Genomic DNA, 220922 nt, shown 5'->3' on the forward strand with positions numbered 1-220922 from the left:
GATCTCCTTTTGTTGTCTTATTACTCTAGCTAGAGCTTTGAGTATTGAATAGATATGGAGAGAATGGACAGCCTTGTTTATAGAGGAATTGCTTTGAATTTCTCTTCATTTACTTTGATATTGGTTGTTAGCTTGCTGTAAATTGCCTTTCCTTTGTTTAGGAATGTGCCTTGTATCCCTGATCTCTCCCGAAGACTTTCATCATTGTCAAAGGCTTTTTCTGCATCTAATGAGGTGATCATGTGGTGTTTTTTTTTCTCTCTGTTTGCTTATATGATGGGTTACATTGACAGATTTTCATATGTTGTACTATCCCCGCATCTGTGGGCTGAAGCCTACTTGATCATGGTGTATGATTTTTCTGATGTGTTCTTGGATTAGGTTTGCCACTATTTTATTATTTTTGCATCAATGTTCATGAGTGAGATTTGTCTGTAATTTTTTTTCTTAGTTGTATCTTTGTGTGGTTTGGGTATCAGGGTAACTATAGCCTCATAAAAAGAGTTTGGCAATGTTTTTTCTGCTTCTATTGTGTGGAATAGTTTGAGGAATATTGATATTAGTTCTTTGAAATTCTGATAGAATTCTGCGCTGAAATCATCTGGTCCTGGGTTTTTGGGGACTGGCGGGGGAGACTTTCGATGACTGCTTCTCTTTTAGAGGTTCCAGGTCTTTTTAAATTGTTTATTTTGATTGTGTTTTGGTCTGTGGTATCTATCCAGAAAATTGTCCATTTCTTTAGATTTTCCAAAATTTGTGGAGTACAGGTTTTTGAAGTATGACCTAATGATTCTTTGGTTTTCCTTAGTGTCTGTTATGTTTCCCTTTTCATTTCTGGTTTTGTTAATTTGGATATTCTCTCTCTGCCTGGTTAGTTTGGCTAAGGGTTTGTCTTTTCTCATTTTACATATCAATCCCAGTTCCCACTTCTTTCCTCCTCTCCCTCCACCTTCAGCCTGATCTGACCCTGGGCTTTTTTTTTTTTTTTTTTTTTTTTTTTTTTTGGTTGGGAGGCTTTTGAAGACTGTTTCTATTTCCTTATGGGTTATATGTCTATTTGTTTATCTGGTCTTGATTTAATTTTGGTATGCGATACCTATCCAGAAAATTGTCCATTTTCTTTAAATCTTTCAATTTTGTGGAGTATAGGTTTTTGAAGTATGACCTGATGATTCTCTGGATTTCCTCAGTGGCTGTTGTTATGTCCTCCTTTTCGTTATAAATATATTCTCTCTCTGCCTTTTGGTTAGTTTGGATAAAGGTTTGCCAATTTACCTGATTTTTCTCAAAGAACCAGCTCTTTGTCTCATTGATTCTATTGTTTTTATTTTATTGATTTCAGCCCACAATTTGATTATTTCCCGCTGTCTACTCCTCTTGGGTGAGTCTGCTTCTTTTTGTTCTAGAGCTGTTAAGTTGCTAGTGTGTGGTTTCTCCAGCTTTTATGTAGTCATTTAGTGCTATAAACTTTCCTCTTGGCACTGCTTTCATTGTGTCCCATAAATTTTGGTATGCTGTGCGGTCATTTTCATTAAAATTTAGGAAGTCTTACCTATTTCTTCCTAGACCCAGTGATGATTCAGTTGAGCATTGTTCAATTTCCATGTGTTTGTGGGCTTTCTGGAATTAGTGTTGCTGCTGAATTCTAACTTTAAGCCATTGTGATCCAATACGATACATGGGGTTATTCCAGTTTATCTTTTGTATCTGTTGAGGCTTGCTTTGTTCCTGAATATGTGGTCCGTTTCAGAGGTTTCAGAGGTGCTGAGAAGAAGGTATATTTTTTGTGTTTGGGCAGAATGTTTTATAGATATTAAGTTCATTTGAGTCATAACATCTGTTAGTTAGTTCCCTTATTTCTCCGTTAAATTTGTCTGGCCGTCCTGTCCAGTGGTGAGAGTGGGGTGTTGATGTCTCCCACTATTAATATTTGGGGCTTGATGTATGATTTAAGCTTTAGTAATGTTTCTTTTACAAATGTGGGTGCCCTTTTATTTTGGGCATAAATGTTCAGAATTGAGACTTCATCTTGATGGTTTTTTCCTGTGACTAATATGAAATGACCTTCTTCTTTTGACTAATTTTAGTTTGAAGCCTATTTTATTAGATACTAGGATAGCTATACCAGCTTGTTTCTTAGGTCCATTTGATTATTTTCAATCTATGGTGAATAAAAGCTTTGCTGCGTATAGTAGCTGGGCTGGCATCCGTGGTCTCTTAGTGTCTGCAGAATGTCTATATAGAACTTCCTGGCTTTCAGAGTTTCCATTGAGAAGTCAGGTGTAATTCTGATAGGTCTGCCTTTATAAGTTACTTGACCTTTTTCTCTGCAGCTCTTAATATTTTTCCTTTATTCTGTTTTTTTGTGTGTTTGTGTGTGTGTGTTTTGATTGTTATATGGTATTGGGGCATTTTTTTTTGTCCGCTATGTGTTCTATAAGCTTTTTGTATTTTCATAGGCATGTCTTTCTTGAGGTTGGGAAAGTTTTCATCTATGATTTTGTTGAATATATTTTCTGTGCCTTTGAATTGGACTTTTCCTTCTTCTATCCCTATTATCCTTACTTAGGTTTGATCTTTTCATGATTTCCCAGATGTCCTGGATATTTTGTGTTAAGAATTTCTTGGATTTAACATTTTCTTTGACCATGAATCTATTTCCTCTATTGTATCTTCAGCACCGGAGATTTCTCTCTTCCATCTCATTCTGTTGTTTATGCTTGCATTTGTGGTATTCATATTGATTCGAGATTGGCTGGCCAATGAGCTTTTGGGAGTCTGCTTATTTGCTTCCCACATGCCCCCGCAGCAGGGTTATAGGCACACACTATTGTTGGGTGTATATGTAAAATTTTACATGTAAAATCCTGGGCATTGGAACCTAAGTCCTTGTGCTGTCAGACCAACCTGATACCCGTCCACCCTTTTCCAGATGGCGGCATCTGTCACTACGGCTTGAGGTGAGAAACTAGTGTGTTTCCCCACTCACCCTGGTCCCAGGGCTCTAGCAGAGTCAGAGCAGGTGAATATGGAGGAACATGGTGGTTCTCACTGAGTTGCATGCCCATACTTCTAGCTGCTGTCTGAGGCTGTGGCCTGTAGATCCAGGCAAGGCAGTGCTGAATATTCCAGCTCTAAGTAGAGAAAGCAATAATCCTTTTGTGGGAGGTGTCTTTAGCTGCAAAGGTCCACCAGATGTCTTGAATTTCTCACATAGACATATATTTGCATTAGTGTTCTTTGCTGTCAGACTTAACATGGAAAGGGCAGTTGATGGGAAGAATGGTTACAAATCATGTGGATGGGGCCAGCCATGACCCCATGACAGCCTGGTACCTGAGAGTGGGCCGTGTGCCATCCCTTGGCTTCCTTCTGTTCACTTAGGTTTGCCCTTGTAAAACAGAGCCCCTCCTTATGTCTAAAACTCAGTCACTGAATGTTTTCAGGGTGTTCATAGGACTCTAGTGAGTAGCCTGTGTTTTGATTTGCTACATCTGGCCACCCTGTGGTAGTGTCTCAACTCGTAAATGGTCAGTTGTCTCCACTGCAGAGGTGCTGAGCCTAAGAACTGCTTAACAGTGAGCTAAGTGGAATAGACGGGGCAGTTCGTGGTGTCCTTGGAAACTGAATGGCTCTTGCTGTTCCCCAGGTACTTTCTCGGGGATAGATTTGTCTCCGCCTATTGTGGTCATGTCCGTCTGATCATTGCCAAGTGGGCTACGAACCTGTGCACAGTGCCTTTGAAACACTGATTTGGAGGGCTGGAGAGATGACTTGGGTCAAGAACACTAGCTGTTCCTCTGGAGAACCTGGGTTCAATTCCCAGTACCCATAGGCAGGCTACCTACTATCTGTAAGTCTAGTTCCAAGGGATCCAGCACCCTCTTTTGGCCTCTGCCGGCACTGACCCATGTGGGGCAGACATCCTGCAGTCATGGGTAACATGAAAGTTAAACAACACTGACGTACTTTGTGGGAACACAGAGTAATTGCTTATTGTTCTTTTGTGTACTGCAGGATCCCAGAATCAGACTCGGTGTGGTATCATGCGTCCTGCTAGCCCCACTCCCCTGGCTCTCTGCTGGCATAGCTAGGATTTTGAGGTGTGACTTTAACTGCCCCTCAGTTACCAAGTCCCTAATTCAAAGGCACACTAACATCCCAGGGTAATCTGAGTAAACAGGAGCCGAGAAGGCCAGCAGCCTCGCTCCCCTGCTTTGGATTATGGGCTCCCAGCTCTTCTTTGCCTTTCTTCACCTTGTCTGTGGGGCAGTTGTCATAGAACCTTCCTCTGCTGGAGTGCCTGAGAGCCACGCAGGCCCCAGGGATTCTTTGCTACTTAGAATGAAATTCTAGCAGATGTCTAAGGGCTGGGCCACTCCCCACCCTCAGTTTAGAACCAGGATTTAGTCTTGTGGGAAGAGAGACACTCTGTAGGTTTTCAGGAAGCCACTTTAAACTCAGTGGCCCTGGTCTGTGTGGACCAGAAAGCCTGAGGACAGCTACCAGGGACTGAGGTGGGGGTTGTAAAATGCAGAAGCCATCCATAGTTTTGCGTGCATGCACTTGTTTCCAGGTAGTTTCTTTGCTAGGATGGGCCAGAAGACTGAGTTGGCAGGAGCTTCTTTGCTTATGCTGTGTCTTGTGGAAGCCTGTGTAGAAGCACCATTGGGTTGGAAGCACCTCTCAAAACCTTCCCACTCGAGGCCTGCACCTCTGCCCTGTGCAGCCACTCAGTATCTGTTCCTGATATGCTGAGCATGGCTGATGGTTCAGGCAGGCAATGTTGAGATGCCTCCAGAGAAATAGGACCTCAGCAGCTAGGTGTAAGGTGAGCTGGGGCCATGCTGCCCACTGCCTTTGGAGTAGCCAAAAGAGACAATGAATACAGGTATTCTGTAACAAAGCCTGCCAGCTCTTAGTGTAAAGTTCTAGGGTTAAAACAAACTAGTGTAAGTACTCCAAGACCTCAGGAAGAAAGTTCACGTACCAAATAAGTGGCCATTCTCCTAGACAACCCTGCAAGCAAATAGGAACTGCCAGCAAAGCTGACGTCAGAAGCTGCAAATACTTCCTAAGGGGGCGGGGAAGGAGGTGCAGCTGAAGTGGCCTGGGGAGAGGTGGCCAAGCCAAGTCTGAAATCATGTTTTCTCCACAGTGAGCATAGTGGCAAAAGGGGCTGCAGCAGTACTAAATCCCACACAGCTAAATGACTGACCTTGGTGGCTAGGGAGAGGCAAACTGCTATAGAGCAAAGCCACACCAGCTAGTGCTGACCTTGGTTTCCTGAAAGCCATTCTTTGCCCACCCTTATGTCCCACCCACCTCACAATGTATTCTCAGCAAACTGCTAATCTCAACCAGTCACTAGATAATGAGGCCACACCATTCAGTTTTGTGGTCACTAACCACCCAGTGTTTCCACAACATGGAAAGTGTCATGATTTAGATTTTCCTTTGTCCTGTTGCTAGAAAACCTTCATGAAACTGTTGCCGCATTGGAACATGGTATTTGGGGTAAGCTGAGTTTGTTCCTGGGCCAGAACAGATGTTCACATATAATAATACTTCCTTTTGAGGCGAGGTGCTGAGTTTTTGTGGACATTCACCCACTCCATAGTCCAACAAGGACCTGTCATGGTTCATGGCTGGCTACACAGCATCAGGTAGCTCTAAGGTATTATTTTGAACTGTTCATAAAATGTCAAGGGAATACATTATCCCTTACTCGCTTTTACATCAGGAAAATTTGTTGGCTTTTCCCTGGGAGATGCAGCTGTATGTTTTCTCCCTTAGTTTACTTCCAAGCTCCTACTGCGTCCTGCATCCGGCTGGCCATTCCTGAGCATCTCGCCATGTCAATTGCTGAGGAGCTGATATTAGAAAGTGACATGTATACTGGTTAGTTTTTGTCAACCTTGGTGTATAAAAGAAACAAGTTGAGCCAGGCAGTGATGGCACATGCCTTTCATCCCAGCACTCAGGAGGCAGAGGCAGGCGGATCTCTGAGTTTGAGGCCAGCCTGGTCTACAGGGCGAGTTCCAGCACAGGATCCATAGCTTAAAAAAAAAAGTGGCAGCAGCAGCAAGTTGTGCAAGCCTTGGGAAGCTAGCCAGTAGACAATGCTCCATCACCGTCTGCTTCCCCGTACGCAGTGGTCCTCCATGGTCTGCTTCCCGGTTCACCTTCTGCCTCCCTGTATGCAGTGCTCCACTATGGTCTGCTTCCCTATACACAGTGCTCTTCCACCGTCTGCTTCCCCATACGCAGTACTCCTCCACTCTGCTTCAGTTCCTACCTCCAGGCTCCTGTCCTGGCATCCCTTGATGGTGAATTATGATCTGTCATATGAAACAAACCCTTGCCTTCCCAAGGTGCTTTTGGTCCCAGTGTTTATCACATCAAACCAGTTGGAAGCTGGTCCTGAAGTGGAGCATTGCTGTGGCAGATGTGACTGTGAGGAACTCAGTCTGCAAAAACGGTCAAGAGTTCGGCTTAATGAGCTGTTGTAGTAACTTGGTAAATGCTGTGAGAGATGCAGAGTGGGTTCTGACCTGGGAAGTCTGAGAGTCCCTCAAAGACTATTGCTGTCTGTGTCATTTAGAATACAGTATTTGTGTTCTGGTCAGCTGGGGTTGGAAAATGAGCTGTGATTAACACGGGACCAGTACCACTGAGTGAAATGTTTGCTCTACTGAGACAGCTGATGCTGGTTAGCTCAGGATGAGGACCCAGCATCACTGAGGTCAAGTCTCTGGGAAGTACTTCCTAAGGGTCAGCACCCAGGTGTGGTCCAGGACGGGCAATGCAGCATCACAAGGTTTGGTAGCTCAGCCTAGCAATGGGTCCTGGTTTCGTGGGTGTGAGAGGGTGAGTCAGAGAGCTGCCGAGGTCTGGAATCAGGAGGCTAGGAGGAACTTGTAAAAGTGTTGAAAAATTTAAAGACAGGGCCTCTGTGTGAGACTGAGGACAAAGGAAAGGTTATGGTTGAACGGTGATGTATTTGTGGGTCAGCGAAGGGCTAATTATGCAAGTTTTTTGTCAACTTGACACAAACCGGAGTCACCTGGAAAGGGAAATGCAGGGCATTTCCTTGACTTTTTCAGCCCCATGTCAGTAATGCTGCCCCTCGGACAAGTGGTCCTGGACTGTACAGAACATTCCAGTAAGCACTGTTCCTCCATGGCGCCTGCCCTGACTTCCTTCAAGTTGTTTTGGTCATGAAGATCCTTTTTGTTAGTTTGGATTCACTGGAGAGTAATTCACCAGGAAGGCTTTTTTGTATGCACTGTGTTACGGCTGCTCAACAGTGCAGCGGCCTGTCTTCAGTGACTGCACTGAACTCTGAAGGTAGCCTGAGGTCTAGAGGGATGCCCCAGGAGGTATCAAGCAGCAGGAAGCTGCACCTTTTAGCATAGCAGTCTTAACTCGCCGCAGGTTGCCTTCCTTCACCCTAAAATAGTTTCCATTGCCACTGTCTTCAGAAACTGCACCTGCTAACATCAGTTACAGAACAAAGTTCCGAGGGGCAAAAGTGGATTACTGTTGTAGAACGTGAACTGCAGTCAGAGCAAACGAGGGGAGACGACCCTCTCCCCAAACACAGCTCTGAGCTCTGCTGTTGTCTTCAGAAGTCTGTGAGCCCCAACCCCCACAGCATGGGTCCTGGCCCACCCATGAGTGTTAGTGTGCATTTCTTATCCACACTTTGGCAGTGGGATTTGCCCACACTTCCATTTTTACTGCACAGGCTTGTCTGTGGGAGTTTACATGGAAGCAATCCATGTCTTCTGACAGCAGTTCTGAGCAGTCACTGGGACCGCAGAACGGACAGGGGTTGCACAGCTGGAACTGGAGTCTGCATTGCAGCAGTGTCTTCGCACGCCCTCATGCAATCACACAACTCTGTGGGAAACAGGATTTTTCTAGTTCCCATCTAGATAAGTAAATCGAGACTTGAGGTGTGGCTCTAAATTTCAGGAGCTTCAGGATAAGGTTGCTGATCTCAGCATCCCTGGTCTTTATTTAGGCTGCTGCTGTCTGCCAATGAGTGATGGATGAACACCTGGCAGATTTCAAACAGACTACTGAGCTAGGTAAAGACATATTTTAATCTTTTCCCCCGTCTTATGCTAGCTAAGTAATACAGGTCACACATTACATTTATTTGTAGACATTTAGAAAACAAAGTGGGTGGTATCTCTTTATAGATCCTATTAATAAATTTTATTTGGAACTTGTACCACAACAGTTCTAACAGCATGATTAAGGCTGCACGCCCCAGAGTGGTCACAGGTGTGTGCAGCATGGGACGAAAAGGTTGCACCTCAGAGCTGACCATGATCAAGTTAAAACACCTGACACAATATTCGTGCTAAGAAATTTCCTTCAGGTCATGACCAGCATGAAAGAAATCAGGAGAGAGATTCTGCAAACATCCTGTAAATGTGTACAGCAATGTGCTGCAATAGGAGTCAAAATCAAATTCTATTTAGTGTTAACTTCAAGCCCTTAGGAGAAAAAAAAAAATCTCCTTTGTCATTTATATATGCCAAGAACTATTCACACTGAGGGCTGGGCAGGGCAGCCAAGGAGCTGAACAGGCTCCGCACCTGTAAGGAATGCTTAGGCTAATACTGAAGGTCTTTCCCGTCGTGCACATCCACCTCTGGCCTTGAGAATCTCAATTATCAGCCATTAAATAAAACCAGGAGAAAGCAATGCAGATCTCTGGGAACCTCATCCTTTCCGAAAGGAAAATGCTCTGCCAATTCAAGTCATTCAGTCAGGAAGATGAAGTAACAAGTTAAGGCTTTGGTGACAGTTATAATCCTCTGAGAAATTACTTTCCCTTAAGTCAAGATAAGATAATAGTGTTTACTGTACTTTCTCTTGACTCTTAAAACCACTGGTATTGGGAGTAGGCAACTTGCACCTGCGAATGAGTTGGCAGGAGGAAGGTCCCCCCACAGCTGTCCCAGACTGGTGCAGGGCAGTCAAGCCTGGCTCTGGTAGAAGCAGGAAGGACACGCGATTCTGGGTCTCAGTATGTGGAGGAAGCTGTACTCATTGCATCTTCAGAGACTTTGGTGCTGGACGGGTGAATGCTTGCAAAGTACTTGACGTCACTGTCCCGGTCCATCTGCAGGGCCATGATGGTCTGTTCCACGGCCTCCTGATGGCAGCTGGCAGAGGCCAGGAAGTATTCTGGAAGTGACATGTGCGGTACACAGATTAGTTTTGCAATTTTGGAGCAACATAGTCATGTACAAAAAGCTCGCTGTTTAGTATAGCTCTACCCAAGTATAAGCAACCATGACTCAAATAGTCTGCAACTCATTTGTTGCAAGGAAGAAAAACCACTAGAATCAAAAGATTATAAGATTTATTGTTTTTATAATAGACAAATCTCTTGATAGTGAATTAAGCTCATGCCCAGAAAAGGAAAACTATATGCACCCTTTTTCTGGAAAAATACCAATTTTCTTTAGTCATTTAAAAACGTATACATATTGCACAGACGGAAAGCAGCACCGATTTATTTACATTGTATGAGGTCACTGCAGGGTTCTTTCATGCTTCAGTCATGAATTCACACACTCACCTCAACTTTATGTGCATCTGGAGATGCAGTCAGTACCCAAACCAACAAAACAAATACACGGTTGCCTGTGTCTTGTGCCTGGTGAATGAAGGACAAAGACAAACCTCCTTGACCCTCAGCCTAACAGTCAAGAGGCTATGTAAGCCTTGGCTTATGGAGAGCTCAGAACAACTTTTACGAGTTGGTGCTCTTTTATCCTGTGAGTAATGGGGACTGAACTCAGGTCTTCAGGCTTGTTTAACCTGCAGAACCAGTTTGGCTCCTCCTTTTATTCAAATTATTAAAATTTTGCATATGTATGAATGTGTCTGGGTGTGTGCAAGTATAGGTGCACCCTGTTTGGAGGTCAGATAAACGTTTTCCTTGATTGCACTCCACCTCTTATTGAGACAGACTCACTGAACCTCAGTGGTCTCGTTTTTACCTCAAAGCATTTGAGCACCTGCCCATGCCCACACCCCCTTTTTTACATGGGTTCTTGGAATCAAATGCAGGGCCTCATGCCTGCAGAGCAAAACAGACACTATCATTACCAAACCTTTATGACTACCAGGTTTTGGGCTGGAGAGAGGGCTCCGTGGTTAAGAGCACTGGCTACTCTTCCAGAGGTCCTGGGTTCAATTTCCAGCACCCACTGGCAGTTCAGAACTGTCTGTAACTCCAAGATCTGACACCTTCACACAGACAGGCATAACACCAATGTATATAAACTAAAAATAAATTTAAAGTTTTAAGCTATAAAAATATGCATAGGATTAGCAAAATTTCCACCCACATACCAATATCTTAATTAAAAGACCTTTAGTGTTCTATACACTCTGCAGAAACCAACTTCCCTTCCTGCCAGGCTCTTTATTGCTCAGGTGTGACCCAGAACCTCCTTCCTGCCCACACCATCCTATCACCGCCACCCACCTTTCTCTAGCAGAGTCTGTCGCAGGGTTTTTGCAAGCAGCACTCTAACGTTTGGAACCCTGTCATTGGCCAAGGTCAGCAGATGTGGCATCAGGTGCACAGCAAACTGGTCCATGGGAAGGCAGTCATCTTCAATGACAGTCTGGGGGAAAGAAGCACATGCTTCAGCTGTGGGGCTAGTGCCCAAACCATCATGCAGAGGACAGAGCCCCAAGTGACAACCTAAGTGGTATGGATTTTGGTGTGCATGCTTAGACCAGAACTCAAACCCAAACAGTACATGTATATTGTACGTGCTGGGTAAGGTACCAAATCATGCTTCAGTATGTTTACAACGTTTGAGTCAGGATAAAGAGGGTTGTGTCTACATGGAATGCTGCCCCGTCCTTGATGTTGGTAAAAGCAGTCAGAACCTTTCCTTTTAACTTTAGGGGTTCTTGCCAGTTTGACTTGATCTTTACATCCCTCAGCTACCTTCTCCCATTACATTTAGGTCATTAGGAATCATGGTCCTCCTGCATCTACTTCCCAAGTGCTGAGTGTGTTCCATCCACCATGCTTGGCTTGGCTTCAGTTGCAGTTTTAAATTATGAAGACCAAGGACGGCAGGTCTTTATCTTTATTTCCAACCTGCATTCTGGTGCACACTGTGATGTGTATGGAGTGTTGTGGTAATGTGGGTATGCCAACTGGCTGGAGGAACCAGACAGATGCCTAACTTTGAGAAGCATGCACCTCATGATAGGCAGCCAGATAGTGAGTTCAGTCTTGTGATTAAGGGAGGAGATCCGAGAGAGCAGGGACTGCAAGGAGTCTGACTGCCTGTGTCCAGGCCTTTCTTACCTGGCAGACAAAGACGAAGGCTTGCCGACCAGACCACCTCGGACACCTGCCAAAATTCTCTACCAGCTCATTTATGAGATCTACTCCAAATGTTGGGGGTGTGGCTGTGTGGAGTTTCTTCACCATTTCACTGACCTAAAGGAAGAATAAGGTAAGGCTGGCTCCCATCAGGCCTGTGACTAGACAGCAACGATGGGAAGGCCAGAGAGCTCAAACATACCAACTTGTAGGAAATCCAACGGACTGAAGAAACTTTGTCTGCACACAGATTCAGAGCAATGGGACGCAAGTAATCATAAACATCTCTGGGACTATATAATTCTAGAAGTAAAATCAGCTGTCTACAAAGATATAAATGACAAAAAAATTAAAATTCAACCAAGGTTTAAAAATAAGACAGCAGATTAATTGTGTTGTAACTTTGTAATATCAGACAAGTTCTTATGATCAAGTAGGCTTTTATGCAGAGCAACCTCTAGGCTCGCCTGGAATACACAGAAGAGGACTTCAACAGCAGTGAGTTTGAGGCATACCACATCCCCAAGAATTGGGGGGGGGGGCGGGGGCTTTTTTCTTCTGTGTTGGGACAGCAGCACCAGATGGTTTCCACTTCTGGCCACCAGCATTATATGCCAAGCAAGTTTCTTGTACATATTACCCAGTGTCGGGTATTTTACAAAATGAGCTAAAAGCATTTAGGAATGGGACAGAGCAAAGCACTTCCTTGTCTGTTCACTGGACATCATGCATGGTTTCCCTGCTGCATTGGTTTAGAACAACAAACCTCAGCCTGCGGGCTGTGACCCCTCTAGGGGTAGACTGACCCTTCTCACGGGTTGCCCAAGACCATCCTGCATATCAGATATTTACATTAGAATTCATACCAATAGCAAAGTTACAGTTAAATAGCAACAAAGATAATTTTATAGTTGGGATCACAACATGAGGATCTATATTAAAGGACTGCAACGTTAGGAAGGTTGAGAACCACTGGCTACAGGGTCTGAGACGAGCGAAGAGCACGAGAGAGCTCAGTGGAGAGCTGCAGCAAGCAGCACTAGCCACCACACGGGTCAGGACAGGACTCCATCACTCTTCGGGGCACACCCTATGGGCAACAGGATAAAATGTGCCAGACAATATGAGAAAACCCAGCTCAAGTTGCAGTCGGTGACCAGACAGCTCACAACCACCTGTAACTCCAGTTGGCACGCATGGGGGTGCACTGGTAACACATGAAGACGGAACACTGAAACTAAGGGCCTTCTTTTGATACCAAGCAAACATCCTGTGGCTGCAGAAGACCTGCACAGACTGAACATAGGCACAGACTGAAGCTGGGTACCAGTGGAGGGGACAGCCTCTGAGAAAGCCCAGATGCCAAAGGTCTGCCAAAGACTAAGGCAGAGCCAGGAGAGGCTGTCTATGAGACGGGGAGCTGAGGATGGAGCAGTACACTAGAAAAAAAGGCCACCGGCATCCCAGCCCACCCTCAGCAAAGGCAATGCTGCCCTAGTGACGGTGACAGGCAGAGTGCACAGACAGCACCCTGGGAATGGATGCAAGTAGATTTATTAATACCTAACTCCATGGTGGCCAGGGAGGTGAGGCAGGGATGATAAAGGCTCAGAACCTAAACAAGCTCGGGTGTATGGCCAGGAGGACCATGAAAAGGGAAAGCTGAGACAAACCTATCCCTGCAAGTCAACATCAATAGGGTGAGAACTTACTCTGCCAGTTCAGCGCGAAAGCGCCAATTCCTACTGTTATCTGTCACCAAAAACTCCTGGAGCTGATAAAGGTACTCTCTCCTCTTATCAATGTGAAGAAGCTGAAGTGACAGAAGGAGACATTTTTATTTAGCTAGGACAAGGCACAGACATTATTTTAGACTGAAGAATATGATAATTCTCCTAAAGAAGTGTGCAGGCAGGTACAGGTCCATGTGGAGGCCACAAGAGAGCATCATGTGCTCTAGCTCATTTGAGACACTATCTTTCACTGAACCTGCCTTTTTTGGCTAGGCTGGCTGTCCAGTCACCTGCTGTGATCTGCCCATCTCCATAGCCCATCATGGGGACAGACACAGGTACTTGGCTGCTGCACTCGCTGAAAGCCAAAGACCTGAGTTCAGATTCCATCTCCCCAGACCTTGTTTTAAAAAATGGGTCTTAGGGGCTAGAGAAGACAGCTCAGTGGTTAGGAGCGCTCGGCTCTTGTCAAGGGCCTACGTTCTGTTTCCAGCAGTCACATGATAGCAACTCTGGTTCCAGACCATCAGACCCCACCTTCTGACCACCACAGGCTCTGAACATATGTGTGGTTCACACACATGCACATCAGACTCCTCTGTGGCTTTAGAGTAACAGGCTAGGGATAAGACAGTCACAGAACTCAAGGCCTGTCTCTCCAGTTTCTTACTACCATGGAGAATGGCTGATTCTCAAGGAAATTAAGTAGACCGCACATGAAAGTGATCAAACTTAATGGAAGGTGTCAACATCGTGTTGTCCCTAAGTGAACACATTTGGAAAAGCATATCATGCCACAACCAACAAAACTTAATGGCTCCATTTCTTTAGTAAGAAACAGCCAGGTGGTGGTGGTGCACCACCTGAGTTTGAGATCAGCCTGGTCTACAGAGTGAGTTCCAGGATAGCCAAGGCCACACAGAGAAACCCTGTCTTAAAAACAAAACAAAACAAAAGAAAAATACATAAAAACATTGCTAGCACAAAAAAAAAGAAAAGAAAAAAAGAGGAATTTAGGCTTAGAGTAGACTTTTAGTACATATTTATGCAAAAGAGTTTAAAAGTTACCTTTAGAAAGTCATGCAAGTGTTTAAGAACACCTATCCTGACTTCATCAAGGTCTTTTAGAAAGCCATTAAAAATTGGAACCAGATCTGCAGCTGTCAACTGATCTCCAAGAATAACCGCAAGCTCATGGATGGAGAATGCTAAAGTTCTTCGGACTTTCCACTGTAGAAATAAAAACTGTGTTAGAAATTTAAACACAAAATGTGTTGTACTTTAAATGCTACTAATCTCAAAAACTTAGATCAGGGCCAGTGAGACGGCTCAGCGGGTAGAGGCGTGATTTATGGATCCCACACTTGGCAGAAGAGAGCTAAATCCAGAGTGTCCTCTGATTTGTGCATGCACGCACACATTTCCTGGCACCCACATGCACAGATACACTTTAAAAAAAAAATCATATCACGCCTTTAATCCCGGCACTTGGGGGGCAGAGGCAGTTGGATCTCTGAATTGGAGGCCAGCCTGGTTCCAGTTCACCCAGGGCTACATAGTGAGACCTTGTCTCAAAACAAAACAAATTCCATCAGAATAGAATGATAAAAATTTCAGAACTCTATGGAACTAGTAAGTAGTTTCCCTTTCACTTATAATTAAAGAGTGTTTGGGAATCAGCTCGCAAACTTCTATATTCTGTGAGCACTGGATCCCTATCTGTTGACATCCACTGTATTAAGCATTCCCCTGTTGCCCCACACAATGCTTCCCTTCAGAGTCTGTGCTGCATTATCTTGGATAAAACCCAAAACTTCTTTGTACAAAACTGGCAATTTAAGAAACACAAGAATAAAAGGTGTGTGTAGCACATGTACACACACACACGGTAAACCTGTACACTAACCACATGAAAGAGACAAGCCAGAGGGCCCTGTGGAGGATGGAACAGAAAGAAGGGCCATGTAAGGGCACCCTAGAATTCTGCAGAGCAGAGACCGAGAACTGCTGATGGCAGAATCCATGTGATAGAAACTGAGGCTCTGTGGTTCCCTGCCCAGGGCCTGTGGTTAGGAACTGTCAAGGGCCTGGATCACAGGAGGGTTCTATCCTGCTGAGTCAACAGCACTTGTGCCATGAATGGGTATAATCACTGCATTTACTACCTGCAGAAACCAGTCCCTTTCTAAGTATAAATTGCACTAAAAGGACAGGATTTTTGTTACTGGCTTTTTGGTTTATTTATTGGGATGGATAGGAGGCAGGAGGAACCAATTTTTGGCACATAGAAATCAGCCTAAACAAGAAATTAAGTCAAAGCCTAGGAAAAAAACATGTGCACACACCCCTAGGTCAAGGGTTTACCCATGTGCTCTGAGAGATGTGCTCGTCAATGCTCTGGGCACCCAGGCACCAGAACGTGGGTCTAATTACAGTTCTATTATGTGTGAAAAATCATGTTAAGTGTAAAAATCAAAGCAGCTCTCTTAGAGCAGGACGTTTGGTCTCAAGAATGATTCTAGGGGGCTGGAGAGATGGCTCAGAGGTTAAGAGCATTGCCTGCTCTTCCAAAGGTCCTGGGTTCAATTCCCAGCAACCACATGGTGGCCCACAACCATCTGTAATGGGGTCTGGTGCCCTCTTCTGGCCTGCGGGCATACACACAATTTCGTATACATAATAAATAAATAAATAAATAAATAAATAAATAAATAAATAAATAAATAAATAAAATGTAAAAAGAATGATTCTACACTGAGGTCGACAACATGGGACTGTGGGGAGCTCATGCTGCTTCACCCTGTCACGGTTCCCTGTAACACCAAACACATCTAGGACACACAATTCCTGAGACTCTGGAAGCCAACACTAACCACCTCCAGACCCACACTCACTCACCTGCATGTCTGACGCCAGGGTCTCATAGGTCTCTCTCAAGCAGTGCCAGTTCTGCCTGCCAAGAGTCAAGGCCACACCCGGCAGGCTGTATGCACAGTGCTTCGCAATCTCAGTGTCGACTGTCTGTGCTCGAGAGGGGTCGGTCATAGACAAGTACTGATCTAATAACGCTTGTGGTACAACATCCTAACCAAGAAAGAAATGACATAGCACATTTTGAACATTTAGATATATTTTCAGTAGGTCAGACATAAATGTGACAAATTAACTCTATCAATATTAATGTCAAAAACTGAAATATCTAGTGGCTGAGATTAAGAACTATGATGCCAGCCAAGCTGGTAAAATGCTTGCCATGCAAGCGTAATGACCTGAGTTCAGATTCCAGCACCCATGTAAAGAGCCACACATGCAGGGCTGGAGAGATGTCTCAGTGGTTTGCGAACACTGGCTGCTCTTCACAAGGACCCGGGTTCAATTCCCAGCACCCCAAGGCAGCTCACAGGTGTTTTGTAACTCCAGCTCCAGGGAATCTGACACCCTTACAGAGACACATGTACATATTGTACCAATTCACATAAATAATTTTTTAAAAAGGGTCAGGAAGCATTCCTGGGACTTGCTAGCAAATTAGTCTAGCCAGATTTTGGTGAGCTCCAGGTTCAGCAAAAGACCTTTTTGGGGGGCTGGAGAGATGGCCCAGTGATTAAAAGTACTTGTTGCTCTTGCAGAGAGGATCTGGGTTCAGATCCCAGCACCCACGTCACACCTCACAAACACCTGTAACTTCAGCTTCAAGGGGATCCAGTGTCCTCTTCCAGCCTCCACAGGCACCAGGCACATACGTGGTGCACACATGTACATGTAGGCAAAAGACCCATACACATAAAATAAAATTTAAAAAATTTAAAAAAAAATAAGGTGGGAGTGACTAAGGAAGACACACCACCATCAACCTGTGGTCTCCACACACATGTACACAAACACCAACATGTCACAAACATACACCCCCAAAGAGGGCATATACTAAGCAAATGTACATATGTATGCATATATACACACATATATAAGTTAATAGACAAACGAATAAATTCGCTTAAAACAAGTTAAAGTCCAGAATTAATTGCTAAGTTGATAAGAAACATTACAAGCAAGACTTGTAATGTGGCAGTTCCTTTTGAGCTTCCGCCATGACCACATGATTGCCAATGTGTTTCTAAGCAAGGGCATGATGCTGTGTGCCTGTAATCTCAGAACTCAGGAGGATCAAGTCTGAAGCCAGCCTGGGTTATATGTATTAGAACTATGTTCAAATAAAGGAACAAAAGGTTGAAGCCACGTTCCTTCTATGGAAATTGCAAAACTTACTGAGCTGGCATGGCCATGGACACTTGGAATCCCAGCACTCAGGAGGCAGAGGCAGGCAGATCTGAGTCTGAGGCCAGCCTAAACTACAGAGTGAGATCCTGTCTCAAGAACACCACTTTATCCGGGTGGTGGTGGCGCACGCCTTTAATCCCAGCACTCGGGAGGCAGAGGCAGGGGAATCTCTGTGAGTTTGAGGCCAGCCTGGTCTACAAGAGCTAGTTCCAGGATAGGCACCAAAGCTACAGAGAAACCCTGTCTCGAAAAAACAAAAAACCCCCCACTTTAAAAAAAAAATCGTAAGCCATATTCCTTCTAGGAGATTTAAAAAACCAGAGTGCACACATCTATTGGGAGATTATGAGGAAAACGTGCATACAGTCTTGCTAAGGCGTGTGCAATGTACTTTTGGAAGATGAGGTAAAAGACTAGGTGCTTCTCCGGAGGTAAAATGGGTAAGTGGAGGAGAATCTACTGCCTTTCTCTTTTAACTATGTTGCACACAAACATAAGAAATTTACTAAAAGAATGAGATGATCTATATGAACTGACTTTAAAATATTTTTACAATATAGGTGAGAAAAAATTGTGTTTCAAAACAGGATGCATGATGATTTTACTTTAAATAAGAAACACTACCTACTATGACCATATACTGTCCAATAACACCTCCCCAAGGCAAACAACACGCAGAGAATTGTCTGGGAGACTGGTCTTCAGGGACCCACAGCACCTATGGAGACTGGGGTGCAGCTCTCAGGCTAGGAGGCTCTGACCTGCTCGTGGGAAGACTGCCAAAGTACATTTCCACTAAGGAAATGAAGGACAAGGTAAGGCATACCCTGTATTTACACGTCTGTGACATTATGAGGACCTAGACTACACAGTGAGACCCTGACTGAAGAACAAAAAAACAAACAAACAAAAACAAACAAAAACCAAAAAAAACCAAGGCAAATAAAATCTCTAAAACTGGAATGCAATCATAGTAACATCAATAATATTTTATATTGGCTTTGGGCAATTTTTTACACTCAAATCTCCTAGGTCAAGCTATACTGTGCAATTCTTAGCAACTTAGACATGAGGAAATAGCTAAGCAGCATGAGATGACTATTTATCTCCAAAGACAAAAAGGGCACACACCTTGGTTTGGATACCCTACGAACACCAGGCCTTAGCAGATGTGAGGGGAAATCACGTGCTTTGCGTTGCTTCTACCAATCACCCGTGATCACCACCCATTACACAGGGAGTAATGGTAGGAGGTCAGAAGTGGCTTAGGAGGACTAAGAACCCCACCACCACACCACACGTCTGCCACTCACTTGTACTTTTGATCTCCTCTCTTCAGGGCTGAAGCCACCACTGGCGGTCATGTCCGCACCTCCGTGGACATAGTGAGGAGTGGCATCCGCATTCTGTCAGGAGAAAAGTCTACTTCAAGAACTGCCCTGCCCAGGACTGTCCTCCCTTCTCAACCTCTCTGACTGGGTACTTACCTCTCACGATAATCAAAAGATAGAGATAAGAGAGATTCTTTAGAATTTAAGGGTTTATAAACATGCTAAGGCCTCCTAAGAAGTCCTGCTTTAAACCAAGCTTGTGGAATAGCTGTTAAATGTAGAAAAAGGAGTTTCAGAAAAATGAAAGTTCATGAGGCCGGAGGGATGGCTCAATGGTTAAGAAGACCTGGATTCAATCCCAAGCACCCATATGGCAGCTCACAACCCTCTAAAACTCCAGTTCTCAGAGATCTATGCCCTCCTCTGACCTCTGTGGGCACCAGGCACGTACATAGCACACAGACACATAAGCAGACAGAACACTCATACACATCAAATGAATCTAAAAAAATTATAAAAACAATGAAAAATTAATCAGCTCATTTACAATATCAGGAGGGTTCTTCCAGTCAACTCTCGTAGCGGCCAACAGTGTCCTGTAGTTTTCTATTATTCCTACTCATGGTTCATAGTAACTCATTTTACAAGGAGCTGCTTTTACCAGTCACACTCCTACACAAACAAACACAAAATCCGCTCCACAATGCGTGTGGATCATAGCAGTCAAATCTCCACTACACGGTCAGGGTTTCTCTCCAAAGCACAAGTACCATACATTTCCAACCGCATCAGATGCCATCAACAAAAGCAGAAATGCACTGACTGCAGCGCTAAGAACTCTCTCTCCCCCTCACTGCATGACTCGGCCCTGAAGGCTATCACTTAAGTTGCACACTGCATTCTGGCAAGGAGTGGCATTCCTTCTCTGTGTCTATAAACAGGAGAGAAGAAACATGCTATGTGACTCTGGCTTGAGGGAAATGCAGTAGGAAAGCAGGGTAGGAGCCTGTGGACAGCTATGGACGCAGCAAAGACGATGCTAGTAACAGTACCCACCCTCACACTTGAGTCCAGACAATGCCACAGCCCTCCGCAACATGGCCTCAAGTCCCGATCTTCTGCTCAGAATACTGTGTTGCTTGCTGCAGTGAAATGGTCCGATCAGAAACAAAGTGCCTCTCCAAAAAGAAAAGGGAAGAGTTAATTATTCTTGATAAAGGGCTTTGTTTCCAGTAAGACTATTTCACTGCAGTGAGCTACGTTAACATCCACTCGCCTAAGAGGAGGTCATATAGACAGGACTGGGACTGACTTTGAGCCTTTAATATGACACTAAAGTCACAAGGACAGGATGTGGTGAGGATAATTATTTTTACATTATACAAAAGGAAAAGCTAGAAAATGAGGAACAAAATAGAACTCACTAACTAGAGTGCTGGTTACAACCGTCCCCAGCAAGACTGCGTGTTCACACACCTCACTTGGTAAATACCACTGAGCTCATTACCTCCTCGGCAGCGCTGATTAAAGGCATAGAAGCGTCTTGCTCTAAGCTACAGTCCGGCAGCTCATTCACACCCAGGTCATCTTGTAGCTCGCTCCGATGCTCCCCACTGCTGGCCTCTTCGTGAGCATCCAGGCTGGAAGCGCGCAGTGCAGCCGACAGCACTTCCACCTGTGCTGTGGGCAAAGAACAACAGTGAGCGGAACGGCAACATCTTTGCTACCCAAATGAGTTGTTATCAGTACAACATGTATGTCTGACACAGCCAGCAAAAGCTGAAAAAGCCTACGATGGCCAAGCATCAGTCTTTCATTGTGCACGGTGCTGCCTGGCTGCTGGAGGCTCCTCTAGGCCACCACAGGGTCAGTTTCAGAGTTTGTACTTTTCTCTACCAGCCCTACTTACGAACCTACTCTAGCAGAAAGGCAGTCACACAAACCTGCCAACATAAAGTAACAGCAGCTACACCTAAACACCACCTTTACCCCACTTCACTATCCCTCTTTGAGACTGAAATTACTACAGTTTGTTTCAAACACTGGGATCCCAAGAATATTGTCTTACTTGCCCAAAGCCTAAACAACTTAGCAAGCACTAGTTATTAAATCTGACAATACTGCTTTCCTTATACACAGAAAATTCAAATTAATAAAAAGGCATTCTCTTCCCCACCCAATAAATGAGAAATTTATACATGCGCATATATACATAATTAACATTTATTTCAAGTAACATTCCTCTTGCGCATATAAAATATGACATTTCAAATGCAAATTTATTGCTTAAAATAACTTATTTGTATGTGACAACATTTCTAGAATTTCTTGCCTTTTTTGCAGACATCAATGCAGACTCTCGTGTCTGGTCAAAGTGCTGTGAGAAGTGACTGCTGCCCACTCAGCCTTCAACTGGCCATTTATGCTGTCCCCCTTCCCCCTCCACTAAGGCACACCCTTGTGAAGAGCCAAAGGAGAGGAAGGGTTGCCATGAAACAGTCATCCAGATCGGCCGCGATTCTGACTGTGAACACAGCAGGGACCCTGATGTCTCCGAGAAACCGTTAACAGGGCTGAAGGAGGAATGTCGCCATCTTTCATGGTGTGGTCACTGGGGGACAGTGTGGGAAGACCACGTACAGAGGAAAAGAAAGGGGGACAGCAGGCAGTAATGGAGGTCACTATAATCACAGTATTGTTTATATGTAAGAAACTGTCAAAAAACAAAGAAATCTTTGAGAGACCAAGAAGTGGGTGACAGAGGACTGGACACCTTTCCACTGGGCTCCATGTAAACAGAGCAGGCCTGAAAAGCAGGCACTACATAAAGGACCTAGAAAGGGCGAAGAGCCTTATTGCAGAATGCTTCGCTAGTGAGCTCAGCCGTCCCTGGCTCAGTAGGCCACTCTCACTCTTAAACTCTATTTCTACTGTGGGGGTGGTCCTCTAAAAACATTTAAGCGCCTGGCCATGGACACACCAGGAACTTCTGTTTCAGTGGGTCACCGTTACCTAATAAAGCCAATAAAGGTGTTTATTCCTGGGACAGTCTGGTGATTTTCATTGTTTTCAAAAATTCAGCTGTAATCTGTAATTATCATAAACACTTTAGCTCCCTCTGGCGTCTTTCAGGTTTCTAACGCTGAGGAGAACTGAACGCTGACTACACAATGTGTAACACGTACCATGCCACTGAAGTGCACGACAGGATCTTAACCTTGTAGTTGCTGCTCAAGAGCATCAGAACATGTCTGACACAGGCATGTCACTTGTCTCCCGGAACTACCTACTCCCATCCAGGCATGTCCTACCTGCAGGCCATACGTGTGTATCAAGATAGTTATGATTGCAGTTCAACAGGCCATCTCTTAGAAAGGGGGGGCCTTTCTACCATCTTTTGTGTTTCACCCCTTAGGATCTGTTCTGTCGACCATTCCTTGGAGAGCTATTGTGTCCACAGCTAGCAAAAGGGTTTTTCCTTTTCCTGTTGTAGTCTAATGAAAAAGTTTAAACTTGTGACAAAAAAAACTCAAAGAAGGAATAAGACCACCAGTGATCACAGGAGGGTGAAGCTGTCTTGTTCCTATGACGATTCCTACAGGGTAACAACAAGGGAGCAAGTGACACAGCTGTGGCTGTGACCTGGATGTGCACACGGAAACCCCCTTGGAGGAGCCGCATGCTTCCTTTCCCGCTACTCTTACTGTCAGGAAGAGATGGTTTACAAGGCAGCATCGCATTGGTCTCCCCAACTGCTCAGACCTTTGTTTCTAGATTAAGGGTCTGCCTTAAACACACACACACACACACACACACGTATTTTCTCACAAATTAAAGGGAATGACTGCTCTATAACACACCATTTTAGAAAAGAAAAAGAAGCCAGGTGGTGGTGGTGCACACCTTTAATCCTAGCATTTGAAAGGCATAGGAAGGTGGACCTCTGAGTTTGAGGCCAGCCTGGTCTACAGAGTGAGTTCCAGGACAGCTAAGGCTAAACAGAGAAACCCTGGTCTTGAAAGAACCAGAAAAAAGAAAAGGAGCTCCAAATTAATGAACAAACTTCTAAAAATTCAAAACATTTTATGATAAAATGGAAAACAGCTACTTAAATTAACACAGATTAAACCAATATGCTCTCAGATAAAATAAAAACTAAAAGCACTGCATGACAAATTTAAATTGTTCCGGGTGTCACAGTTGAATTATAAACACAATCAGTTAAATTATAACATAATATTTATAATGAAATTTCTTAACTACAATGTAATTAAGTCAAATAATTTATTAGCCATCTTCAGAAACAAAGACATATTATGAAACTTAAAAAGGGTTTATCATTTTATATTTTGAAAAACTTGAAACCTTGCATCAAATATTTCTATAATATTTGTTGAGTGTCTACTGCATGTTAGAAAATTAACAGGTACTATAATGTAATGAGAGACCCAGAATAGATCTAAAGCCTGGCTGGCAAGCCTTTTTCATAAAAATTAAGTTTGAGGAAGAATAAAAATGAGCCCAGCTAGCCGGGCGGTGGTGGCGCACGCCTTTAATCCCAGCACTCGGGAGGCAGAGGCAGGCGGATCTCTGTGAGTTCGAGGCCAGCCTGGTCTACAAGAGCTAGTTCCAGGACAGGCTCTAAAAAAAAAAAAAAAAGAGCCCAGCAGTAGTGGTACAGGCCTATATCCCAGCACTCAGGAGGCAGAGACAGGTGATCTCTGAGCTCGAGGCCAGCCGGGTCTACACAGAATGAGTTCCAGAACCGAGAGAAACCTTATCTCAAAAGTCCAAAAATTAAAATAGAACAAAAAGGTGGGGGCTGGAGAGATGGCTCAGCTGTTAAGAGCACTGGCTGCTCTCCAGAAGACCTGAGTTTAATTCCCAGCAACCACATGGTGCCCTCTTCTGTGTGCAGGCACACATGCACAGAGTACTCATACACATAAACAAATCTTTTGTAAAAAGCTGAAAGCAATGAAGATATTAAACACTTGACTATCACTAGCTGTGGATACGTCTAGTTTCTTCTCCTCTGGGACTGAGGAGAATGGAAGGGAAGAAGGGACACTTCTGAGAATTCTGGTTTATCAACCCTCAGAAGTGGATAGGGGAGGGATATAGATGGATGGATGTTCTGTAGCTCAACTGTAGTAGCAGTCATTTGGCTATTTCTCAGATCTCACAGAACTGTTCATTCAAAGGGGCAATGACATTTATTGGTATGAACGATGCCCCAGTGAGTCTTAAAGATTAAGATAAAAACTAGAAATAATGTTATGCACAATAAGCCAGACTCAGACAAATATAATAATATGTTGTCATTTGTGGAACCTGATTTTAAAAATATCTATATAGATAGATATAAAAGTCAATCAAACTAAAATAATATTAATGATCAAAGATGTAATAAAATTTCATTCTTTTCAGGTGTGAAATTACAACAGGAAAACTCTAAAAATCACAATAAATGAAAGTAAACAAAGATGCCTGCTAACCTACCAGACAGCTGCGGTCTTCCCAAGTTTAGACAGGTTTGGACCGGGTGCGGTGCTCACACCTGCTCCTGCGCTCAGGGGGATGAGGCAGGGAGATGCTGCTGCAAGCTTGAAGCTAACCTGGCTACAGAATGAGGTCGTCCCCACAAAGAAGCCAAAAGACAGGTTTTTGTTTTAAAAGGATTACTTAAGATTTTACTTTATTTGCATTAAAATGGGGATTTCTCAATACTGAGCAACCCTATAGTTTAGAAATTTTAGTTTTTGGAACAAAGGGGAAAAATCCAAAAAGCAGTATTGGATCTGAAGATCTGCAGTTACGGGATTTACAATTTTGGTTTTATTTTTTTCCTAAGAACAAGTTCTCCCTGGATGGCCTAGAACTCACAGAGGGATCTGTCTGTCTCTGCCTCCTGATGCTGGGATTAAAGGGTGTGCCATCATGCCTACACTTCAAGACATTTCCGTGAATACCACAAGTCCCCAAGGGACAGGAAAGCACCGTCCTGACTGTCTAGCTCCACGACGGCAGCAGGCAGAACAAGGAGGGCTTTGTAACACCCGTTCCCATTCCTAAGGACTTGATACGAGGCTGTCTTTAGAACTGAACAACCACTAAAACACTAAAGCTGTTGTTCACAATGGAAGACACAGGCCATGCATGTATAATCCCAAAAAACACAAAACTGAAAATCATTCTTGTAAAAGTCTACAGTTCCTAAAACAACATATATATGGGAAAACAGAAACCTATGCCCACCATAGAGACTATAGTTCTTCCTTTAAAATGAGACCCAACGCCAGGCAGTGGTGGCGCACACCTTTAATTGCAGCATTTAGGAGGCAGAGGCAGGTGGATCTCTGCGAGTTCGAGGCCAGCCTGATCTACAGAGTGAGTTCCAAGACAAGCCCCAAAGCTACAGAAAAACCCTTTCTCAAAAAAACAAAAACCAAGCAATTTTTTTTAAAAAAATCACCTTTAGAATAAAAAAGACTATAATGGACTCTTCCATACCTTTAACATCCGGGTCATCTATGTGTGGCTCTAGGTTCTCTATCATCTCTTCTAGTTCCTTCCGGGTAGCCATGGTGATATTAGGAGAACCTGGTCCAGGGACGTCAGGTGCATCTCCTGCTTTCTCGGGGCTTAGTGTCTCCCCAAAGTCCTGCTGGAGCTCTCTATCAAGGTCTATCTCAGGTAGAGGAGTCCTCCAGAAATGGAAGGAGTTGAACAAATCCTGATCTAAGAGAGTGGAATCTGGGGAGCTGGTGCCAACCTCTGGCCGGAATGCAGTCGTGCAGTTAGCAGGCTTTTTATCATTCTCATCGCTAGCTGCTTCCTGATGAGACTCTGAGGACAAAGTACAGAGTGAGGAGCTGTCCTCTGGAACACTTATGTCACCTGCAGAGTTCCCAGCAGTCTCAGCAGCACAGTCTTCTAGTGCGCTCTCCAGGCTGGCACTGAAGTCTGCGGGAGCATCCTCTGGCCGGACCTGCTCCTCTTCTACAGCACCAAAATCTTTGATCCTTTGATTCATTTAGGGGAAAAAAAGAAACATGGAAGTACAGAAATAATTACTGGGAAAATATAATGTAAAGTATGGCATACAGCATTTAGACTAGCTAAGGGCTTTAGAGTATAGATTATCCACAGGAACTCAATAGTCTTGTGGGTTACACACCACTTCTTCCCACCAGCTGTTCTACATTCAGAGATATAAACACCTGTCAAACTTGTCTAAGCAGTCAAGCATTATTAACAGCTGGAGACCGTGACGCTTAGGAATCCTGGAATACTATAATACTACTGTAATATCAGTAACAGCAGGAAGACACCTATACAGTGGATTCTAGGATACATAAAATTTTAAATTACTTATTTGGGGATTATTTATATTGCCACTGTTTCAACGACACAGTGAAAGCTGATAATCAAAACATTTTTGCTTATTTTTGCTTATAAAAGGGATAAGGAGGGTAGCAGAGAAGATACTAACCATTTCATAAAATACATTATAATCTACTTAATGTAAATAAAGAATATTTTTATTTCTTCATCTCCCATGCTACTTCAAAACCAGGTTTTTCAAGAAGGAAATCATGATGCAACAGATAAAGACAAACAGTACACTCTCCTGATGAACTGCCACCTGCCACCTCAACTACAGCCTTCAGTTTTACTATTTCTCTCCAATCTTTTATTATCAGGTAGTTACTGGGCACCTACTAGGATCCAGGAATAAATCAGGCTTCAGGTTTGGTATGTAGGGCTAGGTAAAGTGCCTGCTGTACAAGTGTAAGGACCCACGTCCAAGCATCTATGTAAAAAGCCACGAGGAGCCCCACACCTCTAGTCCCAGTGCTGGGGAGATGGAAACAAAGCTCCCTGGGGCTTGCTGTCTCCTAGCATGACTGAACTGGCAAGCTCCAGGTTCAGTAGGAGACCCTATCTCAACAAATAGGGTGGAAAATAACTGAGAAAGATGCCTGAACCTCTGGCTTACACACACACACACACACACACACACACACACCCCTAGCACAGCGATCTTTAGCATATAAAGGAAACAAGCCACTGAGGTGGTGCACACCTGTAAACCCAGCCCTTGAGGGACTGAGGCTAGAGAATCAAGAATTTGAAAGGAGCCTGGCCCTACATAGTTAAACCCAAAACAAAAATTCTCACCAAAAATCTAAAACTGAATGTAAATTATAGCTATTACCCTTGAGATTATAATTACAGGTAAACAAACAGTAAACTACAAAAGCAAATTACCATCATGATGATTAAAATGCAGTCAGGAGTGGTGGCTCACACCTTTAGTACCAACAGAGGAAGCAAGAAGCAGGGGGATCTCTATGAGTTCCAGGTCAGCCTAGTCTACAGAGTGAGTTCCAGGACAGTCAGGCTATACAGGGAGAGAGTGTCTCAAAAATAAATTTCTACCCCATTTCCCAAATCAGTATGTGATTCCAAGCAAAGAAGTCTGACATCATCGAGCAAAGGATGCAGAGAAGGAAGTGGGACCACATGGCTTTAGAGAAAATGATGTGGCTATGAGGCAAATGGAAGAGCATTTTCAAGAAGAAACAGCAATATAAAGGCAAGTGCTGACATAAGAGATGGCAAACTCAGAAGCCAACTGTGACTTTCTGAAGTGGGACGGAATATGGCTGAGATGGGTACAAAGCCTCTGGAGCCCGGCAGCTCAGCCAGATGCTCTTGACTACTGCGGGCTGTCGGAAATAATGACGCAACTGTAAAACCTAACAGATGGAGCTTCTTTTCCCAAGACCTTTGTAGAAGCAGTGTAGGAAACAAGCTGGAGTGTCAGCAGCAGACATGGTGTTTAAACGCAGGTGTGCCTGCGGGCTGCAGAGGAACACTCAACAGTCATTAAAGAGGTGGGTGGCTGTAGGCACTCACTCATTTCACGCTGGCGGTAACAAACAAATGAACCTGCTGGGCACCCAGATTCTGGTTAGGGCAATTGAATAGATGCCTATAGCACTAATTAGAAGCTAACAACCCTGGCTGGGTGTGGTGGTGCATGCTTTTAATCCCAGAGGCAGGAGAATCTCTGTGAGTTCCAGGCCAGTCTGGTCTACAGACCTATGCTATACTCGCCTATTGTGGGAAGTCCTTCTGTATATGTGTTGCTTTTACTGGATAATGAATAAAGCTGCTTTGGCCTATGACAGGGCAGAATAGAGTAAGGTGGGAATTTCAAGCAGATGGAGGCGGAAAGAAGGAGGAGTCAGAGAGATGCCATATAGGTGCCGGAGAAGACAGCACTTGAAACTTTACCAGGTAAGCCACAGCCTTGTGATACACAAAATAAAAGAAATGGGTTAATTTCAGATGTAAGAGTTAGTTAGTAAGAAACCAGAGCTAATAGGCCAAGCAGTGTTGTAATTAATATAGTTTCTGTGTGATTATTTGTGCCTAGGCGTGGGAACAAACAAACAGTCTCTGTCTACACTTGCCTCTAAGATATGTGCATACAAGAGCACCAGAGGTAGGTTAGAGATTTCTCTCAAAAAAAAAAAAAAAAAAAAAAAAAACCCTATGTAAGCCAGGTGTGGTGGAGCCAGCCTGTAATTACAGTACTTGGCAAGTAGGAGCAGGAAGATCAGAGTTCAAGACCAGTTCCAGCTTCATGAGACCCTCTCAGTCTTGCTTCTTATTCCCATGCACGTAAATAATCAACACCCTCAGGCTTTCTTAGCAGAGGCCATGGTACCTGGCAAACCTAGGACAATTACTTCAAGGAAAAACTGACTCACAGAACGTGGTTAAAGAGAACCAAGCCAAACTAAAGAAAATACCATGACACAACTTCCAAGAACTACCCCAGGAAGGAGTCAGATGAGGCCTTAATGTTAGTGGAATATCTCCAATGCCAACATCAGTTTTATTGTTCATATACTTAAGGTTTTGAAGATCAACACCACAGGTCCTTAGAATAATTCATTCAAGATCTTTATTTATGGGGGTTTTAATTAAAGGAAAAACAAAAGCCAGGGTGTGGTAGCACACTCCTTTAATCTCAGCATTTGGGAGGCAGAGTTGAGCAGATCTCTGTGTTCAGGACAGCCAGAACTACACAGACAGAACCCTGTATCAAATATCCACAAAGGTGGGAGAAGGCAGGGAGGGGCACTAGGAAAAGCTTCATGTAGGTAGTGATTTACTGCATAAATGTATGGATTTTACAAAAAAAAAAAAAAAAAAAATAATAATAATAATAATAATAATAATAATAATAAAGGTACCCAGTATTTGCCAGAGCCAGTGAAGGTATTAAACATAAAAATCAGACTGCTACACTGGATGTGCTTACACACTACAGCATGATCAAAGCAAACATGTAATTTTAAAAAGACATAGTTGAAAACAAGTGGTATATAAAAAATGCTTTTAACTTCCTGGCAGAGTTAGGCTATAATTCTGGAAGGTATGGGTATGGAGACAGTGGACATACTGACAAGTATTTTGTTAACAGACAATACATCTGAAATGAACTGCTTTCCAACAGAGCAGTAGGTAAAACAGGCAGGGTGAACACACAGAGCAGGGTGCAGGCAGAACAGCAAGCAGCCAGAGAACAATGCAACTGTTCCAACAGACACAGGAGTGTCCAATTTGCATAATTACTTGTGTTCTGATAGGAATCCATCCAGGGCACACTGTAGGCAAGTGCTCCCTCACTGAACTATAGCCTCAGACCTCATTATTTTAAGCTTTGCATAACTGTACAAAACAGATCTCAAAGCTTTACCCTGTCTCTGTCAGGAGCCTTTATCAGTATCTTCAAAAGTATTGATAGCCTGACAGATCTGATAAAAACAACATGTCTATAATCAATAAATCTTTCTAAGAATACTATGTGACAGTAAATGTTTTAAAACAGTAAATGTTTCACTACACACAAAATAAACTAGCAGAAACCTAGAAGCAAAACTTCACTAGGAGACTGGAGAGATGGCTCAGCCATGAAGACTCCAATGATCTTGTTGAAGACACAAGTCTGGGTCTCAGCAGCCACAATGGGTAGCTTATAACAGCCTGTAAATCCAGCTTCAGCAGACCTAATTTCTTTTAGCTTCTATGGGTACCAGTGCACGTGTATGTACACAGACAGACAGATACACATACACAGCTAAAAACACAATATATCATTTAAAAAATAAAAAAAAACCATTCCTGTCTTGGTCTGATATTAAGAGATATGAATTCTAGGGAACTGAGAAAACCCTGAGAAGAGAAACCAAATTCTGGTTCATACTGGGTTCTCAGCTTTTATACTAGCTTGAAAATATGGCAGTGCTATCAAAGGCAAAGCAATACCAGACTAGGATGTAGAAGAGAAGTGTGCCCAAGCTTTGATAGCATTTACAACAAATCCTTCCCTACTCAGGAGTTCTCTTCCCTTTACTAATCATAACACAATTCAGTGGTAATACAGATAGTCCAGTGCTACAAATAATATCCTCGATACCAATACATAGCTAATATTATAATGCAAAGTCAATATAAAAACCAAACTACTGTTAAATAGTTGTTCCATAAAGCCACATACCTCCAGTCATCAAGTACAGCCCAATAGCCCAGCGACTGCTCTTATTAATAACATCTTACCGAAGCACAGCTATGCATTGTTCACGCCGTGCTGACGGTGCTTTATACTACAAGAGCAGAGCCAGGCATTTGTGACAAAGAAAGGAAAGGTTTACGATCTGCTTCTACTGAAAACGCTCTGTGCTGTCTCATACACTTCTCTATATGTTCACACATTCACTTATCAGAACTTTCCAGATTTAAAACCAAGTCATGTGCCATCTTCACTATACTTAAAAAGATCATTTAAGAAAAAGTAAGTTGGCTTCAAAAATGTAAAGCAGGTAACACTCCCCCACCCCACCATTTTTATAAAATTCCTTCCATCATCTGTTTTTAAAAGCACCACAACCATGCCTACTAGAAGCCATTTTCTTCCTTTAAAAAGACAGTACCTCAGATGTGTTTGGCAGGACAGTAGGAGAACGGGCAAAAGGGTAAAACAAGGCAGCAGAGGAGAAAGGAAGAACTGTCAAATCAAAACACCAAGAAAGCAAATACCACAGTATCAAGACCTACAGAAGAGAATGGTCATTAGCATCATGGCAAGGGGGCTGTTTCAAGAACATAGGCGTAACTGCAGAAGCTTATGCGACTTCCATTCACTCTTAGACCCAAGCAGTTCTCTAAATGTGTAACTCCAATAAAATCAACTGAAATTCTTTAATGCAGAAGTCTTGATATAAGACTGTCAACCTTTATTGAACTTTTGGTTAAGTTATACTTCTATTTAATAAGTACATTAATTTAGGACAAATTACTAAAATGCTTCCTTCAATTAAGGGATTATCATGATCATTCTGTAGAGAATCCAAGATCCACATTAGATTAACTGACTCTAAGGAAAAATAAAAGTCAGAGTGGACTACATATAAAAATAAACATTATTAAAGTAGGTTTTAGAGGCAAAGTTTAAAAACTTTATTTAATAAATTTATAATCATTAGCCTGTGTATTCTGAGCACCAACAATTTACTAGGCAAATAATTCATTAAATATTCAGGAAACTATCAAATTTGTCACTCGGTTTTCTCTGTGTGAAGCATCAAGCTAAATGTGTTAAATTCATTTTCTCATTCAACACGTAACTAGCTTAAATACAAGCGTGTGTTTAAACTGGCCCAGTGGAAGACAAAGCTCTGACGTTATACCTGCTTCTGTCTCCTGCTGATGACTCTTCGGAACTCTTGCCCTCATCTTTAAAACACTGGCCTGAGCTGGATGGATTCGCAAAGGTGGATATAAAAGGCCCCAGAGACTGAAAGGCTGCTTGGCGGACCTAAGGGGAAATAGAAACAATAAACAAAAATAAAGTGATAATGCACACATATTCAGTGATTAGTCTGCATATACCAAAGTACAGGAGAACAGGAAAGCCTTGTGAAGGAAACCTCAATCTTTCTTTACTTAGAATTTAGAAAGCATTGTAATTTTTTTTAACTTTCAGTTTTTAGTTTGACTTGGCTATTTGAACAATGAGAATCTGAGTAAGACAGACTATTATTAAACACAAATATATCATATCCTTAAAAAGCCTTCTTGTAAGCTTCAAAAACAAGAAAAGTGAAAAGAACCGAGACTGTGGAACAGAAAGTATGCTCAGTACTTTCAAAGAGGGGAGACCGTTAGCCATAACGAGGCAGACAAACTCTGCGACTCTAGATTTAGAGAATTCAACACTTCCTTTTACCCCAAGAGCACACACAGGGTATACACACACAGACAGACACACTTACTACGTACGTAGCTTTGGCAGGCCTAGAATTAATTATGTAGACCAAGGCTGGCCTTCAACTACCTGCTTCTTCCTCTTGAGTACTGAGATTAAAGATGGATACACTCAGTGTCTAGTAAAAATAAACATTAAAAGGGGTGGGGGAGAGATGGCTCAGTGGTTAAGAGTACTAGCTGCTCTTTCAGAGGACCTAGGTTCAATTCCCTGCACCCACATGGCAGATAACAACACTCTGTAACTCAAGTTCTAGTGTTTCTGACTCCAAATACCAATGTATATAAAAATAAAAAAAAAAATTTAAAAAAGAAAAAGCCAGAGTATTAAATATCAAGCCAAATTAACATGATTTGTATTTGCAAAAATAAAAAAAATACTCTCCATGTAACAAAGAGACAACCTTTAATAACCTTCCATTATCTTCTCTTACATGTATGAATTGTGCACATATATTGTAAATTGTGAATTCTTTCCTTGGGGGGGGGGCACGCAGTCAGAGACAGGGTTTCTCTGCGCAGCTCTGGCTATCCTGAAACTTACTCTGTAGACCAGGCTAGCCTCAAATTCAGAGAACCATCTGGTGCTGTTTCCCAAGTGATGGAATTAAAGGCACACGCTGGGGGCTGGAGAGATGGCTCAGTAGCTAAGAGCACTGGCTGCTCTTTCAAAGGTCCTGAGTTCAATTCCCAGCAACCACATGGTGGCTCACAACCATCTGTGTTGAGATCTGTCGCCCTCTTCTGGCATGCAGGCATACATGGAGGCAGAATGTTGTACACATAATAAATAAATAAATCTTAAAAAAAAAAGGCACACGCTGCCACCACCTGACATTTTAAATTATTTCTTAAATTTTAAAACATGGAGTTAGAGAGATTGCTCAGTGGTTAAGAGTATTGACTGTTCTTTAAAAGGACCTGGGTTCAATTCCTAGCACCTACATGGTAGTTCACAACTGTCTGTACCTCCTATTACAGAGGATCTGACATAGAGGTTCTGGCCTCTATGGGCCCCAAACACACATGTGGTACACATACATACATGCAGGCAAAACATACATAGACATACAAGAGAATAAACTATTAAAACAACTTTTTTTTTAAAAAAATCATATTTAGTTTGAAATAGACTCAAAATGTTTAAAAAAAAATGTTACCCAACGTGAAGGATCACTGATCAAGTTAATGAACAGTGCTGAGAGCTTTGTCCGCCGGATCTCTTGGCATGTTGCACAGGAGACAGCCATGAAACACTCAGCACAGGCCTTCCGCACTCCCCACACGTTATCAGCGCACAGCTGGAAAAACCTGGGCAGCTACGTGAGCACAAACAGAAAGTGACCGCAGTTACCTTCCATTTTCTACTTTAAATGTTGGATATTCTTTAAAAGTAGAAAATGTGTTTAATAAAAGTACTCAGAAAATTTTAATGAATTACATTCAACTTACAATTCACTCTAGAAATGCAAAAGCACCAACAAACAACTCGACATTCCCCAAGAGCTCCCATCTGAGCCCATCTGGCAAATTCTACACATACGAACTTGTGCAACAGGAGCACACACAACTCAACTGCTCTGCTCCAGCATTTAAGTGCCAGAGTAGCCTAGTGAAAGATCAAAGATGCAGTTAAGTTAGACTTTATTTATTAAGTAGAAATGGGGAAGCTAACTATGCATGTGTTTCTCACATGTTTTAATTTTTAATAAATCATCATTATCAAAACACATTTCAAATGCCACCTTGCAGAAACTTAAAGCACTAAATTTACAAACATCATTCTATTTTGTAGTCATGGGGCCATGTTAATAAACTCTCTACTACTCTGTAATGCATTGTCTGTTCTTTAACATCTGAGATACTTACCAACATTTCCTCTGTAGCTTGCTGGCCAACCACACTGCAAATATCTCCGAAATTGGCAGCACAGACCTATAACAAGACCATTACTAACACTTCAGTATCACATGCAGAGCTCCTTTAAAGCCGTCTATTAGGCCCCACCATCACTGCATACAAGGAGCAGACAGGGCGCAGACGCACCTTCCGAACGTGGAACATCCGGCAGTCGCAGCACATCTCACAGAACCTAGGGAGGACGAGGCGCTCCGTGATGTCCTTCCCAACCATGGGGGCCATCTTGCACATTATCTAAAATAAGTGAGAAAGAAATTCACATTGAAAACATCTAAGGCCTTTTCAGATAAATTTAATAATTTAAAGAAATACATATTAACTAATATGCAGCAAGTGTACTAAATCTAGAAAAAAATCCATTTTATTTTTCTATTACTTAATTATTATTTAATGACCTAATAACTTTGGTAATAACTTTGAAAGTAAGAAATAAGGAAAAGGGCTGGACGGTGGTGGTGCACGCCTTTAGTCCCAGCACTCGGTCGGCAGAGGAAGGTCTCTGAGTTCCAGACCAGCCTGGTCTCTGAGTTCCAGACCAGCCTGGTCTACAGAGCAAGTTCCAGGACAGGCTCCTAAGGTACAAAGAGAAACCCTGTCTCAAAAAAACCAACCAAACAAACAAACAAACTAAAACAAAACAAAACAAAACAAACAAACAAAAAGGCAGATAGAAAAAAATTCTACCTTTAATCCTAACATTGGAGAATAGAGACAGGTAGACTGTGAATTCAAGGCCAGCCTGATATAAAAAGGGAGTTCCAGGACAGCTAGGGCTATACAGGAGAAACCAGGTCTCAAAAAAAAAAAAAAAAACAAAAAAAAAACAAAAAAACAACAACAACAAAAACCAACAACAACAATAAAAAGAGTAGCCTGTAGGAAGGCACACTTGTATCTAAGAAGAATGGGACTGAGTACAGCTATGTTACTGAGGAAAAGCTCCAGAGCAGACATTGTCGGCTTAGCCTGGAGTTAACTGAAGCTCACGTGGGAGCCGGGACCTGGGGATTCAGGACATAGTCCTAATACACAGAGTTTTCAGCTAATAGTGCAAGAAGCAAGAGTTACCTTTACTGAAAATTAGCTCTTACTGTAAGTTAGTACAGAAGGAAATGTGAGGCCTGTTGGCATTTTCCAAATACATCTAGTCCCAGACTGTGCAAACTGACAAGAAGTGCAAGGCACAAAGATCGAAAAGAAACTTTTTAGTCAAGTATGGCAAGATTGTCTGCAAAGAAAACTCCAATCAGTCTACAAAGAAGTCACCAGAATAAATAAACAGATTTAAGAAAGTTGTAGGAGCTCTTTTCCATCTTCCTCTCGGAGAGGCAGCTTCGCTTCTGCCTCTCTCCCCACTTCTCTGCTTTCCCCCCTCTCCTCTCTCTCTCCCTCTCTCCTTTAATAAAGCTTTATGTCTAAAAAAAAAAAAAAAAGAAAGTTGTAGGATATCACTAGGTGGTGGTGGCGTACATCTTTGATCCCTGCACTTGGGAGGCGAGGCAGGTGGATCTCTGAATTTGAGGCCAGCCTGGTCTACAGAGCAAGCTCCAGGACAGCTAGGGCCACACAGAGAAACCGTGTCTTGAGGAAAAAAAAAGTTGCAGGATATCTACATCAGACTAAAAAGGGATTATAGTTCTATAAAATAACAATGACCTAGAAAGTTTAAGAATACATCATTTACAACGTTAAGATATGAAATCTAGCAGAAAGTAAGATCTTTCTATTAAAAATTACAAACATGAATTTAGTATAACCAAATACTTAAATAAGTTTCAAGCTCTGTCCTGTTGACGGGTTGTTAGGCTGGTAATGCTCCCTAACTGACCTGAAGGTTCAACGTGACCCTATCAACCCCAACTGCACCTGACTGCAGACAGAGCCCACAACGTGACCCCACAGCCCCCACCCCAACTGCACCTGGCTGCAGACAGAGCCCACAGCCCTCAACCCCACTGCACCTGACTGCAGACAGAGCCCACAGCCCCCACCCCAACTGCACCTGACTGCAGACAGAGCCCACAGCCCTCACCCCAACTGCACCTGACTGCAGACAGAGCCCACAGCCCCCACCCCAACTGCACCTGACTGCAGACAGAGCCCACAGCCCCCACCCCAACTGCACCTGACTGCAGACAGAGCCCACAGCCTCCACCCCAACTGCACCTGACTGCAGACAGAGCCCACAGCCCCCACCCCAACTGCACCTGACTACAGACAGAGCCCACAACGTGACCCCACAGCCCCAACTGCACCTGACTGCAGACAGAGCCCACAGCCCTCACCCCCACAGCCAGTTTTGTGTTTCACAGAGCACAGCTGAGAATCTGCTTCAGTCTGCTCACTGGTCCAGGCAACATATTACAATTATGTTTTCCCCAAAACAAATATAAACAAGATGTGGGTGGGGAAACCATAGGCTTCTTACCAGTGCTGAACAATATAGTTATGTTTTTAGGCTAGGTTCTTTTTACTATAACCAACATTATGCCTAAACTGATTTTCTTTACTGAGGAATTTCTGAAATTAAAAGCAAATGTTTTGGAGCTAGGTATGGGTGATGACCGTATATTGTGATTGTACTAAATGAATGACACTATATTTTAAGTGATTAATTTTCTGAGTTTTACATCAATAAAAATAATACCAACAAAAAAAGCACCTAAATTGATTACTAATTGATAGCGAGTCTCTAAAAAAATAATGAAAAGGGAATTCTTCAAGGGATAGAAGCTAGAGATCATTTCTGTTCTCATGAATGACCTGGGAGCACTGGCAACTTGTTACAATTTTTTTATATCAACAAAAGACCAGTGTTTTAGGTATAAGAACAATGCCAAGTAACCAATGAAACGTGAATACAGCCCTAGTTAATTTAGGACTTCTCTATCCTGCTAACAGGAAGCACAGATCTGAGCGACAGCATCTACTGCTGAGTTTTCAAGCCTTACTCTCGGCTGGCCTGACGAGGAGACAGACTTACAGCCACAGCCTCCGTCCTCACGTCGTCATTGCTATCTGGAGCAGTCAGCTCTACGAGAACAGGGCACACCTTGGTCTCCACATCAAGTCGCTCAATCAGCTCCTGCTCCAGCAGAGCCAGCAAAGCTGCCTGACTGGTTTTCCTCACCTGCCAAGAGAAACCCCACAGTATAAACAAGGCACAGACATGACTTCATAAAAGTGCTACAACAGCCGGGTGGTGGTGGCGCACGCCTTTAGTCCCAGCACTCGGGAGGCAAAGGCAGGTCTCTGAGATCTAGGACAGCCAGGGCTATACAGAGAAACCCTGATTCAAAAAACTAAGACAAACCAAAAAAAGAAACTCTACAACAATTTTTGTAAAGGTAAATGCTTCTAAACACAATGTAGAATTCCATAACTTACAAAACCTAGTTAGTAGACATTTGTGGGTATTCTCTTCAATTCTTATAGAGACAGTTGGCAAACAGGACACTGAGGGCACTGGGAAGACTGGTAAACGGCACCCTTTATGATAGCACTGGGGGCTCTAACAAGCATGCCTTAATCTAAGACAAGTAGTCACTTCTAGAAAACACAATCATAAAGTTAGACCCGAAGAAATATTCCAGTTGCATCACTTAGGTTAGGCATATATTATGCTACAGAAAGTTCCTTTAAGAACAAGTAAATGAGACTCTTACCTGGTTATTTTGATCTGCGAGATATCTAACCACAATTGGTAGTAAGTATTTGGAAAAAGCATATGGTATCGAAGGCCGGTTCTCTTGACAAAACAGTGCAATATGTGGCACTTGTTCCATCAGCTCTGCTCTCACAGTTGGTTCTATTGAAATAATAGCAACATGAACAAACACATCCTTTCATGGGGACAACTGCTCTGTCTGGGCTGGAGGCGACTTAGGACCCAGCACGGTAAGAACTGATCACATTCTCTAACTCCGCAGTTCTTTCCTTAAATCAAAGGAGGACATTACTCCCAATCATCCTTCTTTCAGTCACAATGCACACTGGGTAATGAGTACATTTATCAAGCCTTACAATGAGTCACACTGAGCTGGGGGTTAAATACCTTACCTGGTATTTCTATCACTTGTACGGCAGAAAGTATTTGTAAACTATGTAATACTATCAGAGAATTTAAGAACCTCCTAGGACCAGTTATAAGGACCACTGGCTCCTCCTCTCAGTGCCATCTATGAAAGATTTATAACTAGACCTAAAACAACTAATTTCACTGTACAAAACATCATTAGAGACAATAGGTATCACATTATAAAAAGGTAAAACAGCCTAGGAAAAAGTGACCGCCACCGCAGGAGACCCGAGGATCACGGCCATTGATCATAGAGACCTGAGGTGACTGCTGCTGGTCACACATCAGTGTGTCCAGTGGAACTCCAGACTCAAAAGAGAAGTTCATCTAGCCTTCAGTTAAAAATGTGCTGGCATTTTACAAAGCTAAGGATCCTAGCAACAAACCACATTTGGAGTTTTATTATGTTTTGTAATGTGAGAGGACTTCTCTTGAATAAAAATCAAATTTTAAAACACAGACAAAGGTTTACACTTTCCTTCACAGACTCCATTTACGAAGTCAACAACGAGTTAACTGCTTCCACATATTTATAAAGTAAAAGGGGTCACAGTTGCAGTTTCAGTTCAGAAAGAAATCAGAAAATCTCCTTTCTTTAGAGCTCTGCTTAGGCAAACAGAAAAAGGGAGCAGAAGTAAACTCCAGAGACAGATCATGCACACAGAGATAAGTCAGTTATTACAGGAGAGAAGGAGAAACAGCCTTTCCAGTAAATGCCGCCTTTCAGTGGCTTCCAAAAGAAAGGCTGGAGAGACGGCTCAGCAGTACAGAGTGCTTACTGCTTTTGCAGAGGACCTGGGTTGGTTCCCAGCATTCACATGGCTCACAACTGCCTGCAACTCTAGTTTCAGGAGATCTGACACCTTCTTCTGACATCTGTGGGCTCCTGCACATATATAATGCACATACATACACTCAGGCAAACACACATACCCATACCCTTAAGAAATAAATCTAGAATCATGTTTAAAAATATATAAGAAATAGTTCTAGGAATATTCATCTTGTAACATAAATGAATGAATGAAAATTTATGCCCTGGCAATGCTGAAGCATGCATGGGCAGCCCGTATATGGCAGTTCTGTTGAACTTGTCCATATTGGGTCTCATGGTCTAAGTTGATGAGGACAAATGACCAGATCTCTTCTCATACACACACACACACACATACATACATACATACACACGCGCGCACACACACACACACACACACACACACACATCTTTTATTTGTCAGTTTTTAAAAGTTATATGTGGACTATAAAGATTAATGTCAAAAGCAAAAACAAAAAAACATCTATTTCATGTAGATAATACATGAAAATAGTTATGACTTTGAGGTGGAGAAATTTCTCAAAGACGATACAAACAATATTGCCCATAAAAGAAAAGAATCCTAGATGGGCCTGGTGGTACACACCCTTAATCTGAGCAGATCTAGTAGGTGACCTCTGAGAGTTTGGGGACAGTTGAGTCTATATAGCACGTCCCAGAACAGCCAGGGCTATGTGGTGGGATGGAGCAGAAGAGAACAAATCCGTGCCAGAGACTCTAGTACACAAGGCAGAGACACGGTAGAGAGAGTATCAACCATGGCAGGCTCGTGTTAGCCTGAAGACTCCTTGTGAAAAAACTCTAAGGAAAAAAAACCTGGCAATTTAAAAGGGAGAGATCAGAACAAATATTTTAAAAAATGAAGATGTCCAAGAGCCAATAAGCACGCTCATTTCACAGGTCACTGGAGAAGCCTACGTAAGCTCCACAACACCACACCACAACAGACCCATCCGTTCCTCTGTGGTAATGTCTAAAGTGTCTGTGAAGATGTATATCACAGGAACTCACACACACTGCTTATGAGAATGGCAACTGCAATAGCAGATCTGTCACGGATAATAATCTCTGCATATCCTATATAACCTTGTGACTCCTTTTTAAGCATGCACCCACAAAAATGTATGCTTGTGGTTCCACATGACTACCCCGAAGCTAACAACAGTGTCAGTAGCCTGAAACTGCAAGCAGTTAAGGAAGGTGCAGCACAGCATACTATGTATCTGATTAGTAATACACCATACATACAGCACAGGCATACCATGTATGTATCTGATTAGTAATACACCATACACACAGCACAGGCATACCATGTATGTATCTGATTAGTAATACACCATACACACAGCACAGGCATACCATGTATGTATCTGATTAGTAATACACCATACACACAGCACAGGCCTACCATGTATGTATCTGATTAGTAATACACCATACACACAGCACAGGCATACCATGTATGTATCTGATTAGTAATACACCATACACACAGCACAGGCCTACCATGTATGTATCTGATTAGTAATACACCATACACACAGCACAGGCATACCATGTATGTATCTGATTAGTAATACACCATACACACAGCACAGGCCTACCATGTATGTATCTGATTAGTAATAAACCATACACACAGCACAGGCATACCATGTATGTATCTGATTAGTAATACACCATACACACAGCACAGGCATACCATGTATGTATCTGATTAGTAATACACCATACACACAGCACAGGCATACCATGTATGTATCTGATTAGTAATACACCATACACACAGCCACATGGGTATGCCAGACAAAGTAACTACATTAAGTTTGAAGAGACAAACTATTTGACCATTATTCATTCAGGAGTCAGAAGAGAGCTGACTTTTAGGGGGGATAACGCTCATCTGATTTCTAATCATACGGCTGGAACTTTACTGTGTGAATGTGGTAAGGCTTGTACACTTACTCATGACCTGTATCAGTGTGTTATATTCAGTATTAACAGAGCACCAGCATGAACCGAAGAGATGGCTCTACAGTTAAGAGGACTGGCTACTCTTCCAAAGGTCCTGAGTTCAATTCCCAGCAACCTTATGGTGGCTCACAGTCATCTGTAATGAGATCTGGTGCCCTTTCTGGCCTGCAGGTAAACATGCAGGCAGAAAGAACACTTTACATTTAAAATAAATCTTTTAAAAAATAGCAACAGCAGCAAAAAAAAACAAAACAAAAACAAAAAAAATATTTTCCATGTATTTCTGAAAGCCAGATAAGTATCTAGACTGGATAGAGTTCCAACCTTACATATCCAACATAGCCAAACCCCATACTCACAAAAAATGCACACCCACACTTGACATACCATGAGATCGACGTGAAACCACTGCCACTGCTAACATCTCCAAGTCACCGTGGGACACACATTATCAAGACGGAAGCAAACACAAAATTCGCGAGGACCCACTAAATGAACTCACAGGCTCATTTAGAGAAATTTAGTGAAAATGAGCCCTTGGCAGCAAAAAGATTAAACCCAACAGAAGGATTGAACACCAAGACTTCAGCAACCGGACAGGGCTGAAAAACTTCAAACGTTTTACTTCAAAGACACATCAGGAGACATAACCAAGAAAAGAACACCATGGGGCAAGAAAAGCAAGACCATGCACATAGAGAACCTGGAGTCCCTGAAACAAAAGTGTCGTTAACAGTGACAAAAAACCCTCCAGATCAGGAGGCAGGCTGGACTTCTGCAGCAAGCACTTTGCTGAGAGAAACTATCAAAATGCCCACTGAAAACCAGACTGAAAAGTAAAAGCAGTGGGAAGTAATGGAGATCTATTTATTATTATACACTTGTTTAACAGCTCCACATTCTCAACCATGTTAAAAATATCTACTCAGCTGGGGCTGTAGCACATTTGGAATGCTTACCTAGCATGTACCAAACCCCAGGCCCAGTGCTCAGCACTGCAGAAAACTAAACATGGGAGAGAACATGCCTGTAATCCCAGCACCTGGGAGGTTAAGGTAGGAGGATCAGAAATTCAAGATAAAAAGAATAAACCAAATTTTTTAGACTATATTTTTTTTCAAGATCAAGATTATTCTCAGTTACATAGCAAGTTCAAGGCCAACTGGAATACATGAAATCTAAATACACACACAGATGCACAACCAAACTAAAGATTTTAAATTAAGGTAGAGGAAAAACAATACTCAAAAAAATTAATGGTTGAAATTTTCTGACAGACACCCTCAAACTCAAGAAAAATGGCAAATTTGAGTAGAATCCATTTGCACCAAAACACAGCACAATAAAACCAGAGCTCTACATGGAGAAGCAGGGACAAAACTAGAGCTGACTTCTCCTCAGGAAGCCCCTGCAGCTCCACACAGCCTCTTTCTTTGACACGGCAGTCAGGCTAGCTCAACCAGGGAAACTCAGAGTCAAGCTAAGCGTGCCCAGCTCTCACTCCTGTAAGTCACTTTAGAATGGCTCCAGGCACTTCAATTTTGGTCCAACAATTCATCTTTGTAACAATCAGTACGACCTCTCAATTAGTCTTCCTGTCCCCCACATCCCTCGAGCCAGTTCACACTGCTCTCTTGCTATAAACCGCCTTCATGGCCTCCACCCACACACCTGCGACCAAAGCTGCCATCTTCAACTTTTCTGGCTTTTACCCTTGGTTTCCTCAAATATGCCCTCTCCCTCCTGCACTATGTCAGCCCAACAAATCCAACAAACCTGTCACGTGACTAAAGAACTTAAACAAAAACTACAAAATTATAGTTTACTAGACCTTTCTAAGGCCACTTCAGAGTAAGCAAACACAAGAACAATTATATGAAAAGATAAAATAGTAGACTTAGAAATATTCTTTCCACTCTGAAAAAAACAATTAAAATTTTTACCTTAAAACTTTAAGTTTATTAAATGATTAGTTCATTTTAAAAATGAGTCTTGAGAAGCCAAAGAGTTTGTGAGAAATTAAAAACATTTTAATAAAGACTTAAGGAAAAAGAGATTTTCATATAAATATGTACTTAAAACTTGCTACCGGGGCTGGGGAGACAGCTTGAAGGGTGAGTGCCTGCTGTGCAGACAGGGCCCCAGACCACCACCCATCAGCACTCCCGTGAAAGCGGTGTGACCCTGAGGCCCAGCACCAGAGGAGAGGAGACAGGCAGATCCTGGGAACTTGCTGGGCAGCCATCCTAGCCACACAGCAAGCTCCAGGTCCAGTGAGAAAGTCTGTCTCAAGGGAGTAAGGCAGAGTCCCACAGCAGGACAGCTGGTCTCCTCCTCTGGCCTTTGCAGGCACATACCACACACACTTGCCTTAAAATGTCACTCTACATTGTGTTCATTTTACCACAATCAAAAATTCTTAAGAGAAGTAACATCACATCATTATTATCTAATGTTCACATCAAGTTCCTCTTCCTCCCCTGATAGGGTCTTATTCTAACACCCAGATTAGCTGGGACTTAGTATGCAGCCCAGGCTGGTTCAAAACTAGGGTGATCCTCCACCTCCATCCTCTAGGAGTTAGGATTACCAACGTGAACCACCATGCTGCACTTAGGTTTACCTCTCCTAAGAGAGCTCTCCCGTCTTTAATAAGCCAATTTTCATCTTACAAATAATGACTAGAAGACAACATGGTGGCACTATAAACTGATCTTTTCTCCCCCCTATGACTAGTGGGTTTAATAATTTCTTTAAAAAAAAATTTTTTTTTTCTGAGATAGGGTCTCTCTAATGTATAGGACAGCTCTGAACTCAAGGTCTTCCAGAGTGCTGGGATTACAGGTGTGGGTCACTTGCTAAGTCTCAGGAAATCGTAAAGAACTCTCTTACCATGGTAATCTCTCCAACAGGGTTAGAAGTAAAAACACACTCCTGTTCTCTGTGTGGACACATACCCGAGTCATCCGCTAATCTGCCAATTCTTTCCAAAACAGCAACACAGTCTCCTTCATCATCGCAGACTTCCCTCAGTGTATCCAGCAGACTCCGGGCCACCATTTGTCTACACAGAAAGAAATTCATGGAGTTCAGTGCTTTCAATACATAATAGAAGTTTAAAATACAGAAACCTTATGTTTCATAAAGACAACTTTTCTTATTGCAAGTCAACACTAAACTTGTAATTTCCTAGGTAGCAAAAATTGTACTGATTTTACAAATAAGATTATTACCAGCTTTTTAAACCTTTATCCAAATAATTAGGGAAATTTCTAGTCACTGAATTTTCATTTCAATTATCCTCTTATTACAGTTAACAGTAAAATATATTCATTCTTCATTATATTAAATGTTATCTGCTGCAGAGACTCTGCTGAGGCAGAGTGCAGCAGGAAGGCTCTAGCTCTTGGTCACTGCTGTGTTCTGGGCCCTGGCAAACACAAAGTGCGTCATGTCATTGGGTAGAGGAGCAACACACTCCCTAATAAGCAATTAAATGAATAACAAAATTAGCCCAACAACGAACAGAAAGCAATAAAGGACAATGAACAATAGAGATCAAGCTGTAAACTTGGGGACACATACCTGTTAAACGCGTTCTCACTTGCAGCATACTTGTCCAGCCTCCCCAGCGGTGTCAGCATTTCATCTTGTGAGACCAAGTCCAGGGCTGAAGGTAGAATAGTCACGTCAGACTCTGAGCTGCAGTCATCCACACCAACTAGCAGAGACATCACAAACACTAACAACACTGAACTGGAATGCACCGTGCCTGCTGGAGCAGTGTGTGCTTCCGGAGCGGTACAGAGAACTGTAAGACATCTTCAGATCAGCCCAGCGCTAGCCACCGTCCTCCTCCACCCACACTGCTAACAGCCCCCAGCAGCATACAGCCAGTGGTGACAGAAACTCAGTACCAAGAATTTACATGTTTAGCAGGTGGGTGGCACATGCCTTTAATCCCAAACTTGGGAGGCAGAGGCAGGTAGATCTCTGAGTTCCAGGCCAGCCTGGTCTACAGAGTGGGGTCCAGGACAGCCAGGGCTACACAGTGAGATCCTGACTCAAAAAATTTAAAAACAAACAAATAAATATGTAAGTTACATGTTCAGAAAGAATAGCTTGTGAAAAAGCAAACACTGACTTAGTCAATTCTATAATAAAGACACTAAAGCTGAAAAGTGTCTGACTTTACTTACTTGAAAAGAACTAAAAACTATAGTATTTATATTCATTAAACAAATATTAAATACTACTGTGTCAACTACTTGACTTATGTTGGGGAAGCAGTCATGAAAATGCTTGTTTTCTAAGACTGACATTCTGTTGAGAAGAGTCTATGTTAAGACAATCATATGGTTACACATATGTACACACCCCAACGCAGATCTACCACAGCAGTGGGAGGGAAGACTGAGCCAAGAGTTTAGAGACAGGACTAAAGAGTTCTGAGCGCCCAGACAGGAAGGTAGAGTGGAAGATGTCCATTCTGTTTGCTGAGGTCATCACACTCAGGCCACCTGACAAGGGCATTTCTCCACTGTATGATGACTGAGGGAGGAAGGGGGCCTAGGGAAGTGAGGGAATTCAGATGTGCGCTCCAGAACTGCAGCTGGGAACAATCAACTGGACCAACAGTGATGGGCAAAGTGAGCAAGTGAGCGCTGCTGCTTGAGAAGGGTGTGCTGGTGTGACAGCCAGCGTTCTTGAGAAGAGGGAATGCCGAGTGAGACACTGTCACCATCAGACTGTCCTTGGACAACTCTGTGGGCACCACAATAGGTGCCAACCCTGGCCAGGTAGTCTTGGAAGATGTAAGAAAAGAAGCTGAGCACAGACCCAAGAGTGAGTTGTTGGCAAGCAGCTTCCCTTCATGGGTGGTGCTCTGCTCGTGCTTGAGCGCCACTCCCAATTCCAAAGTCGGACTGTGATCAGGACGCGTAAGCTAAATAAACCCTTCAGCCATAATAAATACATAAGTAAACAGATAGACGAATGAGTGAATGAATGAATGGACAAATGCTTTTGGTCATGGTGTTTATCACAGAAATAGAAAGCAAATTAGCGCACAGGGTCTTCTGATGTAGTCCTGGTCGGCCTGGGACTCAGAGATCCACCCACCTCTGCTTCTTGAGTGCTGGGAGTCTGTCACCATGTCCAGCAAAAACACTTTTAAATTTTATCTTCTGTTTTAATTTTTCTTTCTAATAGTTAAGAGAAGCTGGGTATGGTGGTACACACATGTAATTACTGCACTCGAAAGCAGGAGATGACACTGAGTTTGAAGCCTACACAGGCTACATACTAAGCAGCAGGCCACCCTAGGATGTACAGGAAGATCCTGTCATGAAGGAAAAAGGAAAGAAGAGGGACTGGAGAGAGGGCTCAGTGGTTTCCTAACCACTGCTCTTCCAGAGGGTACAGGCTCACTTCCCTGCAGGCACTACTGTGGTAGCTCAGCTGTCTGCACTGCAGTCCCAGGGGACCCGATGCCCCGATGGCCACTGTCATGCCAGACATGTGATGCAGGCAAAACACTTGTACACATAAAAGGAAAGAAAAGAAAGAACTGGGACACGGTTACACATGAAGTAAGTGGTGAACAGGAAACATAGGTTAAAGTTCAGGAGTGGCCAACAGAAAGAATGAGGCTGGCAGGAAAGCCTGGCGCTAATTCGATCTAATAGGTTTCAGGGCATTTCCAATACCCTAAGAACTTTCACTGTTTGTCTGTGGACAGGATCTCACTATGCAGCCAGTCTGACCTGGGACTCACAGCATAGCTTAGGCTAGCCTCAAACTCATGCAATCCTCCTGTCTCAACCTCCCAAGCGCTAGAGTTAGAGGCATCTACCCCAGGTCACAGCAATTTTTTTTCCTATTCTTACTTTATGGCACTTCTGCCCCTTGCTCTAGTAATTGCCTTTTCAACAGTGCCTTTGCATCTCATTCATATACATGCATACATACATATATATCTCATACATATATACATATATATAGTTAAAAGAAAAATCTTATAAAAACTTCTCCTAGACATTAATAATACAAAAGATTGACTTCCCAATCAAATCCCCCCAATGCTATTGCTTATTTAAAAAGGATTTTTAAATGCCTTAAATGAGTGTGCAGCATGGGCCTATCTGTAAAACTCGCTAAACAATATTCCCATGGAATGCTATTAAAGTGAATACAGAAGACTATTTTAACTTGTTAAAGTAAAAATCTTTTCTTTAAAAAAAAGTAAACCACTTAAACATGTCCTTTCACTTTAAGAAAGATGATAACAATGACCAAATTTATTCTCATAAGCTAGGTGGTTAATGAAACAAATGAGATTAGCCCCATTCTGCCACAGTCAACTGCCTGGAAAAACAGGTCTCGCTACCAGGCAGATCCTCAAACATCCTGGAAGACTGAGTTGATAATCCAGGGAGGGCTCCAGAGGGTTGTAGTTCACGTGGACTCTCCACTCACAATCCTGCCTCAGCCCCTGAACCATCACACATCCATCTCAGAAGGTCCAGAGTCTTTAGACAAACACTGGAGCTCCATACATTTACATGTAGGGTCCAAGGAATAAATAGGAGATCAGGGGGACAGACATCTATCAGAAAGTCCATGTCTTCATCACTACCCACACAGACCACAAGCAGCCTCGGAGGAGCCAACTCTGACACCGAGGGCTGCTCTCGTGCCCACGCAAGGGTCAGGCTCTGAAGTGCAATTCCCAGAGTGACAGAAGCGACTGCAAAAACTGACGTGGCCCTCAAGGGCAACACCTTCGATGTCTAGTATTGCGGAGGCCCGAAATATGAGCCTATTTCTAGGAGACCACAGGTCAGAGAGTAGGAACTTACAAGGCTGTTATGCTTCTACCTCAAAGGCCCCACCTAGGTGTTGAGCAGACAGTTCTGTAGTAAGGAGGCTGCTTTTTGTCACAGCACAGAGGGAAGGCCTGCTATTGTCAACAGGTGTGGCTAATTGTAGACCTTGTGCTCCAGGAATAGAGAAGATCTGTTCCTACCTCAAACAAGAGTCTAAGGATCCAAGTAAGTTCCAGTTCCCTTTATAGCGAAAACTTGCCTACAGAGTGTTTTGGTTAGGGTATAAGCGTGACTTGTTTTGTTCTAGCTACAGAATGTTGAACTGTGAATGTCGCCCATGATTTCAACTGGCATGCTCACTTCCCGAATCATGTTAATGCAGTCTTTTGTCTTACTCCTACCTTTTGGGGTCAGGGTATTTTAAGCAGTTGGAAATTAAACGTGGGCGAATTTTCAGTGCTCACTGGAATTCCCTCCCGATACTATCCTAGATGTTTCTCTGTTTTATTATTTTCATTCACATCTTTATATTCTTTACTATGTATCTAAATCTCCATGCCCTTATTTTGGAGAAAGGTATTTTGTCGAGGCTAGTCCCCGACACAGTATACAACAACAAAAAGACATGGAAACAGTGTAAACAGACCAATTCAACAGCAGCACCAGACTCACAATCAAGACAGCAGGACCAGTAGACGAGGACACAGACACAATCTAACTACTGCAGCTGTGAAGAGCACGTGGAGGCCTGCAGTGCACACCTAGACGCACTCAGGACGACACAGGAGGGAAGGAGTATAGATACTCAAAAGCCCCTGACTTTCGAGTGAAGGAAAAAAATACACTAGGTTCAATCAACAGATTATACAAAACAAATGAACAGGGAACATGAAAAAATAGCATTAAAAAATTGAAACAAAAGCCAGACAGTGGTGGCACAAGCAGCGGATCTCTTTGAGTTCAAGGCCAGCCTGGTCTACCAGAGTGAGTTCCAGGACAGGCTCCAAAGCTACAGAGACACCCTGGGGATGAGGGGGAGGAACAAAACAATAGCAGAATAGAGTTCACTCAGCCATAGGAAACTGTCAGGCATTCTAATATGCATACATTTTAGGTCTACAAAGGAAGGGGAATATAAGAATATTTGAAGAAATAATGAACCCCAGAAAAACCCAATTTGATGAAAACTATTAATCCATAGGCCCAAAGGAGTCAATGAATCCTATTTGAAAAACCATGAAGAAAAATGCACCTATCTACAATAAAACTGCTTAACACCAGTCACAGAAACTTTTAAACTAGAGCTGACTCATTTTACGTACAAGAGCTAGTTCCAGGACAGGCTCCAAAGCCACAGAGAAACCCTGTCTCGAAAAACCAAAAAAAAAAAAAAAAAACAGAACAAGACTTCCTAGGCTAGAAGTCAGTAGAGCAGCAACTTTTAAAATCCTGACAAAGATCAGGGGCTGGAGAAATGACTGAGTGTGTAAGAGCACTTGCTGCTCTTACAGAGACCATGCTAGCTTCTAACTCAGTTCCAGGTAATCTGATGCTCTCTTCTGGACTCTGCCAGCACTGCATGCACGTGGTGCACATATATACATGCAGACAAAACATAGATAGATAAAAAGATATAGAAATCTTTTTTGAAAAAGTAAGTTCAGTCTAGCACTCCATACCCAACAGCCAGAAACCTTTCAGCTGCAGGCTTCTGCAGACATGCAGTGGAGGACGAGAGCCTGCATCTCCACAAAGGAATAAGGAGTATCAGACATGGTGTAAAGGAAAAGGCCAAGCCAGGTGGTGGTGGCGCACACCTCCAGCACTCAGGAGGCAGTGGCAGGTGGATCTCTGTGAGTTTGAGGCCAGCCTGGTCTATAGAGCTAGTTCTAGGACAGCTAGGGCTACACAGAAACCCTGTCTCGAAAAACCAAAAGTAAATAAATAAATGGCTATTAGCTTTGAAAGGTAAAGCAAAAATATGTACAGTAAAATGAGTAATAAGCAGTATAATATATACACAAATATACAACAGTCACAAGACAAGAAAAGCATAGAGCATGCTTCTGCAAACTGCCACACGAAGAGATACTACAAGACATCAGAGTCACAGCTGTAATAAAACACACTCAGATTAAAAACTTGAAAGCAACCATTACTTTTAAATCAAAGGTGAATAAAAAGTAAAGTCCATAAACAACATAAATGAAGGGAGGGGGAAAAGATAAAGGGAGTAAAGTAGAGAGAGGATCCATAGGTAGAAAAAAGAATAAATTTAAACCCAGCCATATTATAATTGGGAACATTAACTGTGAAAGGCCTAAATATACCTATTAAAAGAACAGGGACTTCAAAATAAGTTTAAGGAAACAACACTAAACCACGTACATAATTAGTGCAGAAAATTTTTACATAATTTCTAATCTATAATTCATAAAATACCTTGTTCACTAAGAACTAACAGGCTATAAAAGCTACTGGACACTCACTTGCCATCAGTCTTCTCTTTCATAATGTAAGGCTGCTGAACTAGCGTGAGCTCATCGGGCACCTTCATGGGGCTCTAGAATTCTATGACTATGACCAAACTGTGTCATCAGTCTCACATGTGAAACCTTAAAGATGACAGGTAGAGAGCAGGGGAGCTATTGTTAAACACACTGCTGTGTTTAAGACAGTGTGGAGATTCATCAAAGATTCAAATTGTTTATGCAGGTCTAGAAGGTGGCCCTACAGATATCTATGTATAATAAATATCCTCACTAATTTAGACTGCTTACCAACCATATCTGAAAAACATACTCTTAAGACGACAGGAAAACCATATCTGTTCCTAACTTCTTGTCACCCTTCTATCAATTATGGATGACATTCTACACAAAAATCAGGCTCCAGTCTGGAGTAACGGGCTCATTTTTCTAGTTCTAGTATTGTTGCCTCAGTCAGGAGTCATGGAGTCATTGTGAGTTATCTTCTCTGGGTCTATTTAGGATCCACCCCCCCCCCTTTACATGTGCCCAGGTGCCCCTAATTTCATGGTTCTTGTGTCTCAGCATTCTGGGTTGTCAGCACACCTGCTTTTACACCGTCCTCGATTGGACTTAATGTAACTGTAGATTTCATCCCACTGAAGGCCATAAAGCCTTACAACAGATACAGTTTGTCTTACCTAGCCTACCATGCTTAAAAATAATCAACAAGGCCAGGCATGGTGGTATACACCTTTAATCCCAGCTCTTGGAAGACAGAGATAGGCAGATCCCTGATTCAAGGCTGGCCTGGTCTATAACATGGCAGGACTACACAGAAAAACCATGTCTCAAAAAACCAAAACAAACAAAAAGAAACTAAAAATTAATTAATTAATTAAACCCTATCACAATACAAACAACAATGATATATATGTATATTAAATATCAGATGTAATGCATACATATGAAAACATCACTAAAAATGTTTAAAACCTATCACTGCTGGAAAAAAAAATTCCTGCATCATATATACCCTGAACGATGACACAGCTAGTGGTATCTTTAAATAAAACAGCATCAGAATGTAAGGGTCAATGCACAGGGCAGGTTTGTGAAAAGGTCTCCACAGTCTTTTGAAGCAGTACATTAAACTTAAACTTTAAACACTTATTTCCTTGGGTATGTGTGTGACAGTCAGGGCTCTTGGTCCACCATGTGGATGCTGTATGAAATGCAGGCTGTCAAGCTTGGCAGCAGTGCTGAAAGCTGAACATAAGGCCTCAATCATACAAGAAGGCAAGCACTGAGCCATTTTCACCCTAGTACATTCACGTTAAATAGAAGGTAACACAAATCAAAGAGGAAAATCACAATTCTGGGACTAGCCTCTAACACATACAAAAAGGTATAACCAGAGGGAAAGAGGACTAAAATGGAGCACAACAAAGTGGTCACCCGTGCTCACTTCAGCAGCATATATATTAAAACTGGAACAATACAGATGAGATTAGTATGGGCCCCTGCTCAAGGATGACACACAAATTAAGCGTTTTATATTTTTTTTAAAAGTAGCCAATCCAAAAGAAAAAGTAGGAAATGAATAAGCAAAAAGATAATGAAACAAAAATGATAGCCCTAAATCTAACCAACTATTCCCAGTTAATTAAAATTGGGCAGGACTATTTTCAATTAAAAAGAAAGATTGCCAGACAAAAGTAATATTAAGCTACTATCCACTCTTTCTTTTTCTTTGAGACAAATAAGGCATGCTGTCCTCAGACTAACTATGTACAGCCCTGGTGATCCCTGCACTTGAGAGGCTGAGGCAGGAGGGTCATGAATTTGAGTTCGATCAGGCCTACAAATTTCCTAATCAAACAGAATGGATTCCTAATAGGAACCTAGCCATTCACATCTCAAAGCCCATTGAAAACTACTTCCAGGTAAGTTAAATTAAACACATATATCCTTCTAATTCTGGAGCATGAGAAAAGTAGTTTGTTATAATTTTAAACCCAGGAAAGAAGATGACAAAGCAAAGGAATAACAGTAATATTTATATTAACAATGGAGTACTTCTCTGTATAAAAACAAAGTCACAGCTGCAGAGAGACCCTGTCTCGAAAAACCAAAAAAAAAAAAAAAAAGAAAGAAAAAAAAAAACAAAGTCACAAAAGCCAGTCTTGCTATAGGTGCAAAGAGCACACCCACCTCCTTGCACTTAACAGAAATCAAGTAGTTAAACATCCCAATTTTTAGCCTTTTACAAGAAAGCATAATCTAAAACATAAAAGTTTAAGAGCTAGGAAGTATGAAATCTCAATCAGGTCTAGGTTCCGCTCTCATGGTCTGCCGCTACTTATGAACCATCTACTTGAACTTGACCAATTCCTTAATCAGAATAGATTTTATCATTTACAAAGTAGTTGTTTGTAACCTTTTGTTTCAAACAAGGTCCAGTTATATAAATAAGAACTTACTATGTAGCCCAACTGTGCCTTGAACTTGCAAGGATGCTTCTGCTGCTGCCTCCTCCACGCTGGGAATACAGGAGTGTATCACTATATCACTACACTGAGAGCCACCAAGACTTTGAAGGCATACAACAATGATGTTGTCTATAAAGAGCTGACAGAGCCCACAAATATCAGGCCTCTCCACATGCAAACTCTGCATTTAGGACTGTTACTAGAAACACAAAATTTCAATGTGCCTTCTGCACGATGAAACCAGTGAATAGGATAGCACCTAACCATAATAGTGACAGGTATGGACCAAATGATTAAAAACCAAAACCAAAACCAAAACAAAGGCGAAAAGGTCACCCTAAGGAGGCACATACCTGAGATGGCATGCACACATGTGGGTACACACATGAACTAGTTTTAGTTAGCCTGATAATGAAATAAAACTGGTTTTTTTTTGGGGGGGGGGTGAGATGCGATTGAAGCTTGACCAATAGGACAAGAAAGAGGTCATTTTAAGCAAAAATCCAAAAGGTGATGCTCACCTTTAAACCCAACACTTGTGAGACAGAGGCCGATAGATCTCTCAAGTTGGAGGCCAGCCTGGTCTACTGAGTTCCAGGACAACCAGAGCTATGTAGAGACCCTGTCCAAAAACAAAATGATGGCCCCAAATCTCTATTCCAGTACAAGACTTTTGAAGGGAAAATCCTGAGATGCCAAACTTGCAGGTATATTTTCATGACAGACATGAGATGCATTTCCCACTTGTTTAAAGAAACCAGTAAAGAAATCCACTAAACTGAATTTTACATTTTTTCTTCCAGATCACTTTCCGTTTTTACCACAGAATTTTATCCCAATATGACTTTATGCTTGCGAATTTGTTTCTCTGTACCAGAGAGAAGCCTAAAATGTGAATTTCCAGGCTGGGGAGATGGCTCGGTGAGTGAAGGACCCAAGTTCAGACCCCAGCCCTCACATAAAGAACCGAGTGCAGTGGTCTCTGTAATCCAATCTGCTCTAGCCAAAAGTCAACTCGATTCTGTGGGAAGCCTCATCTCAGATAAAGCAAGGAGTGACAGAAAGAAACTGGCCTCTCATCTCCACATACGTGTGCACAAACACACACACTCTCCTTCAATCATACAACTTAAAATGTATTCATTGCTGCTCTTATATCACAGACTATGACAAACAGTAAACAAATTTTTATTGAAAAGGAACGGTTTTTGTCAACACAATACAAACGAGTCAGCTGAGAAGAAGGAACTCTCCACAAAAAGCATTAGTCTCTCTGACAGGGTGTGGGTATGTTTAGATGTGGAATACTTTATTAGCAATTGCTTAGATTGCAGCATAAGAACAGAGAACCAGGGATGGAGAGGTGGACCAGCACCTCCAGGCATGATGAAGGGAAGGAGTGTTGCAGACGTGACGTGGCACTTCACTCAAGAGCTCACAGCACAAGACTGGGCCTGTAAACATTCTGTTATAAAAGGTAGGAGCTTACAAGGCCACACCCTTCCCTGACGATTTTATAAGAGTTAACAGTTGCTAGGAGCTGAGGGACTCAACAGAGCCTCAACCCACCTAAGAAGCTATTGGCAGTTAAAGGTTACTGGGGGGAGAAGGGGCCACTGCTAAGGGTCCACACTACTGTAAATACCTCCTCAGCCTTGCTCACAGAAGCCGCCCTAAGGAAAGCCGAAGGCTACCGCCCCCAAAGGCACAAAAGTAGAAGGTAGAGTAGTTAAAGAAGGCAATCCCTGAGAGTAGAGGACGATGACAGGGTAATGGGTGGCTGATTAAATACACTGTCTACATTGTGGGAGCTGTGCAGGTAATCATAGACTACACCTGGAATTAACTAAATCCCAGGCAGCGGGGATAATGTGGAGCATTTTTCTTAAATCATTTTAAGTAGGAAGGCCCACTTTTAACCTTAATTTTTTTGCTTGTTTGTTTTTCAAGACAGGTCTCTGAGTAGCCCTGGCTATCTAGGAACTCTGTAGACCAGGCTGGCCTTGAATTCAGAGTTCCTCCTGATTAAAGGTCTTGATCTTTGGAGGTGGAATGAACCACCTATAACCGGCCACACTTTTTGCTGGCAGCCTATATAAAGTACTGGAAGAAGGAAGCCTGCCCTGCTGGCTTGCTCTCTCACTTGCAAGTCCATTCTTTTACCAGCATTGGAGCACGCTTCATGGGAATTCTGATGTATACTGAAGATCAGCTGAGACATCCAACCTCATTAAATTCTTGGACCTTCCATTGGTGACAGTCATTGTTGGACTAGTGGACTATATATTCTATCAGTCTGATCCTCTGGAGAACCCTGACTAATATAACATGTATGAAATTACTACTAAAGTAATAAAAATGGGACTTTAATATATTTTAACAAATAAACATGCCAAAAAATGACCAGGGAGCTCCCTTGCAGGCAGAGTTCCAGTAAGTTAGTCTGACTGACTCAGGACAGACAGCTGTCACTCTAACTGGGGTGGAGAGTGTCAGGCAGTCATCACTCCTCCCCGCCTTACAAGAGGGGAGCCTGCCTTTTACAGTGCTGAAATCTGGCAGACATTACTTCCCAGAAGTGGAATGAGAGGCTGTAGTGCTGAGCAAAAAAGACGACCACATCACTGTCCTGACAAAAAGCAAAAACAAGGACGAGCACATCATCTAGATACCAGCGTCTCTGGTACAGTGCTCACACGCCTGTAACCCCAGTCTCTAGATGCCAGCGTCTCTGGTACAGTGCTCACACGCCTGTAACCCCAGTCTCTAGATGCCAGCGTCTCTGGTACAGTGCTCACACGCCTGTAACCCCAGTCTCTAGATGCCAGCGTCTCTGGTACAGTGCTCACACGCCTGTAACCCCAGTCTCTAGATGCCAGCGACTCTGGTACAGTGCTCACACGCCTGTAACCCCAGTCTCTAGATGCCAGCGACTCTGGTACAGTGCTCACACGCCTGTAACCCCAGTCTCTAGAGCCCAAGGCTGGAAGACTGCGAGTCTGAGGTCAACCTGGGCTACATAAGCTCTGGACACTTTATACTACATAGGGAACACTGTCTAAAATAGAAATAAAATAGGTAAATTAAACTGAAAAATGAAACCTATGGAGCATCACAAGTGGTGAGCGCTGAGAAAACAGACACAAGACAAGTGCGCTGTGTGAAGTTCAATTAGCAGTTACGATGAAGGATGGAGTAAGGCCAACTGACACACTGCAGTACGGACCCCACATGCACAGCAGAGTCCACCAGCGCTACATGTTTCAGAGCGAAAAGTGGCTGTGTCTAGGAGAGAAGGCCTCTGCTCTTAGATGAGTTCTAGAGGTAGGTAACAATTTATTCCTAAAAGGCTCACTCAGAAATTAAGAGTAACCATGCACTGTATTTTGGCAGTTTGTATAATTATGTGGACGGAGGCAGAGCCAACTGGAAAAATGTTACCAGTGACTAAATGCAGGTGGAGTTTCAGTCCAGAAAGTCACTGTATTTGTGCTGCTTTTATGTGAGAGTGAATACTTAAAACTAGTAAGTTTAATTTTAAAATAAATTATACGATACAAATTAGGATTTTGTTCTAACTTAGCTTGCTCAGAAAAGTAAAGGTCCACCTCAGTAGTTGAAACTCTATCAAGTTATGTAAAGTTATATACCAAAGGCCTACTATGTTCTGGGGACTCAGCTATGGGTAAAAATAAAAATGTGTCAGACCTTGGATTTTACAATAAAGAAGTCGGCAAGCTATGGCCAGCATGTCAAAACAGTTCCATCTTCAACTGTTGTACATCAAGTCTTATTGGGAAACATCTTAGGTTCATATATTTATACAGACACTTTTACTCTTTCAAGGTAAATCTGAGCCATACGAAAGCAGCCACGAGTTTACAAACCTACTGCTTATACTACCTGACCCATTATAGACTAGCTTAGTGTTGTAGCAAAAACATAATTAAGCCACTTTTGGGGGGAAAAATACTAATTTTATTTTTGGAGATGGTCTCTCTATTATGTAGCTCTGGCTGTGCTAGAACCTGGAACTCACTCAGTAGACCAGGCTAGCCTTGAACTCAGAGTTCCTCCTGCTTCTGCCTCTTCAGTGATGGGATTAAAGGAGTGTGTCTTGTTTTCTGTTTGGTGCTGGGGATGGAACTCAGCAACTGCACCTGGGAGGCCAGAGCTCTCCACTGAGCTACAACCCTAGCCCAAATCCTATCTTTAAAAAGACAAACCTGAGAAGCCTATGATTCAGTCTTTACACAGCCTCAGGCAACGAAGTCTAACTGTCAAATCTGAATTTGAACTTTGCAATAATGTGCAAGATGTTTATTAAAACATATTAAAGTTACTGAAGTACTGAACAGCACTAACTCTTTAGAGATGGTTTTTACGAGTAACTGAAACACTATCTAGCCAGGTGGTGGTGGTGCGCATCTTTAATCCCAGCACTCGGGATCCAGGTCTAAAATTTGGTTTTGTGTAGCCTAGTGGGACTCAAATGCACTCACTACCTTCCAGCTTCAGCCTCCCTTGTTTTAGGACCACAAGTAAGCATCCCTACCACCCTATATGGCTAAGAATAATCTATGGCACAATGGACCTTCCATATGCACAGATTTGGCATCCATGAATGGGGTAGGGGAGCTTGCTTCTATATTGAACACATATATTTTCGTCATTATTTGTGAAATAGCACAACAACTATCTGTATTAGAGATATTAGAAGAAATGTCCTCACACGCTAAGCAGTGTCTGGTACTGGGTGCTGACCAGGGCTGTAAGTAAGCGCAGAGGAGGGAGTTAGTAAGATCATGCTTTCTAACTGCTCACTGAGAAAAAACCACAGCTACCAAACAGGACTCAACAGGTGTGGGTCACCATGGGGTCCCCTAAGTTTGAGGATATTTCTCTTATGGTCTCATTAGCCCAATTACTTTGGTTAGTCATTCTTTTTTCCATGGGCAATTCAAATAAAAAAGTGAACAAACCCAGATCTAAATTATCATAAATTCCCAGCAAGCAAGTAAAGTGTTAAGTGAGTTATTTCTACCAAAACACAGCTGAAGTAAATGTAAAAATGATCGACTTTAGAACCCAGTTGTAAATACGAAGGACCAGTACAGCATTAATGCTGTACTGACCAGTTTCAACAGGTATGTGCCTGCCTCCTCCCGCTGCCCTCAGACAGTACCGGGTAAGTGAGAGCTACAGTTGAGCGGAGGGAGCATGACAGTTTATCTGCTTCTGCGTGTGTCTAAATTCTCACCCGAAAATCATGTTCTCAAAAACCAACAAAGCACACTGGAGACTAAAAATGTGCAATCTTCCTATTATTTGATAATCACTTATTCCTAGTTTCCAGAAACTCTCAGCAAACATGAGGAACTCTAAGCCTGATGCAGGAGGGAGGGCATCAGTAGGACTGTGGGCTGAGAGGAATAGCTAGTTCTAGCCTCGCCATTTCTGTCCTCTGCTTGCACACTCCCAAGCCCCCCAAAAGCATGTAAAAGGATTCTAGAACCTCGCTAATGGAGAAACCTGTGAAATGGCACACTCTACACCCGGCTCCAAAAGCTCAGAATCACGCTGTTACTGTTAAAATGCACGTAAACAAGAACTAAGCTAGATCCTGGGCACCATAGCAGCACTCTGGAAACTGAAACCCTAGTAGCACCCTGGATTAAATGTCAGAAGAACTTCAGGCCTGGCTTCCAACCAACTACATGACTATTAATGCTATAAACTAGGCAATGTAAATCTCAGTATTTTATTTTAAAGTTTTTTAAATTATGTGTCTGGGTGTTCTGCCTGGATATATGTCTGTGCGCCACCATGCCTGGTGCCCGTGGAGGCCTAAAGAGGGTGTTGGATTCCCTGGAGCTGGAGTTACAGCCAGTTGTGAGTCTCCATGCAGGTGCTAGGAACTAACCTGTGTCCTATGGAAGAGCACAATGCTCAATCCCTGAGCCATCTCTCCAGGCCCCAAATACAGTATTTTAAGAACCTAGGTTAAAGTTCTGCCTGAACTTGGAGAGTTCTGTCCCTGTGATCAGTATCCAACGACCAAAGCACAGAGGGAAGACTCTCTGGCTACAGTAAACCACCCAGGTTTACTTCCGTATGCTGCTTTAGTAAGTCTACACATTAATCCAACTCCTACAGTGATTTTCTAGCCACACTAACAACTTTTCCTGCAGCTGTTAAGTCCTAACTCGTCCATTTTAGAAACTCAGCAACATCAAATTGTACCTTTGGAAAACTGACAAAAAAGCCTAAGCATTTCTCTAAAAATCTATAATTATATATATTGATTCCATTATTCAAGAAAGATAATCTTAAATTTTTAAAAATTTTACTCAGAAATCTGCTGAAGCATCTATTCAAATAGTCACTTGTTTGCCTTCACTTTGAAAATGAAAGTGTTTTACACAATACTGAAAAGTTTCAAACATAAAAGAGTTTTATTATATTTAATTTCAATACATTCTAATAGTGGCAACATTCATCTTTATGGCCTTTCCATAAATGATACAATACACTTACTATGACTGAAGGAAAATTTTTCTCCAAAGGTCTTTGATCAACTCCTTCTCCCAGTCTACAAAATCCATACAGACTCAGGGACTGGAACCAATTAAGACCTGGTTCCCACCTTCTCCTTTCTTGATGTCCCTTCCAACATGGCCTTGGCCATACATCTTTTAGAAAAGACAACCAAGATTCTAGGGCCTGACCACAAACTAATTTTCTCCCGATCATGAGAGCACCCCAGCTGGCTGCCCTCCATAAAAGAGCAATCACACTTACAAGCTGGTGAACTGGAGCCCTATGCCATCCTAGGCTCTGACAGTGGTTCTCAACCTGTGGGTCGGGACCCCTTGGAGTCAAATGACCCTTTAACAAGGGTTAACTAAACCATCAGAAAAGAGATATTTACATTATACTTCACAGTTGAAAATCACAGTTATGAAGTAGCAACGAAAATAATTTTATGGCCGGGAATCACCACACCATAAAGAACTGTATTAAAGGCCACAGCATTAGGAAGACTGAACCCGCTGCTCTGGGATGTGAGAAGCCTTCTTCTCTCTTCACAAGCCGTCTTGCTCTCTATGTGGGCAGATTCTCTCCTCACTCTCTCTCTTCACTAGAGACCAGAGTGGCCAAAGACACCGTTCTCAACACTCTAGGTACAGGTATTAATGTGTAAAAGCTTTAGCAACCGAGAAAACCCAGCAGTTTCTCTAAGAATCTTCAACCAAATTACAATTAGCTGATAAACTAATGTGCTTTCTAATACGTAACGTTTTATCCTAAACTGAACAGAGAACTAAACCTTAAAAAGGTAAACTGCAAGCATTTAGCAACATTTCTAAGTAAAGACTCACTTTAAACGTCACACCATTTCCTCCTCTGCTTCTCGTGGCTCACGTCAGTACTTCTCTGAGAGCCGCACACACTGCTCATGCTAAGTGTGAGGTCTGAGAGCCGCACACACTGCTCATGCTAAGTGTGAGGTCTGAGAACCGCACACACTGCTCATGCTAAGTGTGAATTTGAGAGCCGCACACACTGCTCGTGCTAAGGGTGAGGTCTGAGAGCCGCACACACTGCTCGTGCTAAGTGTGAATTTGAGAGCCGCACACACTGCTCGTGCTAAGTGTGAGGTCTGAGAGCCGCACACACTGCTCGTGCTAAGTGTGAGGTCTGAGAGCTGCACACACTGCTCGTGCTAAGTGTGAATTCTGAGAGCTGCACACACTGTTCGTGCTAAGTGTGAATTCTGAGAGCCGCACACACTGCTCATGCTAAGTGTGAATTCTGAGAGCCGCACACACTGCTCGTGCTAAGGGTGAGGTCTGAGAGCCGCACACACTGCTCGTGCTAAGTGTGAATTCTGAGAGCCGCACACACTGCTCGTGCTAAGGGTGAGGTCTGAGAGCTGCACACACTGTTCGTGCTAAGTGTTAATTCTGAGAGCCGCACACACTGCTCGTGCTAAGTGTGAATTCTGAGAGCCGCACACACTGCTTGTGCTAAGGGTGAGGTCTGAGAGCCGCAAACACTGCTCGTGCTAAGTGTGAATGACGACACAAGGGAGGGGACTTTCCTCAGACCTGTCCCAATGAGAAGACACAGCATGAGGGATCTAAGTGAGACACCCCAGTTATCCAAAGTGCCCCTTGCCAAGACTGCACCAAGGCAGGCCACTGGCACCTTCCTGACAGCACTCTTGAGAGCTCAAGTGGTGCCCATCCTTTCCCTTCCTTTCTACCCAGCAGACCCCTAGCTTCCTCCTCCAGACTGCTGCTCCCCAACAGCCAGAGAGAAACTTCCCTGCGCCTCTGCAGGAGGGCATGGCACCCAGCTCAAAGTGACAAATGCTCAGATGTTCCAGCTACAGCCACAAAGACTCATACCTTATACCAACAAGAAGCCCCTGCCCCAAGGTCTAACCTTGCTAGAGATCTAAAATCAACAGGTGCTTTAATATCTGAAGCATACTGCTAGGCCAATAAGTGACCCATGTGGAAAAAAAATAAACACAGAAGACAGTTACTTAAGAAAATAGTACTCGGCATTGGTCCCCAAAAAGATTTAGCAACAGGTAAGTCTGATATGACTCACAGGCTTTAAAGACACTCCTCAGAGATGCCTTCTGCACAGGTTAGTTTCGTGTCGAGGTAGAGAAAGCTGAGAAGAGGGCACACCTCCTTATCTGGCAGCAGGCAAGCCTATAGGACATTTTCTTGGTGACAGATGTTAAGAGGGCCCAGCCTATAGTCTGTAGTGTCATCGCTGGTTGCTGGGTTCTACAAGAAAGCAGGCTGAGCAAGCCAGGAGGAACAAACCAAAAAGCAGCACTCCTTCATGGTTTTTGCATCAGCCCCACCCCCACCCGGTTCCAGCCTTAATTTAACTTCCTTCAATGATGAACTGTGACGTGGAAGCATAAGCCAAATCCTTTCCTCCCCAAGATGCTTTCGATCATGGAGCTTCATCACAGAGATAGACGCCCTGACTGAAACACTTTCTAAACAGTACATCTCCCTTTGCTCAGAACAGGATTTCAATTGGGTAAAGACAATCATACCAAACAATGCTAAGGATTATTTACATAGTATTTGGAAGAACAGTTTCAACTATGGCATCTCTGGATTACCTGGGCAGGTATTAAACCACACTTCCGGTCTGGGCAGGGTTTCCTGTAACTAGACAGTGCTTGAACCAGGGTAACCAGCTCAACTCTGCCTAGTTTTTGGTCCCCTTAAGTCTCCCATAATCTATGCTTGATACATTTTCAGCAGTCTTTATTCCTAAAACACATTAAAACCGAGTGATGTAATTTTTCATCAGTCCCTATCTGCATTAGCGCGAGTAGAAATCGTCCCCACTCAAGTGTAATTTACAACTTCTTCCCACATAAACTTAGCTAACTCATCGTAGGCTTTTCTGTCTCCAACCCATAACATTTTCCACTTAGTAAAACACTCAAATGAAAGATATCTAAATAATTCACTTCCTTCACCACAATGGAAACAATGTCCAAAAGTTGAGCAGTTTTCTTTTTTTTAATATACAAAAGAATCAACTCTTTAAAAAAAAAAACACTTCAATATCTCAACGAAACCTGCAATTTTAGCATTTAAATATGCGGGTGAGCTTAGAACGTCCTGAATTAAAGAAATCTGCTCTCTGAACCTAGTCACTGCAGCCTGCCAAGGCCACACCTTCTAACCACCCCGAAATTCCCAAGTCAAACGTGTGAGTGGCGGTGAGGGGACCTGAGACGGCTCAGGGCTCAAGTAAAACACCGGTCAGCGATCTGCACACACCGGGGCAAGGGAACCCCAGGAGGGCGGGCCGGGGCACCGGGGCACCGCCACCGCGCAGCCCGGGAGCGCTGCGGAAACACCTCCCGGAGCCGGCAGCCTCCTTCCTCGGGGCGAGGGTGCGGAAGACACTCAGGAAAAACACACCCATGTCCCTCTCCGGCCTCCGCCCCACGGGCTTCTGCTTCCCCAACAGCCGCCCCACGGCCCGAGGGAGCTTGCGGGCGACGGCCGCAGTCGGGCCACGCGGGCGTCCGGGGTCCCGAGTCCGCTCGCCCGCCCCCCGGGGCTGCCGGGCTGCCTGCCCGCCCGCCCGTCCGCCAGCTACTCACGTCCGTCCGCGTCCTCCGGCAGGTCCTCCTGGAGCAGCGAGAGGTCTGCGCCGGGGGAGAGAAGAAAGGCCGGGTCAGCGTCCTGGGCCGGCGCCGCGCCCCAGCCGCCCGCCGCCCGCTCGGCGGCGTCTCCCCGCGCCGGCCTGTCCCGGGTGCCGCCGAGCGCGGGGAGCCGCCGCCGCCGTCGCCGCCGCCGCCCGGGGAACTGGGGCCACGTACCCGCCATCTTGTGCTCGCCCCCGCCTCCTCGTCTCCCGGGATCCCGCTCCGCGAGCCGCGCGAGCCGGGAGCCGGTGGGCGCGCGCGGGCCGGCGGGGGCGCGCGCGCGGGGCGGGCCGAGGTCCGGGCCTGCGGCGGCTGCGGCGGCGGCGACTCCCGTCCGCCCGCCTCCCGCGCCCCAGCCGCCCTTCGCCCGCCTCCCGCGCCCGGTGGGCCGGCGGGGCCCCAAGGCAGGCGCGTTCCCACCCGCGGCTAGAGGCGCCCTGGCTCCGAGCGTGCGGAGCGCGGCGCGAGCTGCCCGCCGGGGTGGACCTGCGGCTTGTGCCCGAGCCCAGCGGGCGGGGTCCCCGCGGCCCGCAGCTCTGTTGGGTCACCGGGCCTCGCCCACCGCCGCTCGTCGCCCGCGCCCCTCCCAGACCTGCTCGTGCGTCGCCGGCGGTCCGCGGCCCAGGCTCCCGCCTCCGAGTGGAGGAAGCGCCGCCTCCGCCCGCCCGCTCGCTCGCTCGCGCGCCCGGGCCTCGCTAGTGACTGAACAAAGCCCGGGCCCCAGGGCCGGACGACAGTTGAGTGACAAAAGTTCCGCTCCGCTCGGCTCGGCCGGCCTTCCCGTGCGGCACGTTAGAGCCGCGGCACCCGCCTCGGAGCCCGCGCGCCGCCCGCTCGCTCGCCAGAGCTGCCCCTGAGCGGCCGCGGGCGCGCGGTCCGGGCCGAGTCCAGCCACTCCGAGGTTCCTAGCCTTGTGACCGAGCGCAGGAGGCTCGACGAGGATACCTGCCCCCTCCGCCTCTCCGGGGAATGGCAGACTGTCAGGAGTCTAGCGCGGTGCTTGCTGCCTAGGGAATCTGGTGGCGGGGTGCCTGGGATTGGTATTTTTTTATTTTGGGGGTGATTTAGCAGCGCTTTTCTCAAGTGAACTTTGTACCACACACAGACCTTACTATTCCTTTTGTTTGCAGGGAGTTAAGTGGTCCTCTAGGGTTTCCATGTACAAAGTAGGGCAGAATCCAGGCTTTCTGAGTGAGCCCAGTTCATTGTCCCATTTTTGAGTCTCAAGTCTAAATCTAGCACCCTCAAGGTCTCCAAATGGTGTTCCCCTGAAGCGGGACAACACACCGACTTTCGTACTTGATGCCAGTTGGCGAATCTGATATGAAAAGCGAGAGAATTTTTAAATGTTTGGCGTGTTCCCTTCTATGCTGCAGTCCTAACTGAAGACAACATACTGATATTTTAAAACATCAGAGGATCAGACCACGTAATCAGATCCTCAGGAATGCATAAATCTGCCTAGGGAAAAGAGTTATCCATAGCCACTCCAACTCTCCTTTTGGATATATCGCTTAACATATAAAACACAGATTATATAGCATGAATTGAAACTCCAAGGGACTAAAAATTAGATGCTGTAGCCCCAAGATGCGTCTGATTTCTCAAATATAGAATAGGTAAAGACCAAACTTGCACATGCATTTCTTTCGTCCCTGAATTTACTTTTGTGAATTCACAAAACAAGGGCTTAAGAATTCACAGGTCAGAACGAGAAGCTTCAGGCGTTTTTCAGGCTCACTATCTTGTCTATGTCTCTCTCTGTCCACCCTACCCCCACCCCCCTCTCTCCACACACACACACACACACACACAGAGGCCTCTCACTGTTCTGAAGTCACCAAGTGGGCTAAACTTCCTAGAAAGCCCCAGGAATCTGCCTCCCCAGCACTGAGGCTATAAACGAGGTTTTGGAGTTGAATTTAGGTCTGATGCTTGCAAGGCAAACACTTCAGCAACTGAGCTATCTCCTCAACCTTTGTTTTATCTCTTTAAAAGGGCGATGGGAGCAGGAGTTTGAGACAAGGACTCAATACTTGCTCAGTCTGGCTGGTCTAGAGCTTGCTATGAGTGGATCATGCTGACCTCAGACTCAGAGATTGGCCTGCATCTGTCTCTCAAAGATATGCACCATTATGCCTGGCCCTTACTTTAAAAAGTCTTATTACTATATAATCATTATGCAAAATGGTAGGTTTCATTATAACATTTCATACATATTTATTATATACTTTTGTCATATCCACTGTTACTGTTTTTTAATTTATCAGAAAATGAGAAATGCATGATAAAAATGCTTTTTTTAAAAAATTTGTTCCTGTTCATTTGTGTCGTTTGAAACCAGGTTGTCATGCTGTCCACTATCAAAGCCATTCCAAGTAATAGAAATTGTCATTCCTTATTTAAGGCCTCTTCTACACGTTTTTAATTGTGTGAAGGCAAATGTTTGAAATTGTTCCCATCCTTCATTTTTGCTGAATCCACTCAGTGCTGCCCCTAGAGCCCTGTTAAGTCTCTGAGTCAATGGTCATTCCCCAATGGGAAATCCTAGCCTTTCTCTGTGTTTTCATAGTTTAGTTTACAAAGACCCAGGATCTCGCTTTAATTACCTCAAGTGAAGATGTGTTTTCTCATACCAAAAAGAAAGAAGGGGAGTGTTGCTGAAAGTCCTTTCCGGAGAAAGACTTCAGCAATGCCTGCCCCTCCTCTTCAGGTCCGAGGTCAAATGGAGGCAATATCCTGCCAAAGTTCACTGCGAGGAACCCAGGAGCTTATTGGACTTCCTTACAGAGCATAGGTGGGAAGTTACTTACAGGGATGTGACTGCTCCTCCCTGAGAGGTCACACCTGGAAAGCCTTTACCCTGCAGAGATGAGGGTCCCTCCTACTAGCCTTTCCTGGCCCCAAAATTCTAGATCCTCCCCAAGAGCTGTGCAATTAAGGCATTTACACACACAGGTGAGGGCCTCATGGCCCTCCTTTACCCCAAATGCAGGAATAGAAACAGTCACAACCCACCTGGGATGATGTTGGTAAGCCGCACAGCTGAACTCCACCGGATGGTAGTCGCTTGGTTTTGAGGACAATCACACTAGGGAGAGGGGAAAGGAAAGAACAAAGAGGGTCAGAAATGCACAAAGGAAATTAACATTGTTGCTCAATCCACTCAATGTGGTTTACACACTCTGGTTTCTCTAATGGAATCAAATGTTTACAAAGGATGTGTGAGATGCCCCAGCTCCATGGGAACAACTACAGAATTCCTAAGTGGAACATCTTTGACCCAGCTCACTTGGAGCAATGTAGAAAGCAGTAGAGCCTTCCCTGGGTGGATAAGAACCAGGATGGGGGAGGGGTTGGGGGTGGAGGGTTGGGGGGTTCACTGGGAGTGTGTGTCATTATGGAATGCTTGCCTAGCAATGCCTGGGGCCCTGGGTTCCACCTTAGATAGTGCAACAACAACAACAAGAAGACAGGGCAGGGAGGTGGTAGGAGAGAAAAAGACAAGGGCGGCGGAACTGAGTCCTGTCCAAAATTAGTCCTGCTTGCTTTCAGGCTGTTCTTTCTCTAATTACAGAACCTGGGTTATCAGAGAGTCAGACCTGCCCTGCATGTGGGTGGCACCATTCCTTGATCCTGAGCTAAACATTGGCAGTTCCGTTTCTCTGCTTCCTGATATGCCCATTTGTGAACAAGATCTCGCTGCCGTAGCTTCACTAAAACATTTTTAGGTGCTATATTTGTGCACAGACGAGCTTTAATATTTTTAGAGTTATTTATTTTATGTGAGAGCTCGTGCACACGTGTGCTGTGGTATGCACATGGAAGTCAGAGGACTATTTGCAGGAGTGTCTTCTGTCCTTCCACCATGGGGGTTCCAGCGATTGAACTCAGGTTACCAAACTTGGCAGCCAGTGCCTTTACCTGCTGTGCCGTTTCGATGGTACCAAGGGACAGGCTGTGTCTACTTTTGTCTTTGGTATGGTCTAAACAAGAATGCCTTGACTCACGAAACTTGATCAGTTTTTGCTGCCTCTTGTCAACTTTTAAAGAATGAATGGAATTATTTTTTTTCAGTAGATTGTAAAGACTTGGTGACTCTTTTCCTGTTGAAAGAAATTCCCATACAGAATCTTCTGAGATGAATTATCTTCAGTTGCTTAGGAGACTCAATAATCCTAATATCTGAATAGCTCCTGATTCTGTTACGTAGCAGGCTTTTCTTTTTGGACCACCAACCAACCCCCAAATCCTGCCACAGAGAAATCATGCCACAGAGACTAGTTATTGTGTTTGGCACTGCCCTCTGCTTGTCGTTCCCCCCACCCCCCCAGCTCTCATAACGTAACCTGTTCCTCTTCATCTATGTTTGGCCTTGGGGCTTTTTACCTTTCTTGCACTCTGCACATCCTACTCCACGTCTGGATGATTGGCAGCTGCCTGACTGGCCCCAGGCGTCTTCCTCTCTTGCTCATTCTCTTCATTTTCTCCCCTTGAGCCTAGATTCCTCCTCCTATTTATTCTCTCTTCCCGCCAGCCCTGCCTATCCCTCTCTCCTGCCTGGCTATTGGCCATTCAGCTTCTTATTAGACCAATCAGGTGCCTTAGGCAGACAAAGCAACACATCTTTACATCATTAAACAAATGCAGCACACACAAATGTAACACATTTTTGCTAGTTAAACTAGTAATCCACAACAGGGAGACATACTATGGCAATGAGGCTTCAGTCTCCAGGACCCTTGAGCGCCATAGAACAGTGGTGTTGTTTGGACATCCATCACAAAACAGATGAAGGTCCTGCTTGAAAAAATGTCCTAGGGAAGCTATAAACAGGAGGAATGACTTAAGAATACTTCATATCTTCATATCGGGCGGTAGTGGCGTATGCCTTTAATGCCAGCACTCGGGAGGAAGAGGCAGGTAGATCTCTGTGAGTTCGAGGCCAGCCTGGTCTACAAGAGCTAGTTCCAGGACAGGCTTGATATCAGCGGGGTGGTGGTGGCACACGCCTTTAATCCTAGCACTCAGGAGGGAGAGACAGGCAGATCTCTGTGAGTTTGAGGCCAGCCTGGTCTACAGAGTGAGTTCCAAGACAGGCTCCACAGCTACAGAGAAATCCTGTCTTAAAAAAATAAAGAGTTTCAAATTATTTTAAAACCTCTGAAATCAGCATTTCTTAACATCTCACATGGACGGGTAATTCCACGAGCATCTGTTTAGCCCCAGGTTAAAAGGGACTGGAAAGGGACTCGGGATTAGTACTTCATCCATACTGCATGATGAGCAGAAGGCACTATGGCAAAGATGGAATCTGGGTAGCTCCTTAAATGGTCTGGTTCTATGTATCAGGCTGAGAAAAGGCTGGTGTGAGGGAGGTGTTGCCAGGTCTGCTGGGGAGTTCAGATTTCATCCTGCAGAGGGGATTGCCATCATCAGCTCAGGATGCTTCTGCTTCATTTGAACTAGGAATTATCAAGGGGCAAACAATGCCAAGCAAGCGAGGGGTTCCTAGTGTAGAGGGCTATAGTCTGGTCTGCCAACCTGTACTGGTGCGATCAATGTGGCTGTTGTGTATGGTATGTGGTTTTGTTGTTGTTGTTGTTGCTGGGGTTTTTTTGTTTTTTTGTTTTGTTTTGTTTTTTGTTTTTGCTCTCAGCATTGAGGTCCATGCTTAGCTATCTGCTTATGTGTCCTTAGGGTCTCTGTGCTTGGTGTACAGAAAGATGGCACGTGGCTCATTATTGTCACCCAAGGAATGTCATATAGTAGCCATCGGGCATTCTGCACATGTAGAGACTGAGGAAGATGCTACAAGCTTGGTAGGAAGCCACTGATACCTGAACCTGGTAATCTGTGCCTATGTCCTAGCTCCTATCAAGGAGGAAGGCCTTGGGGAGGGGTTCCCAGAGACCTTGAAACAGCACAAAAGTGGAAGCCATTTTTAGCATAGTGACTTTTCATTTTACAAAGTACTTAAGAGAAAAGCTTGAATGTTCTGTTTGGCTTTTGGGTACATAGTCAGTTATATGCCATGGCTTGTTTGCTTGTTCTCTCTCTCTCTCTCTCTCTCTCTCTCTCTCTTTCTCTCTTTTCTTCAAGATAGGGTTTCTCTGTGTAGCCCTGACTGTCCTAGAACTAGCTCTGTAACTCTGTAGACCAGGCTGGCCTAGAACTCAGAGATCCTCCTGCTTCTGCCTCCTGAGTGCTGAGATTAAAGGTGTGCACCACCACTGCCTGGCTAGACTCTCAGCTTTTCATACCGTGAACTAAACAAACTTCCTTTGTAAGGTTTGGGAGCCTCAGTGACAATATCCTGACTAATACAATGAGCCTGTCACAAAGTAAGAGAGAACATCATGCCATTAAAAGCCTGGGAGCTACTTAGGAGCCGCCATTCCCCAACATCCTGTTTCACAGCGGTCATCTATCCTCCTTTGGCCTACAGCCTATGCATGTCCATGACTTGATCATGGGGATCTGGTTTTTAATGAGGTCCTGTCACACACATCCAGGGGGAGATGTGTGTGAGAAAGAGAATAAACCCATGAGCCTGTCTGGTTGCAGACAGGATCACCACATAAGGCAAAGAGCCAGACTTTATTATAACTAAGGCAGGTGTGGTGGCATATGCCTGTCATTCTAGTACCTGGGAGTCTGAGGCAAGGCACTTAGAGTTCAAGAACAGCCTCAGTTACATAGTGAGTTTGAGGCCACCCTGGGCTGTTCAAGAGCCTGTCTTTAAAACAAACAGCAGCAGCAGCAAGAAGAAGAACTAAACCCTGAACAATAGCCCCTCTCCAGGAAACTTAACTACAGGGAGTAAGGAATGAGGTAGGTTTCAGCGGGTCCATGAGTTGAGAGGACAGACAGATTGTAGTGATTCTCAGTGAGGAAAAGCTTACGCAGGAGACCTCGCCAGGAAACCTAGAAAGCATCCATGCCTCTCAGACACCCAGAAGAGAGGAGAATGGGAGGAGTGCTGAAACCACCAAGGGAACTGGAGGGCGTCCTCTCCGCGCATGGCCTGCTGGGCGTAGTCCTCTCGGCAGGCACGTACTGCAGCTTTGTGTGCCACCCTCACTCCACAGGAAGTAATAAACGGAAAGCACACCTTGGCTTTCGAAGGGACACACTTCGGGATGGAGGGCCAGAGCCTATTTGCTATAGGGCTTGCAGGTGCCAGTGAAAGCAGAGCAAAGCCTTAGCCAAAGCGTCCGCAGCTGCATCTAACAGTTGTTCCCAGCTAAGCCAACCTGGGCATAGAGGAGGCATTGTGCCCCAGCTGGGGACTGTCGCCTGCCTCCAATCTGCCCACACAGAACGGGCTGTCCTCGGATGCCGAATCAAGGGGAGATATTGACACAAAGGAGATACTGGATAGGACCTGTGACCTGTCCACACGGGCTACTTCTTGACCAGTTCAGTCCAGACAAGTAGTCCACTATAAGCCCGCACCTGCTAGACACAAAGTTCCCGCTACTCTGGGAAATTTAATTTATTACAAGTTTGTCTTGGGGCCTGGTTTGGTTTTATTTTTTTTTATTTTTTTGACTCCATGGTTCTGTTCTCTTTGTGGGCCTTTCTTTGGAATTCTCACCATGAGGGGCCACTTCAGGGTTGAGTACCTTCCATCGGACTTGAACAGAGGCAAAGCCGGATGATACCCAAGATCTGCTGGGAAAATGGAAAGAACCATCAGTCAGATATGAACAGCTATGAAAGAGCCCAGAAGGGGCTGGAGAGATGGCTTGGTGGTTGAGAGCACTGGTTGTTCTTCCGGAGGACCCAGGTTCAATTCCCAGCACCCACATGGCAGCTCACAGCTGTCTGTAACTCCAGTTTTAGGGGATCTGACACCTTCACACCAATGCACATGAAATAAATTCAAATAAATTATTTTTAAAAAAGAGGCCAGAGGATTTTATAATGACTTGTTAAAACTGGCTTTTGGGACTTGGAGAGATGGCTCAGCAGTTAAGAGCGCTGGCTGATCTTCCAGAAGTCCTGAGTTCAAATCCCAGCTCCCATATTCAAGCCTCCCACACGACAGCTCCCAACCATCTATAACTGTAGTCCAAGGGATCCATTGCCCTTTTCTGGTGTGTAAATGTACACGCAGACAAAACATCCGCATGCATAAAATACAGAAACAAATACATCTTAAAACTGGCTTTTGGCCAGTTTTAATCTCAGCACTCAGAAAGCAGAGGCAGGTAGATTTCTGAGTTTGAGGTCAGGCAGTCTGGTCTACAGAACATGTTCCAGGACAGCCAGGGCTACACAAAGAAACCCTGTCTTGAAAAATCAAACCAGCAAACAACAAGTCCCTGGCTTTTGTTTTGTTTATTTGAGAGAAGCTCTTGGGTAACCCAGGTTGTAGCTCAGGATAACCTTGAACTTCTGATCTTCCTCTGTCTGGAATTAAGGGCACGTGACACTGAAGGGTTAATGACCTATACAATAAGGAACTTCAGAAGAGCTGAGAAACTCCAGACTCAGCATGCTGATAAGAACACCTGTCTGGCAAGAAAGCCAATACAGTAATGAGAACATCTGCCAGCATTGCTGGGCCTGAAACTACAAAGAAAAAAATCTACAGATGAAACTTCCCTCTCTCAACGTTCCCCAAAGCCAGTTGCCTCCTGTCCTTGGGTATACAGTCTCTACTTCCCCTGAGAGGCTTCTTGCTTGCTTTCTTCTGATTAAAGCCTAATTTGCTTCTGTAGAGGTGTGTATCTTTCTATCCATGTTGCCTGGATCAATCTGGATCTAACACCCACCAAGCCTGGGTTTATGTGGGGCAGGGCGGAGGGGTGGGAAGGACACAACCTCCGGGAGTGGGGATCAAACCCAGGGCTTCAGGCATGATGGGCAAATACTCTACCAGCTGAACCGCATCCCATGCCAAACAGAGTTGTTTAGGGCCAGTAAATTTAGACTACTCCCAAACGCTGACATTTCTTTTTTCTTTCTTTTCTTACTTTTCCTTTTCCTCTTTCTTTCTTTCTTTCTTTCTTTCTTTCTTTCTTTCTTTCTTTCTTTCCTTCTTTCTTTCTTTCTTTTTTTGGTTTTTCAAGACAGGGTTTCTCTGTAGTTTTGGAGCCTGTCCTGGAACTAGCTCTTGTAGACTAGGTTGGCCTCATACTCACAAAGATCCGCCTGCCTCTGCCTCCCAAGTGCTGGGATTAAAGGTGTGCGCCACTACTGCCCAGCAAAAGCCGACATTTCTATTCGTCAACAAATGAAGCCATCCCAGAGGCTTGAGGTACACCGACTCACACAAGACCGCATGGCCCTCTGTGCGAAGCCTCAGGCAGCCTCCGTGTCCGGTTGCCAGCCACAGTTCTGGCTTTGATTCTGGCTGAGCTCCACACAGCTGTGGGATTTTCTACGTGGAGGAAGGGGCTTCCTGTCTAGAACGCACCCTTCCTTTCCTAGGCTCTGGCACGCTGATTTTGGAAGAAGAAGCAAACGACTGCTTCTCGGATCATCTTTCGCTACACACAGAAGAAGGCACTGTAGGGCAGAGTGAAGTATTGGAAAGAAGAGATTTGAAGCCCGGGTAGTAGATGAGTCAAGTTAACCCTTTCTTTCCTCTACTTATCCCGGTCCTGGCCGTTGTTCCTGGCATCTAGATGTCAGTGTCATTGCGGTGGTACTACCCATCGACTTGGAAGTGCATTCTTAGAACCATAGCCAACAGCATAAACTGTACGAATGTCTCTTTATGACGCGACCGGTCGTGGGTTCAGATCTCCCGGGGCCAGTGATGTCCGACTGCCCGCAAGTTCGGTGTTGGATAGTCACCGGAGGCCGATGCCGATGGGACCCGGGCGGAGCCGAAGCAGGGCAGCTAGGCTAGGCTAGACTAGACGCGTCGGGAGGAGCCGGCCGGCGGCACGTGACCGACCGCGGAGGCCGCGGCCCAGAAATAGCCCCGGCGACGGTTCCGCCCCGCGGCGGCCGAGAGCGCTGGGAGACCGCTGGACGCAGGCTGGGCGCGGTGCGGCCCGGACGATGCTGCTGAGCCCCTGTCCGGCCCGGCCCAAAGCACATGATGGCGATACGGGAGCTCAAAGTGTGTCTTCTCGGGGTGAGTCCTAGCTCCAGCCTATGGGGATCCCCACTCCCGCGCGCCTTTGTCCCCCGCGCCGACCGGCCCCGGCGAGCTCCTTCCCGCGTCCCGCACCGGCCGCCGGGTCCCAGCTGCTCCCAAGCGTCTCCGACTCCTCCATCTGCACCGGCGCGTCGGGCCTCTCCAGGTTAAGGGGTGGGCAGAGGGGAGGGCTGTCGAGGATCAGACGACAGAGGGTCCTGCAGCCCCTTGGGCCCCTAGGGCTTTCGTCTTCGCCACGGATGGTTCCCTCCCTGAGGAGGAATGTTTAAGTTACTCCGTGGAGGCACTGGTATTCCTCTGCCTTCTGCGTGGGGGGGCAGTGGGTGGTGGGGGGTGGGTGACTGGTGGCAATTGCTTTATTCACTCAGAAAACAAGCCATCAAATCAGTCCTTCCTACTGAGGGTGGGAGAGCCGGAGGCTTGGCCCGACTGCAAAGCAGAAATAACGAACTATGTATGAACTGTGTGTCCAGTACACTTTTCGTGCAGTGGATGAACAGAAGCAGGACGACCCCCTCCAACACCCCCCATCACTCTTCCCCTTCCAAAATGAATCTTTCTTAGTCCCAAGAAACAGAAGCAGTCAGAAACAAAGAAAGAAACAGCATCTAACCCGTGCGACCCGCGGACCAGACAGACATCTCAACTCCAAGGGAGGTGTTTGGGAGTCATTTCCTTGGGGCTACCCACATTAAATTTCGGAAATCTTCCAAAATTAGAGCTGGTGTTAAGCCGTGTTTTCTGTAGCCTTTGGCATCAGCACCACGTGTACCGCCCTTGAAGCTGGCAAATTTGACTCTGCTAGGAAAAGTGTTTCCTAAATAGGAGAGCGGGACAGGGTAGGTCCATACTCATTCTTCTCAATGACAAGCTAATGGGTCTGTCAAGTTGGATGTGGAAGTGTATACAGGCCACGATTGTAGACTAGGATTGAATGTACCAAGGGTTTGTGGCTTCCTTCATCTGGTTCCGATGGATCCTTTGCTGAAAAGCCTTGGGAACTGACCCCACACTGTCCTCACCACTTACCACCAGTTGCTGTATTTGTGGAGAATCCCATGGGATCCGACAAAGGCCTCCCCAGGGCTCCTCACCCATGTAGGCTGCCTGGGATGCTGTTCTTGCTTTTCTCTCTGGAACTTCTCGTGTTATAACAACACAAGCTTCGTGTCTTCTGGCCTGTCCACTGTCGCCTAGACTTAGATTTCAAGAATCCATGGGAGAAAGGCCTTTGAAGATTTAAAAGGACTGTCAGGTCCCAAAGAAGGAAGAGGAAGCTTGGGCGTATGGGGCGTGTCACAATTAAACTTGGAAAAAAAAGATGAAGCAGGAAACATTTTTGGCTCCTGGGGGTGGGTGACACCTTATCCTTTGCGACCTACCTAGGGGCCCTCTCGTGGTCCCAAGACATCACCCTTGGGTCTAGTTTCGGTGTTTATAAGTCCTACCAGGAGAGTGACCAGGTGACAAGAGCTCAGAACCAGAAGTCAGAGGGCCTGGTCCATCTTCTGCATCAGGGTTTGGAAGGGCTGAGCAAGTGGCTGAATTGTAGGATGGACACCTCATCCCCTTCTCTTTGAAGGTGGAGAACTATACTGGATGCTCTCTTTAAGACAGATGTGTGATACCGTTCCCTGACTGTCTGTGATGTAGACTATAGCGAGCCTGGTTTGAGGAGAGGCCAAGTAATGAACCTCTCTCTCTCCCCCCTCTCTCTTCCCACCCTCCCCCCTCTCTTTTTTTTTATTCATCTCCACAAACAAGCAGTCTCCACCAGCTTCCTGGAGGCTGTGTCTTATCTTGATCTCTGTCTCTTTGCAACTGTCCTACAAGTAGGCATCTGAACTGGGGGTGGAGGATTCTGTAACCGAGAAAGAATCTTTAGAAGTTTTGAAACTTCATTCGTACTGTGGGTATCCTCCTGATTTTGAAGGTAGTTGCACATTTTAGTCTTCCTGAGGTCAGAAGATATTCTATTGCAAGGAGAGAAAGATCTTGTCCATAGTGAGTACTAACTAGTCTTTAGGCTCCCTGGTGTGGCTGGTCCTTTTCTGGGCCTGGCTGAATTCCTAGCTGCTTATCTAAATAGACCGGTTCTTTCTAGGAGGTTGTGTTTGAAGCAGGTCTATGGCCCTGTACTGTCTGGATTTGAGAGAGACTCTGGGCCCAAAGATGGAGAGGGAATCAATGATGAGCCCTTTGGTCCTTTTAGGATTTTTAGCAGGGATCCAAGGGACCTTCTGTTGTTATGGTGAGGGTTCCAGGTGGAGATGACATGCAAATGGCCCTCAGCTTCCTGATCTGTTTTGAAAGCTATGTTGCACCTCCCCGAAATCTTAATATGATCAAGACCCTGCCAGCTTTACCCTCAGATATTTAGAAGGTTACAGAGTGTTTTTATTATATAGCAAAGCCTTACCATTGCTGGAGAGGCTTAGTGGCTAGTCTGGGCTTGGGCTTGGTCTCTTGTTGGAAGACATGCTCCCTGCTTAAGGTACAGGCTGGTCTTTTTTTTTTTTTTTTTTTTTTTTGGATGGGTCCCTGCTGGTGACTCTGCTGTAGTCTCAAGCTCCTGCCCTTGGGTTGGAGGATTTATCTTCTGACATTAGGGTCATTGTGACAAGTAGTGCGAGGTGGCCAGGTGGCATGGTCTCTTTACCTGTCCTTGTGCCTTCTAGAACTCTGATGCTCTTACTGTTTACTTGGTGTGTCTGACTTTGTTTCTTTTGATGAGTGCTCCAAGTTGGATTGGCATTGGCCTGTGGGACGTTCTCTGGTAGCTTAGTGTATTGACTGGTTTTCTGTCAGCTTGATACAAGCTAGAGTCTTCCGAGAGGAAGGGGCCTCTATTGAGAAAATGCCTGCATAAAGTTCAGTGGTAGGGCATTTTTTAGTGATTGATGGGGGAGGCCCAGCCCTTTGTGGGTGGTACCAACCCTGGACTGGTGGTCCTGGGTTCTATAAGAAAGCAGGCTGAGCAAGCTATGTAGAGCAAGTCAGTAAGCAGCACCCTTTCATGACCTCTGCATCAGCTCCTGCCTCCAGACTCCTGCCCTGTTTGAGTTCCTGTCCTGACCTCCTTCAGTGATGGACAGTGATGTAGAAGTGTAAGCTGAATAAACCCTTCCCTCCCCAACTTGCTTTTTGGTCATGGTGTTTCATCGCAGCAATAGAAACCCTAACTAAGACCCTTAGTGATCTTGAAAGCCAAGGGCTCAAGAACATCAAGTTTATTTATGTTTCCTGTTATACATTGGTGGGCTTCTCATGTTTATGCCACATGGAATAGTGCAGCCAGTCTTTGAGAGTGCTCTTCCCTGGGGTCAGTGGGCACACTGTGGAAGCTACCATGGTCAGGGGCATGTTTGACCCCACTGGGCAGTGGGCATACTGTGGAAGCTACTACCATGGTCAGGGGCATGTTTGACTTCACTGGGCAGGGGTCTGTGGACCCTCAGGACCCAGTAAGTCTCAGTTTTGCCAAGAATGTGCCAGGCTATCACACTATGGAATCTGTACTAGTGTTACGAAACAGGATGCTTAAAAACAACACTCCCCCCCCCCACATCGTACATTCTCAAATGCGAGCAAAAACAGTATTGCAGCAGCTGTCTTAACCTCAAAGGTGGAAAGTTTCCCAGTACGAATTTTTCTCACACATTGGCATGTGGCAAGAGCAGGAGATGGAGACAGAGAGGAGACAAGGAGGGGGAGGGGTAGCCTATTTCTTTTGGGCCTGTGTGCATAAAAAAACTGCTTCCGGATGGGATCCTGAAGAGGTTTGTATTTGTGCTTTGGTTGTCTTGACAACAATTTAGAGATTTCTGCTACTTCCTTAGCAGCTGAGTGAGTATTTAAAATACAACTGAGGGCGTCCCTGCTTCTGGTGAGGAGCGGTGGAAACTTCTCCCCGTGGTCTTTGTCAGTATCTCTGTGGTGTCTCACCAATGAGTATGCGCACAGCCAGGATTTCAGTGAGGCGTCTGGGTGGTGGGAATGCAGATTTGTGCAGGGCTTGTCCAGGGTAGGGCTCTGTGAATCCGAGAGCATTAGGACCCGGAGTGGGTAGTCTCCTTTCACCACCACAAAGCTCAGCTCATGGGAGCGGTGTGACATCAGATGGACCACTCTAAACTCTGGCTACTGAGAGCATCCCATAGGGTCATCTGAGCGTGTTGGGAGTTCCTGGGAACTCATGCATACTGTGTTAGAGTAGGTAGCTACAGTTTCCAAGGCTGGAAACTTTGGGAAACAGAGTCTGGTTTATGGCTGTGGTAACTGTAGAGCCCCCAAACTATGGCTCTGGCCCTCCGATTACATCAAGTGTGTGGGGGATGAGAAATCAAAAATGGGAGAGACTCGGGGTGGTCAGTGGGAAAAAAGTTGTTTTGGGAGTGGAGCTCCCATTTCTCTCTCAAAGCTTTACGGTAAGGGGCTGCTCAAATCCTGTCCAGTCAGTGTCCAGATTCCTCTTCTTCAGCGGCCACCGTCTCTCACTTACCTCACACTTTCCCTCAGTACATCATGGAAGCATCCTGGCTTCACACCATCAGTATGCTCTGTGGACGCCGCTTTCTGTCCTTGCTGCCTAGTGAGTGATCCCTCTACCTTGAATAGGCCAGAATTTACCTTACCAGCTTCCTCAAGTAGAGGGAGCGCAGTCCTTTGCCTCAATAGGAACTCAAAACAGACCTCAGCGAGCAGCCTGTCCCTCACATGTCCTCGTGTCTGGGGAGATTATATACTCAGGACCCATGTCACATGGCCACTGGCCCCTTCCTTATCTCCCTGCTCTGGTTCCATTCTGTTGTTGTGATTAACAGTGCTCTGACCAAAAGCAGTTTGGGGAAGAGAGGTATTTTTTTGGCTTACACTTCTGGGTGAATCCATTATTGTCTCTTAAAAAAAAAATCCAAGATCTTGCGGGGTGGAGGTGGCCACACCTTTAATCCTAGTGCTTGGGAGGCAGAGGTAGGCGATCTCTGTGAGTTGGTGGCTAGTCTGGGCTACAAAGTGAGTTCCAGAACAGCCAGAGCTGTTACACAGAGAAGCCCTGTCTCAGACAAACAAACAAACAAACAAAACCAAAAAATATCCAAAATTCCTAATCGGTGTGTTTCTTTAAAATAAAAAATAAAAACAAAAAAACCCCACAAAAAGTAAATATTTCTAGTCCCAAAATGGAAGAACCAAGGGCATAAGAATAATCATATCAAAGTTAAAGCCAGGTGTGGTGGCACACATCTTTAATCCCAATACTCAGTAAGCAGAATCTGGCGAATCTCTGTGAATTTGAGGCCAGCCTGATCCGCATAGTGAGTTCCAGGACCATCAAGGCTATGTGGACAGACCCTGTCTCCAAAAGCAAAACAAAACGAACACAAAAGCTATACCAAAATCCATGTTCTGTAGTTCAGTGTCTAGCATCCGGAGCTCACTTATGGTCTTCTGGGCTCCAAAAGGCTCTGGCAATTCTGCTTCTCCAGCTCTGCCATCGCACAGTAGATAGCTTGTTTCAGAGGCTTAGGCTGGCTCCACAAAACCTGCTGTTGTCCTTGGTAGTCTTTCCCTGGCCATGGCAGCTCCAGCATTCTGGGGCCTCTTCTGCAACTGAGGCTGTGCCTTACTCTGGGTTTCTATTGCTGTGATAAAACACCATGACCAGAAGGGACTTGGGGAGGAAAGGGTTTATTTCATCTCATACTTCTATCTCAAGGTCCATCACTGAGGGAAGTCAGGGGAGGAACTCAAGTTAGGAACCTGAAGCAGGAACTGAAGCAGAGGCAATGGAGGGGTGCTGCTTAGGTTTGTCCTTCATACCTTGCGCAGCCTGCTTTCTTATATACCCCAGAACCAACTGCCCAGAGTGACTAGGCTCTCCTGCATCAGTCGCCAATCAAGGCAATACCCTGCAAACTTGCCTATAGGCCAGTCTTATGGAGATATTTTCTCATTTGAGAATTCCTCCTCCCAAATGACTCTAGCTTGTGTCAAGTTGACAGAAAACTAGGTAGCACAACTGACCCTTTGTCAACTTGACACACAAGCATATTGCTATTCATCTAGAACCTTTTCTTCAATATTTGTCCCCAAGATGACATGTTAATATTAATATCACAGTATAAAACATTGAAACTTTTTAAAGTCCCATAGTCTTCAAAAATTCAAACACTTTAAAAGTTTAGTCTCTTTAAAAGTCTCAAGTCTTTCTAAAATTTTCAGTTGGGTGCCAATTTGTTGTAAGGAGGCCGCTAGTTAGTTCCCGGCTGCTCAACCCTGAAATAACCACATAGAAACTGTATTAATTAAATCACTGCTTGGCCCATTAGCTCTAGCTTTTTATTGGCTAACTCTTACATCTAAATTTAACCCATTTCAATTAATCTGTGTATCACCATGTGGCTGTGGTTTACCAGGTAAAGTTCCATCCAGCATCTGTCTCTGGTGGGGCTACATGGCTTCTCCCTGATTCCGCCTCCTTTCTCCCAGCATTCAGTTTAGTTTTCCCCACCTAGCTCTACTCTGCCCTATTAGGCCAAGCCAGTTTCTTTATTCATTAACCAATAAAAGCAACACATAGACATGTGTTGGACCTCCCATATCATAACCCCTTCTCTGTTTAAATAAAAAGGATGGTTTTAACTTTAACATAGTAAAATTACATATAACAAGACAGGCATCAAGCAAGAATTACAGTTACAATATTTATATATACTTTATCTTTTATTATAACTAAGGAAAACTATAATTATAACTATATATTCTTCAACTCCCATCAAAGACTCTAGAAGGATATAATGTTACCTAAGTTAACAGAAAGTGCACTTTAAGCAACTTCCAAAACTCTAGAAATGACAGAGACATCTCACTGCCTGGTCAGTCACCCAAAGTTCTTCTGTACTGTTAGAGCATCCATCTTCAGCCCACAGGCCCATAGTATCCAGCAGACTTTTCCATGAAGCAAGAAATTTCAAAGACAGTTCCACCTATATTGGTAGTTTGTCAGTCACATTTTTCTATGTCCTGCAGAATGTCTGACAGATTCTTTCATGAAGAAGAACCCCAAAAGATTGTCTCATTTTTAGGCAAGTTCAACAGTCATTTCTCTGTGGGTCCTGCATGTCCAGTTCAAACAGCATAGCATCAAGCAGTCCAGGAAAGAACAGTTTCTTGCTCAAATAACTAAGGAACTCCACAGGGAGCCTCTTTGATGCCCATCAACCTCTTAAGTAATTGGTGCTGTCAGGAGCAGATGTGTCTCATTGTCATGAAAATTCTTAAGCTCTTAAAAACATTTTAAATGCCATATTCCATAGTCTTTGAAAGGTTTAAAGAATGCCTATCCATCTGAAATACATCTCTGTACATCTAGAAAATCTAACTAATATGACTACACTGCTCTAGCGGAACAGAACCAATAGAATGACTATGTATCAAAAGATTTCTTAGATCGATTTGTGTGATGTGGTCCAAATAGTCCGACAATGACTGTCTCACATTGGAGAAGGTGAGAACTGGGTAGTTGTTCATTCCGTGAAGTTGTGTGCCTCAGCGGTCCTGATCTGTGTCAGAGGCCTGAGGGATCCTGGAGAGACACTGGTCTTCAGTCCATGTTGGAAACCTAAAGAACCCATTTCTAACATTGTACAGGAGTCAGCAGTGGAAACAACTGAGTAGCTGAACTGAACAGTGAAGGCAGGGGGGGGGGGGCAAATTAAGAGCTCACACCTGGGTGCTGACAGAAAGTGCCGGTAGATTTATCGGGTGGAAGGGGTCATCCTACAGCAGTTAAGGCAGTGAAGATGTCCCCCACAGGCACGCTTAGTTAAGGTTTTCTTCTGAAGTGACTCTAGGTTGTGTCACGTTGACAAAGCTAACCATCACAGAGGCGAACATTTTACTGGGGAAGGGAAAAAAATAAATGACAGGTTCGTTATCCTTTGCCTGACATGCTTGGGGACAATGTAGTTCCTATTCTGGTAGTTTTCAGATTTTGCAATATTTACACAGCCCCTCCTTTCCTTCCTTCTGTTCCTTAGTATCTCTCTGTGCCTGTGCAATGTGTGTCTAAGTGTGGAAGTGCGTGTGTCACCGAGGGAGTGTGGAGGTCGGAGGACAGCTTCCAGGAGTTGGTTCTTTGCTACCACCACGAATGCAAGGGATTGAATTTAGGCTTGGACAGGAAGTACCCTCCCCTGTTGAGCCCTCTTGCTGGCCCGGTCCTTCATAGGCTTTTTAAGATAGATCATCTTTAATGCAAATATCTGAAATTCGAGACACTTCAAGTTCTGAAACGTTCAGTGTGTCATCATAGCGCTTGAGATTTTGGACCATTTCAGATGCAAACTCTTTGGATTAGGGATGCTCTATCTGTGGTCTGTTCAAAGGTGGTATGTGTTATGTGTCAAAACAGGTGAGATGCATGATTGATGCAGGAACCCAAGGAGACCCGGGAACGTGGGAGGAGGTGTTGGGGTTGTGTGCTTCAGTCTCGGTCAGGGACAGTGTGGCAGTGTTGGTTGCTTGCTTTTGCAGGAGTTGACTTTGCGTCTGCAGCTCTTGCCCTTGGCATGGCTGCTGAGCTGCCAAGAGGGAGCTATGTCTATGGATACAACTGCCTTTCACAGGGCTTAACTTGGTAAGGGGAATAAAGAAAAGAAAAGCGGGATTTGCCATCTAGTAACAGAATGGTAGAATCGTATAAAATATGTCAGGTATTACCTGATATATTTCTGTGCTCGTGGTATGTGAGCCTGCTGGACTTCTCTGGTGGCTCAGGTGTGACTGTTTTTATTTAACCTGGACTTTAGCTTCCTCTCCTTCTAGATCCCCTGAAGGTGGAGGGGAGACTCGGGTTATCAGAAAATTGAGGGCCGGCAGGAGGGTGGGCTGAAGACAAGGTATGTCACTTAGACTTCCCTTGTGGTGACAATACTTGAGAGAAACAACCTTGGGAGGCAGGAGTGGTCTTGGCACACTGCTCCAAAGTCTGCAGTGAAGCGAACATTACGGCTGAGAGGGCAAAGATGAGCCAGGCTGTTCGCTTCAGAGTGACCACGACACAGAGAGAGACAGATACAGAAGGGGTGTGCAGCAGCACGGAGCCTCCAAAGACCTCCTGCAGAGGAAGTGGGTGACATGTGGCAATGGCTGGGTTCTTAGTGGAATCGACAGGGAAAGTGGTAACACTGGGAGGTGACACTGGGTCAGAGGGCCTTGGAGTGAGAGCTTCTGCCTCTGTGTGGTGTGAGATGACAGGCTTGGCCTCAGCAGGACAAAGGCTCTCCGTGGTGACAGCAGGAAGGATGTTTTTATCCCAGCAGGCCTTACTAGGCCACTGTTCCATGATTGACCGCCCTCAAAGGTCAAAGTGGGGTCTAGCAAAGACTTAAGTCCATGGATATGATCTCAAAGATAGGCAGGTTTGTGGATATGCTCTTTCGGTTTTCTGTGTGCCTTTCACTCCTTCTCTCCCTCTCTTCCTTCTTCCTTCCTTTCCCCCTCCCTCCCCTTCCTTCCTCCTTCCCTCTCTTCCTCCCTCCCTCCCTTACTCCCTCCCTCCCTTACTCTCTCCCTCCCTCCCTCCTCTTCCTCCCCTCCCTCCTCCTTCCTCTCCTCTTCCCTCCCTCCCTCCCCTTCCTTCCTTCCCTCCTCCTTCCTTCCCTCCCTTCTCCTTCCTCCCCTCCCTCCTCCTTCCTCTCCTCTTCCTTCCCTCCCTCCCCTTTCTTCCCTCCCTCCTCTTTTCTTCCTTCCCTCCTCCTTCCCTCCCTCCCTCTTCTTCCCTCCCTCCCTCCTTCCCTCTCTCCCTTTCTCCTCCTCCTTCAGTAGCAGATTGAACCCAGGGCCTTCCTTGTACATGAACTCTGCCACTGGGCTACACTCCCAACTCCAGTGTGGCGACTTGAGAAAAAGATATAAAATTCCATTTTGGATCTTCTCAGTGGCCATCTTTTAATAGAGCTCTGGGCTGCAACTCTTCAGGCCCGTTTAGCTGGCATATGAAGAGAAGAGGCAGTTAGTGTGACGCTCCCCCTCCCCCACAGCACAGATCCAGTGTCTCTCTGACAGGTGCCACAGGTATTGGCTGAGTGCCTGTCATGCAATGTGAACCATTACAGAGATGAAAAAGGTATCGTGACTCTGCCTCAGAGAGCTGACAGCCTAGGAGACACTAGGAGGCCTACTAGGAAGGCCAGAGAAAAAGGAAGCAGGAAAGGCCATTGACGGTGGTAGAGGGTGTGGTCTTAGGAACCAGTAGCAGCAGATTTGCAGTCAGATTGCGACTGTGTGTGTGTGACTGTGTGTGTGTGTGTGTGTGTGTGTGTGTGTGCGTGTGTGTGACTGTGTGTGTGTGTGTGTGTGAACTGTTGAATGTTTTCACAGTGAGCAATGACACAGTTGGACTCACCCATTATGAGGGTCATCTCAGCCATCTTGCGTTGGGTGATCCACCAAAGTATGCAAGAGTCTAAGAAGGGACGGTGACTTCCGAGTGTGCTAGCCAGGTGGGGTCCCACTGCAGCTGAGTTTTGAAACAGAAGACGGCTAGTGTCTTGGAGAGACTGTGGACTACGGGCACACATGACACCAGAGGCACGTCGACTTTGGAATGCAGCCGCAGCAGAGCAATGTCCTTCATCGCAGGGAACTGATCTTAAGGGGATGTCTTGGCTTAGAGCTTACTCCGTCTCCAGTCACCACCCGTTTCAGCTTCACAGTCAAGTTGATAATGTTTACACAGGGCTCCACGGCTTTCCCTTTAAGAAAGTCAACAATTGAAAGAAGCGGTAAGTCCTGCGTTGACTGCTTGACTGGGAGGCTTGGCTGTGGGTTAATGAATGCATCTGGTCTCCGACTCAGGACTGTGGTGGGGCAGGCTGTGCTGCTGTGGTGCACAGGTAGGAAGTGCAGGTCTCTTCTGGGGATGCTCAGTGTGTCAGGTCGGGGAGCTGTTGCACGTTCTCATGCTGAGCCATGACACAGCTGAACGCACCTTTTGTCATACTTAGAGCCCACCAAGGGATGCTTGGGACCGTCCTGTGGAAGTGGGCGGAGGTTGGGCCACATCGCTAAGTTTTCTGCTATTATCTACAAAGACGACCGTGAAAATCCTAGATACACACATTGGTCTCCATGGACCGTTGATCAGGGTCTCTCTACTGACTGCCATAGAACCTCCCTGCCCAGGGAGCCTCGTCAGCAGCCTTGGTTATGCGTGTTACGTGGATCTGGCTGCCTCCTGTGTCAAAGATGATGTGGCAAAGTAAAGCAAAGAGTGCATTAGGCTTCATTCATAAAAAGCATTTTCATAAGATGAATAATTTAAGCGTGTTCCAAAGCAATTCATTTTTATAAGGAACTATTAATAAACATGACATATCAATTTTTCAAAGTCCTCTTAAAAGACTAATTAGATTATTTTTATACCCCACCTCGTAAGCTATCCTTAATAAGAGGACTTAAGGTGTAATAATATACAATGAAACTAATGTTAATTTTAATGTCGTCGGATTTATAACCAAAACGTGAATGTTTTAACGACTGAACTGTCATGCCATATGATCGCTACTTGTGTGAATCACGCGTGACTTGCTTTGGGGCTTTGCGTCTGACTGGCTCAGCATGGCTGTGTCACCTGAGATGTGCCCATCCTAATTCATGGTTATGGACAAAGTTATCATACATAATACTAATTTTGCCCATGATGCCTTCCTTAATAAAAATATCTATAGATGAATCAGGCCTATAATTCCGGTGACCTAAGCAGGAGGATAACAAATTCAAGGTCCGACGGAACTATGGAGCAAGTTTAGAGTCGGCCTGGGCAACTTAGAGAGACCCTGTGTCGAAACGAAAGGTAACACAAAAGGCTTGGGGATGTAGCTCAGTGGTAGAGCCCATGCCTACAGTGTGTTTCATCCCCACTACAGCCCCTCCCCCATAAACAGTCACTGTGTGGAGGAAAACCAGCAATTATAAACTGGCAAGCACAGTAAGAGTCTGCCACGGTTCTCACGCGGGTCTTGGCCGTGCTGGTGTGAAGGAACTACACACAGCCTTGGGTTGAGGCCAGAAGTTGTTCTTTTCTTTCCCACTGGTAGGAACCCTCAAGAATGTAAATAAGTTCGTCAGTCTATATCCTTAATGAGCCTGTAATGGCTGCAGGCTGTGAAGGAAAGGTACCATGCCCACAGCCAGAGCAGTGGACCCAAGCGGAGTGCATCTCAGGTTCTGTGCCGAGCTTTGGTGGCCTGTTGTTGCATAACAGCCCCGGGGTCCTGTGGGCTGAGTGCCCTCAGATGGGCCGTTCTGACTTGCAGTTTCTGTGTGCCAGTGGCTGTGGCCAGAGCCACACAAAAGCTTTGTCACACACATTCCCAGTATCCAGGCTGGGTGAGTCAATCAGGCATCTTTTTTCTTAGAGCCTTTTCCTACCCAGGTCGTCCGAGTTGGGTGTTACAAGGCTGCTTCCATAAAAAGGTGTTCTGAGAACCCAGGGTGGATGGGAGCTAAAAGGCTTCTGTGTCCTGCCTCACAGCCCCCCCCCCCCCAGGAGGCCATTTCCCCTTCCTGATCACCACTGTCCTTGCAGCAAAGCAGGAAAAGTAGACTCATGTCCCTGAATGGAAAAACGGCAAGAATCTGTGGTCTGTGGTCACCTTTAAAAAAAAAAAAGTACATCTAGTGGTGGTGGCGGCGCACACCTTTAATCCCCGCACTTGCAGAGGCAGGTGGATCTCTGTGAGTTCAAGGCCAGCCTGGTCTACAGAGTGAGTTCCAGGACATCCAGGGCTACACAGTGAAACCCTGTCTTGAAAACAACATCATCAACCAAACTTAGTGAGTACAGTCTTGGATGGTCTAGAACTAGAATGCATTATCTTCCTGCCTCAACCTTGCAAGCGCTTGGATTTAGGCAGGTCTTACACACTTTGTGGCCATGTTTAATCTCTCCCGAGTAGGGTGGGGGAAATTTCTCTTATCATGCCCGTTTTACTGAAGGGAGACTGAAGCTCAAAGCTATATAACATGTATAAGGATGCTCCATTAATAAAGGATGTTTCAGCTGCGCCGTGGTGGTGCACACCTTTTAACACCAGCTCTCAGGAGGCAGCAGCAGGTGGATCTCTTGAGTTCCAGGACAACCAGGGCTACAGGGAGACCTTATTTTAAAAACAAACAGAAATATGAAACTTTAAAAAGCTTAGTTTCTGTTTTATCTGGTTTGGTGTTTTGCCATGGCTATAGGGTCCCCTGGAACTGGAGTTACAGACAGTTGTGAGCTGCCATGTGGGTGCTGGGATTTGAACCTGGGTCCTCTGGAAGAGTGGTCAGTGCTCTTAACTGCTGAGTCAGCCCTCCATCCCTGATTTTTTTTTTTTACAAGTATGTATGTGTCTTGGGACTGAGATGTAACTCAGTGATAAGAGTACTTGCTAAAAATGCTCAACGCGTTTGGTGCCCAGCACTGCAGGGAGAAAAAAAAGAGGCAGGGGTGTGTCTGAGTGTTCTGTCGCTGCGGCAACATATCATTGGCTGAAGCAGCATTACAGTTTACTGCTCAGGTAGAAGCTTCACCCCAGCCCCTGGCATCCATATACCCAAAGAGTCTGGAATGTTCTGGTGGAAGCTTCACCACAAGCACCTTTTCCAATCTCTCTCCAAACCCTGTCACATCTCAGAAAACCTGCCAAATGATGACCCTTCCCCCAGAGATGCTCAGGACCACCCCCACAGGATGTTTAAACTGTCCTCCGGAAAAACGTTTAGACTGGCGTGATTTGCTGGTCTCTTTTTCTGTCTCCTCTCTAAGGAGTTGGAAAATCATCCGGGAGGGTTTTACCTATTAACCGTGGGCTTTTTCAAATCCAGTTTGGCTTGTTCTGATTTGGCTTGCAGGGTTGGTGGAGAGGCTTATCAGGGCATAGAAATTTATCACTTACAAGCAAGAGGCAGAGAGGGAGAGAGAGAGGGGGAGAGGGAGAGAGATGGGAGGAGAGAGAGAGAGAGAGAGAGAGAGAGAGAGAGAGAGAGAGAGAGAGAGAGAGAGAGCCAGAGGAAGGGTGATAGAGAGAAAGAGGAGGGAGGCGGGAGAAAGTATCTGGGCCTCAAAGCCCACCCCCAGTGACACATTTCCTCCCGCAAGGCCACACCTCCTCTCCTAATCCTTCCTCAAATGGTTTCACCAACTCAGGGCCAAGAAAGCAAATATATAAGCCTCTTGGGGTCCATTCTCATTTAAGCCGCCACAGAGGGTAATCTTAAATTTAATTTTTTTAAAAAATAATCTGATTCAATAATTGGACCAGGTTTGAAGCATGTCTACATGAGGAAGATAGGTGAATCCTGTAATGTCAGGGGCCTGGTCAAGGCTTTTGTTTTTAAAGATTTATTTTGTTTGTTTGTACGTTCGTGTGTGTGTGTGTGTCTGTCTGTCTGTCTGTCTGTCTGTCTGTCTGTCTCTCTGTCCAGATACCTGAGGAGGCTAGAAAAGGATGTCAGATCCCTAGGAGCTGGAGATACGTGTGTGCAGCCACTGTACGCGCTGAGCTGCTCCGAAAGTGCTGTAAGCACTCCTAACCGCTGAACAACCTCTCTCGCCCCTGTCAGTTTTGTTCTCTGAGAGGTCAAGATGATAGTTCCTTAATTCTGAGCACGTGTGAGATGTGAAAAGGTCAGGGGCATTATTGGGCGGGGTCTAATCTCGAGAATAGTTAAGAGGTTCTAGTGTATCTGTAATAGGTCTGACTTGGGGGGCAGGGCTAGCCACAGACCCCAGGTCACTACGGGCTGCTCACGTGCCAGTGTGCCCTCACGTTTGGTCTTCACCACTGTAGCAGGCTTTGTCTCTGATCCGCAGGTGTGTGAGGTAGAGGCTATGCTGGGGCGTGACCGTGTTCTTTTGGGCGATTTCACATTTCACAGCTCCCTTACTAGGAAGTAACCAGCCCTGTGACCTTAGCTCGGCTCCCTTCAGTTCCTCATGGGCTACCCAGATGCACTGTCATTTGGTTCAGGAAATGTCAGCTTGCAAAACTTGACATCAGGCAGGAGGACTGGACCGCTGGGGTGGGGCCTGTTAGATTTAGAGGTACTTGATCTCCTGCGGCAGCCATGTAAGTTTAGCTGCCAGGGTGGTCAGTGGGAGGTGGATGAGCCCGGGGTCAGGGGGTGGAGGAAGACTGGGCACCTACTGACTGGCAAGCATCACTTCTGGGGGACTCGGTTTCCTTATTTCCTGCATTCGTTCATTTTCTTCTCTGTGACAAAATGCACAACAGAAACAGTGTGCTAGGGAGGCGGGTTTTTTTTTTTTTTTTTTTTTTTTTTTTTTTTTTTTTTTTTTTTTTTTCCACAGGTGAGAGAGGGTTCAGTCTATCATGTTGGGGAAAACGTGGTGACTGGCATGGGCTGGATCTGTGACTGCAGGAGTTTGTGGTGGCTGGTCACGTCTCAGGAATAAACCGAAGCAGAGAAAACTGACTAGAATCACGAGTCTGTGACCTAAGACCAGCGTGACCCAAGGCTAGTCCTCAGTGGGGCACTTCTCAGCCTGACCTTTCCTTTTAGGGATTCTGCAGCCTCCCCAAACAGTGCCCCTAGCTGGGGGCCACGTGTTAGCATATGAACCGCTAGCGGACATATTCCACATTCGTGCTAACAGGCACCTTGCCTGGCATGCCACTCTGGAAAACTTTTCCTACCAGGTTCTTCCCTACGTCCATTTTACATCCCAGTAGCCTTAAGGCTTAAAGGATTTTAAAGGAATCCTTTCCACAAGGGAACTCCTGATGGAGAAGTGCAAGGAACAGCTTTTGGTTGAGTATATGGATACTGTAGGGGTTCATGATTTCCTTCAGCTGACCAAGTTTATGACATGTTCTGTACGTTTCTAGATTAAAGCCTAAGAGCAAAGTGCACAGATTAAGTTGAACCCACAACGGTCTTGCACAAAGACCTATGTAGACGCTTGGATTAAGAGGTCGAATATTGTCTGCTCCCCACTCTCCCTTCCAGGCATTACCCTCCACAGAAAAGTAACGCCACCCCGGGAATTTTATTTTTGTTTGTTTTAAAGTTGAACTATATGCATATTGTAAGATCTTCCTTATTTTTTTTTTCTAGACAGAGTTTCTCTATGTAATCCTGGCTGTCCTGGAATTCACTCTGTAGACCAGGCTGGCCTCGAACTCACAGAGATCCCCTGCTTCTGCCTCCTGAGTGCTGGGATTAAAGGCGTGCGTCACCACCTGGTATTCTTCATTATTTTTAGGATCTGTCTTAGTGATGCTTCATAGACGTTCCCAGGACAGGGGATTCCTAAGCGGGGCAGGGATTGCCATGGTCCCAGGTGCCCTCCTGCCTTGGTGCTATGCCAGTCATCATTGCCGGTGTACTCTGGGAGGCGGCTAAGGTAGTAAAGCGTGTCTAGGAGTCTTTTTAAACCAGTTAATCAGGGGGCTGGAGAGGTGGCTCAGCAGTTCAGAGCCCTTACTGCTCTCGCAGAGGATCCCAGTTTGGTTCAGTTCCCAGCACCCACGCCAGATGAGTTGCTGTGACATCAGCACCAGGCAACCTGGTGCTGCTGGCCTCTGTTGATGCGTCCAGTCTGTTGGCACTTGTATTCCAGTGCACAGACCCACACACAGCCACACACACACCAAAGCAAAAACAAGACAAATCAGCTCATTCAAACGAGGAATTCTGTCACTTTATAACAGCTTTTAAATTGCTTTCAAGAATGTTCAAAACCGTTTGGTCCAGTATAGTTTGAAAGTATTTCTTGGGTCATTGAGACAGAGTATTGATTTGTAGCCCGTGCATGACTGTCTTTTATCTTAGTCTTCTGTGTGTAGTGATTAGCTGTGGGCTGGCTTCCTGCCGCCCTATGCCCCAAAATAATTACACAGAAACTGTATTCTTTTAAACACTGCCTGGCCCATTAATTTCTGCCTCTTACTCACATCTCTTGCTTTAACCCATATCTAATTATCTGTGTAACACCGCGAGTGGTGTCTTACCGGGAAAGATGTAGCATGTCTGACCTGGTGGCTGGCTTCATGGCATCTCTCTGAGGAGAGGCACGGCAGTCTGCCTAACTTAAGAGAGGTGTGGCATCTGACTGAGCCATCTACCTCACTTCCTTCTTCCTGTTCTGTCTACTCCACCCACCTAAGGGCCGGTCTATCAGATGGGCCAGGCAGTTTCTTTATTAATTATCCAATGAAATCATCAGATAGATAGAAGACACACCTACATCATTTCCCCTTTTTCTGTTTAAACAAAAAAGAAAAGCTTTCACTTTAACATAGTAAAATTACATATAACAAAACAGTTATGCAAAAATTACAGTTACAATATTTATATCTACTTTATATTTTATCATAACAAAGGAAAACAACTATAACTATCTATCTATTCTTCAGCTCCATCAAAGACTCCAGAAGAACACAATATTACCTAAGTAAATAAGAAATATGCAATTTCCGTATAACTCTAGAAATGATAGAGACATCTCGCTGCCTGGACAGTCACCCAAAGTTCTTTTGTATTGTTGGGGCATCTATCTTCAGCCTATAGGCCCACAGTATCCAGCAGACTTTCCCATGAAGCAGGAAATTTCAAAGACAGTTCAGTCACTATCTGCTGTGTCCTGCAGAATGTCTCGCAGACTCTTTCATGAATCAGGAACCCAGAGAGATCATCTCACTTATAGGCAAGTTCGGCAGTCCTCTCTCTGAGGGTTCTCTGTGTCCAGTTTATGCAATAGTCCAGGCAAGAACAATTTCTTGCCCAAATGGCTATCAAACTCCATAAGTAGCCTCTTCGATGCCCATCTTCCTCTTGAAGTAGATTGGTGCTGCCAGGAGCAGACATGTCTCATTGTCATGAAAAGTCCTAAGTTATTAAGACATTTAAAATGCAATATTCTGTAGTCTTTGGAAGATAGGAAGTATGCCTATCTAACTGAAATATATCTCTATATATCTAGAAAATCTAACTAACATGACTACAAGCTTAACTATTATCAATGATTATTCATTAACAACCTATATTTCCTAATTATACATTACATTTTTAAATGAACTACACAATCACGATACCTTAATCAAGATCAGACATACATATACATATAACAAAATTGACCTTAAAATCCATACCAATGCAAATTATTCATATCTATATCATATCCCCCTTTAAATGTAAAAGAACATTTATAAACAATATTTGGAAACATGGGCGCAGTTATTTCTCTCCAAACTGCTTCCTGCTGAATGGGGACGCTGTTAATCAGATCTTTCATGGTGTAACCTGTGTGCCAGGTTCATCTCAGTCATCAGTTGGGTGAAGTAATTTTCTGAAGGTGTTCACAGCAACCTTTCAGGAGGCCGTGGTCTGTCATACCATATTGGGATAGAAGCAATCCACAGGGTTTCATTTTCTGTAAAAACAAAAGAAACTTCTTTCCAAAGCATCATGTCCTTAGATCCAAATCCTGAAGTCAAGGTATTTTCAAAATATCTATGTTGAATTAGTTCAGCAGTATTTATAAACAAATATCTTTTAGCAGCTGTTGCTTCTTCCCCAGCATTCAAACAATTCAAAGAGAGAATAATAGCATACAGTATCAAGATTTTCTGTGTATTTTCCATCTTTATGTGGCTTTACTTTAACTTCTGGTTCTTTTATTTTTACTTTTTGAGACAGGTTCTTTTTATATCTTTGTCCTGGGATAACTCTGTAGACCAGGCTGTCCTTGAACTCTCAGAGATCCATTTGCCTCTGCTTCCCAAGTGCTGGGATTAAAGGTGTGCTCTACAACACCTTGAACTCACAGAGATCTGTCTGTCTCTGCCTCCCAGGCATTCGGATTAAAGGTGTGTGCTACCACACCTTGAAGTCACAGAGGTCAATCTACCTCTGCCTCCCAAGTGTTGGGATTAAAGGTGTGTACTACCACAAACTACTCTCTTTCTTTTTTCTTTGTTTTTTAAGAACTTTAACCTTTAGCCTGCATATAATTTTAACACACTGTAAACCATTTAGAGGTTTTCTTTGTCTTTGAATCTTTCTTACTGTATATTTCTCTTTTTCTGACCACACGAGTCTTTAATTTACCAAGCAATATAAGTAGGATTAAAGCCGTGGCTTTGACAGCTAGATCCAGCCCATTCCTTAGCTTTCTACGATTCCAGCCTTGTGGCTGAGGTATGGGCTGTAGCCATGTTTATCACCACAACTCTGTGGCCGTTCAAGGTCCCTGCCAGCAAGCAAGCTGCAACAGTGTTAAACAACAATCAAAAGCTCCATAGTCAGGACTGCCTGCTTGAAAGAGTCAGAGTTTGCCCTGGCAGGACGGCCCAGAAAGCCGGCATTTTAAAACAGCACAACTTTTTTCTTGCTACAGCTGAAAACCAAAAAACATGCATTCAGCTTTTCATCAACACCTTTTAAGTGTTTCGTGGCAGGACTTCTTAAAAGAGCTGCAGGGTTTTGCAGCTAAAGCTGAGTCAGGAAGCCTCTCTTAGATGAGAGTGCTTGCTTGCCAGACCCAAAAAATAGAGCTTTACTCTATTCTGTCCCAAGCTTTCTCAAGCTTTCTGCAGATTCGGTTATCCACGTGGGCGCTATTCTGTAGTGGGGGGAGCTGCGGGCCGGCTTCTCGCCGCCCAGCTCCTGGCCACCCAGCTAGCTTTACCCAAAATAATTACACGGAAGCTGTATTCTTTTAAACACTGCCTCGCCCTTAGTTTCAGCCTCTTCCTCACATCTTGACTAACCCATATCTAATAATCTGTGTAGCACCACAAAGTGGTGCCTTACCAGGTAGATTCTAGCGTGCGTCCATCTTGGGCTGGAGCTTCATCGCATCTGGCATCTCTCTGAGGAGAGGCACGGCAGTCTGCCTAACTTAAGAGAGGCGTGGCATCTGACTGAGCCATCTACCTCACTTCCTTCTTCCTGTTCTGTCTACTCCACCCACCTAAGGGCCGGTCTATCAGATGGGCCAGGCAGTTTCTTTATTAATTATCCAATGAAATCATCAGATAGATAGAAGACACACCTACATCATTCTGTGTGCTGGAGTTACAGGTGTTTGTGGTATCACATATGGCTCTGTTTCCTCTTCCTTCCTTCCTTCCTTTCTTTCTTTCTCTTTTTTCTTTCTTTCTTTTTCTTTGTTTCTCTTTCTTCCTCTTTCTTTCTCTTGTTTCTCTTTCTCTTTGTTTCTCTTTCTTTTTCTTTCTTTGTTTCTCTTTCTCTCTCTCTTTTTCTTTTTTCTTTTTTAGGACAGGGTTTCTCTGTGTAGCCCTGCTGTCCTTGAACTTGCTCTGTAGACCAAGCTGGCCTCCAACTCTCAGAGATCCTCCTGCCTCTGCCTCCCAAGTGCTGGGATTTTGGGCTTGTTGTACCTGGATCTTAATGGACATGTATGAACTGTACTTGTTGCATTATTTTTAGAAATAGAACATCTCAAAATTATCTTTTAAAAGATGTTGCAAAAATAACCATTAACTACTATGCTAACTGATATTTCCCATAAGGGTTTAATAACATAACTTTCTGTACCCATATAGATATCACCAGACTTTAAAACTGTGTATAATAAAAGTTTAAAAATATAATGTGTGTTTTTCATGTGCTTATTGAGCTATATTTTCCACACCCTCTGTGATGCTCTGCAATATGTATTTGATTTTTTCTTCCTGGCTCCTGGAAGCCTTGGAATTTTCAGAGTGATAAATACCTTGTATAGGAGGTGACTGGTGGCTGGCAGCTTCTAGATGGCTTAAGGATAGGGGCTGATCATCTGGAAGGCTAGGAGAACGCTGTTGAATTGTTCCTCTTGGCTTCATCCCAGCCTCCCCTGGGAGGAGAACTGAAGTTCTAACTGAACGCCAATGATCGAGCCAGTAATGCCTGCATGATGAAGGTACTCTCCAAATCCAAAAGCAGTGCAGGGCACATAGTACCTGGACAGACTTCCAGAGAAGTGCTGGAACCTCCTTACCCCCTTTCTCATTCCTCACCCTACACATAACTGTGTACCTCATGATAAACCAATAAGCATGTTTCCCCAAGTCCTGTGAACTCTTTAAGTAAATTAATCAAAGCTGAGTAAGAAGTTGTGGGACCTTATAGTCCACCAATCAGAAGCAAAGTTTAAAAACAAATAACAGCCGGGCATTGGTGGCACATGCCTTTAATCCCAATGCTCGGGAGCCAGAGGCAGGTGGATCTCTGTGAGTTTGAGGTCAGCTTGAACTACAGAGCAAGTTCCAGCACAGGATCCAAAGCTACAGAGAAACCCTGTCTTGTAAAACAAAATAAAAACAAATAAATAAGCCGGGCGGTGGTGGCACACGCCTGTAGTCCCAGCACTCGGGAGGCAGAGGCAGGCGGATCTCTGTGAGTTCGAGGCCAGCCTGGTCTACAAGAGCTAGTTCCAGGACAGGCTCTAGAAACTACAGGGAAACCCTGTCTCGAAAAACCAAAAAAAAAAAAAAAAAAAAAAAAACAAATAAATAAAAAATAACATCGACACAACCTGGGACTCCTGACTGACACCTGAGGTGTGTGTGTGTGTGTGTGTGTGTGTGTGTGTGTGCGCGCGCGCGCGCGCGCTGGAGACAGTCTTGGAGATTGACCTTTGACCTGTGGGATCCCTGTGAGATCTGAGAGTGAACTGATGCTCAGCCCTTGCCCACTGCTGTGTTTGGCTGCCTCTTGGGTGCGAGAAAACCCTATAACCTGATATCTTATGTGTCCTGAGAGGCCACAAAATTATTTGATCTTGTATATTTTGAGATAAAGAACCCAAAACTAGAAAAGGTATTAGTTTTTTAGTCTTTTTTTCCCCTCCCAGTTCAAATGCCTAGCTAGCGCAAATAGCACAGGTTGATTATTGAACCTCGTGTACTGATCTGATGGGGTCCTTTCTCCTAAGTACACTCTCCTCGTGTGTATGTGGATCTACTTCTGGGTTTTGCACTGACCTAATAATAATTTACTTATTTCTGAATTTTAAAAAATGCAGAGTCATTAGTCTGGTTATATTTTCTTCACATATGCCTCCTATTTCTTTATGCCATACAAAAGGAAGTAAAGCATTTTGGGTAGTGGATGTGAAAAAGGCATTTGTTTGTATAAGAGCTATGTGATAGATCCTACGGCTTCTCGTGTACTACAGGTAAAAAGACCCCAGCAGGTATCATTCTGAGCGATATAGACACGTGGACCATGTCTGTCCCTCCCTGGTTTCTGTGTGGGTGCAGTCAGTGTGTGGCTTTAGGCTGGAAAACAGAACTTATGATGCTTTATGAAAATAGTGTTAGTCCTTCAGCCAGCTCCAAACTGAATGGGCAAATTTGAAATCTTTCTTTCTTCCTTCCTTCCTTCCTTCCTTCCTTCCTTCCTTCCTTCCTTCCTTCCTTTCTTCTCCCCCCCCCCCCCTTTGGCTTTTTGAGACAGGGTTTTTCTGTGTAACTTCTCTGGCTGTCCTGGAACTTGCTCTGTAGACCAGAATGGCCTCTAACTCACTGAGGAATTAAAGGTGTGCATCACCACCACACAGCTAATTTCTTACAGTTGTATTTTTAGAGACATACCATTGCACATTGAACTTCATTCTGTTTTAGACAGCCTGGTTACAGAATTGTGGAAACTCAAACTGTGACTCTCATTTCCTGATAACCAACATCCTCCAGAAGAGTGGATGAAGGGATGCACAGATGTCATCCAAGGGTTCAGTGCTGGTGCGTTTCGTGTCTGAGATGCCCAGGGAGATGGTATTGCCACTCAGTAGCTGAGTTTTGTTGGAGAGAAGGAGGAAGTCTCCAACCTTACTATCTGTGGCCTCTGAGTTTGTGAACTCCGAGATAACAGCACCAGAATCCGAGAGCTCCACTTGACCTCACAGGAAATGAGATCAGAACCACAGGGAGGGTGGATGCCTGTCAGTCTGGAATCTGTTGTCTTTGTGTTGATATCTGCTGGTTCCCTAGCAGTAGCTCCAGATGGCTCTTTTTCTCTCTGGGCAGGTTAGCACTCAGGATTGTCAGGCCATCCCAAATGCTTTCGTTCTCTGATTTTTCTTACAGTTGAGAAATTCTTTCGACAGAGAATAATTTAATCCCTTTACTGGGACACCAGGTGATCGGTGACCAACTGTCTCAGCAGCCAGTCCTTATAAAAGTTTCTCGGGAAGTGGCTTCTGTGGGGCCAAGAAAAAGTGAGGTCTTTCCTGGGAGTAGTTTCTTCTTCTCCTCCTCCTCCTCCTCCTCCTCCTCCTCCTCCTCCTCCTCCTCCTCCTCCTTCTTCATTGTATAATGCAGGTTGGCTTCAAACTTGGTATTCTCCTGCACTGGTCCCTGAGTAGCTGGGATTACATGTGCGTGTCACCATCCCCAGCTAGAGTTTGTATTTCAGTATGTAAGAACAAGCTCCTCCCCTAAACATAATGTGATTTTAAATAAAACAGGTTTTAAAATAGGCAGAGTCATAAAGAATCCCCTCTTTGTCTGTAGATGCTCCTCGGCGTATAATGAGAATACCTCCTTAAGCTCATTATCATAGGCTGAAAATATCAGTGCCACAAATATAGATACCACTGTCCTAGAGAAGACCGTAAGACTATACTGTAGGGTGTAGCAATATCGTCCTTTTCTCAGGGCCCTCGCTTCCTTAATGCCTATGCTTATTTTTTTTTTTTCTGATGCAAGGTTTCATGTAGTGCAGGCTAGTCCTTAATTTAGCACGTAGCTGAGGATGACCTTGAACTTCTAATCCTGCTATCTTTACCTCCCAAGTTCTGGGTAAAAGGTAGAGAATACCTCCATGCCTAGCTTTATGTGGACCTGGGAATTGAACCCAAGGCTTCGTGCGTGTTAGCCAAGTGCTCCACCGCTGAGTTACATCTGTGCCAGCCCCTGAAACGGTTTCGTAGCGAGCTCTAACATTGCTTCATTTAAAAATAAATCAAAGGGAATTTGTTCACTCTGTCTCAACCTACTGAACATCGTAGATGAATGGGTAGCATCCTTACATTTTACGAGGATGCCACCACTGCTCCTTGCTGCTACTGCCCTGACTTGTGAGACGGGATTAGATTCCATATTGCCCGGTCAGAGAAAGACTCAAATCCCAAACCCCAAGTTTCTACCAGATGGATGTGGGGTGTGTGGGCACGCGTGCTTGTGTGTGTGTGTGTGTGTGTGTGTGTGTGTGTGAGTGTGAGTGTGCAGGTATGTACACTGTGAGAGGCCAGCCATCGATGCTGGTGTCTGCCTCTACCTCTCTCCTTCTTATTTTCTGAGCCAGGTTCTCTCACTGAACCTGGAGTACACAGACGTGGCCAGACTACTTGCCTATTGAACTACTGGGTTCCATCTTCCCACCACTGTGCCTGGCAGCTTTTTTTGTGACTGATCCAAATTCAGGTCCTCTCGCTTGTGAGGCAGGCACTCTGCTGACCGAGCCGCTTCCCCATCCTCCAAGACTGCTTTTGAATCATCATCATAGGGGAAACCAGAAGCTAGCATACGAGAAGCCCTCCTGTGTGTAGTGTGTAGCGTGTGAATGCAGAAGATCCCCAATCCCACGGATCGCTGAAGGCCTTGTCCCTTGTCTCCTTTAGCTCCTGTCTCCAGGAGGACCAGCTTGTCTGGTTTCTTCTGAGCTCTCCGAGCTCGCCTGACTCGGGTTCTGGCCTGTCCAGGTTGGTACTGTGTTTCAGGAGATGGGGGGGGGGGATGTGTTTAGGGTGGCGGCAGGAAGGAGGAACCACTAACCGCTCCCCGGAAGGTTTGGCCAGCTGGAGGCTGAAGTGTCACTCACTCTGTCTTCCCTCTGTCCAGAGTGCTTCCTCAGTGGAACAGGACTGTCCCTGTAAACCAATGACATAGTCCAGCCCTGGAGGGACAGTAATGACCAGCTGACGGGCTCCTCCCTTGAGCATGCTCAGTAATGATATCTGGTTTCCCATCAGCCTTGTTAGCAAGGTCGGGTGTTAGCATTTGGTGCTTGGTGGAGCACTGGTCTTGCATCCAAGCCTCTAATGGACACAGCACTGGAGGGGCTAACACCAAGTATTGGCTGGGGTGGTTCCCGCGTCTGAAATGTGCTGCTCACTGCATTTTGGTCAGTAGCAGGAAAGTGCACAGAATGGCAAGCTGCACTGTTTCCGCTCCCCCAGCACTTTCCGTGCTGGACTCCCTAATTCCCCCTCTTAGTGTGATTCGGAATCCCCTCCAGGGCAGGAAGTTCAGAACTTGTAAGTCGGGAGGACTGAGTCTAAAATTGGGAACACACTGGGCTGCCCGACAGTACATTCTATTTTAGGGGATCTTAGGTCCTAAGTCCGTTATTTTCCTAGAATGCTAGGAGGGGAGTCACTGCTGACACCAGGACAGAGCCTTAAGCCCATGGTGGATGACTGTGGTGCAGGGTTGCCACCCAGACTCCCGTTGGCATCCAAGGAGGTAGCCCTCCCTGTCCCCAGACCTGTGTCAGCATTAACAGGCACTCCAGAAACCCAGGCTCACCCTTGAGTTATGATTCTTGCTCTCTGCATGGAGTGCCAACTGTAATCACAAGTCTCACTCTGCTTTTCTGTGTCCCAGAGGTGGATGTGGGCAGCACCCCTGGGACCATGATCTGCTTCCTGCCCCAGTCTTGTTTCTCTGCTCCGTTGGTTGCTTCCTGCACCCTTGGGCACCATCTCGCGCCCTTCTGCAGCCTGCCTCTGTCAGTTTATCTCCAGGCCTGGGCCCATCTGCCTCTTACAGACAGAGGGCCTTGGTGTTGTGCTTTTCAGTGTTTCTCTAGAGAAATAAGGCCATTAAAGTTTGAAGCAGTGTTTATTTGAAAGAATAAGCTAGAAAAGATATTCCAAAACATAGTTTGGAGGGGTTGCGGAGGGTAATAAAGTTGTTATTAAACGTTATATAAACATATAAATGAAGCAAATTTTTACATGGGTTCAGGGTGTAGTGGTAGCGTGTTCATCCAATATGTTCAAGGCCCGTGTTTGAGCCCTATCATCATCATTATCATCATCATCATCGTCGTCATCATCATCATCATCATCAACAACAATAACAACAAAATTCTGTTTCTAGTACTTCTGTTGCAAAAGTTAATTCGGCTGGCATCTGGATTTTGCTGGTATGGGCCTAATTCTTTGTTTTTGTTTTTGCTTTCGAGTCAGGGTTTTTCTGTGATATAGCCCTGGCTGTCCTGGTCACTTTGTAGACCAGGCTAGCTGTGAACTCATAGAGATCCACCTGCCTGTCTCTGCCTCCTGAGTGCTAGGGTTAAAGGTGTGCACCACCACCGCCTGGTCCCAATTCTAACTGAAAAGAGAATTATCTAAAAACAAGGAGGGGAACACGTGTTTGTCAGATGAGAATGGATTGGTATGTTGCCAGGTTAGTGCCCATGCTGAGAAGCACACTGGGGCCCCAGAGAATAATAAGGAATTCGTTCTTAATGTGCTGGCATTGCTCGGGTGTCCCTGCTTTGTTTTACCAGAGCCGGTGAAGGGGAATACGGAGAGGGCTCATTGCTCTTTCAATGGAGGAAGCTTATTTTAGCTGGAAAGGAAGCATTGGTTGTTGTCTCTAATCCTCAACAATCGTGAAGAGAAGGCTTCCTGGCTAGTTTCCCGAGCCACACAGAGAACTGTTCACAGAGTGCCTCAGAAGTGTCTTGGGAGAGGGCTCTCCTTCCTGTGGACTAACCCCATCTTGTCCAGAGTGACCAAGCTGACACAGTACGACATCTGCATTACACACACCATCAAATTGGTATGACAAAGGTGACCGTGTTTGCCTTTTATTTCCCTGGAATACTCACCTCAGAGGGAAGCAGATCTTGCTTCCTTCTGATCCCTTCTGACCAGAACTCTTCTTCTGCATCTGTGATTTGAGTAGATGACCAGAGATTCTGAATGTGCCCTGGAAACAGCCCCTGAGGAGCTGAGATGGAGTTGGGGGGGGGGGGGAAATGCAGTTGTATGGGATAGGCAGTGACCACAGTGGGCCCAGGCTTTATGTGTTGGGCGGACTCCCCTTGATAGCCTGATAGTGTGATGTGATTTTGGCTATGACCATGATTCATATAGGCAGCCCAGTGCTCCAGTTCCCTGATACCTTGCGAGAATCTCTCTTTTGCTTTTGAGGTGTTGGGGATTAAGCCCAGAGCCTTACGTATGTTGGACAAATTCCTTACATTGAGCCATATGCAGCCCTGTGCCACCTCTCCTTACTCAGTGAGTCTTAGTTTTGCCTCTGGTTGCTGTGATAAAAATACCGCTACACATGCACTTAAGGGAGAAAGGGCTAGGTGGATCCCCGTTCCGGCTTACAGTCCTTCACTGTGGCAGAGTCAGTGCAGGAGAAACTTGAAACAACTGGTCACATGACATCCACAGTCAAGAGCAGAGAGCAATAGATGAATGTCGCTTGTTTGTGTCCAACGCACTTTCTCCCAGTTTTATCTCAATCAAAGAACTGGCCCCGTTCACAGCAGGTGGGTCTTCCCGCCTCAGCTATACAGTCGAGGTACCTCCCCCCACCTGCCTAAGAGGCTCGTCCCCTGGGGGACTCCAGACTGACAGGCTGATGATTAGTACCAAACTCATCCCATGTTTTTAATTTTCCTTTGCAGAAGGCTCTTCAGGGGCCACCAACATTGTGAGTGAAGGGTCACACAGTATCTGTGACAGAAGCACTTCTAAAAGTCTTGGCATCATGTCGCGATGTGGCCTTGGCTCCCCTGCCAGCTTCTAACCAGCTAGCTTGCCAGCAATAATGAAGTCAGCCCGCGCAGGCCTCTGTGGTAGAGGCTTCTGTGTGTCTTGCCTCTAGAAGCCCTGTGGCTGAGCCTGCGAGCTGCCCTTTGAGCAGATCTCTCATTGACCAGAAGGCTTGTGTCTGAACACGCTGGGCATGTCTTTATTCTCTCTAAGCCGGTTTCTTTAAAAAGGCAGCCCTTCTGCACTCTTGCCAGTCTTGCTGTAAGGATTCAGCATGGTCTCCCTTTGATTGTAGCATCTGGTTCCCGAGGCTGGAACTGTAGCTTCAGAAGCTCACTGCCCTCGACGCCCACACCCTTCTCGTGCCTTTCTCTCTGGTTAGACTATTCAGGGCAGCGATGGCCGAGGCCTCCCTCTGAGTGACACTCCTGCCACCTTGTGATACAGCTCTGAATCCTCTCTGATGACCGCTACTGATTGGTGGAACTAAAAATTTTTCAGCGAGTGAATTTGTTTTTGTTCAGTCGTAAGCCCTGGGATGACTCCGCACATCGGGATAGTGGCGCTGTCTCGGTTAGGTTTCTACGGCCATGATAAAGACCAGGGCCAAGTGACTTGTGATGGAATAGTGTAGTTGGCTTACATGTCCCAGGTAGAGGTCACTGAAGAAACCTAAGCCGGGAAGCCAAGCAGGAACTTAAGGCAGGAACTGGGGCAGAGGCCATGGAGGAACACTGCTTCCTGGCTTACTTACCCCGCTTTCTTATACAAGCCCGGACCACCTGCCCCAGGGTGATACTAGCCCATGGTGGGCTGGGCCCTCCCACGTCAATCATTAACCAAGAAAATGTCTCACAGACCTGCCAGTATAAAGGAGGCATTTTCCCCACCTGAAACTCCTCCTCCCTTAGCGCCCTTGCTTGTGTTAAGTTGACAAAATCCTAATCAACACGGACATCTTGAGGTTTGGGGGCAAATATTTCTTGGTTGAGTTACTATAGCCTGTGTCCAAAGCTGACTCAGTGAATGCTAGTTAATAATGAGATTGACCAAAGGCCAGTGGGGTTGTAGCTGAGATGGAAATCCTTGAGACTATAGTAGTCATGATTCACTGAGTGTATGTAGTACTCCCATGGTAAATTTACAGCTTTTATCTAACGCTTGAAAATCTTTAAGTGCCAATTAGGTAAAAGATACAGGGCGTATTATTTTTGTCTCAAAATATGTATTATCTGTAGTTTCTTCTTTAAAATAGCCATTTGAATTGATTACATATTTACCTGTAGATGGTTTAGGTCCTGATTTTAAGGCCACATCAACAGACTTACATGTCTAGTAAAGAATGGGTTAATTAGCTTTGAACTGAGTACTAAGGTGACTGTCTCAGCTTTGTGGACAGTGCAGGGGTGAGGTGCCCTGCTACCATGATAAGGGTCAAGCACATAGAGATTCAAATCAAATACCATAAAAAGCAGAGTTCCGTATGTCAGTGCAATGCTGTTGCAATTCTTTCTGTCCATAGGTGAGTCTATTTCAGTTTAAGGCCAGCACCAGTCACGCCTCTGAAGTAGCAAGTGGATAAGCATATAATACCATATGTGGCATATGATAATATATAATATAGTGATATAAATCCCTTTACTTAGGCTGTAGTAGAGGCTGTGTGAATAGAGAAAGGCATCTATAATCCAATAGACAATGTTTTTTTGTGAAATATATTTGCTTTTCCATTGGGCGCTCGGTTTGAGGCAGGTAAATAATGCCACTACTTGCATCACTACTAATGAGCAAATTACTGCCATCTCCACTGTAGCTCTTCCACAGAAATGTTGTCCCGAGGGGAAGCACACGTGTTTATTATTCTGGTCATGGTCTAGCACCAGGTGTTAAAGACAATCATTCACGGCCTGGTAATAGGTTGTCACCAAGGCAGAAAATTACAGGCCAAACCAAATTGTCCTATGCTGATTATACAATCTCAAGTCATTATGGTTGGTGATGTTCGGAGGGGCAGAACCGCTCTGCAATGAAGGAACACGGCAGAGGTCTCTAAATGGGTCAGACGGTTCTAGCAGATACCCTGCCCCCTTCCTGCTTCTTTTAATGAAAAGCTCCTGTGACTGAGTGGTCATAAAAAAGAGTTTTGTCTAAGCGACAGGACAGGATTCCCAAGCGCATGGTCCTGGCAGGCACCCAGCCTGCTAGGATTTAAATGATGCTCACTATTGGCTGTTGTGACAGCCTAGGGGCCTTTCTTGAAAGGAGGCACAGTTGCTTAGGGGGGTGCTAGTGTAACCTGGAAGGTGATAGCCAGAAACACTTCCCTGATCCATTCCTGTTAGGAGATGGCAGCCTACTGAGGAGCTAAATGTGAATGGATGAGATGGTATTGGGAAATACGTATTTGATCTTCGTCTCTGTGTCCTGACGCAACCAGAGTTTAGGGTTCTTGGAAGACTTGTAGTCAGTCTCCAGAATGTTCAGTGCCAGTGAGATGCCTTTCACAGCAAAGACCAAGGCGAGATGAGAAGTTTTTTTTCAGTCCCGCACATAACCTCTGGGGAGAGGGCCTGACTGCTGATTTGGTCACCAGTGGCCAAAGGTTTAATCGGGCATGCCTGTGCCGAGTGCATTGTTGTCTCCCTAAAGGTTCAAAGGGCAAGATTGGAGTTCTCGAAGACGGATGAACTTGTGGAGTTTCCTGGAGGGTGGGGCATTCAGAGAGGGTGTGGTAGCACTGAGTCCTGTCCCCATTCCCTCCCCTTCTGGGTCTTTGCATCTTTATCTTTCTAATATCTATATTGACTAGAAAACATATTTACGTTTTGTTGGCAGGGGAATCAAATTTGAGGGGGTGTCATTGGAACCCCATAGATTTGTAGCTACTTGGTCAGAAGTACATCTAGAACAGAGGGGCACTCTCTGAACCGGGCCCTCAGCCTCAGGGTGTGAGGTGGTCTCTGGGTAGATGACATCAGAATAGAGCTAATTACTGGAAAGCAGCCTGTAGTTACCTGGTGTCTTGAGGAAACCAGCCCGTACTGTGCTTGGTGTCTACGGGGAGAATCATACATGTGTGGCCACAAAAATGGTCTATGCTATGGCAGTATTATATGGTAGTAGGAAAATTAAGGAAGAAAAAAAATAACCTTTCTAATCTACTGAGACAGCATTATTTCCAAGTAGAACATTGGGATGATATTGACCTTTAAAAAATGGATGTAATGCCTGATATAATGACATGCTATGTAAACAAAGGCTATAAATATGAATTTCCCTGCTGTAAGGATTTGTGAGTCAGGCAGGCTTGGTAACTTACAGCACTTAAGAGTCTAAGACGAAGCCGGGCGGTGGTGGCGCACGCCTTTAATACCAGCACTCGGGAGGCAGAGGCAGGCGGATCTCTGTGAGTTTAAGGCCAGCCTGGTCTACAAGAGCTAGGTCCAGGACAGGCTCTAAAAAAGCTGCAGAGAAACCCTGTCTTGAAAAAAACAAACAAACAAAAAAAAAAAAAGAAAAAAAAAAGAAAAAGAGTCTAAGACGAGAAGATTGCTATGAGTTTGAGGCCAGCTTGGGCTACTGAGTAAGACTTTCCTAAAACAACAACAACCCCACAGAAACCAAAACTAACCCAGAATCCATAAGAACGCAGAGTCTGGAGGAATTCATCCTTCATAGGGGAACAGTGTACGGAGCAGAAATAGGTCAGACAGGAAAACACAGCTTGTAAGTTGGGCTCTCCTCCGCAACCTTCTTCTTCCCTTTTTCCTCCTTGGTGTGAGGCCTTGTTACCCAGGCTGACTTCAAATTCCGGGGCTCAAAGGTCTTAGCCTCTCAGGCATCAGGGACTATAGGCTCATGGCTCAAGATGGAGTCTGCTGCTGAGACCACAGGAAGGCAGGTCTCAATAGAGCACCCTTAAGGAACCATCTTCCTCCTTTGTCATTTGGGTAGCTGACTACGGGGTCAACATAGTGCCCATACTCCAGTCTCATTTGTCAGACCTTCACAGGTACCTTTCCCTGGGAGGGAGATGGGGAAAGGTAGCTATCAGTTTGATGACCAAGCACTTTTTTATTTTTTTATTTTATTTTTTTAAGATTTATTTAGTATGTATACAACATTCTGCCTCCATGTATGCCCGCATGCTGGAGGAGGGCGCCAGATCTCATTACAGATGGTTGTGAGCCACCATGTGGTTGCTGGGAATTGAACTCAGGACCTCTGGAAGAGCAGCCAGTGCTCTTAACCACTGAGCCATCTCTCCAGCCTCCCAAGCACTATTTTAGAACTCAAGTTTCTTTCCCTTATAGATGAAGAAGCAGCATGGGATTGCAGACCCCAGGGGCTCTTGTACATGTTTTATAAACTTTCAAGAAGGCTCACTCTAGGCCAACTTTGTGATGCAGGTTTAGAATAGATTGTTACTGTAGACTCTGGGCTCTAAGAGAGAGAAGTAACAGCCTTATGGAAAGCCTTGCCTTTCTGGTTAGACTAGCCTTAAGCCCACAGCTCCTACCTCTACCTCTGTCCTTTCAGACAAGGCTTCTGACAGGGGTAGGGTCCTGAATGCCTCTGTCTGGATAATTTCTCAGCACACAGCAGCCTGTTCCTCCCTCTCTAACCAGAAAGATATCATCTGCTTCCCTGACACTTCTAGAAAAGCAAGTTCTGCTCAGAAACCTGATTGACTTTACCATATTGCCCCAGGATGACGTCACTTTACAGTAAAGATAGCCTCTTGAAATGCAAAGTCAAAGCTTCCTTTAGCAGTGAACTGGGTAATTAGCAGTGACTCACACCTACTGATACCACACTGAAGGAGTGAACTAAGCAGGTGTCCTTGGGAAGTGAAACTGACAGTTGCCCCACAGGGGTCTTCAAGGATAGCAGCTGCCTCCAGTGAGCACTGTGGTACACATGGTCGGTAGCATGTGACCTCCGAGTTGAGAAGCCCAGCCTCTGCTGTGTAGCGTGCTGTTCCTGGTCAGGCCTCTCAGGTGCCAGGCTGAGGCAGGCACTGGCCCCAATGGGAAATCATTCTCAGGAAGTGGGAGAGGCTGATTCTTGGCACTCCTGGGATAGAATGAAGTTGGGAATAGGGTTCCAGAATTGGGCAGCCAAGATAAAACTGTTGTGTGTGGGTGGATCACAAGGCCAGAAGACATGGATCAGAACTGATCAGACCTTATTGCCAGCTCCAGTCCTCCTGTCCAGGGACAGCCTGTCCATGTGAGAGGGGCCCTGGTGGAGGAGGATGCACATTGGACAGGGAAGTCACACTTGACCCCAAGCTTTGATCCCTTCCCTGGATTGCACTCACACATGCATATGCACACGCAGCAACCGTGTGGATTGCTGGCTTTCTGAGCCGTGGATGACTGCTGTCAATCCCAGTTGCCCCGGCATCTACTGCTGCCCCAGCAGTCCCCTCATGGACCGCACGGCCAGCTTGCTGTGATGATGAGGACTTACTTCATTTTTCACATTAGCTCTTTTGTATCTTTCCTGTGTAGAACATATTTGACAGCCATTGCCCACAGGCATCCTGTGTGGCAGGGTGCCTGGAGACCTTAGGAGAAAGAAGCAAGGGATTAAGTTAACACACTCCAAAGCGGACAGTCTGACGGTCGAACTCTGGGGCTAGGGGCTGTTCCCTGTGCATTGTTTAGCCCCATTCGCAGCCTGCATTGCCTATCAGAAAGCACAGTCCAGGCCAGACTTCACTAAAATGGTGGGTTTGATGTGGGATTGTTTTTTTCAAACAGGGTCCTTGGGAGGGCTGGGTAGGTGTCTTCTGGGAACAGCAGGGCCGGGTGGATGCTCTCTGCATGGCGGAAGCGCTGCCTCCTCTGGGTTTCCAGCCATTTCCAGCCTTCCATTCTGTCAGAACAGACAGTCTTGGACACGGACATGGTACTGGGAGGAGGGACACTAGACTCTGATGGAGACTGTAGGGACATTTCCAGGGCCCTTAAGGATATGCTGTGCATTTTTCCATATATATTTTTTGCTTTCTAATATATTTTAATTTATAAATGCTGTAGATGGGAATAGTCCTCATTTAAGAAGCAATCTAAAGCCAGGCGGTGGTGGTGCACGCCTTTAGTCCCAACACTCGGGAGGCAGAGGCAGGTGCGAATTCGAGGCCAGCCTGCTCTGCTAGTTCCAGGACAGCTAGGACTGTAACACAGAGAAACCCTGTTTCAAAAAACTGACAAAAAAATACTGATATGGTGGCACATGCCTTTAATCCCAGCACTCAGGAGGCAAAGGTAGGGGGATCTCTGTGAGTTTGAGGCCAGCCTGGTCTTTATAGTGAGCTCCTGGACAGCCATGACTACATAGGGAGATCCTGTCTAAAGAGGTAATCTGATCAGGCTTGGTACCACAGGCTTGCAATTTCACTTGCTGCAGAGGTTGTAGGCAGTAGAATCCAAGTTAAAGGCTAGCCTGGGCTATGGTGAATCAAGGCCGGCCTGGGCCACTTAGTGAGATCTTGTCTTGCTAATGAGAAGGGCCAGGATGCAGCTCAATTGGTAGAGCACTTGTCTACCAATCCCGAGACCTAGTGTTCAAATCACAATAGCATGGAAACAAAAAACAAAACAAAACAAACAAAACAAAAAACAAAACAAAACAAAACAAACAAACAAAAAAGCAAGCACAAAGTAAGCGAATCACGTGCTGGAATAGAATTCTCCCTGGAGGGATAAGGACTTCAGAATTCAGCCCCTGGACCTACTTATTCCTCAGATGACTCTGCTTGAAATAATTCATTTTCTGAGAAATTTGTGATTTTTCTTCTTACTTTTGAATCTGGTAACTTTCCCTTTTTGGACATTGCCAGCCCGGAAAGGAGGAATGATGTCTAGACACACACAAATAGCTGTAATTTACACAAAAACCAGAAGAACCTTTGCTGAAGAGAGTGAGCAGGGCAGATATTATCTTAAATAACTGAATGTTTAAGGCCTAAAGAATATACAGTCGGAGTGTTTTCCCCCTGGCACCGCGGAACCGCACTCCTTGTGAGGGTGGGTGTATGTCCGGATTTCTCAGCCAAGAAGGCTGGTTCCCAAGGAAGGAGCCTGTGGCGTAACTCCTTATCACAGCTCCTGCTGACACAGACTGGACCGGTTGCCAGCCTCCAGAGCCCGGATGTGCTTCCTGCTCCCAGCTGCTCCAGGGTGTCTGCTCAGCGACTTGCAAAACCAGTTGTGTTACTCATCCCCGACACAAGAGTCAAAGGAGCCTTGGCAGCTGCCTGACACAGCCCACTTGCAGGCCCGATCTGCATCTTTCTCTCCTGTGGTCTTAGGCTTCCGCCACCACGGTGGCACATGACCCATCTTTAATCACTCTGCTTCCCAGTCTTACTCGTGAAATAACTGGCTCTGCATATTTCTTTTCTTGTGCACAGCTTTGGTTTTTCTCCCATTATCTTTTATGCCATATTCATAGGAAATTTAATCTCCCTTCCTTACGTCTGTTTATCTGTGGTTGTATGGGCTATGCACACTGGTGCCATGGTGTGTGTATGGAGGTCAGATGACATCTTGAGGGAGTCGGTTCTCTCCTTCCACCATGTGGGTCCCAGGAATCCAACTCAGGTTTTCAGGCTTGGCCATAAGCATCTTTCCTGGCTGAGCCATCTTGGTAGCCTTTGATAGGAAATTTGAAACAAGCAGAAAAGATTTTACTTACTGTCTCCAGTGGGGAAATTCATTGTGCCAGTACACTGTTCAAGATGTCTGATCTACTCTTGCTCAGATCAGCTTAACATCTATTTAAATTGTCAGAGGCGTAAATCATTATTATTTATATTTAATAAAAAAGTCAGTGGACGATGGCTAAAATGAACTTCTCAACTCTAGGAAAAGTCAATTTTGTGTTTGCAATTTTATTGTATATTCATTTCTATACTCTATAAATTATGCTTTGACTATCTTATCTATATCTATATAATTTTAAAAATTTATTTTTTGGTTTTTCGAGACAGGGTTTCTCTGTGAAACAAACCTGGCTATCCTGGAACTCCCTTTTTTAGACCAGGCTGGCCTCAGACTCACAGAGATCTGCCTGCCTCTGCCTCCTGAGTGCTGGGATTAATGCCATCTGCCACTTTACTCGGCAGGACCACCTGGTTTAATTGATCGTAACATACCAATTTTCACTAATAATGAGGTCAATAAAACCTTAAGCACATCTTATGTTTGTGAAAAAAGTATAAAGGGAGTTGATTTACCTTTGAAAATTATTCTTTTCTTTTTTTTCTTTTTTCTTTTTTTTCTATTTTTAGTATTTAAAAAAAAAATCTTGTTTTTAGCCAGGCTAGGGGGCACATTTTTTTTTTCTTTTTTGGTTTTTCAAGACAGGGTTTCTTTGTGGCTTTGGAGCCTGTCCATCTTGTAGACAGGCTGGCCTCGAACTCACAGAGATCCATCTGCCTCTGCCTCTACCTCCCGAGTGCTGGGATTAAAGGCATGCGCCACCACCGCCCGGCTGTGGCACATGCTTTTAATCCTAGCCGTCAAGAGCCAGAGGCTGGTGGATCTCTGAGTTTGAGGCTGTCCTGTCTACAGATCGAGTTCTAGGATAGCCGGGGCTACACAGAGAAACCGTCTTGAAAAGACTAGGGGGAGGGGAGGGCAGGTGGATGGAGAGAAGAAGGAAATTGCATCAGACCGGTAACAGGTAAGGAGATTGATGTGATGATGAGATACCTCACAGAGAACAGGTCAGGGCAGGTGGTCCATTTCTACGTTCAAGTTCAAACGTTTAAAGAAGTTTATCAGCAGCTTTCTCAGATTCTTCCAGAAGAACAGAGCAATAAGAAACACATCCTAACTCACCTTATGAGGTCAGTCTTACCCTAATACTACAACTAGAGACAAAGATGCAAGAAGACCGCAAACCAGGACCCTTACTGTATAGGGGTGTGTGTGTATGTGTGTGTGTGTGTGTGTGTGTGTGTGTGTGTCTGTGTACTTATGTATGTAGCAAACAAAACCCTACAGATATTAAAAGGATTATACACTAAGGTCAAATGGGATTTAACCAAGGAAGTTTAAGGTTTACTGAAAGCTAAAAAAACGAAACAAACAAAACCTTCCAGAAAGACCTAAGAACATCTAAGTAAGCGGGGCTGTATCCCTGTTCATGAATTAGAAGACTTAATGGGTTCGGACAATGATTCTCCCTAGAGTGGGCCACAGAGGCAGCACTATTACTATCCAAAAAGTCACCCCCTGTTCTGTAGGAGTAGAACTTACACTTTCAGACAAGAGGCTCTGTACGGTCAAATGATGTGGGAAATGAAGACGGCTAGAGGTCTCACACTTCCCAATTTTAAAGCTTATTGCAAATCCACACTAATACCAACCAAATGGTGTTGACATAATAAGTCATTGGCCGGTGGAATAGAGTTGAGATTTCAGAAATAAACCTCTCCTTCTGGTGGACCGATTTTGACAAGGGTACCACAATCATCCTGTGGGGGAAAATAGTCTCTGTAACAATAGTGCTGGGAAAAGTTATTCATGTGTTTTAATTGAACCCTGTATTAGTAAGGGTTCTCTAGGGGAAAAGAAAACACAAAATGAATCTATATATATAGAGAAAGGGGATTTATTAGGTTGGTTTACAGGCTGTGGTCCAGCTAGTTACCAGCGGGAAGACCAATAATCTGGTATTGTTCAGCCCATGAGGTTGGATGTCTCAGCTGGTCTTCAGTATGTGCTGGAATCCTGAAGTGGGCTCTAATGCCAGTGAGTAAATGGTCTTGTCATCCAGAGCCAGTGAAAGCTGGCGGACATGTGAAACGGTGCAGCCTCTGTGGAAAAGCAGTACTTTTATGGTTACTCAAATTAATCAGGTTAACGAGATATACTTCAAATACCTAGAGAAGTCACTAGCAAGAAAAGTACTTGTACATGAATGTCCATAGCAGCCCTGTTCATAATAGTCAAAAGGCAGAAGCAGCCTGCAAGTCTGTTAACAGTGAGTGGATAAACCAATTATTGCAGTACACATACAGAGAAATATTCAGCATACAAAAGAATGCAACAGACTTGGGGCTGGGCCAGCTCAGTGGTACGATGTTTGCCCAGGTACTCCAGCACCAAGGACTGAAATATTAATTATGTACTCTAATGAGGGTAAACCTTGAAAACCTGATGTTAAATGAAAGAAACCAGACAGAAAAGATGACCTTTTGTGTGATTCTATTTAAACGAATATGCATGGAAACGAACATATGTCATTGGTAGGAGCTGTGGGGAGTGAAGAACAATGAGTCTGTTGCTTAACCGATACATTGTATGTAGCACTGCTTAAGAGCTTCCTCAGTGGACAACAAAGAGAATGTACCAAATGCCACCAAGTCAGTCACTTTAAAATGGTGGATTTTAGCGTTGAGCATGGTGGCGCACGCCTTTAATCTCAGCACTCAGGAGACAGAGGCAGGCAGATCTCTGTGAGTTCGAGACCAGCCTGGTCTCAAAGGGAGTTCTAGGACACTCAGGGCTGTTACACAGAGAAACCCTGTCTCGACAAAACAAATCAAGTTATTTTATTAGACAAATTGCAACTCAATAAAAGTGTTTGTAACAGTTTATTTGGAGTATATAGTTTCTAGAAGGAAGGGGGAGCTGAACACCAGTAATCAATACTTACTACTTAAAACCCAGCACATGTAAGGCCTAAAGTCAAAGGCATTTCCACAGAAAGCTGTGACCCAGGAGGTCTGCAGTGGGCTTCTTGAGTAACAGAGCTTCAGCTTTGGTCGGTAAATGGTTACATACCTCACACAGGTGAGAAGCTGTAATTTAAGTTTTTTGTTTTGTTTTTGTTTTTTGAGACAGGACTTCTGTGTATAGCCCTGGCTGTCCTGGAACTCGCTTTGTGGACAAAAACTGGTGTTGAACTCTGAGATCTATCTGTTTTTGCCTCTCCAGTGCTGGGGCTAAAAGGGCGTGCCATCATGCCTGACTTGAGAAATTGTAATTTAAATGGTGGCCATTTTATTTTTAAAATTTTAAGTGTAGATTTTTGAGTTGGCTCAGAGGTTAAGAGTGCTTGCTACACAAACCTGACAATCTTAGCTGGATCCAGAACCCAGGCAAAGGAGGAAGGAGAGAACCAACTCCCCAAAGTTGTCCTTTGACAGGAAGAGGTAGGTACACAGTGTCCGGCATGTCTACAGGTGCACAGCAGCATGTCTACAGGTGCACAGCGGCATGACTACAGGTGCACAGGTGCACAGTGGCATGTCTACAGGTGCACAGTGGCATGTCTACAGGTGCACAACAGCATGTTTACAGGTGCACAGGTGCACAGCGGCATGACTACAGGTGCACAGTGGCATTCTACAGGTGCACAGTGGCATTCTACAGGTGCACAATAGTGTGTCTACAGGTGCACAACAACGTCTACAGGTGTACAACAGTGTGTCTACAGGTGCACAATAGTGTGTCTACAGGTGCACAGTGGCATAGCTACAAGTGCACAGCAGCATATGTACAGGTGACATGTATGCACTTGCACACAAACATTGTATATACAATGATAGTAATAAAAAATAAAAACAGAAATTCTAACTGAAACAGATTAGAAGTTATGTGTCTATCAATGGGACAATGTAATAAGGTTTAATAATTTGTACATTGTGTAATGTTTAAATTGAGTTAACCGTAATCACCTCCATGGACATTTGTCAATTCTTGTGGTGAATGCTTTCAAAATAGTTTCCTATCATTTTTGAAATATACAGTACACTTAGCTATAGTGGTGCACTATACCTGGAACTCCCAGCTCCTATCTTACCATGACTCAGTACCCAGTGACATGTGCCATTGTTTAAGAAGTGATGGTCATGTTACGTTGCAGTAATTTGAAGACTGGGGAACAGAAGTGTGTTAGGGTCAAGTTGTACACACACATAAAGGAACTAAGAGAAGGCTACAGAATTTGTGCGAATTCCTCCATCTAGATGTGTCTGTTAACATTTCAAAACAAAACCCCCACAGGAATGTATCGAGCAGGATCACAGAGTTCACACAGTACCAGATGCAGCAGAGGGTGAGAAGTGAAGGCAGCACTGGGAAGGGTCTGTGGGGTTCTTTGGAGGAGCTGTTTCATGCCTGTGTGCTCGTCATCACACACAGTGTCATTTTATAGATAAACCTGTCACACAAATTTCCCCTCACACATGCTGGAGTTCTTGCCACTGCCCACCAGTGAGCACCTGGAGATCAGCTTTGTCCCTCTAAATGGCTGAGGTTACCCCCTAGTGACTAGCAGTTGTTGAGCCTTTGCCAGTACTTTCTGTTTAACCTCTGCACAATCAATGGGACAAAGGATTACTCTTGCCTTGTTTATACAGGCGGGAGCACCTAAGTACAGAGACTCTCGAGATCTAAATCTTGGGTGTCTGTTCTCTGAGCCCAGGCTCTAACCACACAGAATTCTGCACCCTTGAACAGTGTGTGTGTGTGTGTGTGTGTGTGTGTGTGTGTGTAGGGGGGGTTGACTGTTGAAAAACTTATTTTGTTTTCTATACCAATTTTATCACTCTTTCCTGAAAGGCATGTCTCTGGGACACCCCACATCTTGGCCTTATGGCAGCTCTCTCTGTGCTGCTTCTGTTAAACTTGGTAACAAAATCCTCCTCAAGAGTAGCTCCAGATCTGGATCTATCAAGCTGAAATAGAGTGGCTGTAATTCCGGTATTTATTACTGGACCACTCTGTGCTGTGCTGAGACAAGCCATGTTTATTTCTGTGGGATGCAACAAAGAAACCCATCTCATCCCCTCTGGCTAGTGTCCCTGTCTCCCCTCTCTTCTTTTCTGTCTCTCCCTCCCGCGACTTGTGTGTGTGTGTGTGTGCACACTTGCCTCTGTGTCTTTGTGTCTCTGTACCAGGGGATTGCAGGTGTGGTCCAGGCTCAGCTTCTGTCTTCTCTTCACATGGTTTTATTGTCTCTCTGGAAACTGAGCTCCCAAGTGTAGAATTACTGTAGCCCCAGCTGACAAACAAGCCTCACCTGAGTAGGTTGTGGGGAATCTACTTGGGGAGATGTGAGTGTTGAGGGAGAGATCTTCTGGCCAAGGGTGCTCTGGTTTTGCGAAGGACTGAAAGCGAACGCTGCTAGACGCACACAGCCTCTGTGTTCCAGCTGTGGGTGAGGAGGGGAAATAAATCCCCTGCTTGGGATCCAGCACGAAGAAGCAATGCAACTTAAAACCTCAAGCTCCATGCTTTCTTCCTGTGCTCAGCAGAATGGCAGGGTGTACCCTGGCTGACCCTGGCATTCATGGCCACATGGTTTCCTATTTAGAAACATTAGTGGGAAGGCAAGTTCGTGGAGAGGGACCCTGAACGCTTGGCATTGGCTGCGACTCTCAGAATTCCTCCATGTTTCGGAGAAAGACTGTCAGTCGCATACCCAGAGGGAAGATATCGGGCACGGATTCCTCAGCATGTATTTGTGGGTGACAGACTCATGGAAAGAGTTTCTGTGCTAGTTTGCGGGAGAAGCTCGGCTCATGGAGAAAGAGGCCAGCTTTCCAAAGCCGCTGTTCAGGTGGGGCAATCAGAATAGGGTGGAGCAGAAACATGCTGAGTTCAGGGAAGGACTGGAATAGCTTTCTTGGCACCTGAAGTGGTTCAAACCACCAAGTGAAGAAACAGACTTCCTTTAGTACATCTGACCAAATCATTATCTGTAAGCTGGCTGAGTTGCTTCAATCTAACTGCAATCTTCCTGACGGTTCCGGAGAGATCTGGGAACTGAGTGGGGAGGGGGCAGAGTAAAACCACAAAGCCTCCACTCTAAAACTAGACTGTAGATGTCGTTCCTGGAGCAGGTTCCCATCTTTCTTAGCCCATCCAATTATCTTTCATTTCCCCTCATAATACCAGTCATATTTTTATAAAACTAAAATGTAGACAGGCATGTTTTCTGGTAGATGAGTGGTGTACGTAATTTTGTATAATTTAATTTTATATAACTTAACTTTGTATAACTTATTATGCAGATTAAATTAAGTGCATGTGAAGTTGTGCCTCCAAACCATGACCTTGGCTCCTAGAACAAGATGAATACCCCAGCATGAAGCGCGGTCACGTGATCACTTCTGATGCTTTTGGCAGAAGTGAATGACTGAAGCTGGCAAAGTCTTGACACCAGACTGTAGCAACCTTTGCCAGGCTTCTCCACATGTCAACTTTCTCTAGGTAGGAGAAGTAACATCTAGGGCATAGATCACATTAACAGCCAGACAAGGGATCATCTTGCCAGGAAAAAAAAAATCACCTGCCCATACAGGCTTTCATGTGTGTGCATGTGGTTGATATCAGAGACCCTAAGGTTCATTTCTAAAATTCCAGGGATGTCATGACCAAGGGCTGAGGAGGCATATGTTTGCTTGAGATGGAGAGAGGGATGGTAGGAGGGAGTGGACTCAAGCTCTCTCCATAGGGAGCTGTGCTCCAGATGTGAACGGAGTTTAATTTTGCCTCTTTATCATAGTGGTGTAAATAAAATTATTGCCATCAATTTTTCCTAATGAGCAAAGCACCGCATGGGAGCTCTGGGTACCGAGACTGTTGCGTAATCGTGAGTTATTTTACAGGCTTTGTCTGCTTCAGAAGAAAGAAAGGGGAAGTGTTGTGCTTTGAGTGTGCAGTGTCCCTGGGGTCATGTGTTTGAATGATCAGCCTCTAGCGGGTGCGCTGTGTGGGGAAACTGTGAGCCCTTAGGAGGTGGGGCCTTCTGGGGTTTTACAGCCCACGCTCACTTCCATCTACTCTCTGATTTGCTGATCAGCAGAACCAGGAGCGAGCAGTGCTCACTGTGCGCCTGCGCTCACAGCCACTACGGCTCCTGTTGCCCTGCCTTCAGGACCACAATCAATTGCTCCTTTAAACTGCGAGCCAAATAAAACCTTCCTCCCTAAAGTGGCAAATTTGGTCCACAAGACCTACAACAACGAGGAAAGTAAGCAATACAGATGGCATAGTGAGAGGGGGCAGTAGCAAGCCAGGCTGGTTGCTGTGGGCTCAGCCCCAGGAAGAACCAGGTAGGGACTTTCGTAAGTCGTTGTATTAGGTTTTGGACAGGGCAGGTGGTTCAAAATGACACTGAGACATATTTCTATGGACGAAGGAGTGTATCAGAAGAATTATTAATGTCAAAAATAGACAGGCAGGCAGACAGACAGACAGAGGGGCAGGGGCTCCAAGGAGACTTTGGATCCCAGCACCAGAGACAGACAGAGCAGTGACATCTCTGAAGAGGAGCAGAACCTGTGTGATGGGGGTGTGTGTGTCTTTTTATACATTGAGCAGGAGTGGGGGTGTTCACAGCAAGCGTTTTCCAGTCTCTGGTTCTTGGGCAGAAGGCAGGGAAAGAAGCGGGGAGCAAGACGTGGCACCTCTGCATGAGATATCAGGGCACCAGCAGCCTGCTAGCTCTGACAGCGACAGCGGGATGTGTCACAGCCCCTGTCAGTGTCCGCGGGAAGAGAGTCTGGATCCTGACATCACATTCTTACACATGGCTTGCTGGGCCTCTTTGTCCAAGACTTTGCTGTTCAGCGTTTCCCCCAAAGCCCTTCAGGATCTGGAGTGGAAGTGTCTTTTACGAGGTGTTAATAGGATGACCTGAGGGGCTGAGATGAGGAGGGAGCACCATCTCCTCAGTCCCACACCAGCAATCCAGCTTTCGAGGGGGAAGGGCATGGGGGGGAATGATGAGGGAGCATTTTGGTGGGGGGAGAGCTTCTGCTGTTTCCTCTCAAATGTGTCCTGGTCCTCAAGGCTCCCAACCAAGGACCTGTGGAGGGAGGGGAGGCCTGGTGGCTTGGTGTTGGATGGCCTGCTGAGTCACAGTGGATGGGGATGATATCAAATGAAGGACAGTTTTCTGCTGAAATGCAAAGGCACTTGGTAAAACAACATAGCAGGTCTCAGAGGACTGTGTTAATGCCTACTCAAAGCAGCTCCGAAATGAAATCTGAAAGGCAGGTTCTGAGGTTAGTTTCTCTGCTTTCTGATTGATCTATTGCCCTGGTTTCTCTTCTCAAGATTTACTCTTCGACTGAGTTACTGTTTACGGGGTGGCTCGTCACACACACTTACTTCATTTGTTGATTTTAGGTTTGCCACTAGTGTGAAATCATCCTACATCGATTTTGTTAGGTAAGCAATGCCGTCGTTTTCCTTTCTCATAGTCCAGAGACTTCTGTGAAATATTCAAGATAATGGTTCACAGAGCAGAGTCTCCTAAGTCCTCTGCAGAATTGCCTTCCTCCATTGTATGCCAGCCTTTCCCACTGCCAACTGGCTAACCCTCCTTTCCCTAATTAGAAAAGCAGGTCTCACCCACCTTCCCTGAGGGTGTTGCAGGAGTCCAACCCACAGCCTTCTGGGTGGAGTTGGCACTTTATGTGTGTTTTCCCTTACAGCTGCATTAGTTACACACTGCTGTATAACAAGTGGGCCCTCCACTTACCAGCGCAAACCAACGCAAAACAACATGTCCTTGTTTCCACACAGTTTTTGTGGGTCAGGAATCTGTGAATGAATTATATATGGGCCTCCCCATTCAGGATCTCTTACAAAGCTGCCACCTGGTGTCAGCTGGGACCACAGTCATGCCAAGGTGGACCTGGACGGGGTTTGCTTCCACATTCTGTCTGAGGCCGCTGACAGAATGCAGTCCCCTATAGGTTACGGTAGGCCTGTGCTGGAGTCTCTCTCAGTTCCCTGCCTCTGGGTCCTTGTGCAGCTTGCTTCATAAGGATGAGAACAAGCATTACAGAGAAGGTGAAGGGGTAGAAGGGCGTGTGGGGATGAAGACAGAAGGGACAAGCAACACTGTTGCTGTATTCTGAGGAGTAAGTCTTTAGTCAAGTTATGCACTGCGAGTCCCCAGCACATGGGGACCACTGGGAGTCATTTTGTAAGCTGCCCATTACAACTGTGCTCACTCTTTTGCTATCTTGGCAACTCAGGAGAAATAAAAAGTATTTTGAAAAAAAGTAACAACAGCAACAACAAAAAGCACCGCCAAACTATGTCACAGTAGAAACCCTGAGTTTAGAGCTTGGTATCTCAGTAAAAAAAAAAAAAAATTCTATAAGATCAGGGATTCCCTCTGAGGATGGGAACTTGAGGCGTTTCCCCAGCTCCATTTGCTGGGTGACTTGTCTCATTCAATCAAGAGCTTGTGAAGGAAGGGAAATTTACAAAGGAATGGTTGGTTCCTTTGGCATACAGTCCCCAAAAGGAAAATCTGTGTTATTTTATTTATTTTTAACACGAAATACCTCCAAAGACTCATCTAGATGAACTCAAGTTTCTGTGTAGTTGTGCAGAGTTTGCACATTGTGACAAACTGCTCTCCGAAAATGACCGGATGCAGTGGGGGCTATTCTAAGAAAAACAGGAAGCAAAGGAATAAAACTTCCTCTTCTCCCTCATTCAAAATCGTCCTTGTTCTTCAGTTATCTGGGGAGTAGGGGTGAGACGGTGGGATCCTGGCGCGGTGCCACACAACCGAAGCGTCTGTACTTACGAGGCTGAGGCAGAAGAATCATGACTTAGAGGCCAGCCTGGGCTACATAGAGAGACCCTGTCTCAAAGATAAAAGCAAATAAAGCCCCCTAAGTCTATAAAAATGGATTAAAGTAAGAATATACAGCTGAAAAAATATAATCAATATTTGGAAATTATCTGTGCACCCCTCATCCTGTTAGGTGGATCTGTAGGAAGAACTGGAATGTGAGCCAAAGAGAAATCTCCAAAATGAAATTCAGAAAATGAAAACCAATGAGCAAGATGTGTCCCATGAGTCTTTCCTCCTCCTTTCCTCTCTCTCCCCTTCCTTCCTTCCCCCGCCTTTCTTTGTGTAATAGAAATACCTTGAGATCCAGAATACAAAGTATTTATAAGGTAAGAGTAATATTTAGGGTCCAAGGGCATATCCCAATGATTAGTGCTCAGGGTCTAAGGGCATATCCCAATGGTTAGTGCTGGGGTCCAAGGGCATATCCCAGTGGTTAGTGCTCAGGGTCTAAGGGCCTATCCCAATGGTTAGTGCTGGGGGTCCAAGGGCATATCCCAGTGGTTAGTGCTGGGGTCCAAGGGCATATCCCAGTGGTTAGTGCTCAGGATCCTGGCTTCCATTTCAAGCACCACACATGCACATACACACTTGTATGCATGTGCATACCTGTATACATACACATGCATATGTGGGCACTCTCTGTCTCTCCTCTCTCACACACACAGTGCTTAAGGGATGCTAGATATTCTTTTTTCATATAAACTATTCATATGTGGTCAGCAAATACACACTCGCCTCTTTGTCAATCTAATTATTATACTTATCCCTGCTCCTGTGTGATATTGGCAGTATGGTCCTGGAGTCCAAATTAGCTAGTCCTTTGTTTCCGGGAAAACTCAGCTCCTTTTAAAGACTTGGAAGTTAGGTTTAGTTTGGCGTAAGCTGTCTTTGAGATTAGAGTCAGTTTTCCTACCGGATAATGTTGCAGGCGGATCCAGTTCCCCTGTAGAGTGCTGCAGACCGGTGGCAAGGTGGGAAGCAATAATAATTTGCAGCTTACTTTCAAGTGATTAGCTCACAGATACTCTGCCGGAAGCCAGCCACCTTCACTCCAACTGACCAGCACCCCATCCCTTCCTTGGTTGCTCTGTCACATTTAAGTCTGCTGTGTTAAGTCTCACTGCAGGAACCAGAACTTAGTTTTTCCACCCCCTGCCCTTAGACACTGCTGCCTGCGTAGTGTATCCCTGCATAGATGGATGAATGAGTTTGTGCCACCTGCCCATCATGATCGAAACAGAGGCCCTGTCTCCATACCATGCTGAGTAACTTGACCTGTGCAAAGTGAAACTAGAAAGGGGACAATCAGGGTACTTTAGGTCCCATAAGAAATTTGCACTTGGCTGGGAGACTGATTTAACCTTCAGGAAGGCCTGACAGGGACCGGGAGCATGTGCTTCTGACTTTCCCAACGGCTTGTTGTGTGACCTTAAGGAAGTCACATGAGCTTCCGCTTCTGCAATATCAGAGGATTAGACTAGATAGGCTGTGATGGTCTCAAAATATAGAATGGAAAAACTATACATAGACCAGTTTCCATTAGCATAAGCTCACTAAAAGTACGGTGGCCTTTAAACTGGGGCAGTCAGGACCTTTGCACGTTAGTTCCTCCCTCCTTCTCTCCCTCTCTCCCTCCCTCCCTCCCTCCCTCCCTCCCTCCCTCCCTCCCTCCCTCCCTCCCTCCCTCCCTCCCTCCCTCCCTCCCTTCCTCCCTCCCCCCCTCCCTCCCCCCCATCTCTTTCTTGAGACAGGGTTTATCTGTATGGCCCTGGCTGTGTTGGAACTTACTTTGTAGACCAGGCTGGTCTTGTGTGGCAGTCATGACTCTTTTTCTCCATGATTGCGGGTCACAATCCAGTTGTTTTTGTGGGTCCATCCCAGTCAGGTTCTGGGAGGAGAAGGAAGTCCTTGAGTGGAGGGCACCTTGGGCTCTCCAGCCCACAGGTGAGCGTGTCTTCCTCTTGTGGTCATCAGAGGAACAACAGCTTTCCAAAGGTGGAGCCCCCAAGTCCCAGAGTTCAGGAGTTCCACCTGTCCACCAGTCAGAGAAAAATCTTGGCTCTGTGCTTTACAAAATATCCTATTTTCTAGCCAAATTAAAATGAGTATATTTTGTCGTATTTTGCCTATGAAATGTGTAAGCAGTCAAACTGTGAAAGAAAGACAAGACAAAGTGTACCTGTGACAGGGATCCAGCTGCACTGGAGTGGGCTTGCTACTCTAGCTCACCAGAGAAGATGGCATTTCACGTAGGCAAGGAGTGGACGTAATGACTCTAAGATGGTATTTGGAGGGCTGGCCTTCAGGCAGGCTCTGCTGTGAACTTAGGGCACAGAGTCAGAGCAGAAGCCCCCAAGACTCAGAATGTGTGCTCCCCGAGTGAGCATCACAACCACAACACCCCGAGAGTCAGTCCAGAGAGTACAAAAAGGAAGATCTCAAGCCGGGAGAACTATAGAGAATTCCAAGTGGTAGTTTTAGGGTACAGAGTGTGGTGAGCTTGGGTGTGACCTGAAAACAGGGGAGGGGAGGGACAGGTGGAGAGCCTGCTTTAGAGCCCTGGGTGCTGGGGTTGACATGAGCGGGCACCTCCTCTGGGACCCCTGCAGGCTAGGAACCGTAGCCTACCATCTCCCACCAAGGAGGTCTACAGACCAGGGAGATACTGGTATCTCATACCAGTGGAGTCAGACCTGCTATCTGTCTAGAGAGGGCAGGACTTGGGGGGGGGGGGTGCTTACTGGATGAGTGAAAACTGAGTAAATGAATGGAAGATCCCTGAGAAAGAGTTCTTAAACCATGAACCCTGATGTAGAAGGAGAAAAAAGAAACAGGTACGGGTATAGAGAGGGTGTGGTCCCCATCCCGCCTGTGTTGCAGCTTCCAGGACACAGTGGCTTCCTGGAGGAATGCTTGCGGCATGGGTGTTTGCTGTGCCTTCCTGGGCAGGGCAGGGCAGGGCAGGGCATTGCAGCTGTGGAGTTTCCATTTCCCTGGGGCTGGCATGAAGAAATTCATCTGTAGGAAGGGCTTAAAACAGCTGAAGAGGGCAAATGAGCTGTCCCTGGGAGGGTGGTGAGGGCACCTGGGCCAGAATCCATGGGAACGTGTAGGCCAAAGGCAGCAGGCATTGATTAGACTCTTGAAAAAATTTTTAATTAATTAATATTCTCTCTCTCTCTCTCTCTCTGACTTGTTCCACTCTCCCCTTCCTTGCACGTTTTCAGGTCACACCCAAACTCACCCCACTATATGCCCTAAAACTACCACTTGGAAATGCCCATAGTTCTCCTGGCCCAAGGTCTTCCTTTTTTTGTACTCTCTGGCCTGACTCTCGGGGTGTTGTGGTGTCTCCGCCCCTGCCGAGCACCAGCCATGACAGATGCTACATCCTCTCAGCTGTCATGCTCATCCGGGGATGAGCATTCTGAGTCCCGGGGGCTTCTGCTCTGACTCCATGTTCCAAGTCCACAACTCAGCACAGCAGAACCTGCCCGAAGGCCAGCCCTCCACCTACCGTCTTTAAGTCTATTCCTTGCCTTCTAGAGATGACCCGTGTGAAACACAGTGAGCTAGAGTAGCAAGCCCGTCCATACATCCGAGGACAGCTTGAGGGAGTTCTCCTCTACCGTGTGTGTCCTGGAAATTAAACTCGGTTCCTTAGGCTTGGTGGCATGCACCCTCTCTGAGTCACTTCATATGCCCCTTGATTAAGACTACTTATAAACATGTCAGAGTGTTTTGCCCACATGTATTTTCTGTGCACCGGGAGTGTGTGCAGTGCCTGTGGAGGGCAGAAGAGAGTGTTGAATCCCCTGGAGCTGGAATTCCAGATGGTTGTGAGCTGTTGTGTGGGTGCTTGGAACTGAACCCTAGGTCCTCTACAAGAGCATCATGTGCTATTAACTACCGGGCCATCTCTCCAGCCTCAATCTTGGGGCTTTTAAAATCACACCTTGAAGCTGGGAGGTAGTGGCACACACCTTTTGAGGCCAGCTTGATCTACAGAGAGAGTCCCAGGATAGCCAAAGCTACATAGAGAAACCCTGTCTCAAAAAAAAAAAAAAAAAAAAAACAAAACAAAGCAAAACCATACCTTTAGAAGCTGGGAATGTAACTTGCTTGGTCAGAGCAGTGTGAGATGCACACGAGGCCCTGGGTTTGATCCCTAGAGAGGTATAAGCAAGGCATGGTGGTAGATCACCCCCACAATCCTGGCACTTGAGAGGATTAGGAGAATCAGTTCAAGGTCATCCATCTACATAGGAAATGTAAGGCTGGCTCAGCCTAGAGATGCTGTTTCGTAATAAATGAATAAATAAACAAGGAATGAACAAACGAAGTCACATCTTCCCTTGTATATATATATCCCTTGTATATCTCTAATGTGTCTGGGTTAGCCAGCTTTTCGTTTCTCTGGAAAAATACCTGCGACAAACAGCTCAAAGCAGGGAAGGTTTCTTTTGTCTCATAGCTTCAGAGATTCAGTCCATAGTGCGTGGAAAGCCCTGGGGTTGTTAGCTGTTGTGCACGATACCCTTTAAGGGGGAGATCCTGGTGTCTGTATATGTGGGGCTTCCCCCTCTACCCAGCTGGGTCTTCTGCTTAAGCTTGTGTAGCCTCTTCCGTCCTAATGTGCCTGATGTCTTAAGTCCTGGTTTCCTAAAAGGGTAGCCCTCTCCTTGCTTCCTAGAGTGCCTTCCAGTGACATTTCAGCCTGTCCTCAACTGCCTGCTATTTTCTGAGTCTCGGGCAGGAGCTGACTTGCTGCCTGCTTGCATTTCTCAGGCATGAGCTGTCTCCCAGACACTGCCGGTATCACTGTCTGGGCTTGACCCTTGTGAATTTGGGTCTGTTGTGTCCCCAAACCACTTGGCAAGGTTTTAGAAAGGAAGTAGAGACACTTGCCTGTGCTTGATTTCCATTGTGTAAGGGATCCCTGTCTTGATTAGCTGTAAGAGCTTTTGGTCAAGACTGAGACCTTAGTAGACTTCAGCTTGTGTCCATTCGCCACATTCTACGGCGATGTTGGAGATGTGGAAATTGGAATGTAGAAGTCTTCTGGGGTATTGCCTAGAGAGGCAGATTAACTGACAATGTTTCTACCAACATGGCGGGATGCCACACGTCTCTACACACCCCTCCTCTATTTCCAACTGTGGAATTGTTGGACCCTAGCGTCCAACCACCGAGGAGGAGGAATCACCCCAAGAGACCATCTCTCATATCACAGCTGATGTAAAAACATGAGGATTTCTTAATTCTGTCATGACAGGGTCTTCCAGCAGTCGTGGAGGCTAGAAGACCCTGAATGTCTGGGTACAGGCTATTTTTAAAGGGAAAGAACCACAGAAGGAAGGGGTGTTTGGGAGTTGTTTCTTTAACTATTATGATTGGCTTATTCAAAAGGCTATTACCAATAACTGGCTGGAGAGTGGTTGCTAGATCAGATGAGGTAAGGGGAAACTTCTGAGGGTCACTTTGCCCCTTCCCAGGGACTAAGTCAAAACATCAGTAACTGAGTCAACACCTAAGGGTTATCTTGCCCCTTTTCAGGGAGATGGAAAGTTCCCAACATCTCGGTATGTGCATGCATAGCTGTTATGTCCTTGGTTCCCAGGGGGGCTGGGAAAGTACTGAGAGTTGTCAGAAATGGCTTCAGAATTGTCTTAAAGTTCTACAGAATCATATGTGTTAGGAACATGCTAACTGCTGCATGGATGTGAGATGTGTTCTAGACTTGCTTTTACCATGCCTGTTTTTCTTTCTTGCACTATGGAATGTTCTAGTAGGAAATAGCAGGCGTTCTCTTCTGGTCCTGCAGTTCTATCACCATGCCCTCTTGTTGCGTGTTCATTTCGGGTCAGAGTTGCTGGACATTCATGGTCATAGCTTTCATTCTATCCTAGGACACAGGGGTCCGGGAAATCAAGCATCGTGTGTCGGTTTGTCCAGGACCATTTGACCACAACATCAGCCCCACCATTGGGTAAGTGACAGTGTGTTTTCTTTTTTGACACTACCTTTAGGGCAAATGTTTCCAACTCTACCCATGAGAATTGATCTCAACTCCAGAAATTTAGGGCTATTCTTGTAAAAAAAAATTTCTTGTCAATTTTCTTCCTCTTGAAAGACAAGACTATATTTTCTTGACTATCAAGACCATGGCTCTCAAGAACGGGTTGCCTTATCTCTGGATGGGACATGGTGTGCATTGACAGCTCCTGGTGTGTGCCTGGATTGCCTGGCTTTAATCCCCAGAAAAGCTGATCACTGTTGATTGAGGAAATCCAAAGTTTATGTGGAAAGAATTATTTTTTCGTTTCTGGAACGATCTAATGCTGAGCAACCTCCCTACCCCCAATAGCTTAAGTTTGCAGTGACAACATTGTTTTCTGATGGTTGGGATGCCTTATGGGAGCTGCGTGCCTTATGGGAGCTGCTCTACTTTCCTGCCTACTTTGCTCTTCACTGTCTTCCCGCGTCAGGAAGACTCAGCTCTCCTGTGTGTCTAAGAACGTCTAAAGCTTTTTCTGACATCGTTAACTTGCACTCATAATTGTCTCTTTGGGAACTTTGAGAAGGTGTTTCTAAGTTCCAGCCTCAGAGAAGAATATGACTATCGGGAACACTTCCTAAGTAAAATGTGGGTTTATTGGAGGATGATGGAAATGGAATTCCTAAGTTCCAAAAGCTTGATAGATTAGCTACCCCAAAGCGTGTTAACTCAGTGAGCCAGAATTCTGGCTTGAGGGCTCATTTTGTTTAGCCTTTATGGAGCTTTCAAAATTTTAAGCCAATATATGTTACTGTCCTTTCTGTAGAAAAAAAAAAAGCTGAAAAGACAATTTAAAGGAGGAGACGCTATGTTGGCTTACGGTTGCACAGGGTTCCGTCCATGGCTGCTTGCCTTCAGATGAACACAACACCATAGCAGCAGAAGCGTAGAGTGGAGGTGAGCTGTATTCAGGTTGTGGTGTCCAAGAAGCAGAAAGAGCGCATATAGGAAGAGGCTAGGGCAAGATACAGTATCTAAGGACTTGCCCTTAGTGACCAACTTCCTCTACCTAGACCGCACTTCCTACTTTTCATTAATGCTATTATATTATTAGCTCTTCAAAGGACTTATCTACCCATCAAGTCAGAGTCTTTATGATCTAACAGTTCCCGGAAATGCCCCCACAGACACACCCAGATGTATTTCACTATTCCATTAGGTGTCTCTTCACCACGGCCAATTTTGAAGACTTTGTACTTCTGACTTTTCTTGAGTGATTCATGGATATGGAGTGGTGGGGTACAACTGCCTGCCTGGCCACCCAGAGCCGGGCGCATAGTACGGGGATTTCCTAGACTTATTGTTACTGTTATTTTTGTCGGCATAGTTGTCTTGCCTTATCTGCTGGATTGTGTTACCTGCCTGATCCTGTGGACCATTCAGTTCATGTCCTTGACCCAAGGGTTAATTGTGATGGCTTCCATGGGTCAGAGCACATAGGAGGTCACAGAGATACAGACCTGACTCAGACGGAGGCAGGCAGAACTGGAGGTGTGGCTTCAGCACAGCAGTGCTTGTATGGCGTGGGTTTGATCCCAGCGCCACCAATACCAACCGGACAGACAGATGACAACCCGAGACACTCTGTTCTCACAGCCTGCCCTGTTCTTACTGCTGGAATCACATTTGCAAGAGGACATAGTTTCTGCATGAGGTGCATAAGCCCACGTCACCTCAGTGACTCAGGCTGGTAGTCACGCAGATAGTGAAAAATGGTGATTCAAAGCAGCTACACCACAGGCTCTGTACAGGCATGCAAGCTGCATCCCTGGAGCTTCCCGCACAGCCTGCACCCATGCAGTTGTTGACTTGTGAATCTTGTTTTATTATATTATAGAAGAGTGTTTATTGTGGGAGGGTGATGTGTGCATGCATGCCACAGACTACATGTGGAAGTCAGCACAACTTGAGGGAGTTGGTTCTCTCCTTCCATCCTGTAAGTCTGGGGCTCAAACTCAGGTTTTCAGGCTTGGTGGCACACACCTGTACTCTGCCTGACCCATCTTTCCCAGCCTGCCCCGAGAATCTTGTAAGCTTTAGGAGCATGCTGGATCTTCTGAGTTTTGTTTGCTTCTGCGTTTCCCTTCCTTTCTGAGTCTTATGAACCTCCCTTCTCCGTCTAGGGGGATTGTTTGAAATTGGGTGATCTATATGAGCAGGAGAATAATGAGAATAAAGAGGAGATGCCATTTTCTAATGTAATGGAAAATTTGAAAGATGGAAAATGGTTGGGGAGAAAACCATCCCGTAATTATGCATGTGTACGTTGGTGTAACCTGAGCTTGGTACATGCATCCAAAGTGGAGCATGCTTTTTAGTAATTGCATCTAAAGCTGCATATGGCGGTACACAACTGTGATCCAAGCATTCAAGAGGTTAAAGCAGGAGGATCATGAATTTAAGCCCAGCCTTGGCCATGTAGGAAGTTCAGAGCTGTCCTGGATTATATAGTAAGACTGTGTCTCAAACAAAAATAAATAAAGATAAAAATCAAAAGAAATAAGACTAAGGAGTCAGGGAAGCATAGCTCAGTGGTAGAGCAGGTGGTTAGTGATTACAGTTGAAACCCCATCTTCAACCCAGCAATCACCCCACAAATAAATAAATAAGTAAATGAAAAGAAAATAGAAAAGAATTAAGTCTATGGAAACAGTTATACAAGGACACAGTATATGCCATGGAACGCTGAAAAAGACTCATAACATGGTGTGTAATATTGTCATTTTAGACAGTGAGATTGATTGTTGTTCATCGAAATGGAAAGGTTCATAGAGTATAAAGTGGGAAGCCTAGCACTAGATAGAGCATTGTCCATTTTCCAACTAAGAGTTTGTATGAAAACAGTTGAGTTATTAGCAGCAGCCATGGCTAGGTGCTGAACTGGGAAGCTGATATTTATTTCCTTCTTAATTTTCATTTCTTAAATTTCCTTTTTTTTTTTTTTTTTTTTTTGTTTTTCGAGACAGGGTTTCTCTGTAGCTTTGGAGCCTGTCCTGGAACTAGCGCTTGTAGACCAGGCTGGCCTCGAACTCACAGAGATCAGCCCGCCTCTGCCTCCCAAGTGCTGGGATTAAAGGCGTGCGCCACCACCGCCCGGCCTTTTTTTTTTTTTTTTTTTTTAGCATGTGTGAGGTATACACATTGCTTAATGGAAAAGGATTAGGATCCCCCTTTAAATCTATTTGGTCTTGTCGGTAGTCTGGAAGGTCTTGTTTAAGTCCTCTAAAGGGAAATGATTGTGTCACACAGGACCCTAGACTTTCCCTTCACTTCACGGCTTGGTCACTAAGTGTCACATGTTAACCTCTGGTGTGAACGTGTATTTTGGTGGTGGGTGTGGAATTGCAGGGACTCAATGAGGTTTCTGCATTCAGCCTCTTAGGAGAACCGGAGGCAGAAGAAATAGTGCTCTGATGAGCCCTGAGCACACTGTGGAACTCCGTGCTGGACCACGCTACGCCATAGACTGGGCCAGATGCCCTGCTCTGCAACCTCCCAAACTGTAGACCGTGTCACCCAAGAAGAAGAAAAGCACTGTTGTGATACCTCAGGAATTACCTTGATTCAGTGACGGAACCTCACATGTAGCCCAATTCCCCATGTGACTAATTGTCATTGGTTTTAATTTCCATTTTTGCAGTACTGAGAATTGAGCATAAGGCATCGTTCTTGCCAGAGAATAGTCATGCTAAGTATTATACTCGTGAGCCGCAATCCCAACTCCTCCAAATGTGCTTAAAATGTCTTCAAAGCTCGTTCCCAGAATCCAGGGTACAGTCAAGGCTCCTATTCAGCTGTTATCTCTTTTTCTTTAGTTTAGGTTCTGGAAAAATCTTCTGGCCCTTTATTTATTTATTTTTAATGATATTTAAAGCACCCACAGTAGCTGACTTATGGAATGACCCTCATCCTACACTTACCTGCTTGCTACCTTACAGTGACATCCAGACTAAACTTCCATCTTAGGGTTTCTATGGCTGTGAAGAGACATCATGACCCACGGCCACTCTTATAAAGGAAAATGTCTAATAAAGTGGCTTAGTTTCAGAGGTTCAGTCCATTATCACCATGGCGGAACATGGCAGTATGCAGGCAGACACGGTACTGGAGAAAGAGCTGAGAGTTCTGCATCTTGATCCAAGGCAACAGGAAGTGAACTAAGTATCACATTGAGCTTTAGTATAGGAGGCCTCAAAGCCACACCTGCACAGTGACACACTTCCTCTAACAAGGCCACACCTCCCAATAGAGCCACTCCCTATGGCCCTATGGGGACCAATTCCATTCAAACTACCGCAGCATCTTAAGCAGAATGCACACAGGTGGATGTGGGTGTATCTTAGCCATCCCAGCAGCTTCTCATAACTTGCCAGGGTACTGGCACTGCTTGCAGTTTTTTAATGAATGGGAAACTTTAGTGCATAAAGAAAGGATATTCAATATTCTGTGTATTTGATTTTTTACACCTCTTATGAGCACAAGGAAAATGCTTGTTCAGAGGAAAGAGGTAAAAAAAGAATGGCAAGTGTTTGACGATTTACTGGCACCATAAAGTACCTCATTTTCAGTGGCACCATAAAGTACTTCGTTTTCCGTGGAAGCGCGCATATGCTTGTGGTATTTATCCCTGTGCTGAACAGTTTCGTGTCAACAGTCTTCTCAGAGGAGGGAGCTTCAATTGAGGAAATGCCTCCATAAAATTGGACTGTAGGCAAGCCTGTATGGCATTTTCTTAATGAGTGGTGGCAGCAGGCCCAGCCCATTGTGGGGGGTACCATTCCTGGGCTGGTGGTCCTGGGTTCTCTAAGAAAGCAGACTGAATAAGCCATGGGGAACAAGCCAGTAAGCATCGCCCTTCCAAGACCTCTGCTTCAGTTCCTGCCTCCAGGCTCCTGTCCTGTTCGAGTTCCTATCCTGACTTGCTTCAACAATAAACTGTGATATGGAAGTTTAATCCAAATAAACCCATTTTTCCCCAAGTTTCTTTAGTCATGGTGTTTTATTTTTTATTTTTTAAAATTTATTTATTTATTATGTATATAGCATTCTGCCTGCATGTATGCCTGCACACCAGAAGAGGGCACCAGATTTCATCACAGATGGTTGTGAGCCATCATGTGGTTTCTGGGAATTGAACTCAGGACCTCTGGAAGAGCAGCCAGTGCTCTTAACCTCTGAGCCATCTCTCCAGCCCCCAGTCATGGTGTTTTATCATAGCAATAGAAACTTTAGCTAAGATAATCCCTACGTTTATTCAGACAGGTTGAGATTTGGCTATATTTTTCTGTACTTGCTGCTAGTATTGAGTTCATGTCAGTGCAGGGAATATGTTAAGAAAACTTTCTGATTATGCTGTTTTGATGCCAAAGTTTTAAATCATAAAATAAGACCATTTTTCCTTACATTTGTTATAGGAATATGAATTTATTATCTAAGGTTAGATATTTAATATTTCTCTGATATCAAGAGAATGTTATTCTAGGACAGTTGAACCTGTTTCTGCAGGCATTTTCTTTTAAAGATTTTATGTTTATTTTATGGGTATGTGTATTTTATCTGCATATGTGTATGCACACCATATGTGTACAGTATCTGAGGAATCCAGAAGAAGCTATTGGATCCCCTAGCACTGGGATTACAGGTGGCTGTGAGCTGCCGTGTAAGTTCTGGTTAGATTCTCTGCAAGAGCAGCCAATGCTCTTGACCACTGAGCCATTCCTCCAGCCCACACTTTCTTTTTGTTTTGAAAGTCCAGCTGGATTATATAAAATGCAGACTGTCTTATTTACAGTGGTACAACTCTCAGTACTACTTCTTAGGGGACTAGAGTTCTTGGGGTCTTCTTGAGGCTTAATATCAACATGGGGTCATGAGTTTCTGTGGAGATTTGATAATGCAGGGGGTTGACTCTCTTTTCAGGGCATCTTTTATGACCAAAACTGTGCCTTGTGGAAATGAACTTCACAAATTCCTCATTTGGGACACTGCCGGCCAGGAGCGGGTGAGTACACACTTGTTTCTGACTTCCTAGGGACAAATTGGAGATAGCATCTGCATTTTGACTGGTTGTGGTCTTTTGTATTGACCCCCATCTGTTATAAAGAGAAGTCTCCTTGATGAGAGGGGAGGGCTATACTTATCCTTATCTGTGTGTAGAAGATGAAATATTAAGACTGTAGTCAGGTATTATGCTTGTTTATTACTGTGGTAGTTGCGGGTTGACCTGGACCAGTAGGTTATACTTCAGTGACAGGGTCCCAAGTGGGAGGTGGCCAGGAAATGAGACGATAAAGAAGAATATAGAAAAGTTTGGCATCAGGACATCTTGCATAAGCTATGTCTTTTGCCAAGCAAGCTCGTTCATCAGTATAGCATCTTATATACTGTTTTTAGGGGTAAGAAATGGGGTGAAATCAGCAGGCAGCTTATCAGACAATGTCACACAAGGGGAACAAAGGATATCTAAGAGAATTACAGTCTGAGCACACAGAGGCCTTGGGACTGATAACCACAGCCCCATACTGTGGGCAGAGTTGGGTTCTCAGGATCTGAAGCCAAAGCTCCCTCAAGCCTCTGGCCCCAAGCCATTACCATCTCTGCCAAGTGTATTCCTGGTTTTAAGAAGGAGCTGTGTTCCTTCTTTAACATCAGAATCTCAGGGAAAGCCTGGATCAGCCCCAGCCCTGAACAGAAGCTTCTGCTCCAAGATCCATGATTTCTCTAGCCCTGGGTAGTTGAAAGGACAAGACTTGGTTTCTCTTTTCTTGAATGGATCTTAAATCCAATCAGACAGCTGTTGGATACTGACAAGGTGTGTCCACCCCTACTGCACCCATAGAGTTATCATTCCATGCTGGCTGTTGTTGTGGTTCCTAGGCAGCTTAGTCAGGTGGGCTTGTTGGTGGCTTCCCTTCTTTGGAAGCTTACCTAGCATCTTTTGGTATCATGAAAGCTGGTCCTCAGGGAGGAGGCGTTCAGATCAGTTTCAGCTCAGGAGCCTCTGGTCCCTGTTTCTGAAGTGCATGATGTCTTCAGCAAGAGGGACTTCATTTTCACCTTTGGGGTACAGTCAAAGGCAAAAGCAATAGCCTGTAATATGTTGGGAGTCTCATAAACAACCCTGACTGATGACCCAAAAAAGGGCTTCTCGTACCTGGTTTTGGTAGAGAGTCCTTGACTCTTGGAGGGGGAGCATTGTCAGCTCAGAAAAATTTCATTATACTATTATGCTTATTTATGTACCAATTTAAATGCTCTATAGATATTTTTAGGTAAATAGTTAACAATATGATTCCTTATAACTTTTCCAGTCATATTTACAGTTTCCTCACCCCTCCATAGTTAGGCACACACCCCCGCCTTTCCCATTAACCCTTTCACGTCACAGTACCCTGCTGTTCCTTTCTCTGTTGCTTCTCCAACTCCAATCTCCATCCTGTTAAGGGACTGTTTTAATTGTGTCCCAGAGGTTTTTTTTTTGACAGGGTTTTGCTGTAGTTTTAGATCCTGTCCTGAAACTAGCTCTATAGACCAGGCTGGCCTCAAACTCACAGAGATCCACCTGCCTCTGCCTCCTGAGTGCTGGGATTAAAGGCGTGCGCCACCACCGCCCAGCATGTCCCAGGGGTTTTACTGTGTGCTGTTTTCATTTTACTTTCATTCCAGGAATAGTTTTTATTTCTTCGTTGGCCCAGTCACGTATTGCTTGTCGACAACAGATTTTGGTTTTTGATTCATTCAGTCAGTCTGTGTGGTGTTTTGAATGAGAACAGCTCCTATCGACTCATGTATTTGAATGTTTGATTCCCAGTTGGTGGAACTGTGTAGGAAGGATTAGGAGGTGTGGCCTTGTTGGAGGAGTTTGTGTCACTGGGGGTGGGCTTTGAAGTTTCAAAAGCCCATGCTAGGCCAGTTTTGTCCTGTTTGGGCCTCTACCTACAGATTGGAATGTAAGTTCCCAGCTTTTTCTTCAGTGCCCTGCTTACCTTCCTGCCTCCATGCTTCTTGTCATGATGGTCGTGGACTAACCCTCTGGAAGTGTAAGCAAGCCCCCCGTTCAGTGCTTCCATTGTGGGTCGCCTTGATCACCATGTCTTTTCACAGCAAGAGAGCAATAACTAAGACAGCCTATTTCTTTTGATTAGAGAACTGAAGCCATTAATACTTGATGTTCTGATTGAAGTGCACATGTTAGTTAAAGTGGTTGTGCTGTTGATTTGGGGTAGTTTGTGTTCTCAGTGGTGGTAGTTATGACTTCACGTTTCTTTCCACAGTCTCTTGGGTTTCTTTCTTTCTTTCTTCAGCCTGAAATACTGCTTCCTGTATATGTTTTAGGTTTGGTTTGTGAGATATAAACCCTTTCTAGGCTATTTATATCCTGGGAAGTTTTTCTTTTTCCTTCAACTCTGGTGATAGTTTTCTGGGTGTGTTAGTCTTAGGTTGGCTGTAATAGTCTTTTAGAACCTGGAACGCATTGCTCCAGGCTTGTGTGCCTCTCATAATGTCTACTGAGAGACCAGCTGTTTTTCTTATGGATTTTCCATTATGTGCGACTTGTGTTTCTCTTCTTGCAGTTTTTCACACACTCTTTTTTTGTTCTCTATACTTGGACCATGGATATTTTCTTTCTGGTCTTGTCTCTTTGGTGTTTTACATCTGTGTGAGTATATCTTTCCTTTGTTTTGTGAAGATATGTATTCTATGATTTGAAGGTTTGGTATGTACATGATGCCCCGTATTTCCCGTATGCCCTCTTCCTGTGTTCTAATTTTTATTTGGTTCAGATATTCTACTTTTATTCTGCTTGTAGAGCTTCCCTTTGAGTTTTCTAGTTGAGTTAATGGCTTTCTCAATTTCATTTTCATTTCAGCTTAAGTCCCTCTTCGGTGTTTCTGCCCCTTCAATAAATTCTGTTCTCAAGTCCTGAAGTGTCTTCATTTCCATTTGCCTTGTTTGTGTTTTCTTGGGCATCACTCAGGCATTTAGTCTCCTTAAGTTCTAATTTTGTTGAGCTGTCTCTTAGTGTCATCTTTAAACTCTTTGAATTCTTCGATGATGTTTATGATTGTTCTTTCTAATTCTGTCTTCTAGGTTACATCTAAGTAATTCTCACTGGCAGATATTTCTGTAGGACTGTTAGGTTGTAGGGGAGATACTGACTTGATCTTTCATGTTGCTTGTAGTTTTTTGTTTGTTTTTGATGAGATCTGGGCATGTGGACTTCTTTTGTGAATTCTCTGTCTGGTGTGGACAGAGCAGGTTAGCACAGAGGATGTGTAGGCTGATTGGATATGGAGGTTAGAAAGGGCTTAAGTGGAATTAAACCAGGTGGGGATTGGGTTAGTGTGGGATGAGCATCTTGGTCCAAACCTAGAGTGTAGGGTAGATATGTCTGAGTGGAGAGGTTGGATATGGTGTGGTGGGGGCCTGGTTTAGAGACTGGTTGTGGTGCAAACAGATGTGTCCAGACTAAGCTAGGGCACTGGCTCTGGGACCTGGGCTGGATCTGGAGTGTTCAGAGGGTCAGGCAGACTCACTTCACTAGACCTCAGAGAAATGTACAGGATCTGGCTGGGTGGAGAGATAGAATGTTCATCCTGCTTTCTCATACATACAACCCAGAACCACCTTCAGGGGCAGCACTACCCACTGTGGGCTGGGATCTCTCACATCAATCATTAATCAAGAAAATGCCCCCACAACCCAACCTGTTGGGCATTTTCCCAGTTGAGGTTCCCTTTCCCCAAATGACTCTCACATGTTGACCAGAAATTATTTTATGTTGATCAACTTCTATTTTAATGATTTAATGATCTTGTCTGTCTCCAAAAAGGTTTCAGTTTCTTGTCTTTCTTTCAATGGAAGAATAATCCTTAATTTTTATTATCTGATTCTTAAAAATACAGTGCTTATGTAATATTCATTTTATAGAAGTCGTCCCTTTAAAATTGAAGTTCCAAGCAGGGTTGTGATGGCATACACCTTTAACCCTAGCCCTTGAGAGACAGAGACAGACTCTGTGAATTTAAGGCTAGCTAGGTCTATAGAGTGTAGATGGAAGTTTCTGTCCTGCCTGGTCCTGCAGCTGTTCAGTCTGAAAGAAACACACAGAGGCTTATATTAATTATAGACTATCTGGCCTGTTAGCTCAGGATTATATTAACTAGCCCTTACAACTTAAATTAACCCATAATTCTTATCTGCGTTTAGCCATGTGGCTTGGTACCTTTTATCAGTGAGGCATTCTCATCTTGCTTTCTCTGTGTCTGGGTGGCTACTGCAGTCTGAGCCTTTCCTCTTTCCAGAATTCTCATCTGGTCACCCGGCCTATACTTCCTGCCCAATCAGCATTTTATTAAACCAAATATGAGTGGCAAATCCTCTCATTCTCCCACAGCAACAGAGTGAATTCTAAGACGGTCAGAGCTACATGAGGAAACCCTGACTGGTAAAACAAATAAACAAATTGAAGTTCCAGTAATTTCAGGTTAAAGCCTTTTAAAGAATATTTCAAGAATTGGGTAATTTCCTGGCCTACAAATGCTAATCTCATTAAAATGCCTTTTTTTTTTTTGCAAGTTGAAAGCACAAACTTTTTTTTTCTCATTTTTTTAAGACAGGGTCTCACTGTGTAACCCTGACTGTCCTGGGACTCTCTCTCTATAGCCCAGGTTGGCCTCGAACTCACAGAGATCTGCCTGCCTCTGCCTCCCAAGTAGTGGGATTTAAGGCGAGAGTCACCACCACCCAGGAAGAGTACATACTTTTATAAAGTGTAGGCCTGGGGACCTTCTCTAAGCTGCCAGTCAGCTGTGCCTGCCGTTCCCCAAATCCAGCTAACATATTCACAGAGAAATGTGTGCTTGGAGGCTGGCTCGTGTCTTTACTTGCCTGGATCTCTATGCAGTTGATTGGCTATCTTTTCTTGCTTGTTTGTTTTGTCTCTGGGTTGTCATAGAAACCTGCCTGAGTTTTGCCCCCTTGCTTTGGTCATGAAGCCGGTGCTTTTATGAAGGATGATCAGTCAATTTCACAGGAAACCAACTTAGCATGAGCAAGCAACAGCATGGCGTCTATGTTCCTTGTGACTTGCTGTGTGCAGGCACTGCCCTGAATGCCCTGTATGTAGCATCCTCTCCCCTGCGCTGTGAGGTACCTGGGCCTACCCTCATTGACCAGCGAGGTCATCAAACCACAGAGAGGTTGATTATGTCACTAGCAGCCATATGGCTAATGAGGCACAGAGCTGAATCTGATTGAACAATCTAGGTCCTGGGTTTCCTTTTTGTTTATTTTTAATAGAAACCATACAGTTGAAAACACAGACATCCACCCAGTTATTTCTACCGTTGGCACAGCCTGCTATTCTTCAGAGCAATTGATGACTTTCTCAGGGAGGTCGTGGCTTCAGGATCAGCTGTTTCCATCAGACTGTACTGTGCCAACCAGGAGAGACTCTGAGCAGTCTGCGCAGAGCATTGATGTTTCCGGGGCCTGCTCTAGTGAGCAGATTGCTTTCGATTAATTTGGTACTCCATCCCGCTGACTGTGGCAGGTTCCCCAGTGTCTGTGTTGAAGGAAAACAGCATCAGGAAAATTTCAGTTAGTATTTCTAATCATCTTAATTTCTAATCGTCTTAGTTTATATTCCTAACACTTGGCTGCTATGGGTTGTGGACACTGCTGATTATAGTAACGTGTGTGTGTATGTGTATATATATTTATGTAGATTATTACAGTTCTGAGTATGGAACGGAGCCACCTCCAGCCTTACTGTCGTAATTCTTAGGAACACTGCGAAGCAGTGATACTCATCTTTATGCTATGGGGAGATGGTTTCCATTTCGACTAACGATTTCAGGTGTGGGTGATAGCTACAGACCCATGCAGGCATCAGTCTCGCTTCCCCTCAGTGGCCTGACTTGGTTATTCTTGGGCTGGCCTGGTCTGCTGTCCTTTGACGGAGTCTCAAGTCTGCCTAGCTTTTCAGTTGTCGCTGCAGCTTGCTGCCAGCTTTACTTGTGGTTGTAATGACATTGCCTTATGGAAGAGCTAAAAATAAATTCTTGACGACTGCCTGTGCCTATTGCTATTTGTTCTGTTTCATTAATTATTGGAGTCCAGGGGATTTTATTACACACACACACACACACACACACACACACACACACACACGCACGCACACACACAGACAACACACACACACACACACACACACACAGGCAGACACACACACACTTTTGTGTCTTTGTAGAAATCTCCCACCACCATCCTCTTAGAATTTTAAACAAGCAACCTTGTTGTCTTTGGTGCAACACTGTAGCAATATAATGACGAAGGTTTCAGTGTTGGCAGAGGGTGGGCACTCTGCTGTGTTAGTTAATCACCGTTTGCTCACCTGTGAGGGAAGTGTGCCAGCTTCAGCCTGGCATGCACAGCATGCTAGCAAATGCCCTACTTGCTGTCCAGCACCAGTTCTCTTATATTTGTGGCACAAATTTATGTACTCTGAAAGTAATTTTCTCTGTGAACACAGACTTTCCTGATTGAAAAGCATGTTGGGCCTTGATGTGTATGTAACCTGCATCTTGCTTTCTTCATGTCGCTTGGAATCTACAAGAGCAACAAGTGTTCTTAACCACTGAGCCATCCTTCTAGCCCCTTATTTTTTCTTTTAATTACCAAACATTGAAAATAAAAGAAACAAAGAGAAAACACAAATTTAGTAACTATAAGGAAGCCAGGGCTGGTGTCACAGGTTTGTAATCCCAGTTTCTCAGGAGGTTGAGGCAAGAGGTTAAGAACTTTCAGCCGGGCAGTGGTGGTGCACACCTTTAATCCCAGCACTAGGGAGGCAGAAACAGGTGGATCTCTGTGAGTTTGAGGCCAGCCTGTTCTACGTAGTGAGTTCCAGGACAGCCAGGGTCCCACAGAGAAACCATGTCTTGAAAAACCAACCAAACAAACAAACAAATAAAAAATTTCAGTCTTACAGAGTTAGGGTGAGTTCAAGAACCGCTGGGCAATTTAAGAAGGCCCATTTTCAAAAATAAGACATGAGCCTGGTGCACAGCCTGTGCCTGCAGTCCCAGCATCTGAGAGAGGTGCAGTCCCAGCATCTGAGAGAGAGAGGTGCAGTCCCAGCATCTGAGAGAGGCACAGTCCCAGTATCTGAGAGAGAGAGGTGCAGTCCCAGCATCTGAGAGAGGCGCAGTCCCAGTATCTGAGAGAGGTGCAGTCCCAGCATCTGAGAGTGGCACAGTCCCAGCATCTGAGAGAGGTACAGTCCCAGCATCTGAGAGCGGCTCAGGCAGAAGTGTCACCATGAGCTTCATGTCAGACTGAGCTGCAGAGTGAGACTGTATCTCAAAAGAACAAAACAAAGTAAAAAGTTGGGGAAGTTGGGACTGGTTTAGAGCATTTGCTGCTTTTATGGAGGACCCGGGTTCGGTTCCCAGCACCCACGTTAGACAACTCACAACCACCTGTAACTCCAGCTCCAAGGTATCTGACTCCTTCATTTGGCCTCTTTGGGTACATGGGTTTTGAGGAGCCTACCTAAGAAGACCACTCAGACAGTTTCTAGCCAATTGAAAGTCTTCATTCCAGCCAGCTGGGACTACACTCAGGTACTAGGGTACAAGTGTAGCCCTGAGTGTTTAATAAGCAGGGTTCTCAACTTGTGGGCTGTGATCCCTTTATGGCTATTGGAAATATCAGATATTTATATTATAATTCATAACAGTAGCAACATTACAGTTATGAAGTAGCAGTGAAAATAATTTTATGCTTGGGGATCACCACAGCATGAGGAACTGTATTAAAGGGTCATAGCATTAGAAAAGTTGAGAACCACTGCTCTAGAGCAAGGAAGGGGATTTTCAAGGCAAAAACCACATCCTGGTATCTTGCTCAGCAGCTGGAAGGGGCAGTGGGGGGGGCAAGTTTTGCACAAGCAGCAGTTTAATGGAAGCCAAGATAAATTATCTGGGGCATCTTACCCAACCCACCCCAAGACAGGGTTTCTCTGTATAGCCCTGGCTGTCATGGAAGTCACTCTATAGACCAAACTTGTCTCGAACTCAGAAATCCACCTGCACTTGCCTCTCAAGTGCCGAGATTAAGGGCACGTGCCGCCACCACCTGGCAACTGGGGCATCTTGACCTTGGTTTCTTAGAATAGAGTTGGGAAATTTTCCACAGGGTTTATCATCAAGAAGATCACATTCTAGTCAAACCTAAAATGACCACGGCGAGAATGCAAGATGGGGGCACCTCTGTACATGTGTCTTGTCCTGTCACACCTGTGCTAACGTGCACATACCCACACTCAGACATATATACGTAAAATACAACTTAAAAATCTAAGCCCAAACTTTATACTTACAGAAAAGTTGCAAAAGTAACCCAACAATTCACTAGGTTGGGGTGGCCACAACTAGCCAGGAAAGGCAATTGAGAGGCACAGGGGAGCTATCAAAGGCCAAGCTAGAATGAGAAGATCACCTCAGCCTGAACTGCAGTCTCCAAGGTGTGTGATGACCAGAGGAAAGCTTGTGTGATGAGACAGTGGGTATTTGATAGTCTTTAGTAAGAGGAACTGTAAGTAGAGCATGGATTCCAGAAAACGCAGTCATGAAGAGACACGGTTGGTGGTTTAGTCTTCTACGGGTCTCTGTTGGGTTCTCAGCCAGTTTGTTGGAGGGCCAACTTCACACTGCTTTATTAAGACATCTCTCTGTAGAATTTCTTCATGAACGGTCTAGAAAGTTCTGCCCAGAAGGTTCATATATGTATATTATACAAATATCTAGACACACAAACACACACAGACACAGACAGACACACACATACACACACACATCTGAAGCTATAAAAATAACATTGTTCAGAGATACTCACTGCTTCCTTTTGTCAGAGATGGGGCTTTTCCTGTGTTGGGATCTGCCACACCCATGCATGGTCTCTAGGGACTGGACAGGACTGGGGAGATAAGTAAAGGAAGAAGAGACAGACCAAACAGACAGACCCACAGAAAACCTGGGATTGGGTGGACTGGGCACTCCAGAAGCTCAGCACATATATTATATAGAGTTGAACAGGGAGGTGGGGTTATTGCCTATAGCTGGACAAGGAGACAGGATTATTACATGCAAACAAACAAGGAAGGGAGGGATCATGATATAGATACAGCTCCAGGAGGCATGTTGAGCTAGTCTTGGTAGGAATAGTCTCTGTAGGGGAGCTGTCTTCAGGCCTTAATGTCTTCCAGAAGAAGTGCCGATGGTGGACATTCTCTGTAGACTGTTACATTCGCCCAGGGGACAGAAGGGAAAGCTTTGACATTTCCCTCTGAACCTTGCCCTGGGGAGAAAGCTTTGGCATTCCTCCATTGGACTAAGGCCACGGGGCCCTTGACATGTCAGCAGCACACATTCACTTAGGACTTCACTCAGGCCTTTTCTGCTGATGTGGGAAGTCCTTCTGTGTATGTGTTGCTTTTATTGGTTGATGAATAAAACTGTTTCGGCCAATGGCTTAGCAGAACAAAGCCAGGTGGGAAATCAGGACAGATAAAGAGAGTAGGCAGAGTCAGGGAGACGCCATGTAGCTGCCCAAGGAGAAAGACACCAGAACAGAACCTTACCTGGTAAACCACAGCCTTGTGGCAATACACAGATTAATAGATATGGGTTCATTCAATATGTAAGAGCTTGGTAGAAATATGCCCAAGCTATTGGCCAAATAACGTAATCAACACAGTTTCTGTGTGATTTTCTGGGTCTGCGTGGTCAGGAAACAAAAAAAAAACAGTCTCCGTTTACAGGGTAGGGAGCAGTGAAGGGAGCCATGGCCGTGGAAGTCTCCTTTGCCTTTCCTCTCTCACAGCCACCCCCCACCCCTTTACTCACTCTCGGCTTCCTCAAAGCTGAAGTCTTTCCCTTTTGTATCCTTCTCTGATTGCCTTAGGAGCAGCAGAACCCAGCTTTCATCTGTTGTGGGAAGCCACCCTGGTGACTTCCATGGTTTGGAGCTATAGTAACAGAGGACGCTTGTGTCTGCATTTGCTCCTTCGTCCCTTGTTGGCACGCAGAGTAATACTCATCTCCCTTCTTTTTCCAGAACTCAGCTTCACCAGGATCTAGCTCACATACAGCACACGTCATCTGATTAGAATGTGGAGTTCAGGGGGTCTGCAGCACTCAGAATTGCGTGACTGTTACTGCAGTCAGTTTTTTTTTCTTAGAACATTTTCATCTTAATGGAAAGAAACTATCCACATATTTGTCTTAGTTAGGGTTTCATCGCTGCGATGACACACCATGACCAAAAAGCAAGTTGGGGAGGGAAGGGTTTATTTGACTTACATTTCAGCCCTGCTGTTCACATTGAAGGAAGTCAGGACAGGAACTCACACAGGGTAGGACCCTGGAGGCCACGGACAGGTGTTGTTTACTGGCTTGCTCCCCTTGGGTTGCTTAGCCTGCTTTCTTATAGAACCTGCGACCAAGAGCACTTAGTAGACAAAGACAGGCAGATTCCTGTGATTCAAGGCCAGTCTAGGCTGTTCCAGGGCAGCTAAGCCAAACACCAGCATTCATCTCTTCTTGCGTCTGACTGTCGTGTGGCCAGCTGTCTTAGTGCCTGTCACCATTCTTTCTCCACCATGGTGGAGTCCATCCCCAAACTGTGAGTGAATTGCCAGGTATTACGATAGCAAGGTAGTATAGATCCCATGTTTAAGCATAAAGTCTATGTGCGCTTCACACCCATCTCTTACGTATAGTCTGAAGGCAATACTGCAAAGTATTTTGTTTTTACTGGACTTCCACCTTGGGGCACCCATTTGGCACGCCGTCTTCAAATGCTGGAATATTTTGATTCAGAGACTTTACTGTGGACTGTACCTGTCCATTGGCTGGTAGACATTTGGGGTATTTCCACTCTGGGCTATTATGGGGGAATGGTGCTGTGAACGTTTATGGATAAGTTCTCTGTGACTGTGTGCTACTTGAGCATCGTGGGTAAATAGCAAAGAGTCGACTCTGTGGGGTATGTGGTAGCTTTGGTTAGCATTCAGAAAAGCAACCAAGCTGTTTTTCCAGTGGCTATGCCGTTTTTGCTTCCCACCAGCAATGCACAAGGTCATCGGTACTTCTCATTGTCAGCAGCCAGTGTCACCAAGATGCACACTCATGTTTTCTTCCAAGAATTTTATAATTTTAGTACTTGCTTGTGCTTCTCCGCTCCATTTGGAGTGACCTTTTGTGCATCTTGTGTGGAAGGAATCCAGCCTCACTGGACACGTCTGGCTATTCAGTTGTCCCCATGGGACTTATTGGAAAGACTAGAGTTTGCCCAGTCAACTGCCTGGCACCTTCCTTGAAAAGCACTGAGCTTCAATGTGAGACTTTCATTCTGGGCTTGAGTTTACTTCCTGTGACCTAGATGCTCACCCTACACCAGTACCACACTTCTCTCAGGACTGTATCTTTGTACTAGGATTTGAAAAGAAGTATGAGTTCTCCGATTTTCTTCTTTTCTGAGCTCGTTTAAGCTAATCTGAGCCCACTGCATTTCCGCTTAAAGTCAGCCTTCACGAAATCTGCTTTCGTAAAGAATCTGGCCAGGTTTTTAAAGCTTAGTTTTTAGAAATTTTATCTTATTTATCCTTTGTTCTTGTATGTGTGGTGAGTATATATGTGTTTAACTCAGGCAGGCACCTTTACCCACTGAACCATTTTGCTGGCCCATTAAATTTTTTCTTTTAGTGTATAAAATAATGGAATATATATACATATACATACACACGCACATATATATATATCCTTGTAATTTGCTTATGTTCATTCAACCATTACCCTCTTTTTAAAAATATTTTTTAATTATTTTATTTTACTTATTTATTACGCATACAATATTCTGTCTGTGTGGATGCCTGCAGGCCAGAAGAGGGCACCAGACCCCATTACAGATGGTTGTGAGCCACCATGTGGTTGCTGGGAATTGAACCCAGGACCTTTGGAAGAGCAGGCAGTGCTCTTAACCTCTGAGCCATCTCTCCAGCCCCCCATTACCCTCTTTTGACCTGTCCTTGTGTCCTGCTGCTATCCTCCCACAAATTGTTCCCTCTCTGCTTTCATTTCATATATATAAAATTATATATTCATTCTGTATATGGAAGAAAACATTGAATATTTGTCATTCTCCCCCCTCCCCCACTATTCTCTCTTGATCCCCTGTCTCCATTTTTCTCCTCCTTAGATCATCTCTAGGGGATTTTTCTTCTCTTTCACGCTGCCCCTTTTACTTTTATCTGTCTGTCTGTCTGTCTGTCTGTCTGTCCGTCCGTCCGTCCGTCCATCCATCCATCCATCTATCTATCTATCTATCTATCTATCTATCTATCTATCTATCTATCTATCTATCTGTCATCATCATCATCTGTCTATTATCTATCTCTACCTCCACACATACATATATACGTGCATATATACATATACATTACTTTGAAAGATTTTACATATAGAGAAACATGGTATTTGCCTGAGTCTGGATTATTTCATTTAACATGATAGTCTCTTTTGTTGAAGATGATGTCATTTCATTCTTCTTTATGGCTGAACAAGATTCGTGTGTGTGTGTGTGTGTGTGTGTGTGTGTGTATCACAGTTTTTATCCATTCATTTGCTGCTAGACATCTAGGCTGGTTCAATATCTTGGCTGTTGTGAATGGTGTTACAGAGCAGGTATGTGTTAGTATTCCAGGATAGGCCAACTTGCATTTCTTTGGTTATGTACCCAGGAATTCCATGTGGCTAAGTCATCTGACAGCTATCGTCTTTGCATTTGGAAGATCATCCACACTGACCTCAGTAGTGGCTGCGGCCGTTTCCCCGACCAGTAGTGTGCAAGGATCCTCCACGTGCTCACCAGCATTGGTTATGGCTTTTCTCTGTGATTAACAGGGAGGTGGGATCTCCGGGGAGTTTTGGTTTGCCGTTCTCAAATGACTAAATGTTTACTTCTTGACTGTTTATTCTTTTGAGAAATGTCTATTCAATTTATTAGCCCATTTTAAATTTATTTTATATTATTATTGTATGTGTATGTGAATGTGTGTGTGCTACACTTTGTATGTTGAAGTCAGAAAAGAACTCTATGGTCGGTTCTCTCCTTCCATGTGTATGTGGTTCCAGGGATCAAACTCAGGTCCTCAAGCTTGTACGACAAGCACTTTTACAGGCTGGGTCATCTCATTAGTCCAGTTGGTCCATTTTATCATTTATATGATTTTTATGTTTAGCTTTGAGTTATTAATGTATTCTACATAGTAATCTTCTGCCCGTTTTAAGCTCTTCCCCTTGTTTTGTTTTTTTTGAGACAAGTTGTTTTTTGAGCCCTGGCTATTCTGGAACTCACTCTGTAGACCAGGCTGGTCTTGAATTCACTGAGATCTACCTGCCTCTGCTTCCTGGGTGCTGGGATTAAAGGTGTATACTGCCACACCCAGCCCCCAAAATATTTGATCTTTCAGTCAGGTCTTTTATCCATTTTTAATTGATTTTTTTTGAGAGACTGAGACGTAGTTTAAGTCTTGTCCAGGTACAGATGCAGTCTGAAATTGTATACCCCGACATTTGATGCATATACATTTACAGTCCTTCTTAATATATAGTAGCCTTATTGATCTTTTCTTAATAATTTTGGTTTGGAGTTTATTTGGTCAGACATAAGATTATGTCTACTCTTGCTTGTTATGAGCTCCCACCTACTTAATACATTGACTTCCATCTTTTTATTTATATTCTGAATGTGTCTTTGATAGTGAAATATGTTTCTTGTAAATGGCAAACAGTTGGGTTAAAAAAATTCAGTTTGTTAGCTGGTATCTTTTACTTGGTGAGTTCTTACAATTAGGATTGTTATTGAAGGGGCATATTAGTTGGGGTTCTCTAGAGCAATGGAGCTGACAGAATATGTGTGTGTGTTGAACATATATGTATATGTGTTATGAATATATAATTGTGGCAGCTATTCTTGGTTGTCAGAGTGACTGTATTTGGAATGAACTATAATCCAGAACACTTGTGTTCTGGATCTTGAGGCAGGAAGACAATAGGCCTTTGCTCCAGATCATGAAACTGGATGATATACATCTTTAGTCCAGTTCTTGAGGCGGGAGGGAACACCTTTAATCTGGGCCACCCCTTCTGCTGGAAGCCTATATAAGAACATGGAAGAAGGAAGGGTTTACTCAGCTGCTTGTCTTTACCTTGTCAGCTCATCCATCCCTTCACTGGCATTGGAGCCTGCTTCTTTGGGATTTTAGCATATACAGAAGACTGAGACACCCAGCCTCATGGGACTGAGCCACGACTAGATTCTTGGACTTTCTATTCAGTTAGTGATTGTGGACTCAGCCTATAAATCATTCCAATAAATTCCCATATATCTATATATCTATATCTACACACATATTCATTCTACAAATTCTATTACTCTAGAAAACCCTGACTAATACAATATGCACGCACATACACACACACAGAGTTTATTAGAATGGCTTACAGGTTGTTGTCCAGCTAATCCAACAATGACTGTCAACTTGGATCAATGGAAGGTCCAAGAATCCAGTAGTTAAGTCTGCAAGATTGGATGTCTCAGTTGGTCTTAAGAATATGCCAGAATCCTAAAGAAGTAGGCTCTTATATCATATAGTAATGAACTTGCCTGTGAGAACAACGGCAAGCAGGCAAAGAGAGCAAGCAAAAAGCTTCCTCCTTTCATGTCCTTACATAGGCTGCCAGCAGAAGGTGTGGTTAGTATTAAAGGTGGATTTTCTCCACCTCAAAAGATCTGGATTAAAGATGGAGCTTCCCACTTTAAATGATTTAATTAAGAAAAATCCCTCACAGATGTACCCAGCCACTTGGGCTTTTGTTAAGTCCAGACGTAGTCAAGTCGATAACCAGGAATAGCCACCAGGTTGCTGATTCTTTTAATTTTGTTATTTCCCAGCTGGTCTGAGTATCATTTGTTACTTTCTTTCTCTCCAATGCATATTAGAAGTGCACTGGTTTTCTGAGTCAACACAATTGAGTCTTTCTTGGCTTGCCTTTGTTCATCTACTTCTCTCTCCCATGTAATCCGTCTTTGCTGCACGCTGGCTTGCTGGTTGTCAGTTGCTCTAGTTTGTGCTTGCCTGGAACAGTCTCCGTCAATGATTTTCACAGATAACTTCGGAGGGTAGAGTACTCATGGCTGGCTGTTGTTCACTGTTCTGCCTTTTTGGCTTTTAGCATCGCTGCTGAAGGTCATCGTTCTGATGGACCAGCTTTTGTTTGTGACTTCGTTTATTTTATTTTAATCTTGCAGCTTTTAATATTGCTCCTTTCCCCTGCCTTTTAACTATAAAGTGCTATAGAAGGTTCTTCTCTGCTCATGTCTGCTTGAAGTTCTAAATAGTTCTTGTTCTTGGATAAGATTCTTTCCCCAGGTTTGAGTAATTCTGCTAGGACTTCATGATTGTGTTTTCTACACTTTTATTTTATTATTATGACTTAACTGTAACTTCTTCTCTTTTTGAAGCAAATTTAGAAAAGGTTTTATTTTATTGTTAGTATGGTGCTAAGAGGGGATAGAGAAACAGGCAAGAGAAAGTCAGCGTGTAATACTGAATGGATGTGGGTCTCTCCTGTCCCCCATTGGCATCTGAGTGCTGTATTTTTTCACGCTTGTCTTCTGTGATACTCCCTCTTGTGTTTGATCTAGTGTACTGGTGATGTTTTTTGATTGACTTTCTCATTCCTAATATTTCCTGGTGGTAATTTGTGTGTGGTGTGTGTGTGTGTGCTTTGTTTTTGTTCTGGTAATTTCTCATCTGAGTTTCTGATTTTCTTGCCTGTGTTTGTGAATTTTTATCCAGATCTTGAATTGATTTTCTAATTCATCTATCTCATGTGCCCTTGTTGAAGTCATTGGTCAGTTTTAACAAGTTGAGTTTTGAATTCTTTGACATTTCATCCATTTCAGGATTTTTATATGTGGTGGTACAGAATTGTTAGGATCTTTAGAGGCATTGTCTTAACTTGGCTTTTTGTTTGTTTGTTCCTTGTTTTTGTGGTTTTATGTTGCAATTTGTGTAGCTGTAGCTGTGACTATTCCCTCCAGTTTTAGTTTGGGATCAGCTTAGGGAGACCATCTGCCCGAGGACGAGAGTCCAGTACGCTAAGAGAGGAAGCAAACTGCTGTCAAAATGACACAGACGACGCAGGATGGGGAGCGAATTCCGATGAAGCCGAGAGCTGGCTCAGCTACTGCGTGAGAGAGGGCAGAAGCAGCACAGGTGTATATTTACGCTAGAGCCTTGACTGCACCGCCGGAGGCGTCTCCGCGTTAGGTGGCGTTTCTTTCTCTGTGTACCAGGAGCCTTTGCTGGCCACACGCAGCTTTGCAGTCTGTGGGTGGGGCAGGACCTGTCAGGCTTCAGTTGGTACACCTAGGCTGGTTACCGGTCAGGCTTAGGGCTGACACTCTCTGCAGTTATCCTGAAGAAAGAATTTGCCCAGCAACCCAGGCCAGGGCTGCTGACAACATGCCCTTACTGCGTCAGCTGAATTGCTCAAGATTCCTGCATCTGGCCCTCCTCTCCACAGAGATCTTCCATGGCTACCTGCTAACCAGGCTTTGAGGCAGGTTGCCAGTCTCCCTACTCGATGGCGGTTCTCCTCTCTTCAGGCTTCAAGATTACCTCAGTCCGAAACACAGGTTTCCTTCCATACGTCTCGGGCTACATGTAACCCTCATAGGCACAAAGAGGCAAAAAGGTCTCATTGAGTCTGCTTACTGTTGCTATGATAGTCATCATGGCTTAGGGGGAGGAAAGGGTTTATGTGGCCTTCAGTTTCCAGGTCACAGTTCATAGCTGAAAAGGTCAGGGTAGAAACTCAAGCAGGAAGGAAGCAAAGCCATGCTTCCTGGCCCACTATCTGTTTCCTAGGTGACTCTAGGTTGTGTCAAGTTGGCAGTGTGACTAAGTCACATAGACCTCCTCTCAAATTCTGACCTGTTACACGACAGTTACTGTCTGAGCAGATTCTCAGCTGGACCCGGGACTTACAAGAAGTGTAGCTTGTCTGTTTAAAGGATTGACTTCCATGTGCCAGAAATACAAGACAATGCTAGATACTTGTTTCAAAGGCTTTGGTAGAGCCATGTGCAGTGGTGCATGCCTTTGTTCCCAGCATTTGGGAGGCAGAAGCAGGCTGATCTCAGTGAGTCGAGGCCAGCCTGGGCTACAGAGGGAGATACAAGATGGCCAAGGCTACACAGTGAGACCCTGCCTTAAAAAACAAACAAACGAAAAACAAAAAAGAAAAAGAAGGCTTTGATAGGAGAATGGAGGTGAGGAGTAGGTTCTGACACCTGTGTATGTACCTGTGACACCCGTTGTTGCACCTGTGACACTGTGTATGCACCTGTGACACCCATGGTGTGTACCTGTGTCACCCCATGTCTGTGCATCTGTGGACACCTGTGTGTGCACCTGTGACACCTGTGTGTGCACCTATGATACCGTGTATGCACCTATGACAACTGTGTGTATACCTGTGACACTCGTGTGCATCTGTGACACCTGTGTGTGCATCTGCGATACCTGTATGTGCATCTGTGTGATTGGAAGCTCTTTGAAGACCTCCACCTCTCTTCTTTACCATGGGCAATTTAGGCCCATGTTGGGCTGTTGTTCCACTCTACAAGGGCATTTCCTGAATTTGGGTTCCATCCTCAGGGCAGAAAGGAGAGAACAGAAGGGAAAGGCACAGCCTACTTTCTGGGACACTAGTGGCCAACATTGAGCACTCTCTAAATGCACAGAGTTCCAGCTGCATCTGATGACACAGGAGCGTAATGAATGGTGATGAGGGAACCAGAATTTTAGAGCAACCCCCACAGGGTAGGCTCAGCTACTTCTCTTAATATGGCCTCAGGAAAAAAAAAAAAACAACAGACAGTGGAGAAACCAAATCAGACAAACAACAACAACAACAACACATACCACAAATAAACAACAGCAACAACAACAACAAAAAACACCCAAAAACCAAAAAAGCAGAGAAATGGTGGGAATGGTGGTACATAGCTGTGATTCTAGCACCCAGGAGACTGAGGCAGGATTGCCACAAGGCTGAGGCCAGCCTGGTCTGCATAGTGAGACCTTGTCCTAGAAAACCAAGCAAGGAAGTAAAGGGGGAGGGAGCAAAGGAGGGAGGACGGAACGGCAGAAAGCGAAGATTAAATCAGTGTGGCCCTGTTATGAAGAGCAGACAGAAGAGTGCAGTGCGGGCTTGGAGCTAGAAGAACTGGGGCAGGAGGCGTAGGCAATGAGGCAGCTCTGGTCAAGGTGTGGCCTTGCCAATCCTTGACTCAGCTCTTGTTCTGCAGGAGGCTCAGGAGTTTTTCCCAAGTAGTTTCTTCAAGGTGACTACTTGGGCCTGAGGCTGATCTGCCCTTAAGGCTACTGCAAGGTTCAAACAGTGCTGCCTTTGTGCCCTCAGCCTTGAAGATGACTCTAGTGTGTCGGGCAGGCAGTCAGATGCTCCTTTAGGATGCCTGACTCCTCCTGTGAACAAGGACTCCTGAGAAGGCGCTGTGTCTGTGGAGACTGACTGCTTAGAAGTCCAACTCTGTGGAGAGGTCGGAATGTTGCGGGTCCAGGGGCGACTTACCTTCCCTTGAGGTAGTTCTAGTCCTCTGGAACAGCCATTCCCTGTTCATCTCTATGTCTGAACAAATAGACAAAAATCCTGTGACCAAAAGATAAAAATCTTTTGGAATTTATTAGCTTAGCTGACCACTACCTTCTACCAAGCCCAAAGCTGAGGTAATATCTTGGGCCCTAGATAAAGCTCTAATCTTGCTGTACCTCACTCTCTGATGTATCCCAATGTATTTTAAACTTGCCTTATGACTTTCTTAGTTCTGTAAAACTATAAAGTCTAAACAAAACTGCTTCCGTACTGGGACATGAAATTTGGAGTAACCTCAGTCTGTGCTCCCTAGGCCAGGGTCATTCCAGAATAAACTCAGATTCCTTTTAAGACGAGAGCCATGGTGTTTGTATCAGTGCCACACAGAGTCAAACAGGAGTTTTATCTGAAGTAAAGGAGACAGGCACAGACGGAGGAGGCAGGCACAGGAGGAGGCAGGCATAGACGGAGGAGGCAGGCACAGACGGAGGAGACAGGCACAGGAGGAGGCAGGCATAGACGGAGGAGACAGGCACAGGAGGAGGAGGCAGGCACAGGAGGAGGCAGGCACAGGAGGAGGAGGCAGGCACAGACGGAGGAGGCAGGCACAGGAGGAGACAGGCACAGGAGGAGGCAGGCACAGGAGGAGGCAGGCACAGGAGGAGGCAGGCACAGGAGGAGGCAGGCACAGGAGGAGGCAGGCACAGGAGGAGGCAGGCACAGGAGGAGGCAGGCACAGGAGGAGGCAGGCACAGGAGGAGGCAGGCACAGACGGAGGAGGCAGGCACAGGAGGAGGAGACAGGCACAGGAGGAGGCAGGCACAGGAGGAGACAGGCACAGGAGGAGGCAGGCACAGGAGGAGACAGGCACAGGAGGAGGCAGGCACAGGAGGAGGCAGGCACAGGAGGAGGCAGGCACAGGAGGAGGCAGGCACAGACGGAGGCAGAGTGCCTGGCCTCACTCTTCTTTTTGTTTCCTCATGGGCCTAGTGTGGAGTCAGTCTGTTTCTCTGGTTTTGTTAAAAGATAACGTGACTGTTATCACTGGCTATTATTTTGGACTTTTAGGAATTTCCTGTGCTTTCAAACTCCCTGGAATCTGAATTGAGGCTCATGACTTTGGGAAACTGTGTGGGGGCGGGAGAGTACATTTTTACATCAGAACAAATTTTTAAACATGTATCATTATTCCAGTACTTGTAGGATTCCAGTTTTTTGTACCATCTTGTTGTTGTTGTTATTATTATTTAATTCTGGGAATTGAACCTGGGGCCAGATGCAGCTAAGAGCAAGCACTCTACCACCATACTAGCTATACTGATTCAAAAAAATTGCTAGTCTTAAAAATAAATAAATAAATAAATAAATAAATAAATAAATAAAATGCTAGTCTTGGAGCTGGAGAGACGGCTCAGCAGATCAGAGCACTGGCTTCTTCTCCAGAGAATCTGGGTTTAGCTCCCAGCACCCATATGACAGCTCACAATCATTTATAACTCTAGTTCCAGGGATCTGACACCTCTTCTGAGTTCTGCAAGGGCCAGGCACACTGCTGGCGCACATTCATGCAGGCAAAACATTCCTACACATAAAATAAGATAATCTAAAAACAAGATCAACAGCAAGAATGGACATCTTGCCCATCCTGGTGGTGTACGCCTTTAATTCCAGGAGGCAAGGGAATATGTAGTGAGTTCCAGGTCAGCCAGTTACACTGGCTCTAGAACATTCGTCTGTGCCCCTTTTAGTGGGAGGGTTCTTTGCTCCATATTGAATCATTTTCTATTGAAGAGGGTTTTTAGGTTGTGCCTGCAGAAAGGAGACAGAGGAAGCTTTTGTTTCTTTCTGTTTCTTGCTTGCTTTCTTGTTTTATGTTTTGTTTTTCTGAGACAGGCTATGTAGTCCAGGCTGTCCTGTAACTCACTGTGTAAACCAGGCTGCTCTTGACCTCCCAGAACTCTTCCTGCCTCTACCTCCTGAGTTCTCGGATTAAAGACATGCTCTCCAACTCCCAGAATAAGGAAGTACTTTTGACTTTATTAAAAAGGAAAAGAAGCCAGGGCAGTGGTGGCGCACACCTTTAATCCCAGCACTCGGGAGGCAGAGGCAGACGGATCTCTGTGAGTTCAAGGCCAACCTGTTCTACAAGAGCTAGTTGCAGGACAGGCTCCATAGCTACAGAGAAACCCTGTCTCAAAAAACAAAACAAACAAACAAACAAAAACAAAAAAGGAAAATAAAGAAGACTTTTCTTGCTGTTGCATAAGTCATGTATCATGTTAAAAACAGCTTTTTATTAGCTCAGAAATATTAATACAGGGCCTTTGCATTAGGCGGCATTATGTAGTGCTAACCACTGTTAATAGTTCTGTCCATGGCCTCCAGCCCCTCTTCTGTCCACTTTTCCATTCTGTCAGGTGTCAGGATGTGTGAACAGGCATATTAACTAGGCTCTTTCCTTTCAGTGAAGAGAGGAAGTCTGTGTGGACACGGGACAGAGAGATCCTTCATTGCTGTCTTTCCATTCAACTTCTGCCAGCTGGGAATGCTGGGAACGGCAGGCATTTTCTTCTGCCACCTGCCTTTGTTGCAATCCTCCCGGGCCTTAGGCGCCTTTTGGCTTCTGCCCTTGACTCCCCTGGCCTTGACTGTGGCTGCCCGGCATTCCTGGGGAGGGCTGGAGCTCTTAATTGGGTGTTGGCACCTAAGGCTGATCTGCAGACTGGCCACAGACTGGCATTGTCCCCGGCTGCCTCTGACTCTCCAGGGAGAGATGGTACTCTGAAAGTCATTCTGCAGAGTCCATCCTGCAAGACCCAGGACCTGAAACCGGGGTGTCTGGCCCCGGTAATTCTCACCTGGGGAGCAGGACGGAGCTAGGAATGTGCGTGTCTGGAGACTTTGTCTTTTCCTCTACTGCTTCCCTCTGCTCTGCTGTTTTACTATTTGTGATGTCACCACATGCGATTAAAGAATTTTCCTCAAGAATTTCCTGGTATAATACATTTACTGTATTATAGAGGTGGGAATAGCGAGGGGAGAGAGGAGAGAGAGGAGTGTATGTGTGTGAGTGTGTGCATGTGTGTATGTGTGTGTGTGCACGTGTGTGAGAGAGTGTGAGTGTGTACATGCGTGTGTGAGTGTGTGCGCGTGTGTGTGCGCACATGTGTATATGTATGTTTTGTGTAAGTACAGTCTATATAGAGACTCCAAAATGCCCGTTTTGACTTTGAGTCAACAGTTCTGCCCCTTACAGGGATAATCAGAGATGATGCCCAGAGTCTACCGTGAGTGTCAGAGTTAGAGAAACTTCCAGCTGCCATTTTTGTTTTTTTGTTTTTGTTTTTGAAGACAAAGTTTCTCTGTATACTTTGAAGCCTGTCCTAGACCAGGCTGGCCTTGAACTCACAGAGATCTGCCTGCCTCTGCCTCCCAAGTGCTGGGATTAAGGCGTGTGCCACCACTGCCCATCTTAAAACATTTTCATTTCTTTTACGTTTTATTTATTTATTTATTTATTTATTTTGTCTACAGTGTTCTTCCTGCATGTATGTCTGCAGGCCAGAAGAGGCACCCGATCTGGTTGTAAGCCACCATGTGGTTGCTGGGAATTGAACTCAGGACCCCTGGAAGAGCAGCCAGTGCTCTTAACCTCTGAGCCATCGCTCCAGTTGTCATTTCTAAGCCCATCCTTTCCCCCATTCCCATTTTATAAAATACAAAAGCCGAGATCCGGCCAGGCCAGGCCTCAGGACTTTCAGAGCCTTGCCCTCCTCACATTGTTCTGAGGTCCGTTGTGGAAAACTAGGTTCATATTAGTTAACTAATATTGTACATAAAAATGTTTAAAAAAATAGGAATTGTTGAGTTAAAACCAAAATAAACAGATTTCCCTCCTCTAGAATTATTTCCAACCATTGGTGTGCTGATAATACCTTGTTGGCCTCTGGGCAAACAGTTTCTGTTGGGTTCCTCAGACTTATTTGATCAGGAAACCTTTCTCCCCAACTGGCACCATGGGGGCTATTTGTTCTTCACAAGACCTTCAGAAAACGCCCATGGGCTATCGAACCTCTTGTACCATTTGGGTTTAGTTATTGTCCAGTATCTTGTAGGACTAAACCAATTCTATGTTCCCATTCCCTCATGAGAAGAACTTGAGACTGTTTGTGAATCTTTAGTGTAACTAGAATAAATTCTGGTGGTTTTGTGACGGTCGCTATTATTACCTTAAGAGGCGAGATCATATCAAAGAGACTGGAATCTTGTCAGACTTTCGAAACCCAGTGTCCAGTTGCCTTCCAAGAAGATCTTACCCGGCCCCCGTAGCTTGAATATTGAAGGTGCCTGCACTGAATGTTTCCTCCTCTGGGTGGTGCTGTTGGAAGGTGGGAGACCTGTGAGGTGGGGCCTTGTGAGAGGTCTTTATGTCACTGGGGTCCTGTTCCTGAAGGGAGTTTGTGGGATCCAGGTGACTTCCTCTCTCTCCATTGTTCTATGGCCCCTCCTGAAGTGAGTGGTCTTGCTCCTTCTGTCATTTGCCTCCTAACTACAAGCTGAAGTGAAGGGCCATTAGGACTGGAACCCCCAAACTCTGAGGCAAAAGGAGCCTCTCCACAAAGTTCAAAGTGCGTGACGGTCATCCCTTTCTCTCTTACGATGTAGACAACCACACACACACAAAAAAGAAAAACAAAAAACCGATCAGGGCTGTCGGGATAGCTCAATAGTTAAAAATGGATGTTGCTTTTCCAGAGCCACTGAATTTGGTTCCCAGCACTCATGTTGGACAGCTCACCACTGCCTCTGTAACTCCAGCTCCAGGGGGGATCCAACTGCATATACCTGTGTGTGCAAACACCCACACCCACACCCACCCACCCACCCACCCACACACACACACACACACGTAATAAAAATATAATCTTAAAAAAGTCACATGCCCAAAGAACCCAGATAACCATCAAGAGGCAAATTGGCTTTCCAGAATTGTCTGTGCTGCTCCTAAGTGATTAAATGCTACCTGGGAGTTACCTAAACACTGAAATTGAAGCCTGTATCTTGTTGGGTAGCTGGCGAAGGCTTGAAATTGGCATTGGTTGTGTTGACTTTAAAATAGACTTCCAAGATGAGGTTCTAATAAGAAAGCTTTTACCAGCCTCCTGCAACTGTGACCTTTCTTTCTGGAAGAATCTTTGCGTCATCCCATCGATATTAATTCTGACCTCTTAGAAAGGAAATTATACAACAGCAACCGGTGGCTGACCGTATGCGTTCACTTGCGCTCGACTTGTGTGGGATAAAAGGTAAATATTGTAGGCCAGAAATGATTTATCTCTTTGTCCTTCACAATATTACCGTTTGGTCAATGCATTATTGAGTTTCAGGGTGAGACACTAGCTTTGAATTTATTTAAACCCCTAGGTCTCCAGCAATAAAGTCCTTTAAGTGGCTTCACCAAAAGATTTATTTCAGAGTGGTTCCTTTGTGCGGAAGGAATAGCGCATTGCATACTGAGGGCTTTCAATAATTCATGACACCCGCATGCCATTGGCAGCTTTTGGCAGCAGAGCCCGCAGGGAAATCTGTGTCATGCGTCTGCCTTCTGGGAAGTGAGGCTTGCACTAACTCTAGCAGAGGCTGTTTTGAAAACAAGAGGGGAGGGAGCCATTAAGCATGACTGGCGGAGAGGCCACATTTTATGCAGCCTCTACCTTTAGCAAAGCCGGGTGTTTACAGATAGTGCTTTTTTCCTCCCATGAACAGAAATTCTGACTGGTTTTGATCCACCAGGAGTGCATTGCCAAGGGTGGGCCGAACGTGAATCCTTGGAGCTTAGCACTTACAACAGACACGGGGGAGGTCTGTGGATGTGGAAAAGATGTGTGGCATCTTTTGTTGAGAGACCTGGAGTGGTGTTTGTGGGCAGAGGAGAGTGGCAGGGTCTCTGCCTCCATTCAGCTGAAAGCTTGGCTCTCCCTGAACGCCGTACTTCGGTCTCCTTCTTAAAGCCACCAAACTCCAGGGTGGTTTTCCTTCAGAGGGGAGACCTGTGTGCAACACTGGAAGGAAAACCCTGTCCCCTCTCCTGATCCGAGCATGCCAATGAGAAGTGCCATGTGGGACACAGAAGGAACGAGGGCAGTTTGTTGTCTTCCAGGAGAACTACAGGACTCATCTTCCCATTTCTCCCCCTCTCTTTTTCATGCCCCAGTAAAAATAGCTGGCTTTTAATTAATTTTTTGAAATACTTTATTTATTTTGTGTGTGGCTAGGCTTTGGGGAGGACATGTGGCCATGCCACACCACACAGATAGAAGTCAGGGGGCAACTTGTATGGTTCAGGTCTCTCTAACTATGTAGGTTCCTGGGATTAAACTCAGGTCTTCCACCTTGGCTAAGCTCTCCCTCTGGCCCTGATTTATTTAAACCTAAAGCTAGTTTACTTAAAGTTATTGTGAAATTTATATTAGAGAGCCTTTTAATGTACATATGACTAGAAGTTCTACTGCTGACATCTTGAGAATGACCGTGTGATACCGGCATTTGGACATTCGCTGCCGTCCACTTTCTCACATTGGATTATATCATCTTTGCTGCCTTCACACATTTCCAACTTCATACTTGTCAAAAGAGCTTTTTTTCCTTTAAACAAAAATTCTCCTCTTCATTTCAGCAGCTGTGGAACATTCCATTGTAAACGCATGTCTTGTCAGCCTCAGCTGCTACAACAAAATGCTCCTGAGTGGACGGTGTAAATAGACCTTCCGTTATCCTGGCTCTGGACGTAGCTCCATTGACATCCTTACTGTCTTGTGAAGGCTCCTTTCCTGGCACACAGACAACCTCCTTTGTCTGTACCCCCACATACTGTGTGTGGAGGGCTCTAAGCCCATCGTGGAATCCACTTCATGACCTCTTCTGACTCCAATGACTTCCCACCCGACCTCCCACGACCTTCCCTCCTAAAGGCCATCACGTTGACAAGAGGTCAACGTTTGAGTTGTGCTGGGCACACAGCCCTTTATCTAGAATATTGCACAGGGCAGCGATGAACCTTCACATTCTCCTTTGATTTTCCCCTCCATCATGACATAGGGAAATGGCTTTTCTGTGCATGGTGGTCACTCTGGAATATATTTCCTATAAGTAGACTTCTGGGCTGAAGGGCGCGCAGCTCAGCTTCTGGTATATCATTCCTAGTGACCCTGTGGGACTAAATACCATCCCCATGTAGTAGATGAGAGTGTCTCCCTCCCCAGGCCCACTCCAACACACAATTTAAGGCCTTTTAATGCTTATTAAATTAATAAATACCTAATCATTTTTAGTTCATTCTTTTTGTTAATTGAATAAGTTTAACTATTTATTGGTAACTTGAAGTGGTTACTTATATAACCATCTTTTCCATTTCCCTGTTGAGCTTTCTTTCATTTACTGGTCCTTTCCAAGACTTTTTTTTTAAATTAAAAAATACAAATTAAAACCAGGTCCTCCTGAAAATACGCATATAATGTATACATTTAGAGAATAATTATCCATCTTATTTGAGGATGAACGACTCCAGGAGGCAGTGATACTTAGGTTTCTGGTTTGGGGGATGAAGCCCATCTAATATGTCACCATTAGCGACCTTGGTAGGCAATAAAGCTTTGCCCGCTAGCACTGGCAGCCAGCCGAGGCTCGGGGCACGTGGCCTGCTCCTCCTCTGTGGTTCTGAAAAGGCCTAGTGCTGTTTCATTTCATTTTCTCTCCCCTTGAAGTTATTTCTTCCTTGCCACTTTATGAGATTGTCCTAGGTCAGCAGAGAAAAGAAAATTCAGAGAATTCAACATTGAAAATAAATTCTGTGCCTGGCTTTTGGTCAAGAGGCCAATTCATGGTCTATGAACCACAAGTGTATGTATAGTTGGGGAGCAGAGTTTATTTAATATACATTCTAGAGAAGTCGGAGGGGTGGTGGTTTGGAGCTCCTTCAGGGATGACAGAGCTTAAAATTTAACGCGTGGTGTGGGATTGTTTAAAGTCTGTTTGTTCTCTGTGGCCTAACCTGCTGACTGCTTCCGGACAGTTTCACTCGCTGGCTCCCATGTACTACCGAGGATCGGCTGCAGCTGTCATAGTGTATGACATCACCAAACAGGTAAGAATGTCTTTCAGCTCCAGATGCCACGTGTGGGGACTGTCCCAATGACACCAAAGCAGCCTGGCGCGTTGAGTCTTGCCAGCAGCTGACAGTGTGGGAGGCAAGGACAGCGAAAGCTGGGTGTCCGCCATGCTTCCCCCACAAAGCAGCCTTGAATTATTTTCTCAATTATGAAAACAATAAATGTTCATTTTAAAACTGACCCCCCTTTTTAGATCTGTTTATTTTACTTTTTGTGTGTGAGTATTTTGCCTGGATAAATATCTGTGAAGTGAACTACGTGTGTGCCTGGTTCCCACAGAGGTCAGAAGAGGGCATTGGATCCTTCAGAACTGGAGTTACAGATGGTTGTGAGTTGCCATGTGGGTGCTGGGAACCCAACCCCAGTCCTCTGGAAGAGCAACAAATGTTTTTTTAACTGCTGTGTCATCTCTCCACTCCCTAAAACTGAGCTTCCATAAACACAAGGCCATGTCTATTAGCACTTTCCTTGAAAACATTTTAAGTTCTGGATGTTTTACCATTATAGGTTATTTCCTGTTCCTGGTTCAGTTGCACTGTTCAAATATCAGAGACAATATTTATGTATACAAAAGTGCTTGTAGGCAGTCATTCCCCACTTATCTGTAGTTTGATTTTCTGTAGTCTTGGTTATCCGAGGCCAACTGCCACCTAAAACTATTAAATGTAAAATTCCAGAAACAAGTCACGTTTTAAATAATGTATTATGTTATTATGATTATTCTAGTTAGTTACTGTTAATATCTCATTGTGCTTAATTGTTTTCTTAAACTGCACCATGGGTGCTCATGGGACAGAGACACATTGTTTCCAGGATTGGTTCTAAGCCACAGTTTCAGACATCCACTGAGGACCATGGAGTGTATCTCCTGCAGAAGATTTTAGCAGGAGTGTATTTGAGTGCTTTGACTTAGTGGCATTCCTTCTGCCCTCCTTCCCCAGTCCCTCTGGAATGCTGACCACTCTCTGATTCATGGCTGTTATATTCCATGAATGCTCACCACTTCCACCCAAATATGCTGTAACTTTGGCCTCAGCCCTGGAGCCAGACCTAAACAGATGCATTTCTCTCTTGAAGCAAGCATCAGTATCCACTTGATCCCGATATCCTGGTTCCCACAGTGTCAAGGCTGTCATCTCTGATCAATGGTACTTGCTGAAAAAACTTAAGAATGTGATTTTTAACTTCTTCAAGTTTTAACTTTGAAGAGGCATCTGTTATAGGCTGAGGAGAAGTCAGCTAGTGTTAACTAAGTGTCCCTTACAAACTTTTTTTCCCCACTGAATTACATAGGGTTCATGTGTCTACTTGTTTGAAATGTGTTGACCGGTCTTTTCAGTGACTCATCTTGTTTTTGGTTAGGATTCATTTCATACCTTGAAAAAATGGGTTAAGGAGCTGAAAGAGCACGGCCCAGAAAACATTGTGATGGCAATTGCTGGGAACAAATGTGACCTCTCAGATATCAGGTAAGACGTATTTCGTGTGTGTGTGTGTGTGTGTGTGTGTGTGTGTGTGTGTGCACGTGCGTGCGCATGTTCATTTCGCATCTCCTATCCCAAACACCTCTGACTGAAATGGAGTTATATCTTTACTTACGCTTATGCTCTCTGTGTAATGATTTAACTGACGGCCCCTTACCTGTGGTAATTAGCGTGATATGATTCAGAGTAGAATTATAGGAAAATGACAGAAACTCGATGGCCCTATAATAGTGAATGTTAACTGTGTAGCTGTGCATCGCATAGCTGTATCAATGCCTTTATTTATTGTTGGACTAGGCTGTTTTGTTACCTTTTTCTTTTTGTTATCATTACAACTAATACAGTTTTAGTAACACTTTTACATACAAATGGCCATGAGAAGTCTTGATATTTTCATGTTTGTCTTAGATTTTAACCTAAGGATGTAGTCCAGTCTATATAATGCTAATTTTTTTTTTTTTTGTTTTTCGAGACAGGGTTTCCCTGTAGTTTCTAGAGCCTGTCCTGGAACTAGCTCTTGTAGACCAGGCTGGCCTCGAACTCACAGAGATCCGCCTGCCTCTGCCTCCTGAGTGCTGGGATTAAAGGCGTGCCCCACCACCGCCCGGCTTAATGCTAATATTTTGATTTAATATCTGAATATGATACGTTTTAGAGCAGCACCCCAAGTGGCAGTGGCTTATCAAACTTCTTTTTTGTTTTTTTTTTAATTTTTTTAACATTTACTTATTTATTATGTATACAATATTCTGTCTGTATGCTTGACGGCCAGAAGAGGGCACCAGACCTCATTATAGATGGTTGTAAGCCACCATGTGGTTGCTGGGAATTGAACTCAGGACCTTTGGAAGAGCAGGCAATGCTCTTAACCACTGAGCCATCGCTCCAGCCCCCTTATCAAACTTCTTGACCTTATGTCTTAGTCCTTTTTCTGATTGTTATATCATAATGCCCAAGGCTGGGTTTTTATAAAGAAAAGAAGTTCATTGTGCTTTGCCTAGAGTTTCAGTAACGGAATGCTGTTGGCTATATTATATACAACATGATAGAGAGTTGGGCGTGGAATGGAGGCCATATGCAGAATTGATCACTTGGTGGGCAGGGGCCCAATGAGATCCAAGGACTAATTTCTGTCTTTTACAGCAACCCATCACAAGTAGGGAAAACTACACTGATCCCTTCTGAGGGTTGTCCCCCACCATGACCTAACCACCACCCATTCTTCCAGCATGCTGCTAGCTCATGAGCTTTGAGGAACACACCGCAAACTGCTTATCATGCTGTAGCGAGTAGAGAGTGCATTAGAGAATGATGACTAGCCTGTTAATCCAGGCTGCTCAGCTGGTCGTTTATGAAATGAATGCTACCTCAGAAGGTTATGTATTAGTCGTCCTTCCTCATGACAGGGCTATTCCAAGACTAGAGTGGATATCCGAAACCATAGTCTACACCATACCCCATGTATGTTTTGACTTCTTTCTATATATAAAAGTCTATGATTAAATTTATTTTATACATCAAGCATAGTAGTAAATGATTTAGAACAGCAACTAATAGGATAGTTTGTAATAATAAATATAGTAAAAGCTACGTAAAATGTAATGAATTATTTATTTCTGGAAATTTCCATTTGATATATTTGGACTCAATTGATTGTGGGTAACTAAAGCCCTGGGAAGCAAAAACACTGATGGGGGAATATACTCTTGCAAACTTGTTTTGCCTCTATTCGCTTGGCTCTGAATTCTCAAGAATTCCCATCGTGGGTTTTCATAAAGACAGCTACATCATGCTTCTAGTTTTGACATCTTAATAGAATTAAACCAAAATTAAACAAGCATTGAAATGGATCTTGCAAAAGACCTTAAAGTGGCATTTGGTAAATTACTCTGTTTCTTTGTGTTTGCAAACACGTTGTCTCACCTTGCATCAGGTAGGTTTATAATACCCGTGAACGCCACTTAATCGCTTATTTTTCTGGGGGTTGGACAAGTCTTTAAACTCTCCAGACTTCGTTCAAATATACTTCCTCTTTATTGTAATCCTGAAGCAGCTGTTTTGGCTGGTGTTTCCTGCTTTGGGTGGTCAGTGGACAGAGTCAACTTTGGTGAAAGAGGCGGGTTCATCTGACACCTCATTGTGGTCATTGATCGAGAAAAGTCCACCTCTTTCTCTTTTGGGGGGATACAAACGTGCATGCATGTGTGCGTGTGTGCTCATGTACAATGTTGGACTGTAATTTAAGAAGACATTGATTTTTAGTTGAATGGGTTAGGATTGTTTGCTATGTGGAGCCGAGACCGAGCATGTTAATTTTGGGGAAAAGGGAGGTGAGAAGATGTTGGTAATTTCCACATGATCCAAACAGGCCTTCTCCTAGCTCTGGGGTTCAGTAGGTTCCAGCTGAGCTGTGGAGAAACACTGATCTGGCATTCTCTGTATTTCAGCTCCCCACATCTGACAAGGACCTTGTGGCCCATTGAAGGGATGTGGCCAATACAAGACGGGGAGGGTGGGGGCTCTTGATGAGGGACAGCTTCAGGTTAGCACAGACTGTCTCTCATTCCCAGGGTGGACTCACTGGTGTTCTCTCCAGACTCCTGCTGTGTGAACCATAGGGTACACATCCAGCTAAGACAACCTGGCTAACAACCCGCCCCTCTCACCCCTGACTGTAAGAGCACTCAAAACCACTCTATCCCCAAAGGATGCCGATCCACCATCGCCCACCTACCGTCTCCAGCGACACCATCAAGACCTCCAATGCTGGCAACTTGCCAGCCTTTCTGCTTAACTTCCTTTGTGTTGTTAGTTTGGCCTCAGTGAGACCAGAATCAAGCTCATTAAGATCCCACAGGTGTTCAAAGCCTGGCATTATGTCTTTTTTTTTTTTTTCTGTATACACAGTCATTCGAGAGGGTACTTGTTTTGATTATGCAACAAAGGAAATGACCTATTTTTGTAGTTCTTGTTCAAACTTTTGAATAGAGAGAAAGGTTATTTTATTTTTAATCTATAAAATTAATAAATTAATATCTATCTATCAATCATCTATTTTAGTGCGTGACTGCCATGGCATGCTTGGAGGGGTCAGAGACAACTTGTGGGGGTTGGTTCTTCTAGCACGTGGGTCCTGTGGATTGAGCTCAGGTCGTCAGGCGTGGCAGTGAGCACCTCCACTCACTGAGCCACCAGTTTTGGATGAGTTTCTTGAGGTTTGTTTTACGGCTTAGCCGTGCTAAATCCTAGACAATGTTCTGTGGAAGCCTCAGGCCAGTAAGAGGCTCCCCCTTGCCCCCACCCCCGTTTGTGTCTGTGGTGTGTAAGTGCCTATGGAGGTCAGAAGCTGAGGTCAGATTTCTTCTTTGACCTTCTACCCTGAAGCAGGGTGTGTGCTTAACCCAGCACACCAGTTTAGCTAGTATAGCTAGATAGCTTGCCCTGGAGATGACTCTCCACAGATGGGCTGCCATGGCATGACATTTGTATGTATGCTGGGCATCCATATTTAATTCTTTACACTTGGCATTACCAACGCTTCCTCACCCAGGTATCTCCAGTCCTCCCATCCAGTTTTTACAAAACACCTTTTATTTCCATTTTATTTTATTTTATTTCTTCAGTGGAAGCAGAGAACACGAACATGAATTTAGAACACGAACATGTTAGGCTGGTGCCCTACCCCTGAATGGTTAAATAAACCATGGGCCTCACTAAGCTGACCACACTGCCTTGCACTGATGCTCTCCTGGCTCGCCTTCCTGAATAGCTGAGATTATAGGTCTGTGTCTCCAGGTTTGGCTTGCACACCTGTTTTTATATTTGCCTTTTCCCTTTGAAGAAAGAAAGAGGGAGGGAGGAGAGAGAGAGAGAGAGAGAGAGAGAGAGAGAGAGAGAGAGAGAACACCAGCCTTCTGAAAATCACACTGCGTTAGCCAGAATTAAATTTTTAAAACTGTTCTAATTTTTAGGAATTGCATCTTTTTGTGATAGTTGATACTAGTGTTCCATTTATGAACATGATATAAAATTTCTAGAAAAATTTTAATGTCGGCTTATGTTTATGACATTATCTACAGGGAAATATTTAAAGAGCACGTTGGGAAGACCTTAAGTCTAATAAACAGACTTAGCAAGGTTGCTGGTTACAAGACACAGATAACTCAGTTACATTTCTGCTTATTAATAGTGCGTATGTAGAAACTGAAATTAAAAACACAGTATCTTTTATTCTTGCTCTGGGAAAAAAATGAAATATTAGCAACGTACAGGATCTGTGTGCTGAAAATTATAAAATGCTCTTGAAAAATCAAGTAAGACTTGAAAAACGGCCGAGACGTAGCTGTGTTTATCCATGGGTAGTCGCGGTGTACTAAAGGTTTCTGTTTTCTCCAAAGTGATGTCTAGGTTTAAATGAAATTCCCGGGGATATCCCACCAAGGATTTTTGGTAAACATAAACAAACACATTCTGGGGCAAGGCAATGACGCTGAGGGTAAGAGCGCTTCTTGTACAAGCTTGAGGACCTGAACCTGGGTCCCCAGCCCCCTATGAGAAGCTGCCAGTGGCCCCTTGCCCCTGAACCTGCAGTGCCTGAGTGATGGATAATCTTGTCGACCTTGTTGGGTGGAGGAGTGTCCAGGCAGCTGTAAGGCATGCTTCTGAATGTGTCTGTGAGTGTTTCCAAGGGACTGAAAATGGGGAAAAGAATATGAAGTTGGGGAACAAAAATATAAAGAGACGTTCAAGATCATTATTGATCTGTCAAAATGGCTAAGTGGAAAACAGAGCCAATGCCTGGTGGTGTTGCAGGGGGGAGGGGGGTGGGACAAGATGGCTCAACAAGTAAAGGCACCGGCTGTGCAAGCCTGACTGCCCGGGTTGGGTCCCAGGAACCCATGGCAGAAGGAGATAACCAACTCCCAAAAGTTGTCCTCTGACCTCCACAGACACTCCGTGCCGTTTGTGCACCTGCGCTCGGGCACTGTCATACGCACACAAATAATACTAGTAATGAAATGTTAGTGGGAATATAGCCTGGCAGGTGTATGATGCTGACCTGGTACGGGCGGAAAGTACTGCTAGTGAGCAGAGCCCGTTGTCTGTGAAGCAGTTCAACAGTCTCGTGCAAAACCAGACCTGCAACCCAAGCAACCCCACTCTTGGGCATCTATGGTGGAGAGATGACACTTAGGTTCACAAGAAACCTACTCATGAATATTCATAGATGTTTCGGGTACCATCTCCAAACCATAATGAGCCTAGATGTCTTTGAGACAGTGACTGGCTAAACAGATTGTAATGAACTCACTCCGTGGACTGCTGTATACACACACACACACACACACACACACACACACACACACACCAGACTGCAAAGTTGAATGAATCTTTGGGAGCCTTGCGCAGCGTGAATAAGACTATGTGAGTGAGATTTTCATTATTGTAACAAATACCTGGCGTAACTCAGCGTACAGAGAGAAAAGGCTGCTTTTTAACTGACAACTTTGGGGATTTTGGTCTGTGATTGGTTGGCCCCTTTTCTTTGGGCCTCTGCAGGTGCTTTATTGTGGCAAACCAATAGGCTTACCTTACCATTGGGAATGAAACAGACCCCAGCTTCACAATGCTCTTCAAAGGCAGGTGAGTAATGACCTCACTGTGAGGCTGCCACCTCCTCCAGGATCAGTAATGAGGGGTTACTTAGAGGAGCATGAAAGCCCACACAGGCAAGGATGGTGAGTCATGAAAGCTGGAACCCAGGAGCATACTGTGTGACTCGTGGGAGGCTTAGGTCAAGTAATTCAGTCCAAGCGGCTTGGCTGCTTTGAGTCCTCAGAAGCCCTCACTGGTTAGATAACCCTGGGAGAAGGACAGGCCCTGTGCATTTGGTTAGTTTCAAGGCCTTTCTGAGATATATGAGCTGTTTACTTTGTAAGTCTCAAAAGAGCCTCTTTCAAGGTGAAATGTCTCAGTTTGCAGGAAATGGGTTCTAGCTATACAAGCAGGAGACTGTAAATAGCCCTGGGAAAACCAATTAGGAACATGTCAGTGTTAAATCTGATTTGCAATATTATGGGATAGTCTGCAAAATGTGACCAAATTTTCTTGGGGCATTGTGTTTTTGAGACAGGGTCTTGTGACGCCTAGGATGGCCTTAAACTCACTATGCAGATGAGGATGACTTTGAATTCATCTTCCTGCCTCTGTCTCCTGAATGCTGAGATTATAGATGTGCATTTGACTCTTGGTATTATTTCTTCCGCTTGCTTCCCCCCCCCCCCTTCACTTTCTTTACTTTGTATGGCAGGAGGCAACAATGTATGCATGGAGGTCAGAAGGCAGTCTGAGGGAGCTGGTTTTCTCTTTCCACCCTGTCAGCTCTGCAGATGGAGCTCAGATCATTGGGTTGGGCAGCAAGCACCCTTGCCCACTGCGCCACCTTGCTGCCCACCCTCTTCCTCTTGTCAGAATTTCACTATGAAGTTCAGGATGGCCTTGAACTTGTAATGCTTTTGCCTCAGTCTACTTGACTACTAGGAATAGAGAAGATTCCACTACGACGGCCTTCTTAAGGTGGTGATGTGAGCGGGGCAGTGGTGGCACATGCCTTTAATTCCAGCATTTGGGAAGCAGAGGCAGGCAGACCTCTTTGAGTTTGAGGCCAGCTTGGTCTACAGAGCAAGTTCTAGGATAGCCAAGGCTGAGAAACCCTGTCTTGAAAAACAAACAAAACAAAGATGGCGGTGATGTACATGGAGAGTAGACATCAGGATTGTCTTCTTCAGTGGTTCTCTAACTTAATTTTTGACACAAGATCTCTCACCAAGTTGGCTGGACTCAGACCTTCCTCTCTGTGCCTTAGAGGTGCACGCTGCTGCACCCATCTTTTTTTTTGAAACATAAGTGTGGGGATCCAAGCTCAGGCCCCTGTGCTTGTACAGCAGCGTCTTTACGGACTGAGCCATCTCTCACTCCTCTCGGGTGTTATTTCTTATAACTGCGTGGGAATCTATAATTATGTCAATAAAAATTCAGTAAATAAAATTTTGATTTAGATGGGAAAAGATTAGTGGTAAATGTATTTGCATATGATGCATACATCATTTATATTTACAACAGGACTTCTGAAGAGAGTTTGGCTGATGTTTTGCCAGCATCCTGAGTGAAATGATTAACTGGACTGTCCCACCACACACAGGGCACAGAAGAAATACGGGATAATGCTGTTAAAAGCTGGCACTTAGGGGCTGGCCTTTGCTAGAGCATTTGCCTAGCTTATTTGGGGCCCAGAGTTTGATCCTCAGATACACGTACACACACATACACGCATATGCACGCACACACATGCATGCACACAAGCAGGAATGCACCACCACTACCAAGAATAAGAACTCTAAAAGAAGACAGGGGAAGCCTGATGCATTGGTCTTTGTCCAGAGTTCGTGTGTCTCCCTGAGACAGAAATAGTCTGGCAGGCGACAGGTCTGTGAACCTACTGGGCATCTGCCTGTGGGGAGCTCTCTGTGGCAGGAGAATCAAGCAGTTGGTCAGCCAATCTGGCTGCTCCAGATTCTGCCTGCTGGCATGACACTAATAGGGAGCGAGCCAAATTTCCAGGTCCCAGACCTTATTCCAAGCCTGACCTCATTTCACTCCAATCCCAAAGTGATTTGCTCTTCCATAATTCCCAGAAAACTGGATATTTCCATCCATCGAGGGGTTACACAAGGACAGTTTCTCTCTCTCTGTGTGCGTGTATCTGTCTCTCTGTCTCTGTCACTCTCTCTCTGTATGTGTGTATAAATGATCGAATGATCTCAACTAACAGACATTGGTGGCGTAGCATGTTGGCCCTTAAGAAGAGCTGTGCACAGCATCTTTGGAGAGTGCGCTGGGCTGGCAGCGGATTCTGCCTTTCAAATCCAGCAGAGCCCGAGGAAGGCATCTAGAGCAGAGGGCTCGGCCGGAGACACCTGTCCCTCAGTCGGCGTGCTTCGTGGGCATGTGTGCCCAGAAGATAGTAGAGGTTCAGTAGCCCTCATCCAGAATGCCTAGGGATCAGGGTACCTTGGAGTTCAAATTTTACAATTATTTTCATATGCATACGGAGCTGTCTTATACGTGGTTCTAAATTACATGGGATGTAGAAAAAGACAAGATCTCCTGAGTAAATTGGGAGCATGAGGACCATGGGAAAGGATAGAAAGGGAGAGGGGAAGAAGGGAGGGGAGTGGAGAAAAATATATAATTCAATAAAAAATAATAAAAATAATAAAAAAATTAATTAAAAAAGAAGAGACCACAAATCTGAGTGAGAACAGGAAGGGGTATATGGTAAAGTTTTGTGGAAGAAAATGGGAGGGAGAAATATAATTCAATTAAAAAAAATAAAGAGCTGTCTTAGGAATAGAACCTATATCTAAATGTATATACCTTACAAACACAGCCAAAGAGTAATTTTATACAGCATTGTAAATGGTTTTGTGTGTGTGTGTGCATAAAGTTTTGTGGTATTGAATTTTTTGACTGTCATGTTGGTTCTCAAAAGAGCCCCCAACTTCTTGGGTTTTGGATCCTTGGGTTAGGATTGTTCAGCCTGTCTTACAGGCCTGTCCTGCTCCTCAGGGTAAAAGGTCCAAGTCATTCTGATCTTACCTGATCTTACTGGTAGTTTTTCTCAACTTGCCTGGAAAAACCCTAAACAAAGACTTCCCTCTCTGGAGGGATGGAAAGATAGTCAAAGGACCAGAACCACAGTAAAAGGTCAGTGCTCTCTCTGGCTCTGGCATTGGGGTTGCACTCACAAACCCATAGCGGGTGGCAGAAAACTGAGCCAATAAACAGTCAGCCATGGATGGGGGAGAGACACATGGGTTCAGCCCACCCTCCACCCTCCACCCCTGCCCCGAGGGTAATGGCAGCAGAAGACAGATAGAGGAAAGGAATTATTGTCTTCTGTGAAGCAGCTGCTGCTGCTGAGTTTGCTCACAATCCATTGCTGACTTATATCCGGTCCGGTATGAACAGCAAGTCCATGTAAACCCAGGGAGTTACAAAGAAAAAAATGATGTAAAAGTGGAATAGGGCCTGGGGAGGGGGAAGGGGATGGTTGGCAGGGTTGGGGGACGACAATGGAAGGCAGGGTGGAGCAACGCGTGTGATTGGAATTCATCCTATACACGTATGAAATTGCCAGAGAATGGGGCTGGAGAAACGGCTCAGTGGTTAAGAGCACTGCCTGTTCTTCCTAAAGGTCCTGAGTTCAATTCCCAGCAACCACATGGTGGCTCACAACCATCTGTAATGAGCATACATATGCAGACATACACACAGGCAGAATATTGTATATATAATAAATAAATATTAAAAAAAAGAAATTGCCAGAGAATAAAGTGAGATGATGGGGACCCCGATGACGAAGCTAGGACAGGCAGAGGCTCTCAGCCTGAGGCATGCAGTCTGCCCGGCTGTGGGAAGATGCTCCCGGGATCTCTCACCGGGTATCACTTCCTTCTTTCCCGTTCCCGCCTTGACTGCCAGCGTTGACCTTGGATAAGAGCTCTGGCCCCGATCCCAGAAGCCTGACTGCTTCCTTCCCCACAACACCCAAGCATCTGCTGATGCAAAGGATTGCAAAATTGGGGACATTTAAAGGACTTGCCAATATTGAAAGAAAATAAGAACCTTAAGTGCCCTAGACATGGGATGACTGGGGTGGCAGCTGCTTGCGGAGCCGTAACAGTCTAAATGTGGAGAGGAAACTGATCAAGACTGCGGGGAGGCTGCCACGTGTGCAGAGCAGGTCGCATTTGGCCCACCTCATTCCAGGCATCCCTAGCTCCCTGCATGCAGATGGGCTTGGGTTCTCGATAGAAAAGGAATCTTCCTTTCATTGAGTCAGGGGAGCCCAGAAGGATGCTGCACGGCCTTCTAGACCTGGCGAAGAACTGAGACAATGGAATTTTAGAAATGCCATGAACATAGGAATCCATAGGGAACTTTTAGGAAATGTGAGTCTGAGAGCCGGTTGCTGAGATTATGTATCAGTTGGAAAAGAAAGTTGGGGGGGTGGGGGTAATGGTTGAAGCAATAAGCACTTGCCTTGCAAACATGAAGACTAGAATCCCAGAATCCATGCAGAAATGCCAGGTGTGGGACGTGCATTTGCAGTCTCAGGGCTGGCAAGGTGGGTACATCAGATGCCTGGAGATCATGGACAATTAGCCTCACTAGGGGCCTTCTGAACTGTAAAAGTTCTCAAATGAGATGGTTGGCCTTCTTGAGGCTGACAGATGAAGTTGTCTTGTGACCTACACCACACCAAGGTGAACAGAGTTCTTACCACACAAGCATGAGGACCTGAGTTCAGATCCCCAGCAACCTCAGAAAAGCCAGGCATGGCTACATGCGCCGGTCACTCTGGCAGTGGCAGTGGCGGCCATAGTGGTGAGGGCATGGCTGCATGTGCCTGTTATTCTGGTGACGATGGCAGTAGTGGTGGTGATGGCGGTATGTGCAGGCAGGTACACTTCAGGTCCAGTGAGAAGCCCTGTCTCAACATGTAAGGTGTACAGTTATAGGAGGAAGGCACCCATTGCCTATCTGTGGCCTCTACACGCTTATTGCACACATACACATGTATAGTCTCCACCCCCAACACACGCAAAGAGATAGAGATACAGAGATTTTCCAAATGTTTCCAAGGGACCCTGGGAAAACCCCGCCCCGAGTGACCAGGGTTTACAGTTAGAAGATAATAGGGAGGCCTAGAGCCCATCCTGGTCTGTCCTGGTCTCTGACTACAGGCCACACCCATCAGGCCTCTTGTTCCATCCAGGTCCTGTGGAAAAGAGAGGTACATACTTTTTGAGATCCCATTTATCATTCCCACCACTAGGGCCTCCCACAGAAGCAGCTCCAGCCGCTCTCTGCCCCTCCTCTTACAGATTTCATATGGATGATTGTTAGGAGAAAAATGTGGGATTAGATGGATTTGTCCATACCTGGTTAAGATGAAGCCACCTCCTGGAATGAGGGCTCCCTTACATCCACCCTGTACTTGATTGCCTTTGACTACTTAGGGATGAGGTGCCCTGGCGGTGGTATGTGCATGAGACAAGCTGCAGGTATTTTAGGAATCTTCTGCTTCAGAGGGCAGCGGGGCCAGTATCTTCAATGTCGTGGGTAGAGAGACCTGTGTTGCCTGCTCCTGCCCTTGGTCTGTAAGCCAGAATTGCTCCCTGTATTTCCTTTACAAGCCAGCCTTGACCCACAGCTTGGGTCAAGCTTCCCCTTCCCCTCACAGCAGATTCCTCATTTGACCTTGTTTTTCTGATTGGGAACTTTTGACTGTACAAATCCCTTTGGATGATTCCAGAAAGCCTTTCTCAGTCTCTTGGATGCTAGCTCTGCCTAATGGGTTCTGTGTAGTGTGAGTCACTTTCTGAGCTCCAAGGTCGCCTCTTGGTGTCCCACGTCCTTCCAGCATCATTAGGGTTGGGGAGGGGGAGGAGGAGAGCCAACGGAAGGACTGGTACAAGGCCATCAGACCAGGGTTATTTTATCTTACAAGGGGTATCAGTGGGAAGTTACCCAACAACAGCGACGGGGAGAACAAGGGCTTGGGAAAGAAAAGGGCCTACCTTCTCAGATGGTGAGTCATGAGTTTGAGGGGACCTTGTTGTCACTGACCTCTGACCAGGATTCCCCTTCTCTCCCCATCCATGGAGCCAGCAGAGCCCTAGGGATGATGGCAGACATGTTTTGTCTTCTGTGGCATGATTGTCTCTAAGCTTTCCAGTGATGCACTGGCCTCAGAGAGGAGCACCGAGAGAGGAGGAGCACTGAGAGAGGAGCATTGAGAGAGGAGGAGCACCGAGAAAGGAGGAGTACTGAGAGAGGAGGAGCACCCAGAAAGAGGAGGAGCACTGAGAGAGAAGGACCACCGAGAGAGGAGGAGCACTCAGAAAGAGGAGGAGCTCCGAGAGATGAGGAACACTGAGAGAGATTGCAGGAGCTGCTGCAATGAGTCAGGATCTGTTCTTGGAGAGGAGGTTGTTCATGAAGAAGAGGCATCTGGGAGCAGAGTAAAAATAGGACCTCTAGGTAGGAAGAAAGAAATTGGTTTGCTTAGTTCTCTGTCATCCAGTTACTAAATAGGCTTTGTGTGTGGCAAAGCCCTGTGGGAACTATGAGAAAGGACAAGAGGTGTGTCTTTGGGGAGCATTTACCCCGCCTCATCCTTTCTCTCACAGCCATACCAAGCAGTACAAGGACATAGTCCAGAGCAGACAAGAATTTGGGAAAGGCCGGGATGATGTCCACAGACAGGGCTGTGGGATGGTGGACCCTAGGAGGCTTCTGATGGGTGACTCCTGTCAGAGGCAGGGTAAGGAAGGATAACCTGGGTAAGAGGCAGTTCTGGGAGCAGAAGATTTCCTACCAGAGCCAGAGATGGGGGTGAGCAGGGCTTGCATGATAGGTGAGAGGTCGTGACGAATATCCACTTGAGCATGGCACCACGCTGGGAGGGTGGGAAAGACAGAAGGTGTCTGGATGCTTTGCTGAGCGGCCAAACCTTTGATGTTGAGCCAGCGTGGCTCCTACCTCCTGCTCTTCAGACAGTAGCCGTTGCCTAGAAGCCAGGATGCTGTCCTCTCCTGACCAGCACTGGCCTCAGGCTCCTCCTTATCGCTGTGCTAGGGTAGACACTGACAGTTCAAGATAGAAAACCAGTTTGCCAGCCTTGAGGTGTGCTGAGAGAGGAGTGTTGGGTTTCCCAGGAAGCTTCCCGTGTAGCCGAGAGCTACAAAAGAGGACCTCCTGTGTCCCCAGAACATCCCACAGACCCCACCAACTAGGGCAGCAAACCACCCAAAGCTCAGTCATTTAACATTTGTAATAAAGTTGACATTTCTAGATAAAAATATGCTTGGAACAGGTTTGCATTAGCACCATGCCCTCAGCTCTCTTTGCAGTATGCTGAATGTCTGAGGGTTTCTATTGCCGTGAAGAGAACCATGACGATGGCAACACTTAGAAAGGACAACGTTTAATTTGGGTGGCTTACTTATGAGTCCATTATTATCATGATGGTTCATGGTGGTGTGCAGGCTGACATGGTGCTGAAGAAAAAGCAGCTCCATGTTGATAATGCAGGCAACAGGAAGTAGACCGAACACTCCGAGTAGCTTGAGCAAAGCTCAAAGCCCACCCCGACAGGGACACACTTCCTCCAACAAGGTCACGCCTCCTAATAGTGCCACTCCCTTTGGGGGGACCATTTCCTTTCAACCACCCACTAAGTAAACAGTTTTCTAAAATAAAAGTTTTACAGACATATATTTATATTTGAAAAGGAATATTTTAATAAAAATTAAAGTGCTGTGCTTGATTTCTTACATACAACTCTAAAAGCTACCCTAGTTTTAAATGGATCAAAAAATATGAACAGAAGTTTTTTTTTTTTTAAAGTCATTAGTGTGAGATTTCTCCATGTTCTTTATGTAGGCATTTTGTGCTATGAACTTTCCTCTTAACGCTGCTTTCATTGCGTCCCATAGGTTTGGATATGTTGTGCTTTCATTTTCATTGAATTCTAGGAAGTCTTTAATTTCTTTATTTCTTCCTTGACCCAGTGATGATTCATTTGAGCGTGGTTCAATTTCCATGAGTTTGTAGACTTTCTGCAATTAGTGGTGTTGTTGAAATCTAACCAGAGTTTCTTTTTAATAAGCAGACCAAATAACAGAGATTGAAATCCTAGATAACAAAAATCCAAAATATTCTAAATGCCAAAACCCAACAATAACAAACACCAGAAAGTCCAGGGATGTGTCAGGCTTTCATAGCCACGGCATCTGTGTATGGGAGGTGATGAGACACAGTAGCTTATGCTGTGGTAGAGTATGCTCTGTGCTCAAGATCCCGTGGACCAGCCTCTGCTGATGCTGGTACCAAAACAGAAGGCAAGAGCTGAACGTGAAGGCCCACGAGCCCAGGGAACACATCTGGAATCTCTTTCTTCAGTTTTAAAGCCTTTAGCCGAATCTCTAAAACACTGGTGGGTGTTTAAAAAAATGACTTGGTTTAAAAAAAAAAAAAAAAGAAAGAAAGAAACAGAGAGCACTTCCTGCCCAGCCCTAGTAGCTGCCCTCCACACAGGAGCGCTCGGTGTCCTAACTTTAGAATCATGCTTTGTTTTCGTTATGTTCTCAACATCCGTGTTTGTATTTCTCAGCAACTGATTGTTTAGACTTACCCACTTCGAGTTTTATGTGAATGGAATAATTAATGTTTTATTGTGCAATGATTTGTTTCCTGTTCCAAACCAGCTGGTGAGAGTCACCCAGTGAATGCTCACTGTCGTCTGGTGTCTGAAGGTGGGTCTGTTTTGTGTCCACCCATCTTACTGCCAGTGGGCATCTGGGTCGTTCCTGGCGTGGGTTGTCTTGAACACTGGTTGGGTAGCCTCATCCATATCTCAGTGCCATGCTTGAGCATGCCTCTCGACTGTAGAGTGTAGCGGTTTAATTGCTGGCTCTTAGGGTGTCTTAGGTTTTACGAGTTAGTACTAGTGTTTTCCAGGGTCGGCACCAGCAGTGTGCGAGACTGCTTGGCTTTCATCCTGGCCGAGTCTTGTAAGACTTCAAGGTCAGGGTATCTGAGAGTAACTTCAGCTCACGTTTCCTTTGTTACCAGTAGAGTGGGTGACTTTGCGTGTATCTGCAGGCCATTCAAGTCTGCCTTTGTGTGAAATGTCTCTTCAAATCGTTTACAGGATCTCAATTGGGTGGTTAATTTAAATCTTATTTATTAATATATTTTTTAAAATACGTGTTATTAATGTTATTCCTTTGTTTTTAGTATGTGTTTAAATTATCTTCCCCAAGGGGCCAGGAGAGGTGGCTCAGCTGGGAAAGGGCATGAGGTACAGGTATGGGGACCTGAGTTCAGATGCCTATCACGCAGGTTAAAAAAAAGAGCTACTAGGTATGCTTGCAACCAGTCTGTAACACTTGTGCTGGAGGTTGGAGAAGGAGATGGGGAAAACCCAGACAGACCTGCCAATGGGTGTGCGCTCGGTTCAGTGAAAGACCTCGTATCAGACAATAAGTTGGCACACGATGGAGGAAGACGGCTGACATCAACCCCTGGTCTCCACATGACTTCGTGTGCGCACACACACACACACACACACACACACACACACACTACACATGTGCACAGTCTCCTTCAGGCCTAAGTTCTGTCCTTCCTGTTTTCCATGTACCTTGTCTCTTCATCACCCCCTCCTTACAATTTATGGAAGATGCTTTATCAACATTTCCCCATGATAGTTTGTTCTTTGGAGGTTTCTTATTAGAAATCTTCCCATAACCCCAAGCTTGGTGATTGATCCTCCGTGTTAACTACCCTTCACAGACTTCCAAATTTGTGATTGTTTTTATGTCACGAGCTGTTGTTTGCTTATTTGTACTGTGTGTTTCCCCCTCTTGTAGCTAGCTGGCTGGCTCACCACTATCGGCTGTAGAGCCCTTTCTTTCCCCCACTGACCTGCAGGCAGCCCTGTTTCAGGCTGATACCACGTGTAGTGTATATATAGATCTGTTTCTAGGTCGATATTCCGTTCTGCGGCTCACTTGTCCATTCTTTCGCCAGCACCACCTGACCTAATTCATGCGACTTCAGCCTTGGGAAGTGATGTGCTCTGTAACATTTAACCAGTATGTTTTGGCCCCAGAGAAGGTGTAACAGTATGGGTAAGGATGCGTAATGGTCTGTTGGACTAGGTTTCTTTTATACTCTGTTAGAAAAACAAATTTCTAGTTTGTTTTGCTCAAACTATTCCAGTATTGGCCACCAGGAGTCCTTCCCTGTTAACCCTTGTGTCCTTGTGTCCTTGTGCTTTACTGCTAGCACCGTAGCAAGTAGGCTTGTCTTACACGTGCTTTTCTCCGAGAACCTCTGGTTTCTTTCATTAGAAAATGGTATTAAAGCCCACAGTCTGGTTGTCAGGTGTGCTCAGTGCTGGGGGGGGGGGTGTCCTTGGTTTTCAGCGCTTCCAATGAACAGAGCTAGAAAACACATCAATACCTGCTAACTGAGGTATCTCACCTCTGAGATAAAGAACTCTTTGTTGATGCCTCTGACCCTGGTTTAGAACACAGGCTTCCTTCTAGCCTTGGATGTCTCTGGAAAGAATGTTTCAAAACGGTTGTCTTATTGAGCAGAATCTATTCCTTTTGTTTCTAAAGATTTTCTTAGAATATAAAGTTACTTTGTTTTTCTCTCTCTCTCTGCCCAGGAGTTTCAGAATTTATAATGCAACTTTTCTTAGGAGCTAAAAAATCCCCAACGTTATTTTTTTTTAAAAAAAAAAAAGATTTATTTTATGTGTGTAGGTGTTTTACTTGTGTATATATGTGTGCAGCATATGTGTGCCTTATGCCCGTGGAGGTCAGAAGAGGGTATAGGATTCCCTGAAATTAAAGTTAATGATGGCTGTGAGCCACCATATGGGTCCTGGGAACCGAACCTAGGTACTTTTGCAAGAACAATAAGTGTTCTTAGTCACTGAGCTGTCTCTCCTTGATAAATTCTTGATGGCACATATTGTTTTACTTGTATTGCTCTTGTCTACTGTTCATCTGGTCAGTAAGCTAACAGCAAGTTATTGATGTGTGTGTCTGTCTGTGTGTGTGTGTGTGTGTGTGTGTGTGTGTGTGCAGATATTTCCGTCTTCCTGCCCATCTGGGTCTCTCACTGAATCCAGAACTCATCACATTGGCAGTATTGGCTGGCTAGCAAATCCTAGTAATGTGCTTGTCTCTTCGTGTCCACCCTCTAGAGTTGGGGTTTCCAGTGCAACCCCACTGTGCTTTTATAGAAGCAATGGGGGTATGAACCCGAGTGCTCATACACAGCAGGCACGAGCACTATAGACACTGAGCCGTCTTCCCAGCCCTCGAAAGCAAACGCATCGCCCTCACCTCCAACCTGCACTGGCTGCTGACTGTACACTAGATATGATTATCCGTGGGTGCGCTAACCTTCAGCATCCTACGTACGCAAGAGGCTCCGTGGGATGAGATGAAACACAGCCCAGAGAAGGAGCTTGTCCTGAAGGAGTATGCCCTGAGCTGGCATACATAATATATGACATGGCTTTAACCCCATCTCCTGTCCCAGAGTCTGTGTCCCTGACCCTGATATGTTATGTCACATATCCTAAGATGTGACATGACAAACCAGATCCGGGATGGGGAATGATCTCCAAGGTACTGAGAGGGAGCACTGGTTTGGAAAACTCGGGATTCTAGAACTCACAGTTCTTCCTGGTGGTTCTTCAGCCTCTTCAGGACCAGTCTGAAATGGTTTGAACAGGGGTCTTCAGAGGCAAAGGAAGGACCAAGTCCTATAAGAGAACGCATGTTTTCTCTACAGTCCTCATTCTATTCCAAATTCTAATATCCTTCATGAGAAACAACCCATTTAAGTCTGCAGCCAAGAACCTGACACTGCCTGCTTGAATTCGACACCAGGGATTTGGCCCCAGGTGAATAGCTGTTCCTGCCAACATTGTTAAAGAGGCCAGACCTCATGGGAACACAAGCTCTTCCCAGGGTGCCTATGTCAAGTGCTGTAGCCGAAAGGGTTTACTTGGATCACTGTAGCAGGTCATTGTCCAATTAGATGCTTACCCCGAAGGTGGCAATTATTCTCCCTTTCTCAAAAGAAGGCGATTTGGTTTTAGTTCCTCCCTCAAGTAAATGGATCTGAGCATCCATAAGAGCTGAGGATTTTGCTGCTCTCAGCGTTGTCAGAATGGCTGTGTCTCTGTGTCAAACGGACTTTTCTGGTTTTGGGACAGCATACACACCGATAAGAATATAACAGACTCTGATTATTCATCTCAGTGGGGAAGTATGAGAATCCGCTTTAGCGCCAATGCAGTCTCTGCAGACCCCCCCCACTCCTCGCACACCCTTCCTCCGCTTGATCTGATGGAATGTTGTGAATGTTTCCTGGTGCTTTTGGCTGGAACACCTTAAACGTGGGATGGTTTTGATGAAAATAGCCCCACTAGGCATTTAACAGCCGTCTCCTGTTCGCCGTCGCTGTGTTATTGGGGGCAGCCTGGCTCCTCTTTTTATTTTACATTTATTCATCTTGTGCGCATGTGAATATATGTGTACACACATGTCCGTAAATACCCCAGCATGCATGTGGAGATGCCTGTTTTCTCCTTCTACTATGTGGGTCCCAGGGATTGAACTCAAGGTGTTCAGCTTGGTGGCAGGCAGGTTAACCTGCTGGCACATCTCTGGGTCCTTGATTGGTCCTTTAAGCTTAATATTGGAAAAAAATGGTTGAGAAAATAAAAATATATATATAGCACCTAGTGCTTAAATGAGATGCTAAAGGCTATATAGTCTAAGAGTGTAGCAGAAGATAAAATGCTTAGTTCTTGCGAATACGGAGGTTAAGAAACCTAATGGACCTGCTGGAAACCTCTAGACCAGTTTGAAGCAGAGTTCTTGCCTGTTGCTCATTCCTTTTACTCTGCCACAGAACGGTGTCTGGGTTTGGGCTGTTCTGTTACAGCTTTCACGTGTTCGTCTCGATACCCGTTTCCAAACTCTTGGTTTCATAGCGTCACGTTGTAAATAGTCTAAAACGCATCAGAGCCCACCCCCTTCCAGGATTACTCTCCAGCTTTCAAATACATAAGAAGTTGCTGGGAAGCACGCTTCTGGGCTGAGTTCTGAGGCTCTCCCAGAAGACACCGCGCTCTTGATGTCTAAGAAGGTCAAAAATACTCGATGGTGTGGGTAATGGAGCTTGAAGGGCTCGTGGCTGTCTGGAGAGGGCCCTGAGTTCTCCTCCCACGTCCTTAGCATGAAGACACTTGGCTCTGTGACTTAAGGTGCTCACTTCTCTGAGCAAACGATGACTTTTCTACGCCCGCTCCAAAGCGCCCGCCCAAGCACGCCTCGGAAGACGCAGTCGGCTCTCTCGCTCTCTCTCTGTGGACTGTTTTTCCTGCCGCGGCTTTGCAGCCGGCAGCGCTTACACATCGCGCTCTCTCTTTACACTCGCATGCTGCCTGCTCCGAAGAGTTCCATCAGGTCCATCTGCGGGATGAGCAAACAATGTAATGTCCGTTCTCAGGGGATTTTTTTTTTCAGTGTTAGAAGGATTAGGAAAGCCAAGATTATTTCCTGATAGCTATTAGAATAGGCAATCTATTCTTGTACCTACATATAAATAATAACCCGTGAGAAAATAAGAGTAGAAACTGTACTCGTCATTGTCATAATACTTAAAGTACCTACTATCACTCCTTTATGTATATGTAATATTTTAAATTTTGAATTTTTTTTGAGATAGGGTTTCTCTGTAGCTTTGGAGCCTGTCCTAGAACTAGCTCTTGTAGACCAGGCTGGCCTCAAACTCACAGAAATCCACCTGCCTCTGCCTCCCAATTGCTGGGATTAAAGGCGTGTGCCACCACCGCCCGACAAATTTTGAAAATTTAAAACTTAGGAATGAATTCATGCAAGAAACGAGCAAGCCGCAACAGATAAAACTTTACACCACCACTGCAGGACATATAAGAAGACTTCCATGAAGATAATGTCTACTTTTGTCCTTGGGTAGGAGGACTCAGTCTTGTAAAGATGTCGGTTTGCTCCAAGTGAAACCATGAATCCACCAAAGTATCAGATCAGTTACCTACAGAAGAGCCACTTTGGAGGATGGTCCAAAAACTCATCTAGAAGCAGCAGACAGATAAAGAGTTCTGTTTGGGTATCTGGGATAGAAGTCACCAAATCCCAGCAGACACTGAGGTGTACTAAACACAGGGGCAGAGCCATGGGGTAGCACAGAAAAGACTAGTGACCAGCAGAGAGCCAGGGGCCCAGATGAAATATGCAAGGAAAGCTGATTTACTCACACAGCTGATACTGAAAAATGGTGCAGAAAAGGAGTCATTCAATAAATACTGTTGGTACCTAGCAAGCTGTGGGAAATGAAAAAAGATAAAAGAAAGTAGAACAAATATTTCAATATTAAATAACAAACCATACAAGTTGAAATGGGGCTGGAGAAATGGCTCAGTGGTTCAAAGCACTGATTGCTCTTCCACAAGACAGAAGGCTTGTTTCCTTAATATTTGACAGAAGGCTAAGTTTCCTAATATGTGAAGAACATTTACCAATCAATAATAAGAAAAAAAAGACAACACCAGTAACCAACTAGGAAGGGAAGATGTATAAGAATATCGCAGGAAAAAAAAGTCTTGGCTTATGAAAAGTTACTTGCCACCCATGAATAAAATAATTGCTCAGAATTAGTGTAAGGTTTCTTAAAGAAAACCATACAAAATGTGACTTTTGATTTGTGGGGCCATTTACTGAAATGAATGTTCTTAGCGGATGGCTAACCCACTGCTGTGTCACCTACTTGCCAGTCCCCTACTGGTCAGGACGAGGAGCCTTCCTGGCCTTTGAATTCTATCTTCTGAAAATTCTGCAAGAAGGTGGCATCGTGTTGTCGCAGTTGCTGAGACAGCCTCATGGGTGTTTATTCGAGAGACGCTGATGTAACGGTGCAAGCATTTCGTAGCACAGGGCACTGCACTGTAAGGTCTGGTGGAATGAACGAGTGCAGGGCTAAGGCTTCAGGGATAAGCAAGCGGTTACCCTTGCTCCTTGAGCAAAGCTTGATGCCTGGGCCTGCTCACCTGCTCATCTGGGTACTTGAACTTTGCTGCCAGCAAGCACTTCTGTCCTAAAACCTGTAGCTGGAATGCTGCTCTTCCTAAAGGCTCCGTTCACTCAGTCCCCACAGACTCCTCAGAAACAGGATGCATTGTCCTGGCTGAGACCCACTGAACAGACCCCTCCTCACTGACCCCCTGGTGTTGGGGGAGGAGGCCCCTGGGTACTTGAATATTCCTGAAACTGAAGTGAGTCAGTTGCCACGTTACTGGGTAACACCCTTGCACAACCAAACAAAGACCCCCTAATGGGCAGCGCGGGGAGGGGGGGGGGCGGTTGAAATTCTAGAGCGGTGAGAACACCGTGTTCCTGATCTCTGTCCCCTGCAGAGAAGCCTCCCAGAACAGGTGACCAACTCAGGGCTTTCTGCCTGAGTCCAAGGACACAGAACTGGCTGCTGTCCAGAACTTGATAACACCCGGGCTGGTAAGTCCAGAGCTGGGCCCTCAAGGAGCCTCCCTTTTGGTATTACCTTCACCCCAGAAACCTCTTCCCAGTCCACTTGGAAGGGCGGGCGGATTTGTACCTTCCTGAGTTTCTAGGTGGCCTCAGCAATGACCACACTTCCTGTTAGGTCCACATGGCCCCTCCTGACTTTCTCCTCTTACTGGGGATGGAAGTTGAAGGGATTTGCTGTCTGGCATTAAGAGCTGTTCACTGACCACATCTGAAATATCACCTGCAGTGAGCGTACCCGTGCTAGAACAAAACCATGATTCTGGCTGGCTGGTGTGCCACTACAGCCAAAATCACCCGAGAATTTCTTAAAAGGCAAAGCGATTTTGTTTCCTTTTAAAATAATCTCTTATAGCTCTGATTTCTACGTTCCCTAGGCGTTTTCGTTTATTTGCTTTGGGTCTTCTGTTGTTGTTTGTTTGAGACTGGGACTGGCTTAGCTGAGGCTGGACCCTTCCATTCAAATTCAAACTTTCTGGCTTTGTTTTGTTTTTAAATCTTTCCCCCAGGCATGACGGTACACACTGGTAATGGCAGAAGGAGGTGTCAGGCAGAAAGACTGACATTAATTAAAAGCCAGCCTAGTCTGGCCTACGTATTCAGTTCCAGGCTTGCCTGGGCTACATATCCGGAGCCTTATCTCAGTAACTAAAGGGGGAAAATAAGTGTCATTAATCTTTCTAGTTTAAGCATTTCAGGCTCCCACTTAAAGTCTCATGAGAAGATACTCTGGTTATAGTTACTCTGAGGAATACTCCTCTCGTCCAGATCTGGTCACTCAGGGACAAGAAAGAATCATGCCAGAACCTTTGCCGTCCGAAATGGGCTGGGTCCTGCCACACCCTTACCCACTGTTGGGGAAGAATTGAGAGCTGAGTGGAGGTGGATCCTTGTTCTCCCCAGCTCAGGAGCTCACTGTGCTCGGCGGTGGATATGACAGACTCCTGATATATTCTGATGACGAGTGACAGGAGAGTCCGTCCTAGAATTCAGGTCTGATAGCTAGGTAGTTACCAAATAAAGAGGCGAGGATTGAGGAATGTTGGAAGCCAGCTGTTCCAGATGTGTCATTCTGGATCCACAGCCTCCCCAGCCTCTGCATTTTCTCCTTCTCCAGCCCTGCCTCCTTCCCACAGGTCCGTGAAGCATGGAACCTGGTCCTTAGTCTGAAGTCCAGACTTCATCCTCCAGCTGGCTCGCCCCAGCTGTTTTTTTGTTTTTGTTTTTGTTTTTCGAGACAGGGTTTCTCTGCAGCTTTAGAGCCTGACCTGGAGCTAGCTCTTGTAGACCAGGCTGGTCTCGAACTCAGAGATCCGCCTGCCTCTGCCTCCCGAGTGCTGGGATTAAAGGCGTGCGCCACCACCGCCCGGCACGCCCCAGCTGTTTTAAAAGCTGTGGACTTAAATAGTCTCACCAGAACCCCTTGGGAATGCCGACATTGAAGGGACATACAGAATATGATCTACTTGGAAAGAGGATGAAGGAGGGGATCCTATCGATACTTTCCGGCTTGTAACTTCTCGGTGATTCTGTATGTAGCATGGACTAGAAATTCTAAAGGTAGCGTTGCCATCAAAGTCAACTGCCTGTTTGTAACTTGACTGTGTCGAGCTAGCTTCAGTTTAGCTGCTTCAATGCCCATCACAATGGCCAACATATAGCAGATACTCAGTATTTGTTGAAGAGTTGTCGAAACACTAGACATCAGGGCTGGGTGACTCAGCGGTTAATAGCACTTGCTGCTCTTTTGGAGGACCCAGGTTCATTTCCCAGTACTCACATGGCAGCTCACAACCATCTTTCATTCCAGTTCCAGGGGATACATAGATCTCTTCTGGCCCTTTGGGCACCAGACAAGTCTGAGGTGCACAGACATACACGCAGGCAAAACACCCATATGCGCGCGTGCACACACACACACACACTCACACACACACACACACACACACACACACACACACACACTGGATATTATAACCCTTCACAGTCATAATTACAGAAGGCTGGTCGCAGCAACTTTTCAGCGTGTGCCGTGGTTACCCCTGAAACAGAGGTGAGGAGTCCCCGTATATGCACCACTGCACAGGACTCAGTATGCTCTCACCTTGCCAAGGATCTTCTCCCAGGCTGTTCATGACACTCTTCTGACAGCAGCTAGTACCTTGCAGTTCTGTTCCGTTCTGACAGAGACCAGGATTGGTGAGAAGTCCACCCACTGAGAGGCTCAGGACCACATTAAGCCCTAGTTCCTACTCCAGCTGTGAGTCTCCGGTACCCCCAAATTACCTACTGTTTCGCCCCAGCAGACTGTAAATTACAGGGCTCCCATGACCTCCCTCATGGTACCTGCTAGAAAGAACACAGGAAAACACTTACTCAGAATTATAGCTCAGTTATGAAGGCTGCAAACTCTGAACAGCCAAATGGAGAGACGCATAGGTCTTGTTCTGAGGGTCAGGGAGGAGCTTGTGGCACTATTTGGGGGTTCCACTCTGGCAGTAGCTCCCCAGGCCTCCTGTTCATGAGGTTGGGTTTGCCCTTGTTTGTTGCAGACTTCACCACTGAGTCATGACTGGTTAAATCCACAGTTCAGGTTGGGGGTGTGGCTAGAAGTCTGTCTCTAACTTCAGAGTGGTTTCTTGGGGAACCAGCCTAATTCTGCAGCTATCTATAGTCCCCACACTATCAAATTCTGTGTGGCCAGCTGGAGCGCTTCATAAATAAGAGACAGTCTTATCACTCCGATACTTGCCAATTTGGGAACCTCTGTGTTGGGAACTCCAGGCAAAAAACACAAGTGTACTTTTAATTTTTTATACTAAAAGGTAATTTATTTGTGTGTGTGTGTGTGTGTGTGTGTGTGTGTGTGTGTGGTGTGCTCATACAAATATCATGATGCTTCCATAGAAGGAATTGACTCTCCCCCTCTTCTGTGTAGATCTGGGAAGTGAACTCGGGCTTGGTGGCAAGCACCTACCTTTCCCCAGTTAGACATCTTGTCAGCCTATACTTTTTATTAAGCACGGTAAAGAACACATTCTGGCAGGCTCAAGAGTGAGTGATCCTTCTTTGTTTATTCTGGCGGGACGTCCTCTGGCCTACAAATACTCACCTGCATTGTGGAAGGGAAAAAAAAAAAAAAAAACAACTCCCCAAAGTTGTTCTCACCTCCACAGGGGTGCCATGCCATACATACATCATTCATATATAAATAAAACAAAAAAAAACCTACATGCCAGGGGGTGTAGTTAGTGGTGAAGCCTAGCATTTATGAGACCCTGGGTTTTATCCCCAGCAACATGGACCAGCACGTCCCCACATACACCAGCAAATCTAGTTTTAATAGATCTTAATTTGATTTCCTTTTTAAATTCTTGGATCAGGCAGCAATCCCATTCTCAAAGGTCCAGCCAATGTTATACTTAGAGCCAGAGAAAAGGAAATGAGATATAAAAGTGAAAGTGGGGTAGACGGACAGCTGATTGGCTACTTCTCATATCGGTCTTAGTCGAACACGGCTCAGCGGCGACTGGCTGAGACTCTGATGCTTCTTATCGCTGCAGGTTGCTTGCGAGGCAAACTAGGTTACAGTTCAGTGTCTATGGACAAACTTCAGATGTATGAACACACGAAGACGACTGTGAAGCGTGCACAATTTATTTTGACCAGAGCATGGAGTGCACCCCTCCCTCCATACCATCTTGACTCCTGTGTTTGATAGTCTGAGATAGCTCGAGTGAGGCACGTATTCTTTGCCTGTGATAGTGATGGGAAGAACAGTACGCAGTTGGGTGGTGTGTGTTTGCATGGTTAGGGGACTTGTGCAAGGGACCAGGATGCCATCCCTCCCCCTGCATTTCTCATCAGTAGTGACAGCCTGGACCGGTTATTTATTTAAGGAAACCCATTCCAAGCATGGAAGGAGTTTGAAGTTGCCTTTGCTTTCTCTCCATTTGAGGCCCAGAAGAACTGACTGTACTCAGCTTACCATTGTCCTATTTCGGATTATGTCACGCACAGTGACTGCCTTGTCTTTACCTTAATCCTGGCAGAAACCGTACTGCCTTGTGCCACAGTCGGACAATAACAAGGCTGAGGAGGCAATGCTACTGTGCGCAATCTCTCCAGTGGGTTCTCTGAAGCTTGTGTGATTGCCATCTGCCCCAACTCATGCACAGAGAGACAGGAGCAAGTAGCAGAGTTAACCGCTTCTCCTTCAGGCAAAGGTGCCCTGTCCTCTGTATATGGTTTAATAAAGACTTCAGGATGAAATTTAGAAATAGGCTGACATGCTAAACCAAACACCCTCAGGAATCTTCCACATGCAAAGGACTTGCCAACAAAAACTCCAGAGTAATCACTGCCGGAGGCCAGAAGCTCCTCAGGTAGGGACAGCAAAGAGGATCCTCCAGCGACTCTAGTAAGGAAGACCTAGGAAGTGACCACTCCCAAGGATAGACCCAGGAAGTGTCTTCTGTCTGACTTAGTCTTGGGACAACTGCTTTTAGTGTGGCAGGTTCTAATTGGACCCTTCTACAGCTAGGACCTGGGAAGTTTTCCTGTCTTATGTTTGGGCCTTGTCCTGGTTGTTGTTGGCGGTGTTTTTTTTTTTTGTTTGTTTGTTTGTTTGCTTTTGTCCACTTGACAGAAGCTAGAGGAAGTTCAGCATGGAGAACATGCCTGTTTCTGATTGGTCTGTAAGCAAGTCTATCTAGGGGATTTTCTTGATTGATGATTGACATGTGAGGGCCCAGCCCACTGAGAGGTATAAGATAGCCCGGAGGAGCAGGCTCGTCAGCAGCACCCCTCCATGGCCTCAGCCAGGAGGAGCAGGCTCGTCAGCAGCACCCCTCCATGGCCTCAGTCAGGAGGAGCAGGCTCGTCAGCAGCACCCCTCCATGGCCTCAGCCAGGAGGAGCAGGCTCGTCAGCAGCACCCCTCCATGGTCTCAGCCAGGAGGAGCAGGCTCGTCAGCAGCACCCCTCCATGGCCTCGGCCTCAGCTCTTGCCTGACTTCCCTCATGGGTAGACTAGGACTGGGATATGGAAGCCATGCAAGCCCTTTCCTCCCTCCCCCAAGTTGCTCTAGTCATGGTGATAGAAGCAAACTTAGACAGACTTCATAAGGAATATGAGTCCCGATATACACATTCCCGGACAACTTCTCATACGTGCTGTGTGAAGGAGGGGAGAAGAGGGAAGGAAATGAATTCTGTGTCTTCACCTTCATTCCCAGGGTCCGCTTCCTGCCTCCTCTCACCTCTTGTCTACTGTCGTTTTATTCCAATGCATTATCTCTTGCTTCCAGCAGTAGAAGAGCTTCCAGATTCTTCTTTTTAAGCCCCTAGTCCCTAGCCCATTTTCTGTTTTTTTTTTTTTTTTTTCGAGACAGGGTTTCTAGAGTCTGCCCCGGAACTAGCTCTTGTAGACCAGGCTGGCCTCGAACTCAGAGATCCGCCTGCCTCTGCCTCCCGAGTGCTGGGATTAAAGGCGTGCGCCACCACTGCCCGGCCCTAGCCCATTTTCTGCGTTGTGTTTTCCATAATTGTAGAGGTATCCCTATCTCTTCCTGTCCTTGAGAAGCCACTGGACACAAAGCAGGCATGCTGTGCCTTCCTCCCTCCCTGCCCCAGTTCCGCTGGACTCCCTTTGTCTCAGCACCAGTCATTCTGACCTCCTTTTGTCCATGCCGACTCTGCCATTCATGTGTGAGCACCAAGTCACCCAGGCAGTATTGGATATGGAATCTGTCCTTAAGAATAGCAGGAAATGTGTGCACACTCCCTTTTCTGGGCCTTCATGATCACACTTAAGATGGTCATCTCCAAGAAGAGTTCCCTGATTCCCATCTCTACATGGATCGTTTGTTCCACCCCCTCTGCTCCTCAAGTGTAGTGTTGCAGTGTGAATTCAAATGTCCGTGGATGAGCTTTGTCTCCGGTCTAACATGCAGATCCTTAAAGCAAGTCTGCCCTAGCCCCCAGAGGAGGGCCTGGATTCAACAGCCACTCAATACACATTCACTAAGTAAGCGCACAGAGTTTGGAGACTAAGAACTGTCGTCTTTATTTTTGGAGCCACCACAGTATCTTCACACTGAAAACAGATCAGTTACTTCCTTTTTAGATTGCTGTGCCCTGAAGCTCTGGTAAGAAATGTCTTTGAAAGGTTAAGGTTCGGACATGCCATGGTGCGTCAGGGTCACAAGATTTTCCTTGCCGACCATCAGATCATGTCAGATTTTCTGTTTGTGCTCTCTCTTGGTGTCCTCTGGGGTTAGTTCTTGGAGCTCATCAGGCTCCAGAGTCCACAGGTGCTCCAGCCCCTTAGTAGCCACCTCCCCTCCCTGGCCTGTTAAACCATCTCCAGAGTATTTATATGAGTGTGATGTAAATGCTATATGTGTTCATTACTCTCCTATCGCTCTCATAAAGCATCTGACCAAAGGCAACTTGTAAAAGGAAGTGTTTAATTGGGCTTGTAGTTCCAGAGGGTCAGAGTCCATGACGGTGCCAGAGTAGCTTAGAGCTTACCTCTTGGTCTGCAAACAGAAAGCAAGAGCGGTCACTGAGAATGTTGCCTTTTGAAACCCCAAAGCCTGCCCCCAGTGACACACCTCCTCTGACAAGGTCACACACCTCCTAATCCTTTCCAAAGAGTCCCACCAACTGGGGACCGAGCATTCAAACATAGGAGCCTTTAGGAGCCATCCTCACTCATTTTCACGGCGCCAATAGCTTGTTATACAGCATCATTTAGGAAGTCGTTTGGTGTGTTGTTTTTAGCCGCCATTACTTGAGTACATGGATGTTGAACCTTCAGATGTGTCAAAACTGTCATATGTGACATATGTCAAAAGCTTAAACCCTAGTGCACACACAGTATATTGTTGTTCATGTTGAGTCATGTTATAGAAAAGAAAGGTTGAAACTAGCCCGCCATAGTCTGTAAACAAAATACCACTGGCTGGATGATTTGTACAAGATAGACAGACTCACAAATCTGGAGCCTGGGAATTTCAGTATCAAGGCACATTTCAGTATCATTGGCAAGTCTGGTGGTTTCGATTCCAAGAAAGTGTTTGCACCGTGTTGGCCCATGGGAAGGAGAACTCCGATCTTCACAGGTGGAAGGGCAAAGAGGCAGAAGTGGGGTTGAACTCACTCTTTCATAAATCATTGATCCCAACCCTCTAGCTTAATCCTCTTAGAGGTCTCACCCCTCGATACTTTCATAATGGCCATAAAATTTCAATGTGAGGAACAGACATTCAAACTTCTGGAATATCCATAGCCAATACTTAAAACCATTTTCTCTCCAGTCTAGGAATTCACTCCTGTGGATAGCACTGTTTTATAGATGTGTGTCTTGTCCGTGGTTGCCAGAGACCAACTCTTCCTCCTCTTCCCTCTCCCTTTTGAGAAGGGCTCTCTCTGTATCCCTGGCTGTCCTGGAACTCACTATGTAGACCTAAACTCACAGACATCCACCTACTGGAATTAAAAGCAGGGGCCACCATGCCTGGTCGAGACTGGCTTCTAAGGTGCCCCCCTGATGAATGATGAAGTTTCTATCCTGTAGGAAAGCCAAGGTGCTGTTTCCACGAGTGCTGTTTCTTTGCTTTCTTGAGTACTCGTGGTTCACAAGCAAGCATTCGTTTCTTAACAGGCTTGACCTCTTTTGCAGGGAGGTGCCCCTGAAGGATGCTCAGGAATATGCTGAGTCCATAGGGGCCATCGTGGTGGAAACAAGTGCGAAGAACGCCATTAATATTGAGGAGCTCTTTCAAGGAATCAGTAAGTGTCACGTTTGTATTTTTAGCCTAATTTAGCTTGCATGGCTCTGCTTTGGGAGTCAAACATGAACCTTTGAATTTGTTGGCTGCTGTCAACAACAAGCCCTGAAAAGTTTGATTGAAACTCACCCTAGGAGCCCCATGACTACGAGCATATTTACACTCACCTCTTTAGTGTCTTTTATTTCTTTTTAGGGAGTGTGACGGTTGGCTTTAATTTATCTTTTTAAAAATGTATTTTTAATTGAAATCGAATTATGTCACTCCCTTCCTCCTCTTCCTCCCTCCAGCTTCTCTGAGGTACTCTTCCTTCCACTCCCTCCTGCATTCCCCACCATTCTCAAGTTCATAGCCTCTTTTTCTTTATTATTGTTCCATACGATATGTATACGTACATATATGTATGCTCAGGCATGTACATACAACCCGCTGAGTCCATTTTTGTTGGTGGTGTGTATATGGTTTCAAGGCTGACCACTCATCATTGGACAGTCAGTAGGTGAGCTCATCCCTGGGGTAGGCGATTCTCCTTCTCCCAGGGGCATTAACTGTAGTTCCTCCTTTAGGGGTGTTTCCCCATTTCCATTGATACTGCCATTGTTCCAGGCTGGTTTATACAGCCATTTTAAAGAGAAACTGCTTCGTCTCAGATTTCTAAAGGTCTCTAATTCTAATTCTGTGCCTTGTTCTCTTCCTCTTGTTTGGGGGATGAAAATGACAATCATGGCAAGAACAGAATATATGCTTGTTATTACATTTGTAATTACACTTACAACAAAAAATTATATGCTGTGGTGTTTATTTAGTATTTTGATGGCAAAGATAAAGTAGACAATGGTGTGGTGGAAGTCCTTCCATTAAATCAAATGGCTACGCAAACAAAGTAAGGGATCCCTTTCGTGATTTATTGTGTCAAATAATTGTTCACAAAACATGTCTCCCTCTCATGTGACCTGAAGCTGGGAACTGGGCAGGGAGCTCCTCTGCGAAGACTGTGTTACTTTCTTTACTTTTGCTCATGACAAGTGACAGTTCTGGGTCAGCCAGCTCTGGGTCATGCTGTCCCTCTCTGTCATTGTGGAGTTTTCCCTTGAACTGCTGTCTACCCTCAGCTGTTTTACCTAGTATGGCTACGCTGACACATCTGTCTGCAGCTGTGAGGGTTCAAGCATAACAGATTTCTCCGTCACAAACTCTGGCCGTGACACGTGTTCAGGCTTCCACCAGAGAAATGCCTGCTGACCCACAGGTCCAGGACTGTTCAAAGCCCCATAAGTTCATCAATGTTATCAGAGGATGGGAGAAGTCTCCATATGCAGTGAGATGTTACCATTGCAAGGCCTGGGAACTCTCTGTAGGAGGATCAGAATGCTTATCAGTTATCAGCTGTCCTCAGATGCCCGACTCTGGGCAGTTCCTACACACTAGCTTTCTCCTGCACTTGAGGCGGCTTTTGTTAAACTCAAGGCCAGTGGCTTCCAGGACAGAGCTGATTTCCATTCCCCTGGTTCCAGTCCATGACTCTGGATACTGAGAACAAACAACAGAGAACCTTTGGTTTGTTTGTGTTGGCCTAAAGGACTCCTAGGCAGTGGAGAACTCTAACCTGGATTACGTCCACTGTGTCATAGTGTGCAAAAGAAATGTGCAAAAGGATGATGCTCCTCAACAGCCCTGGGCCCTGTCACCACAATGTCTCTGCTGTCTTTCCTTCCCTCCCCCTCCGGATGCTATTTATACTTGCTATGGAGAAACCTCGAGCTCATTGGGCTGAATGGCTAATCTCTAGCTTGCTGGAGCTGTGTTGGTGTTGGGCGCCTCATGTTCTCATGGCTCAGCTTCTTCTTGTGATGGGGCTGTAGGAGCACATGCTCTCCGTACCTGTGTGCCTCTGAGAGACCGGGAGAAGTTTGATTAGAACTTCCTACATTGGGCCCTTTAGTGCCCTAGAGTGATCTGATTCTTTGCCAGTGGTGTTAGGCTTTTCTGGTATGCTCACTTACTAGACATTTTCTTTTTAGAAGTTTTTTGTTTGCTTTATATTTGTTTTGACATAGGGTTTCACTGTGTAGCCCAGGTTGGCCTTGAACTTGTAGCAATGCTCCTCCCTCAACCTCCTAAGCACTGGGATTGCAATTGAGAGCCAACCCAACCAGCTGTAGGCAGTTTTACTGAGCTACTCCATTACCCCAATGCCTCCGATTCCAGCTCTTTGTGTTCTGTAGAGCCAGGCTGCCTGTGTGGTCTTCAGCCAAGGCAAGGCAGGCAACAGACAGGAAGTTCTTTTTTTATCATGTGAATCAAATTTACCTCACAATTTCTACATGGGGGTACTCTCTGAGCTTGATAAAAGTCATTATTAAAATAAAAAAGTCAAATCAAAACCTCAGAAGAGAATGAAAAGCCTTGAGATGTAGTATTAACGTCTCACAAAGATTTCTTTGTATAACTCAGCCACGATAAATCCCTTTTCATTCCAGGGGTCTTCATGGTTCTCAGTGATGTGGGTTTTGAATAATTAGTTCCTCATATTCTAGTGGTCTGCTTCATTTAGATAAACAGTCTTTTGCTTAAACATGGAGTAATTTCAGCTTCAAAGCAAGTCGTACATAAGCCCGTGTCTCCTCTTCTTCCATGTCAAATAAGCAGATGTTTGCATCTGTGTATTATACTCTCGTTGTAGACACTTGGCAGAATGTCCAGTCATATCTACGTCCATTATCTGCCGCCCCTCATCTCTCATCTGTATGCCAATCCCACTTGCATCTGCTGTGTGTAGCTATGCATCAGTGTCTGTCCAGCCATACTTCTAGCTGTCACCATCCACCTGTCTGTCTATTTAACATCTCTTTCCATTTGTCCTAACTATCTATCTCTGTCTACCCCTGTCCTTGTGTATCTGTCTCGATCGATTCATCTGTTAGTCTGTCTATTATCTCTACCCACTTACTTTTACCTCAGCCTCTTCCAACCCCATTTCTGTGAGCTCGGATGCCTTCCTTTTGCTACTCTTTCAGGTGAATTGCCTCAAAATGGGGTTTTAAAGCCACATTACAGGTTAATTTAAAACAGAATTTCAACGACACCCATGCGTACTGCAGCAGACATTTCTTGTGTTCCCTTTTCACGGTTCCTACTTATATTACGGGTGCTCCTACCCCAGCTTAAAATAGCCCTGGAGACTGCTGACACCTATGCTCTCTGAGCGATGTTGCGGAGACAAACATGCCCGGGAGAAAAGATGCAATAGAAACCAGGAACAGCCGCGAGAATAACAGCCTCTTTCAAAGGTGTGCTTAAACAAAATCGCTTCACACCGATGTGGAGTGGATGAAGAGACAAATGCTCTTCTTTTGTATTCCCATGGTGTTCATAAACCAGAAATGAGACAACTGTGTTTTGTGAGCATACGCCAATACATTTTCTAACTGCAAACTTTGCTTGCCAAAATGTTCTGTCCTTGAAGACTACAGCTGCCCTGGAAAGGGACCTTGCCGCTGCTCCGGCCTGGTTGGTCCATCTGTTCTGTGATGCCACATCCCCTGGCGTCTGTTCTTCCAGGAGCCCCTCCTCTAGGGCCCATCTTCAGACCTACTTGATGCTTTTGTGTAGGGCTCCTTCTCTATCTTCAGACCAACCTGGCCCTGCTTTACCCAGGGGCTGTTCATTTTTTTTTCTTGGCTAAGAAAATAATTGTACACTTGATTTTTAAAATTTGGTATAAAAAAACCACAAAGATTATTCTGTTGCTGCTCAGCTTTTTGCAGTGTTAAAACCCCACAATAACAGAGGTGGATGCCTTCTGGGGGCCCTGCACGATGTTCTCTCTAGATGTGGGAGGGAACCCAGGGTCGAGGAGCTGGGACTTTGGCTCCCCTTCTTATCAGTCTCTGACCCTGGGCCACAGAGGAGGCCCTTTCTTCTCCTTCCAGCTCCATCCGATTCTCCCTCCAGGAACCTTTCATCCGTTCTAGTTCTCCCTAGCCTTGCAGTGAGCTTATTCGCGGTCTCTTTCGTAGTCTTGACATGTGTGTTCCGTCTCCGCGTGATTCTCCAAATGTCTGTGTCAGTGTGTAAAGTCTCCAGCAGCAGTTTTCTTTCCGCGTTCCTCATGGAGCTGACACAAGTCAACAATACAGAGCTAAACTCAAACTATGAGTCCTCATCTCAGAATGCTGTAGAAAGTAACATTTTCGTGGACTCACCAGATCAAGAGAAATGTAATTACTTTTCTGCGGTGACTTAAGTGTGAACAACACCAACGAGTTGGACAAGTCTAGGATCTCCTGTTTCATTTATTCAGAAAATACTCAGGGTACGCTTTCATGAACTTGCAGTCCTGCCAGACCTCGTGGTGAGCAACAGACACTGCTGGCAGTGCTATGAAAGCAAGGGCAAGGATGGTAAGAGCGGCAGGAAGAAGAACGCCTCCCTAAGGACACGGTTAATCTGAAGCTGAAAAGGGAGGACCCAATAGATGCCCTGAAGAAGATTAACCTGGGGCAGCTGTAGTTAAGTCCCAGAAATAGAAACGGATGTGTGGGATCTGCTGGGGGCAGCAGTGGGAGATGGGAGCTGGAGACGGGCCTTGCAATGAAGAAAGGATGTGATATTCCCAATGCAATGGAAAGTCCCATTGCACTCATGTTTTAAGCAAGTTAGCATTAGCAAACACCTTCCTCCTTGGGAGAAGGAACGTCTAGGCAATGCTTAATCAGTTGGGATGATCAATGAATTTAGGACAGAGGAGACAGGAGCTCAGTGGAGGTGTCAGCCGCCGAGGGAAACTGCTCAATGCTGCTGGCTCTAGCAGCCTGAGGAGACTCTCCTCTTCTTAAATGAAGTTATGATCTTCACTTAGACTTGGGAAAATAATTTTAGAAGGGGGCAATGTGGTGGATTGAATGAGCCGTATCCCCCACAGGCTCGTATGTCTGAGCATTTGACCCCCAGTTGGTGGCGCTGTTGGGGAGGTTACGCCCAGGGTGGGAGGTGGAGCTGCGCTGGAGGAAGTGTATCACTGGAGGCTGGCTTTAAGAATGTGTGGATTCACCCCTACTTCATCTTTGCTCTCTCTGCTTTGTGTTTGTGTCTGGAGGTGTGATCTCTTGGCTTCTTGCTCCAGCCTCCTGCTGCCACACCTCCCCCACCACTCTGGACTCTCTCCCTCTGGAACCAGGAGCCCAAATAAACCCCTTCTTCCATTAGGCGCTTTTTTGTCATGGCGCTATAATTTTTTTTCTCCTGAAAAATACCCTGGAGATTTTGAGGGCATTGGACTTTGGCTTCTTTGTTTTGGGGTATTTCTTGTTAGTATAAGAACAAATGAGAAATGCTTTGGTTTTGAATGTGTCACCAGGATTTCTCTCTGACCTCCCTTAGACTCTCTGGTCCCCTGTGAACTCAGTGGAAAGCACTCAGGTGAGCTACAGAGCATAGTGTAGAAGATGGGCAGCCTTTATTAGATGGTGGTGTGGGGCATTTTGAACAGACAAGAATGACCAAAGAGTCTATTTTGTCAACCTGTATTTAGGCAGGCTTTTTACCATTTCTTTTTTCTCTTTGTTTCTTTTTCCTTCCTTCCTTCCTTCCTTCCTTCCTTCCTTCCTTCCTTCCTTCCTTCTTCCTTCCTTCCTTTCTCTTTCTGAGACAGGGTTTCTATATGTAGAACCCACAGAGACCCTCCCGCCTCTACCGCCCAAGTGCTGGGATTAAAAGCATGCACCTTTTGACCATTTCTAATCCTCTAGAACAGACAGCTTCCCCTGATGGGGCATTTTCCTGTCAATCCAGGTGATTGATGGATCCATTTGAATTAACTCTTAGGAGAGAGGACCGTGGTGTGTCCTTGCTCTTTACCAGGAACCTCCAGCTATTTGTTAATCTCAGAAGGCGTTCAGAAGGGCACGTCCCCATCCAGGGCCACATGCTATGACTCAGATCCTATCCCTTTGACCGGCAAACAGAGTCCGGCAGTTTCAGTTCCTGGGTTTTCTGATCTGGGGACTTTAAGGTTGGGGGAGGGGGTCCATCCTCAATGTCCTTTCAAGCCTGCTGATATCTAACGAGCCACCCGTGTGCTTGTTCTTTTTTTTTTTTTTTTTTTTTTTTCGAGACAGGGTTTCTCTGAAGCTTTTTTAGAGCCTGTCCTGGAACTAACCACAGTTAGGCCTCTGATGGTGGTGTCTGTAGTGAACACACACAGACTCTTGTCATTAGTCCCTAAGCAACCCGGTGTCACAACTATTTATAGAGCATTGACCACGGTTGGGATAAGTAATCCAGAGATGAGGGGGATGTGTGCTCACACACAAGTGCTACATTAGTTCAGACAGGGACTCGAGCATCTGTGGATTTGTCCCAGAGGATCCTACAGCTAAACCCCATAGACACGAGGGTCAACGATACTGTGTTTTGTATAGCTGAGAATCCCTTAGAACTGCTTGGGGTGAGAGTTTCCCATATCAGTGTCTTCTTTGCTGAATTAACTTTTTTGATGATAAAGAAGGGACTGTCCTTGGCTTTATCTTCACCGACAGCTTGCTGTGCTGTTACAAAATTTTCAAAGGTTTTGTTTTTCTTCCAAATTTCTTTAACATACTCTAAACGAAGAGACTACCACAGAATTACAAAACTCAGTGGCCATACAATAGCCGGCATGCCGTGTAACAATGATTGCAGAACAAGATCCGTTCCTATCTTTCCTGCTTTCTAATCCCCCAGCCGGGGCTGCTTTCATCTTAAATTGATTGTGCTTTAAGAACAAGCTCTTGTAGACCAGGCTGGCCTCGAACTCACAGAGATCCGCCTGCCTCTGCCTCCCGAGTGCTGGGATTAAAGGCGTGCGCCACCACCGCCCAGCAATACTCCATAATCTTATCTGACTTTTCTGATACTTCTCCTGCAGTGCCAACCGCCACACATCAATGTGTTACATGTGATGATTTTGCTATTTAGCTCTAAGTACTCTAGAAGTCTTGCTAGTATTTAATTTTTGATCTACATATGATTTATAATGTTTATTTCCTTATACATGGAGGGCTAATTTATTTTTTTGGACTATTTCTAATTTAGTTGTATTTTGATGTCAAGGAATCTAATTACTCTGTAGAGTCCCTACTCTGCAGTTGTTAAAGCCTTCGCTGTGGAATAAAATGTGGTCAACGTTTTAGAAACTGTACTTGGAGAGAATGTACACCCTCTAATGGTGTGGTTTGGATGGACCGTGCAACCAACCACGAATCATAGCCTGAGAAACGGACAGATACAGGGACCAACTATAGTGGTGCTTCCCGTGTGTGGGGCTCTTGTTCCTTGCCTGGAATGGCTAAAATGTGCGGTAACTCACCGGTGTTCCGTTCTCCATGAGGTGGGCACTGTGCCATCCCTCCGTTACTATGAGGACTCCATCTTGTGACTGGCTGTGTCTCACAGCCAGAGAGTAGGAGGCCGGTACATGGAGTCACATGTTCCCAGCTTTAAGTCTGGCTGTCCCTGGCTCCTGACTTTGTACAGCAGTTTTCTTGTGATATTATCCACACTAGGAGAAAACAGGAAATGACTAAACTGCCCTGAAGTTGAGAAATAGTTTGTTTTTTTTTTTTTTTACCTCCCAAATCATGGTACGCTAATATAAACCAGTGCTTTAAAATGATGATGCGACTCTTGTTCCTGACCTAAAAAGACATATCGCGAAATAAACACCAGAGAGTACTGCATATACAACTCTGATTTCATAAAGTCAAACTGTATAACATATCATAATAGATAATGCATTCTTTCAAGACTCTTTCTTGTAAGGTTGCCTGTTAAATTGCTAACCATGGCTACTTTGTAACAGTGCAATCTGGGGCAACTTTGGGAAATGACTTTCTTATAGAAAATGTCAAGCTTACAGAAGACCAGTCAACTGAGTCATCATGAACACATAAACAACCAACACGCCCTGTCTCTACTCTCCCCACCCTATACTGCTTTAAAGGGAGTCTCAGACATTACTCTCATCTGTAAATATTTTGAATTTAATTATTGTTAGGTAAGTAGGCCAATTCAGTAGTTGTCAGGCTGAGGGAGTGTTCTAGTTAGGTTTCTATTGCTGTGATCAACACCATGACCTACAACGGACAGGAGAGGAAAGGGTTGATTTAACCTCACAGCTCTACAGTCTGTCATGAAGGGAAGTCTGGACAGGAGCTTAAGGGAGGAGACTGAAGGCAAAAATGGATGCAGAGGCCTGGAGGAATGCTGCTGATTGGCTTGCTCCTCCTGGCTGGCTTGGTTTTCTTTCTTAGACATCTCAAGGCCACCTGATCAGGGATAGCACTCTCCACAGTAGGCGGGGCTCTTGCATATCAATCATGAATCACTAAACGCTCATGGGCTTGCCTACAGGCCAATCTTATGGGGCATCTTCTCAGTTGAGAGTCCTTCTTCCTAGACTGTTTTAGCTTGGGTCAAGTTGACAAAAACCAGGACAGGGAGGGAATAGGCATGGGGGATTTTTGGGCAGTGAGACTATTTGATGCTGAGAGGCACATCATTGAACATTTATCAAAACCCACAGGATGTATGACAAAGGGAACCCTATGCAAAAACTGTGGGCTGTAGTTAGCAATAGTGGGTTAATATTAGCTCATCAGTTGGAACTGGCATTTTATACTAAGGCAAGACATTAAGAACAGGAGACGGGAGAAGAAGACAGATATGCAAGAGCTAAACGTCTCAATTTTCTCTGTAAACCAAAAAATGGTTTTAGAAAAAGTATCAGTTTGGGGAAGGAAAGGGGAAGGGGGCTTTTCATTTTTTCATGGCACAAGTCTTCCTATTGAAGTCCCTTCCATTGGACTCTGACGATCGCGGCTGAAGCCCTTAGGTTGGTAGCCAATGGGAACAGGCCCTTTCCTCCCTCTTATTTTGTAGAATGGCTTTGACTCCCTATATACATTTTTAAAATGTTTCTTTTTTTCAAGCTAGGATGTATTAGATATTATTAGGACATATTTGAACACAGTGTGTTTTTGTGGCTAATGTTTATTTTGTAGCCATGCTAGGCAAGCCCTTTACCCTTGAGCTACGTCCTTGCCTTGCTCCCTAGATTTACCTTAACTTCCAGGTTTGGGGATCTCTCTTTTAACATTCTAATTCCTGTTCCGTTGTCAGGTCTTTACCTGGGGTTTCCTCACGGTTCCCTCTGCCTCTTTCCTTCCCTCTTCTTCACGGCTCTTAGTGTAGCTCTCAGAATCCTGGACCTGAGCTCTCTGAGGTTTTCCTCGCCAAGTGCAGCATCTGCCTTCTCGTCCCTTCTGCTCCTTCGTAGAATTCAAACTCATGCCTCACCTCAGACTCTTTATCCTAATGGTCAAAATTTCCCTTTTATTATTTATTTATTTAGCATCCTGACTGCAGTTTCTTGTCCCTCCTTTCCTCTTAGTCCTTTCTCCCTGCACCTCTTCTCTGCCCCTGCTCCATCCACTTCTCCTTTCTATTTAGAAAAGGGCAGGCCTCCCATGAGTATCCCCAAAACATGATGTAGCAAGTTGGTGGGGGCGTGAGTGGTGCACGCCTTTGACCCCAGCTTTCCGAAGAGGCAGATGGATCTCTGAGTTTGTGGTTAGACTGAGCTACATAGTGAGTTCCAGCACAGTCAGGGCTGCAAAGAGAGACCCTGTCTCAAAATTGAAACTGAAATTGAAAATGTTTTATGGTATCATCTCTGTTATAGTAAGCAGAGGACAATTGCTAGGAGTGACCCCTGGTCACATGTGAGCCACAGCGGTGTTCCAGAAAGACCACCTCTCCCAAAGCAGAAGCTTCCAGGCTATTCTCAAGACTTAAGTCCTGCCGAGCCCTAGCAAGCCTGATCAAACCACCATTCTGGATGATTCAGAGAATCAAGATCAGCGACAGTTACATAGCAACTTCTAGACACACTTGACACGGAAGGAAAGAGACCCGAGCCATCAGAGGATGGAGTTAAAGGAGGGGCTGACGGCAGGACTGCAGCATAGAAGCTGGAGCGTGCAGAAGTAGGGCTTATCAGTAGGAGCAGCTGTAGGGAACACACTGCTCCATTCTTTGTGTGCCTTAGCGCAGCTGCCCTAGCCGAGCTGGCCTAAACTCAGAGGCTTGGAATTCATTTCCACATTTTGCATTCCAAAGGAAGTGTTTGTAAAACATGTTTTTCTCCTGGACTGTTGATTTTCAGGAAAACTAGGAGGAAAAAAAGTCTTTTTAACTCCTTCCCAAGGGAATCTTACACAATCCAAACTGTGTTAGAATAAACACACTGGCCTAGGGTTCATGTTCAAGAACAGCTTGTTGGGGAGGTTGCACCCTCGGAGGACACTCTACAGGAGGAGAAACTTTCACAGGACAGTCTAGGCCTGTGTAGATGTCATCTGTGTGTTTTAGCTCACTTGCGTGTCCAGGTAAACAAATCCCGTGTTCCAGGGAGTCTCCTTGGTGCAGGGAGTCTCCTTGGTGCAGAATGCCGTGGCCACTTTCCAGACCCATTCTTTTGTTTGGTAACATTTACCTATCAAGAGCACAACACAGGAGCTGGCACTGTGGTGTTTCCACAGTGGTGTTTGCTTAGCTCTCGAAGGGTGCTTGGCTCATTGCTAGGATTCAGTTCTCTGTCTCACTTTAAAGTGGGTGCACCTCAACTCCACACTGTTTGAAGTTGGAACTATGCAATGCTCCCAAGCAGAGTGGTCTCCAAATCAATAGGATTCCCTTCTGACTGAACCTCAAGACTCAACCATGGCTCCTGGCCATGGACCCTAGGCATTTCTTCCCATGCAAAGACCACTGAGCCCTGGCTGGAGCCTGCTGTTGCAGGGAATCCCCACGGTTTTCCGGCGTCCCATGCCTGTCAGTAACTGCCGTATATAGTGTGTAGGAGTTTTCAAGTTTACTGTTTCACATGTTTTTCATAGTAGAGGGGAAAATTGCTCACAGATTTTATATAACCGGTCCAGGCTCATTTAACTGATTCACAAATCTCAAAATGCTTTCTACCCAAAGATAAAAATGAAGTCTGAAGAAACTGACTTTGCCTTTGAGAAACATAGCCACTCTCCTTTATCCATGGTGTCAGTAGCAGCCATAGCCTGAAAGCACTTCTAGACGGAAATCCCAGAGAAGAAATTCACGGTTTGATTTCCAATACAACCTGTTATAATCGTTCCAATTTATGACTTGTTGCTTTACAAATCTCTTAATGTATCTAATTCACAGGTGACGCCTATCCTCAGTGTCCGTGGTTAGGAGAGTGGGGAGCTAAGTGCTAGGTGTTCTCTACAGTTTCAGCTCACCGCTGGGGGCCTGGTCTGGAAGCCTAACTTCTGTGGATTAAGGAGGTGTGGCAACAGGAGTAGTATAGTCAACAATCACAACAATTTAAAAAGGCTGAAAACCCTTCCCCACCCAGACTACAAGCAGCCAGAGGGAGAAAAGCCCAGGCCTGTCTGAAGGGTTCCCAGCCTAGTGGCCCAGTGCTTTTCCACCTACGCGTTCTCCCAGCTCGCTATCTCATTCCCAGAAGTCTCTGTATCTTTCTTAACAAACTCCCCGCTTCTGTGACTGACTGTGTGTCCTTGGTGCAGTTCTTTGTCCTTGCACACAGGCACCCAGGAACTTCAGTGGGTGCCTTCGGGACTTGGCTCTGGGCTCTAACAGGAGGACCATTGTATCTAATTCTCCCAAGGCTCCAGATATTATGAATGACCGAAGAATCTGGCAGCTCTAAGCAGCCACGTTTGGCAATTGGTTTGAAAGCGTTGCCAACGGTTTTGAGCACAGGCAAGGAGGCTGTTTGCACACACAGCGTCAGCGCCTGCTGTCTACTAGGGAAAAGGTGAGAGCAGGAAAGGTGGAGGAAGGATGGCGGTGTGGAAAGACAGACACCCGTCGCTCCTGGCGTGCTCACAGTGCGCACTCTGTTTCTAGGTTTCTGCTCTTCCTATATTACTTTAATAAGCATCACACGTATATGCTTTATCTCTATTGGAGGCCCTTCACGTAGAGGGCATGGCGGAGGCCTGTGGAGGGGCCTGACAGGCAAGTGCAGTGTAGCTGCTGTTGGTGTTCACAGGAGACAGCAGGAAAGTGTCTGTGGGACATGGTTGTCGTTGTCACAAACACTAATTTGTTGTTTTTGTTGTTGGCTTGTCAAGACAGGGTTCCTCTGGGTAGCTTTGGCTGTCCTGGAACTCACTCGCTCTGTAGACCGAGGGCCTTGAACGCAACAGAGATTTGTCTGCCTCTGCCTCCCTAAGTGCTGGGACTAAAGGCGTGCCCCACCATTGCCTGGCTCACATGCTAGCATTTTATTTAATGCCCCGTATTCAACAGTAAATAGTTCCTATCTTTTAAGTCAACCGATTTGTATTAGTCAGTCTTATCCAAAAAATTCAGATGCAAAAGCTTAAAATACTTATGAAACAGTATTTATTTAAGTAACGGTGTAGCTTGACACCATTGGGCCTCTGAACACATGACTGGCTTGAGGAACAGGCAGTATTTTATTGGCAGGATCCTTAGAGCAGGTGCTTTCTTTTTTATTTACTACTTTAGGTTGACTAAGTAGTAAATAAAAAGGGCATTTTTTTTTAAAAAAATTATTTTTAGTTTGCTTTCGATCGTGACTGGGAGTGGGGACATGTCTCGAAGAGGGAGGTGCAATACTGAAGATCCTATTGTTTCTGCTGAACTCTTTGAGAATGGCCTACAAAAGTTTTGTGTAGCCCATTGGCCGTGCAAGATAGCAGACACGGCCGTAGATGTCGAGAATTCTACTTCTGTCTGTATTACATGGGCATTTCTGCTGTTAACCTTGAGTCGGATGCCAGAGGGTTTATGTCTGTGCTTGAATTTTATTGAACATCTACATCACTCTGTCTGCACAACGCGCTCTGAAAATAAAGCCTATGAAATCACACCTCACCTCTTATGCTAAGGGCCTTCTGCCTTTGGGTCTTCTGGCTCTGCACTTGGTCTAAACAGGGAGCATGTGTTTGCCATAAAAACAAAGGCAAAAGCAAGAATCTTTTTTTCTTTGGAAACAATTTCCCCTTCAACCACTTGTGCGTTTGTGTGTTTGAATCTTCCATTTCAGAGCTAGTGGTCCTTTTTTTTTCCCACAAGGAATAGAAAAGTAGGAGAGAGAGAGAGAAAGAAAAAGAGACAGTGGGAAGAACACAGTGCTGAGGATCCCCGGAAAATACATGTGTGGGTTATAGTAAGAACCACCGTTTGGTTTTGACATAGCCTGCCTTCAGCAAAGTCACAGAACGTGGTGATGACAGCGGATTTTATAAGACTTGCCCGGAAGGATCAAAGCGGCGACGCGGCCTGTGCAGACTGTTTCTAGATTTCCCTATGTGTTAGAAAAGCAGCTCTGCCAAGGTGAAGTTCATTCACATGCTTGGTGTTCCACCTGTGTCACGTACACAAGCTGGTGGTGTTTAGTACAACCACAGAGACCATCAGCACAGTCCATTCAAAAGAACCCAGCAGGTTTGCTGTTGTTATTCCCTTTTCCTTTGTTTTTTTTTTTTTGTTGTTTTTTTTTTTTTTTTTTTGTTACTTTGTGTTTATTTACAAAAGTTAAAATTCAAATAAGGTTGGTTGTTTATGACACTAAAGTAGTGCCTCCTGGGCAATGTGTCTCTGGGGCCTTCTGGCTAATGAGCCAAGCGCCCTTGCGGTTGCCCTCCTGGTGGTGGGCTGGTGAGCCGTGAGCCGGTCGGTATATGAAGACTGCAGTTCGCAGCCCATTTCTCTTTGTGGGAGGCAGAGAGGACAGGTGATGCTCCTGTTACTGTTGAAGTCCAGGCCTCAAAGCAGGGCGGGCTCCACAGGAAGGATGAGGGCCCTGAGTGGTTGAGGGAACCGGTTGATTTTCAGAGCAGGTGAATTCCTTCTCCTGTTCCTGGGATGTTTGCCTATCCCCGAAACTGCTGGTAATTTCCTTCACCTTTTAAACGTGAATGTGACGTCATGTGGAAGAACTGGAAAGAAAAGAAGGGGAGAAGAGAGGAGTGGGGGAGGGCGGAAGGAAGACTGGAAGGAGGGAGGAAAAAGAGAGCAGGAAGGAAAAGAGGAAAGAGGTAGCCCCTCCCCCCAAGTGCTGCTAGTTTCTTCAACTGAACAGGACCACCTTTTAAAATAAGAGAACTTCAATTTTGGCTTCCTTTTTGTCTGCAGGCCGCCAGATCCCACCCTTGGATCCCCATGAAAATGGAAACAGCGGAGGGATCAAGCTTGGGACCCAGGCCTTGCAAACCAGCCGGCGGTGCTGCTGACCCAAGGGCCGTAGCCCATGGAGCACAAAGGAAGAAGCCAGAGCCCTCTCCAGTGTCCAGTGCGCACAGAAGGACCCTGCCCTCAGGACTAACTGCCTGTGGGAGAGCGAGCAGCATTGCATGCTGGGAGACCTGCAGGAAGCTGAGCAGGGAAGTTCCCTGAGAAGAGATTATATACAACTCTGGAAAACTCACCATACTGCCGCAACATGGCCTTTGGTTTCGAAAATGCACACAGCGGGGGTTTACTTACTAGGTCATAGGTATAGTTGCCATTTTTGTTAAAGAAATACTAGAAATCTTTAGATTTGTTCACAAACCTTGCCGTGCTGTTCTCCTCTGACTTCCCATGTCACCTGGTCAGAGTCCAGGGACTTCTCCAGGCCAGGGCCTTCTCTGGTCAGTCCACCAAAAGGCAAAGGCGATACAGAAGGTTCACTTTTAGCTGGCTTTGGGAGCCAAGCCTTTATTAGTTTTCTGAGGGAAATCAGAAGCATAGCTGGACCATCATTTAAATTGAGAACTGATCTTCCGCAAAAGAGACAAAAGTAATAGAAACTACTATCCGTGTAATTGTACTTTTCATGTAATTGATGAACATTCTTCTAAGGTATAGTCATACATAAAACAACCGAATCAGACCAGAATGTGACATACGATTTTGGGGATGCGGGGCCTGGTTTAAAAGAGTTAAGTAGTTGGTATGTAAGCAGTGGTAGGTGGAGGATATAAATAGCATCCAGGGTACCACCCAGCCTGCATCCTCTCCATTGCAATGAGCTTCTCCTCCTGGAGATGATTAATTCATGGAGCATTGTTTTACTAGGAGACTATGCCATGGTGTCACGTCTAAGGGAAAAAGCTAATCAGAGGATGTTGAGTCTAAACTGTAGGGCAAACTTCTATTAATAGCAGCTAATCGTGGGTTATAGCAAACCGGCCAGAGGAATGTTACCACCTTAAAATTCTGGACCCCCCAAAAGTATAAAATCAGAAGAAGTACTTTAAACTTTGCCAGCTTGGAGAGAAAGGCCGTCAAGCAGACAGAGCCAGGTTCCAGTCACAGGCTGTGTTATCAACTCCAGGATGTGGACTTCCATGTGTGTTCCTCCTGCGTCTCCCAACTTGGGAACTAATTGAATTATAGAATATGGAGGGTAGAAAACGCCTTGTCTTGATTCAAGAGTGTCCCGCAGTGCCCCATGACAGGTATCTCAAGCACTGTTAGCAGATGACTCCTGTATGCCATGACAGGGCCTTCTCAAGGACCGTCAGTGCCTGTCCCGTGTTGCCAACATCACTGCCTGACAGGAGTCTATGTGCTGACAAAGACATTACTCCAATCGCTGCAGGTGAAACAAACAAACAAGCAAAAAATAGAATTGGAACTGAAACAGCCTCTCTCCATGTAGATCAAGCTCATGTTCAAACCTTCCCCTGTGTTAGGGAATCTTTTCCTGGGAGCTTGCATTTGTCTCGTTGATTGTCTAGATTTCCAAGCCAAGATGGTCCTGTTCCCAGAAGAGAATGTCATGACTTAGGAGTGGCTTTGCAGTCTGTCTGGGCTTCCCCTTGACTGGGAGCCACCCTAGGTACACTGGAGAAGCACATAAGAGAATGAAACCTCGTTCTTCCCAAGCTGCAGAGCCACTGATGTCAAAGCCAGGCAGACGCTAAGTATACCTACCTATGTGTCACCACCACCAACAAAACGAGCATGTGGCACTTGGGCACACAAACATTCCTAACCATCTTGGTCCTTCTCTGCAGGTAGATGCTGTGGCCTTTGGTGCCTTTCTCCCCTTGGCCTGGGATTCCTTTTGGGTTGTTTTAACAGATAACCTTTAATCATAGAAACATATGCAAAGACCTACAATTGTTCCAGACACAGGATCTATCTAGTATCCTTATCATTGTTCCTGAAATTTCCTTCCCAACCCTCATTTTCTTTACTCTCCCATGTGGCAGGTTTGTATATGTGTAAATATGGTGGATGTTGGCTACACCTACATGTAATCCATTTCAGAGTGGCTGGGTTGGCTCATGACCTATGTCTGTAAGTGAGGGACACTTTCTCCATAGAAACCCCTAAGGACAGCGGTAGAGTCATGCAAATGTTTTACATAGGTACAGAATCGACTTGCCATTTTTTAGTTAAAAAATGGTACATTAGGGTACTGAATATGATGTTGCCTTGCAGACTAACCTGCATCCTAGCCAATAGTAAGGGCTGTGCCTAGTGGGAATCCCGTTCTTTCCCGAGGGAGGGTTGGAGGATGGAAACGTTTCCTCTGCCGCTAAGGACCATGGTCTGTATAGGCATTTCTCCTTGCCGCTCTGCGGTGGCGTTCAGGGCAGGGAGTAAGAAGCCAGTGTCGGCCAAGAGTTCTGGCTGTGTTCAGACCTGATCATGCCTTTCACCGTCGTTGGGACACCCAGTGACCCGGCAGTCACGCCGTCACACGGACTGTCACCCTTCCTGGTGTTTTGGTGAAGGGTTTTCACTTGGGCTGGACCCAGGTTTTACATGTAGACGATCCCTCCCCAGACACCTAGGACCTTTGTGTTGTGTCCTCTGTTCTGTGGTAAAGCTTTTCCCCCTGTGCTCATTTGTATCATTGCTTTTGGTTTTAACCCATTGGTATGATTCGTACTAATAAATATTTTAAGTTTTACTGAGTATCTTTTTCTTATTGTAACCAGTGAAATGATTATCAAAAAGTCAACTCAGAATAAAAAGAAACACTTAAGCCTGTGAAGACCTGGGGAAGAGTATTTACTGAAGCCCTGCTGGCAATAGCTGATTATCATCCACGAAGGAAACATAAATAAGGCATGGTCACATGACGAAGGCTGCGGGCTAGGATGAATGCATTAGCTATAATGTATCACCGTGGATCCTTGAGGAGAGTGTGGAGTGCAAGGCTTCACTGCCCTGAGCAAGCCACTCACCGGAGTCTGTGGAATAGTCCTGGGTAGGTGTACACTGCAGAGTTTAGGAAATGGAACCGTGACCCTGGATGCATGAATGAAGACAACTGGGTTTGTCTTAGTTAGGGTTTCTCAGGCTGCAAATAGACACCATGACCAAGGCAACTCTTATAAAGGAAAACATGTAATTGGGGCTGGCTTACCGTTCAGAGGTTTAGTCTGTTATCATCATGACAGGAAGCAAGGCAGCAGGCAGGCAGGCAGGTAGGCAGGCAGGCAGGCAGGCAGGCAGGGAGCTGGAGAGGTAGCTAGAGTTTTATGTCCCGATCTGCAAGCAGCAGGAAGAGGCCGGGTGTCACACTGTGTGTAGCTTGAGCAAAACCCGCCCCCACAATGGCATACTTCCACCAACAAGGCCACACCTATTCCAACAAGGCCACACCTATTCCAACAAGGCCACACCTATTCCAACAAGGGTCAACATGAAGTTTCTCAGTCTCTAAGTTACACTGGCTTCCAAGACAGGGGATGAGAACAAAAGGCTATGACGGCTAAGAAGTCAGGAGAAGAGAACCATGCTCAGCACCAGCCGAAGACTGAAGCTTTTCTTCGCCGTCCTAACTCAGTATTTGCTTCACATCATTTTGATGTTGACCCTCTGAATCCAGCTGCCCACTCTGTGATTTGTGGGTGGTGGAATCCCTAGCAGATTGAGTTCCCAGAGTTTCCTGTTGGGTGAAGTCCATGTGTCATCTTACTTCTGGGACCCAGATAGTGTCACAATGGAAAAACTGTCCCCAAGCTTGCTATAGGCCCACTTAACACCAAAACTAGACCCGAACTGATGGAACACTTCATAATCCTTGTTTCTCCAAAAGTTCCGCCATTTATCCACAGACACAATGCTGTGTTTGACGACAGGACTCACCCTCATATTAGTTTTGTGAAATTCAAACAAAACTCTAGATCCCGGAAACATCCACCCCCCACAAGACCTAATGTACTCTCAGCTGTGGACCCCCTCAGGATGGTACCCCAGAAACTAAGGGAACAAATGCCTGTGTTGAGGCCAACACCTAGGGTTTCCAGAAAAGCCCAAAGGCTGCTTTCTCCCATGGAAAACCTCATGCCCCTCATGGTGCCACCTGCCTGGGATCACAGGGTGTCACCCCACAGAGAGAAGTGCTAGTGGCCATGGAACCAGGCAGGAATATAAAACCGATAATCTTCCAGTGAGCAAAGAAGCCGCTGTTTCCTGACTTTCTTGAGATTGATGTTATCTGCATTCTACACTGGAGGGGAATGAGGCTCAAAGCAAGATTGCCCAAGACCATAGACCGGAAAATGGGCTAGAGGTCAAATCTTAGCTGCCAATTGTTTCTTCCTTTCTTTACTCTCTTTCTTCTAGGGGAAGAAAAGAAGGGACTGCAGAAAATGAAATCCATTCTCATTGACAAGTTTCCAGGAGCTACTTTCACATGCTATCTCAATTTGTTCACACACACACACACACACACACACACACACACACACACACCTGAGAAAAGTGCACAGTTCTAACGTGTAAGACATTTTCTTTTCTTTCTCTGCTGGGGATTGAACCCAGGGCCTTGCACAGTCTAAGAAGTCCCCTGCTCAGCTACATCCTCAGCCCTGTCGACCTCATTTGTAAGAAAAGATAGATCCTGGAGAGCATGAGCGACATTCTCAGCTTCACACGGGGAGAAAGTAGGGCGAGCCATATCTATGCTAAGACCTATCCTATTTTGAAACCCGTTCTCACATCTCACGAGGACACCCTTCGCCCGGGGAGCTAAGGGTTAATCTGTTCCGGCTGGAAGAGCAGAATTGCCCTATTAAAAGGGACTGGCTGGTTTGACTCACCAGCAGCTAATCTCAAATTGCTGGTCTGATTCTTCCAGAAGGTGACTGTGTTTCCCTTGACCTTGATTTTAATGCAGAAGCCATTGCTCAGCCCTCAGTGAAGGTCTTCTATGCCTTGGAAGTAACTCACGCACCTGGGGTCAGCAATCTAGACTTTGCAGGATATAAGGCCCTGAGCTGCTGAAAACCCGGTGCTCAAACTGGTTTCTGCCCGTGAGCCTGGATGACCTTTCTTTGTTTCAGCTCATGTTCTCCCTGGATTTACAAATACCCAGTCTTTCTAGCTGCTTGAAAACCCCTAACTTGTTTCCAAGGCCCAACCCAGAGGTTTCATACTTCATCTGACACTTCCTTCATACTGCTCTCCACTCCTGTTAACGTACATGTGTGCTTATATTATGCCCGCATCATGGGACCTCCAAACAAGACCACCACAGAGCTGGTATCCGATGCAAACACACTGGGGTTTATTGATTACAAGTTAACTAACTTGGGTTGTAATCTGTCACAGGACACAGCAAGTGGGGGAAGACGGCCCTGAGGCTTTAGGGTAAAGGGATTATCAAGGGAAAAACTGCAAGGCAGGGTGGCACAAGCCTTGGCCTTCCAGGATTGGGTAAAAGGATACAGCTTTGGAATTTGTTGGTTGGGGTATAGAGGAATTTCAAAACAGCGCTTAATCAGATACCTCCAAGTACGTTTGAAGCAAGCAGATGTAAAGAGATGTTGTTTGGACACCCTAGTGGGTCACTCTGACCAGGGCTGGCGCATTTTCTTGGGAACGTCTATGACTTTGCTGGGCTGCATTCACCCCTCTAGTTAGGTCCTGTCTAAAATGGAATTCTTTCTCAAAATGGAGTTCGTTTTGCTCCTTCACTTGTATCTTTGCTCATTTTGATTAGCTGTCTCCTCTGCCCCCTCTTCCTTTTTTTACTCACAAAGTTATGAAAAATGAATCTTGGTCCTTTAGCCACTTGGTTTCCTCATTCTGAACTGTCAAAGACTTTTAGAAACTTACCTAATGTTGGCTTCTCCAGCCTCACTCTCTCCACTTCCCTCCTGGATGCTCCCTGTTTCTGGGCTTCTGTGTCTTGGGCTCCACGGCTTCCTCTAATCCACTGCCCCTTTCATTGTTTTTTGTTGGATTAGGCATTCTTCCTGCTTAAATCTTCCTGTTTACAGTTATCTTCTGTAAACCTCCCCTGATAGTTAATCTTGAGTCAACTTGATTGCATTGAGACATCTTGGAGGCTAGTAAGGCGCACCTCTGGCTGTGTTTGTGGATGTCCAGTCTCTCACCTAACCAGGCATTTGGTCCACTGATGGGTTCAGACTTTGAACAGGATTAGGTGGAAGCTGGAAGGTCTGGTCTGCTTAGAACAACCAGGTCACGGGAAGAGTGTCTTTGAAGGACAAATCTAATAGGGCTCAAACCTGGGACGAATGGCTAACTGAGGATGTCTATTTAACATATCAAAGTGGGCCTGGCCCCAGGTTCTCCTGACACCCCTCAGTGTGATGTGCTGGCTAGTCTTATGTCAACTTGACCCAAACTAGAGTTATCTGAAAGGAGGGAACCTCTACTGAGGAAATGTCTCCATAAGATCTGGATGTAGGATGTTTTCTTAATTAGTCATTGATGGGGGAAGGCCCAGCCTATGGCCTCTGCATCAGCCCCTGCCTCCGGGTTCCTGCCCTGTTTGAGTTCCTATTCTGATTTCCTTCAATGATGAACAGCAATAGGCCAAATAAATCCTTTCCTCCAAGGCTTGTTTTTTTTTTTTTTTTTTTTTTTTTTTTTTTTTTTTTTTTTTGGTCATAGTGTGTTGTCACAGCAATAGGAACCTCACTAAGACAAGTTGGAACCAGGATGGGGTATTGCTATGACAGACATGACCATGTTTTGGGGAGAATTGTAGAAGGACTTTGGACCTTCGGACAAGAAAAACCACTGAGTATTGAGAGCACAATAGGATGTTCTGTGGGAGCTAATAAGATAATGAGCAGATAAGCATCTGAGAGCAAAACAGAGGACGCTGGCCTGGCTTGTGACATTTCAGAGGGAAGTTTAAAGACTCTATCAGGGCCATTTGCTATTTTGACTTAAGATTCTGTCATTCTGGTCAGCTGAGGCTGAAGAATCAGCTGTTGTTAACAAGATATAGAAGTACTAAAGCAAAGCCTTTGCAATCCTGGGCTACTGGATTCTAGTCTACTAGAGCAGAGAATCTGGTGGTGCTTAAGAAGAGACCAGCATTGTTGGGTTGAAATCTTTTGGGAAGTGTTTCTTCAGAGTCAGCACACAGAAGCTGTGCTCCAGAGGCGGCCAAAGTTGTACCTCGTGCTGGCAGGGAACTTGGTAGTATAAAAGTCACCAGGGTGGCACTGGTTTTGATGACATGAAGGGGTCATGGTGAGCAGCTGAGGCTTGGCACTGGGAGAGGCCATTGGTGAAGGTACAGCCTCAGTGGCAGCTGAAGGGCCAGATCGAAGCAGTCATTCAGTGATGTAGGATTCCCCTATGTATGCTGTGAATACCATTGGTGAATAAAGAAACTGCTTTGAGCCTATAGCAGAGCAGGGCAGAACAGAGGTAGGTGGGGAAAACTAAACTGAATGCTGGGAGGAAGAAGGCAGCAGAGTTGGAGAGAAGTCATGTAGTCCCTCTGGAGCCCGACCGAACTTTTCCCGGTAAGCCACTGCCACGTGGTGATACAGATTAATAGAAATGGGTTAAATTAATATGTAAGAGCCAATAAGAAGCTAGATCTAATGGGCCAAGCAGTGATTTGAATAATATAGTTTCTGTGTGATTATTTTGGGGCTGAGCAGCCAGAAACCAACAAGTGGCCTCCCTACAACAATTCAGAGAAGTTGAGGCTTGACACCATGAAGAGCCTATGAGAGGCCGTTGGTGAAGGTGTACCCCAATTGTAGCAGAAGACCCCAGCCTTTTGGAAATGCCAGCGTCCTGGGATGACTACCAAGAATAGCGGCAGCAGTGGAGTGGAGCCAGCCAGAGCCTAGAAGACAAGCTGTGTGTGCTGCAGAGGGCAGAGCTGGAGAAGTGACGCAAGCCCCTTGGGAGCCCAGAAGATCGTTTACTGGAGCCCAGGTAATTGGACATTGAGTTATTTACACCGTTGGAGTTTGGTTTTGCTTGGTTCGGATTGTGACTGTGCCCTGGTTCTTTTCTCTTGAAGGTATTTCATTTAATTTTGAGGTTTTTTTGTTTGTTTGTTTGTTTGTTTGTTTTGGTTTTTTGAGAGAGGGTTTTTCTGTAGCTTTGGAGCCTGTCCTGAAACTAGCTCTTGTAGACCAGGCTAGCCTTGAACCCAAAGAGATTTTCCTGCCTCTGCCTCTTGAATGCTGGGATTAAAGGCATGCGCCACCTCTGCCAAGCTTTTTACAGGAGCCTGCAGCTGAAAGACTTTGAGCTTTTAAAAGTGATTTTGGCTTTTTAGAGAGGTTGGATATTTTTAAAGAGACTGAAATTTTAATTTGTTTGAATTTGCAAAGATTGTGGGAACTTATAAAGTAAGTTTTGTTTTTAATGTTAGCTCTTGGGGACCAATAAGAAAGGGAGGCTTGTGACTTAATAGTGATGTGATTGTGTGTCAGGTCGACAAGGAGTCAGTTATGTTGGCTAGTCTTATGTCAGCTTGACATAGACTAGAGGCACCAGAGAGGAGGGAATCTCAGTTGAGAAAATGCCTTTGTGAGATCCAGCTGTATACCATTTTCTTAATTAGTGATTGATGGGGGAGGGCCCAGCCCACGGTGAGTGGAGTCATCCCTTCGCTGGTGGTCCTGGGTACTATAAGAAAGCAGGCCGAGCAAGGCATAGGGAGCAAGCCAATAAGCAGCATCCCTCCATGGCCTCTGCATGAGCTCCAGCCTCCGGGTTCCTGCCCTGCTTGAGTTCCTGTCCTGACTTCCTTCAGGGATGGACAGTGACGAGGAGGTGTGAGCAAAATCAACCCTTTCCTCCCCAAGTTGCTTTTTGGTCATGGTGTTTTGCAGCAGCAGCAGAACCCTAATTCAAACAGGGTATGACTGGCATGCTCCACCCCCTACCCTAAACCTCTGGGCTGGGCTGCCCTTCCCCCAGCAGCTTTTCCCTAGAGAATCCAGTCATTTTGGCTATGTGCTACTTTTTACCTTTTTACCCTTTTGGCCTCTTGGTTTCCTGGTTCTCTCCCCCCCCCCCCCCGCCCCCGTCTCCTCACATGGCCAACTCGAAGTCACGTTCACTCTTGGACTCGCCCAGACGTCTCTGCCTCTGGCTATGTTCTCCCTCATATCTATCTATAATAAACTCTCTCCTCCACCATCCCTAGGAGCAATCATATCCTTTTGTATTTCTTTCTTTCTTTTTTTTTCTCATCTGGTGTTGAAACTCAGGCTGTTGTCCTTCTCAGCTTTGGTCTTTGCTACCTTGGGCTGAGCAGCTCTGCCCCATCTTCCTTCTGCCTCTGAGGGGTTGAAATGGCTGAGTCTAGAGAAGTCTTTCCTTCCTTACGTTGTGCTGTAGGTTTTCATCAGAGCAAGGAAAAGTCTCTTCTCTCTCTCTTTCTCACACACACACACACTCTCTCAGACGCTCTCACACACTCAGGAGAACCCTCTCACATGTGCTTATTCTTACCTGCAAGCTCACATGCACACTCATCTGCACACTCACACATACACATTCTTTCAAACATTTCACATGCTCTTCTCTCCCACACTATTCTCTCAGACATTTTTATACACCCCACAACACTCTTCTCACACACACTTCTCTCCCACACTATTCTCTTACATATTTTATACACTCCACACACCCTCACACTCTTAACACTCTCACACACTGTCACACACAACTCTCAGACTCTGTCGTATACAACCTCTTACACACACTCTCTCTCTCTCACACATTCACACACTCTTACACACTCACTCTTACTCCTTTCCTCATACATTCTCTTGCACACTCTCTGATATGCACAGACACTCTCACACACTCACGAGAATGTTCTCACACTTGCATGCTCTCACCCACAACTCTCTCACATATACTCTCTTACACGCATACATTCTCTTACACACACACACTCACACACTCATACACTCACACTCACACACACACACACACACACACACACACACACACTGTTGACAGAGGTTTCTGTCCCTCCCTGTCCTGCAGTCATTCAGTCCCAAAGAAATACACTGAGGTCCACATTAATTATAAAATGTTTGGCCTATTAGCTCAGGTTTCTTATTTAACTAACACATCTTAATCCATAATTCTTGTCTGTGTTATCCATGTGGCTTGGAACCTTTTATCAGCGAGGTATTCTCATCTGGCTTCCTCTGGCTGGCTGGTGACTGCAGATTGAGCCTTTTCTCTCCCCAGAATTCTCCTGTTCTAGTCACTCTACCTATTCTTCCTGCCTGGTTACTGGCCAATCAGCATTTTATTAAAGCAATACAAGTGACAAATCTTTACAGTGTACAAGATCATTATCCCACAGCAACACTCTCATCTGCACACATGCTCTTCTGCACACTCACATACACACTCATACATACACACTTTCTCACACACTCTTCATACACATTCTCATTTATTCACATATAATCTCAAACTCTTACACACAATCTCTCTCACACAATCTCTCACATACACACTCTCTCACACACTCATACACATTCACATACTCATACACACATTCACACACACACTCCTGAGATTGCTCAATACACCACTTTTCTTGGCACTATTATTCAATTGTAGAGTTTCAAGGATTACTTTTAGGTGTTTGACTTCTAAATTGTGGTCTGACCTAGTTTCATGCCAGAGATGAGATTTCCCACCTCTTGATGGGGGTGCCCATGGGTGTCCCGCTTCAGGTACCCTCCTCAGGTGCACAAACCCCAGTCCACTCCATTGCTGAGGACTTCATTCAGCAGCTCCAGCTTCATAGGTTCTTAATATGTTGTATGCAGCTACTGTGAACAGATTTCCCCAGAATTTAACTTTAGCCCTCAGGCCTTTCTGTGGGTCGATATCCCCCCCCCCCCAGTAGTGTCCTGGAGAACCCATTGTTCAAAAACCCAGGTCTTTGGAAAGACACGGCTCACTCAGACAATACACACCCCTCTGCAAGTAAAATGCAGTTCTAACTCCACAACCCTTGTCCCAGCCTCTATCTCTGGCTGTGACCCCTGGCCCTGCCCCCTCCACACTGGTTTGCTTTCCTCTCCATTGTAAAGCCCATCCCTTGAGACTGGAAACCAGTTTACAGCAGCTCAGAGAGACTGGAAAGGAACAGTGGTGATGGCTAAGCTGCACACACACAGGAAATTTCTGAGGACCAAAGCTTAATTCTCCATTTTATTTTTTTCTCTGCTGGATATTCTTTTTCTGCCTTACATTTTTCCTATATCCCTTTTATACCATCTAAGACAAAGATTTCTATGCAAGAAAAGACTACATCATAACCACAAGTTAAATATTTTCCAAAAACAAATTAAAGTCTTTACATAAGAAGAAATCATATTAAGATCATAAGTTATGGCTGGACAATGATGGGGCATGTTTTTAATCCTAACACTTGGGAGGCAGAGGCAGGCGGATCTCTTGTGAGTTTGAGGCCAGCCTGACCTACAGAGTGATTTCCAGGATAGCCAGAGCTGTTACACAAAGAAATCCTGTCTTGAAAGAAAAAAAAAAAATAAAAACAAAACAAAGAAAACCACATTGCATGTTTTTCCAAGAAGCCCACAATTGTTCAAATATTTTTGTATTAATTTTCCCACCATAACATCTTCACCCCAAAGCAAAGACTCTTTTATTCCTTATTGACAAAGTTTTAAACAAGCTAAGTCCATCTCAGTGAGTTCCTTTTGTACCGGCAGGCAGCCGTTTCCAGTGTCAAGTGTGATACAATTTCTAGTCTTAATTCTACTCTAACAAAACTTTAAACAAGTGCTCAGCTAACCACCTATTTTTATTTACACACAATACGGTCATTTAATTTCTTTTTACAACTTTGTTTTCTCAAGGTGCATACCAGGGCCTGTGATTAATTCTGTAAGTTACGTGACCAAGGAGGCAGGCCTAACCCTGGATGTGGGGACGTAATTGTTTTCTTTGATCATTAGCCTGTTTGCCCACAGGCAGAGCTCATGGGTCTCTTAATCATGAAACGTCTGTGTTCTTATTGTTTAATCCTCTGCAAATCTCACACCGAACAAAGGGGAAGGTAACTTTTAGCCTATATTTGCCCTTTTCGTATCTCTTATTGGAATGATTGGCAGACTAACCTAAATCACGTGCCTAGTCATTTTCAGTAACTGTCCTAACCACGTGTATCTTTTAGTCCGACTCGGAAAGTCCAGTTAAATCATAGATCTAACTAATCATCATTGCTCTTATAAAAATCACCTTTGTTACAATCTGCAAGTAAATTGCCCAGTGAAGAGTGATATTTTCTCAAGAAACAATCACACTATACCAGACACAGTGGGGATCCCTTCATAGTAACCACACCAGGCCAGATACAGCAGGAACACAACAGCAGCAAGTGAGAGGGTGCAGCCCAAGCAAGGGGCCTTCTGCAGGCACTCCTCCCGGGGTTTTGCCACTCCAGGATGCACCCAGACTAGCTTTGCTATCCCCTGGGCCACGTTCCCTAAGCTCCACTGCTGTCTGCAGCTCCCCTGCCATGCCCACGGCAATCCCTATCTTTCCCAGCTTCTCTCCACCCTTCTAATCATTATAGATTTGATAGCAGGTTAGCATCTAAGTTAAGTCCAAATGGTGCTATCAAAGATAGTGATATTGTACACTTAACGCAATGAGTCTAGCCCTAAAATGATAGTTTTATTCTCCCCCCTATTCTGAAGTTAATTACCTTGAAGGGTCAAAAGAAAAAAGAGAGGAAGTCACAGTACGTGGGCATTTTGAGCCTATTGTACAGTTGTCACTGCCCGTCTGTGGTAAGGCACCCTTTGCCAGAGACTAGAGCCACCAAGACTCGTCTTCACACCCCACCCCCACCCCCAAGCAGCTTCTTTTTGGGCAGGAGAGGAAAGACAGGTCACATGTTTCCCATTTCTTCCAGTGTGGTTGGATGGGAGGGCTGAAGGACTGAGAACCATGTCCTGGTCGGTGACATCTTAAACTTTTTTGATTTAGACATTTGCTTTCCAGTGTTCTGTTTCTGCCCCGTCTGTGAACGCTTTGTGAAAGTCTTGTGGGAAGAGTTCCCTTCATCTCTCTCCTTTTCTTTTTTGTACATTTATTTTTATTTTGTGTGCAGTGGTATTTTGCCTACATATATGCCTGTGTGAAGGTGTCAGATCCCCTGGAACTGGAATTACAGACAGGTGTGAGCTGTCATGTGGGTGCTGGGAATTGAACCTGGGTCCTCTGGGAGAGCAGGCAGTGCTCTTAACCACTGAGCCATCTCTCCAGTACCCCATCTCTCCTTTACTTTATTCATCATTTGTATTAGTCAGGATTCTCTGAGTAATATATAAATATAATATATAAAAATATAATATATGAAAATATATATTTATTAGAATGGCTTACGGGCTATAGTCTTACAATGGCTGTCTCCAGATGAAAAGGCCAAGGATTCTGTGGTTGTTTAATCCATGAAGCTAGGTGTCTCAGCTGGTCTTCAGTCTAAGCTGGAGTCCCAGTGTAGATTCTAATAGCAGTGGAGTAATGCCTCCACAGCAGAACAGGCGAAGAGGCCATCAAGAGTAAGCACAAGCAGACAAAAAGTAAAGTGCTTCCTTCTGTGTCCTCTTATTTGGGCTGCCACCCGGAAAGTGTGGCCCAGATTTAGGGCTGGGCTTCTTACCTCAAATGATCAAATTAGAAAATCCCTCATAGGTGTGGCCAGAAGTTTAGGTTTTAGTCCCCTCCATACCCGTAGTCAAGTTGACAGTCATGATTAGCTATCACAAAGGTCAAGGTGAAGCTGGTGACTTCTAGATAGGAAACTATAGTTACAGTTAGCTTTAGAAGTAGAGATTGGTGAATGCTGGCATTAGCTTGCCTTCTCCTTCTAATTCAGCCCGAAGCCCAGCCTGTAGGAAGGTGAGCATGCCTGGAATAGACCTTAGCGCCACTGACTCCATGATGGGAATACCATTTGGGTCATAAAACTCAAATGTAGACAGTATTACCTGCCAAAGTGAGAACAAAGTCCTAATCCTTCAAAGTCCACCATTCTGGGAAAGTCTCTAATGTACTAATTATGCCTGTGGCTTCTTTAGCTCTGCTTTCGGCTGACTGTTCTTGTTGACGGAAGTCTGTCAACCCAGGACATGGCTTTTGTGCTTAAGCTCACCCTGAGAAAGATGCGGGCTTGTACTGGGATCCTGAACAGCCATGTAATTAGCCCAATTAGCTGGGCTGGCTAATTAAGACTTTCTATTGGCTTAAACCCCTGCCTCAGTAGTCTTCTCGGGTGAACTCCCCAGAACACTTCCCATCTAAATGACGCTAATCTAGATAAGCCCTCACACACGTACGAACAGTCTTGTCTCCTAGGCCATTCCAGATCCTGCCGTGTTGACCATAAGTCCTGATGGTCATAAACACCTTGTAAGCAGAGGGCACGAACATCTGCAAAGGTGAGTTCGTGTCAAAGGGAAGCAGGAGCCACTTGAAAATTTTCTCGAACGATAACGCTGAGACAAGCTGCACAGTGAAATAAATAACACAGTACCAGATTACAAAACAGAGTGTAAATCGAACATCAATGAATCAACTCTGTTATAAACAAATGACTGGATAAAGAGGTAGAGAACAAACCCCCAAAGAGAAGAATTCTAAGCGATTTATAATAGGATATTCCTCTTGAGTATGGCTCTGAGTAGTGACCTCCCTCCCTCCCTCCTTCCTCTCCTCCCTTCTTTCCTTCTTTCCTTCTCTCCTTCCCTGCTTTCCTGTGTAATAAGGTAAGGGAGAGAAAGAAAGTAACCATTCAACAGAGATACTGAACAATAACCCCTCAGCCATGTGCTCAAGTTCAAAAGCATTAGAGATCAGTCTTGTTGGCAGTGTGCTCTCTAGGTATATTTAATTTAAAATAAAAGGATGAAGACAGTCCTTTATCTCTGGTATTCCTCCCTAAGATCCTGGTCTGAACCTGAAAAATACATCAGACAAACCCCAACTGAAAAGTGACTTTCTAATTCTTTTCAAGCCAAGTCTTAAGGAGATTGGAAAGAAAAGCCCATAGTATAATGAATACTAGGTTCTCTGTGCAGGCACCCACGAGGAATACTGGAAGGGCAGGAGATGGTCAAGTGAGGGAAAGCGGCCAAGAAGCATAGAGGTTGGTTCCTGGGCCTCCTGCTGTGAAAAACCCCTGAGACACTTCTCAAGCAAAAAGGGTTATAAAACCCTCTTTTGAAAATTTTTGTTAGAGGAGCTCAGAGTTCAAAAGCTCACAGAGGCAACTACGGTAGTAGCTCATGCCTTCAATCCCAGCACTTGGGAGGCAGAGGCAGGTGGATCTCTGTGAGTTCAAGGCCAACCTGGTCTAAAGAGCAAGTTCCAGGTACACGAAGAAATCCTGTCTCTAAAAACAAAACAAAACAAACAGAAAAAGAAAAAAGAAAGAAAAGAAAAGAAAAAAAGCTCCCAAAGTACACAAGTTAGGTTCCCAGCCACCTCCATCATGAAGCTCACAAGCACCTATCTGCCCAGCTCCAGGGGATCAGAGATCCTCTTCTGGACTCTGTGGGCACCCCCCCCCCCACACACACACGCACATCCCCCAGCACCTAACTAAAAACAAAATCACTCTTAAGACAGAAAGAACGTTCTCATTAGATTCTATCTATAATCAGGCTAGCAAAATGGCTTAGTGAGTGAAGGAGCTCACTGCCAAGCCTGAGGCCCTGGGTTTGATCCCTGAAACCCACATGATGGAAGGAGCAAACTGGCTCTTGAAAGTCGTCCTCTGACTTCCACCAATAGGCTGTGGCACATGTGTGTTCACAGCACACACATAGTAATATTTAAAGGAAAGGATATCTATATGTATATAAACAAAGGCAGTATGAGCTGTAAAGTAATAGCAATAAGTTCTGAAGATGGGCATTGAGAAATTTGTGTCTGAAATAGTCCCCACCAGGCTCATGTTTAAAAGTCTGGTCCCCAGTTGATGGCAGACGTTGGCAAAATATGGAACTTTGGGAGGTGAGGTCAGGCTGCTACAGTGGGGTGTGTGGTTATGGCCCAGTTCTGTTCTCTGCTCACATGAAAAAGCCTCTGCTGTGAGCTCCCTCTGCCACTCAGCTCCCGTGCCTTTCCTGCCACGATGACTGAACACTCTCTGGAACTGTGAGCCGACATCCACCTCGACCCCAAGGCTCTTCCTGACGGGCGTTTTGTCAGAGCAGTGGGAAACACAACCAATACAGACAAATGGGTCGGTTTTATTTTCTTCCCACATATCAGCTTTCTAGTTCTCGTGCCAGGAATCTGTACTGTTTTGCAAATCAAACACAATTTATGCCAGTGTAGCGTTTGTGAGACCAGTCCACAGAACTCTTTTTGTAGAAGCAGAAGTGAATTCCCAGTGCTAATCCAGGCTTCCTTCTAGTGAGCTGCTCAACGCGGCAGGGTCATGGCCCTTTGCAGTTGGGGCTCTAGGTGCATCTTAGATTCTTGCAGTGATGAACCTGCTTGAGAAGGAGGCCACGCTTCACACCTGGCTCTGCCGGTTCCCACAGGAGCCCAGTAGGAAGGAATGTAGGGGCAGAAGCCAGTATTTACCTCTAACACTGAGCTGAGAAGAGGTCTGGAGGCTCACTCTGGAATTGCATCTCTAGCAGAAAGTTCTTGAAGCCAGCCTTGGTGGTGGTCGTGGTGTCCTCCTACCTCCCTGCCCTCCTGGAGCCTTGGAGGCTGCAGCCCCATGGGCAGGTCTGGTCTGCAGTACTGAGCACTGTTTGGAGACCAGGTGAGATCTTTTCCAGGTCTAAACCATCTTTTGCCTAAACTAACTGGTCGTTTGTTTCCTCAGACACACCCTGACTCACATAAGGGTTCCCGACGCGACAGGGAGACAGGCCTGTGCTGAGGGAAAGCTTACGTTATGACGAGCGGAATGGAAATTCTTCTGGGCTAGCAATAGTTCGAGTGTCTTGAAATCCATGAACTGCATAAGCAAGAGAGAAACAACCAGCACAGCTCTGCCAAGCACACGACCAAGATCTCGAAGACAGCAGCAGCAGGCACGTACAGACTTCCTATCTCTCGCTAAGATAGGCGGGTGCAATGCAGCTTCAAATGTTTTCTAAAATGGATCCAATTTTCCGTCTGGACCTTGCCTCAGTGGGATGAAGTGGGGGCTTGGGAGGAGCAGGCTTGTTGAATTAAACGTGCCTGTTAGTAGAATATCCGCACTCTGGGCTCTCTTCACTGGAGCATCAGCCCTGTGTTTCAAGTCCCTCTCCTTTCCATGACTGTGCAGACCTTTTGTGGATCCACTGTGCCAGGCACCCCGACCTCTTGCTGGTCTCCCATGTGAAGTGGCTCTTCCTGGCCCTGGGCTGCCATGCACAGGCAGTCCCTCACTGTAGCGGGAGACACTGTCTTCCTGATACAGTGATTCTTGCCTCCTTCGACCACAACTCCTCTCACAGCAGCGTGGCCTCTTTGCTGTCTCTAGGTCCCCATGGTCCACCGCTCTAACGGTTCCCAGTCCCACTCAGGTGTGTGCAGGACTGCCAGATCCTTGGCGTCTCCTCGACACGCTAGAGGGGCAAGAGCCTGCCCTACTGTCTTGGGCATGCGCTCACTCTCTGTTGGTGACCCACGTTGTGATGGCATAAGTACTGTGTAGGCTGTGGAATCCACGTGGATGTGGCTCTTTCTGCCCCCATCCCCGATAGAGCATGAGAGCATTATTTTCAGCTTTCCTCTGATCAGATGTAACTGACACCTATGCTGATGCTTCAAGCTGGAGGGGGGAGGCTGGGATACACATCTATCGTCTGTCTTCCACACTTAGAGCATGGAAGGGGAGATGATCTCACTTCTTCCTCTCCACTAGGAAGGCTACATCCTAATATCATAATCCACTCCCTGTGGCCGTGTAGAGCCCACACCCAAGGAATGAAGTTTATATCACAATGAGCAAGGCTCAAGAATATCCCTTTCTAAGACAGCAGCGGCCGTCTAAGTGCTGAGAATAAGTTAACTTTCTCCCCACCAGGCTCATGGATCGTCCGTCGTTGAAGAGGAAGCAGAAAGAATGAAAGAGGCAGGAGATGGGAGGAGCATCGGGCAATGCTGTCTTCTGGACATGACATGGCTGTTGCCCTGGCAAACTCACCGTGGTCGGTAGTGGTCACCTACACAAGATCGGTGTTCCAACAGACAGGTGCTAACTGGACTCAGTAGGCTGCAAAAGAGAAGACATGAAGTGAATAAGGAAATGTATTGAAAATGCCTGGGGAGATGGGGAAGTGGGATATGGGAGGTGGATATGATCAAGGCACATTGCTGAAATTGTCAAAGAGCAGGTAAAATATATCCCATTAGAAGGGATTTTATTGATGCCATCATTACTTTCTTCCTTCATAGAATATGTTTGAGAGATAATTAAACCACTACTAGTAGATGTTTCAAAGCTTCTACAGACAACACGGGCACCCACTGTTTAGACAACCTTCTTCTTAAGTTTGACTTCTTATACTGTGGTGAAGGAAACATGAAAATTTGTCATAAAAAAACCTGTCAAGAGTGCAAAACTCGAGCTCAGTGGTTAAGAGCACGGGGCGCTCTTCCAGAGGACCCAGGCTTGATTCTCAGTACCCAGATGGCAGCTCACAACTGTCTTGTAACTACCGTTTTAGGGGACTGGTGCCCGCTTCTCTTCTCTGTGGTCACCAG

General features: G+C 45.2%; 2 protein-coding genes and 1 non-coding gene across 3 annotated transcripts; 2 read left to right on the forward strand and 1 right to left on the reverse strand.

Annotated features, from left to right (window-relative positions):
- Nucleotides 1–7970: 7970 nt before the first annotated feature.
- Ppp4r1 (protein phosphatase 4 regulatory subunit 1) lies at nt 7971–63150 on the reverse strand. Its single transcript, XM_038339090.2, has 20 exons — nt 63042–63150; nt 62823–62867; nt 44462–44546; nt 43834–43940; nt 37655–37797; nt 36973–37119; nt 34116–34223; nt 33939–34004; nt 33230–33388; nt 31493–31620; nt 25236–25747; nt 20230–20402; nt 18705–18797; nt 16012–16197; nt 14182–14343; nt 13093–13193; nt 11583–11703; nt 11363–11497; nt 10520–10661; nt 7971–9207 (listed from the first exon to the last, which is right to left on the reverse strand). The coding sequence occupies exons 1-20, from the start codon at nt 63046–63048 to the stop codon at nt 9044–9046; spliced, it is 2784 nt and encodes a 927-aa protein (XP_038195018.1). The 5' UTR covers nt 63049–63150; the 3' UTR covers nt 7971–9043.
- LOC119822040 lies at nt 51632–51738 on the forward strand. The gene has a single exon (XR_005286652.1). It is a non-coding gene; the product is annotated as a U6 spliceosomal RNA (small nuclear RNA).
- Nucleotides 63151–72840: 9690 nt separating the features above from the next.
- Nucleotides 72841–204861, forward strand: Rab31 (RAB31, member RAS oncogene family). Its single transcript, XM_038339204.1, has 7 exons — nt 72841–72963; nt 124288–124367; nt 130356–130437; nt 157260–157331; nt 158719–158825; nt 187772–187881; nt 202089–204861. The coding sequence occupies exons 1-7, from the start codon at nt 72925–72927 to the stop codon at nt 202184–202186; spliced, it is 588 nt and encodes a 195-aa protein (XP_038195132.1). The 5' UTR covers nt 72841–72924; the 3' UTR covers nt 202187–204861.
- The last annotated feature ends 16061 nt before the right edge of the window (nt 204862–220922 follow it).

This window comes from Arvicola amphibius, chromosome 8 (assembly GCF_903992535.2).
Source record: "Arvicola amphibius chromosome 8, mArvAmp1.2, whole genome shotgun sequence".
Classification (NCBI taxonomy): domain Eukaryota; kingdom Metazoa; phylum Chordata; class Mammalia; order Rodentia; family Cricetidae; genus Arvicola; species Arvicola amphibius.

What these genes read in the sequence shown, in the direction of transcription:
- Rab31 (XM_038339204.1), top strand. Translation starts at nt 72,925, where the DNA reads ATGATGGCGATACGGGAGCTCAAAGTGTGTCTTCTCGGG. An exon ending in AACATCAGCCCCACCATTGG is followed by an intron (nt 124,368 to 130,355) that starts GTAAGTGACAGT and finishes CTCTCTTTTCAG; the next exon opens with GGCATCTTTTATGACCAAAA. An exon ending in ACACTGCCGGCCAGGAGCGG is followed by an intron (nt 130,438 to 157,259) that starts GTGAGTACACAC and finishes GCTTCCGGACAG; the next exon opens with TTTCACTCGCTGGCTCCCAT.
- Ppp4r1 (XM_038339090.2), bottom strand. An exon ending in TTTCGCGCTGAACTGGCAGA is followed by an intron (nt 11,704 to 13,092) that starts GTAAGTTCTCAC and finishes ATATCTTTGTAG; the next exon opens with ACAGCTGATTTTACTTCTAG. An exon ending in ACAGACTCTGCTAGAGAAAG is followed by an intron (nt 9,208 to 10,519) that starts GTGGGTGGCGGT and finishes TGTCACTTCCAG; the next exon opens with AATACTTCCTGGCCTCTGCC.